At 35.6% G+C, this 288,358-nt stretch overlaps 11 protein-coding genes and 1 pseudogene across 18 annotated transcripts in view; 6 read left to right on the top strand and 6 right to left on the bottom strand.

Moving 5' to 3' along the window:
* rorb (RAR-related orphan receptor B) overlaps positions 1-14,917 on the top strand; it is a 41,253-nt gene extending 26,336 nt beyond the window's left edge. The window contains exons 2-10 of the mRNA XM_056457770.1: positions 516-601; positions 1,444-1,585; positions 3,352-3,771; positions 6,657-6,778; positions 9,379-9,511; positions 9,610-9,717; positions 9,859-9,969; positions 11,429-11,541; positions 13,601-14,917. Coding sequence (XP_056313745.1) covers positions 516-601; positions 1,444-1,585; positions 3,352-3,771; positions 6,657-6,778; positions 9,379-9,511; positions 9,610-9,717; positions 9,859-9,969; positions 11,429-11,541; positions 13,601-13,759 — 1,394 coding nt within the window. The 3' untranslated portion in view covers positions 13,760-14,917. The remainder of the gene's footprint in view (positions 1-515; positions 602-1,443; positions 1,586-3,351; positions 3,772-6,656; positions 6,779-9,378; positions 9,512-9,609; positions 9,718-9,858; positions 9,970-11,428; positions 11,542-13,600) is intronic.
* Positions 14,918-21,760: 6,843 nt separating this feature from the next.
* trpm6 (transient receptor potential cation channel, subfamily M, member 6) lies at positions 21,761-59,848 on the bottom strand. Of its 2 annotated transcripts, XM_056457768.1 has the most exons (40): positions 59,626-59,816; positions 59,121-59,193; positions 58,602-58,681; positions 58,426-58,464; positions 57,097-57,283; positions 56,510-56,723; positions 55,610-55,734; positions 54,925-55,096; positions 54,501-54,675; positions 53,684-53,807; positions 51,009-51,081; positions 48,315-48,415; positions 48,088-48,222; positions 47,946-47,999; positions 46,175-46,315; positions 45,796-45,900; positions 45,438-45,685; positions 44,580-44,808; positions 43,956-44,102; positions 42,348-42,449; positions 41,534-41,662; positions 39,245-39,493; positions 38,935-39,109; positions 37,449-37,563; positions 37,073-37,263; positions 34,987-35,119; positions 33,890-34,830; positions 33,746-33,822; positions 33,552-33,672; positions 30,365-30,408; positions 30,224-30,279; positions 30,116-30,135; positions 29,962-30,012; positions 29,815-29,880; positions 29,393-29,679; positions 27,720-27,802; positions 27,418-27,623; positions 23,334-23,385; positions 23,105-23,214; positions 21,761-22,441 (listed from the first exon to the last, which is right to left on the bottom strand). In XM_056457768.1, exons 2-40 carry the CDS (start codon positions 59,121-59,123, stop codon positions 22,374-22,376), a joined length of 5,628 nt encoding a protein of 1,875 aa, XP_056313743.1. In that variant the 5' UTR covers positions 59,124-59,193; positions 59,626-59,816; the 3' UTR covers positions 21,761-22,373. The 2 variants fall into 2 exon arrangements, with proteins under 2 accessions (XP_056313743.1, XP_056313744.1); XM_056457769.1 differs by lacking the exons at positions 21,761-22,441; positions 23,105-23,214; positions 23,334-23,385; ... (17 more) ...; positions 42,348-42,449; positions 43,956-44,102 and having other exon boundaries at positions 44,717-44,808; positions 45,438-45,600; positions 59,626-59,848.
* A 2,486-nt stretch (positions 59,849-62,334) lies between these two features.
* Positions 62,335-67,042, bottom strand: wu:fa19b12 (uncharacterized protein LOC560551 homolog). 2 transcript variants are annotated; one of them, XM_056457767.1, is made up of 3 exons: positions 66,551-67,042; positions 62,870-63,017; positions 62,335-62,783 (listed from the first exon to the last, which is right to left on the bottom strand). In XM_056457767.1, the coding sequence occupies exons 1-2, from the start codon at positions 66,926-66,928 to the stop codon at positions 62,895-62,897; spliced, it is 501 nt and encodes a 166-aa protein (XP_056313742.1). In that variant the 5' UTR covers positions 66,929-67,042; the 3' UTR covers positions 62,335-62,783; positions 62,870-62,894. The 2 variants fall into 2 exon arrangements, with proteins under 2 accessions (XP_056313742.1, XP_056313740.1); XM_056457765.1 differs by having other exon boundaries at positions 62,335-63,017.
* Positions 67,043-68,488: 1,446 nt separating this feature from the next.
* Positions 68,489-79,372, bottom strand: carnmt1 (carnosine N-methyltransferase 1). Its single transcript, XM_056456908.1, has 8 exons — positions 79,224-79,372; positions 77,618-77,813; positions 77,300-77,466; positions 71,089-71,229; positions 70,456-70,634; positions 69,453-69,566; positions 69,232-69,335; positions 68,489-69,127 (listed from the first exon to the last, which is right to left on the bottom strand). The coding sequence occupies exons 1-8, from the start codon at positions 79,370-79,372 to the stop codon at positions 68,951-68,953; spliced, it is 1,227 nt and encodes a 408-aa protein (XP_056312883.1). The 3' UTR covers positions 68,489-68,950.
* A 3,277-nt stretch (positions 79,373-82,649) lies between these two features.
* Positions 82,650-85,436, top strand: LOC130228344 (major histocompatibility complex class I-related gene protein-like; annotated as a pseudogene).
* A 4,720-nt stretch (positions 85,437-90,156) lies between these two features.
* On the bottom strand, positions 90,157-91,273 carry LOC130228476 (fucosyltransferase 7). Its single transcript, XM_056456906.1, has one exon. The coding sequence runs from the start codon at positions 91,265-91,267 to the stop codon at positions 90,224-90,226; it is 1,044 nt and encodes a 347-aa protein (XP_056312881.1). The 5' UTR covers positions 91,268-91,273; the 3' UTR covers positions 90,157-90,223.
* A 4,918-nt stretch (positions 91,274-96,191) lies between these two features.
* On the top strand, positions 96,192-224,502 carry abca2 (ATP-binding cassette, sub-family A (ABC1), member 2). 2 transcript variants are annotated; one of them, XM_056457756.1, is made up of 49 exons: positions 96,192-96,818; positions 145,825-145,918; positions 153,584-153,695; positions 156,373-156,536; positions 161,827-161,948; positions 162,389-162,499; positions 165,827-166,000; positions 166,105-166,326; positions 169,031-169,383; positions 169,472-169,631; positions 170,823-170,951; positions 173,111-173,278; positions 176,300-176,396; positions 178,025-178,198; positions 179,783-179,885; positions 182,752-182,866; positions 182,986-183,176; positions 185,356-185,506; positions 185,965-186,169; positions 186,260-186,418; positions 188,605-188,785; positions 188,963-189,175; positions 190,790-190,986; positions 191,066-191,245; positions 193,182-193,357; positions 193,469-193,589; positions 195,195-195,476; positions 197,019-197,231; positions 198,695-198,797; positions 200,607-200,932; positions 204,454-204,667; positions 206,686-206,791; positions 206,879-206,990; positions 210,260-210,320; positions 210,405-210,579; positions 210,674-210,789; positions 210,898-211,045; positions 212,515-212,638; positions 212,735-212,867; positions 212,951-213,071; positions 214,933-215,111; positions 216,114-216,255; positions 216,477-216,611; positions 217,161-217,264; positions 217,349-217,441; positions 217,540-217,642; positions 220,278-220,415; positions 220,925-221,134; positions 222,564-224,502. In XM_056457756.1, the coding sequence occupies exons 1-49, from the start codon at positions 96,753-96,755 to the stop codon at positions 222,597-222,599; spliced, it is 7,512 nt and encodes a 2,503-aa protein (XP_056313731.1). In that variant the 5' UTR covers positions 96,192-96,752; the 3' UTR covers positions 222,600-224,502. The 2 variants fall into 2 exon arrangements, with proteins under 2 accessions (XP_056313731.1, XP_056313730.1); XM_056457755.1 differs by having other exon boundaries at positions 165,824-166,000.
* A 72-nt stretch (positions 224,503-224,574) lies between these two features.
* paxx (PAXX non-homologous end joining factor) lies at positions 224,575-227,563 on the bottom strand. Of its 2 annotated transcripts, none has more exons than XM_056457762.1 (7): positions 227,337-227,563; positions 226,957-227,017; positions 226,740-226,789; positions 226,479-226,657; positions 226,339-226,389; positions 224,910-225,000; positions 224,575-224,808 (listed from the first exon to the last, which is right to left on the bottom strand). In XM_056457762.1, exons 1-7 carry the CDS (start codon positions 227,450-227,452, stop codon positions 224,769-224,771), a joined length of 588 nt encoding a protein of 195 aa, XP_056313737.1. In that variant the 5' UTR covers positions 227,453-227,563; the 3' UTR covers positions 224,575-224,768. The 2 variants fall into 2 exon arrangements, with proteins under 2 accessions (XP_056313737.1, XP_056313736.1); XM_056457761.1 differs by having other exon boundaries at positions 226,473-226,657; positions 227,337-227,562.
* A 34-nt stretch (positions 227,564-227,597) lies between these two features.
* Positions 227,598-234,617, top strand: dph7 (diphthamide biosynthesis 7). Of its 3 annotated transcripts, none has more exons than XM_056457760.1 (9): positions 227,598-228,017; positions 228,112-228,245; positions 228,902-228,989; positions 230,485-230,579; positions 230,660-230,817; positions 231,325-231,397; positions 231,542-231,607; positions 232,021-232,193; positions 234,013-234,617. In XM_056457760.1, the coding sequence occupies exons 1-9, from the start codon at positions 227,874-227,876 to the stop codon at positions 234,408-234,410; spliced, it is 1,329 nt and encodes a 442-aa protein (XP_056313735.1). In that variant the 5' UTR covers positions 227,598-227,873; the 3' UTR covers positions 234,411-234,617. The 3 variants fall into 3 exon arrangements, with proteins under 3 accessions (XP_056313735.1, XP_056313734.1, XP_056313733.1); XM_056457759.1 differs by having other exon boundaries at positions 228,109-228,245; positions 230,663-230,817; XM_056457758.1 differs by having other exon boundaries at positions 227,599-228,017; positions 228,109-228,245.
* Positions 234,618-235,915: 1,298 nt separating this feature from the next.
* Positions 235,916-238,567, bottom strand: mrpl41 (mitochondrial ribosomal protein L41). 2 transcript variants are annotated; one of them, XM_056457763.1, is made up of 2 exons: positions 238,446-238,567; positions 235,916-236,489 (listed from the first exon to the last, which is right to left on the bottom strand). In XM_056457763.1, exons 1-2 carry the CDS (start codon positions 238,478-238,480, stop codon positions 236,054-236,056), a joined length of 471 nt encoding a protein of 156 aa, XP_056313738.1. In that variant the 5' UTR covers positions 238,481-238,567; the 3' UTR covers positions 235,916-236,053. The 2 variants fall into 2 exon arrangements, with proteins under 2 accessions (XP_056313738.1, XP_056313739.1); XM_056457764.1 differs by lacking the exon at positions 238,446-238,567 and adding an exon at positions 237,833-237,907.
* On the top strand, positions 238,045-267,611 carry pnpla7b (patatin-like phospholipase domain containing 7b). Its single transcript, XM_056457757.1, has 36 exons — positions 238,045-238,289; positions 239,342-239,385; positions 239,783-239,851; positions 239,950-240,034; positions 240,179-240,261; positions 241,714-241,802; positions 241,874-242,014; positions 242,132-242,291; positions 242,394-242,474; positions 242,591-242,719; positions 244,233-244,313; positions 244,405-244,567; positions 245,714-245,800; positions 245,900-245,976; positions 246,075-246,230; positions 248,222-248,299; positions 248,382-248,587; positions 249,476-249,607; positions 250,608-250,731; positions 251,334-251,447; positions 251,868-251,943; positions 252,017-252,166; positions 252,964-253,027; positions 254,277-254,445; positions 254,658-254,840; positions 257,435-257,553; positions 261,883-262,039; positions 262,127-262,243; positions 262,621-262,690; positions 262,766-262,882; positions 263,699-263,847; positions 264,689-264,841; positions 264,922-265,038; positions 266,586-266,667; positions 266,757-266,893; positions 266,977-267,611. Exons 2-36 carry the CDS (start codon positions 239,347-239,349, stop codon positions 267,043-267,045), a joined length of 4,023 nt encoding a protein of 1,340 aa, XP_056313732.1. The 5' UTR covers positions 238,045-238,289; positions 239,342-239,346; the 3' UTR covers positions 267,046-267,611.
* Positions 267,612-277,935: 10,324 nt separating this feature from the next.
* Positions 277,936-288,358, top strand: part of gbgt1l5 (globoside alpha-1,3-N-acetylgalactosaminyltransferase 1, like 5) — a 13,255-nt gene continuing 2,832 nt past the window's right edge. Inside the window, exons 1-4 of the mRNA XM_056456905.1 lie at positions 277,936-278,022; positions 281,608-281,643; positions 287,326-287,457; positions 287,873-288,358. The exon at positions 287,873-288,358 is cut by the window's right edge and continues 2,832 nt beyond it. Coding sequence (XP_056312880.1) covers positions 277,970-278,022; positions 281,608-281,643; positions 287,326-287,457; positions 287,873-288,358 — 707 coding nt within the window. The 5' untranslated portion in view covers positions 277,936-277,969. The remainder of the gene's footprint in view (positions 278,023-281,607; positions 281,644-287,325; positions 287,458-287,872) is intronic.

Here is a 288,358-nt window from a genome sequence, read left to right as displayed (position 1 = left end):
TATTACCTATATAGTACAGTATTATTCATTATACATTGGTGTAGTTCTTGAGGTTATTCATGGTCTGCCGGAAGTAATTCGATCATTTAAATAATTGTTCATTCATTGAACCCAACACTCCACTGATTGATTACAGTTCAACAGAGGTTATGTTCGTGCAAATCATCAAGGTCCGTAGGGGGCAAAGCTGAATAAAAAAATGAAAAATGGAAGAAGATATTTTGTCAAAAGCAGTGATGTGATGTGTTTGCAGAAATATATGAATTTGGAGTTTTGACTCTCCTCTCTCAGTTGGTCAGATTATTCTCTTTCTGTCTTTCCAAAAAAACGCACATTACAGAATGTCAAAGTGTCTCGACACAGATTTAAAAAGGCACATGCTGGTCCACTCTGGAAGCTTCACTCTTTGAATGAAGGTGGTCACTGTGTCACCTGAGAGGAGCCCTGATGTGCCATCTTTATCAAGCAAACAAAGGCATATGGTTATGTAACTACTGTTTTTGTTCATTTTTCAGCCCAAATTGAAGTCATACCATGCAAAATCTGTGGAGATAAGTCATCAGGCATCCACTATGGAGTCATCACATGTGAAGGCTGTAAGGTTAGTAAAAAAGGAGCCTTTTTCTCTGTGCATCTGTTGGTCGTTCATGTGTTCCAGCTAATCAAACCCTCATATACTGAATGAATGAATAAACAAATGAATGAACGAACGTACGAAAGAACGAATGATTGAATGAATGAATGAATGAATGAATGAATGAATTAATGAATATTGTGCCACTTATATCATAAAATGGCAACAATTAAAAAATAAGGGGGGTTAACCTAACAAAACCTTGGTTTATGATTGTACCTTAGTCCTCTTTCTCTCTTTTTAAATTAAAATATTGGGACAGATTGTTGTGGAAAATGTTTTCCATAAAATTCATATTTTCCAAAACATGTTTTACTCTAAAAGTATGAGAAAAATCTATCTATCTATCCATCCATCCATCCATCCATCTATCTATCTATAAATAAATCTAAACACCTTTTGGTTCAAATTTTGTGCCAAAATCTTAACAAAAGATTACAAAAAAGATGGAGCTATTAGACGCATAAATTTCCCTCTCGTTTCCAATGCAGTCAATGTTGACCAAATGATTACATGTGACTATATTTTACTGATCATTTAACCCTTTCTAATCAAGTCCATATATATATATATATATATATATATATATATATATATATATATATATTATATTATTATTATTATTTTTTGTGTGAACAAAAGTACCAACCTTTAACAGAGTTTTGCTTCATTCTGATGAGATAATAAGTGTTAAGACATTTGTTTGGACAATGTAATAATTTCAGCCTCTACTTTTTATTTCAATCAGTACAGATGTGATTTTCCCGCATGCAACTCATTTAAATCGTTTGTTGTTGTGTGGACTGTAGGGTTTCTTTCGGCGGAGTCAACAAAACAACGCCTCCTACTCCTGTCCCCGCCAGCGCAACTGCCTGATCGACCGAACAAACCGCAACCGCTGCCAGCACTGCCGCCTACAAAAGTGCCTGGCCTTGGGCATGTCCCGGGATGGTGAGCCATATCACATTCTATATAACAAACAAATGTAGCAATCATCTACTTGATCATATTCTATATAACAAACAAACAAACAAACAAACAAAGCAATCCGTAACTTGACCATATTCTACATAACAAAAACATAGCAATCAGCTACTTGATCAGAATCTATATAACAAACATAGTAATCAGCAACTTGATCATATTCTATATAACAAACAAACATACTGCAGCAATTAGCTACTTGACCATATTCTATATAACACACAAATGTAGCAATCAGTGATCATATTCCATATAACAAACAAACATAGCAATCAGCTAATTGATCATATTCTATATAACAAGCAAACATTCTGCAGCTGTTAGCTACTTGACAATATTCACTATAACAAACAAACATAGCAATAGGCTGTTGATCATATTCTATATAACAAACAAACATAGCAATCAGCTACTTGACCATATAACTGTGTATACTGTAGATAATTTTGAGGGATGTAAACAAAAACAATGGTCCCAATGTATTTCCTGTTTCATATTTATAATTTCTATAACTTCAGAGAATCCAAATAGAGCCACATAATGATTATGTTATGACAGCGATTTTTACATTAAGTTATGATTAAATTTCCTCGTTACAGTTATGAAACAGTTTGATAACAAGTAGGAAATGTTCATGAGCCAATGACATGACAACAACGTAACTGTCTATATAACAAACAAACAAATGTAGCAATCAGCTACTTGATCATATTCCATAACAAACAAAAAAGCAATCAGCTACTTGACCATATTCTTTATAACAAATGAACACAGCAATCAGCTACTTGACCATATTCTTTATAACAAATGAACACAGCAATCAGCAACTTGATCATATTCTATATATCAAACAAACAAACATAGCAATCAGCTACTTGGCCATATTCTATCTAACAAATGAACATAGCAATCAGCTACATAATCATATTCTACACAAACAAACAAACAAACAAACAAACAAACAAACAAACAAACAAACAAACAAACATAGCAATCAGCTACTTGGCCATATTCTATATAACAAATGAATATAGCAATCAGCTACATGATCATATTCTATATAACAAACAAACAAACAAACAAACAAACAAACAAACAAACAAACATAGCAATCAGCTACGTGGCCATATTCTTTATAACAAATGAATATAGCAATCAGCTACATGATCATATTCTATATAACAAACAAACAAACAAACAAACAAACAAACAAACATAGCAATCAGCTACTTGGCCATATTCTTTATAACAAATGAATATAGCAATCAGCTACATGATCATATTCTATATAACAAACAAACAAACAAACAAACAAACAAACAAACATAGCAATCAGCCCTTGACCATATTCTATATAACAAACTAAATGCAATCAGCTACTTGACCATATTCTATATAGCAAAAAAACAAACAAACAAACATAGTAATCAGCTACCTGAACATATTTTACACTTAAAATGACGTCTGCGGTTTATTCAAATTACTTATTTAAAAATGAGCTGAAACAACACAATTCTTGAGTTTTGTGGGAGACAATTTAATTGTTTTATGTTCAATTCACTTAAATTTGTAATAAATTAATTTAATTTCTTAATTTAGTCTCACCACAAATTGATTGTGTGGAACCTAGCAGAACTTTTACAGTGTAGAAAAATAGCTGTAATTTTACAGTAGCTCCTTGTCACTAATCATTCTTATTGATCTAATTTGTTTTCATCCGCCCTTCCCATCAGCTGTGAAGTTTGGCCGCATGTCAAAGAAGCAGAGGGACTCTCTGTACGCAGAGGTCCAGAAGCACCAGCAGAGGCTGCAGGAGCAGCGGCAGCAGCAGACGGGTGAAGCAGAAGCCCTCGCTCGCGTTTACTCCTCCAGCCTCACCAACGGCCTCAGCACCCTCAACCACGAGATTGGAGGAACGTACGCCAACGGTCACGTCATAGACATGCCCAAGGGCCAGGCAAACGGCGTTCCCGGTGGATACTACGGCATGGACTCCACACAGGCCAGCCCGGATCAGTCTGGACTCGACATAACTGGCATGAAACAGATCAAACAGGAACCCATATATGATCTCACTCCCGTTCCCAACCTTTTCACCTACGGCTCCTATCAAGACAGCCAGCTCGCACCTGGAGTGTCTATGGGGGAATTAGGTAAGAGTAAAGCGAGTTAGGAAAGACCAGATCCGATCCTCAAGTTGCAGAATTCACATACGCATGCGTTTACTACTAGTACTAGCCATCTAACCTGACCTCTCTCTCTCCTCCACACTGTCCCGTGATGACAATCACTCATCCGCATTTTTAGGCATTAAATAGATAATATTTAATACTTGTCTCCTATATAAGTGCATTGTTTTTTATGTTGGTATAACAGTATTGAAACTGACACCATTGCTATTTTTAGATCCCGTGGTAAACCATATTACCGTATTACCGCCCAAGCCTAATTGTGGTATCCAATTGTGAAATTATTTTGATTATATGATTGATTTCCCTTAATTATGCAACTTTACTGTTGAGCCCAAACTGTAATTGGTTTGTTTACACAAAACCTTATTATACACACCAGTTATGAGCGGTAACTTATTTAACCGGGTTAGGGTTATATACTAATTCATTTCATCCATAAAAAAAAAAAAAACAAAATCTGCCAGCAACATCACATTTTACCACTAGGATGAGCGATTCACATACAGCTTACCTCTCGATTTTAAAACCATGGGACAGTTTTTAAAAATTATAGTTGTCTAAACACACACACGCAAGAATACTTAGCCAGACCATGTCAGCACACACCTGCTGATTGTAGTAAGAATTAGGTAAGAATATTAAAGCGGGTAAGGAAGCATTTAAAAAACATTGAAAACCAAGACAAAAAGATGATTTTTAACTGATTTTAAACATTATAGTTGTCCAAACACACACATGCAAGAATACTTGGCCATACCATGTCAACACACACCTGCTGATTGTGGTAAGAATTAAGTAAACACATTAAAGCGAGTTAGGAAAGACAAGATCCAGTCCTCAAGTCACAGAGTAAGAAATAAAGCCGGTGTCGAAATATGCAATTGTGAAATTATTTTGAGTAGATGGATGATGTCCCTTAATTATAAAATTTACTGTTGAGCCCAAAGTAGTAAAGATTTTTGGGAAACATATATTATGGACTATATGCACACAGACTTTTCATTTTTAGCCAGGCAGTCCAAGGGCTTCCGGTGAACGGTCTTTCCATTACAAAATTTTCATGTTTAAGATCTGATTTCTTTAAAATTCAGCAATCTTCACTGCCTGTTAGATATGGATATGAAGGGGGTCTCAGATAGGACAAGAAGCACCGCATTAAATTCTATTTCCCCCGCCGTGTCTTTAAAATATAACAGTTTATTTTACCCCAGTATTTTCAATGAAATTTATGCGCTAGCCTGTTGCTACTGATGGCGCCAGTGGTTACAACGGTCTTTCATCTTGTTTTACGCTTGAACAACTAATTGAATGCTTATGTCCATTTAACTGAATGTTTTGTAAATGCATTACAACATTGATGCTGTAAAAACAACCGTGTGAAATTGAAAATAGTCACATTAAGCTTTCACCGGAAGTTTATCATTGGCTTTAAAACTCTAGCTGTGCATAGACTCTATTACCATAGTTGTAAAAGTCTTCTTTATCAATACTCCAATTTTGAGACTTTGTGTGGATTTAGTTATAAAAGTTCTATTCATCAATAGTTCTATCTCATTGATGAAGCTTGATCAAGAGCTCTTGAGCCATTCTTCTAATTGTTAGGGGTGCAAAATGGCCTCAAAATCAGGCTTAAAGTCTTTTCAGGTCTTTTCCTGCTTTTAAACTTCTGAAAAGTTTCAGAAATCTACCAACTTATACAAGTGCTCTTCAGCACAGGCTATTATTTGCCATTTTCAGTAGTTTGTTGTCCCCATTTCATCTCCGGAATTTCTTTACAATTGTGAAACAACCGACCGGGTCATTATTGACACCTAGTGGGCAAAACGAATGCATGTAAAAAGCAGTTTAAAGGACATGTGCAAGCTGTGCATATGCTTTGGAAAAAAACTGCAATACAATACAATATAGCCAATACATGAATATTGTGCTGATGGGTCACTTATAAAAAGTATACCTAAGACTTCTCTGAAAACTTTTAGTTTGATCTTAGTTTTGCGTTAAAGTAATCTGAAATGTGAACCTCGAATGTTCATCCCAAACAGAATGGATTGCACTCACAACATTAATAAAAATAGGTAAAGTTAAAATATATTGTGAAATATATATTGTAAAAAAAAAAAAAAACACTCCAGTTTGTTAAAATTACTTTTATCTAATTTTATTTGCACTCTTAATAGTCATAAAAGGCATTTAGAAAAAGTAATTGTCAGTTTATGTTACAGTTAAACTCAGAATTATTAGCCCCCTTTAATTTTTTTTAAACCTTTAATTAAATATTTCCCAAATGATGTTTAACAGAGCAAGGACATTTTCACAGTATGTCTGATAATATTTTTTCTTCTGGAGAAAGTCTTATTTGTTTTATTTTGGCTAGAATAAAAGCAGTTTTAAATTTTTTTTAAAAAACATTTTAAGGTCAAAATTATTAGCCCTTTTAAGCTATATATTTTTTCGATAGTCTACAGAACAAACCATCATTATACAATACTTGCCTAATTGCCCTAACCTGCCTAATTAAACTAGTTAAGCCTATAAATGTCACTTTAAGCTGTATAGAAGTGTCTTGAAAAATATCTAGTAAAATATTATTTACTGTCATCATGGCAAAGATTAAATAAATCAGTTATTAGAAATGAGTTATTAAAACTATTATGTTTAGAAATGTGTTGAAAAAAAAAATCACTGTTAAACAGAAAATGACGGAAAAAATAACCAGGGGGGCTAATATTTCTGACTTCAACTGTACTTTCTAGGTTGGTTGCAATAAATAGTAAACACTGTAATGTGTTTTAGACCTCTGCACAGACATTCCCTGCCTTCATGTTTTCTCCTTTTCTCTGTTCTAGACCGAATTGCACAGAACATCATAAAGTCCCACCTGGAGACGTGTCAGTACACAGCGGAGGAGCTTCAGCAGCTCGCCTGGCAGACGCACTCTTACGAGGAGGTCAAGATGTACCAAAGCAAGGTACATGAATGGTCACTCCCTCTATGAATTCAGCTTACATGGCAAACATTTGCTCTGTCCCCACATGCTGTACATTCATTTACATGCATTTACACCTGGCGCGACTCTTTAGCTCATCTCGGCTCATACTTCGCCTGCTCTTCATAGTCAGATTGCATGCTTGAGATCAGAGTTCATTAGAGCATCTCAGCCCCCCGGAGCTGATCCTATCCAGCTTTCACACCGATACGGAGAAAAAGAGAAAGCGAGAGAGCGAACGGATTTAGCTAACGAACACTCAAAGCACAATAGGGGAGGGTGCCAGACGTACTACAAGCCCTCTTCATTTCCCTGTGTCAAATGGATTATGGGTAATTACCGAGAAGCCCTTTGAAATAGTGCCTATGAAGATTCGCTATACAGGGAGAGAATTGCAGAGCTCACAAAAGCAATTTGCTGATATCACATTTTCAGCATTCTGTGCTCCGTAAGGACGTCTCGCAAATGGGAAACTACACATTCTGCCCTTTTTTGTTGATTTTTTTTATGACGAGCACCAAAAATTTCAATTATTACTTTTTAAAATTAAATTAAAAGAGTCAAAGGGTGTTCTGCTTGACTCATTTAGTCTAGTCGAGTCTGGCTTTTTGTACAGAAGAGCGCAGGAAAGTCTGTGTTAATTTTGAAAAACTATATTCCTTATGAATAAGGGTTTTTTGCGCATGTGCTTTTGGTATAATAAATATACACCAACATTTAGATTGGTACAAGATTAATATAATAAATATTAAGAAACTAATATTTCACAGTAAAAGATTGAACATTAAAGATTTAAACTAATTTATCAAAGGCTATAGGTCTAAAAAAAATTAATAAATGCTGTTCGATAAAGCTATAATATATAAATATATAAAAATATCCTGAAAACATTCACTTTTACAAAAAATATTGAGCAGCCCAGCTTAATATTATAAAAATACATGTTTCTTAAGCAACAAATTAGTATATTACATACATTTTTGTATGTGTTTTGTGGACTTGGAGAAGGCAGTCTCTTGTGGCATTCTTGTGTGCATTCTGTATTCCCGGTATGAACAGAGTATGAGTTTGGTTCGCATTGCCGGCAATACGTCAGACTTGTTTCCAGTGCATGTTGGCCTCTGGCAGGGCTGCCCTTTGTCACCAATTCTGTTCATAATTTTTATGGACAGAATTCCAAAGCGCAGCCTTGGTCCAGTTCAGCGACCACAGGATTTCATCTCTATTATTCGCAGACGATGTTGTTCTGTTGGCTTCATCAAACATGGACCTTCATCATGCACTGGGGCGGTTTGCTGCTTAGTATGGAATGAGAGTCAGCACCTCCGAGTCCGAAGCCATGGTGCTCCACCGAAAAAAGGTTGTTTGTCAACTCCAGGTTGGAAGAAAGTCCTTACCCCAGGTGGAGGAGTTCAAGTATCTTGGAGTTTTGTTCACGATTGACAGGCGGAATGGTGCAGCGGCATCAGTAATGCGGTCGATGTATTGGTCTGTTGTGGTAAGGAAGAAGCTGATCCGAAAGGCAAAGCTCTCGATTTACCAGGCAATCTACGTTACTACTCTCATCTATGGTCATGAGCTTTGGGTCTTGACCGAAAGTACAAGATCTCAGATACAAGCAGCCGAAAAGAGTTTCCTTTGTAGTGTGGCAGGGCGCACCCTTATAGATAGGGTAAGGAGCTGTCACCTGGGAGGAGCTCAGAGTAGAGCTGCTGCTCCTCCAAATCGAGAGAAGTCAGCTGAGGTGGCTCGGGCATCTGTTTCAGATGCTTCCTGGACGCCTACCTAGGTAGGTGTTCCAGGCATGTGCCACCAGGAGGTCATCTTGGGGAAGACCCAGGACACGCTGGAGGGACTATGTCTCTCGACTGGCCTAGGAACGCCTCGGGATCCCCCCGGAGGAGCTGGAGGAAGTGTCTGGGGAGGGGGAAGTCTGGGGTTCTCTCCTAAGACTGCTGCCCCACGACCCCATAAAAGGGGACAAAATATTTTTATTTATGTCATCATCCTTTGGAAATTAGCCCCTTTCACACAGTGATACGGGTAAATATCTGGAAAATTTCCGGAACGACTTTACTGGTAAATTAAAAAAAGCGCAGTTCACACTGGCACGGACGTTACAGAATTTTTCCGGAAAAGACCATTCACACATCCATTCCAAAATACCAGTAAATTCTGACATCATTAACCAGAAATGAGCTCTAAACGGCTGCGCTTGTATTTGAAAACATTTGACTACATTACAAACTCTGTGGATGGATCAGTATTGTGATCAACTTAGAAACACCTCACATAAGCGGTAATTCATTTTTTGTAACTTGACACAAAGATGATATAATACATTCATTAATGCATATAAATGTTCATATGTTTTAAAAAAAAAAAAAAATCTAAATATTAAAAATGTTCAAGGATTTAAGATTATGATGACTGTTAAATGCATCATAACAGTCTCGTGAAAAGCCTTGTGAATGCATCATAACCAGCCTTGTTGGTCCATAAGTATTCAATATATTGTTGAAATTGTATACACACAAAAAAACATTTTACTCATGAGGCTTGTGTGTATGTGTGTGTTTCAGACACGGGATGTCCTGTGGCAGCAGTGTGCTATACAGATCACTCATGCCATTCAGTATGTGGTAGAGTTTGCCAAGCGCATCACTGGCTTCATGGAGCTTTGTCAGAATGACCAGATATTGCTACTGAAATCAGGTAAGGACCACTCTTTAATCTAAATAATTCATATATGATATACTGTATAGTCTATTGCACTTGAATAGAGTAAATACTAACCTGCTGCTCGATCTTAGGTTGTCTGGAGGTTGTGCTGGTCCGAATGTGTCGTGCATTCAATCCACTCAACAACACGGTTCTGTTCGAGGGGAAATACGGAGGCATGCAGATATTCAAAACTTTAGGTACAAACACTACAAACTCATTCAGTTATACTGCAATTTTTAAAAAATATGTACATGGTATTTTTAACAAATAAAAATATATTGATTGTAGATTATTACACATGATTTGAGCATGCGATCTGACATATTTACCTCCTGCAGGCTGCGATGACCTGGTCAGTGCGGTGTTTGACTTTGCCAAGAGTCTGTGTTCACTGCAGTTAACAGAAGAGGAGATCGCCTTGTTTTCTGCTGCAGTGCTCATTTCTACAGGTCAGGCCTCACACTGTATAAATGTAGGGTTCCACACAATTTGTTCACGTTGTCCCAACACAAATCATTTAAGTTGTTTGGTTTTGACAAATTTAAGTGGATTGAACATAAAACAATTAAGTTGTCCCAAAAAAATCTAAATAATTGTGTTGTTTTAGCTCATTATAGATAAGTAGTTTAAACATTTTTTGAGTGCATACCTGTCAAGAGTCCTACTGTAGCCACAAAACAAACATGGTTTCTGCAGGTCTCAGGTCTGCCTTTCCTGATTAACCACATAAGCTTCACAAAATAAAATCACATGTAAAATATATGGAACACAAGTGAAACGTTTGGTTTTGACACATTTTCAAACATGGATGCATAGAAACATGATCACATAAGTTTTAGTGCATCATGAATAATATTTATTTATGACACATTTAAAAACAACAGCTCTCGCTGTGCCGATAGTCTGCTGTTTAGTATGCTGACATATTGCGAAACAGAGCTTCAGACGTCCCGAATTCAAGTCCTAGCTCATGGGCTTTTCCTGATCCCAACCCATATGATCTGAAATTGAATTGTGCTAATTATTGACAGTTGTAATTTAATAAAACTGAATATTATATGGCATTAAATTGTTTGGAATTTAAATTTCTTAACTCCGAAATTTAGGACAGTTTTTTAAGGCAGATTTTTATAGACACATTTTCAAACTTCTTTTTGAGTTTTTTGTTCTTGTAAGGGGGGTTTTTGTCGTTCTGTATCTCCGGTCACGGATGGATGGGTCCTCAAGACTAATGCAGGCATACACAGACGTAGAACATTTGCATGAACTTTTATTTGTGTTTCTCCATAGATTGATAATACACAGCAGCTACAGACATCTGCAGGCTCTCTCTCTTCCCGCTCATACTTAGACTCTGACTCAGAACTACGCATGTACATCCCGTGCTTTTCATTACGCTCTTGCGTCAGTTAAAGCAACCACCACCATATTTACATAAAATAATTGTACAGAAATAAATCTCACATTCTGAATTCCTGGACTGCAGATATCCAGTTTGTAAAAATACAGTTTCAAGTTTTGAGTATGAAGAAATTCGGAACGTTAAATTCAACACTGTAAAATTCAAAACGCAGAAATTACAGACACTAGATATTACATAACAGACATTTGGTCTAAAAATGAAAAGAAGCTTTATATTTTGTTGCGTTTAATAAAAAAAAAAAAAAGATAAAGTCTTTTAAAAATGTATTATTGTTTTGCATTTATATTATCCATTACATTTTCTTTACTTGGCTTTAAACTGACCTTTATAAAATCTGCAGAAACTCTGTTAAAGAGGTGCTCATTGTGTCCAAATCAAAACATGGGAAATTGATGTTATTGCTACCAATCATATCTGAATTCTCAATATTACTGTACTGTTTGGAGACCAGTAGATATTAATAGATGCTTCTCTTGCTTTTCCAGACCGGCCGTGGTTAATGGAGCCCAGAAAAGTGCAGAAGCTACAAGAAAAAATCTACTTTGCCCTGCAGCACATCATGCAAAAGAACCATCTGGACGAGGATGCGCTGGCCAAGGTAGAGTGTCTCGAGTGACCATGACACAGTTCATACAGGAACCGATCGCATGATGATATACAACTTAAATAGGCCATGTGCATACTGTACATTTTTAGGAGTGACAACCATATTTAAATGCAGTTTAAATGTTAAATTGCTTGTGCATCTGATATCTTTGACCAATTTAATGTTAAAGAATTGGACCCTTTACATTCATACATTTCAACTCAACCATAGATGACAGATGCCTCATGTGCTGTTTTTAGCTTGGACCCAGCAGAGTTCCAACAACTGACTAACAGCAGAGTAGTCAGTTAACAGACAGAGGTCAGATTTTCAGTATAACCGACCAAGAGCTAAAGCACTAAATACTGTGACAGGTTTTCCTCAGATAAATACACAAACTCTAATTCAATAAGTCTAACTAACACACAATTTCTTTCTATGGAAGTCAACACATCACTACTAACCACAAGTGAGCTCAAGACAGCTAAACAAGAAGTGGCAAAGAAAGAATTTATCGGCAGCCATGAGTCAGCTGACCAGGCAGGGTGTCGCATCTAAAGACTCTTTTCACATTTCCGGCTTTCTCAGTAGTGGAAGGTATCATAGCTGGGTGAACATAAACCACAGTGAATGGGAGGGTACAACAAATAATTTTTTTACAATCCTATTTGCTGAAATAATAAAAGAAAAACTCCTCGATGGTGTTATCAAGACTTTCGGAATAAGGAAAAGATTGTGGAAGACTGATTACGGCAGCCACAGGAGAGAATAACTTTAAATGTATTCTTAGCCCCAATAGACATTGCATTAGAAACACCTGACATAAGCGGTAATTCGTTTTTTTTTTTGTGTTTTGGTTTTTGTAATTTGACGCAAAGATGATTTAATACATACATAAATGCATATAAATGTTCATACGTTTTTAAAAATTTAAATATTAAAAACTTACAAGGATTTAAGATTATGATGACCGTTAAACGCGTCATAACAGTCTTGTAAAAAAGGTCCATTGGAGCAGGGGCATGACCAAGCCAAGGAGCAATTAGCTGCTTCCTGTAGAGAAAACAAATACACAGAACACTTCCCAAAACTAAAAAGAGCAGAATTAATGTATAAAGGCACATTACAGAACCACTTCAAAGTTATTACATTATTATCAATATATGATTTGAGTTTTTTTCTTCAAAATTTGAAATCATATTACCATTTAAATATTTATTTTCCCGAAAATTACACAAGTCAATGAATATACAATATTACATCTTCTCAGACTGTAAATATTAGCCAAAAAACAGGAGTGAAGTGCTTTCATCTGGACTTTTTCCATTTTCAGAAGATTTTTCTTTTAATATTTAATTTTATATTAAATCCAATATTTATTCCAATATTAATCTCCTAGGGCTTGAGTGTCCACATATGTGGACAGCACATTTAAGCTCTTAAGTGGCTATTTAAAACACTTTGAATGTTTTATATTTTGTGACAGACATACAGTGTCATGCTCCAACTGTTTTACAGTATTTAAAAATGACCCAAACACTATTTTAACTGTCCAAAATGAAAAAAAAAAAAAAAGTTTTTACTCTTTGATAGTCAAATCAAGTAAAAAAAAAAAGTCTATGTTAAGTATGCATTAAAAAAATTTCAGGAAAAAGTGTTTTATGTAAATTGGGACCACGAGTCCACATATATGGACATCATTTTTCTCTAAAAGTACATCGTATCAAAAGATGATACTTAGATTTTTATCTATCTATCTATCTATCTATCTATCTATCTATCTATCTATCTATCTATCTATCTATCTATCTATCTATCTATCTATCTATCTATCTATCTATCTATCTATCGATCGATCGATAGATAGACAGACACTACTGCATATAATTTTTTTTCTGTATCTTAATCTGGTCGTAGAATATGGTTGTCACTCTGTGCATCACTAAATGTTACAGGATTAAGCCCTGAAATGTGAACTAATAAATTGAATTGAGCCTCAGTGTCACGGCCATAGATTGGCATTTGATCAGATTTTGTCAAATCAACCTAATTCCATCCCCGTTTTGTGCAGCTGATCAGCCGGATCCCGACCCTGTCTGCTCTCTGCACTCTGCACACGGAGGAGCTTCAGGCGTTCCAGCAGCTTCACCCAGAGACTGTCAACATGCTGTTTCCCCCGCTGTACAAAGAGCTCTTCAACCCAGACGCTGCCGCCGTCATGCCCAAATGACCACGCACAGTTCGCTAAACTCTTTCTTTCAACAGAGGAGGAACACTGTGTCGCAGCAGCCGCAACAAATAAACTAACTCTTGGAATGTCCTGCACTTCAGAAACACAACTCATTTTCACCGGTACAGTCATAAGAATGTATATACGCGCCAGCAGGCGTCTTCAGTATGACCAGAAATGTACAGACTTTAGGACAATTTAAGCTGTCTTTAAATTGGGTAAGTTAATTCTCTCTCTCTTTTTGGTTTTGTTTTATAAAATATTGTTATATTGAAATGAGAAGGAAGGGAGTGCATTCAAAAATGATAATGTAGTCATTTCTCTAGAACAAAGGCGGTATTCCAGTATTAATTTTTTTCTGGTAATATTTTAGTCATAATTTAAAAACAACGGTGGCCTCAAAGGCCCGTATCTTGTCTATGTAATTTTTGGTATTTGTTTTTTGTAGTTTTACCTGTACAGAATATGTGAACTTGAAAGTGGTACAAGGTTAACGGGGGACTAACTAACTGTTTGGCCACGTTTAAAAAAAGAAAAAAGAAAAGAAAAAAAGCCTTGTCTGGGCTATGTAGATATGTATAAACAGCACCACAACATCAATCCTACACTTTAGGATTTTTCGATGTGGATGAATAATTGATAAAGGATACTTTTCCGTATGAAAGTATAGAGATATATATTTTACAATAATATGGTATGGCCGATTACCATCTTGTCAGTCATTGCTGCAATAACAGTTTCTATAATAACTGCTGAAAAACAATCCAGTCAAATGTGACTATGGAAAGCCCTCAGAACTGCTTTGAATCTATTTCAAAAAATAAAAAAATCTATGAAATGCTGTTCACACTGCCAAAACTACTGGAAAACAGCACTAATGTAATAGGGCTGAAGCCCTCTTTCCGACTAGTAGAGTTCAATCATATTTCTGCTGCCTTTATAATAGATTCTCTGACTTGAGCAATAATGTATCATTTTTAATTACATTCCCAGATCAGACTAGCAAATTCTGAATTTATTCTGCATTTGAATACCAATTTATTTAGTAAATCAAATGCTTTCACTGCTCAAAATCAAATTGCATTTTCCAAAAGGTAGCACTTATGCAGTTTAAGCTATCAATTGGAACACCAGGATCATTCATTAATTTTTCACATTTATACACACATTTATACTTCCAATTAATATTTTGGCTAAATCCCTACATTTCTTGTTCTAAATTTAGTGAATTTGGACTAAATGAGTGTCTTTGTGTGTACATATATAAACATCATATTTCAGACTAAAGCTAAAAGCTTTAACTCATGATGAAACATGAAATTCATCTCAATTATATATAAATTATACATTATACATAATTGTTGTCGTGACAAGTTATCACCAATCATTAATATCACATGATTTACTTTTGAAAACATTTGTATGTCGATTTCATGCAGACGTTTGCACATTTTGAAAAACATTTTTGCATGTACAGTTGAAGTCAAGTTTTTTTCTTCTTTTTAAAATATTTCCCAAATGATGTTTAACAGAGCAAGGAACTTGTCACAGTATGTTCCATAATACTTTTTCTTCTGGAGAAAGTCTTATTTGTTTTATTTCAGCAAGAATAAATAAAATCATATTAAATAAAAAAAAAAAAAAAAACATTTTAAGGTCAATATTATTAGCCCCTTTAAGCTATATTTTTTTTTTCGATATTCTAGAACAAACCATCGTTATACAATAACTTGCCTAATTATCCTAACCTGCCAAGGTAACCTAATTAACCTAGTTAAGTTGAAAAATGTCCAGTAAAATATTATTTACTGTCATCATGGCAAAGATAAAAGAAATCAGTAATTAGAGATGAGTTATTAAAACTATTATTTTCAGAAATATGCTGAAAAAAATCTTGTCCCCGTTAAATAGAAATTGGGGACAAAATAAACAGGAGGGCTAATAATTCAGGGGGGCTAATAATTCTGACTTCAACTGTATACTTTACTGTGTATAGGAAAATATTTCAATATTTCACAGCAGCCAATACACAGATGTAATCTATTGTGCATTGTTAATGATTGAGACCCAATGTTCTGTAAAAAAAAAAATTATAAAATTCAAAATTAATTAAATTGGCCTTTTTAAACAATTTGGGAATAATCCTGAATGTTCTTAATCAAATAGGAGCTACATAAAAATAAAATAAGAGAAATATTTACAATATTTATCAATTTCATTTTTACTTTTTGATTAACTCATTTTTAAATTCATGTTTACTTTTATTGAGACGATTTGGAACAAGACAATCCAGGCCAAATCTGAATTTTGAATTTAACTGACTATTTATTTATTCACTCTGTATTCTAAGCATTCATGAATTTCTCTGTTTCCACTGTTTCAAATCTTTGCAAAAGCTTAATGCAAATGGTAAATGACAATCATCTGAGTGGTGTAGATCCACAAATGCAGCTACTACACGATGAATTCTAAAAGAGCAGTTTGGAGTAGATTTGGACCCTTTTGGTCAAATAAATTGAAAAAAAATCTCCACAATTACCAGCTCAAACCACCAGGTGGAGATACTGAGAGCGCTTTCCCCTTTCTCTTGACCTGTACTCGCAGGATGTGAAGCCATATGTCAGTTTCTTATGAAGAAAACAAACAAAAAACTCGATATACCGAACAGTGAATTTTTAGTACATCTTGATGCATTTATATTGTGAAATGCACTCGAAAGCACTTAACTATGAAGGATTACTAACCACAGATACATGGTGTTAATGAATGCACAATTGTAGACCGCTGAGAAGCTGTTCAACTGAACTAAAAGCTCTCAGCCCAACTTTAGGGAATGTTTCCAATTCTTACAATGCTAGTTTCTTGTTCAAGACAATCATTTCTGGGTGCGATTCTTCATGGCGCCCATCTCAGGGACTTCTCTTAATGTTTTCAATAGAAAGAGAGTACTATTTAAAAGAAGAAGAAGAAGAAAAAAAACATTTTTAGGGAATAAAAATACAATCAATGCGATTTCTTCACATACAAAACCTACCCAGACAAGGCTTTGGTGTGTATGTATGTGTGTGTAAAGCGTGTAACTCATGGTTGAGAGGTGAAACGGGCTTTGCCAAGGCGCATGGCTCGTTTCACATCCCAGCATTCATCTCTCTGTGTGTAAATATCAGCGTGCAACACTGCGCTCCAAATTAAAACATTGTAATTATTAAGCATCTCCTGAAATGAAATGGATTTTATGTAAGTTAGATTATTTATGCAGGGCACGAATAAGCTGCTCTTTATCTATTTCTATGCTCATTGCAGAAAAACGGATTCAGTCAGAAATCATTTTAAACTTATGATGAAGGCTTTTTTTCTGTATTAGACTGTGAATTTTGAGGACGAGAGGGATTTGTATCTATAATATGAGGTTCAACACTGTTAGGTACTGTAGCAATAACTGGAAGCATTTACTACAGTCATCTTTGCATTCTAAGATTATTTTTTATTTGATTATTATAATTATATTATTATTCTTAGCCTATTGTTGTTCAGTTATTCTTGCATGCTGGTTCATAATAATGAAACCTTCGGGCTTTTGTGTTTTCTTAACGTGTTGCTGAGGGAGGGTGGGTTTGGGTTTCGGGGTTTGTTTTATTCTGAATGTTTCTGGGTCGCTGTTGTTGGAAACGCAACACACCCTGTTCATTCTGTTCGCACACAGACACAAGCACAAAGTCTTTCTAACTGTGTAGGACTAAGGTAATATAAGGGCGCTAATGGTCAGAACATACATGAAGGCAGATGCAAGCTCAACTTAATGTGTGGTGTGTGTCAGAGTATGGAGGGTGATTGGGGCCAAAAGTCTTTAAAAGAAACATGCCACGTTTGATTGTGCACAGTGAGGTCATACATACAGAAAGCACAAAAGACAACTAAATTGATAATATTTTGGTCACACATATTCAGAATACAGATGTCACAATTATCCATGAAAGATTTCAATATTCAGTGGTCCCTCGCTATAACCCGATAAAGTGGCCTCGCAGTTTCGTGGATTTTTTATTGCGTAATTTGACATTCTTTTTTCTGGCTGTAGACCATTGTCAATCAATCTCCTTCATGTCGTGTCACCTGTACAGTACAGAATGCGTTCAGCTTGCCAAATTTACATAAATCTTCACTCGCTAGCAGTGTGACTCTGAAGTGCTGTACTGTATGTTTGCACGTTTTCTCCCCACAATGTTTACGAAACGTTCTGCACCGTCAAAGGCACCTGTGGTAGCACCCAAAAGGCGGAGGAAGATGCTAACCATCGCACTAAAAGTTGTACTTCTGGACATCCTAAAGGACGGTAGAAGTTAGCCGGCTGTAAGGCGCCATTACGGAATAAATAAATGAAGATCAAATCTTTCAATCTTTGGTTTCATTCCATAATACTGGACTTGTTTTTCTACGAAGGTTTGAACTTTGAGAGTGTTTAAACGAGAGAAGTGTGAAAACGTTAAAGCCTGTCTGAGAGAAGTCAATAAAGTGTGCAGTGAGGGGTTTTACAGTCTTAAAACATCTATAACAATTGTGAAAAATTAAGCTGACTACTGTTTAGATTTCGCCTATTGCGTGTTATATTTATACATAACTATACTGCAAACTGCGAATAATGAGGGACCACTGTATTACTATGTATATATGCAGACAGACATTAAATAGCCTTTCATAAAATTTTGACCTCACAACCTAGACAAATTGAGTACATCTACTCTAAACATAGTAAAAACAGTCAAACTGTGCATTGACAACATACAATTGTATGCATTTTGTTTAAAGCATTTTGGCACTTTTCACCTTCCATATAAAACATACAGATGTCCTTTGCACTACTGCTTTAGAGACCTTAGTAAGCGCAGCAGTATTTGTATTTATTTTTGACAGGCATAAAAAATGTTTACACAACAGTTTTTTTTAAACCCAAACAGGTAAACTTTTTATGCGTTTGCCTGTTTACACGACAACACGGGCCTGAAAATGAGTTACAAAAGAGGACGTTTTTAAAAATTATGCATTCTGCACCTCTGCCAGACTACGCAAGTGCTGACACTGCCAAGTGTGTTGACTTTGCATCTGCATCTGTGTACTTTAGGTACAGTATGTTTTAGACCCTAACAATCGAAGACTATAAAGTGCATACTATATAGTCAGTATGTTCTGCATAGTATGAATGAAACGCAGCATGCAGAGCAATCCTATACTGTATTCTGCTAGCCCAGTATGAAAATATCATCGACATACGCTAATCTTACACTTGACATGAAGGAAGCAACAGGTGTTTGTGTGTATGTGAGGTTTTGAGTGCTGTACTTCTACTGAAGTTCCTCCAACACTACTGATGCATACTACACATTTCGATATTTTTGTTCTTTTTCTACATTCTTAATTATTATTTTTTGTTAATTTATGAAATCAGAATGTGTCTATCTCCCTGGATGAAAAACATCAACAACAGCAGCAGCAAAACAAACAAAGGTAGCATCTGTTACCAAAACCCTTAAGACTGTACTTGGCGTGCAGAAGTCTTTTTATGTACTAAATATGTAAAGGAATCTTTTTTTTGTTTTCAAGTGCCATAGCTAGTGTGAAGTGAAGCTGAATGGCATACAGGGTAGATGCTTTACTGTATAAGTTGTTTACTTGAGAAGCAATCAAAAAGTGGAATTCAGATGCAAGTGTGAATATTCAGACGACACAGGCTCTGATTGACAGGACTTTAGCACATGTCCACAATATAAACATGTAGCATTTGGGGAGGGAAGGTTTCTGTTCACTTGCCAACAATGTGAGTGTGTGTGTGTGTGTGTGTGTGTATGTGAGTTTGGATTGAGAAAAAAACAACAACAACAGTATATAAGTGAAGGGTGAATAGCACTTTGCATGATGGAGCGAATATGTGTGCTTGTCGTTTGAAGGGGTGGTTGGGAGGGGAGGGGGGGTTTGGGGGTGAGCTTGAAGTGCGAACATTGTGGAAATGGACATGTAAAAGTACTGATTCATTCGAGACTTTAAAGTGTCTCCTCCATGTTGTATATACTAAGCGAAGGACTTAAGTGATTTTTTTTGTTAAATTCTATATTTTATGGCTTTTGTAGACATTTCTTTGTGGGATAAAAAAATAAAGAAACTTTTATGGATGCAAACTTGCCTTTGTCGTAATTTCATTTCATTCTCAGTGTAATGTGTGGAAACAAATGCAAACATTAAAGTGTTTATGATTAGTTATTATAATATGATCAAATACAGAACGCGTTCTCTGAGGTTGAAGGTCAAAACTCGAAAATGGCACTGAGCATGCCAGAGATTACCTGTGTTTGATTTCTTTTTTATTTTTTTGTAATTGTGTTACATTTATATACATGCATTCGGTTTATTTATTCAATAAACTGAATCAGACTAAATGTGTGCATATATAGACAGTCAAGCCTGAAATTATGCATACCCTTGGCAAATTCTGGCTTTTTTGTTTTTGTTTAAATGTAAATAGAATTTTTTTTTTCCACAATGATGCCTCTTGAGGTGGCACGGTGGCTCAGTGGTTAGCACTGTCGCCTCACAGCAAGAAGGTCGCTGGTTCGAGTATGAGCTGGGCCAATTGACATTTCTGTGTGGAGTCTGCATGTTCTCCCCGTGTACACGTGGGTACCCCCCGGGTGCTCAAAAGCCCAAAGACATGCAGTGAACTGTATGTGAATCAGATTAACTAAATTGGGTATAGTGTATGAGTGTGTGTGAATGCGAGTTTGGGTGTTTCCCAGGTAGAAGGGTATCCGCTGTGTAAAACATATGACGGAATAGTTGGCAGTTCATTCTACTGTGGCAATCTCTGATAATCAGGGACTAAGCCAAAGAAAAATAAATGAATGAATGAATGATGTCTCTTGTATATTATCTTACTACCTTTTGGGTGAAGCCTGTGTCATTTCCGGTCAAAAAAAAAAAAAAAAAAACCTGCTGGTAGAATAAAAGTAACTTTAAGTCAGAATTTACCAGGTGTATGAATAATTTTGGGCTTGACTGTATACACCCTTCTCAGAAATTGTATTACTTTTTCAAACATTTACCAAGTGATGTTTAACAGATATTTGTACAGCATTTAAAATATTACTGTATTTAAATTTTTTCTTCTGGAGAAAGTTTTCATTTCTTTTAGCTTGACCAGGAGGGTAAAGTAGTTTTAAAATGTATCTAATTAATTTAGAGTCAATATTATTGGTTCATATTACATTATAGGAGCAATATTAAATCCATTAGATTTTTATTTATTTAATCTTCTGTTGTTTTTAATCAACTGGCTACAGAACAAACCACTGTTGCTCAATCAATGAAATTTACCTAGTTAACCAAAGTAATCCAGTAAAGTCTTTAAATTGTACTTTACGCTGAATACAAGTATCTTGTAAAATAACTAGTAAAATGTTATGTACTGTCATCATGGTAAATACATAAAAAATTAGTTATTAGAAATTAGTTATTAAAACAATTATGTTTCAAATGTATAGAAAAAAAATCTTTCCTTAATTAAACAGCACTTGGGAAATATTTGAAAAGAATTTCACATGAGGGCTAATAATTTTGCCTTCAACTGAATATATTAATAGAAAGTCTAGTCTTCTGTAAAAACGAAAATGTGAATAAATGAGAATATAGTTATATTATTCTGAAAGAGCACTCTTTTGAGCTAAAATGCTAGAATTTGGTCAGAAATAACCAGAAAGGACACTATCATGTATCTTTCTATGTAAAATGATGTGAAATACCAGATTATGCTGGTTAATTACATCCTCAAATCTCACACTTGCTTATGTGGCTATAATAATTTCTGTCAGGCATATAACTCAACAAACAAACAAATGCAATCAGGTAAAAGGCATTTCTTTTAAAATGCCTGTGGTTAAAAAAAAAAATAAATAAAATAAAATAAAATATTAAAAACTATATATATTTACTGAGATATGAAATTTTGCAAAAATATTGGATGTTTAATTTTTTTTATTCCCTGGAAAACAAAACAAGGTTTACATCAAGCCTCGTATAATATGTTTAAATGTAAAAATATATATTTAATGCATTGTCTTAACCAGCTTTCAAGCAATTATCCTATAATTGTGGAAACCCAGCAAGCATTTTTTGTGTTTAAAAGATTGAAATAGACGTCTAAACATAGTCATTCTGGCTAAAACAATGCTAAATTGAAAATATAATAGACGTCTAAGAATAGGCTGAAACTATAGTCATCAAATAAACAGAAATGAACGACTACACATATAAAAAGTCTGTCTAATTTGATGACTAGTCTAGTTTCGGGCTATTCTTAGATGTCTATTAGATTTTCACTGACAGCCCAAGTTTAGCCTTGACATCTATTAAACACAAAATTGTTTGCTGGGAAAATCTGATCTCTGAAAAAAATGATGTCCCCTTTCAAACATTGTGCACATTGCATTTAACACGATAAACAGCAGTTCTTTGTATATAGTATATTCAGCCTGTAAAAAAAGTTTGAACACATATCCCCCCATGAACCTGAGCCGTGTCTCTGCATACTCTCTGAGGATCTGCTAAAAGTTTCCTTCAAGGTCAGAGGTTAAGCTGTGCAGCTGGCCTCATCAAAGGCAGGAACAGACTTCTTCAGGCTCCCGCAACTCCTTAAATCTGAAAAGCCACAATACACACGACTGTGATGCATATTCATAATTTATCACAAAGAGAGGCTTTTTCTTAAGATCCGAAATGAAATTTAGCGGATTGCACATTAATAATTTGTTTTGATTTGAAGCGGTTCTTGGAGAGGATTAAAAAAAAAAATACACAAAGCACCTTTGAAATATCAAACAAATGTGGCGAAGTGGTTTTCGTTTGTTTGTTTATTTTTTATCCCTGTACTTCTGAAGCGAAGCCTCCCTCTTGATACAAACAACAGGCATCTCATATGTCTTCCATGAGACAGTAATTAATATCTAATCAAAGTCAACGCTCTCTAACGCACAAAGAACTATTAAATATGTAATCAAAGAGAACACTCCACATGCCACAAAGGAAACCACGCCCCTCTTCTTCAAGCCTCTGCTGTCATGGAAATGAAATAATTTCTCCCCTCATTAGAGTTTTTTCCCTCCAAACCTTCAGGCTTAATTAGACAGCTTTTCCTGTTCGTTCTGAAGTTTGCGCTTTTCAAACGAACTATCAAATCACTTGCAAAGTTGGAAAACATGGAGGTGTGCCATGTGGACATGTTTGCGAGATCCACCACTGCCGGAAATAAAAATGCAAACGAGCGTGGAAGCTCAGCCCTGTGACACGCGGGTTTCTCCTCACCTGAGAGACCCAGCTTCTTGCAGCAGGAGTTGCAGGTGTGCTTGAGAACAAAGCTCTGGATTGCATCATCGCCCAAATTGGCAGGTCCAAACGCCATCTCTCCAGGGGAGCTGCAACGGGAGCAAACTTTACTTAGCAGAGTAAACAAATGCACGGAGAAGGAAACATTTGCACATTTACTAAAACAAATACGTTTAAACATTGATACTTGTTTGGCGTGTTTATTCACCTTTTATCATCCACTCTGATCAGCGAGGGGTCAGTTAGGTCAGCTCCCACACCTTCAGACACAAATAAAGAGTCAATGCATCAAGTTTACAATAATATTAATCATCATCATTGACTCTGATGGACTGTTCAAATTTACTACATGTTTGTTATAATAGGCATGAAAACATCCACTGAACTAAACTGCAGTATAAATGCATTATCCTTTTTTTTTCTATTTTTTTTTTTTTTTTTTGCATAAATCTGTTAAATCAACCTCAGTCCTGATCAAAACTTCTAAATGTTTTCAGAAATTACATGATTTTAACTCTTTAATTGCCAAGTTCTCAAATGATGTCACTAATTTGGTGAAAAACACACACACAAATTTAAGTATTTTCATTATAAACAGTAATTGTGGACTGTTTTCTTTCCCTTTTCTCAGTTTTGGACATGTGAATGATTAGTAACAATATTGTCTTTGATGCATTGTCAGATTTTCCTTTTTTTCCCTAATTTACTGTTGGGCCCCAATGGCTTCCATTATAACCACATTTCATGGTACATACAGTTGAAGTCAGAATTATTAGCCCCCCTGAATTATTAGCTCCCGTTTATTTTTTTTTTCCCCAATTTTTTTTTTTTTTAACGGAGAGAAGAATTTTTTCAAAACATTTCTAAACATAATAGTTTTAATAACATATCTCTAATTACTGATTTATTTTATCTTTGCCATGTTGACAGTATATAATATTTTACTAGATTTTTTCAAGACACTTCTATACAGCTTAAAGTGACATTTAAAGGCTTAACTAGGTCAATTAGGTTATTTAGGCAGGTTAGGGTAATTAGGGAAGTTATTGTATAACGATGGTTTGTTCTGTAGACCAGTGTTTCCCAACCCTGTTCCTGAAGGCACACCAACAGTACACATTTTCAACCTCTCCCTAATCAAACACACCTGAATCAACTTATCATGACATCAGAAGAGACTCCAACCCCTGAAGTTAATGGGTCAGAAAAGGGAGACATTCAAAATATGTACTGTTGGTGTGCCTCCAGGAACAGGGTTGGGAAACACTGCTGTAGACTATCAAAAAAAAAAAATAGCTTGAAGGGGCTAATAACGTTGACCTTAAAATGTTTTTAAAAAAAATAAAAACTGCTTTTATTCTAGCCGAAATAAAACAAATAAGACTTTCTCCAGAAGAAAAGATATTATCAGACATACTGTGAAAATGTCCTTACTCTGTTAAACATAATTTGGGAAAAATTTTTAAAAGAAACAAAAATTCAAAAAGGGGGCTAATAACTCTTCAACTTCAACTGTAAGTACATTGTCTTTGTTTTTGTTTACTCCATGTAGTTCTGAGAGCTGAGATGCATATTTTGATTTTCTCAGACACATCTAGGTAAGTGCGCAAAGGTCACTCTCACACGCTCACAGTCACACACTTTAATTTTTCTGTTATACTCTATATAAAATTCAGAATCTAGGCTTCTTTTTGCACAGGCTTATCTAAAGGTTTAATGGTGCCAACTGATGATCAACAATAAAAATTACAAATTGTACCAGCTCCCAACAGGGAAAACCACCAACAATCAAAACTGCATGATCATATGGTGTCATGATTTTGCAATAAAAAAAAATGGGTTACAATGGAAGTCAATAGGGCAAAAACAGCCACCAACATTAAAATAGAAAAAAAAAAATCAAAAACAATGCAACAAAGGCAATGTTGCTTCACATGTCCAAGACTTTGATAAAAGGTAAAAGAAATCCAGTCCACAATTTCTTTTATATTGAAAATGCATCATTTTGTATGTTTTTTTTCACCAAATCAGTGACATCATTGGTGAGTTTAGCTATTATATAAGAGTTAAACTCCTGTAATTTCTAAAAACATTAAGTAGTTTTGATCAGAACTGAGGATGATTAACAGATTTATGCAAAAAAATATATATCTGATGCATTTTTACAGCAGTTTAATTGAGTGGTTGTTTTCATCCCTAATGTAACCAAAGGGTAGTAAATTTGCCCAAAGTGTATTGTTTTATTTAAAGCATTTTCTCAAAATATGTATCAAAATAAGATTTGTCACCACAACACAGAAAAAAGTTACGGCCAAATTATTACTCAAAAATCACCCCAAAGTGGATGAAAACATCCCCAACAGTACATAAGGGTTAACATTCTTGAGGGGTTTATTCACACTTGGTCAGTTTTTGTGGTCGATTTGGTCTGCTCCAAAAAAAAAAAAAAAACTAATTAAAAAAAAAAACAATTATATTTATATAAATCTGCTTTGAATGATGGCCTTTACTATTCTGAGACAAAAATTATTAAACATCCAAAACATGAAATAGTTCTTTTGATCTGGACCATAAATGAAAATGATACATGCTATTCTAATACATTTTCACACTGCTATTTTAAAGTTAGAATCTTTTTTTTTAAGAAAAGAAAAGAAAAGAAAGATTCTTTCAATAAAGATTCAGACAGAAGTATTATAAAAATATATAAAATGTCATAATGAATAATAATAAATACATATTTAAAATAAAAAAAATCTGCAAAAAAAAATTAAAATAAATAAAAATCACAGTGCTTAAGTTGATTTTAAATGTCATTTGTCAAACATCTGGAATAATGGGCATCACAGCGACTACTAATTAGAAAAAACTGTTATGTTTTTAGCATTTTGTCTTTCTGTGGTCACAAGTTGTGACATCAAATTCTGTATTTGGTTTGTTTAGATACAGGTAAGTAAGTAATGCGCATTTACACTCACTGGCCACTTTATTAGATACACGTCTAACTGTTTGTTAACACAAATTTCTAATCAGCCAATCACATGGCAGCAACTCAATGCATTTAGGCATGTAGAAATGGTCAAGACGATCTGCTGCAGTTCATACAGAGCATCAGAATGGGGAAGAAAGGTGATTTAAGTGACTTTGAAAAGTGGCATGGTTGTTGGTGCCAGACAGGCTGGTCTGAGTATTTCAGAAACTGCTGATCTACTGGGATTTTCATGCACAACCATCTCTAGGGTTTACAGAGAATGGTCTGAAAAAGAAAATATCCAGTGAGCGGCAGTTCTGTGGGCGCAAATGCCTTGTTGATGCCAGAAGTCAGAGGTGAATGGCCAAACTGGTTCGAGCTGATAGAAAGGCTGTAACTCAAATAACCACTCGTTACAACCGAGGTTTGCAGAAGAGCATCTCTGAACACACAACATGTCCAACCTTGAGGCGGATAAGCTACAGCAGCAGAAGACCACACCAGGTGCCACTCCTGTCAGCTAAGAAAAGGAAACAGAGGCTCACCGAAATTGGACAATAAAAGATTGGAATTACGTTGCCTGGTCTGATGAGTCTCGATTTCTGCTGTGACATTCAGATAGTAGGGGCAGAATTTGGTGTCAACAACATGAAAGCATGGATCCATCCTGCCTTGTATCAACAGTTCAGTCTGGTGATGGTGGTGTAATGGTGTGGGGGATAATTTCTTGGCACATTTTGGACATATTAGTACCACTTTGAGCATCTTGTCAACTTCACAGCCTACCTGAGTATTGTTGCTGACCATGTCCATCCTTTTATGACCACAGTGTACCCATCATCTGATGGCTGCTTTCAGCAGTATAAAATGCCATGTCATAAAGCGTGAATCATCTCAGACTGGTTTCTTGAACATGACAATGCGTTCACTGTACTCAAATGGCTTCCACAGTCACCAGAACTATCCACACCATCACAAAACACAAGCTGCAGGTGGGATAAAGAGACAGCGACACAGTCAATTCAGTAGATGGAGATGAATGGGAGGCCATGATGGGTATAAAGGCATATGGAGAAAATTTGGCCAGGAGATGTCCTTAGTCAGTGTTGCATTTATGCACATTCAGTCAAGCCACAAAAATAGAGTTTATCTGGAAGCAGACTGAGGCCTATATTTTCAGCTGTCTCATTCTGCTGGTTTGTTGTGCACTAGTGTTTGAATGGCAGTGTTCACGATTCCTCAAATGACCCACACTGATCAAATTTTCAATCAAATCAAACCTGTTAAGTATAAACACACATTTATAGCAGCCAATCTATACCTTGTAGATCCAGCACTAGCAGTTCCTTGTTGGTGTACTCGTATGTCCAGTGAGAGAAAGCTAGTATTGTTTCCTCCAGGCCAGAAGAGGGCAAGATTTCCTCTCCCGTGTTATTGTTGTATTTTCTGAAATGACCACTCATGTTATTCTCTACAGTCAACCACTGGCCATCAGAGCGCCAGTGCAGCAAGGACACATCCAGAAACCTGCACACATACACATAATTAGACTTATATATTCATAGTCCTGATAAAATCAACTTCTAATCATTATAACATAAAGAGATCATGATGCTGACTGACCTAGGACTGTGGGGCACACTGCTGGGTTTAACTTGGTTGAATCGCTGCATGAGCTTCTGTGCCGCTCTCTGTTGTTGAATTTCCTACATGTTGGAAAGAGTTTTTTTTAAAGACAGGCAGAGAGAAGTATTTTAAAAGTGGTGTAAAATAATACATTATAAACAATAAGTAATAATGAGTAATAATATAGATTTTCAGTGTTTAAAAAAATGTAAATAGAATTTAAAATAAATTTAAAGTAAATAAAAAATAATTTTATATATATATATATATATATATATATATATATATATATATATATATATATATATATATACAGTTGAAGTCAAAATTATTACCGCCTCCATACCACTGACTTCATCTTTATATATATATATATATATATATATATATATATATATATATATATATATATGAATAATAATATATTTTTTACCCCACTGTGTTTAAATACATAATGTACATTAATGATCTTCCAGATTGCTGCCCAAAGTTTAACTGCCAGTTATATGCAGATGATAGTCATCTACAGTATGTGTCTGCTAAAATAACTTGCTGAGCAGGTGAGCAACTGACTCACTGGCTTTACAACATATTTCAAGATGGCTTGAGCTTTAAAAAAAAGGAAAAAAAAAAACAGTTTTTATGTGCTTCTTCATAAGAAATAGGCCTGCAAGGGATTTATTTGAGGTGCTGATTAAAAATAAAGTTTATGAAAACATGAACAAATTTATGTATCTTGGCATAACTCTAGACATGAAATAAAAATTTGATAGTCATGTTAAAAATATGCGTAAGAAGATCAAGCCAAGTCTAAACTGTTTTTGTTTCATTAAAAGATATTTAACATATCAAACTGCAAAATTATCTCACACTTGTCATATTGCATTACATCATGGTCACAAGCCTCTTTAACCAAATTAAAGCCTATTGAATCGATATATAACCAAGCAATAAAAATTATAGACTTAAAGGCTGTGCGATGGTATCATTGTAAGGTTTTATGTAAACAAAAGCTTTTTAATTTTGTTAGTTTTATTAAACTTAATTACCTTAAATTGGTTTAAAAATGTTTTAATAATTAAGTTCCAATGCTGTTTTCTAGTGTAATTAAAAAGTGGTTAAAAACAAAACAGTAGTGTTTGCACAAATACTCTACTATTAGTTTGATCATGCCATCTTTGCTTTTGCCTCACAGCAATTTTATGTAAAGAATAATAATGTTATGTATACGTATCTATTTTTATTTCATTTTATGTCAAGCCTCCCATGGACAGCTGTTGAGAACTAGCAAGTCTGCTAAAACATTTGGTTGTCTAGTGTAATTGTGATGTCCATGTAAAATAAATAATTAAATAAATAAAAAATAAATTGATCTTAAATCCTATAATAATAAAATAAAAATGGAAAAGTAAATAAAAAAATATAACTTAAAAAAAATAACTTAAAATAAAAAAATATTATCGTAGACTATATATATATATATATATATATATATATATATATATATATATATATATATATATATATATATATATATATATATATATATATATATATATATATATATATCACACAGTCCTAAAATACTGTCTGTGATTATTAAGTTTAAAATAATCAAACAAACGAATCAGAAACTTACATCATGTATAAAAAAAATGTCAAAAACGCACCCGCAGACAGAGGTGAAGTGATGTGCTGATAGGGAACACTTTCTGCCAGATGCGAACCACTTCTGGCCTGAAGGCTTTCACCACATACACTGAGCCCAGCTTCAACACGTCACCCTCTGCCCAGGTACACACCACTTTTGTGGCCCTGCGCAGTCCCCCATCCAGCACCTCCTGATGGGCTAAAGGCTGAAGAACAGCTGTACGTCCATTCTGAAGCCAAGTGGAGATACTGGAGGACGGATCACCAACTGACTCCTCCAGTGTGTAAATGCAGACCTCAACACCACCTGAACAGAGCAGAATATAAAAATAAATAAATGAACAAACAAATAAATAAAAAATATATATGAAAAAATAAATAAATTAATTAAAAATAATAATAAAATAATAAAATAAATAACACCCATTGTTTGGTTATTTACCCAATAATGACACAGGTGTAAAGGGTATAGAGTGAGCCAGCCTCATTAGGTTGTTTCTCTCCATTGCTGGAAGAAAGAGCACCAGAAAAGATCAAAAGAGTAGCTAAATATACTTGAGGTGATAAAAGTCTAGCTATTCTTACTCACCTGAGTAATGCTGGCCTAAATCTTCAGTCAACTTAAACGTAGAGCTCCTTACTAACAGCAGAGATAGAGAGAGAGCACAAAACATCTTTTAACAAAATCAAACCCATGCAATTTATTCATAACATTCACAATAAAGGAAAATCAAATAACTTACCGTCAGTCATACTGCTTACCCTATGAGTAGTAGGAAAATTAGGTCAATGGTTAGAAATGTTTCATGTGCTTAATTGAGATGTTATATTGAATCAAAAACTGAACTTACGAGGGTCTTTGACTGATGGATCTGGTCCAACTGCTGAGCAGAGGCTGCCCGGTACTCTTCATAAAGATCAACACATTCAGCCTATCAAATCTCTCACGACCAGCAAAGAGATCATGATTTAAGGAATGCAGGGCAACTTACCAGCCACGATGGGGCCAATTTTGTGATGTCCACTTGGTCAACATCTAATCAATAAAATAACAAAAATGAGACTCCAGAAATGAACTTAAAGTTAGCATTTGCATTTATACAAAAAGAACAACGTAACAGTTGGCAACATTTTCTCCACAGGAAAACTGATCGTAAAAGGGTTAGTTCACCCAAAATAAATTGTGTTTTTATTTACTCACCCTCATGCTATTCCAATCCCCTAAGACAGAGGTGTCAAATTCAATTACTGGAGGGCCGCAGCCCTGCAGAGTTAATTCCTGCCCTGCTTCAACAAGTGTAGGTCTCAAACAAACTTAAAGCACTCAATTAGTTTGGTCAGGTGTGTTTAATTAGGGTTGGACCTAAACTGTGCAGAGCTGCAGCCCTCCCGGAACTGAGTTTGACACCTGTGCAATAAGACCTTTATTCATCTTTGGAACACAAATAAATTTTATAAGTATTATATTTTAGATGAGCTTTGTTTCGGAGAGCTCCTTCATCCACCATGGAAACATATGGACCATAAAAAAAAAAAAAACAAATACAAAACATTGTCAAGTTCAGTGGTTTAACTGTAATTATACAATGCTCAAAGAACACTTCTGTGCACCAAAAAAAAATGAATAGTTTGCTGCTGACTCTATAATATATACATAATACATCATACTGGCTGTAGAAAAACACACACCTTAACCTGATGTGGAAGAAAAGACAAAGGCACTCGGAGCTTCTGCTGATTACAGTTGAATCTCTGAAGTCACATCGAATGTTTTGACAATATTTTTGGTTCCTTTTCTGCACTCAGGGCCATTGCTTTTTTGTGTTGGGATGATGAATAAAGATCAAAGGGGATTGGAAAGTGAAAAGGCTGAGCAAATAAAAACAATTTTAATTTTGGGGTAAAATATCCCTTTAACAATAACTAGTAAACCTTTAAAGACAGACCTGTTTTGAGCTCTGAGGTTGTTAATATGTTTTTATTGCATGTGTTTTTGCTGAACCCGTTCCCATTGAGTCATCTTGTTTATAAAGCACTCGTGTTTAATAGCAGAAGTAGACTTTTAGCTCCACTTGAAGAACCACAAAACACATAATAAAAATATTTCAGTGACATAAATATGCAAAGTTTGCAATGATCTTTTATTTGTTCACAGTGCCTAATGGGATTTTAGTGCTTTCCCTCATTTAAGTACAGTCTTTACCTTTGATTTTTGTCTGCTTCTTATTAACTTCTTTAAAATCAGAGTGTATACTGTTGTGACTCACCTCATCACTGATTGATGGCCTATAACACTGTAATGAAGTATTTTTTTTTTTTTATCTCTGTGGGGAACAAGAATGGCAAAATACTTCCAGAACAAATGAACTCTTTTGCTTATTATTAACAACCTAATGACTTAATGCTTTTATTCTTTTATTCAATGAATTAACTGACTAATGATTTGAGCAACTTATTAGTTCATTGATTTATTCTTTATTGTCCTTCTGTGACAGGCTTCAAGTTACATACCAGCAACCTTTTAAGTTCTAAAAGTTTAGAAAAAATTAGATAAATCAAATTAAAATAGTTCAATTAAATTAGTGTATATACAGTACCATATTTTTATACATATACTATATCAATAGTGCCAATCTTAATAATAATTCCTTACACTTATATAGCGCTTTTCTGGACACTTAAAGAGCTCTACACATTTTTGGGGGGAATCTCCTCATCCGCCACCAGTGTGCAGCATCCACCTGGATGATGCGACAGCAGCCATATTTCACCAGACCGCACACCACACACCAGCTGATTGGTGAAGAGGAGACAGTGATGATGCCAATTATGATATGGGGATGGTTATGAGGCCATGATGGACACATCTGGCCAGTACGCCAGGGTTAAACCCCTACTCTTTTTCAAAGGACATCTTGGGATTTTTAACCACAACAGAAAGTTAGGACCTTGGTTTAACGTCTCATCCGAAAGACGGTGCTCACTGAGCAGTATAGAGTCCCCAACAATATACTGGGACATTAGGACCCTCATAGACCGCAGGTTGAGCACCCCCTGCTGGTCTCACTAACAACACTTCCCGCAACAACCTAGCTTTCCCATGTAGTCTCCCATCCAGGTACTAACCGAGCACAACCCAGCTTAGCTTCAGTGGGCGACCATGTGAGAGTTGCAGAGAGTTAGCTGCCGGCTAGCTTATGGAGATCTACCTTCCTGCAGAGTTCAGTTGCAATATTAATCACATGCACCTGTCTTTAAATACCAAGTGCTCCTTCTCATCCTACTTCGGTGGTTTAGTTGTTTTTGATCAGGGTTAAAGCTGAACTCTGCAGGAAGTAAGATCTCCCGGAACAGGATTGGGCACCACTGTGGTAAATAAATAGAGCTCATAGGGTATATATACACCTGCCTTTATATTTTAGAAAGGAGTTCCCACATACAGGGATTAGTACAGGATAGGGTTGCACGATTCTGGTTAAAATGAGAATCATGATTTTTCAAGATCATGAATTTCTCACGATTCTCTAGATGTAAAATAAAGGTTACTCTGAGTAGGCTATTATCATTGTTATTTTCAACACTAATAATATTATGCTTATGTGTAGGTCAACTGTTGGTTAAAATGCTAACATTTTAACTAACATACATCCATGCAAATTATACTTCCCGCACAGCTCTCAAACGATTGTTCTTTGCATCATACCGAACGTTATTTACAACTTTATTATGTGTTATTCACAACCTATGTAGGTCTGTTCACTTAAGTAGACATTAATCATGGACACGCGCATCCTTTCTGTGGTAAATACACAGCTCTGGGTTAGCTCACGTGTGATTTTGCGGCCAGGAATACATCATTACATTAAGACAGAAATTACAATTTTGGGTGAATTATACCTTATAAATACAGTATGTAACTCTTTCAACAACATTTTTGAGGTGTCTACGTTGCTGAGTAACGTTACGTATTTAAAACAATGTAAAGACTTCTGTGACTGCCTTTATACTTCTCTCCTGAACTGAAAATATAATTGGCTGAATTGTAGAAATGCTGGATTAGGATTGTGAAGTGGGTCGAATCGAGATCACAATCTTTTTTCGGATTAATCGTGCAGCCCTACTATGGGAGTTATTTACAAATAAGACATAAATAAGAAAAATAAATAAAACAAAACATACTCAGCTGGGTTAGACTGACTGAGGTTCTGAATCTCCGGTCAAAAAGGCCTTTTACTTTCCTCTTCATTTTTCTACGCGAGTCAAACTCATGAAGTCGCCCCCGTGTTTCATCTACTTTAACCTAAAAAGAGATGGATGTGTTACTACTAGTAGCGCATGAAAGACAGCTTGAAGTACAACATACATTTACTTGCCTCCTCAGGAGTTCCTGCTCTGCTCCTTATAGACTTCTTTCCAAATGATCTTTGCCTTCTAAAGAGCTTCGATAATCCTATAGATGCAGACGTAAATTGATTATTAAACACAAACTCAGATTGACACAGTGTTATCAATATTACCTTTATGGTCATGGCTGTGATGAGGCAGCGTCAGGTGGGTCGGTCTGCCCTGCTCAGATGTCGACGCATCAGGCATGGCCATAGTCTCCACACTAGCCGAAAGAGACCGACTCTGCTCCAAACCATAGGCTTCAAACTTCCTGCTTGAAACGTCTTGAGGCCTTAAGAAATGTCCACCCTCATCGAGCTTATAGAACGCCGGGTTTCTGATCCCCATCGCTCCATCCATGTCCCTCTGGGTGTCCGTGAGCAAGAACGTGTGGCTGGAGGCTCTGGATAAAGAGTGCAAGTCATCCTCATCGTCTTCTTCCTCCTCCATGGATTCCTCGTGGCTGGGTTGAAGCTGGAAGTCCCTCATCAAAGGCATGTTTGGAGAACTGGCACGGGATGGTTCCCCAGATCCATACATTCCCCTGTCCCTCCATCCAGTGCATAAGTGAGGTAAAGAAAGATGACAATCCGTTGATACACCTTCTCTCGAATCGACACGTAGAAGAGGCCACCGAAAATGACAATCCTCTTCCTCTGGGCTTCCCAACAGGCATTTACTTCTGACCTCAAAAGGTCCGACACTCGTCCCTGGTGGTAACTCCATTGAGAGACGCTGTCGGCCAGGCCCCAAACCTCGAAGCAGAGATGGAGGCACGCTGCGGTAATGTTTGGGTGATGGGAGCGCTTGGCTGTGTGCCACACTTCCACCAATGCGGAGACAGCAGCTATGGGACACCTGCTCATGGGGGCATGCGTGCGAATGGCTCTTACCCAGGCGGGCCACCTCTTGCTGCTGATTGTCTGTGGCTGAAAGGAGGTTTAGGGTGTCCACTGCTAAGGCGGACAAGTCCTGTAACTGGCCCAAGTTAGCGTCTAAAGTGCGCAGATTGTCTTGGATGATATTGACCTTCTCTGCAACCTCAACTAACATACCAGCCATTTCTTCAGCCCTAGAAACACAGACCACAGAAAACAATTTCGATTTTGAAACAAAGTGGAAAATCAGAGGCGTAATTTGATTTTGTTAAATTAAGTGTTAGACTGACTAAAACAGAACTGATGTAATTTCCTGCTGAATGCAAATGAGGTTTAGGAGACGCGCTCACTTGTCAGCTGCAGAGCGAATCCGGTTGATCTGACTGCCTTGTTGACTTTCCTTTTGGTCTCGGAAATATCCAGCGACACACTTCTCCTCAAACTCATGCAACCTCTTCAGATCATCGGGGGCAAGGATTAATTCTGTAAACATATCAGAAATTTTATGACACCCTGTTGATTTAAAAAAACATGATGGATTAATGATCTACATTGGATTAATAATACATGCACATTATTTTTGCTCAAAGAATATAACACTGGATATTTTATTATCGTGTAACTATTGTTGATTTTGCTAACTTTCAGTTCATGCCTAGAGTCTCATTTAGGTAATTTTATTGATTAGATGATGACCAAGTGGACATCACAAAATTGGCCCCATTGTGGCTGGTAAGCTGGCTTTTATTCCTTAAATCATGAAGGTGACCTCTTTGCTGGTCATGAGAGATTTGATAGGCTGAATGTGTTGATTTTTAATTAATTTTTCTTTTTTAATTTTAAATTGGTGAACAAATTTTAAATGGTGGCTTAGTGGTTAGCACTGTCGCCTCATAGCAAGAAGGTTGCTGGTTCAAGTCCTGGCTGGGTCAGTTGGCAATTCTGTGTGGAGTTTGCATGTTCTCCCCATGTTCGCTTGGGTTTCCTCTGGGTGATCCGGTTTCCCCCACAGTCCAAAGACATGCGCTATAGGTGAATTAAATAAACTAAATTGGCCATAGTGTATGTGTGTGAATGAGTGTGTATGGATGTTTCCCAGTGACGGGTTGCAGCTGGAAGGGCATCCTCTGTGTAAAACATATGCTGGATAAGTTGGTGGTTTAATCCACTGTGGTGACCCCTGATTAATAAAGGGACTAAGCCGAAGTTAAATGAATAATTTTAAATTTGGTTACAATTTTAGCAATTGCTTTGTTTTTAAATTGCCTTTTTATGTTTATTCAGTACTAAAAAAACATTAGAAAAGCATTTCCATGGAATTGTTTTAAGTTAAACAAAGTTTTTTGTTATATACATCTTTGGCTGACAATAGTTTTATTTAAAACAGTAATGTTTTTTAGATTTTAGTTTTACTTTTTTAGATTTAGGTAACTATAATAATCCTTGAATGTGAAGCCCAATTATTCTGTTTACATGTTTAAATTAAATACATTTATTTACTGTCTAAATTATATGTACTTCTTCAGCATATTTTCATTTAAGATATTTGAATTTGATTGAATGTCACTTGATCAAATTGTGAAATTTTAGATTATCATGAAACTAGTGTAAAAAAAAAAAATTAGGGATGCACGATATATCAGTGGCCATATTGATATCGGCCGATAAATGCTATTTTTAATGTTATCGTTATTATTGTTATTGTCCTTTCTTTGTGTGGTATTGCTGTTCGTTAATAACTCTGTAAGTAACCATATTCCTTATCATTGTAGATAGAGTGTCATTGTGTTCTTTGGTTTAAATTGCTTGAGGAAAAATATTATATGTGTATAAATGTAAGCTAAATTTTTCGTGTAAGCACAAGAGAATCTTGCGGGAGTGTGGTAATAAAAGTGTCAAATGACTCAGCAACTAACAATTGTACATTACTGTAACATGTTTTTATTTGAGAACGTTTGAGCTGGTTTCAGTTCTTAGTTCAATTATTTTCATATTACTTAATACATTTATTTAACTTGTTTGTTAATTAAATACCGTTTTGTTATTTAACCATTAACAAAACTAGCTATTCTAAGATAAGTTCAGACTTTTATGAAGTTCTTAAAATAAAATAAACTGTTCACTGTATAAAAATATTTAAATATTTATATTTATTGGCCTATATATTGGTTATCAGCCTTCAAATCCTAAGAGTTATCGGTTAGCAATATCGGCCAAAAACTCCATATCGGTGCATCCCTAAAAAATATTTACTAAACAATTTGTTCATACTTTTAAAATGTAATGCATATACATTGTACATTATCATTTAATAACTATGAACTAGTAGTGGCATCCACTACTGATTTTTTTTTTGTCCCATCAAAAACCAGTTTTGCAAGACAACAGAATACATAACCACACATAAATACAAATCACCCGCAAACACACACATACTCAGACCAGTTCTTCCCCTTTTCGATGCCTTTCTATGCTTTTGCCACATTGAGCTGAGACACAGAGTAATGTGACTGAGAAAGATGAGAGGAGGCGGCAGCCACGGCTTCTCCTGATATGTCATGATGTAACGATAGCGGTTGTATTTCCACAGCTTACGGGATATGGTGCTCATTTCATTGTAAACATTGCTGTGAAGTTAAGAATCAGGCAAAGTAGGTTAAATCATCACAAAGCAACCAAGACTCAACAATACAGCGTATCAACACTCCGCATACCCCCGTGTATATTAGTTCAACTCTTTAAATTATTACCAGCCAGGAAGCAAAACAAAATGGATGAGCAAACAAGACTGAAATGAAGATGAAATGCATACTTGAAGAAGGCAATGAGTAAATTGACCATGATGATGTACTGAATGAACAGGTAAACGGCCTGCAGGAAGATGGTGAGGAAGGCTCCCGGGACACAGGTTTCAGGTTTAGCACAGGCTGACAAAAACAAAAGAGATGGTTTCAAACAAGGGAATATACAGTTAAATAAAAAACCCTCACAAAATCATAATAATACAAATAAAACAGGACATGTACATGATGTGAAGGGTGAAGTTTCACGCGACAACTTAATATTATTGTATTAAATCAATTTTGTAATTCCAAAGTAGTGATGCACGCACTATACATACAGCCATATTGGTCAATATTTGCTCATTTCTGTTGTTTTTATAGGTATCAGCCGATAAATTATGAATTATTTTAGCTGGACAATCCACTCTGGTAAAACAAGACATCAATAGTGTGGGAGTATTTCACGTTGAAAAAAGAGGGCTTTTTTAATTATTAAGGGAAAATAAATATCTAGATGCTCTTTTTGTGTTTTCTGCAGTTAAAGGTTTAAAATAAAATCTGCATTATTTGTTTGTGCTGTTTTTGTAGTCAGTTTGAGTAAAAAAACTAATATCAAGACCTGTATTTACTGTCCTATATTTCGATTTTCGACATGCAAATATAAAGAGTTATCTGTATCAGCCAAATGTACATCCCTATTTCAGAGTTAGTATATTTAACGCTATCTCACGCAATTCATAGCTTTTCGATTTAGTAGTTAATATGTATACATTTGTTCCGATTTTATCATCCCCCAATGATGGTTGGGTTTGTGAGTTGTGAGTTGTGATTGAGAGTATTTGTTTAAAGTATTTACCACACACCACTTCAATGCTTAACATTGATAGATGTTGTTTATAGTGAATGGTTCTATAATATATATATTTTTTTTCATTTATTTTACTTTTTCTGTTCTGAATACAGTTAAAATGTAACCTTTTTATTGTTGGAGATCTTTAAATCTAATATTGTAAAAATAAGCAACTGCAAAATTTACATATGAAAAAATGTAGTGGAAGGGACTTGGAAGTCAATGGAAAACATTACATTGAGTAGGAGCTTTTGTTTATGATTGGATGATCCCAAATGAATCCTAAAATCTGTGGGTTTATATTAGAATCAAGACTGATAAGAGAACATTACATTTTTTGTATATTTTCTCACATTAAAACCAAATTTACAATTTTAGCTGACAAAGTTTAAAACTCGACTGGCTAGCATTAGATAGTTGATAGTGTTTAGAGGCTGTTTGAATACATACAAACCACATGAGGGTTTACACTACGAAACAGTCCGATTGAATGTGTTTTCAGATTTGGAATGGACAAAACATTTCACAACCCAATTTGGTAGGTGACTAAGATACTTTTTTTTTTACCCAAAGCCAGTCAGGTGTGACTTTTTGAAAATTCAGTACTTGAGAAGCTGTGAAAAACGTTTATTTAAATCAAACAGAATAGTCTCATTTTGTCTTACCATCAATCTCCCCAGCATACACCTCTCCAAAGATCATCCAGTATGGCTGGAAGACAACATCTCTGAGCAGAGTCCAGGATGGGTCCTCATTAGGGGACAAGATAGACTTCCTCGATGTCCCAAAACTGACCAGCACAATTGCCATAATGATTACAATATAGAACATGTTGCTCATCTGTGGAAGACAGAAATAGAAGTATAATAGACACTACATTATCTATTTTTGTGAAAAATATGCAAATGAAAACATGATACTAAACATTATGTGTGGTTAATTGTAATTATTAAGCAATTTATTTAAACTACGCACCATTTTGGTTATCATGGTCAGGTATGGTCCTGCATGCTGATTGACAGCAAATAGATCCAAAAGCCTGACTGACCAGAAGACAAAATCCAAAGAGTAGACTATGTGACTGGCTAAACGCGTTTCTTGATGCCACCTTAGGGAGACCCCAACCAGGAACAGGAGGATTCCCATAAAGTCATTGATATTCCAGTACTCACTGAACCACACCTTCAGCTTCTTGGTGAACTTCCTGGGCTCCAAAACCAACACCTAGAAAACACATGACACCCATTATCACCCATTATTATCAACACTTAATATGGTGAATCAAATATAACTAATTATACATTTATTTCTACCTATGTCAAATATCATGCATGAAATTTGTTATGGCACAAATTTGAATCTAGCTTTATTAGAACATTGCAAACAGACAGGCTGAATGACATGGCTGAATGTCAGCAAAGTGAAACTGAAATGTGTTCACCAGCAATGAGAATGACTAGAAAAATAAATAAACACACAACAAAAAGTACAGCAGTGAGAAAGCACTTGATTATAGCCTTGTGGGTATTTGCTCAACATCTTGTGGAGAATTTATTTTTATTACTTTTGTGTCTTTATTTTTTAGACTAACAACAGATTAATCAATCTTTTTCTTTTGTATTGACCAAGCATACTTCTTCTTTCTTACCGTGTTGCATACTTTTTAGAAGGAACTGCTGACAAGAGGGAAATAGCAGAATAAGAATAATAGTGCGGGGGCTCTGCTCCAGACTTCTGTCTAATAAGATATCTAGACATGTCACAAGGAGCTAGATGTTTGTAGAAGTTGTGAAATATATTGAAGGTCACTTAACTGTTCAGCTCAGGTATGCAAAGTAGGGTTGCAGAAAGAGGAAGTATGTTTGGGGTAGAAGAGCTAAAAAGACTGAAGAATGACTGATAAGTGACGTTACTAATAAATTAATAATATTTTTTACATTGAAGAAAACCCTCTCCTGACCTTTTTTAATTGAACACGCATGGAACTGGCTTGATATTCCAACAATCTACAATTAACTAGCATCATGTTGACGGAAGAGATCATTAAAACTGATTAGAACAAATATATTTGAAACCATCAATTATACAAGACTATAATTTGAATGAAATTTTCTTTGCATGGCAAATTGTTACAATCCAAAATAGCTCTTTAAGCACACTGTATAAATGAGCAAGCATAAATGTCCCATCTGATCAAGTTAAAATCAGTATATAGACATTCACATGCAACTTAGGAAGCCAGGAAAGCCAGATTAAATTTTTTTATATTTCGCTACAAACTTTTTATGTACTGACAATAAAAAAGAAAGCATTAATGCATGGAAATTTGGTAACACATTATAATAATGGTCTATTTTGAAGATATTTCTTTATTAAATCAGATATATGTAAGAATTTTTGGTAACACATTAAAATAATGGTCTATTACTTAATATTAGTTAATTTATTTACTGACTTGAATGAACTAAGCATAAACAATCGTGTAGTGCATGTATTAAGCATAGTAAGCATTTATTAAGCATAGTTCAACATTTACTAATGCACTATTAAAATTTAAAGTAAATAAATAAAATTGTAATTAAAGTTGTGTTTGTTAACATTAGTTAATGCACTGTGAGCTTTATTTTCATTAACTATTGTTAACAAAGATGAATAAATAATGGAATATATTATTTATTGTTTGTTTGTGTTAGTTAACACAATATATACAATAACTATTGTACCATGATTTTAAAGTGCTAAAGTGTATTTTAAAGTGCAAAAATTCTTGCACATGGCTGATTTAAGGTTTTTTTTTTTAATATTGTAATGAAACTTCCAAATCCAAATATACAAAAATCCAATCGTGTCTCACATGCCTTGATTTGTAAAAACAATCAATATTTTCCTTGTGATTGAAAGAGGTTCTTGGAGTTTATCTAACTGAAATACAATAAACAATCACTCAAACGTGTAGTCTATGACAGAACTGGTTAATAATTCCCACCAGTGCACTGCTGTTGAGTTGATAAATAATAGTGGAAAGGGGGAGTCAGACAGACATTCTCAGGGTCAACTCCATAACCAGAAAGAGATAACACCTTACAGCGGACCTTTGGAATCCAGTTTTATTAAGATAAGACTTTTCAAAGATGCATTTTACTCTTTAATTGCTCTGAACAGCTGCAAAGGGCACCGAGCCAACCATTTAATGACATCAATTTATATGTCATACTGTATACTTCTGTTATCTGCTGAGGAGAGAGTAATTTTGAGATGGCTCACCTCTCTAGCTTTCTCGGCCGCCATGGCCAGGATGTATGTCATGACCAAGCACTCCTGAATGTTAGGCGCCTCGTTCATCCTCACCAAACAAGTATAAGCAAACAACATGAGGAAACCCAAAAATGCCATCTGTGTGGACAGATTGAAGATGGAGCAAGAGGGTGTCATGAAAGCAAAGGTTAGATGGAGATTACAGGGATATAGTTCTTGACCTTAATTTTTGTACAACAGCAAAAAAAAAAAAAAAAGTAAGAATTTGGCAACCAGTAATTAATTTGATCTCCACAGTTAGAAAAAATATATATTATGGATACATTCTTCAAAATATCTTCTTATGTTTAGACAGTTGAAAGAAAATCAGGTTTGGAATGAATTTGCATTTTTGGGTGAACTATCCCTTTATGCCAAGTCAGTCTTTTTCTGTCATTCGAATACATGTGAGGACATACAGTAGAATGAAATGCTGTGTCTTGCAGGACCATAGTGCAACATACTAATTAAACATAAATATAAAATATACCAAATGGAACTTAGCAACATGCATATCTGGGGTCTATCTTACTGTACATATGTTGGGAGTAATACGTTATACATGAGATTAAAAATAAATACTGTCCAAGGCTTATCTAATTGTCAAGTGCAAAGAGCAAAATGATTTGTAGCATATTTCCCAAGCAATTTGTTTATTATTGAGTCTTTGTAGCAGTAAGTGTTTGTAAATGTTGCATGTGCAACAAAAAAAGAACACAACAGGTGGTTTGTATACTCCACTCACCAGTGTGCATCAAACTTAAGAATATATGATAACACTTACAGTGTGAAACCAGAATTTGACCACCGGAGCGGTATAGAAGTCATACACCTTTCTGGTCCAGGGATAAAGACAACTGCTCCCTCTCTCCTCATCACCTGGAACCTAAAGATACACCCGTTAATGTAAATTATACACTGGTCTGGTCATAAGTAGTCAAAAAGTTTGTATTATTAGGTTGGCAGCAGCAGTTACATTGCTGAAATTTAAACATGATATATGCAAGCAAAAAAGCTCCCAAGTCCACTGTCTAAAGCAGGAGTCCTACTGGGTCCTCTAGGTCTCCAAGGTCCTACCAGGTATAATTGAAACACCCAGGCAGCTGGGTTAAGGCAATTTGGAGCTAAACCCTGCAGGGACACCAGCCCTCCTGGACGAGATTAGTGATCCCTGGTCTAAAGCATAGAAATGTCTGAAGCTCACACAAGTCGTCACTTTTAAACCAAGCAGTTTTCTTTTGGTCAAAGCAGTCAAAATGAAAAATTGTGAGAGAATCTTCTGACCTCATGCAAAACTGCTGACTGAAACTCTGGATTTGATATGATTGAATATTTTTTCACAGTTTATTTTATGATTCTTTGTTTGACCAGGAATCTGTTGTTTTTTTTTACATTTTAGGCAAACAGATTAAATTTAGGTATTTTGACATTTTAAGCAAATACTTAAGAGTCTGTAGCTATGTTTACATCCAAAAATGCGAATTAAATTTATGTGCAAAACTCAAATATTGCATAAAAATATGCAAATAAAGCAGCATTTCCATCCAATGATTCAAAGAGAACAAAATTGTCCCTTCATTAACTATCACCAAATATCAAAAGTAAAATCAGAATTTGCTGCGGTAGAAGCCAGTTACTCTTTTCTTGATTTTCTTTTCTTAATTAATAAATGACTTGTGCCTCAGAAGACAAATGCCGAAACACAATGAACTCGTGGTGGCGTCTGAAGGCGTGAGACGTGGAGCACAGAGGGTCTTGATTCTGGATTTAATTAATAACATGATAACACTAATACTGAAATGGTTAAGGCATTTTAAAATGACCAAAACATTGTTCTGTAAAAGTGTTTCCATCCTAGTTTATGTGCATTTTTTTAGCGAATAAAAAGTTTATCCTACTCAGTTATGTGCATATGTTTTTTTTTATGCACGCTTTCAATTTTTGTGCATCCTCGCATGTCCATCAACCATTTTTTACGCTCATTTCCAAAATATGCATAAAAATAGGTGGATGGAAACAGCTTATGATCAGATCTTTATTGCCGAGATTAATATTTGGCTTGGTATTTGATTGAAACAATTATTTTCAAGCAATAAACTGATTGACATTGCATAATAACACTGCATTGTAAATAAACTCAGAGTGATTGCATAATGTTTGAACAATGCCATGGCTTAAGCATACCATAATCAAAGCTACATGTGGTCCAACAAAACAGTGGCTTCTTTTTTTTGGCCAGAATGCCAGTGTGTTTTGAATCACAAACTAGTGAATCTCATTAATCTGTCATTTTGATACATTTGTCAAAAGGAGTAGTCAACTTCAAATCAGCTTAAAAATTGTCAAACAGTGTGTTGTTTTGCAGTGTGTTGTGTTTGTCTGGAATCCTTACTGCCTTCTCTGCCCCTTCTTGCTCTGACGGCACAGTGTCCCACCCAAACTGCAAGGCTTCCTGGAGCTGAGGTACATGGGACATCTCTGCCTGACTCTTAAACTCTAGCATCTGAATGGCCACAGGCATCAGAATGCTGCCAATAATCTTGGGAGAAAAGATGTAGTTTTGGATGACAGAAGTTATATTAAGACCTGGGTCACAAATATGCTGCAAAATGTTATATTTCAAAAGAAGGAAAACAGAGTAAAGACTTTTGTTAAATTTTACTTCCTTTTTTTTTTAAATCTGCATGCACATGGTTGGCAGCTTGACAAAATGTAAGTCAACATGCTCAGTTCAGTTTGCAGAAGATTTGGATAAAAGCTTATAATGTTGCAAATAATGCACAAACTTGTTATTCTTTCATGAGTCCTCAATGTATCATCAGTAACTATGAAAATAATTATTGTTTCACTCTAAAATTGCCAAGAAACTATTAAGCTAGCATTTTATGATGGACAATGGTTTCAGCTTCTTGGATGTTCTACTGAAATAAGAAGCCCTCTGGGTTATTTTTGTCATTTTGGTTGAACAATTCCCTTAAGTTACTTCAGTCACACTAAGCATCACATTTAAACACACCTTAAACCAGGAGTTCTTGCTCAAGTTGAGACGGCCCATCCACAGGTCTGTGAGCAGCATCTGAGTGCAGTTGTGAGCCACAAAGGGCCTGAGTCTTGAGGAGACGGCCATTTGCAGACAGGTGAAGTTACTCCAATCTTTCATCTCCCAGGTCAGCAGCTTCATCGCCAAGCGCTCATTCTCTCTGAAAGCCTGATCCAGGACATCCACAGCCAACTGTCCAAACTCTCTGATAGACCAATACAATTACATTGCATTACAGTGGTGACATCTCTATTAATACAGAAATTTTATTCTACGTTGACGCTCATATTTACTAATCCAGTGTAATTTCCATTAGGTAACACTAACCAGTTTTCAGGGTAAAGCATTACAATTAACGTAAGTAATGTAATCGGATTACTTTTTCATGTAACTAGTAAAGTAACGCATTAGTATTTTAATTTCTGAGACAATATCTGAGCTAATTTTTCAAAAAAGGTAATGCTTGTTACTTTACTTTCGTTATTTATTGTCTTATTCTTCTGTACCAACATTGACAGAAATCAGAAGATTGTTTAGACGATACAGCCTGTATCAGTCTGCAGCCTGAGGTTTTTCAAGTCACTTTCACTTTTGGTGTAAAACGGACTTACATTTGTCAATATATAAGTTTATTTTTAATAGTATTACAAACAAGTGAGCCCAGCAGTTTAAAACAATAATGCAAAAGGAACGTAACACATTGCTTCCGTTGAAAGTTTAGTTATTTTTTAAACGCACAATTGTAGTGCATTAATTTTGAATGTAACTTTCCCCATCACTGTGCTTAACAAATGGAGCCGCATGTATTATTTGAATGAAGAAAGGCAAACTGACAGAGAGTTCTTCTTTAGCTCCTCAGCCATGCTGTCTCCCATATTGCTCTCCTTGGCTTCCATTGCCAACGTGCGGTAAAGTTTGCAAGCCACAACTGCCCTGGCCATAGCCTGCTCTCCGTGCTGCCACAGGAACAGGGCCATCTCTTGCCGATGCTTGAGCACTGCCCACACAAACAGGTCGTTAAAAGTGCATACAAAGTCAGGGATCGGGTCCGACTTCTGGTCCTGAGGTGTTACGCCACCTTCCTGCAAACACACAGTTCTGGGTGTTTTTAATAAATGGAATGATTGTGAATGTATTTGTGTGTGTATGGCTTCTTGTAGCATTGTGAACAGAATGGAGAAGCTCAAAGGACCTGGTGTCTGTATGGCTGAGCAGTTCTGCGGAAATGAGAGCGAGGTGGAGTCGCTTCTGGAGCTGGAGCTACTTTCCTGGCCTTGCTGAAAGGGTTGGATGTCTCCTATTTCACAACAAAACAACTCTTTAGGAAAAAAAAAAACATAAAAAAATAATAAAATACAAATTAAATAAATTTGAATTAAACATTTTTTAAATAAAAGTAGAAATTACTCATTCCAAAACACTAAAATTACAACAACAAAAAAATGAAAAGAGAAAACATTAAATCCTACTTAAAATATAAAAAACTCTTATAGCATATTACCTGTAATAAAATAAAACTGAAATGTATAGCACAAGCAATATAATATATTTCTGTTGTCAGGCAGACCGACCTTAGCTGGGTTGTGTAAGCGACTGTACATGGTTCTGAATCTCTTGCGTGTGTATGTGCTTCGATATGCTCCACCAATCAGGTATTCAATCACCATTCCAATGTCAATTAAAGATATCCTATAAACAGCAGGCAGGCGAGTCTACAAAAACAGAAAACGTTTCTGGCTGGTTACATGAAGCTGGTTTCAATACCTTAACCTGATTTAAATCAGGCAGGTTTGTCAACTCTAAACTTAGCCAAAACTAGAGTTTGTTCAACTACCTCTATGTAATAGCCCACTGTCCTATATGATAATATTACTACATTATTATGGTTATAAACTTGGCTACTTTCTTAGCAAAGTCATTAAAAACACTTTTTAAATACATATTGTTGTTTAAAATATGTTTTTAAAAAGGTTAATTAAAAAAGCTTTCAGTAAAGCTGAAATAAAATCCTAAGTATTAAATGAAAAACAAAAGTCCAATGAATTACTTGCACAAAAATGTCAGTAAACAACGTAAATGTAAAAAAAGACAATTCAAAACATTGATAAATACAACATTTGCAAACAAATATTACAAATATAACCATGTTATTTTCCCCCCATAAATTACACAATTTTGATCCATTTAATATGCTTGCTACATATATAAAACTACTTGTGTAAATTAAAGCAGACACCAAAATGGTGTCTTATCTTTGTTCCATATTTAAATATATATGTATTTTTCATGTACACTACCTGACAAAAGTCTTGTTGTCCATCCCAGTTGTAAGAGAAACAAATAATAACTTGACTTCTAGTAGATCATTTGTAAAAGTGGCAGAAGTTAGTTTTTTTCCGATAAATCATCTGTTGAACTGCATCCCAATCATCACAAACACTGCAGAAAACCGATTGAAACCTGTACGGACCCAAGATTCCCACAGAAATCAGTCAAGTTTGGTGAAGGAAAAAAATCTTAATTTTGGGTTACATTCAGTATGGGGGCGTGCGAGAGATCTGCAGAGTGGATGGCAACATCAACAGCCTGAGGTATCAAGACATTTGTGCTGCTCATCACATTACAAACCACAGGAGAGGGCAAATTCTTCAACAGTATAGCGCTCCTTTTCATACTTCAGCCTCCACGTTATAATTCCTGAAAGTAAAGGGGGTCTAGGGGCTCCAGGATTGGCCAGCCCAGTCACCAGACATGAACACTATCGACCATGTCTGGGGTAAGATGAAGGAGGAGTCCTTCAAAAACTCTTTCTTTGCCATTCCAGAGACTTTATTAACAAGTTATTTGAGTCATTACAGAGAGATATGGATGCAGTCCTCCAAGCTCATGGGAGTCATACACAATATTAATTCTTTTTCCACTGCACCATGACTTTATATTGTATACTGTACATTATTTCTGTTAAGTGACAAGACTTTTGTCTAAGCAAAGTCAGACGTTACTGTCCTAATTGAATAATTAAAAGTCAAGGCATGATCATATTTTATTTAGGTAAAATAAGCGTAATATAGAGGCCTTTTCCTTTCATATAAGCCGTTTCAAACACTAAATGATCAACTAGAAGTCAAGTTATTATTTGTTGTTCCTAAAACTTAGATAGAAGACAAGACTTTTGTCAGGCAGTGTAGTACACTTGAATTTTACTTAATGTTCAGGAGAAAATTAAACAATTAGCTGGCCTAAAGTTGGTCAAAAGTTTTTTAATAATGTATTTTTCAAAAATGCCTTATTATTTTAACAAAATACTCTACACAAGAATTCAGGATTAAACTCTACACATACCTGTTTGGCATCTGCAATGACATGTCGAAGGAAATGATGTGAGGAGCCTGTTTGCTGAAAAAAAAAAAAATACAAATGAGGATCAGAAATACTCACTTAAATCACACAATAAAGCTCAAGGCAAGTAGTACATGTGCATTACTATGTTGTAGAGCTGCTCCAGACGAGAGATTGTCAAGAAATGACTCATGGTCATGCCATTCTCAATTAGCAGCTTCACAAAACTAACGCGATCCATTATCAGTGCATCCAGCATGATCTGCTCCAGAGATCCTACCTACAAAATCCAGTGCTGAATTAAACACGGGCTGGCCTAACACATAAAACAACTCAACCCTGATTGTAAAATTAGCAGTTTGTTTACTTTACCTGCCATTGTTGCCCATAGACCAGAATGTAGTCTTTTGCAATATCAGCCCTGTCCCAGGCCAACGTAAGACTCAACTGCTCCTCAGGGGAAGCTCTCGTCCCTGTATTTTCATTTTTTTGTAACAAACAACATTTACACCACTTTTAAAGAGATCAAATTATTTTTACAAGATGTAAAATAAGTCTCTGATGTCCCAAGAGTGTGTATGTGAAGTTTCAGCTCAAAATACCGCACAAGTAATGTTTTATAACTCTTTGAAACTGCCCCTTTTAGGCTTTGATCCAAATTGCGCTGTTTTGGCGACTGTCACTTTAAATTCAAACGAGATTGTGCTCTTTTCAAAAAAGGGCACAGCTACAAGCTCCAGTAAAGTGTCTCAGAGTCAGAAGAAGGCAGTCTATGGAGACCACAGTGTTTATTTATGCTTCTAAAACTCCACATTTATAATCCTCTTAGTCACTGCTGCTTCTAACTCAGGGCTGTTTATGCTAATGAGGGAGAGATCGTCACCCAATGGGTGAGAATTTCAATCAGGAGAATGGGAGGGAATGGATAATGTCAATCAAAGTGTTTCTCCAGACTGTTTATATCAAGTGTGATTATAAAAATAGAATTAATAATTTTTTACCATTAGAGGCTGGCCATATTCACACACTGTTTCCACTCACAACTGTGTTTAAACCACTTATAGAAGTGATTTTTGCATAATAGGTCGCTTTTAATGTATTATGGTTGCTATTTGACTGCAAAAAATAATGAAGAACAAAATCCACTCTAAATGGAATTGTTTCTCAATCCCCCAGAGGACTAGTCCTTGCTTTTCTTCTTGGAACATAATTGTCACAGTATCTCCAATTTAAAGAATTACCACACAAAGCAAGTTGAAGTGAGAAAGGCCTGCTTAAGCTGCATACATTTTTTTATTGCCACCCAGATAAATATACTGACACACATGAAATTTCTTCTCCAGTTCTTCACATTTGCGTGTATTTGACAGCTTAAAGGACACCTATTTTACCCCTTTTTCAAGATTTAAGATAAGTCTTTTGTGTCTCCAAAATGTGTCTGTAAAGTTTCAGCTCAAAACACCCATCAGATGATTTATTAGAACTTTCAGAATGCTGAAATTTTCTGCGCTGAACACAATGTAGCTGTTTTTGTGGCCTGTGCTTTTAATGATAGTTCTCCGCGCTCACCGTTCCCACGTATCTGTCAGAGTGTGCCTCAATCTTTGGCTGCGTGCGTCAGATAAATAGCACAGTGACCGACATGAAGGAAGCAGATCTCACGTAACATTTGTGTGAAATACTACAGTAAAAATTTTCTCAATGATTATTTGATGTATTTGTTGTGGAGTTATTTAAAGTATTTCTGCCACGATGAGTCACACACAATGTCGTTACAAAGTTCATGCACACACACACACACACACACACACACACACACACACACACACACACACACACACACACACACACACACACGTTTTTTGCACAGCAAATGTGACAGGATACACATTAATATACACTGCTGTATGGATATCGGTTATGATAATGTACAAAATAAACCTGATTTAATGTCTACAAACTAGGATTGAAGCGTCTTCTTTTATAATTGTATATATACTGACATATATACTGTGGTGATAAAGACGGTAAAATCGCTGTAATTAATTACACACATGCACTGTTTTAAAAACGCTTTAAACTTGTAGAACTTATTCTTGATCACATTTGATGATAATTGATGATCACAGAGCGCTGAACAGATCTTTTAATTCCAGTTGCTTTGCGCACGTCCTGTCTTGTTGATAAGATTATACGTGTTACTAAGGAGACATGTTAATGTGCGGCTTTCAATCAAATAGGTGGGCAGGGATGCCGCAATCCTACGTCACATTCCGATGGGCATCAAAATAGGAGGGATTTAGATCCTATTTTAACGTCAGGAAATTTTTAAATACAGACTTATTGTCTTAATATCACCTCAATATGACTGTGGACACACTATACCTACACACAGTCCTGTCCAAACAGCTGCATAAAGATGATTTTCATCATAGGTGCCCTTTAAAACTCTCATGCAATGCACCATCTCATGGCTGATGTTCTGCTAATGCACTTATTATCTTTGCACTCAAAAAAGTATATCTAGAGTTTAAACTGTGAAGACTTGAACGCAGATGCAGAATGTTTTGTGGATCGACGCCAGTTCTGTGAAGGAGATCCAGATAGACACTTTTGTTTTGGGTTTACTTTATGATTAAAGATTAATACAAAATGAGGCAAATGAGCACGATACATCCTCTTTAAAATGAATCATCAAACTGCAACAAAATCGTGTAATTAACAATGTTTAAATTATTGTATAGATCAGCAGTAACTGTGAACTGACTCTGTCAATCACAGTGACCATAAAAAATAGATATAATAGCAACTCAAAAACAAAGCCACTAGTCATATTTTCATCAACGAATAATAAAATATTTTATTAGCCCAATAAAATTTACATGATATGAAGGCAGTGTTTTGTTTTGGAGGTGGGGAGACGCACTTTGTTCACATTTAAAGAGACATAAACAAAAACTCCACATACATTTTCTGGTGACACCTAACATCTAAAGTGCATTTTGTAAAATAATAATAATAAAAATAATATAATAATTTAAATAATATAATAACAACATTACATACCTCTCAGTGATGTGGACAGGATTGCAACATCTGCCTCTTGAAGGTCTTCAGATTCAGAGTCAAAAATGCTGATCTGAAATGAAACATTGTTGAAGTGTGACCTCATTAAAAAGTAGTTGCACCTTTAAAACAATTAATTAGCACAGATGGCCAGCATTAAAGGAGATTTGTAAACTAGTGCCACTGCCGTTGTGTTACTTTCAATATAGCCAGCGGTTATTTATTTTGTTTGGTATTAGTATGAAACTACCATCATATCCCATGCCAATATATAAATGCATGTAACTCTACAAGACACCCAGAGGAGATGTTCTTCTCTTAACATGCCTTTGGCACTTCATCTCCACATGAGTGATTCATACCCAATCAAAGAATCTGGGCGCCTGGGGACCAAATTAATCCCTTCTACTCGATTAATATGGAAATACGTTTCATGCGCCATCATTCCAATTATTCTGTTCCCTCTCAATTTAGGAGCTCAGAAATGCGGGATGGGTGTGGTGAACTACAACATTCTGTTTGATGGAGGCTTAGCATCAGAGCTTTCGGCGTAGTGACAGAGACCGGTACACAGCAGGCATCTTATCACACAAAACAACCAGTGTTTACCGCCAAGTAGGAGGAGAGAGGAAGACAGAAGAAGAAGAGGAGGAAGCAGCCAGAGAAACGCAGACAGGGATTTGTATATGCTGCGCCGAGTTCACAGCTTAGAGGACAAGAACTTTGCTGATGATTGAGGAGTTCACGATGAAGTTAACATTTCCTGAAGATTACAATCTGCAAATAAACTGATGGGTATCTAATGGGAGTAGTGGAGACAGGAAAGTGGATGGCATTATTTGTCTTTCCACAGAATTTGGGAGATTTTGGATAAATAAATCAAAAGTCGGTCTGTATGCCCAATCAGACTGTAATGTGAAATGAAGTCTGTGAATATTAAAATGCTAAAAGACTATTTAAATATAAAGTCTCCAACTTCTGAACGTCTGGGTGATTGAATGTTGAATGTCTTTTACAACATATTTTGTAGTATTGTAGTTTTGCATTTTCTTTTACTAAATATTTTGATACTTGTGGAGCTGCGGATCAGTGGATTTGCTCCTCAGTGTTTGGATTTTCAGCAGTGAAAATTAAACCACACTTGACTGAACTAAACAAAACTTCAACTCTGAAAACTGGACTGACACATTTTCAATTTACTAGAACTACTATGGTAAGCTGCTTTGACGGAATCTTCATAGCAAAAATGCTACAGAAATAGATATGAATAAAATTAAATATTCACTGCATATTGACACAAGCATAAGAACTTCACCTCCAGAGCTACATTAAGTCGCTTGACCAGAATTTTATAATTTTATTTAAGAAAAAAATGTACACAAATAAAGTTAAATATTATAAATGGAGTCAAATATAACTATAAATTATAAGTAAAATATTTTTAATAAAATATAATGCTAAACTCAGAGCAGTAGATCTTCATTAGTAGACCTTGTTTGAGTTTTTGGATTATCGTTTACTGAATTAATTCATTCATTATTTGCGCACTTACATTAAAAAGTTTCTTCTATCTTAAGAAAACAATCAGCGAGAGTGAGATACTATGCAAAATAAACCAATAAAGTTACTGGAAACAAGATGTAAACTTTAATACAGTATAGTAAAATAAGGTAAAGGTAGAGTATTAATAATACTAATATTAGAATTTACATTTAAACATTACAAACAATTTCATTATTTTAATAATTATTTTAAGTATTATTTTGGTAACATTTTAGAATAATGATCCATTAGTTAATGTTTATTCATTCGTTCATTCATTTATTTTCTTTGGCTTAGTCCCTTATATATCAGGGGTTGCCACAGCAGAATGATGTTTTACGCAACGGATGCTTTTCCAGCTGGATCCCAGTACTGGGAAACACCCATACTCTCTCACCTTCACACTAACAGTCATACACTACAGCCATTTTAGTTTTTTCAATTTACATATTGCGCATGTCTTTAGACTGTGGGGGAAACCGGAGCACCCGAAGGAAACCCACAAGAACAAGGGGAAAACATGCAAACTCCACACAGATACGCCAACTGGTCCAGCCGGGACTTGAACCAGAGACCTTCTTGCTGTGAGGGGACAGTGCTAAGCACTCAGGCCCCATGCCACCCTTAGTTAACATTAGTTAATGTATTTACTAAGATTATCTAAGAATAATAATCTTGTAAAGCCTTTATTTTCTATAGTTCAACATTAACTAATGTATTATTAAAACCTAAAGTTGTGCTTGTTAACTTTAGTTAATGCACAGTGAGTTAGCATGAATTAATGTTATTTAACGTAAATAACATTAACTAGGGTTAGCAAAGTTGAATAAATACCATAATAAATGTCTTACTAATAGTTTACTCGTGTTAGTAAATACATTAACTAATGGACCATTATTTAAAGATATTATAATATAAAGTCTTACAAATATTGTATGAAGAGCAAAAAGACTGCTGAGTGATACAACAACCATGGGACTAGCAAACAGAAAGTTAGTAAGCAAGAGTTAGTAAACAAGCTCCTCGAGAAAATGCTCAATAACATTGGTTAGTGGTCAGTATACACAAATATTAGACTGCTGCATGCCACTGGATGAACAATTCCAGACAGTGCAAAAACATAAATGACTCACAAGCTCTCTATGCTCCATGCATTCCAAAAGAATATCGAGGAGTTCAGACGATTCTGATCTCTCAACTCCAAAAGTCTCCTGAATCCTCAGCAGGACGTCCTCTTTAATATCAGAATCCAACTTTCTGTGACACATACATATTCATATAAAATTAATAGTCATTTAAGGATCACGATTTCTGGGTCCAAATGTTCTATCAGAGGCCAAAAGCAAAAAACAAAACAAAAAGAAAAACAAAAAACATAGTACAAACATATGCTCACAATGCGCTGTAATACTATTGAAAATCATGATCATAATGTTTATATCCATGCCTAATGTCAGATGATTCAACCTAATCTCACAAGGAAACAGAACTACTTTACATTTAGTCAGTTTAGTGGCTAATTCGTTTGAATCCATGAGTTCAGTCATACGAAAGTGTTTGATTTTATAAAAGAAGACGTGGCACCAAACCCCGCCCCAAAAACCAACCGACGTTGGGTGATGAGCAAATTGTACTAAAATGTACGAATGAGATCGTACAAATTCACCACAAAATCAAAAATGTACAAACTGGTGTAAGATAGAGTTGTATGGTCAGACTCCGATGCTTTTATAAATCATTAATATACTGTTCAGAGTTTAATACATCAATACCTTCCAATTTCAGAGACAGTAGTAAACACCATAATTGTGTAAAAGATTCACTTTAATGAGTGAAATGACTGAAGATTGGTCAAAAAAGGCTACTGGGAGCTTTCTTAATTCAAATGAGTAGAGGCTTGGACTTGGACAGGCAGATAGCGACCCATTAATTCCTTCAATTCACATTTACCTGTCTACAGCTGTTTGTTTGTGTATTAAAGCCAGCATGTCTGCAGCTTTCCCTGTTCCCTCAAACACCAGCACAGGGACAGGAGATGTTCTGCACACATATTCCAGCACAACAGAGAGGACGGCAGGACCACCTTCTACTACGACACACACTAAAGGCACATGCTGAGGCAGCCCTGAAATCAGCACACACATACATACATATATATATATATATATATACACATACATACAAACATATGCATGCATACATACATACATACATACATGCATATATATATATATATATATATATATATATATATATATATATATATATATATATATATATATATATATATATATATATACACACACACACACACACACACACACACACACAAATCTTTTAATTTGACGATAGTTGGCACGATGAAAACTCTTACTAGGGTGGATCTTCTGATAGTGAATATGCCTTTCCAGTTTCTTCCTCAGGTCTATTTGACAACCTGATTTACCCATAGTCCCATCGTCAACCAAGAGAAAATGTGAGTGCATCCCGTTCAGACTGGCACGTTTACTCAGAGGATTTCCTAAAGCCTGGTAGTGCCTCAAACCCTGATAAAACCAAGGACATCAATAAAACCCAAAAACATTATGCAGAACATTTGCTTAAAGAGATAGTTCACCCAAAAATGAAAATTCTGCCATTATTTATTCTCCCTTTACTTGTTAAAAACCTGTTTAAGTTAACTTTCCTCCTTCTGTTGAAGACAAAAGAAGATATTTTAAAGAAAGCTAAGAACCTGTAACTATTAGCTTTCATAGTATTTGTTTTTCCTACTACGGAAGTCAACGGTTACAGGTTTTCAGCTTTCTTCAAAATATCTTCTGTGTTCAACAGAAGAAAAAAACTAACAAAGGTTTAAAACCACTTGAGAGTAAGTAAACAGCAAGTAGATTTAAATTTTTGTGTGAAGTATCTCTTTAAGAACATTATGCAGACAGTCAATGGCATTCAAAAGTCTGTGGCGGTTAGTAAAACACATAATTTAATTTTTCTAACTTGAATGCATTTATTTTCATTATGGAATTTTTGAGAGGGTAATCATGTATAAATGCAAAACTCACATCCCGGCCAATAAGGTCACTGTTATTCTCAATAATCCCCCAGGGTGTGATGCCTACAACATTCCTCTTCCTGTGGTCATGTGACCCATACAATTTTACAGCATCACCAACATACTTGGACACACCTAGATACATGGAGAAATAAGATTAGAGTTGTTATTGTTAATTAAACTAAGAAAACTATCAAATAAATGAAATGTAAATAAAAGATAATTATTAGTCAATAAATTAATTGAAAAGGCTTCAATGTATGTAAAAAATGTTGCATTGGCAATTAAACTAACAAGATTAAGCACATTTAGTTGAACTTTAAACTAAACTAAACACTGATGATCTTGAACAACAAAATGTAATAATAATAATAATATGCATATGGTTATGACTTGATTTCAGCTTTTTATTTGATTCATCTGATTCAATGTACTTAATAATTACTTTTTTTTAAACAACCATTTAGATTTTTTAGATCAAAACATCTACATTTGTTTTGAGTGTTCAGATAGCACGTGGCACAAAAATCACCATGTGGCATTCATTCAAATGAATTTGTTATTTTTAATATTTTGTTTTGTATATTTTATTATCACCTTTGAGACAAAATTGTTCAAATGAGCAAAAATAGAGGATTAAAACTGCAAATATTAAAATAATAATAATAATAATAATAATAATAATAATAATAATAAAGACGAAAACGTCAACTAAAATGAAAACAAACTCTAAAAATAACAGGTAATTTATAAATATTAATAAATAAATGAAAACAATAGCATAAAAATTACAAGTATATCAACAAAAATAAATAAATTACACTCCATGATAAAAAAAAAAGTTATGCAAACTCTACTGCAGCATCTGTGAAACCAAAATGAAAGGCATAAAAAGTGCATATATTCCAACCCGTATTGATGCCATCTGTCAGTATCCATGCTCCAGTGCTCTCTGCAGCTGTGACAAGCCCAGTGCTGAAGGCCTGGCACACCCGTGGAGACAGAGGGAAGTTATCTGTCCCTCCGTGTACGGTGATCACCAGCTTGGGCATCTCCATGTGCCATTCTCTCAGCATCAGCTGGACCAGGAGCTCTGGCGGAGAGTCGCAGGAAAGACGCACATACTGTAGGGGGAATAGAAATGCATCCTATATTATAAACAAACTGTTAAATGAAAACTTTCTCATAATTTACTCAACCTCAAGTGGTTTAAGATATTAATGAGTTTTTGTTTACTGCTAAACACACAAAAAAATGTATTGATTGAAATTGTACACTGACATCCATAATAAGGAAAAAATATAATGGAAGTCAATGGCTACCAGTTTTCAACATTCTTTAAAACATCATCTTTTGTGTTCAACAGAATAAGATGAGGTTTTAAACAAGTGAAGGGTGAGTAAATTATGAGAATTATTAAATGCTGGGTAAAGTATACCTATAATCAGCATAAAATATCTACACGTTGAGTGAGATTTCATATTTGCATTCACCAACCTTAGCACGACATGCACGCTTTGAGCTGCCTTGGAAGTCCAGTGATCCAAAGGCATCAGTGGGGCTGAGGCTGGTGTGCTGAAGCACAGACCACTCCTCCTCTTCTGCAGAGCCAGACCCGGAGTCATGTCCTAGCAAACCAGAGTATGGGCCCACATGCTCTGCGATCAGCCTCCCACAACAGCATCTGAGGATAGAGATGATACAAGTCTAATGAGGAATAAAATACACTGTTTTGAACCATTTAAGATTTAGTGATTTCAAGAAGTGAATTTCCTTGTCTTTTCTGATTGGATTTACAGAGATAACACATTAAATAGCATGCTGATGCTGGTAGGTGTTGTAATAACAATATGTAGCAGATGCAGCATGTCTGATTTTCATTCATGCAACATGGAGCATACTTTTTTAATGTTGTGAAATAAGTTCAAATTTAAGTGTACTACCTGCTCATTATGTGATTTCAGATGCACTATGTCATTGTAAGAGGAAGGGCAGGGAAAGCTATTTTAATTAAATAATATGAGGGCATTCTATCTCTTCCTTCATGAGCATTCATACAAACAAATCTATTATAACTGTTTGGGCTAAGGACCTTTTGAGGATGTACATGTTTTATTTTCAGATCAGGTATGGGAGATGTTTAAAATGTCTTCTAAAAATTCATTGGAAATTGCTGCATAGGTTTTACTTGACTCCAAAGAAACGCTTTTATATGGATCTCTCATCTTCTTCTAACTGTAATCTCTGTTTACAAGAATCTTTAGGCACTTTATTTTATTTTTTTTACTTTTTTGGGGGGGGAATGTCCCTCTTTGTCACCTTTCTGGACTCAGCTCTCACAGGATCTATTATATTTGTTGGATTATATTAGATATGTTTGACTCCACGCCATTTTTTCATGGATGACTTTTGGGACCTCACTTTGTCCGTTCAACAAAGATGTCTTCTGTTAACTGCTCTCACAGCAGTAAAAAATTGCTGGTCAACCGCTGGAATCCTCCTCACACAATAGACAGACGAACCTGAACTGTGTATTTGTTGGACATTCTCTGGATGGAACTCTCAACTTCTCGTATACATGGAGCTGATGCGAAAACTGTCAGTATGTGGCATTCAGCTTTTGATGTTGTGTCATCCTTTTTAAAATCTTTTTAAATTTACTTTGTAAAAATAATTTTATTGATTTATTTTCATTTATAAATATATGTGCACTAATAAATCATATTTATTAAATATGGCAACATTCCATAAAATACATTTCCATGACTTCATTTACATACTTTTAAAAAATCTATCAGTATGGAAATAAACAAGCATAAAGAATACCTTACTAAGCTTTGGCACACTTGACACACTGGATAACACCTGCAAAACAGTAAAAGATGCCATTAATAATGGTCTTTAAACGCGAAAAGATGTAACCTTGACTGCAGCTGATTAACTGACATTATTATTGCTAAAAGATAATACACAGATATGACGACCAAGATTATTAAGCACACCTGTGATGATCACGTGAGGCTGGCAGAAATCTGACACATTCTCGCTTGCAAAATGTGGCCTGGATCCAAGTGCATCTAGACTAAAAGAAATAGAGATGTTTGGCATAGTATAAACATACTAATATGTGCAACTATTATAGGTATAACAATATTTATAATAGTTACTCATAATTGTAGTTTATTATATTTAGTAAATGTTTAAAATGACAGTGTTAGCTAAAAGTATCAATTAAATCAAATAAAAAAACACTAGATTAAAAATGTAATATAATACGTTGAAGCACTGGGTTTAAGCCTATTAAAACTAAAACAAAGAAAAATAAACCGAAATAAAAATATTCAAAGAAAATATATATAATAACAAAAGATTATTCAGGTGTAAAACATGCAATGAAAAGCACAAGATGCATAAATCAAATAGGCCTTCATAAATATTGTATAAAAGTAAAACAGTAGCTAGTTAAAAGTTTTTGTTTTTTTATGTTATTTGTTGTGTTGTGTGTGCAAACTGCAACATACCATGTCTCCTCAAATCTCCTTGATAGATGAGTGAGTCAGTCATGAACACTTCCAGCCAGAAATACTCTCGAGTCTTGCAAAAGGAAAACAACAATGCTTTAGCGTGAGTTTGGAAAGCCACGTTTATACATCCTTTTCCGGGAATTATTAGGTGAAATTATGATCAACTAAATTCCTAGCCGAAAATACCGCCATCTAGCCGAAGAAATGAAGCACTAATAAAAGGGTGGAGGGCGTCCGCACCAAAACAGAGTCTGAAACATACTGTACTTTCACTACTGTACTAACCCTGATGATGAGCCGCATTAGATCTGGGCACTTTCAAGAAAAGAAATCGCAAAGTGCTGTAAGTACGCATGCAAAAAAACAACAGTACTGTGTGGAATGAGGGGTGAGACAAGTTTTAACATGCCTTAAAGAAAAACCCTGTAGGACATAACTTTTAGTTTCAGACAGCTAACAGTTATTTACTTAGCATACAAGCTCTTCAAAACTCTTCGTTTACCTGCGTGACAGTCTCGTTTTCCCAGTCATGCTTTCCATAAATCCCGCGAAATGTTACTCATATTCCTGCGTGAAACACGCATAATTAAAGAGATGCGATGTGCTGGGAAGTGGGTGGTCTTTACCATTGGCTGTAATGTGTCGAGTGTGGACACGCAACTTTAACTGCGAACTTCTGGGAAGGTCGTGCTTATTCAAGAGAGACCAATTGTAGTTGCATAACAAACAACTTCGTTCTTGACTTGCTTCCAGTATAAATTTCGAAATGCTTTTCATTTGTCATGAGATGGATGCGTTTTTGTTTCTTTTTGCTTATTGTTATGCGACTGGCTTCAACGAGTGCATGAATGACAAACTAAACGCAGGCAGGCAGGCAGGTAGCGGAGGAACGCAAATAACGGGAAGACAGACGTCAGGACAGACCTCTCAGTCACAAGATCCACAGTCAGTGTTTAGTTATGAAAATGAGCATTGCAACATAAGAATAGGCATGGGCCCGTATATGACTGACAGTTTATGAAAACATTGGATAAAAATATCACGGTTTCACTGTATCGTCATTACTGCTCTAAAATATATTGTTTTTAAATGTCTGGGTAAAAAAAAAAAAAACTTTTTTCCCCTTTGAACACAATATTTTCGCAATATATATTTTATTTTAGGAAACATTTGAAATATTTTGGAACAGTAAACATGGCTGAACAATTCAAATGACTTCTTTAATTGACTTCAATTGAATTAAACTGACTTCTGCTGTCTTCATTAGATTCAAAAACACAGATTTCTTTACAATTTAAAAACAGCATCTTTGGATATCATTTCTGCTGGAGATACTGTTGTCCTGAAAAACATATATCGTAGGAATGGTATAACAGGAAATGTTGGCGGTTTCCAAACCACGGTATACCTTGAAAACGGCCATCGTCCCATGCCTTAATAAGAAGCAAATAATAGAATTGAAAGTAGAGTTAACTTTATTTGCACATATGCTCAAGCCAGTAATCATTTAAAAAATAAATAAATAGGCAAAAGCGAGATATTACTTTTATGTCAAACTTTTCTCATTGTTATACTGCCTTCCAGATGAATCTTCCCGAGCTACACAGGTGCATCAAGCTGAATGACAAGCTGCTGCTGTTAATCTTATCTGATACAGGAAATCAGGCTGTGTAGCTAATAGCTGAATTTATTTTTTATTTTATTTTTTTTTTAGAAATGTGCAGTTGCCCTCATTTAAACATGTAGGTCATCGACATTGCATAACCATGCAAATTTAAAAATATATATGATCACATTTAAGAAGCAATTTTTTTATTTGATTTTTTTTTTACTCAGCATTTAATCCATAAAATGAAAGGTAAAAAATGTTGAGAAAAAAAGTCAGAGACTGTGAAAATATCTTAGATAAATTTTCACTTAAGATTAACAATTACATATGTATTATATATTACAGGGTTTCTGCAGTCCAATTTAAGACTTTTAAAGACCCTTTGATGAAATTTCAGACTTATTCAGGGTTAAAGATTATAAGGATTTTTTCGGTATTATGCATCATGAGGAATCATGTAATAGTTTTTAGTTTTTTCCCTCCGGATTAGGGAATTTAATTTGGGGAATTTTCTGTAAAAATATCTAACATGTTGTGAATTGTATCTCTTTGCAACAAAAAAACTTAAATATAAAAAAATAAGGTTTTATTGAGATGTATTGTTGGTCATTGGATGGATGTCAGCTCGACTGAGTAGCTTTACTTGGACAAAGCAAAATTAAGACCTCTTTAAAATGATTTTAAGGCCTAAAACACAATGTCAGTGAATTTAAAACTTAAGACCTAAAATTTTGCTTTTTAAATTGAAGACATTTTAAAACCCAACGGACACCCTGATATTAAAAAAGCTATGATATATTCCCACTCGAATACATTAAATAAATCTACATACCTCCCCCCTCAAATCTAAGTCACATTGTTCTAAAAATACATCATATAAAAAAAAATAAATAAATAAATATTAGAAATATTTATATTTATAATACATTGAGATAATACATACAAGATATAAAAATCTATCATGCGCATATGAAAATATCAGACTTATATTCTTACTCAACATTAATGCATTAAAAACATATTTTCTTCACTTTCCATAACAGTATTGGTAAAAAAGTTATAAAATACAAAATTTTGTGAATTTTGCCACCAAGAACTAGCCTAACTATATTACTGTTCATCACACATGCCATTTAAGTAGAAAACAAACTTGTCCAGTATACTGCATGTTTAGAGAGAGGTTAAAGTCTCTATATACAGAGCTATTCAATCCCCTTTTTTATTCAAAAGTCTGCAAATAATACATAATTACCTTCCCAATATGAGAACAACCCAAACAGCAGCTCAAAGTAACAAAAATTGGCTTACCCTAGTACTTGCATGCTTGCTTTAGCTTAGCAGATGAGTAGGACTATCTCTGCATGCTGATCAATGGCGATGCTATCTACTGATAAAGGTGGCATGTCTGCAGCTCACAATCATTTTTAGATCAAAGGTCACCTGACAAAGCAGGTTGTAGACAAGAGTGCTTCGCGACCTCTGGATGAAGAAAGAAATCAACAGTCCAACTGTAAAAACAATCATAAACTGCGTATGACAAACTAACCTGAAAAGAAGAATTGTAAAATCAGAGAGGTCACTAAAAGACAGTGTGAGCCAATATCATTTATGAAAAAAGACCTTTTATTGCTGTTGTGCAATTTCAAAAATACAGCCATTAAAACACTGTTCATAGGAACATACAAACTCTCACAAAGTACCACATGCTGTAGAAAGAAAAAAAGCCCTATGGTTTACAAAATAAAACATAGTATTAACTAAAGAATAAATGTGTAAATACCTACTAAACACAATCAACATAACAGTGCTTAAAAGAAATGTGGCTCAGTGCAAGAAAAAGAAAGTTTGTGCGTCCCCTTCACAGCTACTGACAGACATTTAAAAACAAAACAAGATCAATCCAATATGAAGTATATACGCTTCCACACTTCCGAACTCTTGACGACTGCTGCAGATGAATACGAGGTCATTTGACCCTCATGTGTTCCCAGCAGAAGGAAAGCGTCTGCTGCAGGCCTCCACACTGTACACGGCTTTGTTCAGAAGTTCATCTGGTGGAGATCAGGGGGAAATCGTCTCATCATGTCCAGTCAAGTAATTTGGCAGAAGCTAGAACAACTACTCTACAAGACCAAACTTGTTTTTGTGCGCTGGCGATGTCCTCAGGTTTCCATTGTCTCCGAGCAGGGTTCACCCTCCAGGAGAGACAGATCCAGCTCCGGCAGAGGAACCCGCCAGAACTGAAAGGAATTAAATGAAGAGAGGTCCTCATCTGAGTGCATCACCTAGAGAAACACATAGAAGCGAAGCTGAATATCCAACGCATTCAATACAGCAAAAACCTGCACCAACAAGGGTAATTTCTAGAAGTTAAACACTAATTTCGACAAAAACATATGAGGTCAGACAGAAAGAATGACAGAATGAAAGATTACAATTAGCACAGATATACATATCTAAAAGCCACATTCGACTCTTCTAAACATATATGCTGCCCTCAAGAGCATTCCTACTTACTAGTTGACAAATCATAATAATGATGTCAGGTGTGTGTTCAAGTCATTTTAGAGTTGTCAGCACAAAAAATGGAGTTGTACCTACTTTTGATAAATTACAAGAATTTACAGAAGGGGTGTGTTAATTCTGCTTACATTTTTAATTCTGTAAAGGGGCTATTTCAGATACAGCCCATGAGTTATCCCAACATGCTATAGGTATAAATGTACTGCGTTTTTGGTTTGCACAATATGCCTGTTTATAAAAATCAGAGATTTATATTTACTGAAAAAAAAAAATATATATATATATTTTTTTTTTTATTTATTTTTTTATTTAATATTTAACCATTTGGCAGACACTTTTATCCAAAAATTTGACCTCAGTGACTTGAACGTGCCTGACACCATTATTCCATCTTACCAACTTGTATACAATCTTCCCAGGACTACTTGAATGCTGCAAGAGAATCATATTGAGAAACACATGCCAAGAAAAAAAATGAATTGCCCCTTTACATGAAGCGCTGCAATTTTCATAATTGTGTTGATATGATCTCCCTACACTCTCAATATACTTAAACATCTGAATATACAGCGAAGCCCGAAATTATTCATACCCCTGGCCAATTCTGACTTTAAAAGTTTTTGTTCAATTGTAAATAAAAGCTGAGATTTTTTTTTCACAATGATGCATCGTGTACATCATCTTAGTCAAAAACAGTCAAAGTCAAAAAACAAAACAAACCAAAAGCTTATATATAAGTATATACAATATAAGTGAATAAAAGTAACCTAAAGTCAGAATGTGCCAGGAGTTTTTCCATATTTCTCAATCTTTAATGTGACAGTGTAACTGTAGTTCATTAAAGCTATTATTTACCTTGGTTTTTTTGTCCAATTGTTTGTCAACGCTTATAAACTTACAATTCACCAAGTAGCTGAGTAGATTGATTTATCACTTATAATATAATGCTTTAACATTAATAAGACTTTTTTTAGATCCCTATTGGGGAAAAGCTTCCAGAACCAGCACTGGTGAAAAAAAGAGATCAGAAAGAGCTTTATTGCCAGCTACAGTATGTTCACACATACAAGGAATTTGTTTTTGTGACCGAGCTATTACAGTGCAACAGAATTATAGAGATAGGACAAAAAACAGATAATAAATATATTAAAAAGTAGAAGTAGTAAATGCAAACATACAAATTGACAAGTGTATGTACAGGTATATTACTATATACAACGTTATATCTGCAGCTGTTATGTGCAAATTGGCATGTAAAGTGTGTTGTTAAATAAGTGTATATGTGTATAAAATGTGTATAGCAAGTAGTGATGTTTGTTTCACAATTACTATCATCAAGTGTTCATGAGATGGATTGCCTGAGTAAAGAAACTCTCTGTGTTGGGCTGTTCTGGTGCGCAGTGCTCTGTAGCGTCGACCAGAAAGTAAAAGTTTAAAGAGGCAGTGTGCTGGGTGTGAGGCGTCCAGAGTGACTTTGGCAGCCCTTCTGCTCATTCTGGACAAGTACAGTTCTTGGAGAGTAGGGAGGGTTGTACCAGTGATTCGCTCAGCAGTCTTAACTATTCGACATAGTCTTCAGAGTTCAGATTTGGTAGCTGAGAATGGGTAGTCATGCACAGAGAAACAGGTACTAGAACCTGTTAGGATCTTCTGATTGGCTTCTAACGTTAGAGCTCTTGTTCATTAGGTTAGGTTTAGTGTTTATAATGAAGAGTTCTTGTTTGTTCTAAGTGTGTTCACTTAGGCATACCAAGGCATTACTAATGTTTTTCCCAACCAGTTAGTTAACCAGTTAGTTAATCTGTGTGCCCACTGAAATATATATAGATGGATATTATTGAGGTTAAATTGGTTTTATATTCACACATTTGCTCAGTGACAACTTGTGACATTCTCACCATATCGTCACCTTGGAATTATAGGGTTCTATCTACTCTCTAAATGATTTCGAGATATTGAGCTTCAAAGTTTTTGCATTCCATCGCAAACAGTATGTGTAACATTTTTAAAAAAGTAAAAAGTCTTAAAATGTAAACAACTTATAAAAAAAAACATCCCATAATGTAAATAAATTGTCGATTAATAAGAATATGTCACTACCTCAATTTTGACAAAAATGTCAGATAGAACCTTTTAATTCTAAGGTGACAATGTGTTGTTTTTTTACTGGAAAAATATCTTTAATAATGTAAACTGGACTCAGGTATGGTCATTACCTCAATTTTTTTTATTACAATAGTTTATCCCACAAAAATATTTCTACAAAAAAATTAAATTGATATTGAGTTACAATGCTGTTTTTGTGAAAGCTTTAATGAAACATCTCACATTTATTTTGGTCTTGCCAATATACCCAACTTTTTTGGATTAATGTTGAAGCCTTTATTGCTCATAATATTTTAAAATCATTTTCCTTATCTTATACACATGTGATTTTTGGGTTATTATGTTAAGGATCGCTCTTTAAAAGATGCTGGTTTTATTGTAAATGTTATTATTATTATTATTATTAGGTAAATTTCACATACACAAATCCAAGTTTGGCAAAAGCAAACCTCTCTTCATGGTGCTAGAAAAAGAGATTCAAATGTATATGAAAGAGATTTCTAAGTCTAAAAATAGAAAAGCAGTTAATATATGCTTCTCCTTTAACATGTTTTGCATTGAATTGTTTGTATACATACATTTCGTGTGGTAAAAGAGCATTTAATAACCCTTTTAATAACTAAAATTGGAAAAATGTGCGTTATTTGTATGTAATTTGATAATTATGTACCCTCTTCTCTGTGTTTTCTTCTTTTTTTTGTCATTTATTCTATTCTTGTTAAGAAATGTTAAGTGATTTTGTTGTATGAGAAAACTGTATGCTGGTTCATGTTAATAATAAAAAAAGACTTGTGACATGCTCCCTATTGTTTACCATGGTACTTTGAATATTCGATCTGAAATCACATCTAAGTATGCCTTCAAAACAACATTAGCCCTACTTATTCGACTGTGAACAATGTTGTACTTTGATAGCCATTGGCAGCTAATTTGATTCCACTATTTATAATTACCAAAATAATACTTTTGAACCTATATTAATACTATATTACTACTATATACTAATACTTCAGAAACGACATTATTAAGGAGAAAGTACGAATGTTTGAATTTAAAACCAACTTTACTTCACTATGGATATTAATATAGTGATGCACCGCCACCTCATGTTCATCAGTTATTATTGCACATTGTTCTTCGGGTCGCCACAAATTAACACAGGTTATATCACATTTGTGTGAAGGTTTACCTTGTCTCCTGCGCTGTGCTTATTTTGTTCGTCTGGCTGTTTGTTTGACTCAGGTTGAAGCGCGCGTGATGGCCGTCGCGTCACAGGTCTGCCATCATCATCATCATCATCATCCTCGAATGTTCTAGACTGGCATGTGTTCTTCTCAACCGTCACTGTATTAACCCTGCTTGCAGCCACTTTTCTTGGTAAGTTATCTCTGTCCAGCTGGTCTTCGACAGTGCTCGGTCTTTTTCTGCAGCGCTGTTCATCTAATGGTAATAGCGAGGCGTTTTGGATAACATTCACGCCTCCGAATGGTTTGTTGGAGACAGAACGAAAACATCTTTTGTGAGGGACTTCAGGCGACAAAACGTTTTCTGCGGTCCGTTTGGTCATGTGTGCGACCAAATAATTGCAAAATGTTGAAGTTTAAACTCTATGAAAGTGTAGCTGTTTAGTTCGCAGATGCATGCAGTTCCCCAGCTGTTTACGACATTGGTGCCGTAAATGAAGTTGAAACGCATGTGTGAATACAGCGCCCTCCGTGGCCAAAGAGGTCGAACAACACAAAAAGTCTAAATTATATTATAATACAAGTAATAATAACACATATAATTAATACAATTTAAAAATTGCCAAACACAAAACACCACTTTTTTTGGTTTAAACATAACCTCCAGAGGGTTGATTTAATGAGGTCAAATCTTGTGAAGGTTTGTGGTGTATGAATATGCAATATCTCTAATTTTATTGATCCTTTTTTTATTTTGTTCAATTTAACTCGTATTATAGTTAAAAAAAATTCTCCCCCCTTTCTGTTCACTTGTTTGTTGTTGTATCTGTATTGCCTGAAAATTTGTTAAATACATTATTAAAAACAAACAAAAAAAAATGCATGCATACATTTGTACATATACTAGGCTAAGAAGATTTTAAAATATTTCAGACTGGAAAAAACTAAACTAACACTCACTCATATAAACATTTCTCAGATTGTCAGAACAAACTCTGTTATCCATACCAACACATTCATATAATTAAAAATACATAATCTAAACTCATTTGGGCTCCAAGGGGGGACAAGAAGGATCTGGCTAAAGACCGAGTCCACATGTAAGCTCAGACATTCACCTAACCCTGCACAGTGAACAACAACAGGAAGTGTTTACTAGCTACTCATACCAAACATGCGGAGTGCCAGATGTGCCAAAATATACACACCAGGTTTTATATATATATAAAATCTGTGAAACCTTGCCAACGACTCGGTACAGTGGGTAGTGCCATCACCGCACAGCAAGAATGTCACTGGTTCGAATCCCCGCTGGGCCAGTTGGCATTTCTATGTGGAGTTTGCATGTTCTCCCTGTGTTTACATAGGTTTTCTCTGGGTGATCCGGTTTACCCCACAGTTCAATGACATGCAGCATAGGTGAATTGAATAAGCTAAATTGGCCGTAGTGTATGTGTGTGAATGCAAGTGTATGGGTGTTTCCCAGTGCTGGGTTGCGGCTGGAAAGGCATTTGCTTCATAATAACATATGTTGGATAAGTTGGCGGTTCATTCTGCTGCGGCGACCCCTGATTAATAAAGGGACTTAGCTGAAAAGAAAATGAATGAATTATAACAAACACTGAAAGAAATACTGTATTAAGGTTTTAAAGGGTTTCAACTGGAACAGGTCCGGTGTGAACTATTCTCTGTACCTGTAGTGTAAAAACACAATTATGACAAATAATGATGTTGAAAAATTAAAAGGTTAATAAACATACATATTTTTGTTGTGTGCATTGTAACATGCAAAAATAACATGAAAAAGACAATAAACAATGCAGAAGGGTTAACCAATGACCCAAAAACATTATTGTCAAATTTGTGTGACGAAAAATAAACCCAAAGGTTTCCAAAAACCATTTATATAAAACAATAAGCCTATTCTAGTTTGTGTTTGTAAAAATTTTATTACATTATATGTACAAGATCATGAAAATCATGTAAGTTTAAAACAACTTTATTTCAGCGCTGCCAACTATTACAATTTTGATGGCCAGCAAATTTCCTCAAAGAGGCTGGAGGAGTATCTGTGTAAGATCCAGACCAGAGTCTGTCACTCTACGAGTTTGGACATGGAAGATATTAATGTAAACAACTGCAAGAAAAACACTGAAATGTACCTGTCGAGTGATAAGTGGCATTAGCATAAAGTGAAGCAGCACCCAAAACCTGAGGAACATGACTGTTAAATGAGGAACCAAAACATGACATACTTTTTTGGTAAATCTGAAATAATTCAGCACATAATAAAGCTCCAGTCTTTTTGTATTATCAGGAAGTTGCTAAAATTATTGAAATCCATAAGTTATTATTGGGCCGGTTGTCTGTGATATCATCCAGAGCTTCAGCCATCCATTTAATGGTCATGTTGAGCTTTTTGTGTGTGAAGAATCTTCAGTTTGGCTGTCTTTAAGTGCCTTATCTCCATTGATCAACTGTTCTGCAGGTTTCCGTACAATAAAAAAGACAGAGTCATAAAGATACTTAAGCATGGAGCGATCGTTCTCTGTGTATGTGCTAGGAACAGACTCCCTCTCCAACTGTTAATTTAAAAAAAGAAACCCGTTATTCTACATATAACAACCACTTTATTCTTATAAATACAAATATCTTGGAGGAAAACAGTAAGCTGGTTATTATTTACCTCCAGGACAAATCCATATTTCATAGCAACAGCCTTTATGTCTTCATAGCTCAGCTCTATGGATAATTCATTAGCCATATTCTCAAAGTGGTAAAGAAGAGGACCTTTGAGAACAAACAAACAAAACAAACTTTCAACCACACCTGCAAATTCAGCATTTGAGAAGTACATAATATTTAACTGAAAATTATTAGGAGTATAATAATAAATCTGTGACTTACCCAAATTCAACCAAACACCACCAGGCTTTAGAATATTCCAGATGGTTTCAATGTAATCGAGAACATTGTGGGCAGTGTCAATGAAGAAACAAGTAGCTACACAATCCCACGTTTCTGTAAGGGGGATAAAATGATGTTTAAGTTTCATATATGTTCAGTCTACATTTCCAGTCTACAAAATTTACAACAACAAGCCAAAGGTTAGTATTGTAATTGAAAACTGTTACTAAAACTATTGGTCAAAAAACAAAATGTAAAGTGGAATTTCATTATAACAAAAAATAGGCTATAGAATAAGAGTTTGTCTTTTTATTATTTTTATGTTCACACTTTTAAATTGCAATCTTTGTTAAAACAAGCATTTTTATTAATATGAGGTTTGCATAAGAGTTAATGTAAACTGGGCAAACATTTAACTTCACTTTGGTCTACACTGGAAGTTTCTGTTAACTAAACTAATAATATATATATATATATATAAACTAAATAAGGCGTCAGGGTAGCACAGTGGGTAGAACGAGCACCTCACAGCAAGAAGGTTGCTAGTTCGAGCCTCGGCTGGGTCAGTTGACATTTCTGTGTGGAGTTTGCATGTTTTCCTCGCGTTACCGTGGGTTTCCTCCGGGTGCTCCGGTTTCCCCCACAGTCCAAAGACATGCGGTATAGTTTAATTGGGTAAGCTAAATTGTGTGTGAATGACTAGGAGTGTATAGGTTTTTCCAAGTGATGGGTGGCAGCTGGAAGGGCATCCACTGTGTAAAACATATGCTGGATAAATTGGTGGTTCATTCCACTGTGGTGACCCCATATTAATAAAATGACTAAGACGAAAAAAAAATGAATGAAAAACTAAATAGAAACATCTATTTCTAAACCTTATTCAAACTTAAATTTAAATCTGAATTGAAACCTGAATAGTATTGTAAATATAAAATACAGAAAATACAACACAATAATGCAATCAATTTCCAATGGAAAAATATCAATTTGTGGATAAACTCACCAGGATCACTGTATACTTCTTGAAAGTCTCCAGCGACCATAGAAAAGTCTGAGTCTTCTGGAAGACTTTGTGGATTGACATCAGGAAAGGACACAGACCTTGTCTGATCAGAGGATGTTTTGTTATTACTGAACTGGTGAATCCAGGGATAAAGAGTCAAAGCATTCTCCTTATCGCACCTGAGAGACAAAATATTACTTCGATTCCATGAAACTACAGATGTCATGGAGCATTTCTGCTCAATTCATTCTTATAAGTCAAAGAGGTTCAATCACAAGTTTTAAAATGCTTGATCATATACTGTGTCAACATAAAATCATCATACCATGTGAAAATCTTACTCACATTAAAAGACCTTTGATATAAAGTTAAGGCACAGGTTAGGAGAAAGCTACAAAAACATTTTAATGGCTGGAAAAGTTATTTTGATATTGATTTAATTTCAGGCATTATTTCAAAGGGGTTTGATAATTTTCTATAGGCATAATGATTTTCTATACTCAAAATGTCACTATTAATAAAAGAGGCAGTGAATTACCACAGCATATTGACCAGATCAAGAAATATATTATAAATATTTGTCATGTGAATGGCTGTACTTATTATAATTGTGAAGATGTTATTGTGTTGTACCTATTAAGAACAAAATTAGAGGAGAAGAGCATGAAGAAACTCCACTCGTTGCCTTGGCAGGAATAGCCCAGATGAGCGATTTCCCATGCAAGTCGACCCAGGCCAGCCCCCGGCACTAACACTCGGACCTGAGACACGTCACTAAACAGAAAAAATGTACAATTTAATTTCTAATATACAAATCATAATAAATAGAACAAAAATTACATTAAAAATCTTTACATTTATTTAACTGATATAATTTATCCTAAAAGCAATAAAACAACAAAAGCTATATCTGTTGAAATTGTTTTTTATAAAATTAAACATTTACAGAGAACTTTTAAGCAGTAAAAACCGTTTCAATTCTCATAATGTTTTGTGAGCAGATCAACTGATTACAATGTATATTCTTCATTTTTGATTAAACAAATGCAGGGTTGGTCATCTTTTCTTTTTTTTTTCTTATCTTCTAAATAGAAATGTGTTTCATACAGGGATTGACATAAACACCAGCCACTGAAAACCAAATGCGGCAATTTCAGCTGTGGTAGGTTAGACAGTCACTCCCACTGGTCACTCTGGTGGGTTTTCTTAAAAATCATGTGAAATAAAAGCTAATTTCAGTGCGAGCTTACGAAACCACTACTGCAATCACTGCAACCCCAATATTGAGCAAGGCCACACAACCACAAAAAAGTGAACATCACTTTTTTGGGTTAAGTTTAATTACTTGCATCTGCTTCTGTTCACTCATTTGCATTGACTTTGTATGCAATTTACTCTGCAAATAATTCTGTGGTTGGTGTGATCAGCAGAAAATGACTGAATCTGATGATAAAACTTGTGAAACGTGTTAAATGCACACATTAAAAAAGAGCAATTGCTTTAAAGAATTTTGTGAATTGTAATAGATTACCCCAAATCCTTTTTGCTCTTTGCATTTTAGAGCAGTTTATTTAGTATTTACTGCTGTTGTTAATTAAGTATTATATTACAATAATTATTTAAAAGGTTTTACAGTGTAACAAAAGTGTTAATTAAAAAGTGTAACAAAAAATAATTAAAGTCCCCATGCACACCACCACTTTAATTGTTTTAAAGTGACTCTATTTATGTAATATATCCACTGATCTATACAGAATACAATTCTCTATTACAGATCAGTGGATATATCTATGACCTGATTTGACCTGTGCTCTCTTCAGCGCTCATCATGACGAGATTCACAGCAGTGACGTCGCGTTCTAAACATTCGATCTCTGTTCTCATAAAGCTCATCATGAGTTCTCTCAGTTTCATAGTTGTCTCAGCGTTGCTGTTTGTACTTGACAAGGTTAGTTCAATACCGACGGTACGAGCGGAGCTACGGCAATTTCACGAAGTCCGCTTAGTGAACCTTCACTCTGGCCCGTCTGTGTGTAGTGACTCACGGTTTGCGTACATAAACGCAACATCGCGAGTTTTCGTTGCTCGAAATGTGCCGCCGAGCAACATTCCGGGTATCCGACACGGACTGACGCACGGTTGATATATATTTATAGTGTGTGTGATATATACATGCACGCACAAACACATCCATATTGTACATACTCTTATTCACTTAATGGTAACGAGAGAATGAGACTGAGCAGAGGAACACTGAGCAGCTTGTTTTTGTTCCGCTTTTATAAGTTTCAGGGTGTGTTGTCTGTAAGTGTTTATAAAGGCCAGGGCCGGAGTGGGACTCCTTTTCAGCCCTGGGGTTTCAAGCATTAGACCGGCCTACCTCAGTTCACGGCTGACTATATTAAAATAACATAATTTCCAATGATTTCTAATGACATTGTTTCTAATGACACTATCGCGTCCTTATCAAGGACACAGCTGCTTTAGAACTTCAAATGTTTTTCATAAATATGAGAACATTAAAGGGTAGCTAAATCTCCAACACTATTCTTTAAAACATCACAATGTCCTTTTTTCTGCAATATCTGAATATATATTCTGTGCAAACTTCTTTATAGATATCCAGTCCTTTGTAACGGTGGTCACACAAAAAATAAAAATAAAATATGCACACCTACATAAGCAACCCAAACAGTATTATTTTTAGTCTTAACACTAAAAAAAAAAAAAACTCAGGTAAGATTCGAACCCTGGTCAGCGGCGGGCGTCATAACACAACGTGCCGACCACTGGACCACAATGGAACTGTTATGTTGGTGAGTGTGGAGTAAAGAACAAAACAAGTGTTGCACTGTTTAACATTCTTACATTCTTTTAACCACACTTTCTATTGATGGCTTAATCTTTTTCTCCCCTTTTTAGATTTCTGATTAAGTTATGTTAGATTTATTAATGCAGTGAATCATCTGATTTTCATTGATCCAGGTGTAATATTCATTACTTTACGGCTTAATTTGTGCCAGAACACGCCGGATTCGGTACCCCGGAAATCTGATCCAGCACCTCATTTTACCGATTCCTCTCCTCAACCACCCTCCTCCCCGTCCGCTGTTCACTTTAGGCCATCACACACCTGATACGGCACGCACATGACAGTTAAGCAGGTCGCACACCGGAAGCGGCGCTTGGCGCCACGACACTGCGCGCACATGACAGTTAAAAGTATCACACACCAGACACGGACATTCACATGATATTTAACATGAAACTAATCAGATGGCGCTCTGTGGCACGGCAGAGAAATGAACAGTGTCCTGAGTCGTGGCTGGGCGCTGCGGACAGCCGCCGACTTGCGGCGCCAGTGTGTGTACCCTGATTGAAACCTATGTTTAGAATTCTGAAATGTTTGGCGCTACGTGGCACTATGTGGCGCGCCGCCGAGTGGCGCTTCTGGTGTGCGACCTGCTTCAAAAGTATCAAGGCCGTCACACACCGGATGCGCCGCGACACGGCGCGCACATGACAGTTAAAAGTATCACACACCAGACACGGACAATCGCATGATATTTAACATTAAACTAATCAGATGGGGCGGCAAAGAAATGAACAGTGTCCTGAGTTATGGCTTGATGCCGCGGATAGCTTCCAACTTGCGGCACTGCTGTGTGTACCCTGATAGAAAACTATGTTTAGAAATTTTGAAATGTATGGCACTGCGTGGCGCTACGCGGTGCGCAGCTGAGCAACGCTTCTGGTGTGTGACCCCCTTTTCACTTCCGCGACTCCCCAACCCTCTCCCCTTTCGTCCGTGACAACCAATAACGTTATATTTGCTCACGGGGCTCGAGAAAATAAATAAAAAGAGCGGAGCTGCTGTTAAAACATTGAATAAAAAGAGTGAGGCTGTGGTAAAACAAATAAATAAATGAAAAAAGTGTGACTGCTGAGAGTGCAAGCAGCTAAGGACACCGGCCCTAGTGGCCAAAAAAAGGACCGGGCCACCGGGAATTCTCCCAGTCCTCCCGATTACCCAATCCGGCCCTGATAAAGGCTGCTAGTATTGTTGCTGTGTATGACTTTCTCATCACAAATATTGCTTGTGCAACACTTTTTTAGCTGATGAGCACCACAACATGCTGCGTTACCTCTCTGCCATCGTGTCATTTGGTAATGCAGAACTGTGCGACTTGCGTGTGTTGAGTTCGTAAGTTATCTGAAAGGCATATGATCGCTCAAGCAACGCAGATTGATTGGTGTAACGTCTTGTATACAAAGCGTCACTGACAATTCTGTACACAGCGCTCAAACATTATGCAGAAAATATTAAAATATAGTTAAAATATCGATACTTTAAAAAAATATTGATACCAAATTAAAAGCTTCTGAGTATCGATATATTGATACTCGAGTATCGATGTGCATATCCCTAACTGCAGTCTCTCCCACCTGCAGCCTGAGAGCAGATCACTCCTCTGCATACCGACGGCAAATGTTTTAGCACCGGCTGGCCATGGACAGCCGCTGACTTGCGGCGCTGGTATGTGTACCCTGATAGAAACACGGTCAAAAGAACCGCGGTTTATTTAAGAGCACGGGTATTATGATGGTTTCTCTATCAGATCGTTTTTTTTCAGATGTGTTGGCAGGTCAAACAGAATAAAGCACTCTTTCTAAACACCTGAATTGTGTTTTTATTTGTCCTTAAGGCTACAGTAGTAGTTTAAAATGTCATAGGATTACTGTTGAATGCATTTTTATGTAATGTGTCTTGACAATAGTCCAACAAGAATAGCTGTTACAAATATACCTCAATTTTGCTCCAGAATATTAATACATGGTCCTAATAAAGCAAATAAATAATTAGGGGTCTTGGAACACCTTCATGTCATACACCTTCACTTTTAGATTAACATTGAATCAACAGTTGAAAGGTTAAAACTTCAACGTTAAATTTTTATCAGGTTTGCACCATTACATTTTTTTTTCCAATAATAGAAACAGATTCAAGAACATCATTGAAAACTGATAGTAAACAATGGCTGTCAACAAGTAGAATCACTGAAGGAACACAAAATAATTTGTCAATCTTAATCTATAGGGTATTTGCAGAGCTAGTGTTTTTTCCCATACTGATAAATTCAATTCAATTTCAATTCACCTTTATTTGTATAGCGCTTATACAATGTAGATTGTGTCAAAGCAGCTTCACATAAAAGGTCACAGTAAATAGGAACAGTGTAGTTCAGTTTGTAGTGTTTAAGTTCAGTTCAGTTGAGCTCAGTTCAGTGTGGTTTAATAATCACTACTGAGAGTCCAAATATTAAAGGGCAAATCCAACGATGCGCAGCTCTACAGATCCCGAACCATGCAACCCAGTGGCGACAGCGGAGAGGGAAAAAAAACTTCACTAATGGCGGAAGTGAAGAAAAAAAACCTTGAGAGAAACCAGGCTCAGTTGGGCACGATCATTTTAATTTCTCCGCTGGCCAAACGTCTTGTGCAGAGCTGCTGTCTCAGTGGCGGAGGCTGGCAGCTGGCCTCAGCGAAGACTCGTCTGTCTCTGAAGCGTCACAGGAATCAGTCTCATGTTCTCCACTCTTCCATGACCATCACAGTAGCTGCTCAGGATTCGGCCTGGTCCAGGATATGGAAACCTTGGGATCATCTCGTCGTTGGTCTTGGATCGAATCAGTGACTCTGCTTTTGGTGAACGGCTAATGTGACTTTTTCCATTTTATACGGTTCCTTTTACATCATCAATGTTGTAATGTAATTAAAATACAATCAGTTAAATAGACTTTGGCATTCATTTAGTTGCTCAAGCCGTTTACTCACACGCGCCCGTCAGAATCGGCTTGGCGAGCGCAGAAGCTCCATTGAATATACTGTGGTAAAATAAATGTTCTTATTTTAAAGACATGGCGGAGGGAAATGTAATTTAATGCAGCGCTTCTTGTACAATCTGAGACCCCCCACTTTGTATCGAACATCACTCAGCCAGTGGAGATCGCTGATTATTAAAAGAAAACAGACCTTAAACGTGCCGATTTTGTAATGGCATACAGTTCACCGGAAGCGCTTGACCCAGGTTACTGACAAATTAAAAGTCCTTTAGCATACTTCCACATATACCCTATTTTTGATAATTGAAAGAATATTATTTGAGGCTGCAAACAAAGAACAAAGAAAAATCAAGTATTCTTTTATATTTACATTTTATTTCTATTATATATATATATATATACATAGAGAGAGTTCGGAATTGGCTAAGCTAAATTGTCCGTAGTGAATGAGAGTGTATGGATGTTTTGCAGTGATGGGTTGCAGCTGGAAGGGCATCAGCTGCGTAAAACATATGCTGGATAAGCTGGTGATTCATTCCACTTTGACGACCCCAGATTAATAAAGGGACTAAGCCGAAAAGAAAATGAATAAATATATAGTTCAAAGTACAGTAATACATCAGTCGGCAATAAAAATTAAAAAATAAATAGTTTAGATAGTACTACAAGTGATACTGGAATCTAATAGTCAACCTTAGATGTGATCAAAAAAAGTTTAATATAAGAAAATTATGAGTATTTATTTGGTTTTGATCAAATTGATGAAAGGTTTTGATCTGCTTCAAATGTTGACTACTGTATACCAGCTGGTATACAGTAGTATATGCATGTATATGCTAATTTGGGTGGTCAGAGCAAATCAAGTAAAATGTCTTTAAATCAAGTACTTTTTGTATGCAAAAGTCCAATTTAAGTATCTAAAATATATTTTCCCAACAACAAAAGCATACACACACATATCCAGAGAAATGAAAGCAGTTAAAGCATAAAAGTATATTCACCACTGGTCAGGAGGAAAGAGTCTCTGGATCTCATCTATAATTGGTTTATAACAGCTGTCTCTTTCAGCCTTTCCTGCTTCACTCCAATCACGGACAAACTGCTTTATGGTAGACTTCAGCTTGTCCATGTCGAAAGTCGAGGAAGGTCGTACTTTCCTTGGGTCACACTTTGAAAAGCAATGACAATTTCAAAGTTTAATAAATTTACTACAAATTAATATAAAAGCCACACTTTTAAAATCACGGCAGCCAAAATGAAAAAAAAAAAAAATCTATATACAATGTTATTAATTGTAAAACCTACTGATCGCCACCTACATCCTGTCCATATTCCATGTTCTCAAACATATGGAGGCAGTTGTGCACTACGGCCTGCAGCACTTCTTGGTTTTGGTCGATACAGTAGCGGAGCTTGTTTAGATGTGGCAGGAAGTTGGTCAAAAGCTGCTGGTGGTGATCTGGAAGGCATCGGAACTGCCGTTCGGCTCGATTCACTCGTTCATGAACATGAGTTCTGAGACAGAGTGGGAGACATAAAATAAACTGAGGATGGGGAGCTTTATTTTTGAACATTCAAGAGCATTTGTGATAGATAGATAGACAAACAGACAGACAGACAGACAGACAGACAGACAGACAGACAGACAGACAGACAGACAGATAGATAGATAGATAGATAGATAGATAGATAGATAGATAGATAGATAGATAGATAGACAATTTATTAAACAGATACTTTTATTGAAATAATATTTTAGTCACCAAACATATTTAGAAATTGAAAGATAATACAATTATCAAAAGCAAAATATAGCAAAAAAAAAAAAATAAAATACAACCTGCAAAATTTCAACAAAATGTTTCCATTTTTTGCTTCTTTTGATTTTTCCTCTTTTTAAAATTTGTATTTAATATTTTTCTATAACATATAAATTTGGGTGTACTAGTTTTTGGACCGTTATCGTAAGTTAGTTTGTTAGATAAGCTCCAGATTTGGCTTCAGTACTGATTAATCTAATGTATATGCACAAATATAATATTGTGTAGCTTCCTAATAAAAATATCAATTTAAAAGATAGATTTGTGAGGGGTGTACTTATATATGCTAAGCACTATAGATAGATATAAATGCAGTGAGTGGGTGGTAGGGATGAATGGATGAACGAACAGACAGACAGACACAAATAGATAGACTGATTGAATGGATATACTTATAGATAGATAGATAGATAGATAGATAGATAGATAGATAGATAGATAGATAGATAGATAGATAGGTAAGTAGGTAGGTAGATAGATAGATAGATAGATAGATAGATAGATAGATAGATAGATAGATAGATAGATAGATAGATAGATAGATAGATAGATAGATAGATAGATAGATAGATAGATAGATAGATAGATAGATCTATTTTCTCAACTTATAATTGTGTTTGACTAAATTATCCTTCTTATTTTAAAATAAAAATTCTATGAATGAGCATTTTTTTGTGTAAAATAATATAAAGATGCCGTGTATATATTATTTTCTGAACAAAACAACATCAGTGGTACTTCGAAAGAAAAAAGAAATTATTTATTAAAATAGTTCTTAAAACATTTGTTAATCTAACCAACTTGCACTTTCTGAAGTCCAGTAATTCCAGGGAAACGTTTTCTGGTGGATCTTTTAATTGATTTGTTCATTCAAATGTTAAAAAAAAAAAAACGTGTTAAATGTTAAACGTTATCAGATATTTAGATCACAACTGTATAAGCATTGCCCTCAAATGCAATGATATCAAAAACATGTATAACATAATTCAATAAGTTTATTTTTTGCTCCTGGATGTTCAATATGAAACCCCAAATAATGAACAGTGGCTCATCTGTTTCTGGACTGGAGCAGAGGGGACTTTAATACATCATCAGTACTGTTTACCTGTAATATTTAAACGCGTTTATGACGTTCCAGAAATGCTGTTTCTCTAATCGAGTCTCCTCCTCGGGTGAACATCTATTCCTGTCTCGATAGTTGTGAAATACCTCTGGTTTGGAAGCTGCTACTGTTTCATTGCTGCTGTTCGCCATCGCTGTACACTACAGGCGTGAGTAGTCGACAATCGACAACATAAGCGAAGACAGGGATGATAATGGAACCTGCACAATCGATTTCGCGCTTTCAACTCGTTGCTGCAGACACTGTTAAAAAAGAGCTTCAAATTTTACCTTTAAGCAGAGATTCTGTCAAAGACAAAACTGTAGACCTTGTTGCAGTATTTTTGGAAGCACTTATTTTTCTTTTAGACGAATATGCGAATATAATTATTCCCTTACACAAATCCTAGTGATGCGAGAAGCTTTTAAAAGCTTGATTGAAACGTTTACTTTGTAAATGCAACACACTATGGACAAGACCAGCCTTTCCCAAACACACTGCAAAAGAACACTGAAACTTTAACTTATAAAATGCATTTTTTTATATCATCATCATAAATATTAGTATGAATATAGTATACCAGTTTTCAAGGGTTGTGTTTTTGTTCAATTCTAGGCTCTGCTAAACAGGACAACAAGAGACTGTTAACTAATATTACTCTTTTTCGTTTTACAAATGTCACATTAAAATGTTTTCAAAGTCATAAAACTGATCGGAGATCAGGGCCCGTTTTGTCAAAAGGTTTAATCCGGATAAAATTGATCCGGATTTAGTCATCCAGTTTACTTTTTGAGACAGTTTTTCAAAGCAACATCGGATTGGATCAAACTGATTTGCATAGGAACTTTTTAGGATGACTAAATCTGGATAACCAGTGCTCAAACAGGATAGAAAATCACAAGAACTATGCAAAGAGCAACAAGTAGAATAGCCAGTGTGGGATCAACATAACTTTTCAACATACATTTTTATTTGAAATGAAAACACACACATTTAAAAAAAAAATAAAACCAAGAAAAACCCCATCCTATCCTCTTCCAGCAGTCCGCACATCTGAGACCTACAACATAAACACTGCATTGAGGATATTTATATCAAGTTTCAAATATAGATGTATTGAATTAAAAAAAAAAGACTTAATGTCAAAAACTCCACAAAAATTTCAGACTTCCTCATCTGATGTGGAGAGACCAGCTTGTCTGAGCGTAGCCTTTAGGAGGCGGATCTCAAGTCTGGCCTTGGTTTGCTGCAGTTTGGTCAGAGTCAGTCGTTCCTCTGTCAGATAAAGCTGTGCTTCTGCCCTTTCAGTCCCTTTTTGCAATTGTTGAAAGTGATTTCAAAAATCAGTGATTGCCATTCTTTGCATTTTTGGGTTATTCTGTAATCATTGCATGCATCACTAATAAATATTCTAAAAACAAAAATATTTTTCATTGTGATGAATATATATCAATTAGTGACAGAATAAATGTATTGTTTTTGGTCAATTTTAACATCTGTTTGGGGGATTATTTTATGAGGCCAAACTCTTTCTGCTTTGCTGTAGGCCTATACTGAAAGGCTAATTACGTTAAAGCCTACCTAATCACTGTAGCCTGATGGATGAACAAATACAATAAAAACCTTATGAATAAATAGGATATCTTGTAAGATACTGCATGATCCAAATATAGTATTATTTGATAAATTTTTAAAGTTTTCATTACATTTTGGGCATGAAATCCACGCTGAATCTACCCTTCTGATGGGATCAGTTTAATCCAGATTTTTGGATCAAAATGATCCAAAGCCTACAAAAAAATCTGAAAAACCCAAACTAAAGGTTTAGATTAGATTTGATTTGATCCAATCCAAAATCCTAGTGGATTACTTTTGAAAAACCGGGCCCAGAAGTTTATCATCGGCTGAAAAACACAACTTCCCTAGGCCTATTCCCCTCTTGAAAATAAGTGATATTTCCAGAGAGGCCTATGGGCTCCATGCACAGCTAGAGTTTTAATGCCAATAATAAACTTCCGGTGAAAGCTTAATGTGACTATTTTCAATTTCACAAGGTTGTTTTTACAGCATCGATGTTGAAATGTAACTACAATACATTCGGTTAAATAGACCTAAGCATTCATTTAGTTGTTCAAGTGTAAAGCGATATGAAAGATCACTAGCGCCGTCAATAGCAACAGGCTTGCGCAGAAATTTCATTGAAAATTCTGGGTTAAAATAAACTGTCACATTTTGGCAGGGGAAAATGGAATTTAATGCAGTCCTTCTTGTCCGATCTGAGACCCCCTTCATATCCATATCATATATCTAACAGGCAGTGAAGATTGCAGATTTTTTTAAAGAAATCAGATCTTAAACATGACAATTTTGTAATGGAAAGCCTGGCTGAAACATAAAAAGTCTATGTGCATATAGCCCATTGGACCTTGTGTTGACTCACTAAACTGAAAGCAGCAAAAAGACATGTTACATGCTCTGGTTTCACTGAATCATATGTTTAGTGGTTTTCCTGCTTTTCTTCATCTGTAGTTATAAACGATTTCAGTTTGGATCTAAAACAGTAATGGACGTGTTTTTTGTCTTCATCCTCCTCAACAAGGCTTTTTGGGTGCTTTTAGAAAAACCAGTCACTCTGTTACTTTATTTGCTTTTTCTATCGCATTGCCTTTGCTAGCAAAGTTAGCATAACATGTTGCTTTCTATTGTTCTAGTAAAAAATATAATGATATATTTTAATAGTATTTGCCATTACTACTTGATTTAAACATTGAGAGCAGTTGTTCCATAAAGGAAAGTTTAAGTTTCAATGAGAGTGTTATTTTAATCCTATACAGCGAAGGTTTTATTTTCTCTACAATTTCAGGCAGTTAACAAGCCAACTGTTAAATCAGCTTTATACAAAACTCACGTATAACAGCTTAAAACTCTCAAACTTGTTTTGGTGACTGAAATATAAACTTTTAGACAAATCACACAGCAGGATTTCTGGGAAAAACCCATAGTGATACACACTAAAATAGGGATATCATTAATTTAGGTAGTTAAAACAATGAATTAGATAACCAAAAAGGTAACATAATGGGTTTTCTCTGAAATGAAAAAAGAAGTTATATAGAATTGATGCTTGATCCACGACAAATCCTTGATGACAGATGCTTGTTGTGTCCAGTATTTCCTGGCTGATATGATTTTAACAGCCTTGGTTTTTAAATGTGTTTAGCAAAATTGAAATAGCTTGCCAGCTCAAATATTTTAAGTATGGTTATGTTTTTTAGAGTTGCACTCCTATATCAGCACTTATTTTCAGTTTAGTTTTTAGTTTATTTTATTAACAAACTTCCTGATATCACTACTGTTACCAGAGTGAATAAGCTGAAGGTCCATTACTATGACAGTAATAGTAAAAAGTGCATTCCCAAGCAACCAAGGATGAAGACGGCAAAATTTAAAGACTTCTGTAATGAAATTAATGTCTATTATGATGAAGTGTACGACCAACTGAAAAAGTCTTTTGATCTCAAAAAGAAAAATTACAATAAAACAGGTGTGTGCTTTTTTCCATTATACAATAACACAGCGTATGACATTTGTAAAATATTTAACATGTTACCATTATCTCTGTTTTAGATGTGCACACTTATCAGTGGATTGGCTCCTGTGAGTGGGCCGCTGAAACTGGATACACAGATAGATTTAATGTTGTTGGTTTTGATGGCAAGCACCACATCACACTGGATTTACGTGGGAGAAAATACAGTACATCTCACATACACAAGAGGCTGATGACTTCTTCTTAAAAATAACCTTAAATTTCATCACAGAAGATTGTGTTTACTTTCTACAAAAAAGTTTTGTCAACAACACTTTTTATGGAAGAGGTACACTACGTCATGGTGGCATTACATTGTCATACATTTTAATGTAAATATATGAAACAAATTACAACATTATGATGCAGTCTGTTGGCTGTTGAGATCAAAATAAATAAAAGAACAACAGGCAATTTTTGGTAATTAACCGTAATACTAGCAGTTTGGACTTCAGTTTGCCTGCAGAAATGTCTTAATCATGACATAAATTCAATTGCTGGAAAATTTCTCTGAGATTTTGCTCCATTTTATAGTTTTTCTTGTCTGCTTTGATGCTGCCGTCAACTGAAACTCCACATTCTCACAGCCGAAACTCAATCAATTACACAATGGATAACAAAATACATAAGTTGGTGCGAATCAGTGCACCAATGCTTGTCATTCATTCATTCATTCATTCATTCATTCATTCACTCATTTTCTTTTCGGCTCATCCCTTTATTAATCAGGGATCGCCACAGCAGAATGAACCGCCAACTTATCCAGCACGTTTTACGCAGCGGATGCCCTTCCATACGCAACCCAACACAGGGAAACACCCACACACTCTTGCACACACTCACATACACTACGGCCAATTTAGCTTATTCAATTCACCTGTACCGCATTTCTTTGGACTGTGGGGGAAACCGGAGGAAATCCACGCAAACACAAGGAGAACTTGCAAACTCCACACAGAAACGCCAACTGACTCAGCCAGAGCTCAAACCGGTGACCTTCTTGCTGTGAGGCGATTGTGCTACCCACTGCTACACCGCGCTGCCCATTGCTTGTCATTGTAGCCTATATTGGCTGTCAAATTTGCCTTTTTGCAAAGACATGGATCCAGAATAAGAAATGCTTTGATGCAATTTTTATTGAATCCATGATATTCATTTTGTTTTTCAAACTGTGGCTGAAAACTGTAAATATTACAGAAAATACATGTTAACCAAAATACAGTCAAAAATCTATTGGAGTATAACACGGCAACTATTGACCTCCATCCATGCTAGGAAAGAACAACACAGGCTTGCATCTTTTTTTATAAGGTTTGCAGACTGATTGCTAACTGAAGATTTGTGTGAAGAAGTGTTAAACAGGTTCTTCAGTGATTTCATACTGATCTTAGTAGTTTCTAATAGTTAGGAATAGATGGTTTCTGTTTGGTTACCACAGCTAAAACAGTGGAGTTTGGACTGCTTGATTGTGTTAAATGTTTTGCAAAACGGTGAGGAGAAAATATGTCAATCCCAGTGAAAGGGGTTTACAGATTTGCGTGTAGAAGACGTGTCTTCTACTCTGCTGGGATAGTGATTATGAAAGCTGAGTGGATCCTTGTTTCTTTAACCAGGTCAAAGCAATCAAGAAAAACTGTAACAGCAACACAGCTGTTGCAGATTTGTTACATCTGTTATGTAAATCTACAGTTTAACCACATCTCAAAGATTCTCAGCATGATTGAGATTTGATGTCCAGATTCTTACTACACCATTCAAACACTGCAGCAGAAATCTAAAATCATCAGACAATGCAACATTTTTCCAATGTTCAAATTGTTTAATGTTTAAATATGCTAAAGTGGAGTCTTCATTTCCTGCTTATTCTAAAGTGTTATCCGGGTAAACATATTAATGTATCTTTGTTTTGTTAAATACAGATTATTTGCCACATATTTAGCTAAAAATGTATTTGTGTTATTTTCTGTCACAATATATAATTAAGTCTTTGATTATGTAACATTAAGACATATTAAGAGGTGTAAAGAATTCATAAAAATTTATATTTTTACCAGTCCCTCCTACAGTGTCTTTGCTGCAGAAGAACTCATCTTCTCCAGTAGTGTGCCATGCCACAGGTTTCTACCCAGAAATGGAGAATATTACTTGAATAAAAAATGGTCAGGAGCTGTATGAACATGTGGAGACTGGAGAAGCTTTACCAAATCCAGATGGAATCTTCCAGAAAAGCGTCAGTCTCATGGAGAAGACAGACGAGTGGAGAAAGAGTCGTTACAGCTGTGTGGTGCAACACAAGAGTTTGGTAAAAGACATCCAGAAGGTTCTGACAGAGCAGGAAATCATTATCAACAATGGTAAGTTTAACCTTTTATCAGGAAAAGAACCATAACTACACTGACACTAGACCCAACATAATTTTTTTAGTCATAAAAGATTTAAAGTTTTGTAACAACCCCCTGTGTTGCAAATATGCTGTTTTCCCCCTCTAACTTCCAGAACCAAACTACCTTTTAGTTGTTGGTGGATTCATGTTTGCAATTTTAGCCTTGGTATTCGTTGGATTTATAACGAGATGCAGGGCATGCGAAACTAGTGAGTCTTGTTTTTTTTTCTTTTTAGGACAATAGAAGTCTTTTCACATCAATATCAAAATATTTACAAATCAAAATATAACAGTATTGTTTTTGTGTTGGTTTTCATTATTTTATTGATTGTTGTTGATATGATCTACAACTCTAAATCAGAAAAAGTTGGGACAGTATGGAAAACACAAATAAAAAAGAAAGTGATTTCCAAATTTACTTTGACTTGTATTTCATTGCATACAATATGAGCACAAAATATTCCATGTTTTGTCTGGTCAACTCCATTTTATTTCGTAAATATACATCCTTTTCTGTCATTCAGACCTGCTACAGTCCACAAAAAGCTGGGACAGGAGCAATTTAGGGCTAGTAATCAAGTAAATTGGTTAAATGAAGGTGCGGTCACACTTGACTTTTCTTCCCATAGACTTCCATTCATACGCACGCGAATGCGTCAGACCGGAAACGCGGGGTCATGCGTCGAGTTTCGCATGTTGCTGCAGTGCAAAGTTCAAGCTTGGTGAACTCTAACCTGCTAATAATCGGATCACTTGACTGCGTGAGAGCAATTGAGGATCAAAACAGGACCTCTCTGGACAGAAATTTAAAATATTGAGCAATCGCTGGCTTTTTAAATGTCTAATTATCTTGTTTAATCCCGCCCCTTTTCGCAGCGCAGTACGACAGAATTTCGCACACACAAAGCCCGGTGTGACCGTAGCTTAAAGGTGCGGTCACATATATATATATTTATATATATATATATATATATATATATATATATATATATATATATATATATATATATATATATATATATATATATATATATATATATATTTATATATATATATATATATATATATATATATATATATATATATATATATATATATATATATATATATATATATATATATATATGTGTATACACACACACACACACACACACACTCACACATATACATATAAATATATATATGTAAATAAATATATATATACAGACATGTCCTGTTTCTCCAAGGTGCATAAAAGGAAACCACAGAAACAGTCTACTTAAGATGCCAGCTTGTTGAAGAGGATGTGAGTCTTTGTCCCTGTCAGCTCTTTCCGGTCTTACGACATCGGTTACAAATCACAAGCTGTTGCTCTTTTAAAGAATCCACAGAAACCTGTGAAAAAGAAATGGGTTGATCACACCTCAGACAGGATGCAAATCAGTTTAGTCTCTTCCTCTTGAAAGAAGTGACTAATACTGATCTGTTGGTATATGTTATATACTATTATGATGATGGAAACCAGTTACACCTCTAGTTTTAACATTATTAGTTGTTCAATCAGCTTAACACTAAATGCAAAACTACATAGCCCTGTGTGGAAAAAGTGTTAGAACTCAATCCAATTGAGATGATGTGGCATGCCATTAAAAAGGTGGTTCAGACTTAAAAGCTTTCCAATGTGGCTGAATTACAAAAATTTTACAAAGATGAGTAGGCCACAATTCCTGCACAACACTGTAACAGCCTCATTGCAAGTTATCGAAAATTCCTAATTGCAGTTAATACCATAGGAAAATAATCAAAAAGGATTATAAGAAATTGTTTTTATTTCTTGAGTAAAGGCATCCCACATGCAAACTATTCTATTTGTTAAAATATTATTTCTCAAATAACGTATGATTATTTTGCATATGTTTATTTCAGTGTATATAATGCTGTGTGTGCATGTATGTATATATGTATGTGTGTGTGTGTGTGTAAGAGAGAGAGAGAGAGAGAGAGAGAGAGAGAGAGAGAGAGAGCAGAGGAAACAGCGGGACAACAGTGCTGGAGTCAAGGCAGAGCTCATGAATATTCACAACCGTTCCAAATATGGTCAAAATGGAATTATTCTTTCTTGGGGTCATTTTTGTGTATTAAATGAGCTTATTGAACAATTTCTTTAGAATCTTTTAACTTACCTAAGCCATATATCTAATATGCAGATATCAGAGAAACATTTCACTTACTGTATAAATGCTCTCTTTATGGCACCTTTTAAACTTTCAAATTGCTGGTAGCACTTAACTTGAATAAATTATCATAGTTTCAGCTAACATCTTCTTCAATGTATCTGAAGAAAATAAGGGTTACCTACTGTATATCCTGGATGGCCTGTTGGTGAGTAAATTCACCGGAAATGTCATTTTTGAGTAAACATTTTAACTGATTTCTACAACCAACACCCTACAGATGCAAGGTTGAGTTGGCATGCTTCCTTCTGACTCATCTTTGCTTTTTGTGGGCAGCATTATTCTATTATATTCTGTTCTGACCTATTCTATTTTACAAGGGTGGTTCATTTTATTTTTGTTTATTTTTTATAGCATGGTTAAGTATGCTCACTTTGAGGAGACTGTAAGATCACATGATGAAAACTTAATGGTAACTCCTGATTGTTGTATCGGAAGGGTGTTCCTCCACCCCAAGCATTCACATCTTTATTTAGCAGCGCTTACCAGCATTCAGTCTTGAAATTAGACATAAAATGACAAGCTAACACCACTGTTTATTCCTGTTTATGCTAGATTTATTTTAATTAGGAGAAAATATGACCACACTACCCCTATTCTAAGGGGCCTCCATTGGCTGCCCATCACAATTCAGAATTGATTTTAAAGTGCTTTTACAGGTATTTAAATCCCATAATCTAGCCCCAACCTGTCTTTCAGATCTGTTGCATTTTTACACTCCCGTGAGATCTCTTAGATCAAGTGATCAAAATCTTTTAGTTCCTCAGTCCAGACTGAAACTTAGAGGGGACAAAGCTTTCTCTGTGGCGTGTCCTCAGGAATGGAACACTTTGCCCCTTGAGATTAGAATGGCTCCATCACTATCTATTTTTAAATCTCTCCTAAAGAAGTACCTATGTGGCTTTTTAATAGTATTTTAATAGTATTTTCTACCAATTCACTTTAAAATTTATTCAGTCGTTTCTTTTGTCTTATTTTTATGTTTTTATATTTTGTCTTTTTATTTTACTTTGACTTATGTACAGCACTTTGGTCAGGCTTGTAACTGCTTTTAAATGTGCTCTATAAATAAATGAACTTGAACTTGTTTAAATATTAATAAAATAGCACTGGAATTAATCAATTTTATATTTTAATAACACTCATTGGGAATGCCAAAGAAGATCCTGACCAAATTAATCATGTCACCTACTAACTAACTAACTAACTAACTAACTAACTAACTAACTAACTAACTAACTAACTAACTAACTAACTAACTAACTAACTATAATCCATTCTCTTTAAAGAAAAACAGGTCATTTTTTTCATAAGTCAAAGATAATACTTTTATTATAAATTAATAATATATGTTTAAATGTAATACCAATAATAATAGAGATAAATAAATGTTTAATACATGTATTTTTGAAAAAAATGATTTAAAAAAATTATATTTAATTTCAAACATTCATTTATTGCAAAAAGGTATTACTAAGTATTAGAAGACATCATCTCTTGTTTATATTTATATGTTTATACATGTGTATATTTATATACTATTTATTATTTGTGATTTTTGCAAATAATCCTTCAAAATTTTAGAAGCCTATTTTTTATTTAATAATGTTTTATTTTTATGATAAAATGTTAAAAAGACAACATTAAACTATAATCAGTGTTGCCAGATTGGGCGGTTTCCCGCCAAATTGAACTGTTTTGAATTTGATTGTGTGGGTAAAAAATGGTATAGACTCCATTCAGTTAGTAGTGACCAGTGCATAATGTAAACTGCGTGGCGCACCCGCAAGAGAAGGTGAAGGAAAGTTGTATCAAAATCTGACGTCCCGTGACCGTGCATCATGCAGCCCCTGCAGTTAAACTCACCATAGTCGTGACACAGCAAGAACTAACATAGAAGTGTTGTCTGACTGGCAAGCAGCACCTAATTATTCATTCATTAATTTTCTTTTTGGCTTAGTCCCTTTATTAATCCGGGGTCGCCATAGCCGAATGAATCGCCAACTTTTTCAACACATGTTGTACGCAGCGGATGCCCTTCCACCTGCAACCCATCTCTGGGAAACATCCATACACACTCATTCACACACATACACTACGGGCAATTTAGCCAACCCAATGCATCTGTATCGCATGTCTTTGGACTGTGGGGGAAACCGGAGCACCAGTAGGAAACTTACGCAGGGAGAACATGCAAACTCCACACAGAAATGGCAGCTGACCCAGCTGAGGCCAAATGGGATGAATTTATACCCCATTTTGAAAGTAGAACATACTCTAATGGGTTGTGTAATTTACACAACAATAAGTGCAGTGTGTGGGTGAGAGGGGGGGGGGGCGCGTTTTGATGTGATCGGGTTATGTTGTGGTTCTGTGATTGCTGGTGTTGATTGCTGTATGGATAAAAATTTATATAACAGTTAGAGTAACTAGGTTAATTTCAAATTAAATAAATTTAAATAAAATAAAATATGAATCTACGTTTTTTTTTGGGGGGGGGGGATGCTTGGGTGGGTTTTGGACAATTTTTGGGCTGGAAAAAGTCTGCTTTATCTGGCAACACTGACTATGATAGAGGTAAAATATTATTATTATTATCACTACTAATACTTCAAACACGCATATCCCCCAAACAATATATAAGCTTCATATACGTTACGTAAGATGTAACTATACGTAAATATACATAGCTGGATGTTCTCATTTTATTTAATTTTTTTATTTTCATAAATAATTTCATATACGGTAATTGAAATTCATCATTCGATCAAACACTCATTTATTTATTTAGTCACAAAAGTCAATACCAGACATAGGGTTATCGATTGACCCAACTGTACAGGTCATTGTACACTTTATGCTTAGAAAGCTGCTCATGACGCAAGCAAATCTGACACAATCTCTCTCTCCAGTCGGTGTACATTCTAACATCATAGTGATGGTGCCATTTAAAATAAGACTCGTATCGCTTTCTATCAGCAGCGACTTGATTTAAGAAAACAGCCAGTTCTTTAACACTGCTGAAGTCATTCACATGGATGAAAGATCCTGGTGGAATATATAATTCATAAACATTGCGTGGTGGGCCAAGCACCACAGGCACACTTCCTGCCTGAAAAGAGTTTCTCCACAGCTTCTCCGTGATATAATCTGTGGATATTGAGTTTTCAAAGGCTAGGTAGAAGTAACATTGAGAAATGGTGGAAAGCAGCTTTTTGTTTGAGAGCGTCCAGTTTGACCATTGACCATACACTTCAATACGTCTGGAAGGAATGTGTTTTTTCAGCTGATGGAAAACTAGAGAGCGACTCTGATTGGATTTGTATTTACTGACCACCCAACAAACCAGACAGTCACTTTTCCTGGGAATGACATACGTAGTGTTAGTCGATTTGACGATAAGCTCTCCGTAAGGCATGAAGATGTCAGCATCTCGACGATAACTCATGGTCCAGTTGAAGATGCTGGCGTAGTTCCTCAGGTCATAGTTGTTTATGGGAGGCTCCAGTGATAACCAAAGCCACTTCTGCATTGGTGGACGTGTCAAATGGAGAGGAAGCTTGGAGTATCCAGTCCAGAGCTCATGGTGGTGGAAGACTACAACATCTGCTTGAGCGAAAAGGGATCTGTTGTCCTCCAGGAAGCATCTAGGGATTTTGTATTGACTCATACAGATGCCTCTTTGTAGTCTGTAATGAACTCCGAAAGGCCAGTGCCATAGGAGGATGGTGAGGTTGTGCTTGAGACTTTTAGGCTGGCTGATGGCAGTATGAGTTAAGAATAGCATGTTTTTACTCCAGGATAAGAAATTGTACAGCAGTAGAAAGGCAAACAGACAACAGAGGGCATGGTTATGTTGCATGGCACAAATACTGTGAAACAAAGAGAAGAGATGGCCTTAGAACGATTCGAAATTCATTTTGAAAGTAGATATTAAAAGCGATATGATGTGATGGTGCGAACCTGCAGAAACACTTACTCATCACTTGCATGCTTTCAATCACAACTATAAAGTCTACTCTTAAAAGTAAAGCTTTCAACATAGGGTCTTTACTGAAATGCCAAGCAAGCAGTTCTTAAATGGATAGTTCACCAAAAAAAGAGGAATATTTCCTCATTTATTGACCCTCATGTGGTTATAAACCTTCATGACTTTCATTCTTCTGTTGAACACAAAAGAAAATGTTTTGAAGAAAACTGTAAACATGTAACCAGTGACCTCCATGGGTGTCAATACAGGTTTCTAGCTTTTTAAAAAAATACATTATTTTGTGTTTAACAGAAAAAATTAAGCCAAACAGGTTTGGAACAAGTACACTGTAAAAAAATTATATGATCTATTTGTCCAGAGAGCATACGTTTTTAGGTCATTATAACTTTATAAACTAAGCTAATCATGTTCTAATTTAATTTTATAAATTATGCAAGCTGTTTTAAATTAGTTTAATATAATAGTTCAATGGACTAAAAGTTAATCTGATTCAGCTTAATTTAAGGCAACCAGGATTTGTTTATAATGTAAAAGAATAAATGATGACAAAAGTTGCGTTTATGGGTGAACTATCCCTTTAAAATATAATAATAATAATAATAATAATAATAATAATAATAATAATAATAATAATAATAATAATAATAATAATAATAATAAATATTATTTAAAGCGCCTTTCTAGAAACCTAAAGTCACTGTTCAACATATATACACAATTCAATCATTTAAAATTGTATAACAATATAATCAAAACATTTTATTAACCTAAACAACATTTTTAAATAGAAATAAACTTCTGTGCAAGCTTTTATCATTCTTTAAAAAAAGTGGAGGATTTTTCCCTGGTGCCATTGAAGAACCATTTGGTTACCCACAGCATGAAGAACATTTTAATAGTCTAACCTTCCACATTCAAGAACTTTTTTTTGCAATAGAAATTATCTATAGATGTTGAAGATTCTTCACCAGAAACATCTGTATCAATAAAGAACCTTTATGTTAAAGAAGCATAATTGTTAATCACTCTTAAAAATAATGTCCCCAAAAAGTGGCTTTCAGTGATGTCCGCATGTCTTGTTTTGTTAGTGTAATGAACATATTGATACAATGAAGTACAGTTTCAGACTATAAAGAGCCCTTTGTACAACAGAATGTTCCTATTGATGCTAAAGCTTCTTTATGGAACCATCCATGCCAATAAAGAACATATTTACACTTACAATAAATAGCCTTTATTTTCAAGAGTGCAGATAGGAAACAACATACCATGCCTTTATAGCCAAATTATATTGTTTTCTTTTTATGTAAAATAACAATCCCAGTCTATATAAAAATCTATTATAATTCTAATTGTATTTTCTAACATGATAACAAGGAAATAATGTACTTGCCTTGAGTGATGAGTCCAGAAGCAATATGAAAATGAAGTAAGCGATGGTAGCCTTTGAAAACAGATTGCCACTGCCTAGTAGGCGAATGACATGAACTGAAACTACATCCGTTCTTGCCCAGCCACTTGGCAGGCTTGATTTGAAACGAAGAGTTCAGGACACTTGAAATCAACTGTGTGCTGCAAAGATTCACCCTGCACATGTGTAAAGGGCCACACCTCTTCTCTTCTGGCACACAGCATTCAAGATTGCCTCAGTGTTGTTACACAAACCTACTGAGAGCAGAGTGCTGTGTGGTTTTGATGGCCTTTGAAGGCCTAATTTCAAGTTAAAACCAATTTGTGAAGTAAATATTTTGGGATTCATATGGCAAGAGATTCACATTTTTTTTGCACACGTTGTCTTTTTTAAAGGCATTAAAGGCGTTTTATTTCAACAACATCCACATGTTTTATTTTGAAACAAATTATCCATTGTAATATAATATCCAACAAATAAACAGTAATAAATATATGTAAAAAAAGCCTAGTGTTCTGTGTAAATATGAGTTTTCTGTATTGATTTTATATTTTTTCCGTATATTTGACAGAGTATGTAATGCAAATTTTTCCATTGTGTAATGCCACGCCAGCAGAGGGAGCCCTCCCCCGACTACTGACTCAGCTCCGCTCCCTCTGCGTCTACTTCCTGTTTGTGCTGTATTTCAGTGAGTGCTCAGGCCATGCTTCTTTGCAAAGTATTGCCAGTTTACCTGCCTTACCAAGCGTTGTTCCAAGTGACTTTCATGACTGCTATCTTGTGTATGACCCTGCCTGCTTTGTTCATGTATGTGCCCTCTTGATCTGTTTTGGACTGATTGTTGTGTTACTGAACTTCTGCCTGCTCTTATATTACGTCGTCTGGATTTTCCCCTGTGTTTGTTGTTTGGATTGGACTTCTTATATATTGCCGACTGTCTGCTTGTTTACTTGTTGGTGTTTCTGCCTAACCCCTTAAGTAAACTTCTGCACATGGATTCTAACTCAGCCTCCACGTTACACATTGTCTATATTTGTAATTGATTTACCAAGCTGCCTATTGAAATGCTTGTAAAAAAAAAAACATAATAGAATGTTGAGTGTGGATGAAAAAAAAAAGACACCTTTTTCTGTTAAGGGCTGATGTTGAAAAGATAAAAACCCAAAACCTGCTCTGGACTTTTCAAGTGTTGTGTACAGACTCATACTGATGATTTGTCATGAGAAAAAATCTTTCAAAAACAGCTGAAAATCCACTGCCTGAATGCACACGTTCATATTTCACGTAATTGTTCTTAAACAATACTGGTGCATTATTGTTCTATGATATTTTTCCTCATTTCACTGGTTGCCCAGTTCTGGTCCCCTCAGCAGAGAGACCATGCTCCTCCTTTTGAAAATGGGTTTAGGAGAAATAAAAACTCCAGTCATCTAATTGACTCATGTATTGAATGCGTGGTCCTCATGAGTGAGTCATTGAATCATTCACTCAACTGATTTGTTTAAACACTGAATCAACGAATGGAATTAAAGAAACTTAAATGATGATGCTTACGGAGAAAATAAAAAAATCATCAACAACAACAAGATAACAAATACAGATATTAATAAAAATGAAAAGTAATAGTTTCTTCTTTAGGTCAAACCTAATCAGAGTTACACACGCTGAGGCATACACAACAACAAATGCACTATCGACATAGCCTAAATGTTGTACAAGGTGTATAAAATTCTGTCAAACCAATAAAATGAGTCTTTAAATTGCATGATTGAATGCTTTTTGAAAAGAATATTGTTACGTGTCTTTCCTATCTAGGGCCAGGGAAACACGCAACAATTTCACATAAAGGGGAAAAATTAAAATTAACGAATTAAATTTAGCCAAATTATCAAATGAATTAGAGGTAAGCAATTTTGATAATAGAAAATATAACTAAATAATAAAAAACTAAAGGGCAAGGCAGCCAACAATCATCACCCTTCTCCTGTCCCAGCACTCCAACAATAACTCACACCAAATCCATTGTCCAAAAATAAAAAGTACATTTATTTACAGATTAACAAATAATAAATGACCAATGGTCAAAAATACTCAGGAAGGGATAATGCCCAAACATTATATTGAAAATATGTCATTTTGTGTGTTCAGTGACATCATTTGTGAACTTGGCATATTTAGTATATTTGATCAGGATTAAGGATTAAGGTAGATTAACAGATTTCTGCAAAATATATATATTTTTTTCAATTTAGTGGATGTCTTCATGCCTAACATAACATAAGGGTAGTAAATTTGAGCAGTGCACAAGGGTTAATATGGATTTTAATGACATCACCTTGCACTTCAGTTTCTCGTGAAGTTTTCTGTTCAATTAAAAATGGAGTATAAGATAGAAATTGGTTTATTTGATGTATTGTTTTATTCTGATAATGAGAACCTGAACTGTAAAGGACAATATAATATTTTTATATAATTTGTTTATGCTGTTAGGAAAATACCATATACATAAGAAAAAGTGGGCTCAATGTAAACCAAACTTTACCCATTTTGTGAATGACTTCAGGGTATATATAAATCTTTTAGAACAATCATAAAACAAAAAAGCACTGAAAACATTTAATGCTGAAAACATTTAATTTCATGTAAATATAATTTTACTTTTTTTAAATATTTTTTTATTCTATTTTAGAAACTATGTGAAATGTAATAAATTTTTCTGTCCAATTGAATGAGCCCTGAAATCTGTTGTCCCTCCCATCAAATATGCTAATGGTTGGAATTGGTCCCTTGATTAAAATGTAGCTGTTTTCTATATGGTGAATAAAATAGAGGACAATATATAAATGGTTGGGACTGCGTAAATATCCTTTCCAGTGGGTAAATGAAGTCTGGTTTGTCATCATATGAACTACTGAAGAGCTCACAAAGTATGCTAGAGATGCAATAGCACACCAGATAATGTGTACAAGAAAATAAATTTGTCAAGATTTGAAAGTTACTACCTTTTCCTATAAAATTGTGATGAAAGCCTACTTTGCAAAGCTCTGCCTACTATGAGTAGAGTTAAAGAGAAAGATTAATTCAAAAGATCAATTTGCTAAACTACACACATCACTAACACTATCTCTGGTAATATTATAATCTCTCAGTTAATGCTCCAGAACATCTCTGGCCTTGATGCGTGTGTAATGGTTGAACTAGGCCTATGAACGTGAATTAAATGTCTATTTTTTAACAAATCGTGATGCCTGTATTAACTGATTACTCGAGCTCCCCCAACAGCATACTGTTGAAACCCGTGCCATTCGGCAGAGGGCGCTATTCGCTTTTATTTCTCACTCCCAACTCTTTTCAAGGGTAACTCGATATAATAGCACACAGTTCTCCGATCAGTGATCACAGACTTAATGCAGTCCACGAGAGCCACAAATAAAAAATGCGATCTCCATGAATCTGTCCAGCTTGAAGAAATGACCTCAATCCCAGAAGAAAACGCTAAAAATGGAGAGATTAAAATATTCTCACATCGATGGAGTTTCTATAAATAGCCAGGCGTCGCAGAATGATGAGGATTCAGCAGCGCATCAGTAATCCAGCTGAGGCAGCCGCTAGATTACCATAAAAATCACATCTGATCTACTTGACACATCGGTCGCGCGCTCGATGCGCTCAAGTTACTCTAGCAATAAGAAAGGTTCGTTCGCTGCGTTTGGCTGAAGCTGACAGGAGTCTCTCCGCCCACTGCTCAATGAGATGCGAATATCTATATCTGCTGCTACCTAAAGAGCATTTTGTTCACAAACCCAGCCCTCTTATTTCAGGATGTTTGGCTTTGTCACACGCCGGGGAGGACAAAATGCAGATGAAGCGGAATTTCGAAACAACAACAACAACACTGTGATGAATAGATTATAATTTGCGACTTCATTCTCCAACTCATTGAAAATGGGATTTCTTCACCAGCTACACCTTCTCCTGTGGAAGAACGTGACTTTAAAGCGGAGAGGACCGGTAAGAGTGCCTTTGTTTACACGTATCTCGTGCTTTTTCTATTTTAATTCAGGCCTTGATGGGTTTTTGATTTGAACATGTCGCTAGAGATGCACGAGCAGGCGGTGTCAGTCACGGATTGAGGTGTTGCAAAACATACAGCCAGTAATAATAACATTTACATGGCTATATTGATACAATTTCGGTACGATCTATTTTATTTTATTTTACATATGTTACAATTTCTACGTCTTATGAAATATCGTGGGCGGAACCGTTTGTTTTAAAGGAAGTTGTGTTGACAGTCTTTGGCCAACCTACTAACAGGTTGTTTAGGAAACTAACAGGTTGTTGACTGAACAACCTGTTAGTTCGACGGTCATCTCCACACATCTCAAGTTGAGCTATCGCTAAACAACCTGTTAGCATGGGTGATAGATTGTCAGCTGCTGATGATGTTGAGAAAATGATCATTTTATCTCTGATGGGTATCAGACTAGATCAAGTTTAGCCCCACCCATGACGTTCAGATGCTCCTAAACAAGCTTGATAAAAGCCACGTATTTTGCATATGATATTAGTAGCTACTAAAAGGGAAACATCATGGTCCTGGAGCTCAAGGGACTGAGGTACTGTACTGAGATGTGTACACTATTTGGCTCTGAATAAAAACTGTGGTAAATTAGAGCTGTGTAATTCATAGTAATTACACATAGTATAACACCAGTAGCCTGCCTGTATATCTAATGGGAAGAGAAAGCGCAGTGTTCCAGATGCATAAGGGATAGTTCACCTAAAAATGTAATTTTGTTATTTACTCACTATTTACTTGTTCCATACATGTTGTCATGAGGAAAGCTGGAATTCTGCAACCACTGACTTCCATGGTATTTTTTTTTTTTATCTCTACTATAGAAGTCATTCGTTACAGGTTTTCAGCTTTCAACAAAATAACATATTTAACATTCAAAGGAATAAAGGAACCCATAAAGGTTTGGAACCACATGAGAGTGAGCAAATAGTGAGTAAATTTTCATTTTTGGGTGAACTATCTCTTTAATTGGCATAGGTTGAAATCCACTTAAGTGTGATGTCACATAAAGCGGCTTCCAGGTCCAATCACTCTATCAAACTTTATCGGGAGTATTAACAAATGGTAATAATAAACATTTACAAAGTGATGTAATGCTTTCAAAAATCATGATCACAATGTAAACATCCATTTCTAATATATGATGGCTAGAAAGTGATGAATTTTTAATAAATTGTCCAAATATTGGTGTCAGTGATGCAGCAAGTCCAGAGACTGTTGTGTACACCATGATTTCATATAAAATTCATGTGTGATATGACCAAAAGTGGTCATAAACAAATATTTTCTCAATTCAAATAAGTATCGGCTTGGACCCGGAAACAGTATTCCATATGCCATGACTTAACAAGCGGATTGCAACAAAGCCCTTTAAGAGATAGTTCATGATGTAAATTTACACTCCCTCAGGCCATTATAGAAATAGGAGACTTGAAACCATGGTCCTTCATTCATAAAATGCAAAGCAGCAAGTGGAAAGTGGAAGAGTTGGAAATATATATATATAATTTTTTTTTCCCAGCAATGGGTTGCGGCTGGAAGGGCATCCGCTGCGTAAAACATGTGCTGGATAAGTTGGCAGTTAATTCCGCTGTGGCAACCCCAGATTAATAAAGGGACTAAGCCGAAAAGAAATATAAATATATACACACACACACACACACACACACACACACACGCACACACACACGCACGCACACACACACACACACACACACACACACACACACACACACACACACAGAAGAATAAAAATTAATACCATAGCTTTTAGAGATTGAGATGTTATGAAGCAAAACAATTAGTCTGTGAAACTAAACATTACTACCTTTAATTTCAATCCCGAGTAGGGCTATGTGATATTGGGAAAAACTGACTGTGATGTTTTATTCCTAAAAGAACCCTTTTTTGATAGAGTTAGAATCATTGTATTAATCTACTGAACATTTTCCACTATAATTGTGCACTGTAAAAACAGTAAATGGTCTTTATTGAACCCTAAATGTCAATAAAGGAACTGTATTTTAAAGCGTGAGTATATTTGCATTATGAAAACAGATTCACCATAAGACTTGAATAACTCTATCTGGAATAAATTCATTATTTTAGAGTGATTGGGGTGATTTTTTTATTTTTTAGGGAAGTGCAACCACATAAAATATATCAAGCAAATTACAAGCATAGATAAAAGAACAAGGATACAAATGAACTGAACTGTGTTTTATGATTTCATAATCATTTAGATGTTATTACTTTACTTGTATATTGCATATTAGGATCACACTTTACAATGAGGTATCATTAGTAAAGGTTTGTTAATGTATACTAACAAGAACAGCATTTATTAATGTAGTGCAACATTTACTAATGCATTATTAATATCCAAATTCATGCTAACTAATGCACTGCGAGTTAATATGAACTAATAGTGAAAAGCTATATTTCTATTAACTAATGTTAACAAAGATGAATAAATACTGTAATAAATGTATTATTCATTGTTTGTTCAGGCTATCAAGTAAATTAACTTAGTGTTTCTCAACCATGTCCTTGGAGGACCACCAACACTGCATGTTTTGTATGTCTTATCTGTCACACCCATTACAGGTCTCTCAGTCTCTGCTAATGAGCTGATGATCTGAATCAGGTGTGTTTGTTTAAGGAGACATGGAAAATGTGCAGAGCTGGTGGTCCTCCAGGAATGTGGTTGAGAAACATTGCAACCTTATTGTAAAGTGTTACTAATACAAGTATTAATTTGAGAGTTATTTGAATGCAAACACACTCATGACCTGGAGTTTCTATGAGTGATATAAAGTAAAAAAAAAAGGTATGTCATTTTTTTTATTGCAGCTACATTTGAGGAATGCTTGTAACCTAATCCTTATCTATATCATATCAGCTTAACTGAATCTGGTTTTGAAGAGTAGTGGCCCTCAAGAGCCCTGACCTAACACTCAATTAGGAAATAAAACACACTGCTTTGAGCAGCGTTTTGACCTCCAGAAGATACTTAATTACTAAGCATTGTTCCTATCTTTATGAGCCTCGTTGCTCCGTTATGTTATTTTTAGAAGCAGCCGCATTTTACAATAGCTCACGTTTGCAGCAGACGTCAGGCTCCCCGGAGGAAAGGATCGCCCCAGTAAGAATAGTAACAGCTACGTCAGTGGGCTGGTTTGATCACATTGGGCCACATTAGGGGGAGTTTGAAGGCTTCGTAGATTGATGGGACCCTGTGAAGTGGCTAGTCAGCAAAAGGTTCTGCCTGCTCTGTCCTGTGGATGCTAAATGAATGAGGTCCAGTGAGTTCAGCTCTCCACTGGCTGCCTGCCTTTGTTGGTTACTCACCGCTGATATGTCTGTGGTAAATGCTGTCAGCTCTTTCACAAGTGTGTTTGTGATTTCGCTGTTCTGCTGTTAAAAACTACGCTCAGAATTGATTCAGGAGAGTTGAGTGATGCAGTTTGAAAATCTTTGAATCGAGGCAGAATTGTTTTTTCAAATCATTTTACACTAAGCTCAATTCTTTACCCGTCATTACAATATTTGACAACAAAAATGACAGCAGTGAGAAATCAGCAGTTAAGAAAGCATCTGATCAAAGCGATGCGGATATTGTTGCACAAGCACTGGCTCAGCAGGTCACTGGCGTGCTGACATGTCAACAGTAGGAATATATTTGAATATTATAGGAATATTATTTAATTTCCCCCCTCAGAGCAAATGCGTTACTGCCATCTGTGTGTGACAGTCTTACTAGCCAATTGAGTGAGCAAACTTTCATTCTGCCCAATCTAAATTGCGCAATCGAACCATGCTAGACTCCAACAATAAAAAAACAAACAAACAGGAAAGCACGGACAAGTGGGATAATGGCATCTGCTGCTTCAGAAGCATTAATAGACAAATTAATATCAAAGAGAAACAGCATTGGTAATATGGAAAATTTTGGTTTTAAGGTCTGTTCCAGACATTTAAATTCAGGGATTTTTATGTCCAAATTGTGCAATATCAAGGATTTGTGTTTGTCATTTTAAATTTTTGTTTCCATTTATCAATATTATTTGTACCTTTTTTTTTATTGTTTCATTGTTATGGTTAGGTTACTTTTATTCCGTCTTTTATTCCTTTCACACTCACTTCAAAAAACTGGGTGTTAAAAAGTTGCTGGCAGAACCCTGATATATATATATATATATATATATATATATATATATATATATATATATATATATATATATATATATATATATATATATATATATATATATATATATATATATATATAAACAAAGCAAAACTGTTATGTAATGTAATAATAATAATAATTCCTTACATTTCTATAGCGCTTTTCTGGACACTCAAAGCTCTTTAAACATTGGGGGGAATCTCCTCATGACACGGTGGCAGCCATATTGCGCCAGACCGCACACCACACACCAGCTAATTAGTGGAGTGGAGACAGAGTGATGAAGCCAATTATGATATGGGGATGGTTAGGAGGCCATGATGGACAGAGGCCAGTGGGTAAATTTGGCCAAGATGCCAGGGATGCTGTTAAACCCCTACTCTTTTTGAAGGACATCCTGGAATTTTTAACACCAGAGAGTCAGGATCTCGGTTTAATGTCTCATCCGAAAGACGGCACTCACTGAGCAGTATAGAGCCCTCTTCACATCCAGGTACTGACTGCTTAGCTTTAGTGGACGACCATGTGAGAGATGCAGAGAGCTAGCTGCTGGCAATGTAAAGTGAAATAAAGCATGGAAAAAGTATTGATCACAATAAGAAAAGCTCAGACAGCATCTGAAATCTCTCAGAAAGCAGCCCTGCCCCTTGTCAGTGTAAATGTATTAGCTGCTTTAGTCCCTACACCTACATTACCAGGGTGGACATTTCAGAAAGACAGTCATCCCAAGCAAACCAAGGAAACGCTCAACTGGTTTTAAGAAAAAGAAAATAAAGCTGATGGAATGTTCCAGCCAATCACCTGACTTGAATCTAATAGAAAATAAGAATCAAAAATCAAAGTTGATAGGTGAGACTGATAGAATCATCAATATTAGAAATACTCTGTTGAAGTCTGGGAAGAAATCACACATGAGCAATACATTCTACTTCATTCTCCATATAAGAGGCTTCTTGAAACTACAAAAAAAACATGTGTATATATATTATATACAATTCAGTAGTACTTTCGTCTTGTGTCATTTTATTGTTCATTGTTTAAAATTTATTCAGATGTCTTTTTATTTTTATTTTATATGTTTTGGTTGTTTTATTTTATTTTTAAAATTTGCTACAACGTCATGTCAACAGCCCCTTTAGAAATGTATTTACCAGGCAAAATATGTTTGTTGTAAGACTGATATATTATGTTGATTTGATGATGAAGAGGCAGTTATGAAACCTGTTAGGTTTTAACACACTGCTATAAAATCCTTCATAGTCAAATGACACCTTGTTTTGTTTGTCTCAGCTGTCTCTGGATCCCACTGACATTTCTCTATAACTCAGTCACAGTATTTGATCAAGCATAAATGAGGCTCTAGTCTAAAAAGTGAGTACTGTCTGGCTTCTGAAATGAAAACTAAGAGCCAATATACAAAATCATTCAAACTGGATAAAGAAGTGAAATGTGTGCATTGTTGACTTTATATTGTTTTATCACTATGTTTTTTGAATTATTAAACTTCATTCATTCCTGCATTCATTCCTGATTACTGTTTGGTATAATGTCATAATCTAGTTTGATGTCCTTGTAATTCTCATTTCTGTTTAAAAGTCCCTGTGATTGTTTTTTTAAAGGTACCTTAAAGTAATAGGTCACCCAACATTTAAAATTGACTCACTATTTACTGACCCTCAAGTATTTCCAAACTTTTATGAGTCTCTTTCTGAAACCATTGACTCCGATACCAGGAAAAACAAATACTAGGGATGCTCCGATCGATCGGTATCGGCTTATAATCACATTTCACGATTTGAACGGTACTCGCTGATCTGGCCGATCTCATGAACCAATTGCAAGTGTTTGTTTATGAGTTTACAACCCAGGTTATACAACACATGAGCGATGTTATTTTAATAGTAATAGTCAGCAGTAATTTTTCTTACCATTTTTTTAATCTATTTTTTTTGTAAAGCTACTTCTGACTATTACATGTATTCGACATCCTTAATTTATTCATTAGTTAAGGCAAGATCACATACATAAAGGGAAAATGTGCTTATGCAGTGGCAAAGTTAAATAAAGCTTGAAGCATCAGAAACGGGACTTGGTATCGGCTGATCACAATGACAAGGAATCAGTACTCAGTATCGGCTGCAAAAATCGTCCCAACATCCCAACAAATTACTATGGAGTATGGAAGTAAATGTTTACAGGTTTCAGCATTCTTCAAAACACCATCTTTTGTCTTTGAAAGAAGAAAGCAACTCAAACAGGTTTAGAACAAGTAAAGGGTGAGCAAATGATCATTTTTGGGTGAACTATTGCTTTAATCTCCATAATGCAAATGATAAACCTGTATGGTTCAAAGATATTTTTGTGTCTGAATCAATTTTCAAAATGTATATAAAGCATCTGCAATTCAAGTAATATAAGTACACTGTAGTTTAAGATTTCAAATTAAATGCTAAAATATGGTTGTAATTCATATATTTATGTAAAGATAAACGACTTATCTTGACTCGTCTTCATCAAAAGACATAATGTGGTGATCATGCAAATTTTTTTTTTTGCATTGTAAATGATTAAAATATTTCTTGAATGCATTTAGAAATACTCAGTAGACATTTAATGTAGTAGACATTAATTTATATACTTAGAAATATATAGAATGAAAAATTGGGTGGCTGAACTTAAATTAAGTCTTTACATATTTAATTTTTAAACTTATTATAACAACATCCTACTGATTGTAAAAATGTATTATATTGATTATGTTTGGGGCGTCACGGTGGCGCAGTGGATAGCATGACTGCCTCACAGCAAGAAGGTTGCTGGTTCAAGCCCCAGCTGGGTCAGTTGGCAGTTCTGTGTGGAGTTTGCATGTTCTTCCAGTGTTCACGTGGGTTTCCTCTGGGTGCTCCGGTTTCTGGCAATTAAATAAGCTAAATTGGCCATAGTCTATGTGTGTGGATGAGTGTGTATGGATGTTTCCCAGCACTGGGTTGCTGCTGGAAGGGCATCCGCTGTGTAAAACATATGCTGGATGAGTTGGCGGTTCATTCCGCTGTGGTGATAAAGAAGGAAGTTGAAGTAAAATTAAAGAATTGATTGCTTAGAAAGAAATTCATGATGTATGTAGTTGAGGGGAATGTATGAGGGGAACTGTATTGCTCTTAGATTGTTTTGATGCGGAAGTGCACTCTTTTTTGCAATTGTTTTAGAACTTTTGATTCAGTTCTCTATGGGAGAAATGAATAGGAATAATAAACTGCAGAAAAACGGTTAAACTACTTGCTCTACAAACAAGTGTTTGCATGACTATACAGATCAAGTAGAATAATATAATGAGAAAATATAAGTTTGCAACATCAAGCAGCTGTTTTTAACATCTAAAAATGAATGGAAGTGAATGAGACCGGAAGTCTCGAGCCAAAAAGATTCAAATGGCTGCTCCCGCTCGTACGTGAAGACTAAGGTGAATACACTGTAAAAAAATCCTGGTTGCCTTAAAATTTTAAGCTGAATCAAATTAACCTTATGAGTTCATTGAACTTATATTATGTTAAACTGACTTAAAAAAGTTGCGTAACTTAAAAAATTAAGTTAGAACATGGTTAACTTGGTTTAATAAGTTACAATGAACTAAAACATATGCTGTCATGACTAATTGATCATATAATTCTTTACAAAGTAGAAATGCACAATTTAAAGTTGCAGATGCATAACATTAACATAATAAAAAAATATTAATAAACATTACCTGTAGCCAAAGTTAAGCCAGAATCAGAAGACTGACAAGATTGAAACTGATTTGTTACTTGGATTTGGCTCTAAAACTGATTTCTTCATGAATTATGAATTATCTTTTGTGTTGCACAATGCTAATAATCCAGTGCCAATATATTGCTGTCACAAATTTTTATGCGACATTTGCAACTAGGGCTGGACGATTAATCGAAAAGTAATCAAAATCGACATTCAGAATATACAATTGATCAAATTTTTCCAGGTAAATTTATTTCAATCACTTTCCCTATTGTGTAGAGTCACGTGACCCCGCTCTGTTAAGGCTGAATTAATCTTATTATATTATGATTTATACTTATTATATTATTATGATATTATACTTCTGCCATGGGCATGAGTATAGTGTGATGCAGCCTTCGCATACCTGCGCACCTCTCATAAATATTTTTACACGTCACAACGATGCGTAGCACAAGCTTTGTGATTAGACGTTTGGTAGCGTTGATGACAGCGGAGAGAGCTGCAGTGCAGAGAGCCGCATTTTTAGGCAATATGTGTTTTAATTTCAGTTGCTCAGCGTTGGTGTTGAATAAATAATCATAGTGTATAGTGTGTGTTTACTTCAATTATTTTAAAATCAAATAATCCATCCTACATTTAAAAATCTCTCACTTGTAATATGTGAGCATATTTACTATACAAAACTTGTCAGTGAACTATGAGGGCAAAAACAAAATAACTAAAAAAATAATCGTTCATTAATCATGATATAGTTAAAATGTTCAATTAATCGAGATTTTGATTTTAGGCCAAGTCTCCCAGCTCTATTTGCACTATTTTAGTCACTGGCTGGAGCCTGAATAAATCCTCTCACCAACTAGACAGAGGCACTGTTTCTGTATTTTAATATCTCACCCTATCATTAAAAATCCACATGTCATAGATGCTGTGTTATGGATTGTGTTACAGTCCCAGCTCGAAGGTTAGATGAACATTAACCCAAAATTGGTCTTTTAATGCACCGACTGCTTTTACCTTATGCCAAGTGCAACACAGGCTGACCTACTTCCTGCAAGCTTCAATCCCTGAACAATTGGTTGAGGCAGGGATGGGCAAAACTGTCTGCGTATCTATGGAGACAGGCATAGAAAAAAAGAGAGAGTATAAGAGATATAGCTGGATAAAACGAGAAAGAGAAAGAGTCAAGACAGAGGCAGCAGTGAGATAACTGGACAGTCATCTAGAGAGAGCGAGTAGTTTAATGCCAGCTTTCTGAATTATACATGCAGACTGTACGTTAATGGAATCACAGTATGTGTTCTGTGAGCTGGTTTTATGCTGTGAGCTCACTATTAGGAATAGAGATGCTCTACCATTTCATCATTAAAAATTGAGTTTGTGTATGTGGAGATGAGGATATTGCACATTTCTTTCCATTATGTATGGCGACTAAAAATGCTGCCTTAATGCTTGGATTTTCGAGGACGGATTTATGCATTAATGCATCTATATCTACTGTATTTAGCCTATATGCCAGAAAGATTAAAGAGATAGTTCAACCAAAAATGAAAATGATTTGTAAACTATTTACTCACTACATACTATATACTCACACAATACCCCATAATAACAATGTGAAAAAAGATTTTTTGAAACTTGCAAATTTATTAAAAATAAAAAACCTAAAAAAAAGTATTCACAGCCTTTGCCATGAAGCTCTAAATTGACCTCAGGTACATTTTGTTTCCACTGATCATTCTTGAGATGTTTCAGGAGCTTAATTGGAGTTCTACCTGTGGTAAATTCAGTTCATTGGACATGATTTGAAAAGGCATACACCTGTCTATATAAGGTCCCAGGGTTGACAGTGCATGTCAAAGCACAAACCAAGCATGAAGACAAAGGAATTGTCTGTAGACCTCCGAGACAGGATTGTCTTGCTGCTCTGAAAGTTCCAATGAGCACAGTGGCCTCCATCATACGTAAGTGGAAGATGTTTGGAACCACCAGGACACTTTCTAGAGCTGGCCGGCCATCTAAGCTGAGTGATTGGGTGAGAAGGGCCTTAGTCAGGGAGGTGGTCAATAACCCTATGGTCACTCTTTCTGAGCTCCAGTGTTCTTCTGTGGAGAGAGGAGAACCTTACAGAAGGACAACCATCTGTGCAGCAATCCACCAATTAGGCATGTATGGTAGAGTGGCCAGACAGAAGCCACTCCCCACCTGGAATTTGCCAAATGGCATCTGAAGGACTCACAGACTATAAGATACAAAATTCTCTGGTTTGATGAGACTAAAACTGAACTCTTTGGAGTGAATTCCAGGCGTTACATTTGGAGAAAACCAGGCACCGCTCATCACCAGGCTAATACCATCCCTACAGTGAAGCATGGTGGGGGCAGCATCAAGCTGTGGGGAAGTTTTTCAGCAGCAGGAACTGGAAGACTAGTCAGGATAGAGGGAAAGATGAATGCAGCAATGTACAGAGACATCCTGAATGAAAACCTGCCTCAGAGTGCTCTTGACCTCAGACTGGGGCGATGGTTCAACTTCCAGCAGGACAATGACCCAAAGAACACCGCCAAAATATCAATAGAGTGGCTTCACAACAACTCGGTGAATGTCCTTGAGTGGCCCAGCCAGAGCCCAGAACTAATCCCTATTGAACATCTCTGGATAGATCGGAAAATGGCTCATTGTTTTAAATTAGGGATGTTCATAATAACCAATTAATCATTAAGCGAAAGGGTGCATTTTTAACCGATTAATGGTATCAGTTGAACGGTTAAATCAGGGGTCACCAAACTTGTTCCTGGAGGGCCGGTGTCCTGCAGATTTTAGCTCCAACCCTAATCAAACACACCTGAAAAAGCTAATCAAGGTCTTACTAGGTATACTTGAAACATCCAGGCAGGTGTGTTGAGGCAAGTTGGAGCTAAACCCTGCAGGGACATTGGCCCTCTAGGACCGAGATTTGTGACCCCTGGGTTAAATAGTATTTTTGGGCAAGTGAATTAGGTAAAGATAAATTGTTCATAGTATATGTGTGTGTATGAGTGTGTATGGATGTTTCCCAGTCATGGGTTGCAGCTGGAAGAGCATCCGATGCGTAAAACATATGCTGGATAAGTTGGCGGTTCATTTCGTTGTGGCGACCCCAGATTAATTAAGGGACTAAGCCGAAATGAAAATGAATGAATGAATGAATGAATGAATCGTTGTGTGTTGGGAAAACATAAAAAGAATTCTGTGTATTTTTTTTTACAGTGTAAGCATATTAAGACCATGTTAATGTTCTATTTAGGGCGACGCAGTGGTGCAGTAGGTAGTGCTGTCGCCTCACAGCAAGAAGGTCGCTGGTTCGAGCCTCAGCTGGGTCAGTTGCTGTTTCTGTGTGAAGTTTGCATGTTCTCCCTGCGTTTGCGTGGGTTTCCTCCGGGTGCTCCGATTTCCCCCACAGTCCAAAGACATGCTGTACAGGTGAATTGGGCAGGCTAAATTGTCGGTAGAGTATGTGTATGTGAATAAGTGTGTATGTGTTTCCCAGTGATGGGTTGCAACTGGATGGGTTGCAGCTGGAATCCGCTGCAAAAAACAAATGCTGGATAAGTTGGCGGTTCATTCCGCTGTGGCGACCCCAGATTAATACAAAAGGGACTAAGCCGAAAAGAAAGTGAATGAATGTTCAATTTAAGCAGTAGCATTATAGAAAGTCCTGTTCCTTTTTTATTAGTTGCATTAGTTTCCTGCCAGTGAAACAGAAGAGTATGTCAGTGGCCTTTGAAACTAGTTGGCAGAAGTGTCATCTGAGTTTGGCAAACTGCAGGGCTCCATTTTTGTGATGAAAATGAAATGGGAAGATCCATGAGAAATATTAAGTGTTCAAAGACTGTTGATTCAGCAAGCAATAAAGTCATGCTGCACTAGCGAGCCCTTTTGAGCCTGCGTCAGTGGAACACTAATCATAAGTGGAAGCACAAAATTCTTTAATTACTAAAGGAAGTTAATTGTAAAGCAGTTTGCATTTCAGATCCATTGGATTGTAATTGGAAATGACATTGTGAAATAGGCAGAGAATGATTACGGTTGTGGTATTGATATATCTATCTATATATATATATATAATTTTTTTTTTTTACCTTTTTACGATTTTTTTCTTTTCCACTCTGCACTTTTGCATCTGCAGCTAATTTAGCTTTTTACTGGCTTCATCTTGGATTGTTGATCATTTCTGTTTTTGGTCTTTTCAAACCTAATCATTTTGTAAGACATTAACTTTGAACGAAACAAATATATAACTTTTTTTTTCAACTTTAATAATAATAAGAAGAAATGGTTTGCTATTGTTATGTGATGGGACGCTGACAACGGAGGTCCAAATGCAGGGTTTATTAGGAGATTGGTCAGGCAAGCAACGTTCAACACAGGGGCAAACAGGTACATACAGATCATCCAAAAGGCGTAGTCATAAACAGGCGATTGGTCAGTCCCACCGGCAAGCCATGTAAACAATAAACAAGGCAAAAGGTCAAACACAGCAAGGCAAATGAAATGCCACAGTCACAGTACAGTTAAACAAGACTCCGTAACTAGCGTGTGTCATATATATATATATATATATATATATATATATATATATATATATATATATATATATATATATATATATATATATATATATATATATATATATATATATATATATATATAATGACACACGCTAGTTACGGAGTCTTGTTTAACTGTACTGTGACTGTGGCATTACATATATATATATGTATATGTGATAGAGCCAAAACTATACAAAAATATTTTTTTACATACATATTTGAATTTATATATAGTTTGCTTCATATACACATTTATTTTGCATCTAAATATAAATAAACATGTTCTTAAATATATGCATGCCTATGTGTATTTATATATAAACACACTTAAACTACACACTTAAATTGTCAAAACAAACTTTTTTGCATGCAATTAATCACATATTAGTGTGGACAGAGTTGAGAGTTGTGGATAGAGTTGGCAGTCACAAACACATATGCAAACAACACAAAATTAATAGCACCTGATGATCGAATGGGTTATAATACAAAGCAAAAAAAAAGTCACGATGCTATTAATGTTCTACTGTAGAAAAACGTCTTTAAGTAAAGGAGCAGAATAGTAAATAAACAGCACTGGGGGTGAGTATATAAGTACACGCATATAATAGTATTGGTGATGTAATGGATGAACAGCTTTAATTTTTGGGTGAACTTTCTTTCTATAATGTTAAATCTTTTTAAAATGGCTAAATAGTGCATGATGATGTGTGTGTGGGAGTGTATCAAACCAGTACACTGTAGTGACGTGCACAATAACATTTACTACACTAGGATGATTGTGTTACATGCATGCTATTGACATTTTGCATGAAAATGGAGCTTTGTGAAGGATCCACCAGTTGCTGAAAGTAAAAGCCTCATTCATGATATTCAAGGCCAGTTCAGATCATAGTAATCCCTTCAGCGTAAAGCAGTGCTTTGGAGTGATATTGATGATTATCTGTCTGCTTATGGAGTAAGTGGGGCACTGAAAGTTCCTGGTGTCCAGTGATGGGTGTCCTGCTAGCCAAGCATAGCTCAGACAGCCTGCTGAATTATTGAGATCTTGCCGTACTCCTGGGAGAAAAGCAGCATTGAAGGAAGATTGGATGAAATAAACATGAGATGGAGGAGAAAAGGAATGAAGGAGCCAGTGATGGGGAGAAGCGCTGTAATGGTCAGCCGTTCAGGATAAACAGGACTTTGGTAGGAGAAAGCTGATGGATATAAACGTCTTTTGTCATTGACAAAGATGTGAGTGTTGGAGAGAGAGAGAAGATTGTAATGAGGACAGGAAGGGCAGTGTGTTAAATGAGGATCCTGTGAAAAAAAAATAGAAGTGTTTTGGAAGAGCATGTTGGGCAAAAGGTGAAAGAGAAACATGAGGTAACACCGAAATGAAATGAATAGGGACAGGTGAGAAGGATTGTGGAGAACCCATCTCAAGAGGCAATGAGTTATCTTTTAATTGGCCAATAGGATCAGCTGTAAAACCCTGACCCGTTAAGCCCCTCGATGTGTGTTCACCTTAATTGAATGGCAATATGTGTTGGGAGTCAGGGACGGTCGCTCTTAAATGATAATTATTGCAGAAATGTTCACCTTGTAAAACCATGCTGGGGCAGGGAGCTATAAATTGAGGCAGAGCGAGAGAGCAAGAGAGAGAGATGTTAGTTATGGATCACATATATAACTTATCCAGCAAAATTGTTCTAATTCTCGTGCCAGAGTAGGGTTTCTTTGAACCTCTTTCAGAAATGCCCCATATTTTGAAAAAACATAGAGCTGAATGGTGACTTAAAGGAACAGTTCACCCAAAAACAGAAAATTCCGTGGAACAGTGGAAGCATTCATTCATTCATTTTCTTTTCGGCTTAGTCCTTTTATTAATTAGAAGTCACCACAGCGGAATGAACCATTAACTTATCCAGCATATGTTTTACGCAGCGGATGCCCTTCCAGCTGCAACCCATCACTGGGAAACGTCCATACTGTAACACAGGGAGTGACAGAGACAACTGAGATTTGGATCCACGTGCAGGTTTAATCAAAGTCAGGCAAGCAAAGGTCAACACAGGTGCAAACAGATGTATAAAGGCAGTCCAGAATCGTAGTCAAAAGTATCAGGCGAGAGGTCGGAAGGCAGGCGGTAGACAGGAATAACTAGGAACAAGGCTAGGGTAAACACACAGAGAAAATGACAATTCAACACGTTTTCTTAGTCTTGTTTCTCCATGTGTTTACCCTAGCCTTGTTCTTAGTTATTCCTGTTTGCCGCCTGCCTTCCGACCTCTCGCCTGATACTTTTGACTACGATTCTGGACTGCCTTTATACATCTGTTTGCACCTGTGTTGACCTTTGCTTGCTTGACTTTGATTAAACCTGCACGTGGATCCAAACCTCAGTTGCCTCTGTCAATCCCTGTGTTACACATACACACTCAATCACTCACACACATACACTATGTCATACACTAGTCAATTTGTGGAATACCCTACTTACCTATAGTCTATGTCTTTAGACTTGTGGGGTAAACTGAAGGACCCGAAGCAAACCCACGTTAACACGGGGACAACATGCAAACTCCACACTGAAATGCCAACTGACCCAGCCGAGGCTCGAACCAGTGACCTTCTTGCTCCTTGCCAAACATTTTAGTGTAGAAAAGTAAGTAGGCATTGCTGCAGCCCAGAGACCACCACGTGTGAGGGTTTACACCACAAGTAGGCTGGGTTTAGGGTGGGCGTAGGTGTAGACATTCATAAAACACAATGGGTTGAACTCCATGTCATGTTCAAGAAATTAAATAAATGAAAACTACCGTCCACTTGGAGCTTAAGTTCCACCCACTTGTAGCTGGCTCTGACCACCTCCGTTTATATCTTTCTGTAGAAGTGTAGGTGCCCTTGCTTTGAATTTAGCTCAAGGGTTTTGCGTCAGGGGGCAAGAAGGTCGCTGGTTCAAGACCTGGCTGGGCCAATTGCCATTTCTGTGTGGAGTTTGCATGTTCTCCCCGTGTTCGCTTGAGTGTGCTCTAGTTTCTCCCAAAGACATGTTTCTCCAAAGACATGCCGGATAGGTGAATTGAATAAGCTTATTTGGTCTCTGCGCAAAACAAATGCTGGATAAGTTGGCAGTTCATTTTGCTGTGGTGACCTGATTAATAAAGAGACTAAGCTGAAAAGAAAATTAATGAATGAATGATTTTCCATCAGGTTTACGTCAGGACTCTGGACTGGCCATTTCCTTATTTTAGATTTCAATGTTTTCAGCTTCAACTGCTTTACCCATTCTGTCATCATTACTCACCCTCTGCTTGTTCAAAACATGTTTTTTTCCCCTTTATTTAACACTAAAGAATATTTTTTAGCCATTGACTTCATTAGGGAATTGTCTTTTGTTTTTAACAGAAAAATGAAATGCATACTGTAGGTGGTTTGGAACCAGTTGAGGGTGATTTAAATGAGAAAATGATTATTTTTGGGTGAACTATTATTTTGACTGTCATTATCCTTTCTATAAGAAAATATCAGTACCACTTATGCCATTACAATCAACTTTTGAAGTAATTTGAATAAAATAAAAAAAAAATTGTATCATTTTTGACAGATATCTCTTATGCTTAAAGTGCATTGATTTTATAAAACTACAAATATTGTGAAATTTTACAATATAACATAATTTAATATACTTTACAATGTAATTGATTCTTGGTATCAGATGCCTTTTCAGTGTCATAAAAGTGTCATGAACACTTCAGAAAGTGTTAATATATTAATTTTGTGAACAAGAAACCTTTTTCTCAATTATATTATTCTAAATAATACCATGATACTTTATTTTACAGATTTATTTGACCAATAAAGTTCTAAAGATATTTTATTTGAGAAGGAATGAGTCAGAAGTTCACAACAGTCCAGAACTTCATCACCCTGTGACTTTACATATCACACCCGAAGAAGTATAATATTCATGTTCCTAGGTGGAGGAAGTTATGACCCCAAGTTTAATATTTAATGTCAAATGTTTGTTTAACTCTTTTGTTAGCAGGAGTTCAAGCGATACAAAAAAGCGATAAATAATGCATTTCACATCAACTACCCAACCTATGATGAAAATTTCAGTAACATTTATTACATTTCCTAAGTCTTCCTCCTCATATTCACACAGAGAGAAAATAAATTTACTTCAAGTTCACATTTTATAACTGAAATAATAGAAATAGCATTAAACCTGTTTTAAACAAAGATGATGGATTACTAAATATATAACATGTGCTTTAAATATACAGCTATGAAAAATTTCTGTAGTAACAGTACATTTTAAAACCAAATGTGAACTTGTTTTTTACATATCTGTATTTTCCATTAATGATGAATTTGTGGCTTGTTTGTTTAAATTGGGATAAAATTCTGTTAAAAAAAACCCAGGTATCATGATGTGTGACAGTTAATCATCACCCAGAAGTTTATAAGAAACACAGTTTCAACAACAATGCAAGATCCCATCCCTTTTTCATTGCTTCATTTATCTTTTAAATGCTCTTTTCTCACTGTCACCCGCCCCAGTTCCTGGAAAATGAGAGAAATTAATCGAAGCCGTCCATCAAGCAGTGTCACGGAAGCATCTTATTGATCCGTTTTTGTATTTGTGAGATTTTTATGATGGATATCAAGAGTGAACATGGGCATGTCGTGTGTGTATGTGTGTGAGAGAGAGTGGGAATTATGTATGTTCCTTTAATAAATGTCTATTCTTTGTGTCCTGCTGTGTGACTTGTTATCCATAATCATTCAAATGATTTTCTTCACGTAACATTTTTGTTAATATCAACTGTTAAGATGTTTCTTGAGCTCCCACTTTCTTCTGTCTCTCCTCCCTCCTCAGGAGACATCATAAAAAATGATTCATTGGATTTACTAAATGTTTTTAAGGTAACTGGTTGCAAACAATTTATGTGAGCTGAATTTAAACAATCAAGTTAAGTAGAACATTGCTTAACTTCATTTGTTTGTTTAAATTCAGCCCAAATACATATTTTGCAACAGGCTACCTTAAAAAAAATGAATAAATCCAATGGATCATTTTTTTTCAGTGTGTGTTCTTATTGAAATGAGTTGCAACTGCTCTTAGCCTGAGCTAATTTTGTCTTCATGTATAAAGCATTTAATGAAATATTTACAACTTTGATAAACATGAAATATTCATCTATTATAAATGTTCCTTGTCACCTTAATTTTGTGATTTGCCATGCAGAGACCTCTGAGACAATAAAAGAATTTCAATTCTTTATGCTCTTGAGCAATCAAATAGATTTATGCTTTCACGTAATAATATGGGCTTTTTAATGGTCACATTCATTTTCACTGCTGATGTGATGGACAGCGGTTTGATTTATGATTGATATTTTACTAATGTGAATGTGGAATGATATGAGACAGTTTTAAGTGCCCCATTTTCTACTTTAAAGCTGCAGTTCATTCATGTAATTATTATTATTTTTTATATTATACAATGCACCATCCCCCTTCTGCTATCTGAAATGATTTGTTCAAGAATCTGGTCTTTCTAAACTCCTCCTTTTCAATAGCATACACTGCTGTGATTGGTCAGTGGTCCAGTTTGTTTGTGACTGGTTTGTTGTGATCGGTTTAATGGTATGTTGTGTCCATTGAAGTGTCTGATACGAGCCGATGTGTTTGAAATGTCTCACACTTTGTGATAGCTTTTTAAGTTAATAAATGTATGTTTTTGGAGCTTTGGTGTTGCCACCTTTATAAATATTTTTGCGTTTTTTGTTGTTTGGCTGAGCACTCATTTACATTGATGTGTGAGCTTTTGTAAATTTTTTTAATGGTACTTTAAAAAATTATTTTTGTAAGCTTGAAGTCACGGTCAGTGGGTTGGGAAAGGATGAGGACTCAATTGCAGTCAATAATGGGTGTTTGATAATTATGAAAAATAAAACAAAAAGGCAATTAAAAACAACCCAGAGGGGAAAACATAACTAAAAAGACAAACTAGACTGGACTGGGCTGGCAAGATTGAAAAGGAACTGGACATGACTCTCAGCAAGAATGGCGACAAACTGGCACACCACAGCAGACATGAGGAGACTATAAAGGAGAAATAATTGGCAAACAACGGGTGAACACTAAGAAACAACACAAGCCGTGCTCATGTAAAATAGAACTAGAACACGCAGCCAATGAGAGAACTCATTAACTGCATGTTCACATGAAACACAACACTGAAGCATGAAACCAACATGTAAACATGGAGCCACATGCTCGGCACCAGTGGTCCTCAACCACCGGGCCGCATACAGGTAACGGCCCATGGATCAATTGGTACCAGACCACACAAGAAATCATTAATGTTTTCTGTTTTATTTTTTATCTGAGTCTGAACGATCTTTTACTTTTGGAAAAATGACCGTATTCTCTCGGTTACATCTCACCAGCATTTAACCCACAAGCAGCAAAATGAGTAAGAAACAGACGCCTTTGTAAAGTTTCTTTGCTAAGAGGAAAAGGCCCAGTGAAGGACCCACGAACTGCCAAGGAATGGATCCACAACGAATTTGTCAACAAATTAGGTGAATTCACCATGGCTATGCAGGAAGATCAACTAATAGAGATTGTAAATGACGGTGGCCTTTTTAGGGCCGTTCGCAAATCATGTCTTTTCTAGACTTTGCATAAGTTTGTTGTTCCAAGAATTGACCTATCAGATTCAGCTTGTAATATACACATTTCGGTAAGACAAATTTTCCCAGACAAACACAGAAAACCCAAATACTGCAGTGCTTTGCAATTTTCTCCATAAATAAAAATTGTTTCAGAATTACAGCAATGTTTTGTCAGCTTGCCATCCTCTCAGAAAATGATTGATGGTCACCTAGCAACCTACAACCGACGAAACAACCCCCCGACCCCAAGCATTGACCAGTCCGTGGTGATAAAAAGGTTGAGGACCACTGCTCTACACAACACAAACATGTAAAACACGAGCACTCACATGTGGCATGCATGTTTCAAATCCCAGCGTCAACTGAAACCGAAAACAAATGGACTGGAGCTCTGGACCGAAAACACCATGCTGCGAAGAAAACACACAAAACAAGAGCACATATCCCGAGTGTGCACGGCCCGAACACGGCCAAGACGGCGCTCATACACAAGACGAAGACAGACAAGAACAGCCTAAGAGTGCTCAACCTGAGAAAACTCGAGCTGAACATACAGGACTAGTCTCTGGACTCAACACTTTAAAAAATGCAGGGTTCCACACAATTCATTCAGGTTGTCCCAACACAGACTGATTAAGTAAACTTAACACTTTTAACAAATTTATGTGAATTGAACCTAAAAAATTAAGTTGTCCCAATGAAATCTCAGGAATTGTGTTGTTTCAACTCATTTTAAATAAGTAGTTTGAACAAGTAAAAAAAAAAAAAAAAAAAAAAAAAAAAAAACATTTTTTTGAGTAAAGAATTAAAAAGACCAAAGTAGTAGAATCCTGAAAACCTACTAATAAAAACAATAAAACTAGAATAACTGAAAAATGGCAGTTCAGATTCAGGATTGGTTTCTTTAAACATTTTAGCTACATTGCACACTACATGCAAGGTAAAAACATGCTAATTTAGGTCAAATATAGGGTTACATTTTCATATTTTATATTTAAATATGAGACAAACACAACATGTGCCTTGAAAATGTATTTTAAAACATCTGATCAAAATATTTAACTCAATGGTTGGGTTTGGAAGTGCAAGATCTGAACAGGGGGACTTAGCAAATGTTGTTATGATGTTAGCAAATGTGATAGTGTACAATGCTAAAATAAAATATATTTTCTTCTTATCTGTTAGAGACCTAATGTGTGATTTAAAAGTGTATTTTAATGCTAGCTGTGTTTTAAAACAGGTTAATGCAGTCGTATCAAAACCATAAAGGTACAGTATAGTGGACCCAAAAGTGAAAGCCTTTATCACTGGCCGGCTAGTTATTCTTCCCAGCCATCAAATAACAAATACAAGCTTATAGAAATCATGATATTTCTGGCTTACTCTCACTCGACTGGCTATGCAAGTGTCCATCTTTTTTCTCTGCAGAGCGTGTTTATGTGCCAAGATGTTTTCCTTTCACAGCCCAGCACTTAGAGATAGAGAGAACAGAGGGGAAGAAGACAGCAGCTTCCCTTTAATCAAGCTAGATGCAAAGTGAGCACACTGAATGGAATTAGTGGAGGGAGAAAGAGAAGGGATGAAGGAAGGAGATTACAGAGTAGCAAAAAAAAAAAAAAAGAGAGACAGAAATGTTATATGGAGGACACTCTACTTTTGTAGGTTTGTAACTGATCCTGTCATCTACAGTTCACACTCAGTGTCCTGGTTGTAAGATGATACATTTTCTCAAGTTTGGCGTGTTGGTGCACGTGTAACGGGAGCACAACTGTAACTGCCCACTTTTTATGCTTGGTTACAGAATATAGTGAAGATCAAAAATAAAGAATTCATAAGCACTTGCTCTTCCCCTCAAAAAACAAGAATATTTGGATTTTATTTGTGTCTCTACCATGCTAATAGAACAATACTTTACAAAATAACCAATATAAGGGGTAGTTCACCCAAAAACGAAAATTATATCATCATTTACCCACCGTTCACTTGTTTCAAACCTGTTCGAGTTTTTTTTCATCTGTTGAACATTAAAATAAGATATTTTGAAGAAAGGTGGAAACTGGTAACCATTGACTTTCAAAGTATTTGTTTTTCCTACTATGGAAGTTGGTGGTTAAAGGTTTTAAGTTTTTTTTTTCTTTAGTGTTAAACAGAGAAAAGAAACTCATAAAGATTTGGAACCACTTGAGGGAAAGTAAAAAGTGAGTACATTTTTTGGGGGGGTGAACTATCCCTTTAAGTACCTTGTAACAAAAACTGTTCATTTTATGGAAACAGTGATCAGCTTTACCCATTTTGCTGTATGACGAGGCTCGTTGTGCTGCAAGAAAATTGCTGTCTGATTGATAGGTGAACACAGAGAAAGATCCGCATATTGTAGAAGTAGCTTCAGGTAAATGTTAGGAGTCATTCTGCCATGTACAGTATTTGTACTTCTTTTGCAGAAAACATCCTTTCTGCCGGTGAAAGGTTTGGTCTCTACAAAGTGGGTTTTCAGTCCATTTTCTCTTAAACTTCAAGACACTATATGCTGAAATGGATTCTTAACTTACCTTTAACTGGTGAGCAGTTCTAGCTGCAATGTTGAAATAATTGCCCATTGATATTTTCTGCATTCGTCTTTTGTGGATGACTAGCTTTTTTCAGGGACTTTTTTGAGTTGGTAACATTGTAAAGATGCAAAATTGCTGCAGGGCCTGCAGTCGTCTGGTCTCGGAGCGCTGTCGCGGTACTTTGATGCCACATATGACAGTCACATGACGTCGGCGCAGCATCAATCTGGACAAAATTTCTAACCAGCATGCACCGCTTTAAAACAGATTTCGATCGATCTGCGCAGCGCTGCATGAAGTCGAACGCACCATTTGTGTCATGTGCTCTCCTGTCTATTGTCTAGTCCCATCCTCCTTGTTAACTCAATATTAGTTTATCGTGTTCACCTGCCTGTTTGTTCATTAATTCTGCTTATATGCTTTCCTGTGCCAGTTCGTCGTTGTTTATACGCCTGTCCTGTTGTGTTTTCCAGTCCTGATACCTGCCGGCCTACCCAGTCAAGTTTGTTTGTTTGTTTGTTTGTTGGTTTATTTGTATTAATAATGTTTTCCCCCTTGGGGTAGTTTTTTGCTGTTTATCTTATTTTACTATTAATAAAAACCCATAATTTATTTCTGCACTTCCTCATCCTTTTCCCTAACACTGAACGTGACATTTACTTGTTGAACACAAAATAAGATATTGTGAAGAATGTTAGAAACTTGTAACTTTTGACTTCCATAGTAGGAAAAACAATTACTATGATAGTGAGCGTTTACAGGTTTCCAACATTTTTTACTATATCTCCTTTTCACTATATGCAGTGACCTCGAAATCTAGGAACCTTTTTTCTCTATTTTGAAATTGTTGAGCGTGCTTCATTACAGCATGCATTTATACACATGTTTTATAACACAATTCTACAATACATTTGAATTTAATTCATCATTTAATGTTAAAAAAGTTCATGGTAAGTTTATCTTGAGTTTCTCTTGAGAAGTGTATTATTAACAATTCAGCACATAATGAGATTTTTGAATAAGAACTCGACTGTTGGGCTCTATTCTGGCATTCCCAGGTCAGTTGTATCTCGTATGCCACTGTGCAAATAAATGATGTAGCTTAAATTTAGATACTCCTCTAATTAGGCTTACTTTTCCTGTGGTATGAGGTACAATTTGTGCCCATGACAGCTGCTGTCTTCACTGCTGTCTCCTCCTTGCGCTTACAGAGTGGGAAACGGCCTTGAGGGACTCATGTGTCAACAGCACAGAGGTTACAGACACAAACCGGAACAATGCGATTGACTTCCCATGGGCACAGAATGATGGTTTCTGCTGTCGGCGGCTTACAGAACTGTCCTGGACCCTGGTCATTGTTGTGAATAGATACTAGGTCATGTAATTAAGGGTTTAAGAAGAAACTTCTGCTACATAGATCAGTTTGCAAACGAAATGGGCAGCTTTTAGGTTAAAAGTGAGTTTAAAATGAGTTGCAGAAAGTATTATGAGTCTATTTTCACTCATGAGTTCAACCTTTTCTTGGTTTTTGTAATATTATGGTGACTTTATTTTGTTTCATATTCAAATTCCGGTTGTCACTGTGAATGAATTCTGTGAAACTGATTTTCCAGGAAAAATGCTTGAAATTTGCTTAATGTTTCTTTAGGCTTCTATGATTTTGATTTAGTAGTTTCTTCTTCATCAGTTTGTCAAATAGCACACTGTAAAAATGCAGGGTTACACACAATTTGTGTTGGGACACCATAAAGGAATTAAGCTAGCTTATTAGTTTTTACAAATTGAAGTGGATCGAACTAGAGATGCAATGATTATAGATTTTGGTTGAACAATTCTGCTCTGGGTGTCACGGTGGCACAGTGGGTAGTATGATCACCTCACAGCAAGAAGGTCGCTGGTTCGAACCCTGGCTGGATCAGTTGGGATTTCTGTGTGGAGTTTGCATGTTCTCCCTGTGTTGCCGTGGTTTTCCTCCAGGTGCTCTGGTTTCCCCCTCAGTCAAAAGAGATGTGGTGTAGGTGAATAGAATAAGCTAAATTGGCTGTAGTGTATGTGTGTGAATGCAAGAGTGTATATGTGTTTCCCAGTGTGGAGTTGCAGCTGGAAGGGCATGCGTAAAACATATGCTGGATAAGTTGGCGGTTCATTCTGCTATGGCGACCCCAGATTAATAAAGGGTTTAAGCTGAAAAGAAAATGAATGAATGGTTATAGTCTGAGGAATAATCTTGATTTCATGGTTATCACGATTATTATGCATTCATTAATTTCAAAACACTATAAGTTTAGAACATCACATATAAACTCATATTTTTAAGTGTTTTTTATTGCTGCTCAGTAACCAAATAATACAGCACAAAATAATAAAAAAACAAAACAAACAAAAGTCCATTTTTCTCTTTTTGATTTAAGAATAAGTGAAAAAAAGTTTTTGACATTTTAACATATGTAGGTTTTACTGTATGTAATTTTACACTGAAAATAAATGACAGAACAATGAATAAATGAATTAATCATAAAATGAATGAATGAATGAATGAATGAATGAATGAATAAATAAATAAAAATATTTGTCTAATGTAAATCTAAGCAACATGTTTCCATTTTAAAGAGAACAAATGTAGTCAAAGGCTGCTGAACCTCTGTCTGAAAGACACTTTTGATCAACTAGATTATAAAATTGTTTGGTACGTACAAAGTATCCATACAAAGTATGAAGCTGATCGGTCCAGTTCTTGTCACATGACTTGGGTGTGCTCACAGCCATTCTTTCAACTAGGTGCACCTGCCAATCCTAAGTGTTTCGAGCTGTTTCCATTGGAAATAACAAACTTGCGCACACATTTTTCGGTAAATTTCTATAATTTAACAGCCGTTATTTTACGTTATTTTTTCCGCCACCCCAGCTGCTGGAACCCCCCCCCCACTCCCCAAAATAACGGCTGTTAAATTACAGAAATTTACCATAAAATAATAGCCGTTGAATTACAGAAATTTACCAGAAATTTCAATTTAAGGAACATTCTGTAATTTAACGTTCGTTATTATATGGTAAATATCTGTAATTTAACGATCGTTATTTTACTTTTTTTTTCCCCACCACCCCAGCTGCCTGAAAAAAACGTAAAATTACGGATTTTTTTACAGTGCAGTTAATAGCCTCAGCCATAGGCATTAATCCAATGTGCGTGCGTATTAGCCTCGGTGTACAAGCACAGGATTTTAAACTAGCGCACAGTTGGCATAACTTTGTTTAGTTGTTGCAATTTTGTTCCGTGCAGAAACACGGTGTTGAGAAGCCTTTACAATTAATTAACCGTGAAGAATTAAAGCATGGTTAATAGTGAAATTGGTTAATAATTGCATGCCTGATTTGAACTTAAAACAATTAAGTTGTGGCCAACAAAACACAAAATTCTGTTGTTTCAGCTCATTTAAAGTAGTTTGAACAGTTTTTAAGTGCATGTCTAATCAGTTGAACTCCTAAAACTAAATCTTATTGTTTATTAATACAAATTTTATAACATTTTTTAACAAATGTTTTATTTTATTTTTGTTTTTATTTTGTATTAAAATTTTATTTAAATGTATCAGCAAAATTAATAATCAAATTAATTAATAGAACAACAAAATATAGAATTTTTATTTTGTTTTGACCATTATTATTATTAATACAATTTTTGGTTGCAAGTCTTCACGTTTACACTTTTGACATTGACTTGTGTCAGTATGGAAATAAGATTATGATGAACTTCTGTCATTCCCCAAATCTTGTTCTCATTGTGAATGAATCACACGAGGACAGATTGTCCAATGTCAGGCTCATTATTACAGTTCTGTGGAACCATTGAGCCGTTAGCATAAAAGTGCTAACTGCTCCATTTACTTGATGGGAAAGGAGTTTTGAAACTCCTCTGTCCTCCAAGAGACTCTTTACGTGAGACAATCTTAAATTCTGCCTGATAGAGGGATTATCTCTTTCCCTCAGTGGCGTTGAAGGATGGAGAAAAGGAAGGAATGTGATTAGGGACAGCGAGAGACCAAAACGGCCTGCAATCTCAAGAATGCCATGTGGGAGAGACTTGGGCAGGTTTTTGTTTTACACAGAAATGAGGCCTTGAATTGAAACTGAAGAAAGAAAAGAACTGAGAATTGCTTATATAGAAAAAATGGCGACAGAATGATAATGAGGAAACAAGAGAGATCTGTGGGCATAAATTCCTTTTAGATTCCCCCTTCTGTATTTGTGTGGGTCGCTTACAAGTGTATGGGAAGCTTCTCTAAAACTGTACTTATAAGCTACTTATGAACCCAGGATTATTGGAAATATGTGACTACATTTCTGCAAAACCTGAAATTTGTTGCTCCGAGTACATTTCACTGCTCTTTTCAGGTGACATGTTCACAAGAGGTGTTATAATCTATAGCAGATTTCTTTTTTACAACTTTGGTTTTATTAAAGAAACTAAAAACACAGTGTATTCAAAATACTGAGTTTGCTTGCTGCATATTTAATGGCACTTTGAAAGCAAAATATCCAGTGCCTGGCAATGACTGTGGCAATGTTTTGCTGTTTGTATGTATAATTTATTGTACGCACCATGGCAGTTCAGAAATGAAATGTTCAGTTAAGTGGCGCTTGGGGCTAGGCGTTATGGGCAAAAAATCATATCTCTGTATTTTTAGGAGGAATGACGGTATACGATATATATCCAGTATTTTCCCATAAACTGTTACCTCAGAGTTAAAGCCTTTATTAAAACTTTATTAAACAATTTTTGAACAAAATATAATTCAAACACAGGGGTTTCCTCCCTGTTTACAAATAAACAGCTGCACAAAAAATTACAGCTGCACAAAATCTTTGATAAATAAATTACAGTACAGGTTTTTCTCCTGCTTAAAACTACAAGTTTATAACACAACAAAAAGTATTGTAGTATAGAAAAGAACCACATTGAATATAATTATGAAACATACAGTATTTTATGTCACAATTACAGTGTTGTTATAAGTAATTCTGTATACCACAGTTGTGGGATTTACAAACAATAAAATCAGCTGTATATGTTTTTTAGTTACACATTTACATGTATGTATTGTGCACAATTATTAAACAGTGCACATATCGAAGATAACTAAAGATAAGTCTTCAGATTTTTTACTCCATGTAAAACATCCTACACTTTTTCTTTTTTGTATTGACAAACTTGTTTTACTAAATATTAAATAAGGAGATGAAAACGAATAGACTATAGATATGAGAAGTAACGAAATTGTGATGAAATGCTGGTTAAGCAAATAAATGTAAACAGTCATTATAACAGACCTGAACGCATAGCTAAATGTGTTAAATGTAAATGTAAAGAAGAGACCGTTGTGTAATAAATACTGAACTTATAACTTAGTGAATATGAGGTGGTTTCACTTTCGAAATGCGGTATAAATTTGTCCCATTTTGGCGTTTTTAATTCCTTCAGGTGCTGCTTGTCAATTTGACAAAGCTTCTATGTTCGTTCTTGCTGTCAATTGCGGAAGAAATGATCGATAAAAAGTTTCTGATAAACCGCTGTGACAGCTGCAGGCGCTGTGTGACGTGCATGCACACAAGGCAGAGTCAGATTTGTTCGAGGAGTCAGATTTCGATACAACACCAGCACTGCATGTTCCTCCATGTCGCTTCAGGGATTGGTCATTCTTGAACTATTCGTTCATTTTGAACAAATTTTTTGTATGACTCATGGAGTGAATCATTCATTTGCACATGCGCACATTGTGCAAGTGGAGCTTGCGCGGTACCTTCTGTTTGCACGTGTGGCCTCAAACCATATCGATATGAAAGATATTGGATAATCCCACTTCGCATTGGGGAATCATATTGATATATCCCCAGAACTCGATATATACCGCCCAGCCCTAGCGGTACCAAAACTCTTTAAAAGGGATAGTTCACTCAAAAATGAAAATTTACTCTCTGTTTACTCAGGTGGTTGCAAATTAGGACTTTACAGTATTGGAAAAAACTGACATGGCAATATTTTGGATTTGCCTGTATACATCTGTTTGCCCCTGTGTCGACCGTCGCTTGCCTGGCCATTATGCTAAATAAATCGGCGTTTGGATTCGCACTTTCATTATCCGCGTCACTTCACGTTTACAGTATAGTTTTTATAGTATCGTTGCAGTAAATATCGTTTACAGTATCGTTGGGTAAATAATTTTATAATGTTCAATTAGTCTTTAAGCTACAAATGATTCATTTATTGTGCCCAAATGGCTCAAGTTTGCTTCAAATTCTTAACCAGGTCGCACACCGGAAGCACCGCTCGGCGCTGTGACATGACGCGCACATGACAGTTAAAAGTATCACACACCAGACACAGATATTCGCTTGATATTTAACATGAAACTAATCAGATGGCGCTCTGTGGCACGGCAGAGAAATGAACAGTGTCCTGAGTCGTGGCTGGGTGCCGCGGACAGCCGTGTGTACCCTGATAGAAACCTATGTTTAGAATTCTGAAATGTATGGCGCTGCGTGGCGCTGCGTGGCGATACGCGGTGCACCACCGAGTGGCGCTTCTGGTGTGCGACCGGCTTTACAGTCAGGTCTTAAAAACGCATGCAAATAATAAACATTCACTCTAAGGTTAAAATATGAAATGACTCCTCTATGTTGTTAACTTTAATGGTCAACTATAATCCCAACTGCATTGCAGATCCCTTGGATGTGACTCGCACATTACGATATCTATACTTAAACAATATATACCTTTTTGGGTGAATTATGTATATTTAAGTAAGAATTAAAGAATATTATTGTATTTTTTTTAATTATCAGTTTACAAATGGAAAAAAGTTTTAACAAAAGCTAATTTTCTGAGATCAATCATGCAATTTGACCTTGTTATTACTATGTGTTGAGCTTTTTTCTTGGACTTTTTTATGGGACTTATCCTAGCATCCTCCTTACAGAGCAAGCTTACTTTGCTCAAATCATCCAATATGGTTAAATTGTTTTCAAGTATTACGTATAAGAAGTTGATTCTACTTTTATTATTGTCTGTAATGTGGATTTCACCTGGATATCAGTGAAATGTATGTGTTGGTGAATTTTAGCAGTTTTGACAAGATGTAGATGATTCTCATAGACAAATGAGTCACGTATTTCCACTGAGCCATGACTACATCCTCAAAAGACACACGAGTCACATATTTCCAGTAAGCCATTGCAACATCCACAGTACTTAAAGCTTGGGTAGGCAATTTTCTGTTTTGCTGGTTAAAAGTCTCTTCACATCTTGATAGCAATCAATAATCAAGTGATCTAATACATCTTCTGATGTGGAAGTATCTGGACCACAAAAAATGTTTCCTATTTTTGCATGCAGTTCAAGGTTCTGCACTCAAAGGTTCAGTTGTCCTTTTTTATTTACTTTTAAATAATTTCATAAATGCAATGAAGTGTTTAGATTATGTAGTTTTTGTGGGTCAATGCTAACATCAGCAGTTCGACTCTCCACCAATACTGTCTCTTGTTACGATGCTTTGCAGGAGGAGGCATGGCAAAAGGAGACTTGCTATTGCAAGTCTCTCCAAAATTGCCTAACCTAGCTTTAAGTAATGTGAATCTTCAGACATAGTTGTTCTTTAACACTGCTGGAAGTTGCTATACTTAAAAGTTATTCAGAAATTAAATACTTGACATTTACTATACATTCTCAAATGAACTTCAAAATGTGTATGAATTTAATTCATTTTTTTAACAACACTAGTGCTCTTCCCACACATAGACTTTACTTGGGCGGGCCGCCCAGGTATATTAACGGCTCCCCAAATATATTTAGTGACACTTTTTTTTTTTTTTTTTTTTTACTGTTATTATTATCATCCTTTTACATTTTTTTTGTAACAGCCCAATATAAATAAACATCCGCTATCAATTAAGTAGTGGAAAATCTTCTCTCATATACCCAATTTGCTCTGTGTGCGCGAGACCTGTCTACACCCCCACAGACAGCCTCACGTGCTCTGCAATTCTTATGGCAAGGGTTTCTAAATCTTCTAAAATGTCCGGGATTTGGTTTTTGCTTTCGCTTTTACTTTCTAAAGCATGTTAATTGCATGTTAATTGTATGTTTTGTCTTAGTAAACCACTACTTGTTGGAGGAAAAAAGTATCTTTTTCTGCAGAGCTGTTATACTTTATCTTGAAACCGGTGGAAACATGCTGATGAAAAATACAGACATGTTAGAAATAGAACTGCTGACAAATCTTCCGTTAATTCCAATTGAAGCTGAACAACTGAAATGTACAATATTCAGTTGAAGTTCTGCTGTTCTTTCTATTTCCTCCTGGTTCAAGCTTTATTTGTGCATGCTTCTAGCATGTTGAAATCATGCAAGATGTCTTGTATTTTGTCTATTCTATACTTTGATTTAGACACTATCTAGACACTTTCAATTCTATGACCCTGATACGGTCCCTAATTAAATACGACTTGTGACCTTAAGACAACGTAACATAAATAAACAATGAACAAAGTGCTCCAACTAAATTATTTATTAACATAACATAACCAGCAAAACCATCCAAAATGACAAGAGATGGGGAGCCCAACAGCATAATAAATAACGACCAAACAAACCTAAAGCAGGTTGGGACTCCCCACTCCAAACAAATATCAAAAGGAAAGTATAAAGGTGAACACAACATTAAGGCCAGCAAAAACTGTGGTGGTGTGGAGGAATGAGGGAGAGCGAGAAGTCCGCTTCCATCGGTTTTAAAAGCCTGACGTCACCAAATCAACCAATAGAAAACTAAAAAAGGGAAAAAGACAAACAAGATCAATTGAATGTAATAATTATGTGCAGGAGTAAACGTCGCACGTAACAGATCCACAAAGAGTTTTGAATAGGACTTAAATCATTTTACTTCACTGACTTCTTAATAGTGTTTTTTTCTGCTCTTATTTTTCTTTCTGCTTTCACCTCACTATACTTTGCTTGTTTTTCTTGGGCTGTTTTTGATTTCCCCCATCATGGTTATTTAATTCAATATGTTTACAGAGCTGCTGTAAACAGAGGAAGCAGAGAAAGCGTGGGGTTGTTCCAGTAAATGAGTGTATTTAGGTTATGAGGTTGACTCTCCGTCAGTCTGATCAGGTCTGCAGTAGATTACGGCTGCAGGCTCTGGACTTTGAGCTCTGGTAAAGCGTTGCGTGCCTATTCATCTTTTCCCGGCCATGCATTTATTCTTGACTGGATTGACATGCAGTCCTTCACACCTTATTGTTCTGTCCCTTAAAGGAATAGGTAGAGTCAGGTTCTGTTTTTCCCTTTCCTATGGAAATATTCCTGTTCCCCTTCAGCCCTACACATGTGCTGTAGTGCAAGTACAAAAGATGTACTGGACTTCCATGAATGGCTAGCTCATAGTTTTTATCCTCTTTGTTCTTTATCCTACACGCCATGTTAAAATATGTTACTCAAAATAGTATTTTGAGCTTTTTTATATTGTTGAATACACATGAATTACACATAAATGCAGGAATTCCTGGAAAACACATACATTTAACATTTCTGTGTGATTATATTTAAGTGTCAAGCTCATTATGTACATTTATGGTCAAGTTTGGCTTAGGTAAAATTGTCTTCAAACAGTATTACATTACATTTATTTCTTTAAATTTTTTTTTTGGGGGGGGGGGGGGGGGGGGGGTGGGGGGGGTAGACATTTGACAAATTTTTTGAGAGTGGAATTTGGATTATTATAACTCACTTTTTTCATTTTATGATAATGGATAGACATGAGTATTACATTTCTGGCACATACCAGTAAATGGTATATGAAAATGCTGATTATTTATGCAGACAAATCTAAACAAAAACAGCAACCGAGGGCAGGGCGATATTGCAAAAAAAATTATCATGATATCACGTTTCATATGATTTGATATCGATACTTATTTAATATTTTTGAACAATCCATTTAGATTGTTAGGAATGTTAGGATTTTGTTATTTAACCACGTTATTTTAATTTACCAACATTTGTAAGGCAAATAGTAATAGTCAATAGTCATTAAACTTAATTGTTAAAAAATATTTAAACAAAATATCTGATCTTTTAAAAATAAAATAAACTTAAGTGTTAAAGAGACTCTTAAACTTGATAAATAAAATGTTACAAAGTGTGAGCAATGGTAAAGGTAGATCAACATCTGCAAAGTGTCAATAAAAATGATACAGTAAACCCCTAAACTGGCAACACAGTGGTGCAATGGGTAGCACGATTGCCTCACTGCAAGACAGTCGCTGGTTTGAGCCCCGGCTCAGTCATTTGGCATTTTGTGTGGAGTTTGCATGTTCTCCCTGTGTTTGCGTGGGTTTCCTCCAGGTGCTCTGGTTTCCCCCACAGTCCTTAGACATGAGCTATAGGTGAATTAAATCAGCTAAATTAGCTGTAGTGTATGTGTGTGAATGCAGGAGTGTATGGGTGTTTCCCAGTGTTGAATTTCGGCTGGAAGGGCATCCGCTGCTTAAAACATATGCTGGATAAGTTGGCGGTTCATTCTGCTGTGACGACCCATGATTAATAAGCCTAAAAGTAAATGAATGAATGAATGTATAAACCTCAAACTCTGTAAACAAAACAAATTGTTATAATCAAATCTGAGCTCTCGAGTAAAGGAACCGACCATCATTATTCAAATACATATTGCAACATTACAAATTGTGAAGTTGAGATTACCCTCTATGCTAAATTTTTTTTAGATGGGGTGCCAGTGGCTGGGATGCACAAGAAAAGAATCCAAAAAGCCACTCTGGTGACATCTTTACATCCTTATTTATATACAATCTCCTCACTGCTGCTATACGGCACTCGTTTTCGCATGTGTTGTTATTCTGACCTGAAGTGACAAGCGCAAGCATGGGGTTTCCTTCACCATTTTCTATGGCATCTCTCGTAACTAGGCGACCATTAACCGTTTTCTCAGAGGATGACAAACGGACATATGCTGCAGCTCTGATGCAAGTTTATAGAGAAAAGTAAAAAGCGATGCAGTGTTTGGGTGCGCTGTGTTTGGCTGAGGTAATTAGTCTGCCGTTACTGAAATGTGTATGTTCCATACAAAGTGTGAAGCAGATTGGTTAATTCTATTTAAATGCAAGGCGCGAGCTCAGCAGCCACATTTGAATAAAACTACAGCCTTCATACCAAAACATCATACCAAACTCTTTTTTTTAGTCTTTATTGACAGAGGTGTTCGATCCATAAATATCTATACCAATTTTATCGCCCAGTCCTACAACAAAGGTAAAAATAGTCATTCAAAAGACTACAAGTCAGATCATAGCAAAATGAAAAGTAGAAATGTTTTGGATGATATTTCAGCAATTCTGATCATTACTAGTTTTCTTGTATATATGGATACATCAAAATGATTTTTATTAACCAATAGTCAATAACGCTTTATATTTGGAAGCTAAGAGCTAAAATATTGCCTGATAATAAATCCAAATTTAAAGTTTTCTGAGGCTGATTACAAAAATGATCTAACATCTAACATATTGACCCGATAAATAACAGTAATAAACATTTATTAGATATTTATGATTCAACTGATACTGATATGGCTGAGCGTCCCTGCAGTACATAGAAACTGTCCTGAAGAGCTGCGCAGGACAAACATCTTGCATATTTGATTGTCGCTTTTTGGCATTATGAACGTTATGCTTTATAGATGTGTTGAGAAAAGGGACGCTGTTGTTAAACTAGTCAACACATAAAAAAAACACCACCCACCACTGACCTGTACTTGACCTTTCCTCCTCTCTCTCTAGCTCTCTCGATCTCTGCCCTTTAACATTCACTCATATTGACTCCCACTCTATTTAATTCACATGCATGATAATCCTACAGAGGGAAGATTACATCCAATTTTAAACACATGCATGTAAATGTCCTGTCTCATTCCACCCTTTTTTTTGACTCCTGTTCTCTGAAGCTTTTTATAGTTAATAGGTTCATCTGTAATGACTCTCTGCTCAGTCATTACACTGAGATGAATTAGCAACCGAAAGAACACAGAGGTTAATTAACCTTTAAATTAGGGGAGCTGCTTTCTGTAACGCTGCCATCTGTGTAACTAGCCTCTAGTCATGGCCGGTGCTTTTTGCTCCATGTTTGCTCCCATCTTGTACTTAGTATGTCATTTCTTTTTTAGATGTTAATTCATTTTTTTCTGCGCAGATATATGTGTAGGATTTATAGCTTTGTTCGATTAATCAATGTAAAGCAAGTCTGTCAAAATTAGCTGTCAGAAATGTCCCCCTTGAAAAGGCTGAGCAGACACTCTTCTCGCTCAATAAGGACAGGGGAAGCACAGTCCTGCCTTTGTGAGTAACTGAAACAAGATCTCTGAATAGAGCCCAACGTCATAGTAGATGAAGAGCAGAGTCTTTTTTTAAAGTGAAACCTTAAGCACTGTTGTGTGAGGGGTGACCAGGATCACAGGGTCACAAGAATTGACCTTGTGGGAAAATGCACTTGTCAATGTTCCTGTCATATAAATAATTCTGTAATATATTGACCAAATAAAATTTTTAAACTAGTCTTATTCATTCATTCATTCATTCATTCATTCATCCGTTCTTTAATTTATTCACACTATTATTCACAAATATGCTTTTCTCACTTACACTCACTGGCCACTTTATTAGGTATACCTATCCAACTGCTTGTTAATGCCAATTTCTAATCAGCCAATTACATGGCAGCAACTCAACTCATTTTGGCATGTAGACAATCAAGACGATCTGCTGCAGTTCAAAACGAGCATCAGAATGGGGAAGAAAGGTAATTTAAGTATTTCAGAAACTGCTGATCTATTGGGATTTTCACGCACAACCATCTCTAGGGTTTACATAGAATGGTCCGAAAAAGAGAAAATATCTAGTGAGCGGAAGTTCTTTGGGCGCTAATGCCCTGTTGATGTCAGAGGTCATCCAACCTTGAGGCAGATTGGCTACAGCAGCAGAAGACCACATCGGGTGCCGCTCCTGTCAGCTAAGAACAGGAAACTGAGGCTACAATTCACACAGGCTCACCAAAATTGGATAACAGAAGATTGGAAAAACATTGCCTGGTCTGATGAGTCTCGATTTTTGCTGCAAAGTTCGGATGGTAGGGTCAGAATTTGCCATCAACAACATGAAAGCATGGATCTATCCTGCCTTGTATCAACAGTTCAGGCTGGTGGTGGTGGTGTAATGTGTGGGGGATATTTTCTTGGCACACTTTGGGCCCACTACCAATTGAACATCGTGTCAATGCCACAACCTACCTGAGTATTGTTGCTGACCGTGTCCATTTCTTTATGACCACAGTGTACCCATCTTCTGATGGCTATTTTCAGCAGAATAACCCGCCATGTTATAAAGCACGAATCATCTCAGACTGGTTTCTTGAGCATGACATTGAGTTCACTGTCCTCAAATAGCCTATGGACCAAAATTTCTGAGGAATATTTCCAGTACCTTGTTAAATTTATGCCACAAAGGATTAAGGCAGTTTTGAAGGCAAAAGGCGGTCCAACCCAGTACTAGTATCGTTTTTGTCTTGTTTCTTGTCCAAATATCTAGAAATTCATTCTTAAAAATAAATATATTCAGATTTTTTTCTTAAAACAAGCAAACAACTTTTGACACAATAATATTTTGCTTGCCAAATTACCACATTATTTAGCTTGTTATAAGAAAAAAATCATTTAATATTGGCAAATTATTTATTAAAACAGGACAATATTTATTGCTTGTCTAGAAAATGCTTTTTTAATTAAGAGCTTTTAGATATTTGGACTAGAAACAAGACAAAAAAATCTAAGAAAAGCTTTTTTTTGTAATGCATTCATTCATTGAGCCCTTTCTTTAAATGCACATTTTTTAAAAGCATCTTTACACACACTCACACAAACCAGGATGTTTATTTTTATTATATTTTTATATTTTATTTTATATGTTGGATTTTCCACTTCATAAAAATAAATGTTACAAAACATTAACATGGTATATCAACTTTGTATACTTAAGGATATGTTGTATTCAGAAAGCCATGTTATTAGTGACACCAGTGGCCTATAAGGAACTGCTGCCATAAACTGATTGCTTATTTTTGCACATGTGCAGAAATCTTGCAGGACAAGAGGCTGAAGGTGATTCAGTGTGCCAACGAAGTCAAAGTTTTGTAGTTTTTAAAAGTAAAAAAAGTTGTAAATGTGTTTGCAGCAAAATACAGTCATCCCGGTGCTCTCCAACTGCTCAGAGCAGAGTTTTGAAAAATGTGCCTGCATGCCTTGTCTCAACAACAAAACAAATGCATAAAGTCAGAAAGCAGAAGTAAATAAAGCGTAGATATATAGTCCTTCACATAAAAAAATAAAAAATCTGTCAGCTCAGAAAGTGGTGGAAGGCATTTTAAAGTTTTACACACTGTGTGAACATGATAAAAAGTGATTAATGCATACAAAATTCTTACGTACATACACCCTAATGTGCCCTTTAATATCTTTATATGCATTTATCAGATTATAACTAGACAATAAAAATAATAACATGATAAAACATACTTTTTACAATGATGTAAGCAGTCAATTACCTGAGATATGCAATATGGACCACCCTAAATTTATAGTATAGCGTGTATGCAGTTGGGCATACCAATTCTTTAAAAAATGGGCAAAATAAGCTGTTGGCAAACACTATAAATAAATAAAATATTGGGCAGCCAAGGTCTATTACATAGTGTATATAGTGTAGAAAATTCACTTGCATGTACTGCATAATGTATTTGCAAAAAAATTATATAAGAAATTGGAGGTACTATAAATCTAGTTTTTAATAAAGTATACTAATAGTGTTGTTAAATACTAAAAGGAGTCTAGAAATCTAAGAAGCAAATTAATTGTTAGATATATTAATAAATGATAATTTTTACAGTTAATAGGGTTTTAACATTCGTGTTTGTCAGCTCTCTTTTAGGGTAAAAAGAATTTAACATGTAGAATTAATAATCTAGTGTCTCTATTATCATTATTAATACTACTAAACATTGAGTATGTTTACATGGACGCCATTAATCCGATTATAATACGATTAAGGCAATACTCTGATTAAGAGTCTACCATCTAAACAGCATTTTTTTTTTGATTACCTTAATCCGATTAAAGTCATATTCAAATTAAACAGAAATTGAATTAAGACAACTGGAGTATGCCGATTGTAGTCACATTAATGAAGGACGGTACAAACATGTAAACACTTTAATCTAACTATTACCGTTGTGTAGGATTTTCACCCCATTTTGTGACAGGATCGTCTAAACACACACGACTATTTGACACTATTCTCTGCCCCTACCGAGTCAGTGAAGGACCACAGACACCTGCATCACAAAATGTGGAGTTTTTTTCCCCATACAGCGTGCGGTATCAAATTCCATTAAAACAAAACTCTTCCAGCAGTTCATACTCAAATCCAATATCTCGTTGGTCACGGGGGGCATAAATGAAATGTTCCTGAATGAAAGTGAAAGTGCCAAACTGCAGTTAAAGTCGACAAAACAAAAATGAAACACCCAAAATGACATGAAACATGGATAGCGTGGTGACGCAATGACGTTGATCGATCTACATGCTATAACATGTAAAATGGGATCATGAAAGGGACATTCAAAAAGAAACTCATGTAAACACCTTAATCATATTATTGTCTTATTTAGATCAAGGTAAATAATTTGATTACTGGTGTCCATGTTAACGTAGTCACTGTTGTGGTATGTTAGAAATATTGTTCTTCACAAAGGCTTTTATTAAAGTGGACACCAAGTAAGATGATCAAATGAATCTGTCCTTCGAGGGTAACAGCCTTTAAATCCCAGGACATTTTAGGATTTATTGGAGACATTTTGTATATTAAGCATAATCTTTTAAAACTATTAATTCCAAGGATTTGCTGCTGACATACATAGAAATCCACTCTATCCCACACATGAAATGTTTGTTTAAAAAAAAATCCTTATCCAGTAATCATGAACAAATGGAAGAATAATGTAATTCATTGGGAAAAGGTTTGGTAAATTTAGGGAGTCTGTCTTATTTAATAGTCTCGCAAAGGATCTGCTTGAACACGCAAAGCTCAATGTCAATGATTATAAAATAAATTGAAGCCACACTGATAAGAAGTTAAAGCTGTTTAAACATTGTAGCTTTTCCGACTTTATTCTCGTTAATCTTTCAATGAACTGTTGTATTGAGGTTTGATCAAATCCACCTATATTTATTCCGCTTGACTGAACTGGGGTTTATTTTTAGCTAAACTAATGATTTGTGGTCTGCGCTGAAAATATAGCACTCGTGCATCATTTGGCCAAGTTATTAAAATCTAAAACAAAGCCTTGCACATTGTAGCGAGGTTTCTCAGCCTTTGTTCCTTGCTGCCTCGAATTGTTTCTGTATAACCTGCTCTGGATGGAAATGCAGGAATGTATCGGTCAGTCTCTGGAGAAATATGTCTATAGCCTGGAGCTGTTGGGTATTAACAGAAGGGGAGATGTGTAATCAATCAGTGTGAATGACCACAGATCTATTTCTCAAACTCTGGCTTCCCGGAGTGTGAGTGTAGAATCCAGGAACTCCAATACACCTTTTAGATGAAACACATTCAACAGACTTTCCATTAATAAACCCTACTCACTTCAATTCAGATTTATTCCTGTTGGGCTTTTAGCAGTAGCATTAATCTTGCAGAACAGTTTTACACAGTTTGTGCTCCGAGTCTTAAAGTCACACTAAAAGTTTCGAACAAATGTCGGAGATGGGAAGATGCAGGAATGGGCAGGAATTTTGCATAATTAAAGGATTACCTCAGTCAACTTTTAAAATTCTGTTATTAATTACGCACCCTACTGTCTTTCCAATCTCCTGAGACCTCTTTGGAACACAAATGAAGATATTTTAGATGAAATCTGAGAGCTCTCTGGCCCTCCATGTACAATAGTCCAGAGACATTCAAAGTCCAAAAAAGGAAACAAAAACATTGGAAAAACATTCATGGGACTTCAGTGGTTCAATGTAATCATGCAAAGTTTCAAGAATACTTTGTGCACCAAAAAAGCTGTAAAACAACTTTGTCTGCCACTGTCTTCCATATCAGATCAGGGTGCGTACTTTCTGTGGGCAATGCGGCAATTGCGTGTTCCACTGCAGACTGTAATGGTAATCTGTTGTACAATAATTGTTGATGATATCTCTCTTTAAAGAAACACTATACGCATGCACATATACAGTCCTGTAGTACATCAATGTTGTTTTGCCAGTATTGACACTCTTATAACTAAACACAGCAGGCACAGGACGTCATTATGACATCAGATTGACGTTGTACCCCAACGTTGTGGGACGTTGCATTTTGTTTGGAAATTAAAATCAGGTTGACATCAGAACCCAACGTCAGGCTGACGTCAATGTCCAATGTCAGACAGACATACAGTAGAATTTTGGTTACTTACATTCCAATGCAACCTAATAACAACAAAAATCACTGCCTAGTGATGTTACAGCTTGACGTTGTGTGGATCTCACCAAAATGACGTCAATCAGACGTTGGATTTTGGTTGCCATACCTGACAAATAAATGTCAGTATTTGACATCAATTGGACGCAGGTTTAAGATGTTTTTGGTCACTTTCCAACACAACCTAAAATCAACCAAATATTAACATAATTTCTTGTTGTAGTTGGACGTCAAAATAACGTTGTCCTTAGACGCTGGTGACCTAAATCAAACCTACTATGTGTGTCTGCTGGGAAGTTTCTAAAATCCTGCAACATCCGTGGAACCTTTCCATTGCATTTAAAAGCGGTTTTTAATGTGAAAAAGGTCATTGAGATCATTCAGATGGTCTGCACACTTAAAGTAAACATTTTTAAGGAGCAGTTGTATAAAAGGTTCTATTGGGAGCCAAAAATAGTCATTCTATGGGATCACTGCAAAAACATCCTTCCCAACAGGCACACAACATCATAAGATGTTAATATTAGGTTAGATTTAGGTCGTGACGTCAGGTGACCAAAATTCAATGACCAGCCAGCATCTAAGGACAATGTTATTTTGGCATCAAATAACGACGTCAGCTGGTGTTGATATTTGGTTGATTTTAGGTTGTGTTGGAAAGTGACCAAAATCCAACGACGAGCCAACATCTTAAACCAACGTCATATTGACGTCAAATACTGACATTTATTTGTCAAGTATGGCAACCAAAATCCCACCTCTGATAGACATAGTGGTAACCTCCACACAACGTCAAGCTGTAGCATCATTAGACATTGATATTTGGTAGATTTTAGGTTGGACGCCGTACATTGGGTTCTGAAATCAACCCGATTTTTATTTCCAAACAAAATGCTACTTCCCCACATCGTAGGGAACAACATCAATGTGACGTCATGTTGACGTCCTGTTCCTGCTTTAGGACCTTTATTTTTAAGTGTGTAATATACATGCAGATGAAGTCATTGTTTTTTATTTAGCTGCCATTGTATGATAACTTATTTATTAATTGTTTGACTACTGCTTTTGATACACAGTAATGACCTAACAGCAGCACTGAACTGAGCATACTGTTGAATGCTGTCGAATCCCTGTTTTTTTCTTTATTTTATATTTTTGATTATAATTTATTAGTAAAGTAACACAAATAGTTAATTTTAAAGTGATTTAACTTAGGTAAAGTTCACCCTCAAATATAATTTGTTCACTATTAACTTCTCAAGTGTTTCCAAACCTTTATGCATTTCTTTCTTCTGTTGAACAGAAATGAAGATATTTTAAAGAAAGCTGGAATCTGCTAAATATTGAAATCTATAGTGGGACAAACAAATACTGTGCAAGTCAATGGATACAGATTTTCAGAATACGTTTCAGATTATATAATTTTTTGCTCAGCAGAAGAAAAAAAATGTTCAGTTTTGGATGAACTATCCATTTAATATAATTCAGGGAGATTTTAAACAAGTGGATGCTTTTTAAAGTTGCATACAGTATGGTGTCCGTGCTGGATCATCAGAGCAGCAACCTGACGAGTGAATGGGAAAAATGATGAATGGACCTTCTTTACCAGACTAATGCAGAGCAGAGACAACAGAGAGAGAATTAAATTTAGCTGTATTATTTCCAACATGCCCTTATTCAAGGCTGTTTCCTTTAGTTTATGTACAAGGATGTCTTTTTGATACTGTGAATTCATCTCTATTTCTTAGCTTCAGGCTATTCATGTAACATTTCATTTGTGCTTTTATGTGAAATCAATGTTGTTAAAATAAATATTCACAACAATGCTTGCATGGAATTCTCAAAATGGCCATTTATTGGTGAATCTGATATTACAAAATCCATTCCAGATTATGAAAAAAATGCTTAAATATCAGGAAAATAGTCAATTTCTAATTATTAGTGTAAAATATAACTCATTTTATTGTCAGTTGCTGTTGTTGCTGTCATTTTAAACAAATGATACTCTTTTACTGGTGGTAAAGTGACTGAAACGTACAAGCTTTCTGATCACGTACTAGATAATAATTACAAAACATAGCCGTTTGAAAAACACAGCTCACACAAACACAAACAGTGCACGGTTTCTGGATCCCAGGCGACTGCGGGGCTTGTTTGCATTCGCTGGTTGGAATGTAATTATGAATGCTAAATGATGTTTTGTGCATGTGAGTTTTATCTAATTATGCGGGCTCCGTTCATATGAGCCGTCTAAAGAGAGGCAGACAGAGAAAAGTGAAGATGGATTTTTCCGAAGTGTAGATGGAGGTTTATATGAGATGCTCTCCGCTCCTCGCACAGTAAAAGCAATTCCATTATCTCATATTTACTTGACAGAAAACCTCATATCTCTCAGCATGCATTGTTATTGGAGGATAAGTGTTTTAGCTGGCTTTTTTTATTTTTTTGCCAGCTGGTTTGTGATTAATGCTGTGCGCTCGGTGGATAGCAGCAAAGGTGTAATTCAATCACTGCCTGAATGGAAAGGGTGTTTTAGCAGAGAAAGTATAGAGAGTGGACAGCTGAAAAATACTGATTGGACTTCTTGGGTGTAATGGTGTCTGGGGTAGGTGTGTATTTTGGGAGTGTGTGGTGAGAATGCAGTATATTGGATATATTAACAAATGATGTTTGCAATGTTACAAATGAATTCAGTTTTAAGCTTAAATATTCACCAATTAATCCTTAGAAAGATGTTTCCACCAAAAAAACTATTTGGCAGCTGTTTCCAATATCGATCTTAATAATAATAAATGTTTCTTGAAGACCAAATTAGCATATTGGGTAGGGTTGTGAACCTACACTGGTCTCACAGTTCGGTTTGGTTATGATTATCATGCCATCGATTCGGTTCAATTCGATATCACGGTGCATTGACGATGGTTTCCATAAACAATTTGATATTTTACTTAGCAACACAATAATTCTTGTATTAAAATGTATAATTTATAAATAGCTAATGAATTTTCATTACAGTTTCGACCATGTTACTGTTCCATTACATAATTTCTGAAAGCCCTTACCACATGCAACCTCAAAGCAACCGAAACCACAACGACAGAAAATACAAAATGTAAGAATTAGGGCTGGACACTATATCGCATCGATATCGCAATGTGTACATCCACACAAGTAATAGAAATTATTTAGTTAATCAAAATAGAGTGAAAGTTTTTCAGTTGCATGTTTTTAAGCCTTGACATTGTTCAAAGATTTAAAACAGAAATGTTACCGTTTGTAGCTTTAATAATAAATATTTTTATTGAATTATTTATACAGACTTTTGCAGTGTTATATTACATTTTATTATTCAAATTCTGTACCTGAATGCTATTTGGCTTAAGGTTGGCCGATGTCGACCAATTTGGCATCGTACGATGTCTAATATGACACATCATAGGTGGCGGTGAATTAATTATTCATGAAAAATTAATTAATTCATCTCTAATTAATTATTTGTAGCCTACCGTTTCAACTACCTGACCCTTATGGTCTTAGTTTTACCTATAACCAAATCATAAATAAATAAAGATAAGTTACGCACATAATTACCACCTGTCAATCACTTTTTCAGCGAGACTCTGGCATGAATAGGCAGAGTGATCTGTGTCGTTATAATGGCGTCGACAAACTTGGTTGGTAAAAAAGGTGCACAACCAACAGGAACCAACCAACAGTCCCTGAGGTTTTCCATAAAATTACTAAGTACAAGCATGAAAGCGAAAGACTGAATCGGTGTACTGACCTGCCAACTGCCTGGACCCGCTGTTTCGAGCGCATGACAGTGACCGCGTGTGTGTCTGTGCCTGTGCCTCTGTGTGTGTGTGTGTGTGTGTGTGTATGTGTGTGTATGTGGGGTCATATGATGTGCGTTTTCAACGGTAGTGTGTAAGGAGGGCTGTTCAGAAATGCTAGGTGAAATACCAAAGTGTATATGGATAGTTTTTGTTCTAAAATGCCATTAAAAACTAAGACATATTAGTGTAAACGGGCCTCAGTGTGTATTTTTGGTGTGTATATATATATATATATATATATATATATATATATATATATATATATATATATATATATATATATATATATATTGCAATATTTATTGCAGACAAACAAAATATTGAAATGTCTGATTGTTCCAATATCGTGCAGCCCTAGTAAGAATATACAAGTCTCAGTCAGTGTATCTTCGAGGGATTTTCAAATGCAATGACTTACACAGTGTTCTTAATAAGTGAATCATCGAATTATTCATTCAACTGATTTGTTAGACACCTGGAACTGCGTACAAAAAATACAAGCCCAGTTTTGCAGATTACATATCAGTAAAAAATGTTTGTGTATTGTGTGTTCTCTGTTCAAGAAAAATATACAGGCCAAATGTGTGCAACGCCTACCAGAGGAGTGCTAGCAGTCTTAAAGTTGTATGAAAAGTAAACGAACAGCCTCCAACATACAAATCACAGTGTAAATCTCACTGCGAGTTGAGATCCAACTCAAATGTTTGCCTTGGGCTCTTCTAGAGCTTAAATAACCCACAGTAAACTTCCTGAAAAAGACAGAAACAAGCTCTCTTTGGCTGTATACAAGCCCCCCGTGCTCAGCACAGAGGGTCTTGTAAGCGAAGCTTTGTGTGTCATGTCAGATGCGGCTTTGTGTATTGTGAGAGATGCATGTAAAAGGAGCTTCTTGTTTGTTGTGACCTTCAAAAATGGCATGGATGGGGAGAAAGTCTAACAGCAAGAGAAAAGCCTCTTCACTTTCTCTTGTCGCTTGTCAACAGAGACGGGATGTGGAGTCAGTGTTGTTGAAGCTGTGCTGCACTGAAAGACACTTTGTGGTCGGAGACAGGATGCCCTTAGATACAAAGTTTTGAGATCAGCCTCTTTCAGCCAAGCTTAGACACTGGCTGCACACTTTCGTACATGGAGGGCGAGAACGTGGTGACGTTTTTTTTGTTTTGTTTTGTGGATTCTAACTTTTTGTGTCCATACCATACAAATATTGTTTCAAGAAATATCTGCATCCATGTGGAAACAAGAAAACTGGATTAAAACCAGGGCCTGCTGACATTTTTTGCTATTTCAGCACAAAATTTTGTAAAAAATAATCTGCGAATTTGTGTTGAATTATTTTGTGAGTATCATAACTAAAAACTTAATATATATAAAAAAAACCTAAATATCTTTTTACCTTTTATTTAATGTTTACAATGCAAATCCAATTAGATCCACTTATATGGTAAACAAAGCAAGTCTGTCATTTAATATATCTACTAAAAGACAGAAAATATTGCTTTACAACCTGTATTTAAATATTTAAATAATCATATGAACATTTTTACTCAATAATATTACTGAAATTAATTAAAAAACTGAATAAATATACATTTACACACACATTTACACAAGTAAATGAATAAACTCAATAATGGGCTAAAAAATCTGTGGAAATCTGCATGCAAATTCCATGTGGGCCTACTATATATAATATTAATCTTTTTTTTATTTATTGTAAATTGTTTATTAAAATTTATTTTACACTGGTTGCCATGTCTGTTTATTTTATCTTATGTTATTTTCCTGTTGTGTTTAGCGATGTCTAGATCTGATTACGTGATCAGAAATCGGGCCCGATCATGTGGTTTCAGACTCGATCGGAATCGGATGTTACCTTCCGATCAGGACACAATATATATATATATATATATATATATATATATATATATATATATATATATATATATATATATATATATATATATATATATATATATATATATATATATATATATATATATGGAATGACGTCAAATTAGGACACAGAAACAGCTTGAAGTGGAAAGCACGAGTATGTCTGCGGGCTTATAAAGTTGATGATGACAACATTGCCATAGTAAACTGTGAGATATGTAAACTTGGGATTGCCTGCTGGGTATTTTAAGTTGAAGTTCTATTTGTATTTATATTAGATTTTTTAAATATTTACTGTTGCACTAAAGTCCAAATGTGTAGAATTGATGTTATTTATTACTTGATTGTTGAAGCTACCAAGCTAAATGCTCTGTTTGTTAACAGAGATGTTGAATGTTAAAATAAGATGAATTAAGTAAAAAATAAGGAACATTCTGGATCAGTTTTTTCGCTCTTCTCTTCTATATATATATATATATATATATATATATATATATATATATATATATATATATATATATATATATATATATATATATATATATATATATATATATATATTTATATATATATATATATATATATATATATATATATATATATATTTGTATTATAGAAGTATCGGATTGGGTTTCGGTATCGGTAGATACGCAAAATCAAATGACTTGAACTTGGACTCGGGGACAAAAAAACCTGATCGGGACATCTCTAGTTTTGTTAATCTGGGCATGCAGGCTTTTTTTTTTTACTTTTAAAGGCTTATATGGACTCTCTCTGACTGTTCACTTTCAATTTTAGACATTAAATGACATTAAACTTTTGCGTATTTACCTAAATCTGCTGTCATGTGGACAGGGCCTTAGAGGCTGATCGGTTCAGCTGTGACTAGCAACATTGGCTATAACCCTGCAGGTTCTAATCACAGTCTACACTTCAACCTATAGCTTATTTCACACTAGCCATGGGCCGATATAATATTGTGATGTATGATAACCTTGAATATAAAAATCATCATTCTTTTAAATTGTCTGGGTAAAAAACAACAACTTTTTCTTCCATTCAACACAATATATTTTATTTTAAGAAAATTTAAAAGATTTTGAAACAGTAGCTTTTGATGTGGATGGTCCTTTTCAGCTGGAGATGCTGTTGCCGTAAAAAAAGTAAATAGAATAGTCGCAAAAAACACATTAAAAAAAACATTACAAATACTAAAGGAATGGTATAACAGAAAATTCTGGCCATTTTAAAACCCTTGACTTTTCCAAACTACTGTAAACCTTGAAACTGGTTATCGTCCCATGCCTATTTCACAGTTCAGATTTGTCCAAAAATGAGCCTCCTGCAGAGCGAGAGAAAGGTGGAGAAAATAATGCAGAGGAAATGTTGGTACATGCAGCATTTCTGCTGGACTTCGCACACTTTAAACAATGTGCCTGAAAGTGTTTGACATCTCTTTCCAACCACCTGCTGTGGAGAGAGAGTGTGTGTGTGTGTGTGCATCTTTTATTTCTCCTCCACCTCTTTTAATAATTGTTGGAACGGGCTGCTTGGAAACACTAGCAGGTGTGTTCGCCAATGCACTAGCAAATATTGCATGTTAAGCAAACTTCAGTTGGCCGGTCTGCATTTACTGGATCAATCTGTGACACTGGATTCGTCAGTTGGCAGGGCTCAACAATGAGATTTTGTTTTCTGCCTGTCCAGTGGAGCCAATTACTTACGATGTGTACTTGCTTTGGCAACACTTTTGCTGGCTTAGTTGTGAAATAATTAGCAATGTTTTTTTAGTAATGTATTTATCATGTGTGATATTTTAGACATATGCTCAACTAGATTGCATTTGTTTGTTATAATAGAGAAAACAGCTGATTCAAAGGTTATCACTCAATTGAATGGAAGTTATCAGTAGTTATCAGCTGATAGATATGGGCCAGTAGGGGCCTTCTGCACATGGTTAATCAGCTATAGATTACATACGGCTATGGCTGGACGTTAACAAGAATTATTTATATTATTTATTACATTTCCCATACATTCTATTAACGTCTACCACTACCCCAACCCTAAACCCAACCATCACAGTAATGTAAAACCAGATCTGGATCTGCAGTCTTCTCTATTAGTATAGCTGATTAACCATGTGGATGGATGACAACAGAAGGCCCCTACTGGCCCATATCTATCAACTGATAACCACTGATAACGCCCATTCAATCGAGTGATAACATTTGAAGCGGGTGGAGAAACAGTATATTAACAGAAATATAAAGAAAACAGTAATTTTGTTCTTATGTATTTAATTACATTATGAATATTAGCCATTATTAAAAAATGGATTATCACGTCACCTCTGTTAATTGTATAAATCCCTTGGTACCTCTTAAAAATTCTTTTATTAAGCAGTATAGGTTAATCAAGTGACACATTACTTTGATCTAAAATGTGAGTAAAAATGTTTAGTTTGAAGTAGATGCCTGTGTTTTGAACTTCCTGTTCATAAAAGAATCTTGAAAAGTACAATGTTTTACATTTTACACAAAATATAAATAAAAAAATTAAAAACTGTTTTCAGCAATGATAATTATAAGAACAAGTGTTAAAATTTGTACTAATATAAAATATATATTTTCAGAATGTGAAAGTTTTAAGTACTATTAGACAATATTTTTATCATGAAATTACTTGAAAAAGGCATCACCAGGACGAGTTTTAAGTTATTTATCAAATACTGAATTGAAAAATCAAGTTTAATTTATAATATTTAGTTTTTGTGAACTTTATTCATTCATTACTATTTATATTTCTTTGTGTATCATTTCTTATTGAAAAATTAAGTTGTTCTTATTATGTAATGTTTAATATTTATCTTGCCATGAAATAGCCATGAGTTGCTGGTGTGGCAATAAATAAATAAATAAAATTTGTACTAATAATAACTAGCTGTGGTGACAGTGGCTCAGTGGTTAGTACTGTCGCCTCACAGCAAGAAGGTCGCTGGTTTGAGTCCCGGCTAGGAGAGTTGGCATTTCTGTGTGGAGTTTGCATTTTCTCCCCCTGTTCGCTGTGGGTTTCCCCCTGCAGTATAAAATTGGCCATAGTATATGAGTGTGTAAGGATGTTTCCCAGTACTGGGTTGCAGCTGGAAGGGCATGTAAAACAATGTATGTAAAACAAATGTGGGATAAGTTTGCAGTTCATTCTGCTGTGGCGACCCCTGATAAATAAGAGGACTAAGCCGAAGGAAAATGAATGAATGAATGAATAACTTATGGTAACAGAGCAGCAAATCAAAATATGAACATGATTTATGAAATTGCAGCTTTGAATCACAGGTATAATTAAATTAAATCTGTATTTTCACAATATTATGTTTTTTATTGCATTTTTGATCAAACAAATACAGAAGTGGTGAACAGAAAAAAACAGGTTTTAATAAATATTGAGGTCTAAATTTTATTGTGTATGTTATGTGTATATATTCTTTGCAAAAAGGAATTTAAAGTAACCTGGAAAAAGAAACTTGATGGAAAAAAATGTAAAAATCTAAATTCTTTGATACATTCAGGATAATTTTTTGCAATTTAACAAAACTATGTAGATAACATGAAGTGTGAGATAAATCAGCCGACTTTGCAACAACAGTGTAGGTGTTCCAGCTCAATAAATGTGAAGTTTTCAGTTACCATTTCATCGACTGAACTGAAACTTTCTGGTATTTTATTATGTCAGAGTGGCACTTCAGATGTCCAACCGTATATATATATATATATATATATATATATATATATATATATATATATATATATACACGAAAACCACAAACCACTGTGGCCAGTTTGGCTTTCATTAACCTGCCTTTTCTGTTTATCTCTGCAGTGGGTTCTTGCATTTGAGATTTTCATCCCACTGGTGCTCTTCTTTATACTCCTGGGCTTGCGGCAGAAGAAGCCAGCCATTCCAGTCAAAGAAGGTATGTTTCATAACAACACAAAGAAAAGGGGTAGTTGATGGAAGCAATAAGGAAGTGGCTCTTACCTCAAACCAACTCGCTGTTACCCTTCTAGATCTCACTGGTCAGATCACTTCTGCTTTCACCTGGGGTTTTTATGAAGTTCACATACCCACTGTAATGATGTTGAGTGAATGTGTCAGTAGTTACATTGGGTCCTTTAGCAGTAATTAAGGGGAAGTTTACTCAAACGTGAAAATTTGGTCATTATATACTCTGTCATTTCAAATGTGTATTTATTCAGAAGAACAGTAAAGGACCCCTGTCAAAGAATGTTCTGGCTGTTTATCATCAAGTCAACAATCCTAAAAATTCCCCTGACAACTTGATGTGTATTCTGGGTTGACAAAATTAGCGACTTCAGTATCAATTGACTTAACATTTGAGCGCTGTTGAGCACAATCTTAAAAACCTCTTGATTGGCCATTGTGTTCACATTCTCAACAGATATGATTGTGATTGGCACAGAAAGTTATTGCTTTACCACTCTTCACTGCGTCTCAAAACAGTAGAGGAAATAACCTTTTAATGCAAAATGAAAGTCAGAGAACAGTACAAATTAAAAAGGCAGTTGATGACCGATTTAAAGGTAACAGTAGTAGTTCATGTAACTCTTGCAAATACTGAAGTCGCAACTGAAAACATTATTAGGCCCAATCCCAATTCTATTTTTTTTTACCCCTACCCCTTCCCCATGGCCCTTGAACCCTAAGAAATGAAACCCTAAGAAATGAAACACCACTAAAACACCTGCACACATCATTGTATGTTGTTGCGATCTCTTACTTCATATGAGATTGATGATAGCAACTGCTGTAGTTATTTAGTATTATTATATATATATTTAGTATTTATCTTTAGGAAGTCACAGAAGGCAACGATATCATGTTATCAGAACGATATAATGTGGCAATAATCTCATAACTGTAAGTTACTGTGCATTTAGACTATGGCTGTGCGATTAATTGAAATTGTATCGAAATCACGATTTGGACATGGGCGGTTTTTAAATCACCTTACAGCATGATTTTTAGTATGCTATTTCAGCCAATCATAACACAGCGCGCCTAAACAGAGCGTGAGAACAGGAGACTGAATAGCCTGCGTATACATTGATGGATGAGTTCAGCACAGGATGACTTGGTGTCATGTCATGTATTGCGACTAGTCATGCAGTCATGTATAATGACGTTGCATCCATTAAGCATAGCATTTTCAACGTGATTTGCAGTCACGCTCTTTTGTCGTTGCTAGCCGACCATCAACCGTTTTCTCAGAGGATGACAAACTAACAAAACATTGCTGCAGCTCCAATACAAGTTTTATTTATGGAGAGAATTAAAGAGCACTGGGTGTTTGGGTGTTTGTCAAAAGAAGCTGAAGAATGAAGCTGATTGGTCAGCTCTTGTTACGTGACTTGCAGTTTGTTTCAAAAGAGATGTTTTCAATTACGTGCGCCTGGAATACACGTACTCCGCACTCAATATGTGCACACAATCTGCGTGCCTCCATTGGAAACAATCGACTTGTGTGCACAAAAGACGCAATAAGTGAACGGCATTGTTCACGGCAGCGTCACAAAGAGGTCTATGATCTATGTGTGGCAAATGGACACACACGCATCTACTTCTGATATTAGGTCAAGCAGAACATCGGAGCCTTACTCTGAGCTTGACGGCGTGCACGAGCACACATACTGTACACACGCACGCACACACAGTAGTCTAATTATTTGTTTTGCCATAGGTCTGTTCTAGAGGTGATTTTCATTTTATTTTTTGCCTTAGGTCTGTTTTAGAGACACGTTACAGGTCTTTGAGAAAGATCTAATTGTTTTCCTTTGAAATATGGTTCAGATTTACACTGTGAACACAGATTCAGTCTGTCTGTGACAAAATCGTGATAAAATCGCAATATTGTTCAAGAAAATCATGATGGGTTTCTTTTGCCCATATCGCACAGCCCTAATTAACACCGTGGCCATATTTATCTATGCAAACACATGAAAACAACATGAACATTATACCAGACACTGTAAAAAGCTAACTCCCAGCCACTAGACTTCTCTGACAGGGTATTCAAGTGTCATCGAGTGACAGATGTGAAAGTATGTTGTATTATTATGGATTATAGATAGCAAAACTTAGTGGTTTAATAATTTTTTCGTAAAACACGAACAATGTTATAAATGTTTTAAAACATATGCTTGTTTGTTGTAAAAAATCATAATAATGAAAATAAAATCTTACTTGTGCATCTCCTGACTTCCGTGTGAAGCAGTGTTGTCGTTGCAGATGATGTATTCTGGGAAATTGTCTAACCCCTTGGTTTCGAGTGTGGTCCTGGAAAATCCATTTCAAGGGCTGTCTACCCCTTCCCCTTTAAGCTAAAGAGTATTAGACCACCCCTACCCCTTCATGTGAACACGCATTACGAGGGGTAGGGGTAAGGGTAAGGGTTAAGCGGTAGAACTGGGATTGGGCTTTGGTGTTAGAGATTACTCTGCTTAAATTTTGATTCTCTGCCACGGCTCTTAGATCTTATTCTCATTTACATACAGTATGTAAAAACTGGAATGTGGACCTTTGTGGTATGGAAAAGACAGAATGTTCTGACTTGTTTCGTTTCACTGAAGAGAATGCAGATTTGAAATGACATGAATGTGAGTTAATAATGACTTGCAGAATTTTTTGGTCTGAATTATTACTTTCAGTGTTGTTTGTGTTATATTATAGTGTTTGTCCATTTTTCTATGTTGTTGCATCATACAACTTTGCCAATCTGTCATTGCAAAGGTTGCAAAGGTTGTTTTGCTGTTAGACAGACTTAGCTGTGTATTATTTTTGTTGTCGTTCACAAAACACCCTCATTTATATGTCATCACAATGTTTATTATGTTCAATGCTGAAATCACACCATGTTTTGTTTTATTTTTGCTTCTTTCTGTCATCTGTCCTCAATACTTTTCTCTCTCTTTCTCTCTCTCTCTCTCTCTCTCTCTCTCTCTGTACCTCTGTCTTTTATTCTATCTTTCTAATGGTGCATGTTCACTGCATGCTGGACCAGTGTGTAAGTCAAAATGTTTGTTTTTTGTGTGTTTGTGTGTGTCTGATTTCTCAACTCTTTTTGGGTTTTGTGGGTTTCATTCCACTGTGTGTCCGCTAATTGTGGGTGTGTGTTTTTTCTTGAGCTCTAATGTGTTTATTGTGCTTCTATTGTGTATATGCCATGTCAACTGTTGATGCATCAATCTAATGGTAAAAGGGCCCAAACAATTCAAACAGTATGTACTCACTGGAACATTCCTGACATGACGAAACAAATAACATTGTAACATAACCAGGTGTGATGTATTAAAATTGCAGCAACAATACATTTATGTGTCATAATTGAGAATTATCATATCTCAGGCAAAAAAGGCAGAAAAACTAAGGACACTTTTCTATGACTTTCATTATGCTGCTCCAGCACCACTTAAATACACATAATGTACATGTATATACAATTTTATTAATATAATTTGGAATAATATAGTTTGGAAATTGCCTGCAGAACAATTCAAATTGGTGTTATTTATATATAATATCTGCATAAACCCTTAATGTCTTGACATATCTGCATAACAGTGACTTGTTATTATTATTAAAGACCAGGTAATAATGCTTTTCATTACATAATAATGCCAGTATAAGCATGTCAAATTTTACTAAATAAACCATCCAATAGTTTGTTGTCAGTATGTATGTTTTAAATTAATGCTGCCCTTTTGATCTTTTTATTTATTAAACAATCCTGACAAAAATTGTATGGTCCTTGTACATTAATAATAAGTAAATGAAATGTTTCTTGAGCATCCGATCAGCTTATTATATGATTTGATTTAGAGATTTTTGCATTTCCAATGTAAAAATGTGGAATTTTAAAATCGCAATTTTTTTTAAGGGGTGTTCCAGAGTGTATTTTTAAGGCTTGATTGTGTTAATAAGATGCAAAGCAATGTGTGCTTATGCTTCATTTGTAAAAAAATCACATTATTTTTTCATATACCTTACTTTGATTGGACAGCTACTCTGCTATCATGAAAACGACTGTCATATTTCCTAGTTCCTCCAAAAGCCCACCCTCAAGAGGCTCTGATTGGTCAGCTAACATAATGTGCTGAGATTCGCGGATCGGCTCCACGTCATCATGAAAAGCATCACGCCCCATAAGCATGCACTTTTGCACTGTGTAAACACTGTCAGTCAGAGTAGCTGTTAGCCGTATCAGTTTGAGTCTGAATCAAACAGAAAATGAAGAGGACACAGCTGAACCTCACACCTGCTCTATAAAATAAAATCTGAAAAGTGTCTTTCATATATATTCATGTTATAAGCATGTGTACTGAGATGCATGTATAAGCATGTATTTGAGATGTAGAAAGCACACACAGAATGTAGAAAGCTCACAGTCCACAGCTTCTTCAGTCATGGTTGGAGCTGCTCCTGTTTTGAGGGTTATTAGCCGAATCCAGCACAGAACTAGGAGAGATTATGGAAGCTGTCCTTTGTCAAAAGCTAGCTATATATATTTTTTATAATTCTCTGGAACATTATTAAAATTAAATTGTAAGCACTTATCTCTTTGTGTTGTACAGAATACAGAAAAAGCTATGTGGAAATAGCAGTGTTTGGACGGCATTTTAGCTTTCTCTGCTACATTACAGCGCCGTTGGCCGTGCCCTTTCAATGTTTGTTATCTCACTAGCCCGGATGTATTTTTTTGTAGTCCCCAAACTTCATTCGCTGTAGTCTTTGCTAAGCTAACTCTGTAAAAGCCTCTGTGAATTAAAAGTTTAAAATATGATATCGTAGTTGACCACCCCGTTAAACAATTATTTTAAACAAACATTTCAGTTTCAATAATATTTCACAATATTACTATTGTCCTGTATATTTAAAGGGGAAAATGCATTGTTTGTTGAACCTGGCATTTAAAAAAATCTCACCATTCAAACTTATAAATGGAAATATATATTTTAAAATCAGTTTTATTTCATTTCAATTCAAAGTATTTTAAAAATGAAGAAAAAAAACATGCAGATACTGTTATAAACCCATGTCCTTTTTTCAAGTCATTAGATGAGGATTTCCATGATTTAAGTCCAATGAGAAGAGTGAATGCAGATTTCAGAAACTAGGATTATAATATAGCTTTTATCGCTTGCTGTTTTATTGCGTCACGCCTGGTCTAAGAGGTTTAGGTGTTGGGCCCCCATATGTCCGTGTGAACACTAACATAATCCACAATCCACTATGAGCGAAGGATATGTCTTACAACGTTATTCAAATACCTCTTCCAGATAATGACACATCTGTGCTTTCTCAACCAATGAGCTGAGACTCTAATTGTCAAACACTCAACACACACACACACACTGAATTCATCCACTTACTGAGCCATCAGGTTATTTCCCCTGACTGATCTTTGCTCTTTTAATCCTCAGCTGTGTTTGCGGAGCGGGAGCAGATGTCAGAAATAACCGTTAGGAAAAGCGAGGCAATAAACACAGCTACCTCTCGTGAGCAGACAACCTGTCACTGGAACAGCAGAAATATAACACGCTTCAGTGTTAACGTCAGTCGAGGGATTTTTTTTGTGCAGAGTCGTCGGGTGCCGATGGCGAACTCAGTTTAGCTAACGTTGCTGCTTCTGGTTAAATGCAATTATTTATTTCATTTTTTTTCCCGGAGCAGGCGGCATTGGACATGGATGCCAACTCCACAGGCCACACGCTGCAGTGACAAAACACTTAGGGGAGGAAAAAGAGTCAGCACTTACCATTAAGTAACCTTCTAGATCCCTCCGTCAGTGCCAACCGCCTCATGTTTGCATTTCAGGCAGGACTGCCAAAGTGAACGGAGGAGAAAGCTGAATCTGAATTGACTGAGCCATTCATTAATTAAGGCTTCATTAAATAATCTCAGCCTAATTTAGTCATTAGCAGATCAATGCAGGGCAAATTCGTAGAAAGAGGAATGTTTTATCAGAGAATTGTCATTTGAAGGGTATGGTAGTAGTGCATTTCAGAAGGTAAATCATGTCCTGGTGAACAAATGTTGCAGGCTTTGCGATCAATAGACAACCTTGTTGATGAAAAGATTGGTTCAGTGTTAAATACAGAGCTTGCTGATAATGAGAGAGATGCAGGTTTGAATTTGGCTCCTTGCTAACTTTAGGTCACCTCAGATGTATTGTCTCTATAAGATAGCAAAAATATACTATAATGTTGTGATTCACAAAATACACTTAATTAATTCTGCAATGTGGATTTGCGCTTTTTTGTGGTTGTTTCAGCACTTCCTATAGTTGTTTTAGTACTGCGATAGTTGGCTATGGGAGAAATTATTAGAAATAATAAACGTCAGAAAATGTGGCTATTATTGAAGATCAGGTAATAATGTTTTTTTTAATTACATAATAATGGCAGTATAGGCATGTCAGTCAGACATGACACTTTTTATTTTTTTATTTTTTTATTTATATATATATATACTAGGGGCTGTGACAGATCACGGTTGATCCACAATCCAGTTCGGAACAGCAAATGCTATATTTAGCATTATCAGCAACAGCAGCAAATATCATTTTCGTATTGAATATTTTCCTTTTTTTTTAGCTGATTTTTTCTAGATTTTTATTTTCATTAAAATTACAGGTTCTATGTTATGTTTATTAAAAGCAATGGTTTGTGCAGTAATATTTTTGTATAAACAAAAAGCAAATGACATTGTCTCCTCCCCTTTTTGCTGATCAGAAAAATGGTTTAAAACCGTAGTGTGATCCGAACCGTGAGATTTGTGATCTGTCACACCACTAATATATATACACGTTTGGTTATAAGGCCCACTGATAAACATTTTAAATAATAATTATTATGATTTTTACCAAAATAATTAAAATAATGATTTTACCCTATCACAGTTGCACATTTAATTCCAAGCAGAATCATTCACATAACGATCGAATAATGAAACAAATGTGACCATTTACCCGTCCCTGAGACTTGACTCCATATCGAGTGTGTACAGGTTGCGGTGCGGAAGTGAGTCATCTAAACACTGCTGTCCACTCCTGTGCTCTATAGAAAACGAGACTGGCAGCCTGTGGGTGTACAAGAGCCACACAACACCACAATTCTGCTTTTATTCTTCTCCAGTGACAGCTTGTCCAGTCAACCTCAGCGTGTGTGATGAAGTGAATAATCTGAAGGCCACTCAAAGTTTATCGAAACGGTCTGACATCTGAAACCCTCTCTGACCCCGTGTTTGCTCTCTGATATGTGACGGCTGCTTCTTTTTCTCTCTCTGTCTTTTAATCTCTCCCCAAATCTTTGAAATGTGGATCTCGGGAAAAATGGCATCTCCATTGTTTGTTGTGTTATCCTACGTCCTACTCACATTCCTGCCCATAATCATTTACCTCCATCCATACACCGCTTTGCTTAAAAAAAAAAAATCATGTTTTCTTTTCAATTCATTTTCATCAAAACCAAATAAACCTCATTGCAATACTGGATTTCACTTTTCTGTCGCTTCCATTCTCTCCGTCCCTCCGCCGTGGTCTATTTTTCCCGGTTCTGTCCAGCCTTCTATAGCGCGGCGCCGCTCACCTCGGCGGGCATCATTCCCATCATGCAGTCGTTGTGTCCGGATGGTCAGCGGGATGAGTTTGGCTTCCTGCAGTATAAAAACTCCACGTGAGTCCACCTACACTCTGTTTCTGATATTTTTAATCTCCCTCTTTTGATGACTAAGATGAGCTCTAATGTATTCTGCTCTCATTATGGGGTGTGAATTGCAGTCACCATCACCACCTGTAGTTAGATTATATGAGCTGTTAGATTGTGTAATGAATCTTATCTTTGTGCTCAGAAACCACGGTAAGTTTTTGCTCTTGAACTGTTTTGTACTAGTCTACCAGTCTCCCTAGTTGGTACTAACTGGTATTAATACATAGGATACAATAAGATGTTAGTACATAATTCAAAGACCCATTGTTTCTATTGTTATCTAAAACTATAAACAGTTTAATAATCAGGCTAGCCTTAATTGTACATAGGATATTAATACACAGTGGCTCAGTGTTGCCTCAAAGCAAGAAGGTCGCTGGTTTGAGTCCCTGCTGGGCCAGTTGGCATTTCTGTGTGGAGTTTGCATGTTCTCCCCGTGTTCGCGTGGGTTTCCTCCGGGTGCTCCAGTTTCCCCCACAGTCCTAAGACATTCGATTTAGTGTATGAATTCGAGAGTGTATGGGTGTTTCCCAGTACTGGGTTGCAGCTGGAAGGGCATCCACTGCTTAAAACATATGCCAGAATATTTGGCGGTTCATTCCGCTGTAGCGACTGCTGATAAATGAACGACTAAGCCCAAGGAAAATTAATGAATAAATATTAATACAAAATACATAACCCAGTGATTCTACTGTTAACTAAAACTATAAACAGAGCACTATTTTTAAAAATAAAAATGACAAAATAGCAAAAGATTACCATTAAAATGAAAACATTTAACATTAACTTAAAAATATTAGTAAAAAGAAACTGCATTCATCTTTATAGTACTATTATATGTATTATTACATTACAATAATATTATTAAATTTATTATTACATTAGAAGTTCTAAAATTAGTCAAGTCGAGCTTTATTGTCATTCCGCTACGTGTGTGGATATACAGAGGAACGAAATGACATGTCTCGCAGGACAACGGTGCAACATAGATTAATCATAAATACAAACACAACACTGGACATAAGAGCTATTATAAAAAACCTACGCATAACTAACATACTATAAAATAAACTAAAATAACATTACTGAAATATAAATAGATTAAATCTAAATGAAAATAAATTGAAAATGACAAAAATCTAATAACTATAATAATGTAAACATGATACTAAAATAACACTGCTATCACCTGGTGTTACTAAATACAATGAACAGATGAAAAATATATACTTATGAAATAATAAAGTACAAGTTTCAAAATGCAGAAAGTAAATCTTAAATAAAAATAGATTAAAGCTTAGTAGAAATATAGAAAATAAAATGCACAAAATTACTAAAATATCGAACGGATAAATAATATAATGTCATTGTAAGCTGACTTGGATATTAACAAAAAAGAGTGTATAAATAATACCAAAATAACACTATAAGGACCTGGTGATTTAATTAATAATATGTCTGAATATATAGTATATACAGTAGTGAGCAATATCACACGAGTAGCAGTGCGATATGGCTGTATATCGGCACTGGTGGGAGGCATGCATTGGCTCGAGTGCCTTAGTGTCGATATACAGCAACATCACAATGCTATGAGTGTGATATTGCGTTTATACAACAGTTTGACAGCATAATCGTGTGTGTATATAAAAGAAAATCAAACATGGAGAGTCTCAAAAACCCTTTTGTACAGTACAAAGAACTACTTTCTTTCGCCTAACATCACTTTAGAGCTAGTATTTGAATGATTCTTTAGCATAATATCTAAAGTGATGACAAAACAGATGATTTTGCTCAGATTTTAAGATTATAACGCTGAACGGCATGAAATGCCATCAGTCTACAGAGTTTTCCCAGTATTTCTCTTTTGAAATTGGGATTCACAATAATTAACCCCAAAAAAGCCAAAGCAAAGCAAACACTACCAGTTTCTGTGGTATAAATACAGTACTACACAATACAAAAGAGAGAGATCGACTTAGAATGTCACTTACCTGATTAATACTGATTTGTTCGGCTCTAGTTTGAAATTTACGCTCAGAAAATGCTGTTTTTCTCCCTCAAGGACTATGCAGTCTTTTTCTTCTTGTAACCGTCACTTTCTTTGGTCTGCTCAGACAGGCTAATGGCGGCCGATGCACTGAATCTGATGCTCCGAAATGATAAATATTTAAAAATAGGCACTATCCTTATAAATAAACTGCATAGTTGCAATCTAAACAACTACATTCTCGCCTAAAAAAGCCTCAAAAGTACATTATGTAGTCCAAAAGCTGAATGTGGGTGGAGTAAAACACAAGGGTGAAGGGTGAAGAGGCAGTACTAGTGCTGTTATTTGCAAAATATCCCACGGCTATCAGCCAATCAGATTCAAGAACCAGACAGAACTGTTGTGTAAATATGTATAGATAGTGTAAATATGAATATGTAACAGTGTAGCTGAAAATATTGAAACACTGTAAAACCTTTTTTCAATCTGTCTAATGATCTATGATCTAGATCTATACTTGTTTGTTATTGCTGTTTTTCCATTGAGTTACCTCACATTTGGGATTTGCCCTTCTCTTCTCTTTCTTCTGTTCTCCTTGCTCCTCTTATGATTAAAGTTCACTTCTCTGACCTCAATGTTTCTGCTGTGTCTCAGTGTGACTCAATTGCTGGAAAGGATCAGTGAAGTTGTGGAGCAGAATCACTTGTTTACGTCAGACAGGCCCAGTCTGGGAGAGGAGCTGGAGTCTCTGCAGCAGCACCTCGAAAGTCTGAGCTCAGCACAAGGCCCTCTAGAGAGCCACTACAACACCAGCCACGGTCAGAAAACGCACAGACACACTATACATGCAGCAGCCTTCATTATCGTGCATGTCTTTATGCAAATTAGAAATAAGAAGCAAATCATTATGGTAGTAACACGGTGCTGCAGTTACTGTCAGATTTGGTGACAAGTTATTTTAGATTTCAGACTCTGATTGCATGCTTTTTAATGTGGTAGAACTACTGTATGCTTAACAAACGTTCAGAAATACATACATATTACTAAACATAAAGATGCATATATATGACATAGATGTGTTTTTTCTGATCATATAGTGAAAGGAATTATAGACCACACTAAATATTAACATTAATATGTTAACACACACCCAAAGGGACAGAATTCCTGCATTGTGCTGATTTCTTTAAGATCAATGGACATGTGCAATAAAAACAGATAATAAAATCAAAGTCATGTGGTGCTTTTCCACTGCATGGTACATCTCACTTTAAGGGGATTTCCACTGTGCACAATACCTAGTTCCTGGTATTTTAATTCTGAGTATGCCGTACATAAAAAAAAACACTAAATGCTACAGATCATTGATTGGCTAGAGGTAATTTTCATCTCCCATGTCATTTGATTCGTGACACAAGACACCAGAACTGCTAGATTTAAATGAACATTCAACAGCAGACACCATAGGATCATTTTAAATGACTGAAACTCAACTTAAAATTGCTGAATTGTAGTTCCTATGGTGTCTGAGTAAACTCAAACTTTCTGCGAGATGAGAATATATATATATATATATATATATATATATATATATATATATATATATATATAAAAAAAAAAACACTAACAATTTGAGAAAACATCATCACTTTGACAACAACATGCACTGGCAAATTCTCACAACACATCTAGATACAGAAATGTGCAGGAAGAAAAACACTTAGGCCGTGTTTACACTGCTAGTTAAATGTGACCCAATTTCAATTTTTTTGTTCATATGTGACACAGATCGGATCTGTTCTATGACCGTGTAAACACGAAAAACATTGATACGTGATGATACGTCATACAATGTGACTATCATGTAAACTAACAGATTGTATTTATTCATTTCTTTTTGTACGTCATTAAACTTGCGACAATGTAGTACTTCTCCACAGTTTAATGATATAGAAGGAAGGGCATGTGTGGAGACGCCGGTGCGGTAAACAACAACAACAGAGGAAACATGGAGGAGGAAAGTGGTCACAATTTGCCACAATTTGCTCCCACCAGACCTGAGATCTCTCTCGTACCCACAAATTCCTCTGAATGGTGGAGGACACCATATATAAACCATAGGCGCAAGCTGCGATGACAGCCCTTTACCTCCTTCTCCGCCTCCGCCATAAAATCATTATAAAGTTGGGCGAACTTCACAAATTTTGCAGAGCTTAAAGCAATCCCTGCTAAAAAACAGCTTAAACCAGCCTAGGCTGGTTAGCTGGTTTTAGCTGCTTGACCAGGCTGGTTTTAGAGGGGTTTTGGCCATTTCCAGCCTGGTCTTAGCTGGTCAGGCTGGAAGATGACCAGCTAAAACCAGCTTCACCAGCCTAGCCAGGCTGGGAGCCCAGCCAAAACCAGCTATGTCCAGCTTAAACCAGGCTGGTCAAGGTGGTTTTAGCTGGTTTTAGCTGGTCATTTTCCAGCCTGACCAGCCAAGACCACGCTGGAAATGGCTGGAAACCAGCCTGGAAATGGCCAAAAGTCTTGTCTAGTCTTGAACACCTTGATTAGTTGGATCAGCTGTGTTTGATTAGGGTTGGAGCAAAACTGTGCAGAGCTGCGGCCCTCCAGGAATTGAGTTTGAGACCTGTGGCTTAAAGCAAGACAATTGCTTTCATCGTGGCTAGTGTGGCGCAGATGCTAATACCCGCCTTTACGCATGCACAACGTCGTAAGTTGTATAGCAAGTGTAAACACATGAATCGGATATGGGTCACGATCAAAAGAACGTTTAAACGGACAGGCAAAAATCAGATATAGGCAACAAATCAGAATTGGGCATCAAGACCTGACAGTGTTATCGTAACCTTAGAAATCAAGAAAACGTCTTTAAAGATTCTACAACATAAGTGTACGCAACTTCTCACAACACACGCAAGTACAAAAATGTGTGGAAAGTTACAGTAGGAAAAACACTAACAAACTGAGAAAACATTTTCATTCATTTGCCAAAACACGTTTACACAAATTCACACAAAACATGCAAATATAGAAATGCACTGCAAATAGTGCAAACCACAACGGAAATGTCCTGGGGACCCTAAAAAGTGAAGAACCTGGCTGCTTCTTGTTTAGAGTCAGCTGTGTTTTTGGGATCTGAGTTTTTTGTTTCTTTTAACATCTTGGTCATACAGTTTCTTGTTGTTTGTATATTTTTAGTTCTAATAATCTGATAAAAAAAATTATACAATTAACGTTAAATGAAACGTTATTTTAATGCTGAGTTAGGTTTATTGCACACTAAATCTGAAATTCTGTTATTTTTCGCATGTTAAAAAATTAATTCAACATCACATTGTGTGAAACATATTGTTTCACACTGCCTCTGAAACTTTCGTCCGTCATAAAAAAATTCGAACTGAAAAAGCGATTTGAGAGGTGTTTTGACAATTCAGAGCCACGCTACAAGTGAAAAGCTAAATACAGAATGCCGCCATTTGAGCTACATATAACTTTATGACAAAAACATGCATAAAATAAAGACAAAATGTGGCGGACAGTTGGATGCTGGATTCAGTGCTGGATTCAGTGACTGGCACACCTCTTTCCTGCTGCTGCTTGGTGTGTGTGTGTATGTGTGTGTATCCATACATTTGACGTACTGCTTATAGACATTATAATAGAAAGCAACGGTCCACTTTCTGTCAGTTGTTTCAACACATCAATGCAGCCGCCATCTATTAATATGTCTGTAGGTACTGCCAGTCTCCGTTCAGAATTTGTTTACGTACATGAATGCATGAAGTATCACAAGAAATGTAACAAAATTCACTGATTTCCTGAAATAAACTTTGCATTTGGGGATATTCCAGTGCAGCTTTGATTATGAGCTGAACTGTCCTTCCTCTAATGCAGTATTGGATAAACACAATATGAAGAAGAGAGGAGAAAAAAGTATCACTGCTTGAAATGTTTTGCGTTTTTCTGTAATGGATTAATTAATCAGACTCAGACAGTGTGCAAAATTTGTTTACGTGACAAATTTTTCGCATATGAATACCAAAAAAAAATGCATATGAAAATTTTAGACTTCAGTGTGCAAAAACCTTTACTCTTAGAACTAAAAACATACAGACAACAAAAAATCTTTCATTAAAATAAAAAATAACACAATTACGGCACATTTCTCATCCATGCTAAAGTATTTGTAATTTGTGTTTTTTTTTTTTTTTTCAGAACGAGGTTTCATTAGTTGAGGCGGCACAGATATTTACACTTTTAATATACTTCAAATTTGTACAGAGCTGGGAAAACTGCACTTTCTTATTGTGCACCTTTTCCATGGTATAATTTGCAAAAACTAAATAAAATTGTGTCTTTTTGTGAATTTAAAGGCATTATAAAGAGAACGGTATTGGAAGCATGGGATTGTTTTTGTTGAGCAGACTGATGAAATGTTGTTGTTATGTCAGTATTTATGTATTTTTATATTGTTTTACTGCATGGATGTTACCTTGGTCAGGTTTTAAATCTCAATGAGACTTCCTGGGCAAATAATGGTAAATATATACAGTTGAAGTCAGACTTATTAGCCCCCCTGAATTCTTCGCCCCCCTGTTTATTTTTTCCCCAATTTCCGTTTAACGGAGAGAAGATTTTTTCACATTTTTAAGCATAATAGTTTTAATAACTCATTTCTAATAACTTATTAAATTAACTTTGCCATTATGACAGTAAATAATATTTGACTAGATGTTTTTCAAGACACTTCTATACAGCTTAAAGTGACATTTAAAGGCTTAACTAGGTCAATTAGGTTAAATAGGCAGGATATGGTAATTAGGCAAGTTATTGTATAATGATGGTTTGTTCTGTAGACAATAAAAAAATATATAGCTTAAAGGGGCTAATAATTTTGACCTTAAAATGATTTTTAAAAAATTAAAAACTGCTCTTATTCTAGCCAAAATAAAACAAATAAAACTTTCTTCAGTTACTAAACTGCAGCAGATACGCAGACCAGGCCAAGTTAAGCAAACTCTTAAGTTGTACCATATACAGTGCATCCGGAAAGTATTCATAGCAAATACATATATACATATTTTGGAATACATATGTATATGTGATTTTTTTTTTTTTTTAGGTTTTTTTATTTTTAATAAATTTGCAACAATTCACAATTTCACATTTTCATTATGTGGTATTGTGTGTAGAATTTTGAAGAAATAAATTAATTTAATCCATTTTGGAATAAGGCTGTAACATAAAAAAATGTGGAAAAAGTGAAGCACTATGAATACTTTCCAGATGCAATATAGTAAAAAAAATGGACTTGTGGATGCAGGACTCGCATAATGTGTACCAAAGACACAGTGTGTGATGCTGTGTGACCTATGTATTTGCATACCATAATATTACAAGACCAATAGAGAAGCTAAATGTTACACTGGCCTCTTTGTACTGTACTTCCCTAAAGTTTACTGATAAATCAACCTTCAAAGCTTTGGGGTTACTGATATATATATTTTAAGGCTCTATGAAAGAAGCCTCACACTCCCAGATACTTACAGTATTTGATCAAATATAAAGTAAGAAGTCAAAACTACAGGGAAAAAGTGCATTTTTTATGGTTTTACCACGAAATGTGAGTTTTATTATGTACTAAAAGCACATATTCCCTTTCCCCCACTCTTATACACTAAAAACAGAAGAACAAAGCTGTGATTTGAGGAACAATGTTGTTGAGGTTTACAAAATGGGAAGTGGCTATAAGAAAACAGCAAAAACACTAAAAATGGCCAGCTTTAGGGCAATAGATAATAACACAGTCAGATGTAAGTGATGTAAATCGGCCTCATAAAGACCTTTTCCCATCCTTCTTTACTCATATTTACTAAGGGTGCCAATGTCAGCGGGACAATAAAAGCACTGTACTGTACAGCAGTGTTTCTCAACCATGTTCCTGGAGACAGACAAAGGAGACATCCAAAACATGTAGTGTTAGTAGTCCTCCTGAAACGTAGTTGAGAAACACTGCTGTAAAGTAGTGTACATTTAAAGCTACTGAAAAGTACACCTTTATTTATTAAATAATGTGTACATCTGTGCATTTTATGACTCCAGGTTTCACTTTGGGAAGCGTCCTCAGGAACCAGTCGATGTTCCAGCAGTTTCTGATCCGAAATCTGTCCCTGCCGAACGACACGTCCAGCCTGCTGCTTTCCTCCCCGGTCAATCTAAAAGAGGTCTGTCTTCTCACCTCATCTGCCTTTTTCGTCAAACCCAGGTCAGACAGCAGCGCTTTTGAAGTCTAAATCATGACTCAGCGTCGTGCTCCTCCGAGCCTCCTCGCGCTTTCATCCGCTTTGGAGTCTCCGCTCGGGTTTGCAGCTCCATTAGTGATTCCGCTGCATGACAACAGAGCGCAAGGATGTGCGATTGAATCTGCTGCTTCAGGGCAGAGGAGCTCCAGCGCTTTAATGTGTGGGGTTAACGTGCTGTAGTCAATGCAAAAGTGTTGAGATATGCTCCTGTGAGTTTGCGAGTGAAATGTTAATTTTCCTCAGGGAGTTTCATTTCTTCTTTTCTCTGGCTATTTAAAGGATGTGTGTGAGATAGAAGTTTCTAAATCGGTGCCTGTGTGTGTGTATGCGCCTGTGTGTGTGTGTGTGTGTACTCTATTCAGGTGTATAATCTCATCTTTGGGACGTATCCCAAAGCGGGATCAAAGGGAGGAGAAAGAGATGAAGGACAGCACCAACTCAACAGTCCTGGAGAGAAGCTTGTACAGCTGGAGGTACAGAGTGATGCCCTTCAAAAATTTACATATAATAAATATAATCTAAACATTTTTTTTTATTCATTTATCATAATAAATTGTATTTCAGAAATGAAAACGTATGGAGCATGTGGGAATTTGTTGATAAAAATCTAGGAGTGAATATTTTCTATTTTCTTTTTTCTTTTCAAACGAATTCAATCTTTCTCTTTCTATTAATATATCAAGGGATCCTGATTCCCACTCCAGGAAAAATGTATTTATAAATTTATTTTTAAATGTATTTATATTATTGTATTAGGAAATGTTTATTTATATATATTTTTTGATAAATTCGGCTTAGTCCCTTTATTAATCAGGGGTTCTATATATATTATAGATAAATACATCCTTATCATGAACATTATGCATTTAAGCAACCACAACTTTACCAACTTTTGAATGTTAATGAATTTATATATTAATATATAACAGTTTATTCATTAATTTGTTCCTTCATTCATTCATAAATTAAACACAACATGTTAATATACAGGGCGACGCAGTGGCCCAGTAGGTAGTGCTGTCGCCTGACAGCAAGAAGGTCGCTGGTTCGAGCCTTGGCTGGGTCAGTTGGCGTTTCTGTGTGGAGTTTGCATGTTCTTCCAGTGATTGCGTGGGTTTCCTCTGGGTGCTCCGGTTTCCCCAACAAGTCCAAAGACATGCGCTATAGGTGAATTGGGAAGGCTAAATTGTCCATAGTGTATGTGTGTGAGTGAGTGTGTAAGGACGTTTCCCAGAGATGGGTTGCGACTGGAAGGGCATCCGCTGTGACGTGCTGGATAAGTTGGCGGTTCATTCTGCTATGGCGACCCCGGATTAATAAAGGGACTAAGCCGAAAAGAAAATGAATAAATGAATGTTAATGTACAATATATAAATGCAGCAGTGCCTTTTTCTTTCTCATATTTTTATCTTTCCAAAAATTTAACTCTCTCTTTTTAACATTCATTAATGTTATTTATCCCTCGAAGCACATTTTGCAAAAAAGCACCTGCTAATTTTATAAATATGAAAGTAAAGGCTGTTTAAAAATGACTAATGCTGATTTTATATTTCTTAAACGCCATAAAAATGCACAGAAAGTTAAAATACCACACTGACAGGAATGCAAGTCTGCAACATTTGGATAATAGTATAACTGTCTCAAACTTTACAGACTTAACGCAGTGCCAGAGCCGCTGCAGTGCCTGTCTCATTCATATTTCATACTCGCTGAGCTGCTGTAAGCAACTTTTTTTGAATACCACACATAATATACCTACCACTTGACAGATGTGTCCTGAGAAATCACCTGTCTGTGTCCCAGGCCTAGACATCGCAAACAAGCAGACAGCGTCTCTTTAATATAATATTTACTCTCTCTTGACTGTAAATCATTGGCTGTGTTTACAGCCGTTAGAGTTGATTTGTTAAGCACAGTCACATTAACACATTAATTTTGATAGCCATAAAAATGGGTTTTAGCTAATGATGGGGTGTTGAAATTGATACTCTAGTTTAGAGTCAGTAGCTGTCATCTTACTGTGGATCAGTGGCATGTGGCAGATTACTGAAATGAGGGAAAAAAATCCCCTTCCTGTATGTGGGGATTTTTTATTGGGGTTTTTTCTTCTTGAAATGCACAAAATATGCCCAGCCAATTTAAGTTTTATTTGCATATTATTGTACCCACACTTGTTAAAAAAACTCATAATTGTTAAAAAAGTAGTAATAATAATAATGTGCATATTTGTATAGTAAAAATGAAAATAATTGTTAAAAAGGTTATTTTCAATAGGTTTCACTGGATTACTAGGGTTTATTAGATATGGGTTCAAGTAAAATATTAATATTTATTTTAATCTGTAAAGGATTGATAGGTAAAGGTGCCATTTTTTTATTAAAATATGCTTGAAATAAAAAATACTGACATGTAGAGTTTTTTTAATTTAGAAAATGATAATTGGTCAGAATACAATCTTTTTAATTTGTTATAATTGAAAATCAGGGTAATTGCACCAAATATTGATTTCCTAACACTTCTGAAGTTAAAAACTGGTATTGTGTTGTGTTAAAAGGAGTACAATCATGTCTGAAAACATACCACCATTTTGATATTTTATTCAAACTAAAATTTCAATAGATGACAGGGTTGTTATTTTGCATTTGGCAGAAATGTCATGGATTAAAAAAAAAGAGAATAATTGTACTCGAACACAAAACTTTAAAATGGAAATCCAGAGATACAGGGAATTTTCAAATGGTTGTGTAATGACAAGGCTTGGAATTAGAGATCCACATGCAGCTTTTATTTGTAAATAATGGTCAGCAGGCATGGGTCAAACAGTTAGCAAAACAACAATGTAAAGGTAATCCAAATATGGTAAATCCAACAAACAGGCAAAGGTTGCACCTGGCGGCAAATAATCATAAAGCAAAGAACAGTCCAGAATCAGAACAGACCGGGCAAAAACAGGAAAACACGAAACACTTGACTAAAGTTCATGACATGAAACATAATACAATCTGCAACAATGAAGATGTGTGAGTGTGGTGCTTAAATAGCATGTGGGTAATGTCCTGCAGCTGTGTCAGTGTAATCAGTGCCCAGGTTGATAACAGCTGTAGATGGTTGATTAGTATAATACATGATGGGAAGTGTAGTCTTGGTGGAGTGTAAAGTACATATATCTAGAGTGTCCTCTAGTGAGTCTGTTGGGGACTCCAGCTATTACTTGTGACAGCACTAGAGCTTTGATCAGGCTCAAAAATCTAAAAACCTACCATATCTGAGCCCGTGCACCTTATGTCCGAGCCTGACTCCGTCTGACACATTAACTGTAATTATGAGCCAGAGCCCAATTTAAACCCAACTATTTTTTAATACCTGCCGCGGGCTGTTATAACAGATGCTCACAACTACAATTCTGGGTTGTTTGAGCTGCAGAAATTAGTTTAGATTTATCTTAATGAATAATGCTCTGGGTCTATTTTTTCCGCACTGCTTATGCTCAATTAATGTGACAGTGCATTGATTATGACCAAAACACATTGAATGACGATATAAAGTAGCAATTTTTTCAAATATTTGTATAATATTTTTAATTATGGCATAGTTTTTCACCCAGTTAGGCTAATCAAGTAATGACTTGTAAAAAAAACAAACAAAAAAACAAACACACACACGATTGCTTGATCATGGCCCGGCCTGGCCCAGCCCGAAGATAGTGCCAGGGGTGGGTCAAGTCTAGACAGGACTTTTGTGAATATACAAAAAATAAACATGACATGACATTTCAGTCTATCCTTATTTATGCTCAGAAGCAATTACTTGGAGGCTGGCACAGTCTGGACGGGGGTCTGATTCAGAAGGCATTGAGAGACCCCACTAAAGCTGCTCATCGTCAAGCTCTTCTCAAAGTCTTCTCCCAGGCGTTGGGCATCGCTGGCGGAGTAGGAGGTCAAAAATTTGATCCTCAAGCACTGCGTGAGATTGAGGTCAGTCTGACACTAGACTCCAACAGTTCATTTCACTCAAATCATATACTTCAGTTCAGACACAGATACCATGGCTGACAAATTGACCTCTTGTATTTTTTCAGGGAGTTCTGTTGACTGGTGCAGTGCTTGAAAGCCTTACCTGTGGGGAAGGAGGGAACAGTGAGATAGGCAAAATCCTACTGGTCCCTGAGAAACAACAGGCGGTTTTACAGGCTTACCGCACGACTGTTTGTGGTTTAGGGGCGGGGCAGAGAGCGGAGCTGTTCGGACAGTTGAGTGAAGAATTGAGAGATCAGATTGACACACAAAGAGTCTTTGATCAGGTACAGTATGTGCAAGAACAACACTTCTTAAGCAGACATTTCCAACTGTACTGTAATTTTGTTCAATTTTGCTAAATGTTCTTGTTTGTTAAATGTTAGTTGGACACAAATCAGTCAAATTCAAATCAAATCCCTTTTATTGTCACATGATCAGCAGCATGTGTGCTATGACGAGTGAAAAGCTTAGGTGCTGGCGTTAGACAGTGCAAAATACAGACAACAAAACAATATACTATTAACAATGTTGACAATAAATACGTAAAACAATAAATATGTAAAAGAAAATACGTAAAAAAAAACAACAAAAAAAACACTTTACACACATACAGTATGTAGAGACAAATAGGCAAGTACACAGTCGAAAAGGTGTGCACATGTACACCTAATTTCTAATTTGACTGTTGGTGGATAGTTATTGTAGGCAGTCATTTATTCCATTGTTGTATTGTTGTAAAATGTAATTTCCACCTCCATAACATCCTCCTCAGTGTCCTATTAAACACAATAAAGAATTTAGCAAATGGAAATGACACTGGAATGACTATGGAGTGGAATTGCCATTATTTTAGGAAAATAAATAATATAATGGGTGTAATGAGGTGACATTGTACTGCAACCATAAAAATATTTTAAAAGGCATTTCAAAGTATAAAAGCATTATTAAATTGCCCTTAACACACCATGAATGACCCCAAAATCTTGATTCGTTTTGGTTGCAGCAATATTGTGGATGTTAAATAGTGCTGTAGCACTGTATGGTTATACAGTATGTGCTGTACCAAAAAGGGTCTTAATCAATAAGGTTCATTAACTTGAACATTGAGTGATAAAATATCATAATCTAATAAGTAATAAAAAGTTAGAAAAAGTAATCACTGCAATTAAAATGAATAAGTAGAGAAAAATATGTTTTAAGTATCCATGCAAAAACAGTCTTGAAAGAAGATTTTGGAAGAAAAATATGAGAATTAAATATTTATGGGATAAATCGAAAATGGAGAGTATGGATGGTGTATTCATATTGTTTCATAGCACTGGAAATGACTATATTTAGGAAAATAAATCATATAATGGGTGTAATGAGGTGATATTATTGTACTGCAACCATCAGGTAGTAAAAAAGGCATTCGATAGTATAAAAGCATTATCAAATTTACCTCAACACAGCACAAATGACCCCAAAATCTTGATTCGTTTTGGTTGCAGCAATATTGCGGATGTTTAGTAGTGCTGTTACTGTATGGCTGTACAGTATGTGCTGTACCAAATAGTGTCTTAATCAATAATGCTTATTAACTTGAACATTGAGTGATAATATTTCATAATCTAATAAGCGATAAAAGATTTCATTTTTTCATAAAAAAGAACAATTACTGTATTTACCTGCTTTAAAAAAGTAATCAGTGCAAATCAAAGGCACTGATATATATATATATATATATATATATATATATATATATATATATATATATATATATATATATATACATACACATACATATATATATATATATATACATACATATATATGTATACATACATATATATGTATACATACATATATATGTATACATACATATATATGTATATATATATATATATATATATATATATACGTATATAAATATATACGTATATATATATACAGTATATATACGTATATATATATATATATATATATATATATATATATATATATATATATATATATATATATATATATATATATAATCAGAACGTCCATGATTGACCATATATGGTATCAGAACGTCCATGATTGACCATATATGGTTCATGACCTGCTGCTCTTACAGTTTCACACACACACGCACACACACACACACACACACACGCACACACACACACACACACACACACACACACACACACAGAACATGATGTACACTGAACACAGAACACGTTAACTTATTTTGTATTTTCAAAGAAAACACAGCCAAGAATTAATATCAACCTCTGCATGAACAGATGACAGTTGAGCTGAGCGATTTGACATGATTCAGCAGTCTACATGTGTTTGTTGAAACATGTACGCATCAATATTCACAATAAACACCATACATTAACAAAAAGATGTAACTAACCGTACCTTAATGCCTCTTCGGAGTGGAGATTAATAAATAAATGCCTCGAGCACACAGTAAACAATTTAGGGCTCGCATTTTCAAATTAAAAGTCTACATACATAATAAGTAAAATTTATGCTTAAAATAACTAAGGGAGGAAAATTATCACTGTTGTATCAGTATAAAACGTTTTGCTTATCAAACACAGCCTGAGGCATGCATATTAATGATTTCAGAGCTTTTTTTATGATCTCAGAGCTGCATATGAGTCGTGTTCTCTTGATGATGTAGCTGCTCATCAGGTCTGGATGAATGACCTAAAGTAGGCATGCATGCAAATGCGGAGGGGATGGCCCGTGAGTCTCATCACAGTTTGTTTTTTTCCTGTGATTGACCCATTGGGGTTTTATACTTGTGAAATTTACATGACAATAAGAAAAAAGTGGTGTCTGAGGCTCACGGTATGCCTGTTTCCATATACTGATTTTTTAAATTATTTTACTATTAACTCTTCAAAGCCAAAAGTGTCCATATAGTAGTTGTAGAAACACCTTAACATCCATATTTACAGTGCTTATTACTTTCTCCTCTCTCCTTTTCTCTTACATTACTTCCTCCAGTTGCGTCTTGAGCAGTCTAATATGTCTGGTCTGCTGGATCAGTCCCGTCTCGGGGCTCTGCTGAAGAACCTGGCTGATGTGGAGCGGCTGCTGAGGGACGTGGATCTACTGTCAGGTCTGGCCAGACTGCTGCCAAAAGGGGCCTGTGCGGGTCACCAACCTCCTCCTCAGGCCAATACCACCTCCTGGAGCTCCAACACTACCACATGGGGTCCCAATACAACTGACAGTTCTGTGGAGGAGGGAGAAGGAGCTGCTGAGAACGAGGCTGAGGCTGAAAACCCCAAATCACAGTTTTCTGCATTTGTTCAGCTGTGGGCAGGACTTCAACCCATTCTTTGTGGGAATAACAGGTGAGTGTGTATCAGTGTGTTTGCTTTTTGAATGTGAAATGTGATGTTTTTGTGTTATTATTTTTATAACTCTTGTTTGTGTCATCAGGATTTTTGAACCAGAAGCTCTGAAACAGGGAAATATGAGTTCTCTGGGCTTCACCAGCAAAGAACAGAGAAATTTAGGATTACTAGTTCATCTCATGACTACAAATCCCAAAATCCTCTACTCTCCCATTGACTCAGAGGTGGACAAGGTCATACAAAAGGCAAGTCTAGACTCTAAAAGCTTTCTAACACCAAAAATGATAGCTCCAGTTGTCAAAATGTGAAGTGGATCAAAACCTTTCATCAATACTGTCCTAGATCTATTGCTCAACCCTCGTTTTTGTTTTGGGATGATAAAAATTATTATATTTTGATTCACCTCAAATGTTGTCTACTGTAGATCAACACCAACATGTGATATTGTTATGTTTAATATTAATGCTTAAGTTCTCATTAAAAAGGTTTGGATTCTGATTGGCTGTTAGTGATTTTAAAGTTCATCAGCTGGCAAAAGTGATGTCAATGATATTGTTCCAGCATTAAGGTGTTTTAAGGGCATCGTTCACCCAAAAATTAACATTGGTATCACTTTAATTTGATAGTCCCTTTAACGCATTTTGCTGAATTTAAGTTACATTGCATCTACATGCCAAATAATTCTCAATAGATTATAAGTAGACTGTTAGGTTGGGGTTAGGGTTAACATGTATTTGCAAAGTTTCTTATAGTCAGTTAAATGTCTTGAAGGAGCAGTGTCAGCAGATATTAAGCAGACAGTCTACTAATACTCAAATGAGAAGTAATTGGCATGGAGTCACAATGCAACATTTAGTCAACAAAATGTGCAATAGGGACCATCAAAATAAAGTGTTACCTGAACATTTACTCACTGTTTCCTAACCACTAGTAGTGATATATTTTTATAAGTTTCTTTCTTTTGTTGATCACAAAAGAACATATTTTGCAGATAGTTGAAAGCTTGTAACCACTGACTTCCAAAGTATTAAAAAACACAACTGAATGGTAATTCAGTGGTTACAGGTTTCCAGCTTTCTTCAAAATATATTCTCTTGTTTTCAACAGAAAAAAAAGGTTTTGAACAAGTGAAAGGAAGAGTAAATGATGACAGAATTTTTAGGTGAACTATCCCTTTAAGCCTGTAAATATTTAAAAAATGTTTAGTAAATTGACAATTTTTTTATGTTGCAATTGAGTGTGCAAAATGTTTTTATTTTAATGCTGATTAGCTTTTTTCTGAATCCAAATGGCATTAAATTTTTTTTTCACTTGTTATTTTATTCAATTAATGTTTAAAATTAATGAATGTAATACAATTCAATTAATGTTTCAATTAAAGAGAAAATCATTGGATTTTTGGAAATTTTAAAAATTATATTGTTTGTTCTGTTTAGGCCAATGAGACCTTTGCTTTTGTGGGAAATGTGACTCACTATGCCCGTGTGTGGCTCAACATCTCTGCTGAATTAAGGGCCTTTTTAGAGGAGGGTAAATTGCAAAATCACCTGATGTGGCTCCAGCAGGTAACACCCTTTCTTTCTTCTCTCCGTTTACACTAAGACGTTTGAGTTTTAAAACGCATACGTTTTGTTATGGTTACACCTTCCGTCCACACTACCCTGGAGTTTTTGAGCGCTGAAAATAGAGCTTTTTGAAAACGCTGAAGAGGCTGTTTTTGTCTGAAAACATTGCTGCTCCGTGTCAGTGTGGATGGGGGAAAACGGACACATCTGAAAACATCTGATTGTGGCTTTTTCCTCAATATTAATTGCACAAATTTCAGTCTTGCACCCTTTCCTTAAATTCCGACTTCACAAGTTTGATATGGAAAACAAACTCCTGAGGGCATGTCAATTAAAAACAGCGTACTATACTTATGTTATTCACATTACCCTGGCTACGTTGTTTCACTATATTAACAATAAAATGAAAACATGATATAAGGAACTGTCTATTTTGATATTAACTTAACAAACACTAAAAATGTTGAGGCATTGTGTAGCTACATATTTATATGAGCGTCATCTTCACTGTATGCATATTTATAACAAGATGGAGCCTATAACATAACTGGCTCCTTTCATTTTCTTTAAAAAATATTTTAAAAAAACACACCCTTTGCTGAATAGCAATTTTAATAATCAATAATGGCCATTATAAAAGTATAACGTACAGGACGTTTAAACGATATAGGAAATAAAGGCAAGCAATCAGTCAATATGCAGAATTGGTGTACGTGGTTGCATAAATTAATATATTAACTTATCTTTTCAGTAAACAAAACAAACAAGTAATAGATTCAAAAGACCATTAGAGAGACAAGATGAATTAAATATCATGTTTGACAACTATAGTGAGATGAAATCCAGCGGAAGATCCTTGATGAACTGTTCCACGTGTGCTACTCTCACCCGGGGAGGTGTGCTCAAAGCACCCGCTGACTGCCTGGAGCTCAGACATCCACATATGCTGTAGTGCATGCCAGAGTGTGTGCGTGGTCACGTCATGTGCATTTTCACCGGTATAGTGGGGACAGAGATCTTTTTAGAAACACTAGCTGAAATGCCAATGTGGACGTGGATCATTTTCATTCTAAAATGCTGTTTTAAAACGTATTAGTGTAAACGGGGCCCAAGAGTTTTTGGTTTAATGCATGTGGTCATTGGTAATGAGCTCTTTTAGAATAAAAACAGCAGCAACAAATATTCTGTATTTAACCAATTAAAATAATATTAATAATTCAAAACTTGTAATGTTTTACATCAGCTCCCTACAGTTCTGAATTAGTACAAATGCCTCTATAAAGTGCCTATTCTCCCTGTTCCCAAATTCAGATTTTCCTTATATGACATTGATGTTCATTCATTTCATGATCCCATGATGTGGTCATGGGAACAATTTGCTAAATATTTGTTTATTTACTCCATAAAAATCTTTGTTTACACTATAATTAAACATTTATTCTTCATATGCAAGTGATTCATGCATTGAATGTGTATAATAGTTGAATGCATTCTTCATCAAGCACATTCAATCTTTACATCAATGTTAATGATGCATTAATGTTAATAGTTTTTTTATTATTTTTACATTTTTTAATGAGCTCAGAATGTATATTTTATTATTAGTATAAAGAAATTATAATAGAAAGTAATGCATTTTTACTTTTGGCTAATTATTGTACAGTATCGTTTCATTGCAGGAATGCAGGGTTTTTGCTTTTGGAATTTATAAAAAATTTAATAAAATAAATAAATAATAAAAAAAAAAACTCAACCTAGAATCTTTTATAGAATCATCAATCTGTTTAGACTATGTTTTAAACACTGGACGCAAAATAGGAATCACTGGTCCTTTTATTAAAGACTGTTTAATTCTTCAGTTTTGAAGCTGCTCGTTAACAAAAACAGTGCAATTTTAAAATGTTCAAATAATTCTGACAGATATTAAGTAGAAGAATAATTTTCATTGATTGTATCTAATAAGCAATATAATCATTGTGGGCTGATTTGCAACAGCAATACTCCACTATTTAAAAGCAAGGTAGGGCCCCAAATTTTTTCTGCTTAGGACCCCCAAATGTACAGGGTCGGCCCTGGTTATTAGGAAGCTGCTGTTATTATGAAAGGTAGTCTCTCACCAGTCGAAGAACAAATCTGAGCACATACTTCCTGTGTTGTAGTTTATTGCTGACCTGAAGAGACACCATGAGCTGCTGAATGTGTCAGACAGTGAGCTGATGAACAGTCTGCTGGAGGAGAACTTCACCCTGCCAAACACAACCACCTTACTGGAGCAGCTGCACACCATTGATAATGCTGCTTGTGGATGGACTAACTTCATGTCAAAGGTCAGAGGAACGGTTTGCTTGAAGTGAATTGTGTTTTGAGTTTGAGTCTACTGATTTAAAGAGGGCCTATGATCAAAATCAACTTTTGGAAGCTGTTTGGACAGAACTGTGTGTATGTATAGTGTGTCCACTGTCATATTGGAGTGATATAAACACAACAAGTCTCTTTTTTTAATTTCCTGACTTTAAAATAGGATCCAAATCACAGTGATTTTGAGGCCCACCGCAACATGACGTAGGAGTGTGGTTTGCCCATCTACCGAATTGATTTACAGGTGGCATGTCTCCACAATAACATGTAAAAATATGTGCACATAACTTTTTTGCAAAGAAAATGTAATTAAAACATATGTTATAACTCTCTGTGATCAACTGCACCTCAATAGTTAGATGTATAAGTTTAAAACGTTTTAAAACCGACATGTTTGTAATAAAGACAGTAAAATTGCCTCTTAACTGCTATAATTACCATGGCCGTGTGTGTGTTTACTGCAAACGGCATTTGTGTGCGTCTCGTCGTTTCAGAAAGAAAGTCTTGAATAGACTCCACCACAAATACATCAAACAAACTTACCTGGTATTTTTTACCTCATTTCAGCATCACCCGTGTCTGTCTCTATCACTGACTGCTGTTTATCTGACGCAGGGGCGGACTGGGACAAAAATTCAGTCTGGCACTGTAGCTGCACCAGCCCACATTATCACACCAACACAGCCCCACCCACAGACACGCTGCACGCACATTCACTGCTTATATTGGTGTACAGATGGTAAAATAATATAAGCAGTACCATATGTAATAGATATTTAAACATTTAATGTATGTGACTGGAACAAAAACAACCCGTTTAAAACTAATTTATACATACAGTAAAAACTAAATAAAAAAATTATCTGTGAATCTTGTAGAGTCCATGTGCTGCCTGTTTATGCCGTTTGTCTGCTATTACCTATGTTAGGAGTAACCTGTGAATGATGTATCACACACACTCACACACACCTTTACACACAAATGGACATGCAGCACTAGCAACACTTCAGCATACTTTTCACAAATAACTAGATATGTCATTCTCTGCACTGATGTCATTCTCTATACCCCTACCTAAGGATTAATTACATACTGTAACCTATGCATGTATTTATAGTTTTACTTTAAAGACTAGCTATGTATTCAGAGTTCACTACAAATGCCTACAGAACTATGGCTATAGCTATAGGATCTTTTGCATGTTAGACTATATTGCTAGTACAGTAGCAGCATACAGCAGTCTGTATACCCTAAATCCCATGTTATCTGCTGATAATGACATTTTAAAATGTACATGAGTTCTACGCTGAGCTTACAACTGTTAAACATAGTGTAGGTTACTGTCAAAAACTGTGAGAAGTAGTGTGAATGGTGGCAAAATTACTTAGTATGTTTTAGTACAATGACTTAGAAGTATATTTTCTGTTTACTTCTTACCAACTCTACCACCCTATTGTCCTCCGATGCAGCAGCCGAATCGAGAATATTTCAGTTAATTTTATGCATTTGGCAGCATCTAATTTTAGAGCCCTTTTTTGCATTCTTGGAGATTTTCGGCACTGCCTTTTCTTTTTTTAACAGTCCATCTCTGACAATTAGCTTGTGTTGCACTTACTGTTTGTTTGACATTCTTGGCAGATTTTGATTATGCCCGCGTAACCTCTGATTGTATCGCCCCTCTCAAAACCAGCCGGCCATTGCCGATTGGGCCTATTATAACTATAATTATAAAATGCTTAACTATGATTTTTATCATCATCATAATATTCACATCTTGCAAGAGATAAAAGCTGCCTGCATGTAAAAACAATACATATTAAAATAAAAAAACTGACCGGCCTATATTTAAAAAATGGTCCGGCCCTTCTGGCATTTGCCAGAATTGCCAGATAGCCAATTCGCCCCTGATCTGACGTAACGCATTAGAAGCAGACACGCACGTTGGAGCGGTGGGTGGGGAGATGTGGCTCATTTGGATTTAAAGCCACAGGCTACAAAAACAGCTACATTGTCCTCTACACTATATAATAAATAATCTGATGGGTATTTAGAGCTGAAACTTTACAGACACATTGTGGAGACACCAAAGTTGTATCTTACATCTTGTAAAAGGGGTAAAAAAAAAAAAAGGTGCCCTTTTGATGCATCACAAAAAAATGAATAAAATAAAATAATATTTACCCTCAGTCAATCCAAGACATAAGTGACTTTAGTAGCTCATTAAGGATGATTTCTAGCTGAAATTTTGGTTTTTAGTGCTTTTTATAATGCAAGTCAACAGTTCTTTTCACAGTGGGCACCTTCATGTCAAAACTACATCAAATGGACATTGATGTCAAAAAAGATTTAAAATCTAAACCTTTACATTCATTTGACATCTATCAATTGATTACTTTTGACTCCCAAAACAATGACGCAAAAAGTATTGTAATATAAGAAATGCCTTCTCAAATTCATCTGAAAACTTCAATTACAAATTTCACTGTAAAAAAATGTTCCAACACAAACCGATTTAGTTAACAATAACTTTTACAAATTTGAGTGGATTGATCATAAAACAATTCAGTTGAAAAAACAACCCCCCCCCCCCCACACACACACACACACAAAATGAACTGTGTTGTTTCAACTCATTTTAAATAAGTAGTTTGAACAAGCAGCAAAAGTCATTTTATGTGTTACACTAAATTTTGTATCCCTAAAATGCATGCAAACTACCTTGACTAAGTAAACAAAATCTAACATTGATGTCAAAAAACATGTCAAAAATCGATTACATGACAGTCCTGTATAATCGATTTTTGACTTTTTTTTATGCCAGTGTTGCTGTCAATTTGATGTCCTTTTAACATCAAGTAAATTGGCATCAAATCAATTTGCATTTATGACGTGTTTTTATATGTTTCTTATATCTCTTTAACATAAGTACTTAAAATACATAATTTATGAAAAATATATAATAAAACTGTATCTGAATCTGTGTGTCTCAGGTCAGCGTGGATATCTTCAGGGGCTTCCCGGACGAAGAGAGCATTGTCAATTACACACTGAACCAGGCCTACCACGACAACGTCTCAGTCTTCGCAAGTAAGTCAATAATTACTAGTTCTCCAGTGATCAAAATGAAACATCTCCAGAAAATAGTCATGTCATATTACATTCACAAATTAAAAGTAATATAAGTAAGAGGTTAATCATTAGTTAGATTAAAAAACAAACAATTCTTCTACAGCTAATTTTAATCTCAGCATTTACTAATTTATATTTTTAAAGGTTAACTTTAGTTGTGATATACAGGAACAGTATATTAACAGTAATATACACTAACACTGTTAAAATGTTATTTAATATAAAATAAAGCTGAATAAAGGCTTTTTAGTATTTATTTTTTTTTGTTTTGGATCATTGTTTCTTGGATTATAATATTTCCTATCAAATTACACCTTTAAAAACGTATAACAAAATCTCTGAACAATGTATTCAAAATTGGTGAATTAGTTTATAAATTGAGGCCTTGAGATGAAGAACCATATGAGTCCATGTTTTCAATTATTTTCAAATATTTTCAAATATTTTCATTTTTTATTTTGAGCAATAAGATTTTTTTCATTTGGATTGAGAATATTATATTATATATTTTTATTTTACTTGAAGATAGACAACAACAGCTTCTCAATTGTAAGGAGATAACATTTTTCAGTGTCAGTATTAAAAATGTATCAAAAGTTATTGTCATTTATATTTTTCAAATGTTGAAGAACGGTATATGTACAGTGAGTGTGGAATAACAGTATAACACCAATTCATCATATTAATTTAAACCACTAAAGATCTGATTCCTTTACCTTAGTTTTAATACAGTAATAGAAACTTCAGGTTAATATTAAGCATTTCATTAAAGTTTATTATTATTATTATTATTATTGTTATTATTATTATTATTAGTAGTAGTAGTAGTAGTAGTAGTATTTTAAAATAACAGAAAATACAGTATGAACAATGTACAATACATAGATCCTCTTACAGTACTGGCAATAACAATCAATTATTTACAATAAATAAATAAATGCAACGATAAATATATAAAATGCAGACATGCATCATAGCTAAATATTGCTGAAGCGGACATGACAGCAAGCGGCATCTCTGTTTTTCTAAGTGGACATAATTTTTTTTGTGTGTGTGTGTGCGTGTGCGTGTGCGTGTGTGTGTGTGTGTGTGTGTGTGTGACGCTATTTTAATGTTTAAAATGCAGACTCTTGGTCACGCGAAAGTATACAAAGTTTACACAAACAATTAATGTCACTTGAACTCATTTTTATTTTTTTGGACTCAATTGTTTTAATGCTACAAGAAACCCATATTATGGTAGTATGAATCTTTGTTGAAAATACCACAATACACAAATCCTTAATGCATTTTCTTAGTGAAAATTATACACTTGTCTTGCCCAAAACAAAAAAAGTGTGACTGTTTGCATTCAAGTAAGAAAAAAGATCCAATCATGCACTCTTTTTGGCCAGGCAGTGTAGATTCATAATTTTGTTCTGATTTTGGGTTGAAATATGACTCAGCCATTTTGTTAACAAGCATTGCGAGACTGACCCATCCATTTCCCATTAAAACTACATTTTCATGATTCATTTAGCCCTTAGTCATACCTTGTTAAATTTAGCCAGTAGCCATATCTTTTAACCTGTGCTTTTTCTCTCTAGGTGTAATTTTCCAGACCAATAAAGATGGATCCCTTCCACCCCATGTTATGTATAAAATTCGACAGAACTCGAGCTTTACCGAGAAAACCAATGAAATCCGAAGAGCTTATTGGCGCCCAGGGCCAAACACGGGCGGCAAATTCTACTTCCTTTATGGCTTTGTGTGGATCCAAGGTATGAAAAGAAGACTTACAGAAGGCTCTATTTACACCTCATATCAAGATGTTGATCGACCAAAACACAAGTAGATGAAAGAGGCACATTTAAGGCATTTTAACTGGCATTTTAGTCTATTTACTTTCAACAACGTACCTGATTCATTTGAGAGGAGGGTCTGTTCTGTATGTTCAGGCTTATTCTGATTTTTCAGTCTAATGTTGTGAAATAGGGGCGACACGGTGCCTCAGTGGTTAGCACTGTCGCCTCACAGCAAGGTCGATAGTTCGAGTCCCTGCTGGGTCATGTGTGTGAATGAGTGTGTATGGATATTTCCCAGTACTGGGTTGCAGCTGGAATGGCATTTACTGTGTAAAACATATGCTGGAATAGTTACCGGTTCATTCCGCTGTGGCGACCCCTGATGAATAAAGGGACTAAGCCGTAGGAAAATGAATGAATGAATATTGTGAAATAAGCTCACACATGTGAGTTTGAAATGAGACCTTGGGAAATGGTACAGAGAGCAGCAGCTTTCATTTCTGCTCTGATATCCACAAAACCGCCTTTGAATTGTGTTAGAATCAAGGCTGGCTGGAGAACATTTTACTTTTTCCCTCTTTTTTTTGCTTTCAAATGAAACTTATGCTCTCAGACAGCAAAATGTCGCTTTAAAATAAATCCCTTAATGTTTAAGAATGAGTTCAGTTTGCAAAAAGTACAGTTTTAACATATTTGTCCATGTTAAAGAGTCAATTCACCAATAAATAAACATTTACTCACTATTTACTCACCGTCAAGAAGTTCCAAACCTTTCTAAGCTTATTTTTTTTCTAATGAATGCAAAAGAAGATATTTTGAAGAATTTTGGAAACCGGTAACTACTGACATCCATTGTAGGAAAAACAAATACTATGGTTAATGGCTACAGGTTTCCAACATTTTTCAAATCATCTTGTTTTATGCTCAACAGAAGAAAGAAATGGTCAGTAAATAATGAATTAAAATTTTTGGGTAAAGACAGACAAGCTCAAAACATTTTACATTTCAGACATTCACAGATGTGTTAAGCAGCATTGAACAGTAAACACACCTTGATAGCAAGTGTACACAAGGCCTTTGCAGGGCTTTGTTCTTTCCTTTCGAACATCAATAGGACAGAATATTCATAAACATATATTGCTGTGTTTGCTGTAATCACTTTAAATATTTGATTTTATTGTCAGACAAGATTAAGTTCTTATCTAGAGAGGGGTAGTCTCAATTCATAAGCGTTAGTAGTGCACAATTCCTTTTCAAAACTGTCGACAGAGCAATAAATCGCTCTCTCTGAAACAACATCCGCAGAGTGCAGAATTGGCATGGGAAAAGTGGAATGAAGTTGATGTTTTATTCAAAGTGAAAGTTATTCTGGTAAAAAAGTGTGCCTGGTTATGTAAAGCTTTGCGCGCCGGTCAATAAAGTGCTTGTTTGGCATTTCTGGAAGCTGGACGTATTCACAAGCTTGGAAAAGGCAACGCTTTTTCTGTGTGCAATGTGTGTAAATTTACTTGTGTTTACTTGACAGTGTAGTGACACTTTTATGCTTCCTTGCTCTTTTAGATATGATTGAGCGGGCAATCATCAACACCTTTGTTGGCCACGATGTTGTGGAGCCTGGAAATTACGTGCAGATGTTTCCCTATCCATGCTACACCAGAGACGAGTGAGCTTGGGCTTCATTTTATTACACATTTGTATATTAAAGGGATAGTTCACCCAAAACTGGGAATTCTGTCATCATTACTATTTCCAAACCAATTTAAGTTTTCTTTTTCTGTTAAACACAAGTGAGTATTTTTTGAAGAAAGCTGGAAAACCTGTAACTATTGACTTCCATAGTATTTGTTTATCCTTCTGTGTAAGTCAGTGGTTACAGGTTTTCAGCGTTCTTCAAAATAGCTTCTTTTGTGTTCAGCAGGAAAAAAAGAAACTTATAATGGTTTGAAACCAACTTCAGGGGGAGTAAATAGTGAGTTAATATTAATTTTTGGGTCAACTATATCTTTAATTTTTCTTTAAATCTGACTGATGAGCTGTGTTTTAGATGTTCAATTGCATTGTGTTACATAATGCGTGTTATGCATGCGTGTGAGTCATTTCTGAATGATCTCAGAGCCAGAAAGAACACAGATGCTGAGATTTAAAAATAAATAAATAAATAAAACCTTCCTCCCGGCGAAATCACGCAAGCTTCCCGCTCCGCTTCCACTCCACATTAAATTTGCAGATGACACAGCATTAGTCAGTCTCCTTCAGGGGGGAAGAGGACAATCACAGACTCATCTTAGAACACTTTATTTCATGGTGCGATGCTTCTGATCTACTTCTAAACAATTCTTCAGACCAAACATATGTGGGGAAAAAAGTGTGTGTTGCTACTGTTAAAAACAAGGTGATTTAGAAAGAACATATTAGGGTTATGACCTTCCATGCTATTTACTTTTTTGCAAATAACAGCGTGGTGCAAAACCATAAGCACTGCAAGCAAATTTGTAGGTTTGCTTTGATTTTAAAATTAATGTTATCAAAAAAAGCAAACATTTGTTATTACTACTACTACTAAAAATAATACAGGCGACTGATTTTAAAAACAAAAGCTACAAACTCATATTTTTGAATGTTAATGTATGTATATGCATATACAGTTGAAGTTTATTTTTTCCCCAATTTCTATTTAACAGAGAGCAGATTTTTTCAACACATTTCTAAACATAATAGTTTTAATAACTCATTTCTAATAACTGATTTATTTTATCTTTGCCATGATGACAGTAAATAATATTTGACTAGATATTTTTCAAGACACTTCTATTCAGCTTAAAGTGACATTTAAAGGCTTAACTAGGTTAATTAGATTAACTAGGCAGGTTAGGGTAATTAGGCAAGCTATTGTATAACGATAGTTTGTTCTGTAGACCATCAGAAAAAAAAATTAGCTTAAAGGGGCTAATAATTTTGACCTTAAAATGGTTCTTAAAAAATTAAAAACTGCTTTTATTGTAGCCGAAATAAAACAAACAAGAATTTGTACAGAAGAAAAAATATTATTAGACATACTGTGAAAATATCCTTGCTCTGTTAAAAATCATTTGGGAAATAATTAAAAAAGAAAAAAATTAAAAGGGGGCTAATAAATGTGACTTCAACTGTATATGTATATGTACAGTCATATAGATGAGTAGCAGTGTGATATGGCAGTATGTCGATATGCATGTGGCATATATGACGATATACAGCCATATTGCACTGCCTTGAGTGGGATATTGCGGTCATCCAACAGTTCGATGGCATAATCATTTTATAGCTAATATTCGAATGATTCTTCTGCATTAGGCTGAACGGCATAAAATGCCATCAGTCTACAGACATTTACCAGTATTTCTCTGTTGCAATCAGGATATCACAATAATTAACCCTGAAAAAAACCAAAGCAGCGCAAACACTACAAGATTACTGTTGTGTTCGCCATAAGGAAAAACACTAAACATACATATCTCATCTCACACTCAATACACTACAATTACTATAGTAAAAACACAGCAATACAACATAAAAAAGAGAGAGATTGACTTAGAAAGTTACTTACCAGTTTAATAATGATTTGATCAGCATACTTTATTATGTACTTTATTTTATTTATATATATTTTTTTAATTTTTTAAAATTTATTTATTTATTTATTTATTTTATTTATTTTTTTTGTAACACTTTATTTTGATGGTCCATTTGAGTATTAGTAGACTGTCTGCTTAATATTTGTTGATACTGCTGCTAAATAGATATTTTACTGACTATAATAAACTTTGCAAGTACATGTCAACTTACACTATCACTGACCCCAATCCTAACCCCAACGTAACGGTCTACTTATAATCTAATGAGAATTAATTGGCATGTAGATTCTATGTAATTTAAATTTAACAAACGGACCATCAAAATAAATTGTGACCTTGTTTTTTACACTATTATTCAAAAATATGATGTCGTAATTTTTATATTGTTTTTAAAAGAAGTCTCCTATGCATCTCAAGGCTGCAATTATTTCACAAAAAATATTCTCAAGTTCTCAAAATAATTACATTTATTTGAAGACTTTTTTGAAACATTAAATAATTTTTGTTTTCAACGTCGACCAATTGAATACATCTTTCAGCATTTTACATCAAGCAATAATGACAATTCAATTAAAAAACTAAATGCTGAATTCAGTTGAAGTTCATAAGAGCAACATTTACTTAATAAATAAATAGTCTGTGGCATTATACAATTTTTACATGCTGAATTTTGTTTTATTATTTAATCAAACCACCAATTCATGATAAAAATGTGTGTACTTGCATATATATTATTATCAATTCAGTTTCCTGAAGGGGATTAATAAAGACACTACTATTTGACCCTCTCACAAGCTATGGTTAATACTACTGAAGTACTACTAGGTTTAATATGTAGCTGTTGTAGATACAATACTAGTGATGATGTATCAGCTGGTAGAGGTATAGAGTTATAACAGGTGTTTCCATTGTCAGTTTCCTCTTTGTTATCGAGCACATGATGCCTCTGTGTATGGTCATATCCTGGGTCTACTCCGTGGCCATGATGATCCAGCACATCGTAGCAGAGAAAGAGCAAAGACTGAAAGAGGTGAGAGAGCAGACTTAAGAGAATGGATTTCTTCCACTGAGAAACTGAAGCATGGTCACTTATAAACTTGAAAGAGATCAAGAGCAGTGCTGCGGTTGACGCAGAGTGTTTTTCCGCAGGTAATGAAGATGATGGGCTTGAATAACGCAGTGCACTGGGTGGCCTGGTTCATCACAGGCTTCGTGCAGCTTTCGATCTCCGTGACGGCCCTCACTGCCATACTGAAATACGGGAAAGTTCTCCTTCACAGCGATCCCTTCATCATCTGGCTCTTCCTCACAATCTACGCTGTCGCCACCATCATGTTCTGGTACTGAAGTGTGCAATAAGTCATATTTAGTTCCGTCACTGTCTATTTTATTTCATTTACACACTGTAAAACCCAAAAAGTTAGGGTAACTCAAACCGTTTGAGGAAACTGATTGCAGCAAACCATTTAAGTTCAAAAACTAATCTTTATGAGTTCTGTGAACTTACTCCATTTAAGTTAAAGTAATGAGGTATTCAATTAACTCATTACCCTCAACACTGAGTTCAAAACTCTTTTCAAATGAGTAGAATTAACTTTCAGTAAATTTTAAGTTAACTACACTCATTTCATTTGATAAAGTTGAATGTTGGGTTTTACAGTTCATAGTTTTTTTAATATAAGAAACGAATCAGATTAATCCGAGGGTGTAGATTTGCTCTTGACATTGGTGGGGAGCTATGAATGATACCACATGGAATAGATCTCTTGTTTTTTATTAAATTTCATTCATAATTTGCCCTACATCAATTACCTGCTTTCTATTTTGGGTTTTACATAATAAACATTTATGTCTGGGTGTGCCAGTCTTCAGTTTGAGTGGGCCAGTGCCAACCTGGCCCTTATTTAGCCTCACCACTGATACACAGACTATATCAGCTTGTTTTAACGTTAGACTGTGTCAAAGCAGGGAAAAACACTACAATTATTGTTACCATTATTATGATGTACAAATTCAGTAGCAAACTTGAGTTTATGTGACTTATACTTTTCTTTGAAAAAACCTCCTTGTGTCCTACTTCTTTTGTTTTTTTTGCTGCCAGCATCTTCTCTTCCTTTGCATGTGTCACCCACCTCACACACCTTATTCTTGCACAGGAAAATTCTCCTGCAGTTTTACTGCTGTTTGTATCTGAACATAGCTACAGCCTCTCACATGACAGCAGGGAAAGGTACAGCCAGTCACATTGTTCATGTGTTTGGGGGCAAATGTGACGTGAATGTGAATAGAACGTGATTTAACCCTATCTTTATGTCTAGGTTAATTTTAATAGCACATTTTTTAAAGTAAATAAAAATATTGGTGGGGACATTTCAATAGTCGGTTTCAATTGGTTTGCCATGTCCCCTTCATTCATGCAAATTCTACGCCCATGGATTAATCTTTACGTCTGGCATTTACAATGGGTATTTAATAAGCAAACAATTTATAAACACTTGCTTTTTTCAGAACTAATGTAATCATTGTCATTCAAAACAAATCTAGCTTCTTGATTCTTTCTGCTGATGAGAGTTTTGGTCAATGCAGGGCTTTCGGTCTAAATTTTCTTAAAGGTACACTTTAAGGAAACACTTTTTTAAAGGAACACTTTTTTGGAGAAATAACCCTAAACCCGTTTTACGTTACCCCTAGAGTTAAACTGAGCTGAGGTTTACCATTTTTTTTAATCCATTTACCTGATCTCTGGGTCTAGTGGGAGCACTTTTAGCTTAGCTTAGCATAAGTCATTGAATCGGATTAGACCATTAGCATCTCAATCAAAAATGTAAAAAAAGATTTTCAGTTATTTATTTAGAGCCTATAAAGAAACTTTGCTGCAGTACCATCACTGCAGCAGGCACAATTATATTATGCAGTGCTGTTACCTAGTTACCTAGCTCAAAAGATGAACTTGTTTGTCGTATACGGTATGTAAATATTCAGTATATTCAAAGCAATTTACGATTAACAGTTTTTCCACAGTACATGTATGATTCAAAGCAAGTCGTCAAAGAACATAACAATTTGTCAAAGAGCCAACAATATTTGTTATAAATAATATCACAGTATGTTATAAAGCAAGCTAGAGAACATGTAAACTCAGAGAGAACAATTCTTGGATGTCTTTAAAGAGTCAAAAATGTCCAATGCTTTTGAAAATGCACTTAAATCCTTGATCCTGGTACAGTAAGCGCTCATTGTCAAAGGTGTAATCACAACAACGTTGAGCATCATGAAGGCTTTGTTTCCTAGGCAGACTGTTAAAGAGCATGTCACACAGGTCTCTTGGAAATGTGTTTTCTATCTTGCATGCCATCTTTATCAGATGTTCAGGAGCAAAGAGGGTGACATTTTTGGAGAGTGACATTTGTGGCTCGCTGTGATTAAAACACAAAGCATTGTTCATTCAGTGATCATAGCTGGCAGGAAAAACATTTCAAATCATGTAAATGCTATTCTCTCTGCTTTCTTCTTTGAAAGTTTCCTGGTGTCGGTGTTGTACTCTAAAGCCAAACTGGCCTCGGCATGTGGAGGAATCATCTACTTTCTGAGTTATGTGCCCTACATGTATGTGGCCATAAGAGAAGAGGTGGCTCACGACAAGATCACTGCCTTTGAGAAGTGCATAGCGGTATGAAGACCTCTCTTCAATCTCCTACATACAGTTAAAGTCAGAATTATTAGCCCCCCTGTATATATTTTTTTCCCAATTCCTGTTTAACAAAGATTTCTAAAATGCATTTCTAAACATAATAGTTTTAATAACTGTAGAGAAGTAGAAAGAAATATTACTTAAGAGGGCTAATAATATTGACCTTAAAGGGTTTAAAAAAATTAAAGACTGCTTTAATTCTAGCCAAAATAAAACAAATAACACTTTTTCCAGAAGAAAAAATATTATAGGGAATACTGTGAAAAATTCCTTGCTCTGTTAAACATCATTTGGGAAATATTTGAAAAAAGAAAAATTAATTTGCAGGAGGGCTAATACTTATGACCTTAACTGAATGTGTTCTAACTGGTTTCATATTTGGATCTTCAGTAATGTTCTTCAGTAATTTGTGATTCACTCTTTCTATGTATATGCAGTCTTTAATGTCTACCACAGCGTTCGGTCTGGGATCCAAGTACTTTGCCCTGTATGAAGTGGCTGGGGTGGGAATTCAGTGGCGCACTATCAACCAGTCACCTGTTGAGGGTGACGACTTCAATCTACTGCTGTCTATGGTCATGCTCACTATTGACGCCATTGTATACGGTGTGTTGACCTGGTATATAGAAGCCGTCCATCCAGGTAAGCTGCGGCACTACAGTCATTATCATGAAATGAAACAGTGCCTATTTTATTTTAGTACTTGATTTTGGTTTATCTGTTGTTGTCCAGGGATGTATGGACTGCCCCGGCCGTGGTATTTCCCCTTGCAGAAGTCCTATTGGTTAGGTAGTGGCCGCATAGAGACGTGGGAGTGGCCGTGGGGTGGAGGCACCAGGCTGAGTGTTATGGAGGAGGACCAGGCTTGTGCCATGGAGCACAGACGCTCAGGTACACTTTGAACGTAATCTGACTCTTGATTAGTTATGCTGAGATTTTGAGAGAACTTCATCTTTAAAAAATATTGAAATATAGCTATTATTTTACAAAGTGCCCCATTATGTTGTTTTAAATGTTACTAATTTCTTTTAAAGGATTTGTACAATGGGTTTGAATGCTTTCAAAGTCAAAAAACACCTTCATTTTATATCACCTAATTTCTCAATGATTCATTTTAAGATCCGTTCTCTCTAAACTACTGCTTTCTTCAAACCTACTCTGCTCTGATTGGTCAAATGGCGTAGTCTGTTGTGATTGGTCTCGAGTTGACCTTGTGTACAATCCTCAGCAAATGTACACAATGTAGCACAGAAAGGATTGTATTACATATTTTAGATAATACTTTACCATTTTTTGTGGTAATTTAAAAAAAGAACCAATCACATTCATTTCTTTTGAGCTGATGAACAGAATGGTCAATCAGAAGTGTATAGATTAGTGGTTGGAGATTTTTTGAGTGTGTCTTAGGCTGCATTTACACTGCAGATCTTGATGGTCAATTCTGACTTTGTGACTGTATCCGAGCAAAGAGACAAAAATTATTTGCTGACCTGCTTACATCATCTTTTGAAAGTGACTCGTATCCGAATGTCTGCATTTACACAGCACACGGCAAAGGTGCAATGACCAGGAAAATAAGAGCGGGCGCTGACTGACAGCTGATAAAAAAAAGCTACCTTTTCTCCATTCCTGTTTTTAATGTATTCACAGTGTAAACATTTTTTTATTCGATTTGACAAGTTGCTTTACTATATTTTATGACCGAAAAGTTTTCATTTTCTTTTAATCTAGGCCCTTTTAAACAAGTAGACATCTTAATGTAATGTCCATGGAGTGGTTTATGCACGTGACGTATGCGACAGTTTATAAATAGTTTATGTTTGTTACGTAGCAGATGTTGCGTGCTCTCTCTTTCTCTTGTTAACATGCTTAAATACTTGTGCTATATGACAATATAAAAGCTTTTTTAGTCCTCGTGTATTAGATTTAAGGTTTGAGACTCTGCTGAAGTCTGTTCTAAAATAAAAGCATCAGACTTGACGTCACTTGCTATGGTTTTTAATGATGCGTGACTCTTAATGACAGGGGAAATCCGATCTACCTGCTTAGACTGTAGACACGACGACGATACAGCCATGATGATTTATATCGGATAAATTTCCACATATGAACAAGGCCTGAATCTGATTTTGAGTAAATCGGAATCCATGTGATTTATTTTTTCAAGTTTACACGCACATGGGCCATAGCCTATCTGTACCACATGGGAGAAAAGAATCGAAATTGAGTCACCTTAACCATGCAGTGTAAATGCAGCCATAATGGCTGATTTATAGGCATTCACAAATGTTCTCATCAAAACAAAATGCAAATATGATGTAAGATTAATTTCACAACTTCAGTGATTGTCACAGGAGTTTGCATGAAAGCATATAAGTTGTGCTAGAATAAATGATTTGTCTCAACAATAAATGCTTCTTCTCCACATGAATGGTTGAGGGCACGCCAAAGCAGATGTTGTTTTTGCTGGCAGTGAAGACCACAGCTGTGTCCTAATTCAAAGGCTGGATCCTTCAAAGACCAATTGCATCATTATAGATTGACAGTAGCTGTCCCATTTTGAAGACTCCATGAAACGTCTCTATATGTGTCCTTCATTTTATATGCAAAGAAAGATAAAACTGACGTGTCTCTCGCAGCTAAGAATTCAACATTCTTTGCACTGGCAATGACTGACAGAATTTTTTCTTCAAACGGGAGACCTCTGGATTGGTACACAGCTCACGAAGTGCCATTATACGAATTTATTATATCAGTAATGGAACTGAAACTGCGATTGCTGATGAGTCATTTTGTTATTTCAGAATTGATTCTTTCTTTTAGTAAACAATTAAAAGCCTACTTGTAGTTTTCCTGTTATGCTCATTAGTGGGGCTTTCAAACCATCATTAAGAAAGCTTTGCTGCAAAATGTATCCAGTGCTATTAAACTTTGTTGCAACACCATATCAACCATCCATAATACTACAAAACACAAACTACAAAACAGTTTATTCATCCATCCATCCATCCATCCATCCCAATTAATTGAGTTATGTGTTGGGCATATTACTAAATCTCTGTCTGTTTGTTGCTCAGAGGAAACCCGTGGAATTGAAGAAGAGCCCAGTCATTTACCGCTGGTGGTGTGCATAGACAAACTGACCAAAGTCTACAAGACGGGCAGCAAACTGGCTCTAAACAAGCTGAGCCTGAACCTGCATGAGAACCAGGTTGTCTCTTTCTTGGGACACAATGGGGCTGGCAAGACCACCACTATGTGAGTGTTAGGACATTGTGTTTCATTGTGTATGAGGGTGATTCATACCTTCTGGACCCATGCTGTGCTTGTTATTGAGGCTAACAATGGCATCCTATAACCTGAAAATTGAATGTCCGCATAAAACTGATGTTTCTTGTGGAAAGCTGTATTCATCATCCAGTGAATATCCCACAGGTCCATTCTCACGGGACTCTTTCCACCCACCTCTGGCTCTGCCACCATATACGGCCATGACATCCGCACAGAGATGGAGCGCATCAGGCAGAATTTGGGCATGTGTCCCCAGCACAATGTCCTGTTTGATAAGCTCAGTGTGGAGGAACATCTGTGGTTCTACTCACGTCTGAAAGGCATGGCAGAGGAAGATATTCGCAAGGAGATGGACAAGTGGGTGAACTATTTTTGTTCTTGTTCACACAATCATAAAGGCTTTTGGCCCTATCATGCACCTGGTGCAATTCTGCATCATGCATGACGCAAGTGTTTTTCGCTAGTTTTAGCCTTGAGCAATTTAACCTTGTTAATGTACCTTGTTAAGCTACATTGTTGGTGCATTACTATTTTGAGAAACCTGAAATAGACCACAGCACTGACCAACTACAGTCAATGCCACTTGGGGTGTCAAATAAATTGTTTCTTTAGTGCACTGTGATGCAGACGTGGACAATTCGGTATAGATTGAGTAATAGACCCTAACCGGTTATTGCATACTGACATCATTTATCTCATATGCGCTATGTCGCGGTAGAATACTATGGCGAGGGAGGTGAGCGCGAGTAATTAAAGCTCAGAAACTCTGCACAGTTCACTGCGTGTGTTTGCTGGACAGTCATTCACTGACACTGACAGCAAAAGCCCCTATTTCACTTCAATGAAGAAAATGAAAGTAAACTCCATTTCTCTCTCTCTCTCTGTGTTGTGTCCTCTCCTCTCAGCTATTATAGCGATACTTGCAGATCCAGACACGAGCATGTCTGCAGAGCGAGTTTCCCCCTCTGCATCTATCATGGGTCTATTGGAATCGCTGTGTCCGTTTATCAGTGTCACTTATCGGTGAACAGTGACAGCACGTTAGAGCCAATCGCAGCCTTTTCTGTTGACCAATCATAGCCGTCGATGGCAAGATAATTGAAACCGAACCAAACTTTGAGACCAGTGTAAGTTCGCAACTCTAAATGCCACAAGTTTATTTAAGTTCTTTAAGTTCTTAAACCTCTCTTAAGTTCTTAGACCTTCTCTTAAGGTCTTATGTTTTTTAAGAGAACAAAACTTGTGGACACATTGCTTATAACACACATAGGGATGCAAAAATTGGAGACTCTGGTTTAATGCATGTTACGCCTAAAACACACTCATAATTACTTCAGCTTAGTCCCTGATTTATCAGGGGTCACCACAGCGGAATGAACCGCCAATTACTCTGGCATACTGTATGTTTTATGTGCCGGATGCCCTTCCAGACACAATCCAGCACTGAGAGTACACTAACTCATGAATCTGTAGTACTGGGAAACACCCACACACTCTCTCATTGACACACACTTATATACCACGGCCAATTTAATTAATCAAATTTACCTATACTGCATGTCTTTTGGACTGTGGGGGAAACCGGAGCACCCACATGAACATGGGGAGAACATGCAAACCTGCTACCTGGTCCATGCGGGACTCAAATCAGGGACCTTCAGCGACAATGCTAACCACTGAGCCACCTTGCTGCCCCACCCATACAGACATTGACAAAATTGAAGAAAGAAAAACTGCAGTGGTCACTGAAATAACTTGAAGCTGAAAAAAGCAGTGATTAATCAAATATGGCTGAAAATAAGCTATTAAAAATCAGATATTGCATCTGCATTGTTGTTCGAAAGAAGCAATAAAAAGACAAACAAATGAAACTGGCCTGGAATAAATAGAAGCACACACCATAAGTGCAATTGTGGCATAGACCATGCACTTAGATCATTAAAATAGAGCCCTTTATTTTGGTATCCACAGGATGATAGAGGATCTCGAATTGTCTAATAAACGTCACAGTCTGGTTCAAACTCTGTCTGGAGGGATGAAAAGGAAGCTGTCGGTGGCCATTGCGTTTGTAGGTGGGTCTCGGGCAGTGATTTTGGATGAACCAACCGCAGGAGTAGACCCATATGCCCGTCGAGCGATCTGGGACCTCATTCTGAAATATAAGCAAGGTGATTCTAACTTTTTTAATCACAAAAAAAGTTCTGCATTGGTTTTTAAAAATAATTACTAAACTAGACTCACCATCAGGTCGCACCATCCTGCTGTCCACTCACCACATGGATGAGGCTGATCTGCTGGGTGACCGCATTGCCATCATCTCTCATGGAAAGCTCAAGTGCTGCGGTTCACCCCTGTTCCTCAAGAGCACATATGGAGACGGATACAAACTCACACTCGTCAAGAAACAGAGTGACTCACGCACTGCAGGTATATTTATGGGGATGTCCCTGTCTTCGTTTGTGGATGTGCTCGTTTAAGAAAATGAAATAATGTCTGAGTTGTCATGTAGGTGTTGCAAGATTGAGTCCAGCTCAAGTCATTTCCCTGTTTGATACCCTCCTTTTTTCAAATCTTATATCAGTAAATGTACAAATGTTATTGTTACAACCCCTGGCAGTCTAGTGGAGTGGGGTTGCACACTTGAGCTGAGGATTTGGTTACACAGAAACTCAAAAGTAAATTCTGTTACAAAGAAAGGATGGTCAACAATAATTTTTGAACAAATGATAGTGATTTATTTACAAAAAGTGATGGTGAATCAGTGAGTTAAATGTATACAGTATATACAATGACAAACAATGAAATGTTAGACAGACTGGCTATGTGTGGCGCTAAAGAAAAGAACCAAACAAAACCAAATAGTCATACTAATATTCACAACAAATCCCATCTAATCTAATCTAATAAACAAAAGCCTTTTAAAATCCTAAAGCAGTTTTTTACTAACTAAACCTATGGAAATCATTTCAGTTATTTGCCACGACATTTATTTATTTAATTATTTATTCATTCATTCATTCATTCATTCATTCATTCATTCATTCATTCATTCATTCATTCATTCATTTATTTATTTATTTAGATATTTATTTGTTTGTTTGTTTTTTATCTATATATTTATTCATTCATTTATTTATTTATTCATTCGTTCATTCATTTATTTATTCATTCATTCTTTTATTTATTTATGTATTTATTTATTTTACTTTCATTCATTTATTTATTTCTAATTCCATTTATTTATTGAACTCTATTTTCATTTATTTAATTCAAATTTTGTTTATTTATTCAACTCTAATTTCATTCATTTATGTAATTCTAATTCCATTTTATATGTTTAATTTTGTTTTTTATTGTTGTTTTTTTTGTAAAAACCTAACAACAATAAAACTGAAATCAAAATAAACTAAACCGAACCTGCTTCATAAATAAAAATACTAAAATAGAATAAAAAATATTAGATGACTAAAACAAAAACAGAGACATTTCATAATGTCAAACTAAATAGGGTATATGCCGAGCTAGTGTTTCTTGCTGTACTGATATACTTCCGGTGAAAGCTTAATGTGACTTTTTTTCCATTTTATACGTTTCCTTTTACAGCATTGATGTGGTAATGTAATTAAAATACAATCAGTTAAATAAACTTAGGCATTAATTTAGTTGCTCAAGCGTAAAACGAGACAAAAAGCCGCTTACTCGCACGCGCTCATCAGGATCGCCAGGCTAGCGCAGAAGCTCCATTGAATATACTGGGGTAAAATACTATAGGGTGTAACTAAAAAAGAAACAATATAATAGAACTGAAAATGCAATATACAATTTAATTCAAAATAATAACATTACAAACTATAATAAAGTGTAAATAAAATATATAAATAAAATGTGTAAAAGTGACACTTTATTATCCCAGTTTTATATTTGTAAAGATCTGTATTACAATGTAAAACACTGGACACTAACTGTAAAGAACAACTTTCATTTTTAGATCTTTCTAAAACTTAAATGCTTATTTGTTTTATCATTCTAACGTTCTGCGTAATATTTCAATTTGGCAGCCAATTAATTATAAATTAACTTAATATGAAAATAATAAAAATAATAAAAAAATATATGTGTAAATATAAATGTGTAAAATTCACTCTATCATCTCAATGTCATATTGGTTAAGATCTGTTTTGCACTCTAAAACACTGTACATGTTCTCTGAGATTACTCGTTGTTATACTGTATGGCTCTTCTTTTGCTAATATCATTGTTTGATCCTTTAAAATATCAAAACAGCAGATGAAAAATCTCCTAGTTTTTCTTCAGCACTTTCATCTGCCATGGCCTATAACATGGTGTTTGTGTTTGATCTCAGATCAGTCCAGCCAGTCTCCGTCCTCTTCGATATCTCCATGTTCAGAGAGCAGAGTAACTCAGTTCATCCGTCAGTACGTTGCTTCCTGCCTGCTGGTGTCCGACTCCAACACTGAACTCTCTTATGTCCTACCATCAGAGGCTGTCAAGAAAGGCTGCTTTGAGAGGCTCTTCCAGGTACACTAAAACATATGTACATGATTTACGACTGATGGAAGACATCTTTTGACATGACTGAAAATAAACAGAGTATGACTTGCTTGCTGAAGGACACTCTTTTCTCTTCAGGCTCTGGAGCAGAATTTGGACAGCTTGGCCTTGACCAGCTTTGGTGTGATGGACACCACACTGGAGGAGGTGTTTCTGAAGGTGTCAGAAGAAGATCTGTCACTGGAAAACAGCGATGCAGGTTGGTGGTCAGATTGAGTTTTTCTAGAATGCAGTAGCCACTGAGATTTTATATATATTTAATTAGTAGAGATGGTAAATTTTACAAGTTCATGTGATTAAAGATCCTTTAAATTTTATAACTGATTAATCGGAAACCTAAATAACATAAGAGGTGTCAATTGGTTTTTGTTATTCTATGGTCTGTTCAAATACTTAATTCTGATTGGCTAGAAGGTGTGCAAAAAATTAGTTCCAGTCAGTTTTCCAGCCACAATTTGAAATAATATTAAATATTCCCACAAATATTAATAGTAACCAATGGGAAAAGAAAGGAAACCAGTGCCTCACCATCAATCAACACGCAAATATGCTAAAAAATATTTATGAAGTGGTAGCTAATACAGTTTACTATGAACTATTATATATGCTCATGTCATTTGCACACACACACACACACACACACACACACACACACACACACACACACACACGCACACGCACACACACACACACCACAATCTCTCTTGTAAATATCATTCTTCTCTATCTGCCTGTGACTGATTCAAAGCAGGGATTGGGAGACCTATAAAGTCATAACGAACAAAAATTCTATCAAAAATTGTGACGCAAAGAGCAAAAATAGCTTGTCTGTAACTTATTTTTTGTCTCGTCTACATGCATTTAAAATCTTTAATGCACCTCAATACGTTGATTCTTCCTTACTTGTACTACAGGGCTGTTGAATGCTTGAATCTGATCGACTGATTCAATTATTTTCAGGCAGTTGCATTGCTTAAGTAGTTCCAGGCTGGTCTTTACCGAATTACAGTTCAATATCTCTACACTGAATGATTTCAGTAATTTCACAGTCTACAACTAACAAAAATCAAATCAAAAGCGAACTTTTTATGAGAGGTGTAATAAATTAGTTCTACACAGAGGAGCAGTTTAAGGATAAAAAGCTGACAAACGTCTTAAAAGGCAACATCTGACCAATGTCTTTAGTAACTAGAAGCAGAATAACTGAATCCGGTCCATTGAATTAATATAAAATAATTCTCACCTGTAACATTAAGACCACATCACCACCATATTTTTCTGATAATTCAATGGACCGTCATCAAATATTCCATTCTTCCTGGAAGCGTGTTATTTTCCTCACAAAGTTTGAAAGATATTTGAAGGTCCATGAGGTGTCATGTTCATGACATTTAGTTATTAGTGCACTTAGCTCACATTAATTACAATTTAATATTTTTATGACATGTTCTAGAGCTAAATCTTCAAGTTTTTTTTTAGATAATTAACAGTCATAATAACTCTAATAATTAACAAATTAATAAACAATAATTAATGGCACAACTCAAGATGTCTGTTTTATTTCTCCATAAAAGGAGCATAATAGGAGAGCATTTTTAATAGAATAATGCCTGCTCGTTTCATGTTTCCCTCACATCTGCTGTACATATTATACATTTACAAGTCTTTTGTGCCTATGCATGTTAATGACGTTCATGCTTAATCTACCATTGATAAGATTAATTGATTTAAAGGAGTATTGACAAATAATTAACTGCAGGCACTCTTGTTTAATGTGTATAACATCTGTCTGTTTGTCTGTCAGATATGAAGGACTCTCCAGGCGGAGCGTCAGCTGGGAAGCCGTCAGGTCTGTTAGGAGGGCCTCAGTGTGAAGGAGCTCCAGCCGCTGCTGTGATGAGGCCAGAGGTGGAGCTCAGTAACCTGATGATGTGCTCCAGGCTGAGCCCAAGCCAAGCATCCCTGCAGTCTGGCTCTTCTTTGGGCTCAGTGAGAGGGGATGAAGGGGGTCCCTATTCTGAGTTCTACGGAGACTATTGCCCACTGTTTGACAACGGTCAAGATCTGGACTCCGCCAGTCTCAGAGGTCAGCAAATAACATATTAATTACGATTATTATTTGTAGTAGTACTAGTAGTAGAAGGAGTAGTAGTATTAGTATTATTATTATTATTATTATTAGTAGTAGTAGTAGTAGTAGTAGTAGTAGTCAGTAGTAGTATTTGTCTTAGTATTAGTATTATGTGCTATTTATTTAATTATTGATGTTTTCAGCTTTGTGTGATTTCTAAAATCTTTTTTCAGTACTGATTAGAAATAATGGTTATAAACTAATTCGGAACATTTTTAAAGGCATAATTTAAATGCAATGCGTTAACTAAGCCAAGTTTTTAAGTACATTTTATTAAATATTTTTCAAATAAATAGTTTATTGGTTGAGGGTCTTAATTATCTATTATTATTAAAATTATTATTATAATTAGTTGTAGGAGTAGTAGCAGTAGTAGTCAATTCATTAATATTTTAGTATTATATTAGTTATATTAGTTGTTAGTATTATAGTATTGTATAATATTAATAATCAGATTAATTAATCTTTTATAGTATTAAAACATTAATAAACAACTAATTAGATTTTTTAAAATTAATTAAAATTAGGAAATTTATTATTTAGCTTTTTGTTCCTTGTAAAAACCCGAATGCATGCAATAACTACAGAGTTATATTAAATAGATTAAATATTGTTGTTGTAATTAATAAATTACTTAATATTTAACGCTTTAATACACAAATAACTCTACTGGTCAATGTGTTGATGGACTGGGAAGGAACTCAGTAGCAACCTGTTTCTATGTGATTTTATATATATATAATTGTTCACTCTGCCGCCATGCTTGCCATCGCTGTGCAGCTTTTGACTGCTGAGTAGCGTTTGAACCATAGACTTCGTCAGCTAAAACATCAACACACAATTTTCAGCTTTTCCTTTTCACATTACTAGATAGGACAATACTGTATGCGTACCTGATTCTGAGGTACTGTATGTAATGTGATGTGTTTAATTAAAATATAATTTGTTTGGTTGTTTTGGTTTCCTTAGTAATAAACATACTTTTACACTGTACTGTATGTTTTAGAAAAGATGTCTACAATACATGGTGCATAGGCCTAGGCTGCAAATATAAGAAATAAGTTCTTTAGACTTTTTAGTGCCCTATTAAATTGCGTTGGGGTAAAAATAACATTCGATTTCTAAATCCTTTAGTTTTATTTAGAACTTTAAAAATTCTCATTCTCACCCAGCATGCCTGGTGGAACTGTTTTCAAAGTCTGTCTAATTTGTTTCATTGCAGGCTACAATGTGATATACATACAAAATTGACATTTAATACTGAAACAACTTCCTTCAGATTTGACCGTACAGAATATTTCAGTATAAATAAAATATTCCAATCGATTTAGATGATAGCAATAATCCAAAATACTCAATCGCAGACCATTTGTTTGCTAAAGCTTTAAAAGAGAGCATTTTTCAGTGGTGCCTCTCTCTCTGTATGAGGCGAGTGTACTTCTGAAGGGCCTGAAGGTAACAGATAAAGTAGTCTGGTCTGTGCTCTGTGTGTCTCAGATGAAGAGTCCTCTCCTCAGCCGACTGTACACGAGGGCCAGGGCAGCTTCAAGCTCGACGGCTGGTGGCTCAAACTCCGCCAGTTTCATGGGCTGATCGTGAAAAGGTTTCACTGCGCCAAGAGGAACACCAAGGGCATTTTCTCTCAGATTCTGCTGCCTGCTTTCTTTGTCTGTGTGGCAATGACCGTGGCTCTGTCTGTGCCTGAGATTGGTAAGTATGTATCGGTGTGTATTAACTATTTAAATTGATTGGATCATTAGTTGATGGTTTGATTATTAGTTTTTAGACATTACAGCAGATTTTTTTAAATAAATACTGTTCTATTGACTTTTATTCATCAGAGAATTCTGATTAATTACTAATTCAGTGATTTCCAGAACAATGTTAAGCTTAATCAATGGTTTTAACATTACTAATAACCTAAAAAGAAATTAATTAGAAATATTTCTTGAATATCAAAATAATACATTGCAATTATTCATGACACTAAAAACTGGAGTAATGCCTATTGAAATATCATCATTATTAAAGTTTTTATTGTTATTGTCACGATCATCAATGATCCAGGCTTGCAGATTTTTGGTAAACATGCACCTTCACCCGGACTACAATTCTGTCACTTTATGAACTACATTTCCTGTCATGCAACTCACACACACCTGTTTCGGTTCCCTGATGATTGCACACACACAGCTGGAAACTGATCTATGACTCATTGCACAGACTATTTATACACCACACGTGCACACACACATTGCTGAGTCTTGTTATTGTAACACCACGAAAAGTTTTTTTGTCCTGCCGTGTCTAGCCATGTTTTTGTCCCTTTTGTCTTCTTTTATTGTTTCCATTGTTTTCGCCGCCATTTTGACAATGAATTTTTGAATGAATTTTTGATGAATTTTTGGTGCCCGTTTGCTCCAGTGATTGACCTTTGCCTGCCTGAGCATTCTCTGTTTAATACTGTACTGTGTGGATACTCAACTCCGTTGTACAGCGGTTAATTTATTATAAATTGTAAAATAATTTTAAAGTATTACAAATTTTAATAATATTTCACAATATTTTCAAATACAAATATTTCATAGTATTTATTACTCTAGAGTTGAGCATTGGAAACTACTAAAGAAAGAACATTATATAATTTATATATTTTTAATTATATAATATGTTTACTATTATTTTATTTGTAATATTGTAGTTTTGTTTTAATTACCATCCAAGTCTGTTTTTATTACCATGAGGCAAAAAGTTTACTTTTTAAAAATGTGAAAGGAATATTTTTTTTATAAGGCATTAAAAAGTCCTTAATGACGTGAATTTGTTTTTGTTGTTGTTGTATTTTTAACTATTATACTGTTTTACTACTGTAAGTTATTACTACTTCAGTTTTGTCGTTTCTTTAAAAATAAATTGACCTTGCCATGAAAATAGCCATAGATGCTGCTATGATAGTAAGACCAAAACGAAACATACTGTACATAATTAAAATATATCAACACATTCCAAATGAAACATTTTGTTAATAGCTACAGTGAAAACGCTCTACTAACCCTTAATTTAGTTCATTTGTAATTCTGAATAAGATTTCATTAAATAAAATTGTTTATCTTGGACAAAAGCCATGCAGATCTTCATCACATGCTGATGCTGGTCTCTCTCTGGTCCTGTAGGTGACCTTCCTCCCCTGATCCTCTCTCCATCTCAGTATCACAACTACACACAGCCTCGAGGAAACTTTATCCCCTACGCAAATGAAGACAGATCTCAATACAGGTCAGACACACAAGCTCACTGTACAGCAAAATAACACTTCACATATCTATGAGTTGTTTACAATGAATATTTGTATTAATAACTTGATGTAGTCACAGACAATAATCATGTTTACTTCACGCAAATTTTCTGACAACTCACTAAAGTCAGGTTATTGTTATAAACTGTTTACATACAGTTGGAGTCAGAATTATTAGCCCCCCTTTGAATTATTATTTTTTTATATATTTCCCAAATTATGTTTAACAGAGCAAGGAAATTTTCACAGTATGTCTGATAATATTCGGCTAGATTAAAAGCAGTTTTTCATAAAAAGAAAAAGCCATTTTAAGGTCAACATTATTAGCCCCTTTAAGCTGTATATATTTTTTTTCGATAGTTAACAAAACAAACCATCGTTATACAATAAATTGCCTAATTACCCTAACCTGCCCAGTTAACCTAATTAACCTAGTTAAGCCTTTAAATGTCACTTTAAGCTGTATAGAAGTGTCTTGAAAAATATCTAGTAAAATATTATTTATTGTCATCATGGCAAAGATAAAATCAATCAGTTATTAGAGATGAGTTATTAAACTACTATGCTTAGAAGGGTGTTGAAAAAATCTTCTCTCTGTTAAACAGAAATTGGGGAAAAAAATAAGCAGAGGGGCTAATAATTCAGGGGGCCTAATAATTCTGACTTCATCTGTATCCTGGTTTACATACCAACCAATAACCCAGAAATGCAACAAAACCTTGTTTGTGAGTCTTTATTAATAAATCAGATTATCTCTTGATTGTGATGTCAAAAATGTAGTTATTTGTGCATCTGACTCCAAGTATTTAAAATATTATGTCAGATGTTATGTTCAATAAATCACTAAAAACCAAAGAGTATTGCTACATGCCAGTGGGAAACCAAGAGCTCATATATTGTATAAGTCAAAATGACAGATTTTTATTTTATTCCAAAAATTGGTAGAATATTAAGTAAAAAAGTTGTTTCGTGAAGATTGTTTGTACAATTCCCACCATAAATGTATAAAAACTTAATTTTTAATCAATGATCAGTCGAAAAACACTCAAAAATGTTGATGTTTGCTGTTTGTTCAAACTACTTATTTAAAATGAGCTGAAACACAATTCATGAGTTTTTTGGGGGGGCAAGTTAATTGCTTTGTTTTCAATCCACTTAAATTAGTAAAAACTAATAAGTTAACTCAATTCCTTCAGGTTGTCCCAACTCAATCAATTGTATATAACCCTGCATTTTTACAATATTACTAAGAATTTAATTTGGATTACTTTAAAGGCTATTTTCTAAATTTTTCCTGAACCCTCGTTCTCCTTATTTTCAATTATTGTGCCAAATATTGTCCTATTCTAACAAACCATACATTAATGCAAAGCTTAGATCATCAGATTTCAAATGATGTATCAATCTCAATTTCCAAAAAAATCCAGAGTCCAGAGTCACGTATTTCATATACTTACAGTTAACTTTTATTCTGCTGCATGAGATGAGAACACATTTTTTAAGGAGTTTCAAGAAGTTCAAGAAGTTTGCAATATATGTATTCTCCTTTTTAAAATCTGTAGTAAGGATGTGTTTATGTTATATATCACACATGCACAGTTCTATAAACCTACAGAAAGCAGGTTAATTTGTTGACATGCTGGTCAAAATCATCAAAAATTTAACAATTGGTTTGTGTTTAAGCTATTTATGATCTTACTCCAATAAAGGAAGCTGGTAAATGCATTTACATCATACAGCACAATCAGGTTTGTCTCTGTTAATCCTATTCTGCCTTTCTTTTGCTCCAGGACTAAGTTTTCTCCAGACGCAGGCCCACAGAGGATTGTTAACACCCTCCGTCTGCCATCTGGAGTTGGTGCGACTTGTATCCTAAAGACTCCCTTCAACAGCACCCTGGACCAACTGGCCCAAACGCTGAATCCTTACGCCAACAACTCTAAAACCCTGGCAGCCCGCTACTTTGACTCTATGTGCCTGGACTCCTTCACACAGGGTGTGCCTTTGTCGAATTTCGTTCCCCCTCCACCCTCTCCTGCCCCCTCAGACGACCCGGAAGCTCATTTTGAAGACGGCCTGTGGAACTACACTGCTGCTCCTCCAACTACTGTCAGAGGTCAGACTTCACAGTTTTACACTTGATTTTATTTCAGCCAAGCTCAGCACATTGTACGTTTATGGGAAAAGTGGTGCAAAATTATAAAGTTATAAAATTATTCGGCTATATTAATTTTAAAATGTCATTTATTTTTCTGATTGCAAAGCTGTGTTTTCAACAACCATATGATGTGTCATACGATGCAGGGTCATTTTAGGATTGGTTTAGTGTCTATTGCTGCTTTTTTATTAATACTTTATATATTTTGTATTGTGTTCTCGTGGGTTTCCTCCAGGTGCTTTGGTTTCCCCCACAGTAAAAAGACATGCGCTATATGTGAATTGAATAAGCTAAATTGGCCGTAGTGTATGTTTGTGAATGCTAGAGTCTATGGGTGTTCCCAGAGCTGGGTTGTGGCTGGAAGGGCATCCACTGCGTAAAACATATGCTGGATAAGTTGGTGGTTCATTCCGCTGTGGCGACCCCTGATAAATAAAGGGACTAAGTTGAAAAGAAAATGAATCAATAAATGAATGTATATTATGTATTTTCAGTTAAATTATAGAAACTTTTTAAATGATTTGTTTTATTAGTTTTTGTGTGTTTTTAATATGTCTACAGTTTCTTTTTTGTTTTTTTATTAAATTATTTTGTTCATTTCTTCAAGTTAAACTAAGTCTAAATGAAAATGATTTCCAACTAGGTTAGGTTTAAGTAAATCTAGTTTACTTTTCATTCCTTTCTTTTACATTTTTTATTCAATTTCTCGTAGCAAAACGTTTTATTTAAGTAAAACCCTGACATCAATCTTTAGAAATCATTCTTATACGCAGATTTATTGCCACAGAAATGTTTTTTATCAATGTTGCAGCTGTGATGCTTAATGTTATAATGAAAACTGTAACACATTTTCAAAAGATCAACATTTATTGAAATAGTAAAAAATGTATGTAAAACATAAGAAAATTAAGATTTCTTACTTAAAATGAATAGATTATTATTAATATGTCAAATGATTGAATATTTAAAGTTTTGTATCGATTTTTTTTTTTTTTGTTAAAACAAAACAGGCTACAAGAAAAGAGCATTTAAAAACTAACATCTACTGTATAGCTGCATCTCCCTAGATTCTAACCCTTTATCTCGGCATGCTAGTCTGGAACGCTCACCGCTTCACTAAATCAGTGGTTCTCAAACTGGGGGTTGTGACCCCTGCGAGAGTGATTTTAAAAATTGTGTAGTTTTCAGTAATTATAATGAATATTTTTCAGTATTACAAGTGAAAGCTAATATTTTCAGTTTTTTAAAAGATATTGCTAATTATAAAAAAAAGTGAATGGAACATCATAACTGTGCAGCGAATAACTCGCTAGTTATCAATACAGCACGCATCTGGATGTGAAAACCAGAACCGTCTACTTTGACGAAGCTTAAGAGCAAGACCCCATCAGACAAAAGTAGGAAACGTCAGAAATATCAGGATGAATTCATAAAGTATTTAGGACACATTCAAGCAGAATGCATCATTGCACTTGAAACGCATCGCATAGGAACAGTTTAAAACAGTTGTCATGTAAACTTGCTGCAGTAAACACAGCCCACAACTCTTGCCCGCCTTCACGCTCTTCTTATTGGCCCACTGCTCAAGAACCGAATGCGAATGGATTGGTTTATATCAGCTGTCAATCACTCAGTCAACGCCTTCTGCCTTCAGATGACAGGAGTGACAACCGCGAAAATTTAAAGCGCTGAAGATGAGAATGAAAACAACACTGAAAGTTGACACTGACAAGTCCGCTATGAAAATAACTAAAGCATTCTCTGTAAAGTCTGTGGGATGGGGTTTTCAGGTAACTGTTTGCCACATCTACACATTTTAAGCACGAGAGGTTCTGTTTAATCCTCTCTTCTATTTAATCGCCAGAAAATGTCAGCCGTGCTAGTTGGAGCTATATGTAAAATTTAACACCACTTACACTATTGAAAAAGGGCTTGCACTGACTAAGGTTAAACTAATATTGCAGCTCATGAAAAGACCGGTATTGCTAATAAAATGACTTGCAAAGTATGCAAATAATAAGGTATATGTCAAAAGCATCTGTGCAATATCAGACACCACCCGTGAGAGCACAGCACAGTTATCATTAATATTCATTCATGTCAAGCAGTGCGTGCAGGGCCGGTGAGCGGTCTGTGTATCTTTTGGTCACTCAATTATGTTATAAAAATGTATTTTCTTATGATAACGGGATTTCGTTAAGACATATTTTCCGCACGCATGCATATATATTTTTTGTTGTTAGTTTTGATTAGTGTTGATTTCAAATGCAATAAATATATTTATAAAACTTTAGTAACGGGGCTCATAATTGGTGGGTGCCACTAAATCTAGGAGCACCAGTACTACCAAGCAAAATGTTAATTTCGAGCCCTGTAATGTATAGTAAATATAGGTAAAATATTGTGAACAGCTTAAAAGAAGTTATTTTTATTGTTTGTATATGCTTTGGTAGTGGGGGGTCGCGAGTTCTTGACGATCTTACATTGGGGGTCGCTGGCTTAAAAGTTTGAGAACCACTGCAATAAATCACTTGAAACCCCAATTCTACAACGTTGGGTATAATTCCTCAATTTGCTTAACTGTTTCTTTCCTGAACATGTTCCTGAGCAATACATAAATGACCACTAGTTGTCACTGTAGAGTTGGGTTTTGAAACATTTCAAAGCTTCGACACATTCACTATGACTGTTTTAGTGTTTGAAGCTTCGCTTTGCCCACCACTACAAACAGTATCATAAGGGTAATCCAAAAGCGTAGTAATGTTAACAGGCAAAATGGTCGATTCAGGTGGCAAAACAACATCAACAATAGACAATGGTCAGAAGCACGGCAAGACTAGATGAGGGAATGCTTAGAAATTGTACAACAAACAAGACTCAGCCATGTGTGTGTCAAAATAAGGTGTATAAATAGTCGTGGTCATTAGTCCTTACAAGTCTTAGCTGTGTGTGTACAATCGTGGATGATCAGGAAATGGTGTGTGTGAGGTGCCTGATGGGAAATGTAGTGCAGTTCAGTGGCAGAATTGTAGTTCGGGTCATAATAAATGTCCTCTAGCAATCTATAAGGGCTAGATCGTTGGTGATCGTGACAAATATCATTTCTCAAAAATAATTAAAGCTATGAAATATAAAATACTGACAAAATTTTTTATAATTATTCATCTCAAATTCAGCAGCCAGTAAATATAAAATGCGAAAAAGAAACAGTGATTCATGCTGAAAGATATGTACCTTTGGAGATTTGCACCTTTTAGGGATCTGCACCTTTTGATGATATCAGAAAAGACTGAAAATAATTCCTGTGCCACACACACCTGCTGACTAATGTTATACGCAAGAAATGAATTTTCCTTGCATAATGTAGATTATTCTAAAGCATCCTGTTTGCCGACTCTGCCTTTTTTTCATGAAGCTGTGCAGTATGGATTTTTGCACTCGTTGATAAGGTTCCTGTTATCCTGCTGTGCCCCTTACAGAGATGGCGACGTCTCCCCCGACTCTGCCCTTGAGTATCCATGAGCCGGTGCGCTGTATCTGCTCTATGCAGGGCACAGGTTTTTCCTGCCCCAGTGGAGTTGGGGGTCGACCGCCTCTGATGAAGGTGGTGACCGGAGACATCCTGGTGGACATTACAGGTCGCAACGTGTCTGAATATCTCCTGTACACGTCTGATCGGCTCAGGTTACACAGGTAATATTCTGAATGGGATCATATCATGTTGAATTGAAGTTATACTGAAGTACAGGGGTTGGACAATGAAAGAGGTTTCATGGCTAAATTTGACCAGCCTGGTGGCAAATCCTAATTAGCAGTCTATAAGCACAGTTTTGCTTAAAATATTGCAATGCACACAACATTATGGGTGACATATTGGTGTCCAAAAGAGGACAAATTGTTGGTGCATGCCTCACTGGTGCATCTGTGACCAAGTCAGTTTCAGTTTCATTGTCCAACTCCTGTATGTTGCAATGCAAGTATAAAGGCCCACACGGAATCTGCATGCGCAGAAATCAGCAGATAATTGAATCTATTTTTTACTTGTGTAAATGTGTGTACATTTTTATTTATTTAGTTTTTAAATTAATTTCAGTAATAATATTGACTAATATGAAAATGTTAATTTAATTTATTTACAATACAGTTTGTAAATTAATGTTTTCTGTCTTTTAGTAGATGTATTATATGAGAGACTTGCTTTGTTTACCAAATAAGTGGATCTAGATGGATTTGCATTGTAAACATTAAATAAAAGTTAAAAAGCTATTACTTTTTATGTCACATATTAAGTTTTTTGTTTACGAAACTCCCATAGTAATTCAGAATAATCCGCAGATTTTTTTACAATATTCTCCACAGAAATAGCAAAAATTTCCCTAAATATAAGTTAGACCTGAAGTAGTAGCACTGAATTGTTAGAATTAAATAAATAGTTCACTTAAAATGTACTATTTACTCATCAAGTGTTTCCAAAGATGCATGAGTTTCACCTTCTTTTGTTAAAATTTTAAGAAAATATTTTGAAGAATGTTGGTAAGCAAACAGTTGAGGGTCCCCATTGACTTCCATAGTATTTTTTCCCACTGTAGAAGTCAGTGAGTACTAACTGTACCAACATTCTTCAAAATATCTTCTTTTGTGTTAGAAGAAAAAATTTAAAGGTTTGGAACAGTGCATGGTGAGCAAATTTTCATTTAACCCATATAATTACAGTCAAAATTATTAGTCCTCTTGTGAATTATTTTCTTGTTCAATTATTTCCCAAACTGATGTTTAACAAAGAAAGAATTTTTTCACAGTATTTCCTATAATATTTTTTCTTCCGGAGAAAGTCTTATTTGTTTTATTTCAGCTATAACAAAAAGCAGTTTTTCTTATCGTTTTGCAATTGTCTACAGAACTAACCATCATTATACTGTACAACGGTTTGCCTAGTTAACTTAACCTGCCTAGTTAACCTAATTAACATATTTAAGCCTTTAAATGTCACTTTAAGCTAAATACTAGTGTCTTGAATAATATCTAGTAAAATATTATTTGCTGCCATCATGGCAAAGATAAAATAAATAAGTTGTTAGAAATGAGTTATTAAAACTATGATATTTAGAAAAGTGTTGAAAAAAATCTTCTCTCTGTTAAACGGAAATAGGGCAAAGATATGTATGGGGGGGGGGGGTAATAATTCAGGAGGGCTAATGATATAAATATATATACATTTATTTTATTTATTTATTTATTTTTTGCTACAACACCTTTAGGACTTTTATATAAACACATTCTTTTGCATGTGAAATGCTTACTCCGAAACTGTGCTTTTGCTGCCAGGTTCAATAAAGTTATTTAATGAGCATTTTTGCAGTGCTAGCAAAGTGACGAGGTGAACCAAGTTGCTGAATATGGAATATTTCATAATATGGAGTATTATAATTGCTCATTTGTGAATGTGCTAGTGCATTCATTCTCATGACATCACTGCAAACAAACTATTTTAAAAAAAGAGTCATTCATGCATTTCAGTTTTCATAAATTGACTTTTTGATTCTCAATTGCAGGGAACAAAAGAACATTTCAGTTTTATGGTTTTTGGCTTTAGCTATGAATTACAGCATACTTCATTCTAATATACTGATTTTGTGCTCTATAAAAATGTCATATTATTAATGATGAAAACTGTGGTGATGCTTATGAGAATGCTTTTGTCTGTCCTGCAGATATGGAGGCTTTACTGTTGGAAACATTCAGAAATCTGTCCCAGCATCCTTCGGGAGAAAAACGCCACCTATGGTGCGCAAAATAGCAGTGAGGCAATCTTCACAGGCAAGTCGAATCGTCTTTAATCTTTACAGATAATGTCAGTTTAGAGCTAATATCTCTTAGATTTGAAGTGTTTGTCTTGCTCTGCAGGTGCTGTACAATAACAAAGGCTATCACAGTATGCCAACTTATCTAAATGTCCTCAACAATGCCATTCTCAGAGCCAATCTGCCCAGTAGTAAAGGAAACCCTTCTGCATACGGTGAGCATGAACTAGCTGCAGCTAACTTGCTAGGAATTACAACTTTGATTAAATTAGTTCTTTCTGTATAATTTTGCATGATTAAAGAGTCCTCTTGATTTTGGTGTCTAGTCATTTTTATTTCAGTGATTCTTTATACATTGTAGTTGTTTTCATTTAAAAAAATCAATAATCAAAAATCATGAAGTTTCTTCAGTGTGAAGCAAGTTTGGTTCATTTGGTACAATCAGTTGCACAGAAAGTTGGTTTTGTTCTTGTTAAGTGATGATTCAGTTCAGTTCAATATGAATGTGATTTCTGAAGAATGATGTACTGTAAGTGGCCGTTCACACAGAATGCGTCTTTGCATCTAAAAACGTGAGATGCAGGATTTAGATTTTTTTAATTAAAGAACCTCCTCTGCCATGTTAACATCAGGGTTCATACAGTCCTGGAAAACCAGAAAAAGTCATGGAATTTTGACAAGGCATTTTCCAACCCAAAATGTTTTGGAAATGTCATGGAAATCAGGGTATTCGTCAGTGGTGGAAAGAGTGCTGAAAAATCATACTCAAGTAAAAGTACCATTACTTGCCTAAAAATATAGTGCAAGTAGAGTAAAAGTATCTATTGTAAATATTACTCAAAATAGGAGTAAAAAGTAGCCCTTTCAAAAGTATTCAAGAGTAGTGAGTATTACTTTGTTAAATGCTGATGCGTTTACATGTAATTTGTGCATGTGTGTAAAAGTAACATTCTGTAGTCTAGTTAATAATCTAGTTATTGCCCAGCAGGCACACAACGTCATATGATGTTAATATTAGGTTTGGTTTAGGTTGTAATGTCAGGTGACCAAAAAAAACGTTTTGCCAGCGTCTATAAGGACAACGTTATTTTGATGTCCTGAAAAGACGTCAGATGACATTGATATTTGGTCGATTTTAGGTTGTCAAATACTGACATTTATTCGTCAGGTATGGCAACCTGCAGAAACCCTGGAAATAAGTTTAACAAATATCTGTGTACTTAAATTTGAGGTGATCATTTTGGGTAAATGTTTAATACAATTGTGCTGTCCATACCTTCTCTGCATGGGGTAGAATGCAACTCGCGGTTTCAGATTCGCCTCTCTTTTCACTCACTTTCACTGTAATTTGTGTTCAGAAACAATCTTTTACTACAGAGGTAAGATAGCGTGGGTGCTAAACTCTAATATGGCCTAATCTTATAAATATTGAGAAAACACAAGCCAACAGTTTTAAAGTGTTCACACAAACAGCAAGATACTTTCTAAAAACTATTTTACAGATATAAAAAAAAATAGACTCTACATAGAATGTAACATATTTTTTGAAATGCTGTAAGAATTTTCCACATGCATTTCTTCTTATTTACCACATGTACCACTTACATAGACATTACTTAAAAGTTAGATCATGGATATTTACCTGAACATTTTTGAAAAGCCATGGAAAAATCCTGGAATTGTGGTAATACAAATGTGTACAAACCCTGTAACATCAATTAAACAGTTGTCAAGCAAACACTACTGTAAACACAAGGGCGCAGCGCCTGCCCTGCCTCTGAATTCTTTTGATTGGTCCACTGCTTTGGAAATGACACTGATGAGTAGCATTAAAATTGTTTTAACTTTAACAAGGCTTATCAACATGGTGCTCATGTGCAAGAAGTGAAAAGATCAAAATACATGAGGCGTTAGGATAAGGGTTCACTAAGCATATTTAGTTGACATAGAAAAACAATGGAAAAGGAGTGCATTTGGAATGGAAATACATGTTCTGTGTGAATGGCTCCTCAGGCAGCTCTACCAAACCAATAAAGTGGAAGAAATATGACATCACCTTGTAGGCCAATTGGCTGCTAACATAAAACTGGTTCCCTCGATAAAATCCCTATAGCATTTTGCCATAGGCATTTCGAAGATTACAAATAATATGCTCTGTGTTCAAACACACTTCATTACACTTACACATTTTGTCCAACCAAATAATCCTCACATGAAAATACATCTTTTAGCACTTTTGGGTCTTAAATGAAAATGCAAGAACTGAAAAGCTACATTAGGCTATAAACGGACTACAGTGCCTTCGGGGTGCTCGCCTGTGATGTCAGCACCACCCTGCTACAGAAAACTTTTAAAGCTTATTTTTAGAAATATGGTCCATGACAAAGATTTAATCTCTCGGTTTATTATATCATAATCCTGGCTATATATTATAAACAAATACAAATATGCAAAAAACACATCTGTATAGACCGCTGTGCCTTTTGCATAGTTATTTTCGTGGGAAATACATTTGTTTTGCTCCACGGTTGTTGTAAAAATTTTAAAACACGTACTGAATGTTTTATAAATGTTCCTACATTGTATTATTATAAGACATATTTTAAAAAGTGTATTGCTCATGTGCATACAGTCCGCTTAACTTAGTAATAGACTACAGAAATGAGGTGTGAGGGACAAGTCTATATGCCTGCAAGTTCCATCATGGACAGAGAACAAAATTCAGCCCATACCACATATGCTATAAATTTTAAGGAATGTAAATATTGTAGTTATGACAGAGTTAAATGTGTTCAGATGAAGTAAAAAACGACAAAAAATCAATTGATCATGTTGAAATGACAGTTAATATGCATGTTTTTTTATACATTTATTCGCACGTTTGCATTACTGCGAGCAGGAAAGAGATAGACTGTAGCTTTATCTTCATAAAATCGATTAATTAAAATAAAGGATCAACAAATTCATCTGTCTTGATGGTCTCTACAAGTATAAATTCCAAATTAGAAAAATACTACAAACTATTTATGAAATTAACAGACAAATCCAAAAGTCCAACCCTAGCGGGCTGCATTCCAGACTAGTTCAGCTTGATGACCTATAATGTCTCAGACACACCATCTGTAGTCCCATTTAGCAACTTGATATATCAGTATATGCTATAGCAACTGTCTTTTTAAAGAAGCGTAACCGATTAAAAAAATCAAGAATTGGATGTATCCGATGTGTTTTATGTTGTAGAATAAAACGTGAAAGTATTTTGAGTTTGTGCTAGCCACGAACCTTATTTAAGCGATTTAATGAAAATCCCATAAAAAAAAAAAAACGTCCCTTTGTGACGAGGGAACCGGAACTGCTAAAATGCTAACTCGCTTCCGGGTTTTTGCACACAAATTGACGTCATAGTTCCTACACTCTATTGACAATTATTATTACTGCATAAATGGTAAACTTTGCTTAAATTTTCATATTCTTTCATGTACAGGCATCACAGTGACCAATCATCCCATGAACAGAACCAGTGCCAGTCTTTCTCTGGATTATCTGTAAGTTATGATGTCCTCTCTGTGTTTTGATCCAACCCTTGTTGCTGCTCATAGCTAATTTCTGGTTTTGTATTCGTTGTGTAGGCTCCAGGGCACTGATGTGGTTATTGCCATCTTCATCATTGTAGCCATGTCTTTTGTGCCTGCGAGCTTTGTGGTTTTCCTGGTAGCGGAAAAATCCACCAAAGCCAAACACCTGCAGTTTGTCAGCGGATGCGACCCTGTCACGTACTGGCTAGCAAACTACATATGGGACATGGTATGTTGAAGGAGAGACTGTGTGTGTGAAACTTTCCTGAGGGCTTAACTGGTTTACACACAGATTTGTTTTTCTCCTTTTTTTCTCCCTTTAGCTGAACTACCTGGTTCCAGCAACATGCTGTGTCCTAATTTTGTTTGTGTTCGACCTTCCTGCATACACGTCACCTACAAATTTCCCAGCAGTGCTCTCTCTGTTTCTGCTTTATGGGTAAGAGCTTTCATTATGAAGACTGTCTAGTGCTGACAGTAAATCAAATTGTATCTAAAAGTCTTGAAAACGTCGCAGTAAATGTGAGATTTTACTGTCTGTTTTTAGCTGGTCTATAACCCCCATCATGTATCCAGCCTCCTTCTGGTTTGAGGTGCCCAGCACAGCTTATGTTTTCCTCATAGTCATCAATCTCTTCATTGGCATCACAGCCACGGTGGCCACTTTCCTCCTCCAGCTGTTTGAGCGCGACAAGGTCAGGAAACAAGACAAACTGTTTGGCATCCAAATTTTTCTATATATAAATTTAAATAAAATAAACAATTTAATAAAATAAACAGGTTTGTGTTAAGTTGGTTTTTTAAATTAACTGTAGCTGAAACAAATTATAAGTAGTTATTATATGGTATGAAATAGGTACAAGTACAAACATCAGTTGTCTGTAAAATGGAAATGTCCTGAACATATGATTCTTTGACTTATGATAACAATGTTTTTTGTGTTCTCAGTTTGTAGTGAATGATCCACACAACATTTATTATTCTTATTTTAAAATACTTTACAGAAATATATACACACATATATATATATATATATATATATATATATATATATATATATATATATATATATATATATATATATATATATATAATTTACTTTACTTTTAGTGAAAAATAATTATTATTCTAACAACTAATTGATATTATTCCATTTATTTATGGATTATATTAATCATATTAATTCATTTTTCTTTCTGTAGGGGCTGTAAATTTTTGTTTTTGCTGTAAATAAAAACGAATTTGCATATTGGTATCATTATTATTATTTTGAATTTATTATTAATAAAAAGTGGAACTATATGGTAGAGGGATTTGGGTGCATATGCACTTTTCTGGTTGCAAATTTGCTAATTGTATTTGGCCATTTTCTGTGTGATACTTTTATTTTCAATGCTTGTCTTTATTAAATGTACTTAAAAATAGGGATGTCCTGATCAGGTTTTTCTGCCCTTGAGTCTGAGTCTGAATTATTTGATTTTAAGGATCTACCAATTCCGAAACCCGATCCGATACTTCTATAATACAAGAGCGAAGAAACAGATCCAGGATGTTCCTTATTGTTTATTTATTTCACCTTATTTTAACATTCAACATCTCTGTTAACAAACAGAGCACTTCTGTGAGGTAGCTTGAACAATCAAGTAATAAATAACATCAATTTTTCACTTTTGGACTTTAGTGTAACAGTAAATGTAAAAAAAAATCTAATATAAAACAAAGAGCTCCTCATCTTAAAATACACGGCAATCCCAAGTTTACATATCTCACAGTTTACTATGGCAATGTTGCCGTCATCAACGTTATAATACCTCCAGACTGCAGACATAGGCGCTTTCCGTTTCAAGCTGCTTCCGTGTTCTACTTTGCCGGCGTTCAACTATAGCGTCTCTGCAACAAAGTGATGTCATGCCGCAGCCATTACTGTTTCTGTGTGGTCAAGAAAGAGGCCTAACTCTGTGCCACCGCATAACTATTGATGTATTGTAAAATAATGAGAATATATATTCTGATCGGGAGGTAACGTCTGATTCCGATCAAGTCTGAAACCGCATTATCGGGCCTGATTTACGATCACGTGATCGGATCTGGACATCACTACTTATAAATGGCTTGTCCTACCTTAGTCTAAAATCTAATGTAAGTTTTTTCTTTTACATCACAGGACCTGAAGTTGGTAAACAGCTACCTGAAGTCATGTTTTCTCATCTTCCCCAACTATAACCTGGGTCACGGGCTGATGGAAATGGCCTATAATGAGTATATCAATGAATATTACGCCAAGATAGGTCTGTGTGTGGTCCATTCTCCATCTCAGGGCACTTTTCAGCACTTTCTTTGCTCTTTTCAGAGGGTTAAATGCCTTCTCTTCCTTCACCTTGCAGGCCAATTTGATAAAGTGAAGTCTCCCTTCGAATGGGACATTGTGACAAGGGGACTGGTAGCAATGACCATTGAGGGCTTCGTCGGCTTTCTCATTACAATTCTGTGCCAGTACAACTTCCTCAGGAAAGCCCAGTGAGTGTGTGCTTGTATACAGGACGTGTTTGACGGTTTGAAATGAAAATGCAGTAAAGGTCACAGCTTTGTTCTGATTGAAGGAGAGTGCCTGTCAACAGTCAGCCAGTGGAAGACGATGATGTTGATGTGGCCTGTGAAAGACGCCGAGTTCTGAGGGGAGACGCTGACAATGACATGCTGAAGATCGACAACCTTACCAAGGTCAGACACTCCATGGCATTTTATGCATTCTGAGTTATTTCAGTGTCAAAGAGTTGCAATCTCAAACTAAGCATGGCCAAAGTTTCAAAAAGTAATTTGCACATGTGACATTACAATAATACTTCTTCCTGGTTCAAACAAGTTTCAGAAAGTTTTTAATGTATGATGTCAAATAAGGCAGGATTCCTTATAAGGGCACTTATAAGGGAGGAGGAGTGCATTAGCTCCGCCCATGACACGCCTCTAGAAGCTCAGCTGTTTTCAGAGAGAATCGGAACCCTGTACTTTTCCCCTTTTTAATAAATCTAATCAAAGTAAATACTTTTATGAGATTTGAGCTATGCAATGCTACTACTCTATATTGTTACTTGCCGGCTCAAGCACACAACAAATGAAGAAGAGAATCGAACCAAATAGAATGAAAATGTCTAAAAAGATATGTATTTTAAGGATAAAGGAGGCACAAACAAAATTAAATGTCTAACATAACCATATTAGGTTCAAAATAACAACACATAAGATTAGATTACAAAATAAACAAAAATAATTGATGGGTAAAACAGTAGATCTTAAACGATCCTCCGAAGCAGTCTCCTAGAACACAGTGTTAGATCACCATATTCACGCCAGATAAATGCGATCTAGACCAGGTTGCCAGATCTTGTCAGAAAATTTCAGTTTCTCCAGGTATATGGACAACAAGTCAACAGAGTTACCAATACCCAAACCTGTTAACCAGTATTCAACTGAATTAACAGTCTCCTATTAAAATAGGAGTTGACTAAGACCAGAGGAGGAGCAGAAGCAGAAGCAGGAGATGAAGTACTGATGATAAAGAAAGAGCAGAGTTTATTTAATAATCTTATTTGCCTATGATTCAATGCTTCGTCTGACCAGGGTAAATCCAACAAGTTTTATTATACCACAAGCAACAGCAATGAAAATTTACTGCTTCACAACATTGTCCAGTGACAATACAGACATTTAAATGGAGACATTTAACAAGTGGAGACATGAAACAAGTTTGGCTTGAATCCACAGTCATAAGATTATAACAATATGGAAAAATGGAAAAATAATGAAGCAATAATTATATGAAAATAGCAATAATAAAATCAATAATAATCAAATCATTAACTAATCATCAATAAAATGATATAATCATAATTATATAAATGACTAATGATCATATGACTGAATAAAATGATTAAATAAAGTATAAACAAATTTAAAAAAGGAAAATAAAACACAACACAAATAAATAGTTGTTTTCTTGAAAACACACACAAAAGTTTGCTACAAGGATTCTCGGATCCTTAGTAAGATTCTTTAATAGTTTTGCAACTCCTTAAGTAGGACGTCAATTAGCCGCGCTTGCTCAATCTGATGGCCTATTAACAAAAGAAAGCAAAAACCCAGGAACCAGAACTAACCAATCACAAGCCTGTAACAAAGGCTGCGTCCAAAGTCACCTACTACTAAGTAGGTACTGCATTTCAATTTGAATATACTACTCAACCGTTAGAAAAGTATGTTTTATACAGTATGAATGGAACTCGAACGTACTACATCCGCCATTTTGTTATGATCACGTGACTTACCCACGTCAGTTGCATTGCTTCACTCCAATTCATGAATTCTCTCGCGGTGCATCATGAGATAGCGTAGCGTCCATCCGATGCGCTCTTCAGAATCTCGCCTTAAGTAGTAAGCCATCCAGGTGCTTCTCGCATAACGATTTTCAAATACTACTCAGCTCGCATACTGTTTTTAGCGTACTATATAGTATGGAAGTATTTTTAAATCTGTCTAATCTTTATCCGTCCTCAAAAGATCCTCAAGAGTCTTTGTCTCCTCACAGGTGTACAAGTCTCGTAAGATGGGCCGGATACTGGCGGTGGACCGCTTGTGTCTGGGGGTCCGTCCTGGCGAATGCTTTGGGCTGCTGGGAGTGAATGGGGCAGGAAAGACCACCACCTTCAAAATGTTGACAGGAGATGAGAGCACAACAGGCGGAGAAGCATTTATCCAGGAACACAGGTGCTATGCTCACACCACATCCCATCTGTTAGCAAGCTATAACTAGCTCCATTTCATATTGTATGTTTCTCAGCCGTAAATAATAACTTGACTGCTAGTTGATCATTTGGAAAAGTGGCAGGAGGTAGATTTTCAGATGAATCATCTGTTGAACTGCATCCCAATCATCACAAACACTGCAGAAGACCTATTGGAACCCACATGGAACAAAGATTCTCGCTGAAATCAGTCAAGTTTGGTGAAGGAAAAATCATGGTTTGGGGTTACATAATAGTATGGGGGCGTGCGAGAGATCTGCAGAGTGGATGGCAACATCAACAGCCTGAGGTATCAAGGCATTTGTGCCGCCCATTACATTACAAACCACAGGAAAGTGCCCCTCCTCATACTTCAGCCTTCACATCAAAGTTTCTGAAAGCAATGAAAGTCAAGGCGCTCCAGGATTGGCCAGCCCAGTCACCAGATATGAACACTATTGAGCATGTCTGGGGTAAGATGGAGGCATTGAAGATGAATCCAAAGACTCTTGATGAACTCTGAGAACTGCAAGAATGCTTTCTTTGCCATTCCAGATGACTTTATTAATAATGTTATTTGAGTCATTGCCGAGATGTATGGATGCAGTCCTCCAAGCTCATGGGAGTCATACACAACATTAATTCTTTTCCCACTGCACCATGTCTTTATCTTCTATACTGTACCTTATTTCTGTTAAGTGACAAGACTTTTGTCTAAGCAAAGTCAGAACTTACATTTTAAAGGTTGAATAAGTGCATTATCCAGGTATTTAAAGTGCACGTATTCTTTTTAGAATTTTAGTTTAAATGCACTACTTACACTATTTATACTACAAAATGGCGTAGAATATACTTTATATTTGTAATTATCCAACAGACAGAAAGACAGACATATATCCCACACTTATCCCAAAATGTATTTCTGTTTTGTCACTCCTTGAGTTATATATGCTACATTTGCAATGCTATTCTCTTTGTCTTGCAGTATCTTGCGGGAGCTGTTACGTGTGCAGCAGAGCATCGGTTACTGCCCTCAGTTTGATGCTCTGTTTGATGATCTGACGGCTCGAGAGCATCTGGAGCTTTACACGCGCCTCCGCGGCGTCCCATGGAAAGATGAGGAGCGGGTGAGCACACAGACACGCATGCTAAGCAGTGACACAGCATTCTGTTCAAGCGCTTATCAGTGATAGTCAAGTGCGGATAAAAACTCGTGAATGCTCTCCTGAAATCAGCTGGAAGAGTGCAAGAAAATCTATAATTAGGAACTAGCAAAAATAATTGTTCATACTTCGAGAAGTAGCAAGTGTTTATTTTTTTGCTTTCTCTCTCTATTTGTGTCCTGAAGGTGGTTCAGTGGGCTTTGGAGAAGTTGGAGTTGTCCAAGTATGCTGATAAACCTGCTGGCACCTACAGCGGAGGCAACAAACGCAAACTCTCTACAGCCATTGCTCTGATTGGATACCCATCGCTCATTTTTTTGGTTAGAGCTCCCTGTCACGCTTGACTTTTTGTGTGCTTTTGATATGACTGTTGTGTATTTGACAATTGAGGTCAAAAAAGTTTCACGTAATGCTTGCATAATGCACTGTCCGACTGCTAGCTTTCTGTGTCTCTGCACTCAGAAAACCCAATATTATAAGTTAAAAAACTTTATTTTAATAAATGGGAGCTTTAAGTAGTTTTGGGTCAAGTAATTACGTTACTTTTAAGACAATCACTTAGAAACATAATTTAAAGACAGTTTTTTATGTAATTAGTAATCCATTTGTTAATTGAAGTAACTTACCCAACACTAGCAGCATTATATTATATATTTTTTAAATCCCTGGGGTATTTCAATCTGATCTTTATCACATTTTTAGCAAGCTTCAAATTTATATAATTTAAAAAGTACAAATCTTGTAAAAAAGGACATAATAGGACTCATTTAAAGCAAAACAAAAAATAGATAAACAATTGATTGGGACTAACTGTATTTAATACTGTAAGCAGGAGTAAACGTGATCTTGTTTGTTGTTTGTCTTTATAGGATGAGCCCACCACAGGTATGGACCCAAAGGCTCGCCGTTTCTTATGGAATCTGATTCTTGACATCATCAAGACGGGTCGCTCAGTAGTGTTGACGTCACACAGGTGCAGTAACTAATATAAAGGCTATTTCGGGTTTTAAAAGCACAGACCATTTGATGCGTGACGTTCTGATGTGTTTGTTTGCAGTATGGAGGAGTGTGAAGCGCTGTGCACTAGACTGGGCATCATGGTTAACGGCAGGTTCAAGTGTCTAGGAAGCATCCAGCATCTCAAAAACAGGTTTGAAACAAATTCTCAGCCATTAAAATGTATTATTCGGGAGTTGTGCGTTTATGAATGTGTGCATTTATGAAATTTTGCAACACTGTTTATTCCAGATTCGGCGATGGATACATGATAACAGTACGCACTAAGACCACTGCTAGCGTTAAAGAAGTGATTCGGTTTTTCAACAGAAATTTTCCAGAGGCCATTTTAAAGGTGAGATTAGATGGGATTTGGTTAGATTAGATAAACATAAGGTTATTTTTTAGTCCTGTTCATTATCATTCAGTTTTTTTTAATGTAGATATGTTCAATTAATTTTAGTTTTGGTTATTTTAGTTTTAACTTTAACTAAATACAAATGAGAAACAACTTGCTTGCTCCATATCAACTATAGCTGAAATAAAACAAGCTTAAAGGTGCTGTATGTAAGTTTTTGACTGTTCTAAAGCATAAAAACACCATAATATGTTTGTTATTTTAACCCACCCACTGCCACTTTAGCCAATTATATATTACAAATGTAAACATTAGGTGAGCAGGTTACATTAGCTATGTTTCCATACAAAAATGTGAATTAACTTTATGCGCTAAACTGGATTATCGCATAAAAGATGTGCAAAAAGGCAGCGTTTCCATCCAACGAGTCTAAGTGAACAAAATTGTCACTTCCTGATTAACTGGCGCCAAATATCAACAGTAAAACCGGAATTTACTGCAGTAGGAGAAGCTGCGTGAATCTTTTCTTCATTTAATAATTGACTTGCGCCTCAGAAGGCAATCCTGACACGCAGTGAACACGCGGTGGCGTTTGCAGGTGTGAGATGCGGAGCAAAGACGATCTTGATTCAGGAGGTAATTAATAATGTAATAACACGAATACTGAAATTGTTATGGCGTTTTAGAATGACCAAAACAACTTTTCAGATGTTTTACAATGTGCTCAGCTTGCTGGTTTGTCCATTCACATTTTCACATTTTTGTCATCACATGATCTCTTATAACAAAGACTTTTTTAATGCGCATACTGTAAAATGTTCGGTAAAAGTGTTTCCATCATAGTTTATTCGCATCTTTTCTTATCGAATAACAAGTATATCCTACTCAGTTATGTGCATATGTTTTTATTTTCAAAATATGAATGCACAACTTGGCGTTTCCATCAACTGTTTTTTATGTGCATATCCAAAATGTGCAATAAAAATAGGTGGATGGAAATGTAGCTAATGTAACCCTGTGTCCTAACAACACGCTACATGACGAGATTTGCTATTTTAATACAGCAATTTAGAAGCACAGAATATGCACTCACTCATGAAATGGTAAGGTTTATATTCTAGTAAATACATATTAAACCTCTTTAACACTATTAAATGTACATGCTAAATCACTGATATTTGTTGGTTTGCATTATTTTACAATTCCAAAGTTCAATTTCAAACAGTTTATCTGAGGTTTATCTCTATCTGCTGCTGCTTTCAGTAGTATGCCAATAAATGTCATGTAAAATGGCATTCAAACTCACATTGTTAGCATTAAACACTAAATAAAGCACATGAGGTGTACCTGAGGTGATCATCTCATCAAATTTTCTGTTGTTCAGCTGCAAGAAATAGAAGCCGTTTCTAAAATATAAAATCCAGGTGTTTGTTAGGACAAAAACTAATTTTAATACACTGTAAAACCCAACTTTATCAAATGAATGAGAAATCAAGATTAGAAAGAAAGTTAATTCTACTCATTTGAAAAGAGTTTTAACTCCGTGTTGAGGGTAATGAGTTAATTAAATACCTCATTACTTAAGCTTAAATGGAGTAAGTTCACAGTACTCATATAGATGAGTTTTTAACTCTCATGGTTTGTAGCAATCGGTTTCCTCAAACGGTTTGATTTGCCGTAACTTATTGGGTTTTACAGTACACAGTTGGTTTGAGTTCTCTTTATTCATTGGGTTTTACTGTGCTCATATTGCTTCATTTACTCAAATAGATTAAGTTCACAGTACTCATTAGGATTAGTTTTTTAACTTAAATGGTTTGTTCCAATCGATTTCCTCAAATGGTTTAAATTACCTTAACTTTTTGGGTTTTACAGTGTATGAAAATATTCCTTCTATCGGGTGCCGTTGCTTTTATGTAGAACACAACATAAACCAGACTTAAATCAGCGTTTAGTCTCGATAGTCAGGCTCGCTCCTGTTGGACCTCAATCTGGCAACCTGTGCTTGTTTTTTAATCCAAAAATGCAATACCTAGTTCAACCACTGGGTGTCAAACTTAAATACTGCACCTTTAAGTTTATTATTAAAATTTTTATTTAAGCATATACAGTATAAAGAGTTCTGATGCAAAAACCTCTAAGTGCTATGTAAAATGTTCTTCTAAATGTGCATTTATCTCAGGCTCCTGTGTGTTGGCTCTGTAATTTCACTTCTATGTCAAAGAATAGCTTGTTTTTATTGCCTTTTAAAGTGAACTAAACTAAACAATCATTGGAGGTTTGTGCATCTGACCCCTTCATATCTTCATTTTATTGTCAGTAACAAATGAATTTATGGTAGGAATGATGAACAGAGTTTGACTGGAAGTCTAGATTTGCTGTGCATCAGCTCGAATGTCTCCAAAACAGATGGCTGTAGTATACAAGCACTTTTGGGTTGTCAGTTTGGACTGTAATGTATTGTAATTGTATAAGACAATGAATTTTCCTATTTGCAGAAAGTTGCAAGAAGCTTTCCCAAGCTGTTTTCATATAGTGCTGACAAATCTAAGTATACATGTGCGTATATTTTGAGCTTGCTTCGCTTGCAGTAAAAAAAAATGTAAACTTGTGCGTATTTCTTTCACCTAAGGAGCGACACCACACGAAGATTCAGTACCAGCTGAAGTCAGAGAACATCTCTCTGGCTCAGGTCTTCAGCAAAATGGAGCAGGTGGTGGAGGTGCTGAGCATCGAAGATTATTCTGTCAGCCAAACCACACTGGATAACGTACGTAAACCTCCAGCATTAATAATAGTTTATAAAGTCAAAATGAATAGACAAAAATAAACAGGTCTTACTTTTCCTATGTCTATGTAACGCTACCTCTAGCAGCCGAATGAAATCAGTATATGGCAGTAGGCTGCTTCATATGCAAGGTTGTTTATGCTAATGAGCGAGAGAACGTCACTAATGGGCGTGGCTTTACCCCTCTGATAACATGTATAAAGGGAGAATGTCAGTCAAAGTGTTTCTATGTGAATTATTTTATACCAATAAAGGCTGGCTATATTCACACACTGTTGCCACACAGTGCATTGAAGTTCTTATAAAATAGATTCTTGCCCTTTAAAAAGTGTTAATTTAAATTGATTAATCTGCATTTATTGATCAAAATCACCTTATCATATTCTTATCAGTTTGTTAATGCAAGAGCCTAAATGTGTGTGCAATATAAACCCAAAGGCTGCATATGTTATGAGAAGAAAAGTAGTAATGTCTTCTCTGCTCCTTTTTAGGTGTTTGTTAACTTTGCAAAAAAGCAAAGCGACAACTTAGAGCAGCAAGAAAGTTCTCTATCTAGTGGTGGCCAGTCGCCACTGCAGCATCTGCTCAGCCTCCTCAGGCCTCGTCCTGCAAACACTGAGCTCAACGCCCTCGTGAGTGAAGAGCCAGAGGAACTGGAGAGTGATGATGACGAAGGACTAATCAGCTTTGAGGAAGAGAGGGTAAGACTCCTAAAAGCTACATTTCACTTGAAGAGATTCGATTCACTTTTAAATGAATCAGTTCAATTAATCTCATCACCAGTCCTGTCAGGTTGCATGTATTTAATCAAAAACTAAATAAATATAAAAGCTGTGTCATGTGATCCTTCAGAAATCACTCTAATAAGCTGATTTCCACTTAGAACTGGATTTTTTTGGAATCATTTGATAAACCGTTCAAATGAAAAGGCTGAAAAAGAATTCGAAACAGAATAATTTTGTGACATTACAGTAGTCTTACAAACTAAAGACACTACAAAAGTCTTTACTTTCACTTTTGATCAATTTTTTTCTTTGTAAATAAAGTTTATGGCTTAAAAATAGTTAAAGTTAAAATATGTATTTTAAAAATGTATTCCATTTAAACACTTGTTTGCAAACCCAAACTTTTAATTTAGGACAAAATAAGGCACGTACCAAAACAAATTGCATCCTGCACCCTTTGCACTGTGTTTACTCCTTAAACTGAATTGCTTAAGCTTAAAGACGCTTAACAAGCATCCCTTATAATAAGTGGACCTGACAACACTTCGAGAGCAGACTCTGTGAAGCAGCCCTTCAAACATAACATAAAACATGGCACTTCTGTTAAAATATGCCAACCATGACAAGTCTTTGATGGCTATTGTATTGCTTTGGTCAGAAACCGAGGATAATAAATTTGCAAGATGCCGGAGCCATGCAGTGTTTACTACAGTATCTATCTACATAGTTTAAGACAGATCTGACAAAACATTATCCAGAGGATGATATTGTGTAACACTGCCATAAATGAGGGTGGTGTCGTGATCTTGTTCCTTTCGTGTGGGCATGTGCATTAGCTTGGGCACCCTGAAAAAAATGCATTTTGTTTTAATTTTATTATTGATTCCAAATATGTAATGTAATTGTAAGCTTGGCAAACAGTTCAGACATTCAGACAGAATGCCAGAGCGGCGTGTCAAAGATGGCCACCAAGTGAAATGACTTGCCTTAAAGGGACTTTGAATGAAATCCAAGAGCTCCCTCATCCTCCATAGGTGTAATTTATTTGAAATTTGTCTCAAGGGTTTGGAATGACATAATGATGAGTAAATAATAATATATTAAAATTTTTGAGTGAACTAATCCAATAATATTATTATTTAAGTTACACATGAGTGCAAATTATTGTTTAGTTTCCTTTATGGGGATCAAATGTCAATCAGGGGAATCAAAAACCCCCCAAACCACCCTGAAACTCTCACCCTGATCCCATTTTTAAATACAACTGACATTCCTGAAATATTAGTGTATATGAGAAGATGGATTTGGCAAGTAGATCATTAGATGGATTTGTTGAGCGATTCATTGAGCAAGTAATTTTTTGACATTTATTGAATTGCTGAATGTTTCTTTTGCCTTCTCACAGGTGCAGTTATCTTTTAATACAGACACTCTGTGCTGAAACTGCTGTTAATCTCACAGACGGAGAGATGTTCAATTAGAAGCCTCAAGTTCAGACCCGTGTCTGTGCGGTGAAAGACATTTGTGCGTTTATTTGTGGTTGGAGAAGATCTGTCTCTCCGGCCCAGTGAGTGGGTCCTCATTCTTTCCGTCTGCACAGAACGGCTCTTCTGGACAACAGTCGAGGCCTGAACGCGATCAGGTCCTCCGTCCACGGCCTCCCCTCGTGCATTTCGGAGATGACGGTTTATGGAAATGTGTAAAAACAACAACAAAAAAACAATAAAAAAAACAAAACTGTACTTCATATTCAAGCCTGCTGGATGGGAATTAAAGAGAATGTATTTCTTAGAAACAAAAAAAAGTGGCTGTATGGTTTATTTTGGTAATCGCTTTAAATTTGAATATGGTCATAATATCTTTAAACCGATCACGTCCGAGTTGTTTTAATTGTATTGTTGATGTCATAACATAATCATCCCTCAAGGAAAAGGACTTGTTCTTTTATGACTGTTTATCCTCACGTTGAGTTGTAACTGTACATCTTTTTTTCCTAGTCTGATCATTTGGTACTGCACTGAGAGCATGCTATAAAAGACAAGCCTGTCGTGTTGTGGGTTGAAGAAATTTTACTATGCTTAAATGTTTCGAACAGACCCGTTGTTTTTGTCAAAGAATGCAGATTAACCTGTGCACCTTTTTACATCGGACGTTCCATAGTGAATGACTGGTGAACGATTCAAAGGCCTTCAGTGGTCAAACCAGAGCGGACCAGCCCTGCTATCCAGATGTTTATGGTCTTGTAATTGAATGTAAATGGCATAAATGTTTTGTGCTGACTATTGTGTCTCCTGAACCAGGGGTTTCTCTTTTGTTTTGATGAATGAATTTTGAGGTGAATTGTAATTGAACTCTGTCGCATTAATGGTTAAAAGCTGCGTAATACCAGATGCCATCACCAGATGTCAGTAGAAATGTTCATAATAAGTGTCACGCTATCACTGTGAAGCCAAAGGTGAACTTTTGAGTCACTCTTAATACAGACAGACAGAAATCAGGTCGTTGTTGTTTATGAGAACCCTCGAATTGGTTTGTTTTAGGAGGTTATGATTTTGTCGTTTGCACTGTAATGTAACATATTTTGAATTTGATTTTGACCTGATTATATTGTGGATTTGACTGAAATGATGCTTCTCCTTTGTGTCGGTGATGGTTTGGTTTAATCGCTCAGTGACAGTCTAACCGTGCTTAATCTCTGAATCTTGCACAGTCGTTGACACTTAGTATTGTAATGGTGTCTTATTTTTCTGAAATTGCTGCGTAAGAGAGTTTGATCAATATTTTTGAGAGGAAAGCAATGATTGATGCATGACCAAAGGGAAAATGAAAGTTTGTCGATTGTTAAAACTGGCCTAATGAACGCTTATTTACATTCAGTAATGATGGAAAGTCTGACTTTGATTATGAAGGGCCGTTTCAGATTATATTTCCTGCTAACGGAAAACCTCAACAGCCTAACTAAAGATCAGTCCCAAGCTGCTTTTTGTTTTTGGAAATGAACATGTGCAGTGATTTTAGACACCAGCAAACATGAGTGTGGTTCTGTATCTGATAAAACAGCATTATGGTTAAAGGGGTGATTTAGTTTTATCTTTCTAGTATAAGTGCTTTGGAATGTAACTTCAGTACATGTGAATATGATTCGATATTTATGAACGTTTATTTCCATCCAGTAATACCTGTGTTCAGGTGGATTCCCTTGTAACAAGACTGACTGGACCTTTTCAGCTCGTTTTCAATTACTTTTATTGTTTCCATTCTCTTGTGCTAACTGAGGTGAACTGATGTTTTTATTATTAACAGGGAGAAAAGAGAATAATTAAATCAATAAATTGTTAAATATATATTTTGTCGCTCTTTTTTCAAATTACATGTTTTGTTTTTAAAATGAGAGTGGAGTTATTTAAAAAATATATATTTATTAGCAACATAGTTTAAAAATACATTAAAATCATTCTGCAGTTGTTTAATAAAAGCTTAAATAGATGCATGATGATTAAAAACTGTTGTGTTCATGCTTTGCAAGATGTATAAAAAAATTAATAAAAAGTTTTGGGTTTGATAAAAACTAATAATTGATACTTATTAAAATCTGGACGCTACATTGACATCATTCATCATCAAACGCCACACCTGTTGCAGGTTTCTTCCTGTAATACAGACAGATGCAAATGTCAGCAAGCAAGACAAAAGTAAAACAATATTCACATGTTTTTGGTCACTTTTATCTACAGTCGATTAAAATGTTCACCTTTTTGTTCCTGGGTTGATGAGAGAATCTCCAGGAAGACGTTTTTTAACTGCTATTACTGGACCTTTATGCTGGTTTTTAGGTTCAAATTCTAAAATGGAAAGATGTCATAGAGGTAAAGTCTTTTTCAAAACAGGGCTTTGTCCAAAATATTATTTTGAAGGCCATCTTACCGATTTATACGGCAACTGATTTTATAAATAAATGTCAAATTTATTTTGAAGATGCACTCTCCTATAAAATCATTTCAATCGATCTAAAATTATCACTTTTTTCAAATACTTTTCATCTTGTGAAAGGTATGCTTAATATATAATAGGATATATGCACAGCTAGTGTTCTTCAGCCAATGATGAACCTTCGGTGAAAGCTTAATGTGACTATTTTCAATTTCATAAGGTTCCTTTTACAGCATGGATGGTGTAATGTAATTACAATACAATCAGTTAAATAGACTTAAGCATTCATTTAGCTGTTCAAGCGTAAAACGAGATGAAAACTATGTAACCAGTAACCACTAGCGCCGTCAGGATCAGCAGGCGAGAGCAGAAACTAAAATAAACTGTAATATTTTAAAGACATGGTGGGGGGAATGGAATTTAATGCAGTGCTTCTTGTCCGGTCTGAGACCCACTTTATATTGTATATATACACTGTAAAACCCAAAAAGTTAAGGCAACTTAAACCATTTGAGGAAACCGATTGCTACAAACCATTTAAGTTCAAAAAATAATCCTAATGAGTACTGTGAACTTAATCTATTTGAGTAAACGAAGCAATTTGAGCACAGTAAAACCCGATAAATGAAGAGAACTCAATCAGCTGAGTACTGTAAAACCCATTAAGTTAAGGCAACTCAAACCGTTTGAGGAAACCGATTGCTACAAACCATTTGAGATAAAAAAAAAAAATCTATATGAGTACTGTGAACTTACTCCATTTAAATTGATATAATGAGGTATTTAATTAACTCATTACCTTCAAATGGAGTTCAAACCTCTTTTCAAATGAGTAGAATTATCTTTCTGTAAATTGAGTTAACTACACCTTTCATTTGATAAAGTTGACTGTTAGGTTTTACAGTGTATCAGGTAGTGACGATCACTGATTTTAAGTAATCAGACCTTACATGTTGCAATTTTATAACGGAAAGACAGTTCACCGGAAGCGCTGAGGCTGGCTGATCAAAATGAACAGTCCGTGTGCATATAGCCCATTGCAGAAAAAAAATTAAATAATCACGTTGTCACTTTTTTCCAGTCTCATGCAGCCTTTTAACCTCAGATTAAAATTAAATAAAATGTTAAACTACAAGTGAGAATCATTATTTTCCTGAGGGATAAATGCTGTTTTAGAAGTACAGTGTGAGCTAGAACTTTGATAACAGTTTGAGTTGTCAGACTGATTTAAAACAGGCGTCATAACTTACCAGCACTCCTCTTCTGAAAAACCTTGCCTGGACTAAATGAAGAGGAAGCACCTAAACAATAATAAAAACAGCAAACATTTCATTTGGCTCGGTTTTCATTTCAAAATGAGTGATTGTAGTAATTGAGAACTTGCCTTGACTTTCTAGTTGTTGCAGGCTATCGGCCATTTTAAAGAGCAGGTCCTTGACTTCTGTCCTTCCCTCAGAGTCTGTGAGTTTTGCTAGAGACAGGCTGAGATCTGTGGCTTCAGCTCCTAAATGCAGCACAGCACTGTCCTCCAGTAGTTTCACAAACGCTCTGCCAGTCTTACATGCACATCTGACCAAAAACAAAAGAGGACTTTCCAGACCACCGAAGAAATCACATTACTAAATTTATGAGTTACTTGAGAGAACCTCACTTTATTTTGAAGGTGTAATCCTCTGTGGACTTCAATGAAAATTTCTTGAACTGTGAAAAGATAAGAAATTCAGTTCAATTCATCTTTATTTCTATTGTTTTACAGTGTAGATTGTGTCAAAGCAGCTTAACATAGACGTTCGAGTAAATTGAAATGTATTATTGTAGTAAGAGAGGAATATCTGTCAAGCAGAAAGACTCCATCAATAAATCCTTACAAGCTGAGAGAGAATCTCCTCTGAAAGATGCGTTTTCCAAACATCTTCACCATTGGTAAATCTATAGGGGAAAGGACATGATGATTTATGCAGTATACACATCTTAAAATGTACTATTAGGGTAGTTATTGTTAATTGTAACTATTTAAACAACATTTTGGTCATCAAAATAAAGCTGGAATAAAATGCCAAGCTGAATAGAGCAATTAAAAACTACTAAACCTGAAATGAAAACATTAAAATATAAACCAGCAGTGGTTAAACTGAATTTACAATAACTATATATTTATTAATCCAATACAACGTGTTTATATTAAGTAAAGTCTAAGACGGAGAATAATAACTGATCACTATAAGTTTAACCATCACTGTCTACTCACCCAATGTTTATGTCTCCCGCGGATCGCTTTTGTGTAAAAAACACATATTTCGACTGATCATTTTTATCCAGCAATGTGCAAAGGACTGATTTAGACTCAGAGTTATTTTGTTGCATACTTCTTTACCATACAATCACACAAAAGCCGAAACATAGACCAAAAACAGAGCCGCTTTCCAACCAGGAACTGTTCGTAAACAAGTAAGTCACTATTTAAACGCTCAGCCAGTCAGATTTCAGCCACCCGGAAGTTAAAGCGCGTTCACGTCATGTTTACCTCGTAAAACGATAAAAGTCGAAGTTACACGAACACGGTTATGCTCTTGAAACTGTCATTTGATGTTAAGTTAGAAAATGCCCAAAAGACTTAATGCCTTAAATTTATTTGAGCCTAAAATGTAAACACTATATGACAGCTGACCCGATGTGTTGAAAGTAACGGTTATCACAGCCTGACTGACAGCCAGCACGCGTTCTGTCATTTGTTGGTCCGCGTTTATTCTTTCTAAGTAGCTTTATGTTGTGTCGAGTGGTTTAAATGGGTTGGCAGTCTCGAACCCGAACCCTGCAGGTGTTTGACACGGAGTTAACTGCGGATACGGTCGAGTGGTGCCCTATACCACAGTGGGCTCATGTTCTGGCATGTGGGACTTATCAACAACTTTTGGAAGGAGATGATAAGGTAATGCTAGATATCTCTTGGCTTTTTTTTATAACTTAACGTAGTATTAACCGATCACTTCTGGATTTAAATTGTGTTTTATGTTAAACAGCATAGCACAGAAGAGTCCGCTGCCCCGAGGAGAATCGGTCGACTTTATCTATTTGACTGTAATCCTCAGCCATCGTTCATTCCTCCATTGACGGAGACTCAGAGAACAGAAACTGCAGCTATCCTCGATCTCAAGTGGTGAGTCTATTAATAGGGTAATTATCACGATCACAGTAAGAATTATATATATATATATATATATATATATATATATATAGTCAGAATTATTAATTATTCAACTGTATATGTGTATGTGTGTATATATATATATATATATATATATATATATATATATATATCTGATCAGGATCAGCAATAAAATGTTGTGTATAATGTATGAGCAAATCCTTCTGTAAAAACCCTTGTAGATATGAGTGAAACTGTAACTTTTGGTGTGTGTATGTGCACAAGTGAAGAATTGTGACTCAGTGCATGTGAAAAAAAAGAGATAACCACCTTTAAAAATGTATTGTAATTGCAGACATAAATGAATAAAGTGCGACAAAAGAAGCATGTGTAAGTCTATTTTGAGTGTTTTATTTACATTAGTCTGAAAAAAATGAAAATAAATCTCAAAATTGACAAGCGCATGAATAAATTGCCTTTAGCTCTCTCTTTGCATACACAATTATACACTCTATAGGTATGTTGTTTTAAATTTAGCATGTTTCAGTTTTTATGTTTTGTTTGTTGTTTACTGTTAATGATGGGAGGAATGTATTCTCTAGTCTGGCTAGATGATCACGTGTAAATTTCCAGGCCAACAAACTTTTTTTTGTATTACATTTCTTTAGGTGTCATGTGCCAATATCTGAGCGCCCATTATTGGGAATGGCCACTGCGAGTGGAGAAATCCAGCTTTACAAGCTTATCGAAGCTCAGGTGACTTAATTACACTGATGCACATTCAGGACTGTTCTAGATATACTGTTATTAACAGGTCATGTCTACAACACAGACTATTATTACTTGCTATAGTAATGAACGAAAATCATTAATAAAGTTAATCTTTTAGTAAATATCTAAATATCATATTTAAAAAAAATTCACATTTTGTATTTTTTTGTCTGTATAAACGTGAAATTTTTATCTGTGGAAAAAACAATAGTTATTTTATTAAAATTAAATTCTTAATTAAATTTTTAGTTACATTAAAGTTAATATGAAATGTATAAATAATATTTTAATTATGGAAAATATTTCTTAAGCTTATTAAAATCAATATTAATGAGAGGGGGAGAGAGAGAGACTTTAACAAACTCTTTATTTACAACCGTTCTTTTACCACAATAATGAAGTCAAAAAGTAAAAAAGGAGTGAAATAATGCTCACAAATATATATTTTAGAGCCAGTTAACTCACAATCATTCACCAATCAAACAAGGATTCCCAAACAACCATCATAACCGATTTCACATACGCATTGATTAATACACCGTTTAGATCTAAAAGTGTCCAAATCATCAATCAAATTAATTGAAATAATAAGCATATTCTATTTTAATACAGGGTTTTATAAGATCCCTAAACGCCAAAATAACATCAGTCATTTTCTGTTTAATGAAGAGATTTTTTTCAACACATTTCTAAACATAATAGTTTTAATAACTCATCTCTAATAACTGATTTATTTTATCTTTGCCATGATGACAGTAAATAATATTTTACCAGATATTTAAGACAAGACCCTTCTATACAGTGACATTTAAAGGCTTAACTAGGTTAATTAGGTTAACTAGGCAGGTTAGGGTAATTAGGCAAGTTATTGTATAACAATGGTTTGTTCTGTAGACTATCAGAAAAAATATATAGCTTAAAGGAGCTAATAATTTTGACCTTAAAATGTTTTTAGAAAAAATTAAAACTGCTTTTATTCTAGCCAAAGTAAAATAAATAAGACTTTCTCCAGAACATAAAATATTATCAGACATACTGTGAAAATTTCCTTGCTCTGTGAAACATAATTTGGGAAATATTTAAAATGGAAAAAATTTAAAGGGGGGCTAATAATATATATATATATATATATATATATATATATATATATATATATATATATATATATATATATATATATATTATATTATATTATATTCAGCTTCTGTGACTTGGCACAACCCTTGCATTCTGATTTAATATGAATTATTTGTAAGTTTAATTACATCTGTTTGCCTAATTTGTAGGTTGTTTTGCATGCTAAATTATTATTTGTCTATATAATGTATAGAATTTAAGGTAATCCTTTAGTCCCCTTAGAGGTTTGCTTACTGTTCCTAATTGTGAACCACTTTTCTAAGACATGGTAGGCATTGGACACAGTCTATAAGATGCTTTATTGCAGAGTTTGTTCTTCATTATGTGTGTGTGTCTCCAGTAGCAGGGCTCCAGTGGTCTGGAGTGTGAGCTGTGCACAGATTTGGGTCCTGACAGACTGGCCTTGTCTTTAGACTGGTCCACAGGACGAGGCGAGAGGTAAGATGTGGCTGTCATTGATGGACTGATGATTTTGCTTTGCGACTCTGTATGTAATGTTTGGTATTGTGGTTTTCCAGCAGTGATGTGCGTGTGGTGTCCAGTGACTCCACTGGCTCTATCACACTGTTGTCTCTGGGGGAAGCAGATTTAACCACTGTGTGTCAGTGGAAAGCTCACGAATATGAAGCCTGGATCTCAGCGTTTAGTTACTGGGATACTCAGACTGTTTATTCAGGTATGAAGAAAGATAGGGAATGTATAATATATATACAGTATATATATATATATATATATATATATATATATATATATATATATATATATATATATATATATATATATATATATATAATTTCAAATAATAATAAAATAATTGCATTTCAACTACTATAGAATTTCATATTAAAATCTATATATTTTTATTAAAAATAATCAAATAACTAAAAAGTTGAATTGACATTTAATTGAAAAAAGTTTGTTTTATTATTTAAAAAAAAAAAAAAAATTTCTACAAAATTCTAAGAACATTATTAAAAGTACAAAAAATGACAAGCTAAATTAAAATATATATCAAAACTAAAATAAAAACTATATAGCAAAACTAAAAATACATAAATAAAAGCTGCTTCATAATATTCACAATAAAAGCATACAGGCAAGCTAAATTCTGAAATAATACTTCATTGCTTTCTCTCTGTATGTGTTTATTTTGATCATTACTTTTCGTTAATTGCCATTTTAGGTGGTGATGACAGCAAACTAAAGGGCTGGGATCTGAGAATGGGTTCCTCTTCCCCTACTTTCACCAGCAAAAGGTCAGACGGGAGATAGATCTTATGATTTGTCATCCATCAACATAACTTTTACCCTTTACCAAATCACTGTTTAAATGTTCTTTATCCCCGTTTAAAGCTGTTTATGCACATTCGTTGTGAATAAATACTGCTTTCCTGTCACAGGCATACTATGGGTGTTTGCAGCATACACAGTAACCCTCATCGAGAGCACATACTGGCCACCGGAAGGTAAGAAGTCAAATTAGTATAAAATACAGCGGCAATCACTTCACGTGGGTAAATAGGAGGCCATTATGGACAGACAGACAGACAGACAGATAGATAGACAAACAGATTTTATTTTTGTATTCCTGCATTGTTATATTTGCTCCAAAAGCTAAAAAAAAAACATTTCACATTTTTACAAAAGATTAAAAAAAGCACAGAACAAATGAATATGCCAGTCAGACGAAATTAAGATGTTGATTTTACTGTCACTCCCTCAGCATCTTTCACATCTGCAAAATTTCATGGGCATAATATATCCATTGCTTATGTTCACACAGAGAATGCTTTCAAATGAAGCCACTTTCTGTTGGTCAACATGGCAAATTTTGGCTTCAAAATAGCCTTAATAAATGCCTAATGTCCCTGTTTTGCAGCTATGATGAGAATGTGTTGCTGTGGGATGGGAGGAACATGAAGCAGCCCCTGAGTGAGACTCCAGTGGGTGGAGGAGTGTGGAGACTCAAGTGGCACCCCAGTCAAGAGCACCTACTGCTAGCTGCATGTATGCATAATGACTTCCAGATACTCCACTGCCAGAAAGCTATGGGTAAGAATTACTGCCACGGATCTTTCCATGGCAGTGAAAAATATCAGCAAGATTGTAAAATATCAGTAAAATTGATCATAAGGAGGTTCATCATTGAAATAAGTTTTCAATTTCAGCATTTCAAATGAAATCGTTTTGTTATTTAAAGAACGCTGGAAAAAAATGAATCGTACTTTCCCACAATATTCAGGCACACAACATTGACGATGACATTAAAGCCTCTTATTAGAATGATTTCTAATCGTATGACACTGAAGACTGGAGGAATAATTTAGCTTTGCTATTATGTGAATAAATTTCAAATTAAAACATAATGTAGCAATTTTTTACACTAGTGATGTTTTCAGTTTTTTTAAACTAATTAATTGAACCTCACTTACACTATCGTCAACACTATGAAGACAAATACACACCTGCAGCTTCAAAAACAATACTTTCTGTTATCAGAAGTGTTATCTATGAATGTGATTTTGACAGTGAGGTGGAGAAAGAGGAGGTGCAGCAGGATGTCTGATTCTACATCACTTATGTTATTACAATGAATGGCGTTTAACTTCTCCAGGGGTCTCATGGGACAGTAAAGTGTCCATCAGTCTCACTGGAAATAGTAATGTAGGTCATCTGGCTTTTTGCCTACTGTTTTATAATTATTATGAACACGCTATATGACCCGCATCCTTTTTTTTTTTTGCCTACTACTGTATATATTATCTAGGGAGCTTCGCACATGGATAAAAAACCGTAGAAGCGAAAACCTGTTCCCTCGATTTATTAGATTGTGTGCATTATTTATTCATTCGTTCCCTAATTTTTAGTTGTGCACACGTTTTATTAAATCACTCCCTCAATTCACTGTCATGCACACAATTTACTAACTATAAGTTCACTTGTTTTAAGTAAATTGTGTTCTTGATATAATAATTCATGCCATTTATTCTAGATAAATCATTCACACAAAATAATAGTTATACTTCATGTCCACTTATTGCACTTCATTTTACAGTATTCATTCATTCATTTTCTTTTTGGCTTAGTCCCTTTATTAATCAGGGGTCGCCACAGCGGAATAAACCGCCAACTGAAGCTGCGGTCACACTGGACTTTTCTCCCCATAGACTTCCCTTCATACGCACGCGAATGCATCCGACCGGTCATCCATCAAGTTTTGCAGGTCACTAGAGTGCAAAGTTCAAGCTTGGTGAACTCTGACCTGCGAAATCACATCACTTGACTGCGTGAGACCAATCGAGGATCAAAACAGAAATTTAAAACATGGAGCAATCGCTTGCTTTTTTATGTCTAATCATCTTCTTTAATCCCGCCCCTTTTCGCAGTGCCGCACGACAGAATTTCGCATTATCAAACTCTAGTGTGACCGCAGCTTTATCCAGCATATGTTTTACACAGCGGATGCCCTTCCAGCTGCAACCCATCACTGGGAAACATCCATACACTCTCATTCACACGCATTCACACATACAAAGTTTTAGCTTACCCAATTCACCTATATCACATGTCTTTGGACTTGTGGGGGAAACCAGAGCACCCAGACGAAACCCGCACGAACACGGGGAGAACATGCAAACTCAGAAACGGCAACTGACCGAGCCGAGGCTTGATCCAGTGACCTTCTTGCTGTGAGGTGACAGCGCTACCTACTGCACCACCGCGTCGTCCCCTCTTTAAAGCATAGTTTAGTAATTACATTTCTGTTTTGTAAAGTAATTTGAGGACCAGGATTAAGAAATTTGAAAAACTTATTCTTTATAAGTTAAACTTTCACTTATACTTTGACTTTTTCTACTTTATCTGTTTGTAGAAGGACAAGAGACACCATGTCAGGTTCTAGGGTCCTATATTCTTCACAACTCTTTAGCATATGGAGCAGACTGGTCCAGACTCCCTGTAAGCTCCTCTGCACCCCCCTCTCCTCAAGATCCTCCACAAACCAGCTCAGGGCTCGTCGAGTCCACAGGTCACCTCAGGATCCAGTATGAATCACCCACTGCCAGCTTCGACACATCTCTAGAGGACGACTCGGGACGCTACATACCCGACCAATGTCCTTTACCAGAAAAAAGCTCCGTTCCAGACCTGTTCACCAGCGATGCCTGGGACTCTGTGTCCTGTCTGATGGCCACCTGCTCCTTCTACGACCACATGATGCATGTGTGGCGGTGGGATTGGAGCCCAGAGGAAAAACACGAAGCCCTATAAAAATGAGCTTGTTTGGAGCTGCACATTCAGGTGACCGAAGTATTGCTTTGTATTTAATATATGCAATATTGCTTTATTCCTGTGTCATTTGCTGACTATATTCTTGGCTAGAAAATGTACAGGCGATTTTTCTAGTGGTAATGGCTCCAATTTAATTAACACTGAGATCTAGATCTTTTATAACAAATAAACTATATCTATATTAAAGTACTGTGTACTCATTTATTTGAATTGATATAGAAATGTGTTTCTCTAAGGCAGAGATAGATAGATAGATAGATAGATAGATAGATAGATAGATAGATAGATAGAAATATATCGATCAAAATAAGTAAATTAAAAAATATCTATATATATTTTATTTATTTATAATGTGCGGGGGGGTAGGGGTTAACGCTTTACAATGAGTTCCGTTAGCATCAGATTATTTATTGCTAGTTTGTTTACTCATGCATTATCTAAATAAGGGTTTCTACAAGTTTCATCAAGTCAAATTTAATACCTTTTTAAGACCTTTATGAATGAAATTTCAGACTTGCACAGTGCTTAATTTTTTGTAATGGCTCCATTAAAAAAAAAAAATTATTAAAAGGGAGATAATTAAACGCAATGAATAAGAGGTAATAAACTTTTGTTAATTTGTATTGAGATGGAGTGAATGTGATTTGATGGATGTTGGCCTGATTGGGTGAATTACATGGACAGGAAAATTATCAATGATCCGTTTCCACTGAGTGGTACGGTACACTTTTATGGCCGTTTCCTCTGTCTAAGACCAGCTTAAAATTATTTAAGACCTACAACCCAATATTTCAGTGAATTTAAGACTTTAAGGCCTTTTTAAAATGTTTAAATTTTAAAAACTTTTTACAATTTTGATTTTGCAATTTAAGACTTTAAGACTCTGTGGATATGCTGTAAATTTAGATTGAAAGCCTTTATTAATGCTGGTTCAGCCACACCACAGTGCATTTACTAATGTTAACAAATTTTTTCACTCTATTGAAGTCCCCATGAACTGAAAGCTGCAACTATTATATTTTTCGTATTGTGACGCAGTTTCTAGAGTTCTAGACAAACAGAATATTAAATGACATGAGTGGGCGTGGCTTGATTTTCTACCATGGGATAATTGGATGTAGAAAAGTAGGCATTTCAGTCAGAAAGATGGGGAAAAGGGTTTGGGGAGAGTTATTACAACCTAACAGACTTCTCCTCACTATTTCTGTTTGTTTTCAAAACTGACAGTTGGAGCAGTGTGGGTAAATATGTTAGCCATGCTCATTACCTCAGACAGATGTAATGCGACAATTTACCTGAAAAAAAAAAAAACAGGAAGTGCATTTGCAGATTTCAGTTAAAGATTAGAAAGGCAAATATTTTTTTTCTTAATGACACACAGTTGAATTGTTCACCACAAAACTGGCAATATGAGCTAACAAAGTCATATGGTTAGTTTTGATTTCTTGGGGACTTTAACATTTCCACAGATCCCAAAACAAACATTTTTCATTCCAGCATATTTTAATTATTTACTCACAGAGAGACTTACAAAATAATTTTAACTCTTTAATGTCTTCTATTCTTTATAAATCTGAACAGAACATCACACTTGTTTACAGTCCAACATAAATCAAGTCCACTTAACGTGCAAAGTTCTTGGGGTGCAGCTTGAAGAGCTTCCCCTCTTGTGTTTTCTCCAGTCCGTATTTCTCCAGATTGTCCTCACTGAAAACTCCTTCCTCGATGTCCCTCTTGATCTGCGGGGCCACCACTTCATTGAAGAGCTTCTCTGGGGTCATGGGTTCCTCCGTCCCTGCTGGGGTCTTGTAGGACACGTAGGCTTTCAGGTTAAATCCTTCCAGATTGGGCACCACAAACTCTGGGATCATGGCTTGAATGGGTATGAACTTTCTGCTGGAGGTGACTATCCCAGTGGGTCTCGCTCCACGGCTCTTATAGAATGTCCTGGGTCCACGTTTACTAGTCCACTCCGCCATTCGGTCCGCTCCTCTCACAAACCCCCGCGACAGCGCCGACAGCACCCCCATTTCAAAGTGGTTTATCTGCACCACTGACCTGATTGGAGGGAACTATTTGAATTATTTATATTATTTATTAATTATATATAATTATTAAGCAATTAGGTTAATGATGTAATAAGCAATCTCATGATATTCCTTGTTAAAAAATTTATATATAGTTGTTTACTATTTAATTACATTACAGAAATATTATAATATTGAATAGTTGCTTAAATATTTAAAATGAGAAATGTTGAAATAAAATTACCCATTTTATTATTCTATTATAATATATATATATATATATATATATATATATATATATATATATATATATATATATATATATATATATATATATATATATATATATATATATATGTGTGTGTGTGTAATAACTTTTTAATATTTTGTGTTGCGCAAGTCATTGTTTCAGTAATGTTCTATAATCATTTTAACCATTTTAATAAAATAATTTCTGCAACTGTAATCTCACTGTTTTAAATGTACTTACAGAAATAATGTTATAAAATAACAGAACACTACTTATTATTTAAATAACTTGTTACACATTTTAACACCATTTCTGTATTTTTACACTAACGTTAACTTGCATGATATGTTAATACAAGCAACAAGATTTCTGTTAATAGTTTCAAAATAACAGCATTAATAGCAGTTAACCTTGCCACAAATTAATCAAGTGAAATCCAAAATGAACTTCGATTTATTGAGGCAAAGTTGGTTTTATATTCGCACATTCGTTCATTTTAACGGTCTCCATATAGTTTACCATGCTACTTTAAACATTCGGTCTGAAATCGCATGTAATTATGGCTTAAAAACAACATTAGCACTATTTAATTGACTCAACAGTGTTGTACTTATAATAGTCTTACAAATACTTACTAATGCTTACTTACTAACAGTCGTTGGCTGCTTATGTGATTTCCCTATTTAGAATTTGCAAAGAACACTTCCAGAAAATAACCTAAGGTATATTATTAAGGAGAAAGTAAGAATGTGTAAATATAAAACCAACTTTACCTCAATCTACGATTTTACTGTAATAACTGTAGATGCTAATGATCCATGTGCATCTATATAGATATATTGTAACGGGATGTAAACATTGTTGATATTTAATAAAACCAGAGCTTGTCAATAAAGTTTGTTTCTTTGAAACAAACAACAAAGAATGGTAGCAAAATTATAGCATATAACGTTAAAGGTCGTCTCGTTGCATTCCATGCTTCAAAAATGCTGGCTCAAAATGAAGAATGAAAGCTATTTCAGAGTTACAGTTTATCTGTTCAGACATGACGATAAAACCGTGAATATAATGCCACATATAAAGTAAATAAACCTGATGAAATAATCAATCAAACGCATACTAACCTTGAATCGAGTGCTATCGCTTGTTCAAGAAGCTCACTGTATTCCCACGTTGAGCGTAAAAAGGAAGCCAGCGGTGATTGGTCAAATCAGCAAAGCACCCACCAATAGGGCAAACGAATACTGATACACGATTTTGCATTGGCCATGTTGCCATGTCCGCATGTTTTTAAGACGCTTTGGCTTTTTTACCTTGTACTTTACTCAACTTGTATATAGAAAAACGTTTTTAGTACAATTTTAATCAGATCCATTACCGTGTTGAGAGATTTCTATCATTCTGACGAATAAAGAAAAAATACGTAAAATGTACGTCTAAGCAAGTCCTTTTTAATCGTTTTTCGTGCTTGGTCTGGCAACACGTGTTATCTGTAGGAGACTGACATTGTGAATGGAATCCCTGGGAGACTCCAAAGTGCACAGAGTGACAAAAACAGAGTTTGGAAAAGCTGCGGCCAAGGTATTCTTTCATCTTTTTGTTGACATTATTCGCGTGAAGTGTCTCCGCGTTATACAGTCGCGTATTGCGTTTATTTGATAGTTACAGTTATCAACAGTTTGTGTTTGCATTACGTGTTTACAGCCGTGCATAAACAACATGATTGTGTTTATTTACCTTTGACCCAGAGCCACATCCATCCAGCAGCCCATCCTGAAACAACGACAAACCCATTATGGCACTTAAAATGGAAGTTTCAGCGTCTGTGTTGTGTTTGACTTTTTCTCCCTGGCCGAGGGTCTCATAAATCATAAATCACGGGGTGTCACATTGTAGTGAGGGAGGGCAGGCTGGCTGTGTCAGATGGTTTAGAAGTTTACAGTCTTTTGTCTCGTTTTTCTCTTGTCATGTTCTTTTTGTACCTTCTGAAATGTTGTCATTGTTAAACATGTTGGTGAAGAAACACTAAGTTACAGGTGAAACACTTGCTAAATTAGATTCTAAGCAGTCAGTAACGGAGTCCACTTTGGCCATGGTGACATGGTGTGGGCTTCAAATTGCAAAGATGTTCCCTTCACACTGTGTGCTATGACACAATTTGGAATTTGAGCTGCTGTTTTTTTGTTTTTTTGTTGGAGGTGGTGGACCTGGGGGGTTCTGCCTTTTCTAAAAGTATTTTAAACTTTTAATACTTCGTGGGTCTCTGAGGTTTAAGCAAAAATATTTATAGGGATTGATAACGCAAAAAAAAAATTGCTGTGAATTTCCCCATCATCAGGTCATCCGAAATTAAGGGGTCTTTCATTCAGTTTCATTTAAATTAATTATTCTACTTAATAAGATATTGTATAGCATCCTATAAAAAGGGGTACTTTAATAGAGAAATCTCTGATAGCTGTATATGTTTATATATAGATTTTCTACACTGAAAAAATTACTTTTGCTAAATTGTTGCAAACAATTTATTTAGGCTGAATTTAAACATACTTAATTCAACTTAATTTTGTTTGTTTAAATTCAGCTCAAATAATTTTTTTTTCAGTGATGTCTTTATTTCTATTTTCTTTCACTAGACATTATGGAAAATGAAGAACAAGATGATACATGCAGATCTTTGGTAAGTTATCTCAATGTGGACTTTTTGATTTTAAACTAATGGCCAAAGACAGTGCAAGTGTGTATTAATGAGGCTTTTTAAATTAAAATAAATAAATGCATGCTATTTATTTGCAATAAATCTGCTTTCCTACTTGACTAACTTGACATAAGCTTAATTAAAAGCGCAACTTCATTAGAGTAAGCTGGACTTTGTCCAAAATCATGTACCCAATGAAGTGATTGAGCAAGGCTGTGAACAGAAAGATTGTCAATTTCCTTGATGAAATCAGAGGAGATTGGCACCAGAGATCCAACCAGTGACCTTTATTTTAGCAGTTGTGGCTTTTGGCTGTAATTTTTCCATGGTCTACAATTATGATTTTTGATTTTTGTTATATTTTTATCTATTCTTCTAGGTGCCATCTGGTCATGAAATCAAGGCTCGTGTTCAACACTTCATCGAGGATCAGTTACACACCACCATGGTATATTACAGTAATTCATTCCCATGTGAATCTATTTTCCATATTGATAGTTTTGCAGAGATATTACATAATTTATTTGTTCTCATTTCACAATGCAGTGGACTGGTGTGCTAATCGGAGCTGCAGTGGCAGTTTCACTTATAAGTATTTTTGCCTTATTCTTTTACAGAAGACACAAGGCTGGTGAGTGTGTAATGATTATGATTTACAGGATTTTTTTTGTTTAATTAAAGTAACGTAGACTAGTAACGTAGATTAGTATGTGTATGCCGTGTCGTGTATTTTTAGATTTGAGTGTTTCATCAGCTGTATTGGGGTTTTTTTCAGGAGAAGGTCAATCTGAAGGTCCTAAATATCGTTTCAGAAAAAGAGACAAAGTGATGTTTTATGGCAGGAAGATAATGAGGAAGGTACTAGTATTTAATATGGTCCTGATATCAAAATGCTTTCGATTGATTAGATCACTAGTAGACAAGGGAGAAACATTAAAACATCTGGTTCCTCTAGTCCACATTTGACCACTTTCTAGATTTCTTTTTAAATATGGTGGTTATATGTAAAGACTTGCATGTTCTTTCCATGCAAAAAAATGAAAATAGTCAGTCAGTTTATATATGAATGTGAAACAAGACAACAAAAAATATTTCCAATTTTATATTTTAATCTTGTTTTTTTCATTACATGTACTATTTCTGACAGCAAAGTTTAAACCCTGTCTGACCAGAGAGCTTCAACGACCTGTAAAATTTAAGAAATACTGTATGTCAGTAGGTATAGAGTATTATTATTATTATTATTTTTTTTTTTTTTATTTGTGGTCGTTCAAAAGCATTCAACCTCATACAGCTGGGAAAATAAGTATTGAACGCATCACCATTTTTCTCAGAAAGCATATTTCTAAAGGTGCAGTTGACTTCAAATTTTCCCTGTATGTTGGTATCAACCAAAGAAATCCAAAATATGCAAAGAAAACAAGTCTAATTATTTTACAAATTAAGTTATGCATAATGAAATGAAATGAAATGAGTATTGAACACATGAAGAAAGGGAGGAGTAGAAAGGCAGTGCAAGCCCAGACAGCAGCTAATATCTCTCAGTAGTTATTCAGCAGCCCTCTGCTCTTCCTCATTGTAAATTAATATTCACTGCTTCAGTCCAACATCTACATTACCAGGATGATAAAAATAAAACCAAAGTGGACATTTCTGCAAGGCAATGATCCAAAACACAGCCAATGAAATTCTTAAATGTTTTCAGTGAAAGGAAGTCAAGCTGTAGAATGGTCCAGGCTACATGACTTGAATCCAATAGAAAAGACAATTTAAAGATTAGATCAAATTTGTTAGACGAGACCCAAAGTACCATCAAGATTTATACACTCACACCTGGGCAATTCATGTGACTTCATTCTCCATATATAAGGCTCTTTAAGCCACCATCACTAAAAAAGCCTTTTATATAAAGCATTAAATAAATTTCAGTAGTTCAGTACTTTACCCTTGTGTCATTCCATTGTTATTACGCATAACAAATTTTTCAGATTTTTTTGTGTTTTGATTTATTTTTATGTTTGTATTGTTCGGGTTTTTACCAAAATCTGGTTCAATTCCATGACAACAGCTCCTTTAGAAATATTATTCCCGGGAAAAACATGATGTGTTATTTTTTTCCACTGTAAATACACTATAAAAGCAATATTGTTAAATCTGGAAGTGTTCAAGTTTTTTAGACCCTACTCACACATGTATTTACAGCTGTCTGCTTATGATCAGATTGACAAAAACATATCTTAAAACCAAGAGTAAACAGAGCCTCCAAAAGTCACGTGAAGATTTGCCCTTTTGTTATTTGTGGCTATTCAGGTCCAGACCTTGTCCTCACCTCCCACCTCGGGTCCAGTATCTCAAAAGCGAACCAGGAAAAGAACAAAAGTGCTATCAATAGCTCGCAAGTATGTCACAACTGAAGAAAAGCATGCATCTGAAAGAATCTGTTTTGATACCCTGTCCATCTCATGATCAGAATCCTCCGTATCCGAAGAGAGCCACCAACCCTGCAGCCCAAAGAGCCTCCGCCTTCACTCTTGGAAGCAGATCTGACTGAATTTGATATGCAAAACTCTCATCTGCCTTCTGAAGTCCTGTATATGCTGAAAAATGTGAGGTTGGTACTTTGCCATATCATCAACAAAGAGCAATTCATTCTTTATTCATAATGCGCAATGCACAAAACCTGGTTTGGCAGTGATGATTGAATGTCTGTGGTTTGTGTGCCTCTCAGGGTTCTGGGTCATTTTGAGAAGCCTCTGTTCCTGGAACTGTGTCGGCATATGGTGTTTGTTCAGCTGCAGCAAGGAGAAGGGTTGTTTCGCCCAGGTGATACTGATGACAGCATCTTTGTGGTGCAGGATGGCCGTCTCGATCTGTGTATTCATGAGAATGTGAGAACCAAACATTCTTCTGCATCTGTTCTACTAAAGAAATGATCGTTTTTAGTATGTTATTACTGAGCATCTAAATGTATTTGTATTTTTCTGTCTCAGGATGGGACTGATGTTGTGGTGAAGCATGTTTTGCCTGGAGATAGTGTTCACAGTCTTCTCAGCATCCTCGATGTCATCACTGTAAAACTCATCTGTCCTTGTTTTTATCACTTTGATGTGCAAATATCTGTTTTCTGATCTGTTAATGCTTGCACAGTTTTTAATTATGTCTCACTTCTGAACCCCTTATTCTGCAGGGATATCCAGCTCCATATAAAACTGTCTCTGCAAGGGCTGCTACCCCAACTACTGTTCTCCGTCTCCCGGCTCAGGCCTTCCAGTCTGTTTTTGATAAATACCCAGAAACCCTAGTCCGAGTCATTCAGGTATAACCTAAAATACACTGAAGTCAAATCTTTAGAGTTTCCTATTCTCACAAAGGCTAAGTTAAGCCTATTAATGTAGTCAAATCAGGAATATGGCAATGTATTACATTGATTTATTTTATATATTACATAAATGTTATACAATTTTTTTCTATTTTAATTTATACAACAGTTCTGTCTGGTTCTTAAATCTAGCTGTGCGATATTCTGCAAATAACAGCACTCATCCAGCCTCTTCACCCTGTATATTACTCTGCCCACATACTGCGACAAGCAAAGGACACTCTACAGTTTGACAAATATTGCAGCTGTTGGACAACATAATGGATTTTGAGGCTTTTTTAGTCACGAATGTAGTTGTTTAGATTGCAACTATGTAGTTTATTTATAGGGGTAGTGCCTATTTTAAATATTTATAATTTTGGAGAAACTTTGCGTCGGCGACCATTAGCCTGTCATTGAGCAGAGCAAAGACGGTTGACGTTGACCATCCACAAGATGGTGACAGAGACCGCATAATAAGCCCTTAGAAGAGAAAAACTCAGTGTAATTTCTCACTACATGTAATCAAATCATTATTAAACAGGTAAGTGACACTTTAAATCGATCTCTCTCTTTTTTTATGTTGCAGTGCTGTATTTATACCATAGTAATTGTAGTGTATTGAGTGTGAGATGGGACTCGCATATCAGGAATGTTTGTATTTTGTGTTGGCCACTCTTTGTATAACCCTGAGTTACTTTTTGGTGTTTAGCGTTTTTCCTTATCGCAAACACAACAGTAATCTGGTAGTGTTTGCGCTGCTTTGGCTTTTTCGGGGTTAATTATTGTGATATCCCGATTGCAACAGAAATACTGGGAAAGCTCTGTAGACTGATGACATTTCATGCCGTAAGCCTTATAATCTTAAAATGTGAGCAAAATCACCTGTTTTGTCATCACTTTAGACATTACACTAGAGAATCATTCAAACACTAGCTCTAAAGTGATGTTTGTGAAGTAGCAATGGTTTCTGCTGTTCTGACGTCAGCTGCAGATGTGAAGGAATGGCTGAAGAAAGTAGTTCCTTATACAAAAGGGTTTTTAGACTCTTTGCGTTTGATTTTCTTTTTTAAATACACTATTATGCTGTCGAACTGTTGTATAAATGCAATATCATACTCGTGGCAGTGCAATATGGCTATATATGGACAATGGTGGGACACAAAGGCACACCTCCCACCGCACGCCTCCCACCAGGACCGATATACAGCCATGTCACACTGCTACTTTTGTGATATTGCTCATACATTGAATAAATAATAAACATAATTTATACCTATGATGGATTTTCTCTCCACTCTTTCTTGTCTCAGGACCAGAAATCATTATAATATGCTGATTATAATCAAATAAACACTTAACTTTTTTATGAAAATCATGAAATAATTATTTCTGGATTTTTTGATGAATGGAAAGTTCAAAATAACAAAATTTATTTGATTTATTCTACTGTATCTTCTGTTGTTTTTAGATTATCATGGTGCGTCTACAGAGAGTCACCTTTCTTGCCCTTCACAACTATCTGGGCCTGACCACAGAACTTTTCAATCCGGTTAGATGTTTATAAATCACTTACAGAAGATATTTTACAGTATTTATTAGAGTATATAAGCTGTAAAGTCCATCACTGTCTCACTGTGCAGGAAAGTCAAGCTGTTCCTCTGGTGTCAGTGGCCGGTGTTGTAGGAGAGGCTGGTCAAGGCAGAGGACCGCGCAGACACTCGCAGACAAATGAAGACGTGTCTGACAAAGTCCCACAGAGATCTTCAGGTCATTACAGTGACACAAGTGACATGTCCAGAGAAGGTACTGTTGAAGTTGAAATTATTTACCTTCCTGTGATTTTTGTTTATTTATTTATTTTTCTTGTTCCTAATATTTCCCAAATGATGTTTAACAGTGCAAGGAATTTTTCAAAGTATTTCCTATAATATTTTTTCATCAGCAGAAAGTGTTATTTGTTTTGTTTCTGCTAGAATAAAAGCAAAAGTTTTAACGTTTAAGTTTTACTGCTAGTGTAATATTTTAAGGTCAAAATTATTAGCTTCCTAAGCAATATTTTTTCAGATAGCCTACAGAACAAACCATCATTATGCAATGACTTGCCTAATTACCATAACCTGCCTAGTTAACCTAATTTACTTAGTTACGCCTTTAAATTACACTTTAATTAGCATTTTAAAATATCTAGTAAAATATTGTTTACTGTCATCGTGACAAAGATAAAATAAATCAGTTATTAGAAATGAGTTTTTAAAACTATTATGTTTAGAAATGCGTTTAACATTCTGGGGTTCAGTATTTCTCTTTCAGCCATCACTTCTCTAGGTATAGAATCATCACCTATATTATTTGCCTGGTGTGTAATTTTATTAAACTGGAAGAGCCCCCAGCCACCCTCGGGTGTATGGTGGCTGAAAGATGTTTCGTATTTTGTGAAACTAGAGAAGATTAGATGCCCCCTTCAAAGACATAACAGAACGTTAAAATTTGGAAGCCTTTTTTTTTTTCTTCTGTTAAAACTCTCCAGTTGGATCTAGACTGATCACCCTTGCTAGCTCTTGACAATTATAATACTTCAGTTTATAATCTTTCATTTCTCGAATTACACTGAGATTGTTGCATAAATGTAGACATCTGCCCCGCATTTAGTTGTGTGTAATCGGGTTTTATTTTATTATTATTTTAATTTATTTATTAGTATTTTTTTGTATTTATGATTGTTTCATTATTGTTTCTGTAAGGGTTGTTCGATATGTTTGTAAAATGTAAGATGTAAAAATGTCAAGTAAATCATAAATAAAAGAAATACATTGAAGAAAACTCTCCGTTAAAAAAAAAAAAAATTGCTATAATAATGGCTATTAAAAATGGCTGATGGTTGTGGACTTTTGTTTTGTAGCTTGACTTCCAGTATAATTCTGTTCAATTGCTTCTATTGTTATACTTCAGATGGTGGAAAGCCCAATCGCACAGAGAGTCCGACGACTTTATTCAGGAAGTCTCGCTCATTGTCAACACCTTTAGAAAGTACACACGGTAAGGCTTTACTTGTTTGTCCAAACATATAATGATTCTCAAGCTTGAATAAACTAATAATGGACATTTTGAATGTGGTAATGTGTTCTTAATTGACAGCTGGATCGCCCGACCACAATATGACCTTTGACAGATCAAGCAAGGAAGCCCCTTCAAGTCCTATTGCCATTCAGAAGGTACATTGACATCACATTCAAATAAGACTCCAAAACCTGTCCTCAGATTTGTTCATATTTTGTACATCTAACATAATGGTTGCCTGTCATTCATTCAGTCAATCAGGAAGAAGTCCGTGACAATGCAGCATTCCCCTTCAGCCGTGTTTCACTACTCGGACACCGGAGGGCACTTCAGCCACATCAACCATTGTAAAGTTAATGCCATTTTCCAAGCTGCCAAGAGGGACCTGCTAAAGATTATCCAGCTCCAGGTCAAGCCGCAGAATTTATTCAATTCAATACAAGTTTGTTTTTGTAGCTCTTTTAGCAATAATTGTTGTTTTAAAGCAACTTTACAAAAGGTGCACATTATAGCATTACAATCAAATTCAGAAACGCTACGTTCACATTGCAAGGCTTAGTGCTCAAATCTGATTTATTTTTCTCAGATTAGATTTTTTAGCATAGCTGTTCACATTGTTGTTATAAATGTGGCTAATATCAGATTTGCAGTGTGAACAGATCATAGTCCTAAACTGACCCGCATGCGCAAAAGTACAGATACGGACAGCACAAAATGTTTAATTATGCACACAATGTGTTTACTGTATGAAGTAAGCACGTTGTCAGATTAGGATTAATATGATTATTGCCCTTTTCACAGACAACCGTGGTGTATTTCATGAACCGTAAAGGGTTGTTCTGCTACTACTAATGTGTATTTCGGTATTTGAAACAAAAAATTAGGTTTCTAGTGTTTGAAAACACTGATAATTTGTGATTTGTGTCTTTCTGACCACCGGTGTGGTCAACTCATCAAGGGTTAACGAACAGCCGCAGATTAAACTGTCAAGGCAGAGTTTTCATATTCGTATCATTTTCATATCATGGCCTTTCATATTTGGTTCTGTAAATGTTTCAATTATTTAAGTGAAATATAGCTATTTTATGGCAACGCGGTGGCGCAGTGGGTAGTGCTGTCGCCTCACAGCAAGAAGGTCGCTGGTTCAAGCCTCTGCTTGGTCAGTTGGCGTTTCTGTGTGGAGTTTGCATGTTCTTACCGTGTTTGCGTGGGTTTCCTCCGGGTGCTCCGGTTTCCCCCACAAGTCCAAAGACATGTGGTATAGGTAAATTTGGTAAACTAAAATTGTTGGTAGTGTATGGGTGAGAATGAGTGTGTATGGATGTTTCCCAGTGATAGGTTGCAGCTGGACGGGCATCTGCTGCGTAAAACATATGCTGGATAAGTTGGCGGTTCATTCTGCTGTGGCATCCCCAGATTAATAAAGTGAAAAATGAAGGAATTAATAGCTATTTTATGTAGGCCTATGTGTTTTATAAATTTTATATAGGCCTATGCAATTTTTATGGACATATTTTTCATGTTAAATCTAACTGAACAATATTTTTTAAAAGGTTAATGGTTAATGATTGGTTAACAAGCGCCAGTTTTGCGTTCAAATTTTTTTTCAAATTGAACAACCAACTTTTTATAGTAAAGTATTTGCCCTGTGTGCTATTCAACTATGCTGCTGAGGAGTAGATTATGTTTGCAGCACAGAATGATGACGCATGTCGATCGAAGATTGTGTAAAAGTCAAATTAAATCCTACATAACCACTCGCACTGCTGTCACATTGCAAAACATCAAATCTGTATCTGATTTAATACTACATATGAAAGTGGCACAAATCTGAATTGAAAAGATCAGATTCCATGCGTTTGGGCTGTTCACACTGTCATGACAAAAGCAGATCTAAATCACATGTGAGCAAAATTTACCTGCAGAGTGAACATAGCCTTAGTTACCATATCTTTGTTAGTTACAAATTACTTTAACTAATTTACTTGTAACTAATAGCTTTTGACAGATAAAGTTATTACATTAAAAACGTAGTTAGCCTGCTGTTATATAGTACAGTATTTCCCAACCCTATTCCTGAAGGCACACCAACAGCACACATTTTCAATCTCTTTCTAATTAACCACACCTGAACATTAGACGGGATTCTAAAACCTCAAATGAATGGGTAAGATTAGGGAGACATCCAAAATATGTACTGTTGGTGTGCCTCTAGGAACAGGGTTGGGAAACACTGACATAGTATAGATGTGATGTCTATGTGTACATGTTTAATGCGGTGTATTAAGTGTATATTATAAATATAATGTTCTTTTAAATCAGAACAGTTAATGACTATTATATTTGGAATATCGATTGATCATTGATTTTCATTCTTAAGTATTTATTTTTAAACACTAGGATCCCAATCTTCTGGAAGATCGGGTGACGCTGAGACAAGTGAAGGCTGGCTCTGTGGTTGCGAGTGAGGGAGATCAGGTACTTTTGAACATTGTTAGCTATATTAATGGTGTATTTAACTATATTAAGTCAATTCCTTTGTCTTTTGTGTGTGAGACAGGATGTAAGCGTGCAGTTTGTTATCTCTGGAACGCTTCATGTGTACCAGAGACTGATTGACAGAGAAGAGGAATCGTGTCTGTTTGTGGCCCACCCTGGAGAGATGGTGGGCCACCTGGCCGTTCTCACTGGAGAGCCTCTCATCTTTTCTGTGCGCGCTCAGCGTGACTGCTGCTTCCTGTCTATCTCCAAAACACACTTCTATGAGTATGTAATGTTCAAATTTTACACAGGGCAATAGAAATTTCTGTACTGATTCGCAGCTGTATGAAAAGATGTATCATAATGCACATCTCCACTGTGTTAAATCAAAGTCCGTTTAAGGGATATTCTATAGTCTTTGGTTAAATGAAGGGGAAAATGTTTGATTTGATGGTAATACTTTAGGTCACAATTCGTGCTATTAACTACTGACTTATTACCTACCTATTAATTTGTTAGTAACTGTTCATTAGTAGCCTCACAGCAAGAAGGTCGCTGGTTGGCACAGTTGGCGTTTCTGTGTGGAGTTTGCATGTTTTCCCTGCGTTCGCGTGGGTTTCCTCCGGGTGCTCCGGTTTCCCCCACAGTCCAAAGACATGTGGTACAGGTGAATTGGGTTGGCTAAATTGTCTGTAGTGTATGAGTGTGTATGGATGTTTCCCAGAGATGGGTTGCAGCTGGAAGGGCATCCACTGCGTAAAACATATGCTAGATAAGTTGACGGTTCATTCCGCTGTGGCGACCCCAGATTAGTAAAGGGACTAAGCCGAAAAGAAAATGAATGAATGTTCATTTGTAGTTATAAAGTATGATCTTTTTCTGCAACCCTAATCCTACCCAAAACCTAAACCCAACTTCTACCTTACTAACTATTACTAAACAGCTAATTAGTAGTTTATTAAGCTAGCAGTGTTACTTAATGTTTTGTTAATACCGTGAAATGTGAGCTAAACTAAAGTGTTACCAAAATATGAACTACTTTTTTTTTTCTTTGGTCATAACCCACTAATAATATAAAAAAATAAACAGAATTAAATGAACAGCTATTAGAAACACTTTGTTTAAAATGTCTGAACACTGTTTACCATGTAAACTGTGTGACTTGGATGCTAGGATAATGCGTGCCGAGCCTCGAGTGGTGTTGAATGTAGCTCACACAGTGGTGCGGAGGGTCTCCTCATTCGTCCGACAGATCGACTTTGCTCTGGACTGGATGGCACTGGAGGCTGGACGAGCTGTCTACAGGTCAGCACACATTCCCATGTACACTACCTGACAAAAGTCTTGTCTCCTATCAACAAATAATAACTTGACTTCTAGTTGATCATTTGGTATCAGCAGTGGCTTATATGAAAGGGAAATGTCTCAAGATTACGCTTATTTTACCCAAATAAAATATGATCATGCCTTGATTTTAAATAATTTAATTAGGACAGTAAGGTCTGACTTAGCTTAGACAAAAGTCTTGTCACTTAATAGAAATAATGTACAATATAGAATATAATTCAGTGGTGCAGTGGGAAAATAATTAATATTGTGTATGACTCCCATGAGGACTGCATCCATACATCTCTGCAATGACTCAAATAACATTATTAATAAAGTCATCTGGAATGACAAAGAAAGCATTCTTGCAGGACTCCCAGAGTTCATCAAGATCCTTTGGATTGATCTTTAATGTCTCCTTTTTCATCTTACCCCAGATATACTCAATAATGTTCATGTCTGGTGACTGGGCTGGCAAATTCTGGAGCACCTTGACCTTTTTTGCTTTCAGAAACTTTGATGTGGAGGTTGAAGTATGAGAAAGAGCTCTATCCTGCTGAAGAATTTGCCCTCCTCTGTGGTTTGTAATGTAATGGGCAGCACAATTGTCTTGATACCTCTGGCTGTTGATGTTGCCATCCACTCTGCAGATCTCTCGCACGCCCCCATACCATAATTTTTCCTTCCCCAAACTTGACTGATTTCTGTAAGAATCTTTGGTCCATGCGTGTTCCAATAGGTCTTCTGCAGTATTTGTGATGATTGGGATGTAGTTCAATAGATAATTCACAGGAAAAATCGACCTTCTGCCACTTTTCCAAATGATCACCTAAAAGTCAAGTTATTATTTTTTGCTCTCACGACTGGGATTGACAAGACTTTTGTCAGGTAGTGTAGTCTCTCAGTATCAGATCTCTCTGACTTAACTTGAGAGTGCATGTAGTTATTGCATGTATTGTTTTGCTTTTGTCTTTCTCAGACAAGGTGATAAGTCAGACAGCACTTTCATTGTTCTGAGTGGGCGCTTGCGTTCTGTCATCATGAAGGATGATGGGAAGAAAGAGCTGGCTGGAGAGTATGGACGGGGAGACCTCATCGGTGTTGTGAGTGGTTATAAATATATGTTTTTTATTACATATTTATTATTTATTACAGTTTGCGTGGATGAACTAAATTGGCTGTAGTGTATGAGTGCGTCTGTGAATGTAAGAGTCTATGGGTGTTTCACAGTACTGGGTTGCGGCTGGAAGGGCAAGCGTTGTGTAAAACATATGCTGGGAAAGTTGGCAGTTCATTCCGTTGTGGTGACCCCTGATAAATAAGGGACTAAGCTGAAGGAAAACGAATGAATGAACAAACTCTTTCAACTTGAGTTTTGTGTCTCTTAGTCTGATATGACAATATGCTTATAAAAGTTGACACTTTTAGATGATATTTTTAAAGTGTGTGTTATTTCTCTCCAGGGTAAAATTGCCCTTCTCGTTTTATGGGATGCAAACATAAATGAACTTACTTGTGCAATTAAATACTCTCTAGAATTAGCATTTCTTGATAATACCCCCTACTACTGATTTGCAGTAAATATTGCCTATTATAAAATGACTTTGATAAGTATTTAATCAAAGCAAAGACAATAATTTCAAATCAGTTAGCAGGGTTTTTGAACAAATGCTGCTGTAGTTTTCATCAGTGTGTGTTGGTGTAGGTGGAAGCTTTGACTCATCTGAACAGAGCCACTACAGTCCACGCAGTCCGGGACTCTGAACTGGCCAAACTGCCTGAAGGCGCTCTCAATTCTATTAAGAGAAAATACCCACAGGTTAGACCATATAAAACACTCGTCAACACATTTCACAATATTCTGTTACACTGCAAAAAAATGCTTTTTCTTACTTTTTTGTCTTGTTTCTAGTGATATATGCAAAAATTCTTTATTTTTCTAGACAAGTATTTTGTCTTGTTTTCAGAAATAATTAGTCAAAATTAATCTTATGTTCATCTAATTTTTGCTTTGAAATAAATTTTGTTTGCATACCCCATTGGCAAATTATTTTGCTTGTTTTAATTAAAACTCACTTAATTTTGGTATATTTTTTTTCTGGAATCAAGACAGTATTTTTGCTTGTTTACAAAATGATTTTAACAGTTTTAGATATTTGGACTAAAAAATCTCGAAGTATGGAAAGTGTTTTTTGCAGTGTATATGTGCAGTATATTGACACATGAAACTCGTTCATAGGTTGTGACTCGTCTGATTCATCTTCTTGGCCAGAAAATCTTGGGGAACATGCAGCAAGTGAATGGTCCACTCTCGGGTGTGTGTTTGTGAAACATTTCTGTGTGCGCTTGTGCTTTGTATTTTCACCCCATTGATGATGATCTCCACAGTGCGCAGTCTGGGTTTTCACACTCCAACCAGTAAGTGGGACGCAGGTAATCCAGCTGCCAATCTGTCAACGGTCACTATTCTGCCTGTGTCTGAGGAAGTGCCATTGACTGCCTTCACGCTGGAGCTGCAGCATGCTCTAAGTGCAATTGGTATGCATAGTCTTTTTTTTTCCTCCTGTTTAATTTGTCTCTAAATTCAGCTAACACCTATGAGTACATTTACCTGAACACCAATAATCCAATTTTAATGTGATTAAGACAATACTCTGATTAAGAGTCTACAACGTAAACAGTGATTTTTTTTGATAAATCAAACTAAACAGAAATCAGTTTAAGACGTGGAGTATTTTTCAGATTTTAGTCACATTATTGAAGTGCAGTACAAACATCTAAACACTTAATTATACTATTACCATCATGTAGGATTTTCACAGCATTTTGCAACAGGATAGTCTATACACACACGGCTGTTTGACACTATTCTCTGCACCTACCGCGTCAGTGAAGGACCACAAACAGCTGCATCGCAAAATGCAGAGGTTTTTTTTCCCATACAGCGTGCGGTATCCAGTTCCATTAAAACTACACTCTTCCAGCAGTTCATACTCTCTTACAATATCTCATTTCACTGGGGGCATGCATGAAATGTTCCTGAATGAAAGTGAATGTGCCAAACTGCAGTTAAAGTTGACAAATTAAAACTGAAACACCCTAAATTACATGAAACTCCAGATGAAATGTGGATAGTGTGGTGACGCAATGACGTTAATCGAATTATGTGCTATAACATGTAAAATGGGATCATGAAAGGTACATTCAAAAAGCAGCTCATGTAAACATCTTAATTATATTATAGTCTTATTTAGATTAAATAATGAGATAATACTGATGTCCATGTAAACGTAGTCTATGTTAACTCTGGTAACTGTGTTCATTGGTTTGAATAGGCCCCACTTTGCTTCTAACCAGTGACATTATCAGACAGCGCCTGGGGATTGCAGCCTTGGACAGGTGAGAAATAATAGATGCATGATATGCAAAAAAAACAAAAAAAAAAACATGTACTTCATTGATGATTCTTAGTATGTACAGGCATATAAATAAATTAAGAGACCATTTGAGAGACCAATTTAAGTGTGAGACTTATCAGTGTAGGTTTGAGTCAAAAATGTATATTTGTTCAATTCTATCAAGAATAAAAAAAATAAATGTAATAAATAAGTCTATATATATACATATTTATTTATATATATATATATATATATATATATATATATATATATATATATATATATATATTTTTTTTTTTTTTTTTTTCTTTTTTTTTTTCATTTATTTATTTATAAATTTATTAATCATTTATTTTAGATTTTATAAATATATATATATTCATAGGATGTTTTTGTTAGAAACATGACAATAATACAGTAAAGGGTTTTATTTTTTGTGATTGAAAATCAGGGTTAATAAAAAAAATCTGGGAAACTGAACATTTCAAGTGGTCTCTTAATTTTTTCCAAAACATTGTGTAAAGGCATCACGGCTCTGGCAATAAGTTATCATCATAAATTCATTAATTTCACAGAACACTTTTGATAATGTGGAATAATTACATACAAGTGATACATTTAGCTAATTTAATTTCCTTGAAAACATTATAAGGGCTGACTTTTGAATTTGTTACTTTGTTTAGCCAATTAACTTCCTGATTATTCTAAAACCAAACAACAAAACATATGGTACCAAAACTACATTGTCTGTGCTGAATAAAAATAATGTTTACTCTATGCACACTGTTCCCAACATGTCAACACTAAGTTGTTAACAAAAACTGAACAAAAAATGCAAGGAAGACAAATTGCTCTATAAAACAAACACTTTGTGCACAGGCTCTAAACAATCCACAAATTTCAAAGTCAAAAATAGTCTCTCATGTCTTTTCCAAATTTGAAAGATGCTGATTTCTGTCACAATCAGGGGTGCTGCTATGGTTTCTGGCCCCAGTATATTAACCTCCTCAGTAGAAGTCAACAAGAGAACTGCAAATAATCATGGTCAACGCTGACTGAAAAAGATGCACAGTTTGTAAATACACTGACTGGAAAGCATACATCGCATTTGACGTGCTGTTTATAAACTATGGTTGAATGTGTGCAAATTGGGAACCAGAGTATGTTTTTCTCGGTCACGTTAGTCAAACGTTGTCTTTTGATTTCCTCTGATGTACTGGTTATTTGATTCTATATTATTTTCTTGTCAGTGTTCATGAGTATCGTTTGTCAAGCTGGCTGGGTCAACAAGAGGACATCCACCGCATTGTTTTATATCAATCTGATTGTTCTCTGACTCCGTGGACTCAACGGTGCATCCGCCAGGCAGACTGCATCATCATCGTGGGTCTGGGAGAACAAGAGCCCACAGTGGGAGAGGTGAATTGTTATTAAATGTTTTTAAGTTGATGCAAACTTAGATTTGGTCAACCTCCAGTCATATCAGTAACCTGATAAAAAATGATTTGTTTTAAATCAGATGAGTTGCCTCACAGGTGCTTATATGTACAGTAATTGAATTAATTCTGCACATGTGTTTCTATGAGGTTATTTGGTAAACTGAGCTTGTTGGCTGTGTTTGTGGTGTAAAGCTGGAGCGTATGCTGGAGAGCAGTGCTGTGAGAGCTCAGAAGCAGCTGGTTCTGCTGCACCGTGAGGACGGACCTCCACCCGCTGGAACTGTAGAATGGCTCAACATGCGCAGTTGGATTTCGCGGCATCTGCACCTGTCCTGTCCTCACAGGGTCTTTTCCAGGAGGAGTCTGCCCAAATTGGTACCAAAATATGCTGCCATTCTAGTGTTATTGCAAAAGTGAATGCTATTATCAAGCCAAAGGAAAATGTAATTTTCCAATGGATTCTAAAGGTTGCTGGTGCCGAAGAAATAAAACCATATTTTCACACTCTCCGAAGTAAAATTTATGTTTGCCAGAATTTTGTCCAAGCAAGTAGATAATACAATCACCAGCCACTTTTTTAGGTACACCTTACTTGATGAGATACATTGATCCTTGATGAGTCAATGAAACTAGACAAACATATCAGTTCGGTTATTGGCTCCAGTTTTTTTCAACTGCGCTTGTTGTATAAAGTCAAGCATTTCTTAAATCCCGCCACACTAGAGATGGCTATCCACGCTTTTATTAAGTAACTACTCCAATTCACTTCACTGTGGCATTTTAAATCTCAAATTTCTCGCGTTCAGTTGGTTCAAAATGCTGCTGCTAGAATAATTTGTATTCATAGTAGGAAATATGACCACATTACCCCTCTTCTAAGGTTCTTCCATTGGCTGCCCATCCAATTCAGAATTGATTTTAAAGTGCTTTTACTGGTATTTAAATCCCTTCACAATCTAGCCCCAACCTACCTCTCAGAGCTGTTGCATTTTTACACTCCCGTGAGATCTCTTAGATCAAGTGTTTAAAATCTTCTTTTAGTTCCTCAGTCCAGACTGAAACTTAGAGGGGACAAAGCTTTCTCTGTGGCGGGTCCTCAGTTATGGAACACTTTGCACCTTAAGATTAGAATGGCTCCATCACTATCTATTTTTAAATCTCTCATAAAAACCTACTTATTTAGCTTGGCTTTTTAATAACATTTTAATAGCCTTTTTAAATTTTTTCAGTCGTTTCTTTTGTCTTATTTTTATGTTTTTATATTTTGTCTTTTTATTTTACTTTGACTTGTGTACAGCACTTTGGTCAGTCTTGCGACTGTTTTTAAATGTGCTCTATAAATAAATGAACTTGAACTAGAATCTTACTAGTACCGAGTTGGACCCCCTTTTGCTTTGTAATGAGTAGTTATTTGAGTTACTGTTGCCTTTCCATCAGCTCGAACCAGTCTGGCCATTCCCCTCTGACCTCTGGCATCAACAAGGCATTTGTACCCAAAGAACTGGTGCTCACTGCGTATTTTCTCTTTTTGGACCATTCTCTATAAACCCTAGAGATGGTTGTGCGTGAAAATCCCAGTAGATCAGCAGTTTCTGAAATACTCAGACCAGCCCGTCTAGCACCAACAACCATGCCACATTCAAAGTCACTTAAATCCCCTTTCTTTCCCATTCTGATGCTCGGTTTGAACTGCAGCAGATCATCTTGACCATTTCTACATGCCTAAATGCATTGAGTTGCTGCCATAGGATTGGCTGATTAGAAATTTGTGTTAATGAGCAGTTGAACAGGTGTACCTAACAAAGTGACCGGTATATAGTGGAGTGTATATAGGTGAGCAAATAATGCACAGGCAAAAATAACAACATCACTAATAAAAGATTTTTATGTAGGTTCCCAGCGAGACGTATAGTGTTTAAAGACACAGTTGCAAAATACATAGTTTTTCCACAAAAAACAATTAACAATGCCATGTGCCACTGAACCATGTTAAAGCATTTTCAAAACAAAACAGTTTAAACCAAAGTCTGCATTTTACCATGTGGTGTTAAGGTTGTCCGTTTTTTGTCCTGAAAGCTTCCTCTTTAAGTAGATGTTATTGCTGGACTCTTTTAAAGACAGGAAAAACACCTTGAATGTATAACCAGTCTGTTGTGAAGCCAAAAAAGTCCACCCTAACCAGTATAGATTTTATTTCTATTTTTGTTAACAAACACATTTTAACGTTTGAGCATTCTTATTTATAGCAGAATGTTCTAGCTGCTAATTTGCATTAAATAATAGTTAATAGTAAGAATTAGAATTATTAATGTGTTTGGTCATACTTTATATGAAGTGGCCTTAACTACTATGTACTTGCATCAAAAATTAAATACAATGTATTTGCTGTGGTCATAGTGTATTGCAGAACATGTCTGGTGCTCTTGAGTTGGGATACGGGTAGGGTTAAGGACAGGTTTGATGGGATGGCTAGGTTGATTAAGCGTTAATTAAGGTGTAAGGGATAGACAATAGTGTAATTAAAGATGTAATTAAAGAAATAAATCACATGTGTAATTACATAAATGTATTTATTCGATCTTAAGTACAATGTAAAATATATATTTGCACAATGTGTACATTGTGACAAATTATTATTTTCAGTGTAAGTACATATTAGTCAAGGCCATCCAATATAAGTTGGGGCCAAGTGTTTTATTTAAAAAAACACTATGTATACATACAGTAAATGCGCATAAAATAAGCAAACCTATAAGACACTCGTTGAAATATGTGTTAGAGTTATCACAATGGCTGTTATGAGACTTTAGATCATTTATGACTTTTCAAATCTTCGACAGGCCCTGGTCCCCATCAACCGTAATTGTAAGGCAAATGCACATACTTCTAAACTTTTTTCTGTATGATCTCACCTAATCATAATCATCTGTTATCTGTACATAACTCCCACTTTCCTGTCCTCCTGTCAGAGAGAGATGTATCAGCGAGTATTTGAGAAGCCCCCCGACCGGCATTCTGACTTCTCACGTCTGGCTCGAATCCTGACAGGCAACGCCATCGCTCTGGTGCTGGGCGGAGGAGGAGCCAGGTACAAATCTGTCTTCCCATTCATCACCAATAATCCTGTTCCTCCCCAATCCCTGTGGCCTGCTGCCAACAACCCTTCTCACATAAATAATCTAGAAAAGCATGTTAGCGGAACATTGATTGATTTTTTTTCTTCCCCCAAACATCTTCAATCATCTGTAGTTCATTAGTTTCTTGAAGTATTTATAGTTTGCATTATTAAAACATGGAATTCACTTAGAATAATTTTGTAATTTTGTGCCCATCAACTAATCCTAATATAGCCGTTTCTAACCCATTAGTGTTGTTTGGGGGCTTGACATCATCAGCATGTCTGTGGTTTTCTCTCGATGATAGAGACTCTTTGTCTGCTCTCTGTCCCTGCCTGCTATCAGTCGTAATCAGCGACTTTTAAAAGGTGGGTCAAAACATGATATACAAGGGGCATAACATGTATAATCTGTCTAATCCACATATACTAGTGACGTAATTTTTCAGGTGTGTGTTAGATTGTGTAATTGAAATTTATATTAATGGTATGCTTTACATAATTGTGTTTCTGTCAACTTATATTCTTGTAATCTAGACATTGTAAAACTTTGATTACATATGAAGTATGTTTAAAGGTGAAGTGTATGGCAAGACCAGAGTCTATACTAGTATCAGCTTTTATGTTTCTAGTACTTATTTTGGTTACTTTATATTAAGGTGAAGTAATTACAGTGTAACTATTTATTTAACTATTGAGTATTGTTACATGTACTTACTATATGGTTGGGGTTAGAATGTGTGTTAGGTTTAGGATTAGTTACAGTGCATCCAGAAAAGTATTCATAGCGCTTCAGTTTTTCCACATTTTTCTATGTTACAGCCTTTTTCCAAAATGGATTAAATTCATTTATTTCCTCAAAATTCTACACACAATACCCCATAATGACAATTTGAAATTGTTGTAAATTTATTAAAATAAAAAACCTGAAAAATTACATGTACATAAGTATTCACAGCCTTTGCTCAGTACTTTGTTGATGCCCTTTTGGCAGCAATTACAATGCCACAAGCTTGGCACACCTGTCTTTGGGAATTTTTGCCCATTCCTCTTTGCTGGACCTCTCAAGCTCTATCAGGATGGATGGGAAGGGACTGTGTACAGCCATTTTCAGATCTCTCCAGAGGTGTTAAATAGGATTAGATTTGGGTCTGGGCTCTGGCTGGGCCACTACAGGACATTCACCGAGTTGTTGTGAAGCCACTCCATTGATATTTTGGTGGTGTGCTTTGGGTCATTGTCCTGCTGCAAGATGAACCGTCACCCCAGTCTGAGGTCAAGAGCACTCTGAAGCAGGTTTTCATTCCGGATGTCTCTGTACATTGTTGCATTCATCTTTCCCTCTTTCCTGACTAGTCTTCCAGTTCCTGCCGCTGAAAAACATCCCCACGGCAAGATGCTGCCACCACCATGCTTCACTGTAGGGAAAGTATTAGCCTGGTGGTGAGTTGTGCCTGATTTTCTCCAAACGTAAAATCTGGCTTTCACTCCAATAAGTTAAATTTCAGTCTCATCAGACCAGAGAATTTTGTTTCTTATGGTCTGAGAGTCCTTCAGAAGCCTTTTGGCAAATTCCAGACGGGGAGTGGCTTCCGTCTGGCCACTCTACCATACAAGCCTGATTGCTGCACAGATGGTTGTCCTTCTGTAAGATTCTCCTCTCCCCACAGAAGAACGCTGGAGCTCAGACAGAGTGACCATCGGGTTATTGATCACCTGTATGACTAAGGCCCTTCTTCCCCGATCACTCAGCTTAGATGGCTGGCCAGCCCTAGGAAGAGTCCTGGTGGTTCCAAACATCTTCCACTTACGGATGATAGAGGCCACTGTGCTCATTGGAACTTTCAGAGCAGCAGAAATTTTTCTGTAACCTTCCCCAGCCTTGTGCCTCGAGACAATCCTGTCTCTGAGATCTACAGACAGTTCCTTTGTCTTAATGCTTGGTTTGTGCTTTGACATGCACTGTCAACCCTGAGACCTTATATAGACAGGTGTATGCCTTTTCAAATCATGTCCAGAATGTAAACAGAAACAGAGTGTACCTGAGCTCAATTTAGAGCTTCACTGCAAAGGCTGTGAAAGAACTGTCAAAACTCACACAATCTCATGTGCTCTGCAGACATACAGAGATGCGCCTTTTATGCCAAAATGTGTCTGTCCGTAGTTTCTGAATCTCCTAAAATGTCTGAGATTCAGCATTTGCTTTTGCTTTCTGAAGTTGCCGTTATTTGTATGCATTTTTGCATGACCTTTTCACAGCTGACTGTGAGCGCACAGCTGCAAGAGAAACATTAAATGGTTAATTATTTAATAAATGACTCAGATAAACTTTACTAAATACTCAGAGAGAGCAAAATGATATCTATACTGGCTGCAAAATATTTGTACACCACTAGAAATGTTTAATCAACTAATTTACCTTTAGCTGTATTGTCATTTATTTCTCATTTGCTGTATATTTTATTGATTTAATGATGTTAATACGTTACATAGTTTATAAATATCTAAAATGCTTTGGCAATAGTGTACAAAATGTCATGCCAATAAAGCAGCTTTACTGAGAGAGCCTTTACCTGTCAGTGGGTGCACATGGCTCCTAAATAACATAAAAGTAAGAGAAATAGTGGATTTCTTTTATTTCAACAGCCTTTTTAAATAACTTTATCCCATTGAAAGGAAAAGGTGTATTATAGTGTCATAATAAATAAAAATATAGTTAAAAATCAAATTTTTTTTGTTTGTTGACCCACAGAGTTGACCATTTATGTGCTGTGGGTAAAAGGTGTGTTTCAATCCTGCTACCACTGCAAGTATATTTCAAACCTGTGGGAAGCACTGCTTTTCCATGAATATCTAGTACTTATTCATTGTCTACTTTAGCTCTTAATCTCTTAGGTACTAGTGCATATTCATAAGATAGATGCATTCTAATTTATTAGATGCAACTTCTACTACTAGTACACATTCATTAAATTCTTGTACACTGTAAACAGAAATGCTATTAATTTACAGTATTACTGTCAATTTTGCTTGTCAGTAATACTGTAAAATTTACAAGTACACTGTGAATGAACAATTAAACTACGGCACAGTTGTAATTGTTAATTTACAGCGTGCCTGTAAATTTTACCAGTAATACTGTAAAAATAAGTAATACTGTCAGTTTTACAAGCTGTAAAACACACCAAATTGCCAGTATTCCTGTAAATTTTACAACAATTTTTGTTATTCAATAATAGCACTTGTTTGTTAGATGTTTTACTTTGTAGTCACTATGGAAATAAGTACAAGTCACTAATGAATAAGAGCTGGTATCTACATAGTGTCTCAAAAAAATTCCAAGCAAAATGAATTTTGTTAGAATTTCATCAAATTACCTCCAGCTTTAATTATATTTTGTAATTAGAAGGCAAATAGAAGAAATTATATTATATGATATGTATATGTTTTCCACCTCACCTGATTATGTCATCACGTGTCTGCGTCTTCTTGGCTCAGTACCATGTCTTCATCAGTGGTGATATATTCAACAGTATAGGCAGTGCGTGTCATCACTCCCCACCACATGACACACTGATCCAGTGCGATCAAGTTTCACCAGCAAGTAATCCAATCCACCTTTTGTCTACCTTTTTTCTAATAGGAAATTCACAAAGAAAACATGAAGCACTGTAGCCTTTCAGTTCTCGTAAACCTTTGATCAAACTCTTATCTTCATTTGAAAACATAATGTTTATTGAAGACTTGTGCAGCTAAAAATAAATACGCCATCATTACGCTATCATTAGGTCATCGCCAAGGAAAGCAAATAAAAGGAATATTCTAATGCACAGATTGTGCTGTTATTCCTGTACGAAGTATAGTCATTCTTATTTCTGTAGTATGATAAGCAGTCTTATTTTTTTATGATGTATTATTGCTTGTTTTGTTTTTGTTTTTTACACACAGTGTATATATTAGGTACTAGCCTTTAATAGACTCTAGTTTATAACAAATAAGTGGCTGTATATAATAAGTAGTAGTATGCTATCAATAAATAAATCTATTTTAAAAATGTACAAGCTATTACATAAGTACTAGAACGTAATGTAATAAACACTGGTATCTATAAAGTAAGAATACACTCTTTAAGGTAATCATACTATGAATGACTGAATTTTAGCAATTTTATTACAAGTTGAATATGACATTAATAAATGACTCTCTTCACCTTTAAAATGCTTTATAAACATACTAATATCACATAATGCATAAGTAATCTCTAAGCTCATGTATGAATATGAAAACGCACTATACCCACAGAGGCTGCTCACAAGTGGGCATCATTCGGGCTATGAGCGAGGCAGGAATCCCTGTGGATCTGATCGGCGGCACTTCTATTGGTTCATTAATAGGAGCTCTGTATGCTGAAGAGCGTAGCGTCAGTCGCATGACAGTTAGGGCACGCCAGTGGGCAATGGTGAGACCTTTATGTACCGAACACCAGCATTTATACAGTACATGTTGAGACCTTCAAGTAAGATTTCTTTCTTTGTGTGCACTCCAGGATTTTGGATCCATATTTAAGAAGATCACCGATTTGACCTACCCGGTGACCTCCATGTTTACTGGAGCATCATTTAACTCCAGCATTGGCACACTCTTCCAGGACAAACAGATTGAGGTTGAGTGGAACGACACTTGATATTGCACAAAAACAAGCTATTACAGACTTAATTATATGAAATCTTAATTTTAAATGGATAGTTCACCCAAAAATTAATATTCTGTCATCATTTACCCATAGTTGTTTCCTCTGTTGATCACAAAGGAAGATATAATGTTGGAAGAAGCAGCCATTGACTTCCATAGTATTTTTATTCCTATTATGAATGTTAATGACAGCTTTTCTCCAACATTCTCTGTAATATCTTCTTTTGTGTTTAACAGAAGAAATAACTTCATTAAAGTATAGTGTGAGAATTTTGAGGGGGTTTTATTTTTGGTGAAATATCCATTTAATTAAGTGTAAAATTGTTCATATCGCTTATATATTTGCAGGACCTTTGGATCCCATATTTCAACATCACCACAGACATCACAGCCTCCTCCATGAGAGTCCACACTGATGGTTACTTCAGATCTCAAAAACTTCACATTGCTCATCTTTTGTGACTAATCTTAACATCTAGCCTCCATCTTTTAGGCTCTCTATGGAGGTATGTTCGGGCCAGTATGTCACTTTCTGGATATCTTCCTCCATTATGTGACCCTAAAGATGGCCATTTGCTCATGGATGGAGGCTACATCAATAACCTTCCTGGTTAGAGTTACAGTGTGCTTTCAGATTTCTACAATTTTGTCGTTAGCATCTCAAATTGGAATTTTATTTTATATATCTACAGTTATTTACCACTGTATAGAACATGTACAGCAGTTGCCCGTTTAATAGGATTGCCTGTTGTACAACAGATTATGCTTTAACCTGTGTCTAAACTGATAGTTGCAACACAGGCTCATTGTGAATATGTACCCCCATATACATTTCTGGAGAGCACCAATTATGTAGCCAGAGGTACGTATGGCAGCATTTCCTCTTTAAAACGAACGCTACGGGATGCCATCAACGGCTTCTGTTTATTTTCCCGCTACCAGCTGACCACTTACCTCTGTGTGGACGGCTTTTATGCTGTTACCTGTTTGCCCAGTAGCTCGCCTTGTATGTCGGCAGACTGGAGTCACAGAGAGGAGCTGACTGTGACTAAGGGGTTCGAGTCCGGCGGAGAACAGTTCCAGAAAGCAGGGAAAACAAAAAGCAAAAAATAAACACTATCGGTTTGGTTTAAGGAAGGGGGTGAGCTAGTCAGTCAGTGGACAGTGGCCTGTTGACAGTGGTGAATTTACAAGAGAAGAGCAGGCGTGAATGGCACACGAGAAAGAAATTTGTGATCTGAAAAAGCATACACAGTGGCCTCTGTCGAATTCGCGGAAACAAAAACTGCACAAAAATGTACCTCCTGGGACGTATTTCGCACTGTCCTGAAATATACAGGGGTACATATCCATAATGAGCCTGGGTTGGCTAATTGTGAAGATGTTAGGGAGTTTTTGACATTATCTTATTTACATTTCTGCAAAGCTGACACAGCTCGTTCGATGGGTGCCAAGCTGGTGATTGCGGTTGATGTGGGCAGTCAGGATGAGACTGATCTCACTAACTATGGAGACTCTTTATCTGGTTGGTGGCTGCTTTGGAAACGCTTAAACCCACTGGCAGAAAAAGTGAAGGTCAGGGATATGGTGATGACTAAATATGTAGTTTAATATGAGTATTCAATCATATCTGTAATTTGTGTTTATGGAAAATCAAAAAAATTGTCTGTGTGCAGGATTAAGGCACAATATGCAAGATTTAGTTTCATTAAAATATCCAAAAACCACTAGAACAGTGTTAGAAATTTTGCAGACTTATGTACTTGGATTGTCCCAAATGTTTCAAAGAATGTTTAAATCCAGAGAAATAAGCAGTTTTAAGTGGTGAAAAAGACCATGTACTATGTTGCCATGTTAATGACGTCATGTAATGAAGATGACAGCTCACATGATTCCACACTCAGTCACAGCATCATCAAACTACGCCGTTGTTTGTCTTGAAAACGCACTTTCTAGTGGTGAAAATGACATACCGCGCCTTTTAAAAAGTAAAGAAAAAATTTTGCGTATAAATACGTCACTTTCATAAATTTGTATATGAAATATCACAAATAAATTAAGTACGAAACATGTTGTGTATATATTTAAAATACATTAAATACTGTATATTGTAATGGCAATTTATTCCATGTTTTTGAATTCTTTTGTTTGACATATTTAGTTAACACACCACCTTCGTATTTATTGGCCTTTTGACCTGCAGACAGAGGGCACAAACTCTCTAAAAGAAAAATAAAGAAAATTGTAATAAAGAATTATTTTAAAATATACATATTATTTATTTTTATTTAAGATGTTTTCTTTTATTTGTTTATTTGCTTTTATTTTTTTTAATTCCTAAGCTTTTGTGAGTTAAAAAAAATACTGCATTCCAACATTCACTGGACACTGCTTTTCTTTTTTTCATATCCTCCAGGTGTTGAACATGGCAGAGATTCAGACCCGTCTAGCGTATGTCTGTTCTGTGCGTCAGCTTGAGCTGGTCAAAGACAGTGATTACTGCGAGTACCTGCGACCACCCATAGATCGCTATGGCACTTTGGACTTCGGCAAATTTGATGAGATTGCTGTGAGTATCCTGACATCCTTTCACAGACACTTCTCCCGACTAGGCTTTGACTGTGGAAATGATGCTTTTTGTTATTGTAGGATGTTGGTTTCCAGCATGGGAAGACCGTTTTTGACGTGTGGTGCCGGAGTGGAGTGCGAGAAACGATAATGAAGGACCAGCATCAAGAGGAATTCCACAAATCAAGGAGCACCAATGTAACTTGGCTCTTTTCAACATGTTTAATTATTTACATATTTTTATTGCACTTTGAGTACAAATGTAAATGACATGTTGGTTAAATTAAGTCCTATACTTGATCACATTAGTGTCAAGCAGGAATCTGACTACAAAACATTTGACGCAAAGCAATTTTAGAATCAGAATCTTTATTGTCATTGTACAAAATACAATGAAATTTACATTTGCCCTTCCCTTCAGTGCAGTCCTAATTGTCTAAAACAACAACAATGACAGAGATAAATGGGTAAAAAGGCAACAATAATTATAAAAAAGTAACAATACAATGTTAGAAGTGCATATAAAGTGGCAAGTGCATTTTCTAACAGCTTTCAAGTTAAAAGTGACTAAAATGTTGGCCAGAAACACACAATTTAATGTCCGTTTATTATTGCAACAGCCCTGGGACCAATTTTTTGTCTTTTTGTTTTGATTTTTATGGTCCTGTACTGCCTCCCCAAAGTTAACAGTTGAAATAGATAGTGTGCTGGATGGGATGAATCCTTCAGGATGCTGCGTGCTTTGCTGTAGCCCCAGGCTTTGAACAACTCTAAGGAGGAAAGAGCGCAGCCTATGATTTTATGCACTGTTCTAATAACACTTTGGAGAGCAGCTTTTTCCTGGGCAGTGCAGCTGGCATACCACACTGGGATGCAGGCACATTTTCAATGGTGCATCTATAAAAGGACACTAGCAGTTCTTTGGCCAAGTTGTTTTTTAGCACCCTCAGGAATTGGGAGTCGCTGCTGTGCCTTTTTGACCAGTGCTATGGTGTTGGTTTTTCATGATACATTGTGATCCAGATGCAGGCCCAGATACTTGAAGTCACTTCTCCACATTCTCCACACAGACCCCATTTATATATGTGGGCCGAGTATCTGGTCTGTTCCTCCTGAAATCCACTATGATTTCCTTTGTTTTTAAGGTATTGAGGGGCCAAGTTATTATCACTGCCCCATAAAACCAGTTTAATCACTTCGTGCCTGTATGCGGTCTCATCTCCTTGCGTGACCACTGCAGTGTTGTCTGCAAACTTCAAGATAGAATTACTTGAATGGAAGGGAGTGCAGTCATGTGTATAAAGAGTGTATAGTAAGGGACTCGGCACACATCACTGTAGGGAGCCTGTGCTAAGACTGAGTGCTGGGGAGACGTGGTGCCCCACCTTGACTCTCTGTGAGCAGTTACTAAGGAAATCTTGAATCCAGAGGCAGACGGAGAGAGGGAAGCCGTGATGATTTAGTTTAGAATCCAGTCTTTTTGGAATTATTGTATTAAATGCAGAGATCAATGAAGAGAAGCCTGACGTAGCTGTCTTTGTGGTCTAGATGGGTCAGGGTAATGTGAAGGGCTACAGCTATGGTGTTCTCTGTTGATCTATATTCCCTGTAATCAAACTAATTTATTTGTTCATTAAAACAAATCCCAAATCCAACAACAGCACTTTCAGAGCTTCCGGAAGTAAGAATACTGATAAATTAAATACTAATAATTCTATAAATTCTGTGTTTTTTCTGTCATTCAGGCGACATGTCCAAATGCTTCTTTCACTGATCTGGCTGAAATAGTATCCAGGATAGAGCCAGTTAAGCAGGCCGTTGTGGATGGTGAGGAATAAACCATAATAATCAATGTCCTTTCTTTAATGTTCTACTCTCATTTTTGTGCTGTTTCTTACATTCTGACACACACACAGAAGAGTCCGAGTACCAAACAGACTATGATGAAGATGCAGTGCTGTCAGACTTCGATCTGTCCAATCCAAACAGCGAACACAGTGATGCCCAAGAAGATGAGGATGAAGAGGAAGAGACTGCAGATACAGCTGATACAGTAAGATAAATGGAAATATGTGTGCGTTTGTTACACTTTATTATGGTAAACCACAATACTTATGTTTTTTGACTTTTAAACAGGATGATGAAATTGAGATAAGGAAAAGGCGGCATCGAGCGTTAAACCACAGCAGACATCATACCACCTGAAGTCAAAGGTCATCAGAAAGATGGACCGTAGTATTAACCTTTTTTAAAGGGGTTTCAACAAGTGAGATTATCAGTATTGAAACTGACCTACTTGAATTGTTATAAACTAATCAGGAATAGATTTTAATTGAAACAATGTACAGATCATAGTACATATGTTCTTTAATTTCCCACAGAATCATACATGAGATAAAACTGTAACAAAATGCCGTTCTTGCCTTTTACTTTTAATATTATATGAGGCCAATAATATTTCAAACATTTTACATCTCATTTTTCATGCAAGCTATCAATGCAACCTCAACACAGTTTTACTGTGTGAATAAAATAAGCTGTTTTGTGTCTGTTGTTTTGATGTTTTAACATTTAGAGAAAATATTTCAATAAGATTATAACCAAGCATTACTAGTAAATGTATCAATGATGTATTCTGATTTCAACTTTTGTAACCATTTGTCTTATTAAATCATTAAATATGTCATTTTATTTTGGATTATAGGTAAAGTGGCGATTGATTGTTGGAATTCTTCGAATGTTTTGTGTTATATGGCCCAATTAAAATTTGAAGTTCTCTGAGTTATTGCTTGATTGTTATAAAACTGGATACATTATATATCACATACATGTGTACACTACCTGACAAAAGTCTTGTCATAGATCACAGTTGTGAGAGCAACAAATAAGAACTTGGTTTCTAGTTGATCATTTGGAAAAGTGGCAGAAGGTAGATTTTTCTGATGAATTATCTATTGAACTGCATCCTAATAATCACAAATACTCCAGAAGACCTGTTGGAACACAAACGGACCCAAGATTCTCACAGAAATCAGTCAAGTTTTACAATTAGTATGGGGGCGTGTGAGAGATTTGCAGAGATGACGGCAACATCAACAGCCTAAGGTATCAAGACATTTGTGCTGCCCATTACATTGCAAACCAAAGGAGAGGGCAAATTCTTCAACAGTAAAGCACTCCTTCTCATACTTCAACCTCCAATTAAAGTTCCTGCAAGTGAAGGTCAAAATGCTCTAGGATTGGCTAGCCCAGTAACCAGATATAAACATTATTGAGCATGTCTGGGGTAAGATGGAGGAGGCATTGAAGGTGAATCCAAAGTATCTTGATGAACTCTGGGAGTCCTGCAAGAACGCTTTCTTTGCCATTTCAGATGACTTCATTAATAAGTTGAGTCATTGCGCCGATGTATGGATGCAATCTTCCAAGCTCATGGGAGTTAAACACAATATTAATTCTTTTTCCACTGTACCATGTCTTTATATTCTATATTGTACATTATTTCTTAATTCAGAGGCCGTTGCCTTTCATATAAGCCACTTCTGATACCCAATGATCAACTAGAAGTCAAGTTATTATTTGTTGTTCCTAAAACTTGGATAGATGACAACTTTTGTCAGGCAGTCTAGTTCATTTACTTCATCTTTTGAGATGAGGGTTTATTTCACTATGAAAACTTAGTCAAAAATGGAGCAGTCAGGATAAAGTATTTTCAGGACCTTGGACACGGTCATGGTATGAAACAAAATGTGTTCATTTGCGGATTTGGGAATGATTTATGAAAAACATTCTTCAAGCTCAGAAGGTGAATGTTATGTTTTTTCGAGATCACTAAGGCTGTTTGGACCAACATATTTCAACAGTTGTATCTCCATGATGCTCCAATGTTAAAGTTAAGATGATTTTTCCTGATGTTCCACTGAAGAAATTAAAGGTCAGTATTTTCAAATTTCTTTTTCTGGTTGGCATAAGTTATTGAATTATTATTGTTTTTGTCATCTGTTTCATCTGTCAATTACTGTTTCTGTTAATAATTTGTCTAATATTTTACAATGTTGAACATGACTCGTGATGTGTCTTGAGGCATCTTGACTGTTTGATGTACTTGTTGATTATATGTATTTGTTGTGATTGTGGGTTTTTTTTTTCAATAGAGCTAACACTGCATTACCAGGAGAGAGTGTTGTCAGTCTATTTCTCACTTGGATGACTGCCACCTGCTGCATTATCAGCATCATCATGAGGTAAATGGGTATGTCTCATCACGCAAACACCAATACACTCTTTAATAGTCATTTCAATCATCATATATGATACAAAAGTTGAAAATACAAAGGGGTTTTCTGTAACATACATGACGCATAACACATTTGCATTTTCACAGTTCATTTATTTGTTTGCCTTCAGAAATATTAAATAAATGAAATCCAACATCTACATTTTTTAAAGAAATTCACACATTGGCACAATATTTTCTTCTCTGTCTACAAAACAAATAATATGATGCAGTAAAATGGCCATCAATAATATATGACAAATGTATTATAAGTGTTCGGTGTAACGCATTACAAGTAATGTGAGTTACTGTATGTAATAATATTACTTTTGTAAGTAATGAGTAAAGTAATGCAGTACTTTTCAATATTAAGTAATAATATTTTAGATACTTTTAAAAAAATGTAATGCCAGTTACTCTTTAGTTTAGTTGATTCGCTTTTAAAAATAAATTGCTGAATTAAAATGAACAAAGTTATGTTGAATCCCTCACGCAATCAGAGAATGCAGAAACAGACAGAAATGAGCCTTACATTTCTGTGATGGAAATATTCTCTTTATTCTAAACACATGGAAGAAAAGGAAAAGAGGATTATCTGAATGGACAATGATTTTACTTTTTATTAAGAAGTACAAAAGTAACAAACGCATTGCTTTAAACATTCATTAATATGTATATACGGTATAGTTCTGAGGTCAGGAAGTTCTCAGAGGTTAACATTATCCTACATAAATGTTTTATGTGTTGTTTTAAGGTAAATGAAGGTTATACAGTGTGTTAATTGCAGAGCTCCTCTATTTAAAAAAGAGGAACACCAAAACACCAGCAAGTTCTGAAAGAGATCAAGCCTCAGCCAGGTCAGAAAAAGTAACGTAAAAGTAACATAACGCATTACTGATCATAAAAATTTACTAAGTAATGCAACTAGTTACTTTTTGGAGGAGTAACTCAATATTGTAACTCATTACTTTCAAAAGTAACTTTCCCCAACACTGTATATAAGCATGCCAAAATGCTCCTATTATGCTTTTCAGATACCATGTGTAGATATTGCAATTATGTAAAGTGTAGGCCGTCAGGGATGATTAAAAGACTCACTTCTTCACAGTAATGTAGCTGTTTGTAATTTGGAAAGCTCTGAGAAATCTTATAGTTTTTTTCTTTTGTTTCTTTTTTTTCTTGAACTTTGATGGAAAATAATGTTGAACCTATTACAGGAGACCTGAAATAGCATAATAGGGGCATTTTAAATTTCATCCTGAAGAATAGCCAGCAGTTTTATGAGCACTGCAGTAGTTGCTCATTTGTGTGTGTAAGGTCAGTCTGTATGAGCTGCACTGTACAAAGTGTTTAGTTACTTAAAGCGAGTAAACCAATTGCCTTAAAAGCAACAAGTTGACTTTACAAAAATAATGTAAGTAAATCCATTGTAACATGGAATTGTTAAGTTGGCTTAACTTGTATAATTTTGCATGTTGTGCTCACTTTTTTAGTCAACTCACTTCAGACTATCAGACTATTTTAGCACGTCTGTTTTCAAATAATTACCGTAATTATGATAATATTACATATTTGGTGCTTCAATACGTCTAAAAATCTATAAATTTAGCCTGTATTGAATTTAGAAGACACACTGGAGTCTAGAAGAGCAGATTTATTTTACTGTATGTCATTTTGCTACACTCTCAAAAATAAAGGTACACGAGTTGTCACTGGGTGGTACCTTTTCAAAAGGTAATTTGTACTTGAAGGGTCCATATTGGTACCTCAAAAGTATATATTAGTACCTACAAATTTTAAGAGAAACACTATTGTACTTTTTTGGTAATAATATGTACCCTTGAGGTATTAATATAGACCTTTTAGGTACAAATTTGTAACTTTTGAAAAGGTACCACCCAGTGACAACTCGCATACCTTTATTTCTGAGAGTGTGGTAAAATGACATACAATAAAATAAATCTGCTCTTCTAGACTCCAGTGTGTCTTCTAAATTCAATACAGGCTATAATTGGACATTTTTTAGACTTAATGAAGCACCAAATATGTAATATTATGATAATTACAGTAACTATTTGAAAACAGACATGCTACAATAGTCTGACACTGTCAAAGTGATTAGTTGAATTTAAAAAAGTGAGTACAATTTGCATAATTATACAAATTAAGCCAACTTAACAGTTCCATGTTACAATGGATTTACTTAGATTATTTTTGTAAACTCAACTTGTTGCTTTTAAGGCAATTGGTTTACTCGCTTTAAGTAACTAAACACTTTTTACAGTGTGCTGGGGGGTTGTGATGTTAAAAGTAAAAGCCGCAGAAACTTTCATACTCGTCACTTTGGCATTTATGATGAAACCATAAAACTGCACATAAAAGGGACTAAACTTTCCATTTAGGAAACTTTTTTTGCAAATACTTATACTTTGTGTTCTTATTATTTCCCTTACTGATGTTCTCATGTATTTGTGAGTCATACAGAGGGGGTTCTAGTAAATTCATTGTAATTGTTTTTAGAGTAGTCATACAGTGTGTATGTCGCTGTCACTGATCCATTGTGTAGTGTAAAACAACAGCAACTGAATGCTATACGCTACCGCAGTGAGTCATGCAGTGTGAAAACAATGCCGATCTGACTATTTTGAAAATTATGCGGTGTGAACTCGGCATTACAAACACAATGACTTTTCTGTAGTAGCAATGTGTGTGTCTATATTTTAAAATTAGGACTCCCTAAATATAAAAATCTTACATTCCCTCACATTTTTTTTTTTCGAGACAAGATGGCGGCGCGGTCACTTCACGAGGCTCAGCGTCTCCCCAGTTTCTGCAGTTTTGCAGTATTATTCCTGCTCATTTCGGGTCTGTTCGTGCAGAACAGCAGTGCCTTTACATCGTACACCCGACAGGAGATCTTGGATATTGGTTTGTGCATTCCGGACAGTTTTATTAGCAATCTCCGACTCATCCCGGAGATCACCAGAACACCCGGGCCTGAGCGCCCTACCCGGCCGGGCGGAAGTGCTTGAAGGCGGCGTAGAGAACGTAAACAAAGACGGGAGAAGCGCAGCGGGCTAAGAGCTAGGCTAAAGCTAACACCACACCGGCTCTCTTTACCCAGCATCTTTCTCGCCAATGTACGGTCACTGGTGAACAAAATGGATGAGATTCGACTGCGCATCAACCACAGCAAAAGATTATGGAACTGTAATGTCATGATTTTCACAGAAACATGGCTAAACAGCGGGATACCAGACAACGCTATATCGCTAACGGAGCATCAAACATTAAACATTCCGAGCAGACAGAACGGCGGATGACTCCGGTAAGACCAGAGGCAGAGGATTATACATTTATATTAACAAAGCTTGGTGCACAAACTCTGTCGTCGTTGGGAGACAGTGCTCTGTTAACCTGGAATTTCTAATGGTTAAATGTAGACCGTTTTATCTGCCACGGGAGTTCACCTCCACCATAATAACTGCTGCTTATATTCCTCCCATTGCTGATGCCAAGCTTGTTATGAATGAACTTCATGCAGCCATCAGCAAACAACAGACTGCTCACCCGGAGGCTGCTTTTATTGTTGCGGGGGATTTTAATCACTCAAACTTAAAGACAGTGCTCCCCAAATTCCATCAAAACATTTTCTGCCACACAAGGGGAAACAAAACTTTAGACCAAGTTTACACAAACATGGCTGAAGCATACGCTGTGACCCCCCTCCCCCACTTGGGTCAATCAGATCACCTTTCTTTGTTCCTCACCCCCAAGTACTCACCCCTCATCAACAGTGTGAAGCTATCAGTGAGGACCATCAAAATGTGGCCAGTGGGGGTAGACTCCACACTTCAGGACAGGTTTCAACACACAGACTGAAGTTTATTTGCTTCCCAGGCCACATGTGGCTCTCACACAGACATTGACAGTTACACTTCCTCTGTTCTGGAATATATCAACACCACCATAGACAGTGTTACAACCCAGAAACAGATCACCATATACCCAAATCAAAAGCCGTGGATGAACAAGGAGGTGCGCCTCCTGCTGAAGGCTCGCAACACTGTCTTCAGATCAGGGGATCCACAGGCCTACAGCACTTCCAGGGCTAATCTGAAGAGGGGCATAAAAAAGGCCAAGCACTGTTACAAGCTAAAGCTAGAGGAACACTTTTCCAACTCTGATCCTTGGCGCATGTGGCAGGGCATCCAGGCCATCAGCAACTACAAGCCCAGCCAGTCCACCCCCACAGCCACTATTGTCTCCTTCCTGAACGAGCTAAATGACTTTTATGCCCGATTCGAAAGAGACAATAAAGAACCCTACAACAGGATCACTTCCTCAACCGACCACTAACCTATCACACTCACCTCCTCAGAAGTCTACACTGCACTGAGTCGGATCAATGTGCGTAAGGCTGCTGGACCAGACGGTATTCCTGGGCGCGTCCTCAAAGCATGTGCAGAACAGCTCGCTGGGCTATTCACAGACATTTTCAACCTGTCGCTTAACCTAGCAACTGTGCCAACATGCTTTAAAACCACCTCTATTGTGCCAGTGCTCAAACACTCCAGCCCAACATGCCTGAATGACTACCGCCCTGTAGCACTCACACCCATCATCATGAAGTGCTTCGAGCGGTTGGTCCTGGCAAATCTGAAAGACTCTCTGCCATCCACACTGGACCCACATCAGTTTGCCTACCGTGGCAACAGGAGCACAAAAGATGTCGTCTCCATAGCACTGCACTCTGTCCTCACACACCTGGACAATAAAAACACTTATGCACGAATGTTGTTTGTTGACTTCAGCTCAGCATTCAACACTGTCATACCCTCTAAGCTAATGATCAAACTTAGAGACCTGGATATATCGACACGTCTCTCTGAAACTGGGTTATGAACTTTCTGACTAACAGACCTCAGAATGTTAGATCAGGCCACATTTGCTCCACCACCGTCACACTCAACACTGGTGTACCACAGGGCTGTGTGGTGAGCCCCTTCCTCTACTCCCTTTTTACCATCGACTGTAGGCCTGTGAACAGATCCAACACCATCATTAAATTTGCAGATGACACCACAGTGATTGGTCTAATCAGCAATAATGATGAGACTGCCTACAGGGAGGAGATACAGCATCTGGCCACTTGGTGCACCGACAATAATCTGCTCCTTAACACCAACAAGACCAAGGAGCTCATTGTGGACTTCAGGAAGGGACAAACAGGCTCACATGATCCCATCCACATTAATAAGATGGCCGTTGAGCCTGTCTCATCCTTCAAGTTCCTGGGGACTCACATCTCAAAGGACCTTTCCTGGACCACCAACACCTCCAGCCTGGTCAAGAAGGCTCACCAGCGCCTATTTTTCTTGAGGCAACTTAAGAAAAACCAGCTTTCATCAGCTGTCTTGGTGAACTTCTACCGCTGCACAATAGAGAGCATCCTGACCAACTGCGTCACAGTCTGGTATGGAAGCTGCTTTGTTGCGGAGCGTAAGGCACTGCAGCTGGTGGTGAAAACTGGCCAACGCATCACAGGGACTACACTGCCAGCCATTGAGGACATCCAGAAGAAACGCTGTCTGCGCCGAGCACGCAGTATTCTTAGGGACACCTCTCACCCTCACAGACCGTTTTCACTCCTGCCTTCTGGCAGGCGCTTCAGGCTCCCCCGGACAAAAACCAGCAGACTGAGGAACAGCTTTTTCCCCAGAGCTGTCTCCCTTTTGAACTCTGCCCCTCACTCACACCCCCCCCCCCCCCCCAATACACCCCCACACTCCTCTAACTTATATTCCTCACAATCACTGCACTGTTTAACATTTGCACATTTAAATTTGCACATATTCATTGCACTGATTCACTTATTTGAACTGTACATACCCACTGCACATGGACATTTGTAATTATGTACACACCCACTATACATATACAAGTGTAATTATGTTTATCTGCACACTTCTGATTACTAATAGCAACCTGTACATATATTCATTTATTGTAAACCTCTGTTCATAGTTAATACAACCTGTATATAATGTTCATCGTGCATCCATCTGTAAATATTACCATAATTTTTCTATAACTGCACTTTATAACTTATACCTGTATCCTGCACTTGCTGCTATTGCACTGCTGGTTAGACCTGAACTGCATTTCGTTGCCTTGTACTTGTACATGTGTAATGACAATAAAGTTAAATCTAATCTAATATAATTTTACCTCAGAATTACTTTCAGAGTCTGTTTAGGCCATTGACAGATGACACACTGTAAAAAATGCTGGGTTCCACACAATTCTTTTATGTTGTCCCAACACAAATTGATTAAGTACAAATTTAGAAGGATTAAACATGAAACAATTAAGTTGTCCCCAAAAAGCCTTAAGAATTGTGTAATGTAAACTCATTTTAAATAAGTAGTTTGAACAAGCAGCAAAAGCCTTTTTTTCAGTGCAGTTGCTCATCCTGTTTCTATACTGCTTTACTTTCATGTCTACTCTACCACCTTCTTGCCACAACCTTTCACGCCAACAAGTTGCTTTTTTTATCTGGTGTGAACTAGAACTGAAAGAGTGGGGGGTTTTATGACCCTTTAAGTACTATGACCGCACTAACAAGTTTCAGTTCTCCTGAATGTGTACGGAGATATGTGCTAGTGATAGGTACTATACAGTATATACACAGTCTGTATTTTTCGTCGAACACATTTAACCCCTTAAATCGCAAAGCAAAATCCTCACTAGTGTCCTCACTACAGAGGGTTGAACACTCAGACAGTGATAAAGTTAATGAGATAATTAAGCGACTAATTAAAGGAGGATTAATAATTATTGAAGAACAAGCGTTAACAAGCAGAATCACTGAAGGAAAGAAAAACAAGACCAAATAACACAAATTACAGCCAAAAGATGAAATCAACTGAAAATAAAACTCTAAATATAAATAATAATGAATAAAAATAAAAATAATTACGCAATAAAACTTTTATTTCTCAAGATCTCAGTAGAGATCATTAAACAACTCCACAAACATCAGGAGCTTCACTTATTTCTCTCACATGAACAAAAGCTCCTAATGAAATTGTTGTTGTTCATTTAAAGTCACCATAATGGAGGACAGAGTCTGCTTTAGTCGGGATCTTCAACTTCTTGTATTAATTAGTTTTTACTTTGGTTGCTATAATTAATTGTGTTAATCACACTATATGTATAGCATGAAAAGCCAAAATAAATACAAAATTAAGTGTGATGAGATTAACTTCATATCAAAGCCACCCTTGCATTCTTGTGGTCTTGTTGAATGTCATCTTAAGTGTGAGAATTAAAAAAATAAACGTAAATTAAACTACTGGAAATTCAGCAATCAATGAAAGTTTAACAGGTCTAAATAAACCAGTCATAATGAGAACGTTTGAACGTTGAACCTGTTTGGTGTGATGCCTGATAATTATGTATTACCCACTTACCTTTTAAACTTTGTTGCCTTTCTTACTTTGCTTGCTAGGTGTGTAATTTTATTAAACTGGAAGAGCCGTCAGCCACCCTCACATGTACGGTGGCTGAAAGAGGTTTTGTATTTTGCAAAACTAGAGAAGATTAGATACTCCCTTCAAAGACCCAACAGAACTTTTGTCAAAATTTGGAATGCCCTTTCTTCTTATATTAAAACTCTCCAGCTAGATCTAGACTGATCACCCCAGCCCTTGATAATAATAATAATACATCAGTTTGTAATCTTTCATTACTCAAAATGTAACATTGAGATTATTGTATAAATGTAGACATCTGCCTCGCATTATTTGTGTTATTTGGTTTTATTTTATTATTTTGTTCATTTATTTATTATCATTTATTTTATTATTATTTGTAGTTATATATTTTTTCTATTATTATTTCTGTAAGAGTTGTTATGTTTGTAAAGTGGAAAAATGTTAAATAAATCATAAACAAAAAAAAGCAGAAATGAAAGTTCTGCAGAGATTTCATCATCTTCAATTTCTCGAAATGCAAGTGTTTGTTTAGCAATACTTTCATGTAATCTTTCTCTTTTTTTAATTGCTGTTAACCAACTCATCAAGTGCTTTACGAATATGTAACTATTTATGATTCGTTAGTTTAAACTTAATCTCACTGTTTTATTTATGTGGCTATGCATGTTTAACAAAAGTTAAATAGTTGTTAGACAGAAGTGACACCTGGATGCTATAAAATGTGGTTGGTCGCTTAGTCTCATCCTCATTCTCACAGCACAGATACCTACTGTAAAACCCAACAGTCAACTTTATTAAATTAAATGAGTGTAGTTAGCTCAAAATTTACTTAAAGTTAATTCTACTCATTTGAAAAGAGTTTTGAACTCCGTGTTGAAGGTAATGGAAACTTTAGAGTTCTCTTCATTTATCGGGTTTTACTGTGATCATATTGCTTCATTTACTCAAATGGATGTAGTTCACAGTACTCATTAGGATTAGTTTTTGAACTTAAATGGTTTGTTGCAATTGGTTTCCGTAAATGGTTTGAGTTACCTTAACTTTTGGGGTTTTACAGTGTCTTTCACACTCTAAAATTACTTTTGCTGCTTGTTCAAAGTACATATTAAAATAAGTTAAAACAACACAATTCTTTCACTTTTAATTTTCTATGTTCAATCCGCTTAAATTTGTAAAAACTAGTTAGTTAACTTAATCGATTTGTATTGTGACAACTTAAAGGCATTGCAGTGCAGGCCACATGATCTTACAGCAAGCACTATAAACAAGGGTTGTTTCCGTGATCATAGGAACACACTCTGCCTTCCTTGACATGCTACCAATTGTTAGAGCAACAATACTTAAGTCAAGAGGAATGAAACTTAAAGTCTTATTTCTACTCCTGTTGACTGGCTTCTGTCTGACTGGGTATGTAATCACTGGATCTTTTGGCTTTCTGGTTAGGATTTGTTGGGATATAATTTGCTACATATTTGTATTCATTTCTTTGCACTTCAATTTGATAGTAAACTTTATTGTTCTAAATATACACAATTTTGCAACCACATACTAACTAACTTTCATTAGAGTGTTAATAGAGTTAGCTTAGGTTTTTGGTTAGTAGATAACACGTTGTTAAAACATCACTTACTTAAAAAATGTTAACACTCCTTTCACACAAGTTGAAGACTAAATTGTAGCATGCATTGAGTCACCTGCTGAATTCAATTGTAAAATGTTATCTTGGAACAACAGGTTTTTTTAATTAGTTCATTCTTGAAAGGAAATATTCTGATAAATCTCTTTGTACTTTAAACACATAACACAAACCAGTGGATAATTCAAAATATGGCTAAAATACATGTGAAATATATTTTCGGAACAGTTCTTTGTGGTTGTATTTTTACATATGTTTGTTTGGTTTTTTTGAAGTGTAGTTTTGATTTTCTGTATATATTATAGACTTTTCTTTTCATTTTAAGCACTGTTGTGTTAATTCTGGTGTGCTGGGCATTCAAGTAGTATCAGCAGACAATGATATTTTTTATGAAACATCGATAAATATTTATTTGCAAGCGCTTTATGCAAATTGACATGTTTAAGAGTACTACAAGCATTTCTTGAAGGGGCATTAGGAAATGTTCACTACCGGTCAAAAGTTTAGGGTCAGTTTTTTTTTTTCACTTTTTTTTCTTTAAAGAAAATGATTCTATTCTATTTATTTAAAATTTTTATATAACTGCTTTCTTATTGTATGTAGTTTCAAATGAAATGATTACTCAAGTCATTATTGCTTTTATTACTATTAATATTAATAATAATAATAGTAATTAATATTAGAGTGATTTATGAAATATTGTGTGACTTGTGAAGTAATTAAGCTAAAAATCTATCTTTAAAATTACTGGAATAAATGATTAATTTAATCGATAAACTACATTTGAACAGTTATTTTATAGTGCAATAACATTTTACAATTGTTACTGTATTTTTGATTAAATAATGCAGCTTTAGTGAGCAGGATAAGCTTATTTTAAAACATTTAAATATCCTGACTCCAAACTTTTGACCGGTAGTGTATTAGCAATACAAAAAGTTCAGCAATTCTGCACAAGAAAATAAAAGCAAGCTTAAACATTGAGGGATTAAGGAAACGGTAGAGACGTTTTTTTTTAATATGATGTGAAATCCTCATGAAAGCGATGATACAGGTTTTCATCAGTGGGTTTTTGTGCGGAAAATTGAAATAAATAAAAGCGAATACAAGTGTGAATCAATAACGTGTGATCAAAAAAATTCAAAGATTACATTAGTAGAACTTTGTTTATATTATGTTCTGTACAAATATGGTAAATTAATTGTTATACTGAATGAATATAAATTGAATGCATGCATGTATTAACTCAATCTTAATTTGAACAGTCCTCATTTCTAATTAATTTAGTCTTTATTTATCTGCTATATATACAGTACAGATCATTCGATTTCTGCTTGTGAATGTTACAGAATACTTTTAGTACTAATGATCAGTGTACATATTTATTTGTATTATTCACATCATAAACTGTATACAATAGTATTAAAATAAAATAAAAACTTTTTACATAGCAAAACTGCAACAGCAGAATCTTAACATAAACAACATTTATATTAATCTTCAACAAAATGAACCAAATTTTACGCTTGATTTAAGTGTAAAGCAAAGCAAGCCGAGAACAAAAAAAAAACAGCTACAACTTTTACGTTACTAATTATACATACTGTAAATTGTTCTGTTTTTACACCATAGCATGCATGAAACGTAGCATGCATGTTTTTTTTGTCCATTTTACACCCATTCCGTTTTCAGTACATAGATTTCAATTGAATTCAATTCATGTTTATTTCTATAGCGCTTTTACAATGTAGATTGACCAATTTTTTTCAACACATTACTAAAAAAACAATTTTAATCGTAAATTTTTAATAACTGATTTATTTTATCATTGCCATGATGACAATACAAAATATTTTATAATATTGACCTTAAAATGGGTTTTAAAAAATTAAAAACTGCTTTTATTGTAGCCGAAATAGAACAAAATAAGACTTTGTTCAGAAGAAAAAATATTATAGGAAATTCCTTGCTCTGTAAATCATTATTTGAGAAATATTAAAAAAGAAATTCGGAGGTTGGACAATAATTTTGACTATACTGTATTTTTATAACTGAGCTCACTTCCTTCCTGGATAAAAAAAAAAGTTTAGCGAAGTTTCCTTAGTGTTATAAGGGCTACAAAAAGAACCGTTGACATCCATAAAACACAAAAACCAACATCAAAACTAATCTCAAGATTATTTTATTTGCATACATTTTCCTGTTGTAGCTTTAACTATTTAAAAAACTGAATTCCAAGCACTTCTCATGCTTTTTACTTGTTGTATTGATCATATGCAAGTTGCTTGGATAAAAGCATCTGCTTTCCCAAACTTTTCAGCCCGTGACCCCAAAATTGCAATACCAGTAGCTCGCGACCCCCAATATCCTCTGAGGTGGTTATAAATATATAAACCTTACACACAACACCGCACGCATACCAACAGGCTCAAGTCTATTCATCATTTAATTTTGAAGAACGCCTCTCGGAGACCATCCTCCATGTCCAGTTGTGGCCTATATTTTTTGTAATGTAAGTGAGTGCCGCAAAGGTGTCAGAAAGTTTAACCTGGTGCTATTAAATCAATGTCTTTAGTATAACGTAATCACCCCAGGAGTCGCAAAAAAAATCTAAAGTATGATGGTTTTTTATTTGCATGTTGTTTTTTTTAAATGTAACTATTAGCTACTATTTTTTTTCTTCTGTAGGTTATGGATAGAATATGGTCATTATAATAGTTTAATCAAATAAATTAGATTTTTGGAAATCACCAAGCGACCCCCAACCCATCCCCTACTTTTGGGAACCACTGTGCTAAATTAACAATACTGTATTTTCAATTATTTTCATTCATATAGCACTGAAAGGTCATTGCACTTTTAATTCAAGCACATACTGTATGTAAAGTTAAATAAATGCTGAAACCTCTTTGGTGTGTTTATGAAAGATTAAAGCAGGGAGAGATGTTTTGTAAATGTTTTTTTTTTTAATCTGCATGACTGTGTACTGTGGCTGGTTTGTCTACTGGTGTGCTTTAGTAAAGCCTGCTAAAGGCTCTATGCTATATTACATGATTTCAATGGTTAATAATTTTCATCATAACTGCCTATAGCAGATGCATAGCTATAGCATCGTTGCTAATTATATTTATAGCAAGCTAAAAGTTGGAAGTTGACTGTAAATTATTTAAGTTGTAATCAAACAGCATGAGTTTAGCTTAGAATTAAAAATAATCACAATCAAAAGTTATTAAATGCATGTAGTCAAACAAAGTCACAAATTATAGCTTCATGTCCATCAGAGAGGTGGTCACACTCAGTAAAATGTGGTTCGTTATTCAAATAATTTTATGACGTGCTGTTTTGTTTCCTCATAGACTCCTTTATCTGGGCTACATCTCTGGATGGATTAAGTAAGTAAAACTTTCCACCCGTCAAAAATAACATGTATTTAATTTTCAGGGCCTTTTGGGGGTCTTATAAAGCTCTTTAAACATCTTCATTTATTTTTTCATAATTTAAAGCTTTAAAAAGGCAAGTTCTGAGAGAGATCAAATCACTTGGTTTTGACACTTGAGTTTCATTGAAAACAATCTTATCTTATTTTGCTTCTAGACCTTAGATTATTTAGATATTCATTCATTCATTCATTCATTTTCTTTTGGCTTAGTCCCTTTATTAATCCGGGGTCGCCACAGCGGAATGAACCACCAACTTATCCAGTACATGTTTTACGCAGCGGATGCCCTTCCAGCTGCAACCCATCTCTAGGAAACATCCATACACACTCATTCTCATTCACACTCATACACTATGGACAATTTAGCCTACCCAATTCACCTGTACCATGCGAACACGGGGAGAACATGCAAACTCCACACAGAAACGCCAACTGTCCCAGCCGAGGCTCGAACAGTTAAGCAAAGTTAAGTCAAACTTTAAGCTGTTTTTCTTTGGTAAAGCAAATTCAAAAGTAAGTGACAGTAGCTCAATAAAAAGTTGTATTCTCAGATTGCGTTATGATATTGTGTGCTTCATGTACATTTAGAAAGCACATTAATATTTTCATTTCAAATTATTCATTAATTGCTTATAGTCTTAAAAATGTCTTCAAAAAGCCTTTAATTTACTTTCATAAAATGTGCAGAAACCCATGAGTAAATTAGCGTGCAATTCATTCATATTTCATTAAATAAGAGCAGTAATGGGACTACTAAACAAATAAACAGCAAGCCTTATTATGCATTAAGCGTTTTGGAATAACCAAATCTAACTTAAATCTAACTGAATGGAGTGTTTCTGCATTATAACCTGTTTCAAATATAAAGAGAAAACAAAGTACCTCAAGTAAAATTAAATCCTGAAAGCAAATGGAATACAGAATGGTCTTCAACGTTATTGGAAGGATCTGTAAACAGTAGACAGCAAAAAATATACAGTAGTGACAATCATAAAAATAAACATTTATACCTGAATATATAGAAATTAATAATGTAGTAAAAATGTTTTTTAGGCTCACAAGGGAGAAGTAAAAGAGCCAATCTTGCTGCAGACTTCCACATGCAAGCTGAGACATTCAGTCTCAAGCAGGTCACACACCGGATGTGCCGCTCGGCGCCGCAACACGGCACGCACATGACAGTTGGAAGTACTGCACACCAGACGCGCACATTCGCATGCTATTTAAAATGAAACGATTCAGATGGCGCTCTGTGGCACGGCAGAAATATGAACAGTGTCCTGAGTCGTGGCTGGGTGCTGCCGACTTGCAGCGCTGGTGTGTGTACTCTGATAGAAACCTATGTTTAGAATTCTGAAATGCATGGCACTGCGTGGCGTGTCGCCGAGCGGCGCTTCTGGTGTGTTGACCCCCTTCAGACACATGCACTTAATAGAGTTAGTGACATCACTGTGAGGGGTATGATAAGGGGCGGGTTTAGATGTATCATTCATCGATGGTACATCTAGATGGCCATCGACATTTTGTGTGTGTGTCATCGCACCGACCAGGGGATACTAGAGCAAAGAGGCGGAGCGTGAGTGGAGCTACAGGCACCTGCTAGCATTTTGCTTTGACAGACTTTTCTTTGGGAGAAACGCTTAGTACTTCATTGCCTGGGACTCATTTGTGTTCCGACCACATGTGCTTGTATACTATAGCACTAGTGTTTAGTCCTTTAGAAACATTGTTGTTATACATTGAGCCACTAAATATTGTTCTTATGATGCCTCTCCACATGAGGAAAAAGCGAATTACTTCCAAATACTTCAAATATAATCTGTGTTAGTAAATGCAAGGCTACTTATGAAATGCAGGCATAACACTGTATGACAAGGCTTCAGATGACTGTTCTACAGCCTACAGCTAATCATTCTGTCAGATTCTGGAATGAATTACAGGTCTAAAGAAAATTATAAATGATTTCAAATAAAACAAATACATTTATATATATATATATTGTATAAGTATATAATTTTACTCACCTGGGAAATGGAGGCCACGTAAATGGTTTGTGAGCACACAGCACGCCATATCATCTGATAATTGTAAGAAATAGTTCGGAAAGGCAAAAGACTGTGTAAAGCCACATAAAACAAAACAAAAATACGATGTATATGCCGAGTTCAGCGTCTAATCAGCCGGAATCAGCTGAGGTGATATAACGGCGACCAGCGAGAGCTAGCTGTCCCTCAAGTGGCCACGCCCTTAATTATGCAGACTTAATATAACTTAATATCAGGGAAACGGATGAGTTATAAAAAATTGACCCCCTCACAGTTGTCATAAAGGGTAATATTAGTTATATGAACCAATTGAATGTTCTGAATATGAATTGTTCTTTGTACCAGGCTGTAAACACCTTTTTTTTTTCTGCTGTAAAGTTGGCCATTTTAACAGTGGGCTCAATAGTAATCTGCTCTATTATGGAAATTCTAGCAGAATTTCGATGAATTGCAGTTCCAGTTACTTCCATACTAGCTTCACGAGGGAGAGCGGGAGGTTGCCGCTTGATTAAAAGTTATGCATGCAGTCTCAGCTTACATGTGCACCTGGTCTGCAGCCCCTCACAAAAGTGCTTGTACTCACCACAAGGGTGAGCAAACTTTGAAAATTTGAAAAATTGAACATTTGAAATAGGATTCTGTCCCAAATGGCACACTAGTTTATGACGCAATGTGCTTTAACAGCCAGGTATCTCCAGCTGCTGTAAACTCCAGTGTGTTTCTATACTGGTATGGTTGCTAATACAGGTGCAGACAAAAGTTGTATTGTATTGAACCACAGATTGCACTATTATGTCTTTCTTTTCTTTTTCATTCTATTAAAACCCATTTAACACATTTTAATCTGTTTTTGATCATTTTTATTCTTTATTTTTTTTTCTTATACTTGTTTCTTTTATTCCTGTTTATGTGAAGCACTTTGAATTACCATTGTGTATCAAATGTGCCATATAAATATACTTGCCTTGCCTTGCCTTGAAGTGTATCTTTGGAGCCTGAAGGACACTCCAGGAAATGTCTTTCTTACTGTCTGAAATGGGCTTTTCCACAGAGAACTCACCAAAATCAATGCAAAGACCTGATGGATGGGTTTCTCAGTAATGAAGTCTGTAGTTGCATTAGTTGATGCAGCAATGGACTTTAAGTAACTGTTGTTTTCTGAAGACCTCCTGAGTCTTTGTTGCCGTTTTTTTTTTACCACTATAAGTATTGTAATGTCATCCCTGTAAGTTTGTCAGCGAAAACAATTCAATCTTTTCATTGCCCCTATTTTCGGTGAAAGGGCAGTAAAAATTCAAAGGAGTTAATTGATCACAGATTATAGATTTCATTGGGTTTTACAAATTTTCCAAACTCGTGTGGAATTAGGATGGTATTTTATAAACCTCATTCTACATGTTTATTTTTGTAACAAATATTTAATATCCCCACATTGATTCTGAGGGCCAGCCTGACCACCCGCGGGTGCCCTACTCACACCTGCAGTTCTCCACGATGGTTGTCCAGCCTCCAGCACCTAGACTGCAGTTCCACACAGGAAGTTTGGCCAGAAGAATAATCGTGCCCAACAGAGTCTGGTTTCCTTTAAGGTTTTTTTTTTCCCCTTTACTTCCTTAATTGGTGAAGTTTTTTTCCTCGCCACTGTTGCCACAAGTCCTTTTGACAAAACGCACAGTGGCGTAGCGGACGGGGCCGTGCGATCTTAAGCCTCCTCCAAGTATAAGGTGATTATAATTTGTATAGATTTACACTGGTGTATAATGTCAGACTTGATTTTAGTAAGTGTCCTCTGTGTGTGAAGACACTGCAGCGTTCTTGAAGTACAGATTTTTCAGGGAGAAGGGTGCAATGAACACTATGGCTACATCTCAATCAGGATCATTGTTCAGTAGTCAGGGCAATGATCAGTGAATCAAAATGTTTGTCTCAATCACTCTTCTTCTTCTTCTTGTGTGTTTTTTTTTGGTGGTTGGCAACCAGCTTTTTGGAGCATTACCACCACGTCTCAATTGCTCAAATTTTCCAGTGCACTAAAACGATTGCTCTCTGAAAATTCCCACAATGCACTGAAATCCAGAGAGCATCAATGCTCACTATAAAGGTGTGGCTCAAATCACATACTCGTGCACTATTCTACACGATTTTGTAGTATAAATAGTGCAAGTAGTGCGTTCACATTGAAAACTCTTAAAAAGTATAAGTGCACTTCAAATACCCGGATGATGCACTTATTCAACCGTTAAAAAGATGTGTGGAATGTTTGACACTTCACGCACCCAACAGACGCTGCTTTGCCCACGTACCGGAAGCGGCGGAGCTTTTGGACAGTGATGTTGGATTACTTATTATTTATTTTGTATTGTGGAAGCAAAATTCTCCTACGAGAGTGATTATACCGCCTCTCGATGGTGAATGTGGTTATACTCATGGCAGGTATTATTTGGCACTTTGATAATTTATTTTGCTTATTTGGCAACAATTAAATGTCATCTGGGAAAGGTTTGAATTTCGGCTTAGTAAAACAAATGTTAGTCCACGTGTGTGTTGCATAAAAACAAAAGTATATGTAAAAAATTTGGTTTGACAAGGGAATTGTTTTTGTTTTAGATTTACTAAATAGCAGTGGTGAGATTTATACTTATCAGGAAACTCTTCTTCATGGATTTTTTTAAATTATTATTATTATTATTTTTTTTTTTTTTGCATGATTATTATAATTTAATTTAATATTAAAATAGTTGTTTCCTGAAAGCCATTTTGAAATAGAAACAATATTTTTCTTTACCTTTTATAGATGATAATTGGTCAACACGTAATAAGCTTTTACTCCCAAGTAAGGTAAAAGAAATTCATATCAAAATATTACACAGGTACTATCCCTGCAATATGTTTATTAATACATTTTAAAAAGACATTTCACCACAATGTTCTTTTTGTAACACTGAGCCTGAAAGTCTTCTAAATCTATTTTGTACTTGTAAATTTTTTGATGATTTTTGGAAACAGGTTTCAGGGTGGATTTTTTTATTTGTTTTACAAAATAATTAACTTTGATGAATGCATGATTCTTTTTTTGAATTGTAAAACTGGCTATGATACACTCTATAATGCCTTGAAGTTGACACACAAGGCAAAAGTAATGTCTATTACTCCCTCCTTTAATTTTTTTCTGCAAAGATTTAAAAATATTTAATAATTATTTGACCTCAATTACAAGAAACAAGAATGCTATAAAAACCTCTCTAATAAAGGCCTACTACGTCTGGCAAGATTCTGAATCGAGCATCCAATGCAAACTTTACTATCCCACGAGGCCACAGGAGAGAGTTAATTAATGGGAGTGAAGTGATGCAAGGTCATGTGATAATAACAAATACTTTTAAATGGGCCGGAAGTATGTTCAAATTCAAATGTAGGACCTATACAAATAGTATGTGATTTTTGGACACAGCATATCTTATAAGTACACAAACTCTTGTCTATGCAAAAAAATAATAATAATAAGTAATAGGCTATGTATGGAGTGCATTAGGATTTACATTCCATTGGCATGTACTGTATGTGTTTTAATTTTATTTATTTTTTAACAGCCCATATAGCCAAGCTGTGACACCATGGTTAGCCCCAATTGTATGGGAAGGAACATTTGATCCCAAACTGATTGATTCAATCTACAAGAAACAAAACATCACGGTAGCAACTACAGTCTTCGCTCTTGGCAAGTGAGTTCGTTTGCATTTCCCTGACCTTATTCAGCTTTGTATTATACATAGGCATAATATACTCAGCTTGTTTTAAGCCTGTATTGAAATCTGGATTGCACAACATTGCTGTTTAGACTTCGAACCCAGTTTAATTATGTCTTTTTTTAGGTAATTATCTGTTGTTTCTATGTAGACTATTAGGGACATTAAGCCAAAGGCATTACTGATTTGCGTCCCTAGGAAAAACCTTGTTTTACTATTGGTATCTCTTTTAATGTTCCTTTAATGTTCAGTGTTGGAGTTTAGAGAGTGAATACATGTTAAATGTAGGTTCTTTATTGCGTCCTTTAGAGTATCACTTATAAAGTTTTAGAACTTTTAATTGCCATTTCACTTTATTTATTTTTAAATCATACTCATCTTCATGTTTCAGATACACGGTGTTTCTTAAAGATTTCCTGGAGTCTGCAGAGCGCTATTACTTTGTTGGGTTTCGTGTGCACTATTATGTCTTCACCGATCACCCAGAACAGGTTCCTTATGTGAAACTGGGTAAAGAACGTAAACTGACGGTGATGACAGTTGAAAGTTCTAACAGATGGCAGGAGATGACGTTGCGGAGGATGGAGAGGGTGGAGAAACTAATTAAGAGTCGACTGGTGAAGGAAGCTGACTATGTTTTCAGCCTTGATGTGGATACAAAGTTCTACGGCCGCTGGGGTGCCGAGACTTTGGGTAATCTTATAGGTGTGATTCATCCTGGTTACTATCTTACACGACGTGAGCAATTCCCATATGAGCGAAGGCCTGAGTCTCAAGCGTTTATCCCTTATTCTGAAGGCGATTATTATTATTGTGGAGCGGTGCTTGGTGGTAAAGTGAAAGATGTTTATGAGGTTGCTAAAACCTGCCGAGAGCA

Source organism: Danio aesculapii, chromosome 5 (genome assembly GCF_903798145.1).
Source record: "Danio aesculapii chromosome 5, fDanAes4.1, whole genome shotgun sequence".
In the NCBI taxonomy this organism is placed as follows: Eukaryota; Metazoa; Chordata; class Actinopteri; order Cypriniformes; family Danionidae; genus Danio; species Danio aesculapii.
Note: the sequence above shows the minus strand (reverse complement) of the source record. Positions and strands in the feature narration are given on the sequence as shown.

Excerpts from the sequence above, each read along its gene's own strand:
- trpm6 (XM_056457768.1), bottom strand. Across the intron at positions 55,735-56,509 it reads GACAGATGGCATCAATACGG|GTGTGTCCAAGTATGTTGGT; the intron begins GTTGGAATATAT and ends CCATGTATCTAG. Across the intron at positions 45,686-45,795 it reads CTCAGCCATACAGACACCAG|GAAGGTGGCGTAACACCTCA; the intron begins GTCCTTTGAGCT and ends GTGTGTTTGCAG.
- wu:fa19b12 (XM_056457765.1), bottom strand. The coding sequence starts at position 66,928 with ATGACCAAACGGACCGCAGAAAACGTTTTGTCGCCTGAAGTCCCTCAC. Across the intron at positions 63,018-66,550 it reads AGCACAGCGCAGGAGACAAG|GTGATGCACTCAGATGAGGA; the intron begins GTAAACCTTCAC and ends GTGTTTCTCTAG.
- carnmt1 (XM_056456908.1), bottom strand. The coding sequence starts at position 79,372 with ATGGCGAACAGCAGCAATGAAACAGTAGCAGCTTCCAAACCAGAGGTA. Across the intron at positions 77,467-77,617 it reads ACATGGAATATGGACAGGAT|TGTGACCCAAGGAAAGTACG; the intron begins GTAGGTGGCGAT and ends TGCTTTTCAAAG. Across the intron at positions 69,567-70,455 it reads AGAAGTATACAGTGATCCTG|AAACGTGGGATTGTGTAGCT; the intron begins GTGAGTTTATCC and ends TCCCCCTTACAG.
- LOC130228476 (XM_056456906.1), bottom strand. The coding sequence starts at position 91,267 with ATGCAACATAACCATGCCCTCTGTTGTCTGTTTGCCTTTCTACTGCTG.
- abca2 (XM_056457755.1), top strand. The coding sequence starts at position 96,753 with ATGGGATTTCTTCACCAGCTACACCTTCTCCTGTGGAAGAACGTGACT. Across the intron at positions 197,232-198,694 it reads TCTGTCTGTGCCTGAGATTG|GTGACCTTCCTCCCCTGATC; the intron begins GTAAGTATGTAT and ends CTGGTCCTGTAG. Across the intron at positions 206,792-206,878 it reads CAGTGAGGCAATCTTCACAG|GTGCTGTACAATAACAAAGG; the intron begins GCAAGTCGAATC and ends CTTGCTCTGCAG.
- paxx (XM_056457761.1), bottom strand. The coding sequence starts at position 227,452 with ATGCAACAAAATAACTCTGAGTCTAAATCAGTCCTTTGCACATTGCTG. Across the intron at positions 225,001-226,338 it reads TTTTCAGAAGAGGAGTGCTG|AATTTGAACCTAAAAACCAG; the intron begins GTAAGTTATGAC and ends TTTCCATTTTAG. Across the intron at positions 224,809-224,909 it reads ATCAACCCAGGAACAAAAAG|GAAGAAACCTGCAACAGGTG; the intron begins GTGAACATTTTA and ends TCTGTATTACAG.
- dph7 (XM_056457758.1), top strand. The coding sequence starts at position 227,874 with ATGGGTTGGCAGTCTCGAACCCGAACCCTGCAGGTGTTTGACACGGAG. Across the intron at positions 228,018-228,108 it reads TTTTGGAAGGAGATGATAAG|CATAGCACAGAAGAGTCCGC; the intron begins GTAATGCTAGAT and ends TATGTTAAACAG. Across the intron at positions 231,398-231,541 it reads CCTACTTTCACCAGCAAAAG|GCATACTATGGGTGTTTGCA; the intron begins GTCAGACGGGAG and ends TTCCTGTCACAG.
- mrpl41 (XM_056457763.1), bottom strand. The coding sequence starts at position 238,480 with ATGGGCTGCTGGATGGATGTGGCTCTGGGTCAAAG. Across the intron at positions 236,490-238,445 it reads GATGTGGCTCTGGGTCAAAG|GTCAGTGGTGCAGATAAACC; the intron begins GTAAATAAACAC and ends CCCTCCAATCAG.
- pnpla7b (XM_056457757.1), top strand. The coding sequence starts at position 239,347 with ATGGAAAATGAAGAACAAGATGATACATGCAGATCTTTG. Across the intron at positions 240,035-240,178 it reads TTACAGAAGACACAAGGCTG|GAGAAGGTCAATCTGAAGGT; the intron begins GTGAGTGTGTAA and ends GGTTTTTTTCAG. Across the intron at positions 262,040-262,126 it reads GGGCACGCCAGTGGGCAATG|GATTTTGGATCCATATTTAA; the intron begins GTGAGACCTTTA and ends TGTGCACTCCAG.